General features: G+C 43.3%; 5 protein-coding genes across 11 annotated transcripts; 2 read left to right on the plus strand and 3 right to left on the minus strand.

Moving 5' to 3' along the window:
• Positions 1 to 2,182: 2,182 nt before the first annotated feature.
• Positions 2,183 to 68,038, minus strand: sacs2 (sacsin molecular chaperone 2). Its single transcript, XM_072588365.1, has 9 exons — positions 67,677 to 68,038; positions 59,037 to 59,126; positions 49,967 to 50,054; positions 36,232 to 36,343; positions 28,955 to 29,101; positions 25,642 to 27,112; positions 19,181 to 19,269; positions 7,437 to 13,516; positions 2,183 to 7,406 (listed from the first exon to the last, which is right to left on the minus strand). The coding sequence occupies exons 1-9, from the start codon at positions 68,036 to 68,038 to the stop codon at positions 2,511 to 2,513; spliced, it is 13,335 nt and encodes a 4,444-aa protein (XP_072444466.1). The 3' UTR covers positions 2,183 to 2,510.
• On the plus strand, positions 67,926 to 138,200 carry LOC140489436 (branched-chain-amino-acid aminotransferase, cytosolic-like). 2 transcript variants are annotated; one of them, XM_072588991.1, is made up of 11 exons: positions 67,926 to 68,358; positions 99,803 to 99,877; positions 105,583 to 105,783; positions 106,993 to 107,103; positions 115,348 to 115,467; positions 116,317 to 116,480; positions 121,548 to 121,690; positions 122,194 to 122,279; positions 124,076 to 124,216; positions 132,745 to 132,819; positions 134,033 to 138,200. In XM_072588991.1, exons 1-11 carry the CDS (start codon positions 68,356 to 68,358, stop codon positions 134,072 to 134,074), a joined length of 1,161 nt encoding a protein of 386 aa, XP_072445092.1. In that variant the 5' UTR covers positions 67,926 to 68,355; the 3' UTR covers positions 134,075 to 138,200. The 2 variants fall into 2 exon arrangements, with proteins under 2 accessions (XP_072445092.1, XP_072445093.1); XM_072588992.1 differs by lacking the exon at positions 67,926 to 68,358 and adding an exon at positions 79,793 to 79,940.
• A 74,533-nt stretch (positions 138,201 to 212,733) lies between these two features.
• LOC140489431 (uncharacterized) lies at positions 212,734 to 267,688 on the minus strand. Of its 5 annotated transcripts, XM_072588983.1 has the most exons (10): positions 267,467 to 267,688; positions 241,872 to 241,985; positions 240,996 to 241,030; positions 235,144 to 235,252; positions 227,646 to 227,844; positions 226,533 to 226,706; positions 223,423 to 223,573; positions 222,147 to 222,242; positions 218,499 to 218,558; positions 212,734 to 214,700 (listed from the first exon to the last, which is right to left on the minus strand). In XM_072588983.1, the coding sequence occupies exons 2-10, from the start codon at positions 241,957 to 241,959 to the stop codon at positions 214,674 to 214,676; spliced, it is 939 nt and encodes a 312-aa protein (XP_072445084.1). In that variant the 5' UTR covers positions 241,960 to 241,985; positions 267,467 to 267,688; the 3' UTR covers positions 212,734 to 214,673. The 5 variants fall into 5 exon arrangements, with proteins under 5 accessions (XP_072445084.1, XP_072445082.1, XP_072445081.1 ...); XM_072588981.1 differs by lacking the exon at positions 267,467 to 267,688 and adding an exon at positions 256,089 to 256,211 and having other exon boundaries at positions 212,734 to 218,558; XM_072588980.1 differs by lacking the exon at positions 267,467 to 267,688 and adding an exon at positions 252,231 to 252,345 and having other exon boundaries at positions 212,734 to 218,558.
• On the plus strand, positions 244,921 to 259,685 carry LOC140489432 (cytidine deaminase-like). 2 transcript variants are annotated; one of them, XM_072588985.1, is made up of 5 exons: positions 244,921 to 245,063; positions 251,940 to 252,097; positions 255,765 to 255,876; positions 256,642 to 256,699; positions 259,330 to 259,685. In XM_072588985.1, the coding sequence occupies exons 2-5, from the start codon at positions 251,941 to 251,943 to the stop codon at positions 259,453 to 259,455; spliced, it is 453 nt and encodes a 150-aa protein (XP_072445086.1). In that variant the 5' UTR covers positions 244,921 to 245,063; position 251,940; the 3' UTR covers positions 259,456 to 259,685. The 2 variants fall into 2 exon arrangements, with proteins under 2 accessions (XP_072445086.1, XP_072445087.1); XM_072588986.1 differs by lacking the exon at positions 244,921 to 245,063 and adding an exon at positions 248,825 to 248,845.
• A 2,552-nt stretch (positions 267,689 to 270,240) lies between the features above and the next one.
• LOC140489434 (apoptosis regulator BAX-like) lies at positions 270,241 to 286,707 on the minus strand. The gene is made up of 6 exons (XM_072588987.1): positions 286,511 to 286,707; positions 283,996 to 284,044; positions 283,108 to 283,275; positions 281,803 to 281,938; positions 279,988 to 280,092; positions 270,241 to 275,412 (listed from the first exon to the last, which is right to left on the minus strand). The coding sequence occupies exons 1-6, from the start codon at positions 286,596 to 286,598 to the stop codon at positions 275,317 to 275,319; spliced, it is 642 nt and encodes a 213-aa protein (XP_072445088.1). The 5' UTR covers positions 286,599 to 286,707; the 3' UTR covers positions 270,241 to 275,316.
• Between the last annotated feature and the right edge of the window lie 1,651 nt (positions 286,708 to 288,358).

The raw sequence follows: 288,358 nt of genomic DNA on the forward strand, positions 1-288,358 counted from the left end.
TGAATAAATCCTGCCTCTCATTAACTTCTCCAACAGCTTCCCCACCAATGATGTCAGGCTCACCACCTGCAATTACCTGGAATTATCTCTGTTTCCCTTCTTAAACAAAGGAACAACATTGACCATTCTCCAGTCCTCTGGAATCTCGCCTGAGGCCAAAGAGGATGCAAACATGTCTGTGAAAGCCCAAGTTATTTCCAGTAATTAAATTTATAGTAATTAATTCCACTGATTAAAAACAGTGAAATTTACCCAAATTTAGAGATGATCTAACACCAATCAATACACTCCACACACCTGGTTTCCCATTACAACCTCTATCTCCCATACAATTGGGATCCCTTTCTTAATTTCTTAGAAACTGTTCTTTTCCAGTATTGGGTTTTTAAATTAAATTTTGTGATCAAATAGAAACTCCACAAACACTCTCCAATTCAAACACATTGTCAGTATTAATATTGGTCAGGATTGGCACATAATGCAGGTTAGATGCAGAGTAAAACTTCCTCTACTCTTTTATACAATAATTAAATGGAAAGTAAAATTTCTTCAACACCATTCCCATCAAATGCTCCCAGGAGAGGAACAACACAGAGTTAAATACAGAGTAATGCTGTGTCTATTCTTTTATATTGAAAGTAAAGCCCCCTCCACTCTTTTAAACACAAGTAAACTGTACATAAAGCTCCCCCATCAAACACTCAGCAAAAAGCACATGATTAGATGCAGGGTAAAAAATCCCTCAAAATTACACCAAATGTAATTGGAAAGAAATGCTCTCTTGACTCTGTTTATTTCAAACACACACACATGACAGGTACAGCATGGAGCAAGACATAGAGAAAAATCTCTCTACTCTTTTAAACAATAAGTAAAGATCCCCCTATTCTTTGAAACTGGAAGTAAGCTGGTCCATCAAAAACTCCTGATGCAAGTATAACATGGGGCTAGATGTAGAGTAAACCTCCTCACACTGTCCCCTAAAAATACTCCTGGACTAGGACTGCATGGAGTTAGATATGTTGCCCTTGGAGTACAAGTGGTGAGAAGGATGGACAATGAATGGGGAAGGAGGGCAAAAGCAATAGGTGTTTTATTAACATTTGCTCTTGCCTCTACCTGAAACAATCAATTTAATTCCTCTCTCCAGGCTGTGGTCACCTTCAACAAGTGTCAGAAGCTGGGCAGATTTCATCATCAGTAAGACTATCCAATCAGCTGCCTCTGTCACTGGTCCCTCTTTCAATGGACGACTGAGTTAAATCTGCTCTATGGTTTCACATTAGTCCAGTCCTAAAATTGCATCTTTCTCTACTTTCTCTAGGTCATTTCATGCTCAGCTGAGCTAACTGTGGCAATGCCGTCTTTCTTGGATGCTAGCTAATATTGTTAACAGTGCTTTCTTTTCAGCTGTTTATCTCTTTCAATCTGTCTTCATCACAAAAAAATCCCTTTTGATCTCTGTAATCTTCTGCAATGCCAGCTCTTTAACCTCCCTTTCCTCTCCAAGTCTGTGTCCTTCTTTTCTGGCATCGATGATTGAGTTCCTCCAGTTTTCCTTTGATCAGTATTCCATGCTGGCTGATGTTGGCTAATTCACTTTATTGAGAGTATAACAAAACCATCTCAAGACTTGAATCAAACACTAAAATACTACGTTTTGCATTAAAACTGAGCTAAAATAGAGATAGTTATACCCAGGCATCTAATTAAACATTATAGTTTCTGTAAAGTAAAATAACACACTCCCTCTTCCAATCCACGCACTTTTTTTTTTAGATTAGATTAGATTACTTACAGTGTGGAAACAGGCCCTTCGGCCCAACAAGTCCACACCGACCCGCCGAAGCGTAACCCACCTATACCCCAACATTTACCCCTTACCTAACACTATGGGCAATTTAACATGGCCAATTCACCTGACCTGCACTTGTAAGGAATACTATACCTTCTTGCAAACAGAAGCTACAAAATGTAGATGCTGTAGCTGGATTAATTTAATGTAATTTTGTCTGAAGTAGTGGAAGTATTAAACTGTTACTTGCAGCATTATTGTATAATTTGAACCATATACCTTAAGTACTTTGTTGAGACAAAATAGAGTACTTCAGTAATCTTATTTTATTTGTAAATTGCTGTTTACAAAACTGAATGCAATGACTGCAGATAGAAAATGGTTTTAGATTTAAAGTTTATATTCACTGAATAGAAGCAATTATTTAACAGATATATACATGGAGAAACTGATTTAAGTAAATTACAGTGAAAACAGTAACCATTTGTCAGCATTCTAATCAGTAAATTGTTCAATTGGCAGGTACCCCAGTGTCAAACACTTGTGTGCACAATGTCAAACAAGAATTTATGGAATATCAGTACTTAAAGGTGACAAATTTAATGTACTTAACCACATATATTGCAATTTTTGTGCATAAGCAATAGTTCTAGTCTAGAGTCAGACATTGATTTTTAATTACATTAAAACAGCATTGATCATTGAAGATTGCTTTTTATGAGTTACTCATGATATAGTCTTCAATATAGTCCAATACTGTTTGTGCTAAATTCAGAACCTCCTGCTCATGCCCTGCCTTGAACTGGTCATTTGGAACATGGGGTTGTGAATGATAGTTGGGATACTGGGTCTTCTTGCTATCTACCCCAAGCTCTCTAAGTTTAATCACTACCTTCTCCAGGTCTGAGAGTTTTGTACTATATCTAGATACCTGGCTAGCAAGGAAAGTAATGCTGTGGTCACTAATACATTTTCCACTATATATGTATTCTGCAGCTATTAAAGCCTTTTCCACTGCTTGATGGATTTTAAAATAAAGCCATTCGGTGGCAGTGCAGTCACGACCAGTGCTGCCCAGGTCATTGGGTGCTGCTTTAAAGTCACATTTTGCTTGTCTAAACCATCTCTGAGCTTCTTCTGGGTTGGACTGACTTCTGTTTGGGAATGACCAAAATTCACTTGCAGATTGATTCTTCTTCTGCTGTGAGTAGCTCTGCTTATGCCTTGATGCTTCAGTATTCCATTGGTTAAAGAAAGAAGAAAAGTCTTCCTCTTTATGAGAAAAGGAGCTTTTGAAAGTTGATGAGCTGCTTCCATTCTCAGCATTGATGATATCTAGCTGCTTTACCTTCTCTTGAATAAAGTGACACAGCTTGGTTGTCACTTCAATGTTGTTTGGATTTTTGTCTGGATGCCATTTAAGGTAAAGACGACGAATTGCCTTTTGTCTTTCATCCCTTGGAAGATTCCTTATTTCTTTCAGGTATTCTTGGATTTCTTTCTTAATGTTGTCAAAAGATTCATATTTCTGACCAAATGTTTGTTGTTGGTCCTTTGGCAAATCTAATACAACAAGATTCTGGCTGACCTCCTCAGGCGCTTTTTGTTGAATGAATTTATAGACATCAAGATGGTTGACTACAATAAATGAGTCATGTCCTATTTTTATTTTGTATTTTTGCATTCTAATATCTTTGAAAAACGTATCTGTGCTTAATCGTTCAATAAAAATGGCATACAGATATTCGTTGGAAGTGGGGCCTTTATAACCTACATACTCGCCAACTCTGAAATTATACATAATATCCATTTCTAATGTATGAATTAGTTCTTCAGGAATTGGTTCTCCAGGATTTGGCAGGTCCAGGGAAACCTCAAATTTTAACTTACCAGTGTGGATACCTTTACCTTCCAGTACTTTTGGGATGTCTTCTGGATTTTCACAGCTGAGCATCAGCACCAAGATTAACAGTGAATCTTTGTTTAAAGCATTCTTCAATAGTAAATTAATCTCAGTGGCCAGAGAATGTATTATCACAGTTTTCATACTGAATGGCACATTCTCCCTATGCTCCAGATAAACCACACCACTTCCCATGTTGTTCATCTTAGTGTACACTTGTTTGTCAATGCTGGTATTACTCAGTTGTCTTGATCCTAAGCAAAGGATAGTTTCCAGCTTCTCACAACAAATAATTTGTATTTTGGAAAAGACATTTTCACAGTCACGCTCAACATCACTCACAGCCAGCTCTCCACTACACTGACCCTTTAACAAACTCACTAACCCAATTCTAAAACTAGAGGACACAAGGATCTTGTGAAAATCATTTCTGAATGCACAATTATCTCCATATGGACATATGCGTAGGACTGATTCATTGAGTACTTCCTCTGTTAACTGTGAAAGCATCTTGGGGCGAATCTCTTCAGGTAGAAATTGTATAAGATTTATTTGCTTATAAGGATCAGGATTTAGATAGCATTCACCCAGATCTAGAAGAAAATTAAACTTTTCTTTTAGAGCACTGGCATCTCTTCTGGAACCAGTGGTAATTCTGTCATTAAAACATAATGTTTCTGATGCATACAGAAAACCATCACTTGCTGGAAGATATAATGGCTTTAGTTTCTCAGGTGCGCGTTCCTCTGTTTTCGACTCCAGAAGGGAAAATAAGAAATATAAGGTTCGTTTCACTGTTGTCATTTGGTTTTGATTTAAGCTATTAACTTTTCTAGAATCTCCATAAAGAGACCGAAGCACTTGGGTGAGGTGGGAAGCTGATGGCTCCAAAGCAACATCCAACTTCTGGAAAAACTCACGGTATGGAGCTAGAAGTGGGGGAAGCCGATATAAATAAGGACAAAACTCAAGATAATTTTGCAAAGAGAACACCACCTCATTGATTTTTACCAGTTTAGAATCCTCTTCTACAAGAACAATGGGAAGGTCTGTCAGGGCTTGGACGTCAAATGCACGATTTTGAAGAAAGCCGTAAGCAGTTTGAAGCACTTTTGATCTGGTTTTTATAACGCTCTGATTTATGCAGGGAGCTAAGCATACTTTCCTAAGGTTTGCGATAACTACATTTTCTGGAGGACTACAAATAGCACCAGCAGCTTTTAATCTATTTATATTATTTCTTGACTGGCTACATTTAGTTGGCAGGATTGGCATTGAGGTCCAAACTAGTTCTTCATCTTCATCCCGATGTTTCACCAATGAATCTCTTAAAGCAACAAAATTTCTCCCTTCTGCATAAGGAGAATGCAAGCCCCGCAAACTCTCCCGAACTTTGTGTGGATAAACAAATTTGATACTTGCTACTTTTTCATAAAAATTCTTCTGGAGATTTTCCTCATTAATGCTGCATAAGTACGTGACTAAAGCTTCACTTTTCTCAATTAGTTCTTTCAAAGGAGCATGCAGTTTGACTTCTTCTGAAACTTGTGTTGCAAAAGCAATAAAGTCATCTGAAGACACAGTGCACTTTAGTCCCAGATCCTTGAGCAATTTGTTCAAATTGGAATCGTCAAGGTGGCATCCCAAAGCTTTAAAAAAGTCCTCAGGAATAAAATTTTCTGCAGGAATCATAATTTTAAATAACCGTCCACTATTTTCATAGAAATATGAAACTTTTTGAAATATCCCATTTTTAGCTTTGATTAGTTTTACATTTTTCAGAGCAGATACAACTTGTTCTTTTTTCACTTCATAGGCTAGGGGATAACAGCAAATTATATTGTACAACAGGTGTATGACATCCAATTTTTGATCACTAAATATTTGTTCAATGTTAGGAAGAATGTAATCCATAAAGAACTGCAGATCATCTATAATTTGAATGCCTAAATCTTCTGATACCTCAGTGTTTATCCTTGTTTTTTTCAAAAACATACAAGAACTGTCCAATTTATACAAATGTGGAAATGTGTCACTTAACTGAGTATTTAGAATGTAAACCACATTGTACATTTCAATACTTTCAAAAGTCTCTTCCATTGTTTCAAAGAGCGGCAGTGTTTTTAGCTGTTCCTGGTACTTAAGTTTATCATCACTTGCTTCAATTCCAGAATGAAGAAACCTTAAAATGGATTCTATTTCCCACTCATTTAAATTATTCCAGTTTAATTTTGTCAGACGCAGATGTTGTAAAATGGCATTTTTATCATCAGTTTTCATGGAATTTGGTCTAATAAAATTAAACATTACTTTCAATGAAAAGTAATCTGCAGCAATTTTAGCAAGTCCAAGCTTCAGCAAAATTCGTGCTATACTAGTTTGGGTCATTTCGCAGATAACACTATGTAATGATCCGAGTGGTGCAAGGAGGGGCTGGTCAGTACAGCTTGGGCATAACACTGGTAAGATTGCAAGGTCTGAAAATAATAACTTAAGCTTATCAACTGTGCTTTCCTTATCATCATCATTCTTTATTTGGCTCTCAAAATATTTCCACAATTTTTTCAGCCATTCTATGAACTGCTCATTTTCAGTCCAGTTCAGCCATAGTTGTGGGTCAGTGGAGTTAATCTGAAACTTATAACCAAGCTTGCTTCGGATGAATTGCTCAGCCCTTGAAATTGTGAAGTCTTCTAAAAAGCCAGCTGTAACTAAGAAGTCTTTATATTTCTTGTTGACATCATAGCTTGCAAAGTACTTCTGGGATTCCGGAAATAAATCATGAAATTTAGAAATATATTTGGGAGAGATGCGTTTAAATTTTCCCAGCATATTATCTTGTGTGACCAACAGTGGTAAACTATTTAAACAACTATAATTTCCATCCTTCACATCAGAGAGACAGTAGTCCAAAAGTGCCATGCATCTGGTCCCATCTTTAATCAGGGATTCGCTGAGTAGTAAGGGATAGTTAGTCTTCGTTAGTTCTGGGTTGTTCAGTGGATGGATCTGAAGAAACTTTCTGACTGTGCTTGGATTTAAAATGAATACATCCATACAAGCTCTTTCCAAACTTTTTAATACTTTGGTCATAAAGTCAGATTGCAGCACTAAATTCATACCAATGTCTTCTAAAATTTCAGTCAGTTTCCCAGTTATGTGAGCAGTTACAAAGTGAGGAACTTCAGCTCGTTTTTCTTTGGTCAAACTGGACCATGTAATAATAATGATCTTCTTCTCATCATGTAATTGATTACTTTCATGTTTGATTGTGGGGATCAGACAAAGACCCTTCTGATATATGCACCTGTAAATCTGATTTATCATTAATTGCCATTCCTGAGGAACATCTTCAGAAACATGAGGGAAGAACCATAGGTAATCAGGTTCAATATAGTTTTTGCATAATTCTAAACTGTTAAATTTTAGAGGGTCCACATTGCTGTCTGCAATTTTTTTCTGCATGTAATCAAGTAAATCAGCATATAAAGGAGCAATCAGGTGTAATTTTAAAAAGTTGTTCCATTTCATCTTTCCACTTTGCCCATCCTGTTTCCAAAGATCTCGCCTGGCAAAGTCAACAGCAAAGTTTCCATTGATGTGAACTGGGAGACCAGTCTCAATGGGCAGAGGCAGGAAGCAAAAAGCTTTACCTTGAAAACTGTTGCAGTTAGTACAAGCTGCAACAGAACCCCGAGGCAAAAGTATCTGACCCAAGCTTGAGCAAAAGTTCTGCACTGACTCAGCTACTTCTGTATTAGAAACCCCCACTTTATTTGCTAAAATCCATTTGGTTGGATGTTTGTTAGAAGATCGTATCTCCATTTCATATATTACTTGATGGGATTCTATTTTGGATTCTCCAGTCATGGAACTCAAACATTTTTGGATATAATTTTGTAAATGTTCCTGCTCCCTGGTGCTTTCCTGAGACATATCTACTTCTGCAGTATACATTCCATGCAATTCGCTTGACTTTTTGTCCATTTTATGAAAACTAATTTTCTTGATATTATTCAAAAACAAAAGGAGACTGTCGGAATCATCTTTCAACACCTCTAGCAATTCTAAAATCATATCCTTTGTGGCTGCTTGCTTTGAGATATCTGATTTTTCTGCCATTTCTGCTGTTCTCAATGGCAATCGGAACATGGTACCTTCTTCAAGATTGAAGAAAGATGGGAGGAACGTATTATAAACATCCTCAAATGTACTTTTAAACTTCTGGTTGACTGCAAACATACCACCTGGAGAATGTGACTTTGCTGTGGAAAGCACAGCCAAATTAGGGTCAAAGATACACAACATACTGTCACCTGACAGAAAAGAGGGACAGTCTGTCAGATGGTACACTGAATTAAAACCAAGGCCGTATTTTCCAGTTTTCTCTGGACTGTTGCGCTTGCCACCTTCTCCAAGTTGTTGTATACCTTCAATATCTTTGTCTGAAAACTTCTTGTTATTATAAACACATAGTGCAGGTCCTTGAAGTGCATTCCATTCCTCGCCAAAGGTTTTTATAGTGCCATGTTTTCTGGGATCCCAAATAAAATGGATTTCTGAGGCTTCAGCATCGTCAGCATTTTGAATCAGCTCCTTTAGAATATCTTTCTTGGATGGATAGGCTTTGATGATATTTTTTAAGCGTACAGTTAGTTTTTCCTGTTGGCCAAATTCCTGTGCCCATACAGACATATCTTTGACCTGTAAAACTTTCAGCGCTCGGTGTTTTGTTGTCTGAACATGAAAACGGACAGCTGTTTCTCTAGCTATCTGATTATGGCAGAGATTTACATCATCTCCTACAACAAGCCATGGTGTGTCATTGTATTGCAGCGTTTGAGCAGACTGAAGAATACAGTGCTGATTGGGCAGCAGAACATTTTGCAAAATGTCTTCCTGGTCGGATGCTTCAATGAATCCAGTTGTTACAATTCTAAGGCAGATAGCAAGATCGTTATCAGACAGCCTTGATCCGTGGTATTTATCTGACATGCTTTTCAGAACAGAGACATAATCTTGCAGTCTAAAATATTCCTTAATCTCCAGGCACTTCCACAATTCCTCACATTCCACATATTCTTTGGGAAGTTCATAAAGATATGGAACTGCATCAAATGAAACCTTCCGAGCAACCAGATTGACAGACACAAACTGTCCATGAACTAAAATGAAGGGGAATTCTTGAGCAGCATCATAGATTTCCTTTTTTGACTCTGGATCTCCCTTCAATTGTTTAGTTAAGTAGATGTAACATTCTTTAGTTATCCTTTTTAGATCACTGGTTGCTATATTATTGTATGTATACACATGTTTAAGTTGTTCCAACACTGTCCTAATGGGTGGTTGTCTATTCAAACCTAGAAAGAAAACAGCTTCAGTGGACAACTTGGTTCCTTTCAGCAGTTCTTTGTCTAACACCATTTCTGTCATGTTCACTAGTAATTGGAACTTGCAACTGTACAAGTCTTTTGCTTTTGTTAAAACAACAGTATCTAAAGAAACATTTTGTTCCTGACTATATGGAAGAAAAGCAGGAAGAAATGGCACATTCTGTAAGTTTTGTTGCTCATCATCACTAAGCTGATTTAGGTCTTTGAGCAGATCCAGGATATGACGCACTCTTTGGTATGCCTTGTTCCTATCAAGGTCCCATACTTGTTTAATGGTCACTGCTCTTTCAAGTAATTCAGGGAAAGCAATTTTGTCTTTTACCATCCCTAACATTTCTAACCTTAATAATCTCTCAGGATGAAGAAAAGTTTCAGAAGTTCCTGTAAGGAATCGCCCTTCTTCTGCATCATAAAGACAAGCTATCTTGCCTTCTGGATGTACAAGATTTTTGATATACTGGAGATCTTTCTTCCCACTAACTGGCATGCATGGTTTTATGCTTAACATTTCATCAATAGAAGAATTCCTTATATCAATTGCATAAATAATAAAATCATTCCTAGTTTTGGGATTTATAGCGTCTAAGTTCTGAAATACAATTTCCTTATAAAACAATTCCCAATCATATGTGTTCTGTTCAATAGACTGGCCACATCCACTGGCAATAAAACTTTGTTTAACCCACTCTGGTAAGTGAACTGAAATATAAGGTTTTGAAAGAAATTTGGAAAACTCAGTAACAGCAGACTCTCCAACTCTTTTGTTTTTAAGAATTGATGAATCTAAAAAACAAGCCTGGTTAATTGGGCACCAGTCTTTTCCATTGCTGAATGCTTTGACTGTAACACCATTGATTCCATGTGCAATTGCTTTGTAGAAATTTTCCACAATTACTCTAAACTGATTATCAACATTTTTTACATTAGGCCAAAATGTGTAGTAATCATAATTCTCAAATTCTCCTTTCTGTGACATTTGCTGCATGAGTGAAATAGATGTAACATAAGCTGTGGAAACTGCATCTTCCAAAAGGGCTTGATTCCAATCTCCTTTTGGCCCAGAGCTCCAAAGATTCTTCCTGTTTGAAGTAACTGCAAAGGATCCATTAATATGAACTGGAAGACCACATTGAAGTGAAAGAGGCAGAAAACAGAATACCTGTCCCACTTCAACTTCAGTGTTTGGCATCCAATGTCCAGTTTCTTTCTTCTTTTTAAGAGGTATAGCTACGCTTCCAAGAGGAGGGGCAAAATATGTATTTGTTGTTTTACTGCAAGCAATCTGTAAGGCTTTTGCCATCCCAAAACATGAATGAACCAACCAATATTTTATGTGATTGGGATTATCTATAGTTTCTTCTGTAAACTGTATTATAGTTGAGGTGCTAAAACTTCTAATTTTTTTAGAAAATTTATTTGTACTTTCCAGTACATTCACAGCATTTTGTTGCATTTTTTTAATTGGAAAGTTATCTGCCATCTCAATTAAGTTTAGTATTTGTCTTTCCATTTTGAATACAGAGATTATCTGGTTTTCATGAGCTGAATGTTCACTGATAAATTTCAGTGAAACTTTTCTCACATTCTTTAGGAATATGACAAGATCTTTTGACATTTGCTTGAAACTTTCCACCAAGGACATGATGTGTTTCTGGTTATAATACTTATTGGAAAGACCCGATACTGCAGCCTCCTCTGGTGTTCTGAAGGGTAACTTAATGAGAGTTCCTTCATAATAGAAATGTTCTCCAGAGTCAGTTTTAAAATTACATCCAAATATTCCATTGTAGGGATTAAACTGTCCAGGAAATTTTTGAATTAAGTCCTTATGATCATAAAGGTTTAGTTTTATTCCTGGGTTGGTTACACAATGGATATGTTTCTTAAGATGAGTGACATTTGGATCAAAAATAAGTAAGTATTTTCCACTGAGGATTGATGGGACATCAGTTATATGATAAACAGAATTAAATCCAAGTCCAAATTTACCTATCTTATCAATTTGGGTTTCCTTGGAACCTGTCCCAATTCTTGTTATATTGTGAAAATCATCATCAGTGAAACACTCATTGTTGTATGACCAAAGTGCTGGTCCATGGCATGAGGCCATGCCAGGATCAATAAGACTTTCAGGCACATCTTTGTTTTGTCTCATGTCTACCAGGAAACTACAAACTGTTGAACCAGCATCTTCAGCATTTTGAAGCAGCTCTTTGAAAAGATCATGTTCTTGATCATATTCTTTCAGAATGTTTTTTATTCTCAGTACAATGGGTTCCACTTGTCCATATTGCTCAATTCCAGTTAATTCAGGTTGCAGAACTTTGTTACTTAGAGGAGGCACATTCAGCCATTCAACTATCGCAAGACATACTTCTTTATGAACAATATAAATGTTTTCATTTTTGATAATATCCTCCAGGGTAGCTTTATCTAGATCACAAAAAACAACTTTGGAACATGGTTTTAAGCAGAATATACCCTGGCCATCTTTCCATACAGGGACTGGAAGGTCATTGTTAAATGGAAGATTATTTCTGCGCATCCAATCAAGTATGGAAATGATGGTCTTTAATTCATTTGGGCTACCACAACCAGAGTTTAGTTTATCTAAATTGTCTTTTATGTGATAAAGTATTTGAATAATTTCACCATCGCTGAAACATGTTTTCACTGCACATCCAGTCAGTAACTCTTTGTACTGGGATATTTCCCGTGGGACTCTCTTTACATAACAGCTGAGATCTAAATCTTCATGATAGGAAAAAACAATATGCTGCGGGTATGAAAACCCACACCCATTCCAGATCCATGGCTGTTCTATGGAAAGTAAAAGAGTTTTAAACTGACTTAGGTGTTTCTGCATATACTCGTAGATACTTTGCAAATCTGTCAGGAAGTTGCATGGTGAGTTACTACTGGTGTGTACCTGATCAACAATGAAGAGAAGATTTTCAACTACCTTCTTAGGTGGTGGTTGATTGAGTAGTCCCAAAATTTTGCTTGATTTCTCAGTAAATTTGTCAGTAAGTGGCATTACTAATCCAATAATGCTGGCATACTTTGAATCTCTTACATTTTCAGGTTTATGAAAATCAATATTTAAATTTGTGCATTCTGTCAATGCTTTTGGGAGACTGTTACAGGGCACCCAATGTAAAGACAATAATTGCTCCACAGTTTGATAAGAACAGATGGCCAAAACAGATGTTGTGTTGCACACTTTAATTAAAGCTTCAGCTTTTTTACACACATTGCTGATATCATTAGCCTGGCTGTGTCGTCTGTCTATTAATTGTGCCACCTTTACAAGGTCTTCAGGTGAAATACTGTCTTCTTTTGATTTTAGCCCAAGCTTTTGCAATGTCAGCAGAACTTTCTCATCACTAGAATAAACTGGAGGAGGAAAGACATGCTGATACTCTGGCTGAAAGAGATGTTGAAAGGTGATGTTGTTTGGATCAAATAAGGCAGAAGCCTGTACAAGCCTGTCTTTTGATGTCAAAAACCGAAGTGTTTTGCACTTGTTGAATAACTCTGGTTTTTGTTTAAAAAGTATTCCACTATTTTTTAGAAACCAGAGCATCACCTTTTCAATTTGTTGAGGTTCATACTTTTGGGTTTCCACTCCCTTCAACATGAGCAATGCAACATCTGCTGTGGTCAGTAATTTTCCCCTCATCAACATGAGCCTCCTGTCCTTCTCATCAACACACTTAAGTACAATTTCAGGTAAAGGCATATCATCTGGAATCTCCGGGTAAACATCATTACTCAAAGCTCCATATGTTCCTGCTGTAACAAGCTCTTTATTTGTTGATCTGAGAGATGTCATTTGTCGGAAGATTGGCAACTTGAATAATATATTTACCTCGTCAGTATCAAATACAGATGCTTCAGCAAGAAAACTTCTCAATGCTCTTCTGTCTTCAAATGACATAGAACCAATCTCCTTTACTACTTGCTCACAACCCAGATTCAAAAACAGTTTCAAAACATTATTTGGGCTTGGTAAAAATACATATTTTGCTAACTGCTGATGCTTTAGAAATTCATCACAACTTTGAACTACACTACCTCCAGCTCTTGTAATTATACTGGCAATTGTATCTGGTAACTTGTAACCATTTTGCATGTGAAATATAATAGTTATATTCTTGGACAAATGTGCTAGCTGGACACTGTCCATGCAATCCCTAAGAGAACTGAGTGGTATAAGTGGCAACCCTTCAAATTTATCTAGAGTTTTACAATTCTTATTCAGAAAATCCCAAAATTGTGCAAGCCATTGTATTGGAGGGTGTTGAGTATCTGTGATGACCCATGTCACATGACCAACCTTTTTAAGCCAATTTTCTGGTAGAGCTTTCCTAATGTGCCGTGTAACCGTATCCGCATCCAAGCAGATGAGGTTTGAAAATATTTCTGGAAGAACAAAACAAAGAATTTCCATTGCAATATTTACAATATCATAAGTTATGTATAATGCTTATCAGTATTTATAATTAAAGGTAAACACAGCTAAATAGTTTGCTAGCTATCACACTTAATTACAATAAGCAGTCAAATCTATTGGTATTAGAAATAGTTCATATGAAGCAATTAGCAAAACAATCTTCCAAATTGCTAGTTAATAGAGTTAACTATGGGACAAAAACAAACAGTCAAATAAATCATTAGAAAAATGGCTTTTGGCTAATACAAATCATAAGATCATTGAAAGATTGCAGCATCAACAATAGCCATTCAGTCTGTTGTATCCATGTGAGAACAAATCTACCAGTCCTACTCCCACAGCCCGAATTCTTTTCTCTCTTCAGGTGCTTTTGCAATTCCACTTTGAACACTATGACTGAATTTGTATTTTCCAGATCCTAAGCACCTGCTGAGTAAAATGTTTCTCATCACAACATTGGGAACAGCTTATACAATCTCTGACCAGACCCTTCATGAACACTTCCACCAAGTCACCTCTCAATGTTTTTTTTCCCCCTCGAAGGATAATAGCTTTTCCATTCTATCATTGTAGTTGAAGTCCCTCATTCTCATCCATCTTTTTGGTATATTCCCTAAAGTTTTCAGATCCCTCCTAAAGTGTGGTGCCTAGCATTGGGTATAATTCAGTTCTGGCTGTATCAGTGTTTTATAAAAGTTTGTCTAAACTTCCTTACTTTTACATTCCAGCTTCAGTTAAAAACTTCATACCCGATATGCAATCTTACCTGATACTTTCAATAATTTGTCCACATATACTCTTCCATTTTTGAATTATTCCCATTGTTTAATGTCCTTGCTCATTCACTTTCCTAAAATTTATCACTACACACTTCTTTCTTTATATTCCTATTCCTCTTTCCTTTTCAAATCCTACCTTCTTGGTCTACAGGCCTATCATCACTTCATTGATGTAAAATCTTGTTCTGTAAAACACTTATAAAGTGCTTTAGGATAGTTTATTATGCTGAAGTCACTACATAAATAAATGCAAGCGGTTCTTGTTGTTGTCCCATTCTACCATCCCTACTCAGCTGGGATTTCTAAACCAACTCATGTAAATCTTTGCTCTTTTATTACAGACTTACTACTACCACAGCTCTGCTTTTGCAGCAATTGCACATGGCCTTGGTGAGACAACATCTGGAATACTAGGAGAAAGTGAGGACTGCAGATGTTGGAGATCAGAGTTGAGAGTGTGGTACTGGAAAAGCGCAGCAGATCAGGCAGCATCCAAGGAGCAGGAGAATTGACGTTTCGGGCAAGAACTCTTCATCAGGAATGAGAATGAAGGACTCTTACCCGAAATGTCAATTCTCCTGCCCCTCGAATGCTGCCTGACCTGCTATGCTTTTCCAGCACCACACTCCCAACATCTGGAATACTGTGTGCCGTTTCAGTCTCCTTGGAGTGATGATATTTTGGCTATGGATGGGGTGCAACAAAGCATTACCAGACTGATATCAAGGATGACGGGCCATGATCACACTGAATTGTCTATGCCTGTTCCTAAATTCTATGTTTCTATTTCAGAGAAAAGACCAGGGAAGTGGGTAAAATTGGGTAGCTCCACCATAAAGCTTGCCCAAGACCTATGGGCCAAATAGCCTCTATCTAAGCTACATTATTTTAACGTATTATTACAATGCTTTTTATTACAATGTCTACTTGTTAGAAATTGGCCTACTCCCAGAACCTGTGCTGCTGCAGTCACCCGGGCCATCTTCCAGTTTATATGGTGGTTAAAGATGGACCGGGTCCAAAGGGACTCGCTGTACAAAGATCTGGGCAACGGGGGAAAAATACACCCAATGCCACCCTCACACACCTTTGTGTGTGGCTGCACCAAGCTGTGCGTGGATCCCCAGAACGCAAACACCAAGTGTCACTATGTACTGAGGTTCTACCTGTCCCCGGTGTTGCGAAGGATGGACCTGGGCTTGCTGCTGCGGAAAGCTCCAAGTAGTTGGACCGTTCTGTATCACCTGTCCTTCGTGGAGACGTTTATGAAGAAAAACACCTTTGACCACAAGTCCATCAGGAAGTGGTTAGCACGTAGTGTCCTTGAGACCCTTCGGGAAAAGGAGAGGGCGGATCCTATCGAGTGGTTCCCTGAGCAGACTGTCAAAGCCATTTGGCAGAATGCCTCATCGCCAGAACTTTCCAACAAGCACCAAGACATGGCTTGGCTGGTGATGAGAAGGGCTCTGCCTGTGAGATCCTTTATGCACGCTCGGACTCTCAGCTGCACCGCTGTGGGGGGAGGGGGGGCGACGAGACTGTCACACACCTCCTTCTGGAATGTGCCTACGCAGAAGTCTGGAGAGGAATGCAGTGGTGTTTGTCGAGGTTCGTCCCGAGCAGTGCTGTGACGTGGGACTCCGTGCTCTACGGCCTGTTCCCCAGGACGCACACCGAGACGAATATCAACTATGCCTGGAGGATCATCAACTCGGTGAAGGACGCTCTCTGGGCGGTCCGAAACCTGTTGATCTTCCAGCTGAAGGAGTTGACCCCGACTGAGTGTTGCAGACTGGCACATTCCAAGGTCCAGGACTACGTGTTGAGGGACGCACTGAAGCTTGGGGCAGCTGCTGCCAAGGCGTGGTGGGGAAAGACCACCGTGTAATATCTGCCTGCCTAAAGAAGAACAGGGGGCCCGCGCAGGCATTTGGGCTCTGCTGACGCCTCAGCTAAAAATGTAATCGTACCGACCTGTAAATAGGAATGATTACTCTTGTTTTCGGTATGCAAACAAATGGAATGCTTACGTATGTATGGCATGTCCAGTTGTACAGATCATCAAAGTATTTTATGAATAAAGTATGTTTTTGAAATTAAAAAAAGTCTACTTGTTAGAATTAGTATTCTATTCAATGCCTTCATTGCCAGCAGTCAGCTTTCCCTAACTGAAGGTAAAATTGTCAAAATCACTTAGAAGTTTCCCCAACATTGTGATTTCTAAACTGAATGACATAACTACAATAAAAGTAACAAAGAAAATGAATATAATTAACAAGCTGAAACCAACAATTTCAAAATTACCATTGTTGCAAATTATTAATGGCTCTTTGGCCAATATAAGGCAGTGCAAACCCAAGTTTAAAAGTGGAAGTTTGAAATGATAAAGCATACTTGCCAAAGCATATTACAAACAGTTTAAAGGTAAAACAGATTTTCAGTTTGCTTCCAATGCTTGCTGTAAAAGGCGGAGATCTCAGACTAGCTACATGTTTTAAATGGAGGGGATATATGCATAGGTATTTAGATTTTCAGAAGCAGAGTGACAAGGTGCCACATCAAAGGTTACTGCACAAGAGTTAATGATGTAGGGAGAAAAATATTCGCATGCTTAGAGGATTGGTTAGGTAACAGGAAGCAAAAAGAATGGGTAATTTTGGATCGGGTATGATATAACAAGTGGAGTGTCTTAGGGATCAGTGCTGAGGCTTTACTATTTACAATCAATATCAAAGATTTATATGAGGAGACCAAATGTATAGTTAAAACCTGATGACAAAAGTACAGGTAGGAAAGTAAGTTGCAAGGAGGATATAAGGAACTTGCAAACAGATATAGTTAGTTCAGTGAATGGGCAAACGAAACATATCATGAGCAAGTATAAACTTGTCCACTCTGGCAGGAAGAATAGAAAAGCAGCATATTATTTAGATGGTGTGAGACTACAGAACTGAAGTACATAGCTCTAGACGCTCTGGTATATTAATCATAAGAAGTTGATAGGCAGAAGGGCTATTGCTTGTTTCAAGGGGAATGAAATATCAGGGGAGAGGTCTTTGGTACAGTTCTACAGGTTGTTGGGGTGAGATCACAGCTGGGGTAGTCTGTACAGTTCTGGTCCCCTTACTTACAAACGACATAATAGTGTTAGAAGGAATTTATAGAACATTTGCTTGACTGATCTGGGGATGAGTGATTATCTTATGAAGAAAGGTGGGACAGATCGAGTCTGTAATCACTGGAATTTAGAAAAACAAGGGTTGATCTTCTTGAAACATACAAGATCCCAAACGGAATTGACAGGGTGAGTACTGAGAGGATACTTCCTCTCTGTGCTAGATAGAAACTAGGGAAACAGTTTAAAAATAAGACAGAGGAGAGATTCTTCACAGGTCCCATATAGCCCCAGAGCGATTAGCAAAGTTCAAGAAAGGAGCATCCCCAGAGTGCCCTAAATGTAAAACAAGCACAGGCACCGTTACTCATTGTCTATGGTCGTGTCATAAGATTTGTAGGTACTGGGGTGCCATAGCGAGTGAATTGGATGGGATCCTGGGAATTGAAATTAGGTTGGATCCAGTATCCCTTCTTATGAGACTGCCAAACCTGCCTACATTAGATGAACAAGGGAAGAGATTATTCAACATTCTCACGTATTGTGCAAAAAAGAACATTTTAATGAACTGGATCTCAGAAAACCCCCTAGGTCTCATGGAATGGTGCAGACTAGTGATGGAGCACCCCCCCCAAGATTATCTTAAGGATGTGGTGCACCAGAAAACAGAACTATTTTATAAGACGTGGCAGCCCTAAGTAATATTCACGCTACACAAATACCAGGCAATGACCATGCCCAATATGAACCAATCTAACCACTACCTCTAGATATACAATGGTGTTACCACCACTTAATCTCCCACTATCAATATCCCAAAACAGTGGATTACTATTGACCAGAACTCAACTGGACTTGCCAAAAAACCACAGTGGCTACAACAGCAGGTCAGAGGCTAGGAATACTGCAGAATTTACCTTCTGACTCTCCGTAATCTGCAAGGCACAAGTCAGGAGTGTGATGGAGTACTCTGAACTTGCCTGGATGGTGAAGCTTGATAATATTCATGACAAAGCAACCCATTAAATTGGCACTACATGCACAAGCATCCACTCCCTTCACCATCGACTCAGCACTCAGTAGCAGCAGTATGAACTTCATACAAGATGCAGTGCAGAAATTCATTGAAGATTTGCAGACAGCACCTTCCAAACCCATTACTACTTCCAGCTAGAAGGGCAAGGGCAACAGAGACTTTGGAACACCAGCACCCGCAAGTTGCCTTCCAAACCACTCACCAACTGGATTTGGAAATATATCACCATTTATTTACTGTTGCTGGGTCGAAATCTGGAATTCCCTTCCTAAGGGCATTGTGGTTCAACCCACATCATGTGATTGCAGTAGTTTAAGAAGGCAGCTCACTATCACCTTCTCAAGGGCAACTATAGACAGGCAATAAATGCTGGCCAGGCAGCAACACCAACATCTCACAAGTGAATTTTAAAAAACCTCAAGTAACTTAGGAGTGTGAAACTAGTCTTCAATACTGATGTTAAATGGGTAATAATAAAAAAAAAGGCCAATTCATAATATGGCTGATTTCTGGTCAGATGTAAAACAAGCTCATGATTTGCTATTGACACTTTTGTGGCATCAATGAAGATCAAGTTCACCTCCAGAGATCCAATTTCTTCCACTCAGTCAGTGAATTCAAGAAACACAAAAAGGTTCCAGTGCATTGGCAAACTAATTTTTCTGCAATTTTCATAAATAATGAACAGAAACAAGGTTCTTACGATTATATGCAATCTTCTTTATGTGTTGCTGCAATGCATCACCGAGATCTTCAGGCAGAAAACTTCTCTTAAGAGCTGGAAGTAAAATTCTACATTTATAACAAAAGAAAAGTGTCAACTGCATGCATTGTTTCTATCTTTTCACTGCAGTGTATATATTATATATATATATAGTATACTAATTAGTCTGTACATTTTGTTGCAGTCATGCTGGAATTTCGACAATTTTACTGCAATAAGTCAACACTCCTTATAACACTCATGGCTTTCCTAATTGAAAATCACTGGTGCATATTTTCCAACAAATATCTCTGGTTGGAATTGGGAATAGGAACTCCAGCTATTTTTTTTCCCTTTATGTCCTGGATCAAAAACATTTTATTGTTGTTGGGAATCAAATAAGCAGAGGATAGGACTGAATCTGTGACTCTCCTTGGCAACATAACTCATATATTGGTATTGCAAATAAATGTGTCACATAATCGGAGTATAAACATTTTTATTGCAGGAGGTAGTGCTCACTTTAGTTCTGCTACAATTTAGTAGTCTGTAAAGTATTTTCAGTTCTCCTAGCAAGTTCTTAAAATGAAACGTAATTTTTTGCTGAGAGTTTTGAGAGGACATGTAGCCAATCTCTGTTTCAAACAGATCCTCCTGCATCATTGAGAAATTTGACCAGACACGTAAGAAACTTCATCAGAAAAGTCCTGATCGTTTTTCCTTGAGAAAAACTACTTTTAAAATGAATTAATTTTAATTGAAGAGTTAATTTATAAAACTGTGTGCACTATTCTAAATTGATTATAGAAAAACATTAATAATGTTTTGAATAAGACTATCAACCATCCAAGACCCCAGACACATCTTTCAGGCGAAACAGTGATTTATTTGCATGATACTCAAAGTAATCTACTATATTCGCTGCTCATATATAATCTCCTCTACAATGGGGAGACAAAACGTAGACAAGGTGACTACTTTGCAGAATACCTACATTCTGTTCACAAATACGACCCCGAGCTTCCTGTTGCCTGCCATGTCAGCACATCGCCATGTTCACTGGCCAACATCTCTGTCTTGGGCTTGCTGCAGTGTTCCAGCGAAGTTCAACACAAACTGGAAGAACAGCATCTTTTCGAACTGGGGACTCAGCTACCTTCAGAACTCAATAGTAAGTTCAATAATTTTAGGGCCTGAGCATCTTTTCGCATGCCCATGTCTTTACCCCAGACTGCACACAACAGGCCTTGTCATTACATGGACTGCTATCACAAACACCCCATAACAAGGTGACCAAAACTGAACACAATACTCCAAGTGCGGCTTTACCAACTTCCTGTATCAACTTAAATTCCCAATCTCTCAACTCAGTGCCCTGACTGATGAAGGCCAGTATGCCAAAAATCTTCTTCACTGCCCTGTCTATCTGTGACTCCCCTTTCAGAGAACTGTTCATCTGAACTCCAAGGTCCCTCTGTTCCACTACACTCCTTCAGGAAATTTCACCATGATTTCACTTTCCAAAATGCAAGACCTCATACCTGTCTATATTAAACTCCATTTGCCATTTCTCGGCCCACTTCCCCAGCTGATCAAGGTCCTGCTGCAATTTCTGATAACCCTTCTCACTGTCCACCGTATGTTACTGTCATCTGCAAACTTATTAACCATACGTTGTACATTCTCATCCAAATTATTGATATGGATAAAAAATAGTAATGGGCCCAGCACTGACGCCTGAGGCACACCACTCGTCATAGTCTTCCAGTCCACAAGCATCCTTCCACTATCACCCTCTGTTTCCTACCATCAAGCCAATTGTGCATCTAAGTTGCCAGCTCCTCAAGATTCCTTGCGATCTAACCTTCCAGAGCAGCCTACCATGTAGAACCTTATCAAAGGCTTTACTGAAATTCATATAGACTATGTCTACTGCCCTGCCCTCATCAACCTTCCTGGTCACTTCATCAAAGAACTGTAAAATTTGTGAGGCATGATCTCCCACACACAAAGCCATGATGACTATCCCTACTCAAACCCTGTTTTTCCAGAAGCACATATATTTTATCTCTCAGAATCTTTTCAAGTAACTTATCTACCACAGATGTTAGGCTTACTAGTCTATAGCTCCCAGGTTTTTCTTTACAGTCCTTCTTGAACAAGGGCACAACATTCACTATCTTCCAGGACCTCACTTGGAGCTAATGATGATGCAAAAATATCAGCCAGGGCCCCCGCAATTTCTTTTCTCGCCTCTTGCAGTGTTCTTGGATATATCTGGTCAGGACCATGTTCCCCCTCATTGTCATTATATCACAATCTCACACAGCTTTTTTGTACTTGTAGCTCGCCAAGCATACTTATCATATTTTCTGCATTTACAGATGTATAGTAAACCTTTGCAGTCCTCATAATCCTTCTTAATCCAATTCCATCTAAAATCAAACCACATTCTTCTCACTTACTGCCCAACATTCTGGCCTCAATTTTCCTTTCTGAAGTAAAAGAGTGTTGGACAGCAGGTTTAATGGCATCATGTCCACGATGGCCAAGGGCAAATTACTGCAGATTATCATACTCTTCTGACTTGCTTATTTATGTAAGCAAGATGTTGAGTGCATTATTTAGCAAACCTGCTAGCGAGATAGAAGTGCTTGCCACTATTAGGATCTCTCAGTTTCTAAGTTCAGTTGCTGTACTTAATATTCAGCTGGATGCACTTCAGGTGTTGCAAGCCAGAAGCTGTCCCTCACACTGTGGTGCTTGCCCTATAAACTATGGAGAAAGTGATGACTGCTGATGCTGGAGATCAGAGTCAAGAGTGTGGTGCTGAAAAAGCACAGCAGGTCAGGCAGCATCCTAGGAGCAGGAGAATTGACATTTCGGGCATAAGCCCTTCATCAGGAAGATAAGCTTTGACCAGATGGCACAGGAGAAAATTAGGTTCACTGGCACCTTCATGGAAAAAGATCATGGGCACTGGTGGACAGGTTATGGAGAAAAGGTCAGTCCTCTTCCTGGCTGACTGCAACAAGAGAGCCCCCCACCTGACCAAGCCAGCCTAGGTAGAGATAGCCAGAGACAAACAAAAATGCAGATGGTGGAATCCAAGGTAGATGTACAGTGGGCTGGAAGAACCCAGCAAGCCAGGCAGCATCAGAAGGTGGAGAAGTCAAAGTTTCGGGTATAAACCATCTTCAGGAGCTGGTGGCATGGATTAGTGCTGTCTTCACTTTGAAAAGCAATAAATAGGAGGGTAGGGGGTGGGGGATGAGGTAGCTGGGAAGGCGACAGGTAAATGAAGATGGGAGGTGATGGTGATAGGTTGGAGGGGAAGGTTGAGCCGATAGGTGGGAATAAAGATGGACAAGTAGGACAGTTCAAGAAGGTGGTGTCGAGTTGGAGGGTTGTATCTGGGATGAGGTGGTTGGAGGGGAAATGAGGAAACTGGTGACGGTGACATGATGCTATGTGGTTGGAGGGTCCTAAGGTGGAAGATGAGGCCACATGGTATCAATGTAGACTTCACCAGTTTCCTCATCCTTCCTGCCCCACCTCATCCCAGATGCAACCCTCCAACTCGGCACAGCCTTCTCGAACTGTCCTACCTGTCCATCTTCCTTCTCACCTATCTGCTCCATTCTCAACTCTGACAGAATTGGATCTTACAGGAAGCAGGTAATAAGGAAATATAGTCAAGGTAACTGTGTGCGTCTGTAGGCCTTTAGCAGACAGTCTATTCCCATAAATGAAACTAGAAATTCAAGGAAAGGAAGGGAAAAGTCAGAGTAAAGACCAGGTAAAAGTCAGAGAAAGATGGAAATTGGAAGAAAAATAGATTAACTTTTCCAGTTCTGGGAAAGAGCAAGAAATAGCACCATTGATGTCATTGGTATACTGGCTAAAGAGTTGTGGGAGAGGTCAAAGCAGAACGAGAACAAGAAAAGCTGAACATACCCTATATAGAGACAACATAAATAGTTTTCACGTGGGTACCCGTAATCACACCATTTCCTTGAAGAAAATGAGATGAGTTAAAGGAGAGTTCAAAATGAGACCTAGCTCAGTCAAGCGAAGGAGGGAGATAGTGGATGGAAATGATTCAGGCTTCCTTCCAAGAAGGGAGAACCTTCAGACCATTCTGATTAAAAAGACAGACAGAGGGATTGCGCATGCATGCTGAAAAAGAGGGAGTTGGGGGCAGGAAACTAGAATTTATAGACCTAATGTAAAGCATCAGAAGAGTTAGTGGGAAGAGACTGAATGTGGAAAGATTTTAAAAAAGGCAAGATATGAAGAATTAAGTTCAGTGGGGCAGGAAGAGTCTAAGATGTTGGGTCTGACAATGCCCTTTGTTCATTTTGGGAGAAGGTAGAAGCAGGCTGACATTAAACAAAGAATTGCAGATGCTGGAGATCCAAAACAGAAATTACTGGCAAAACTCTTCAGGTTTGGCAGCCTCTGTAGAAAGAAAGCAGAGTTAATGTTTCGAGTCCATTAGAAACAGACTTTGTGAGCTGAGGGAACAATGAGATGGGAAGATGTGGAGGGAAGATCTCTGGAGGAGATGAGGTCAGTGACAGTTCTGGAATCAACAATCTACTGTTCAGTGATGTAACATAGTTGAGGTGGGGATAGGGGGAACTGTCTGAGGCTTGTCGCTCAGCCTCTATAAGCTAGAGGTCGACTCACCAGATGACAACAGCATCAGCTTTGTCCACAGGTTTGATAATAGTCAGGCAAAGACCTGACAGAACAGCGTGCAGGAAGTCCAGAGAGAAAGAGGTTGGAGTGGGTAAGGGAAGCAGAAAAATGAAGGTAGTTGATATCAAGTTGACAATTCTCAATGAAGAGACCAAGGGCAGTTAAGAGGCCATTAGGAGGGAGTTCAGGTGGAGACAAGTATTGGAGATGGATGAAAGGGTACATGGAGAGTAGAGAGGACTCCTGCCCAAAGAAGTAGGCGCAGAGTTAAAGTAACAGTAGATCAATTCAATGTCATGCTGTGCCCTAAATTCATTGAGATGAAGACATAAAGGGATAAAGCTCAGTCCTTTGCTGAATACAGATTGTTCAAGAGAGAGTGGAAGGTCAGAGGGTACAATTAATATACAATAAGAGGTAGGATTACAGGGAGAAAGTGAGACAATGGAGTTGAGAAATTTATCAGCCATGAGTAAATAGCAGAGCAGACTTGATGGGCTCAATGGCCTAATTTCTGCTCCTATGCCTTGTGGTCTTATGATTAGAAGATGGGATGCAGCCAGAGGGAAGTTGTTGGCATTTATGAGTCATTGGAACTTGTGTTCCATAACACTTGAAAGGAAGAGAATACTTGTCTTGTTAAGGACTGAAATAAGATGAAGAATGAAATGGTAATGGGGGACCAAGAAGCTTTGAGATAGCATAAGTTGGTAGTGATGGAGTGAGAGGTTGGCAGTGTACACAAAGTGGCACATGACACTGAATGTTGATCTCAGGATGTAGTAAGAAAAGCTGTCTGAGTTCCATTGCGTGGCTCAGAGATGCCCGAATTCTTGGTGGATTCGAAACATGAAGGATTGAACTACAGTTGGAATCCACGTGGGATAAGTCGGAGCCAAACACAGTAATTGATTAAGGAGATTTGGGTGTGAAAGTGAATTTTGGTATACACCTTATAGGGAGGGAAATAAAAAGCAATTGAGGTAAACAGCTGAAAATGCAAATGGAAATTCAAATTCAGGAGAAGAGCAGAACTCTTTCAAGGTGGGCATAACTGGTTGAGAAATGGTGGGAAATTAAACACTCAAATAAATGGAAATTATTGCAGATAGAAATACAGAAAATGCTGGAGAAAATCAGCAGTTCTGGTAGTAAACACGGAGATAGCACTAGAGTTAACATTTTGAGTTCAACGATTCTTCTTTGGAAATTCCAGTGAAGCCCAATGGAAGCTGGAGAATCAGCACATTTTCTGCTTAGGCATTTTACAGTCTTCAGGACTTAACACTGAGTTCAAAAACTTGAGACCATGAACACTGTCCATTATTTTGATTACAGCCACTTAATATCTTGTTTGCATTAGTTTATTTTCAGCAGAGCTGATCTATCTTCTGTTATTAACACCTCCAATTAATATGTACTCTACATTTGCATATTGCACTCTGCTTTTTGCACTCTCTTCACCTTTTGCTCTGGGAATTCTTACCATTTGTCCCACTTGCTTCTGCCACCACTCTTTGCCAAAGCATGAAAACCATCATTTTCCAGGTGCCAACAGTTCTGAGGAAGTCACATTCAACTTGAAACTTTAACTTTGTTTCTCCATTTACATTTGCCACCAGACATGCTGAGTTTTGCTAGCATTTTGTTCTTATTTCAGATCTCCAGAATCCACAATTCTTAAAAAATAAATTCTAATGGAATAATACAGCAAAACTGACATGAAATATTTTACGTAATTGTTTTGACATGCTTACCGTGGAAATTTGATTGAGTCAGTAAATACAGGCTCATCAGATGAGCTAATTTGGAACTTCACAAAAGATCCATTGCTGACTGGTAGGAGTTGAAGGTTGTTAAGGGAACTGTATTGCTCATCACTTAGAACATACTCCAGAAGCATTAATTTTTGTTCATATGGAATACCGTACATATCACAATGCTGAAGTATGTTTCTTAAAGATGCTGGCGTGACCATGTTTAAGTAACTTTTATTTTCCAAAGTGAATACTATGGCTTTAAACACATGACTTGGGACTCTAACCAAAGGTTGAGCCTCTTTTATCAAAACATTCTCTATTGCCTGTCTTACGTCACGTCGATCATCGCACTCCAAGAACATAGCTTTGTCAGCTCTTATCCACTTTTCTTCACAGGCAGCCAAACAAAGAACATTAAGTTCCAACAAACGCTTGATAGTTTCCTTAATTATCTTAACCCAACGTTCTTTATGATTCATTTTGTCATAGTCTGGCCATAAACGATATACTGATGAGGGTTTTAGCACTGAGGTTTGAGCCAGAGTAATAGCATCGAGGATAAATTGGCAGTATGCACATGGAAGGATTTTCTCTATCAATAGCTCATTCCACTTGGCTGCTTCATCATATCTCTGGTCTGATTCAATCCACTTGATATGTCTTCGGTTGTCTGAAAGTCCGAAGAAGGCATTTATATGGACAGGTAGTCCAGTCTTGTTGGCCTCATTATTTGGGAGTGGTAGAAAGAAACTAAGACGCCCTTCGAAGTTTGCTCTTGTTTCAGTCTTTATGGTTTCACCTTTAGTTAATGGAAAAGCCAATCCAACATATGGAGTATAACTTAACTTCTCAGCCAAATCATCTAAGTTAGCCCATACACCCGTGTTGCCTGTACAATTTGTTATTAACCAGTGATTGTGATGTTCTTCTGTTGCAATGCGATGTGAAATAGCTTTGATGCAGGTAGAAGATTTAACATTGGAGATTACTTCCTGCCTTTCAACATTGAGGTTATTATTAAAACTTGGAATGTACTCAGGCTGCAAAGCAGCTATTTCTAAACGGACTTTTACATTTCCACTGGTGTCAATGTGCTTAATACAGACAGAAGTAACATTTCTGAGAAACAGGAGACTCATATCTTCATCTGCTTGGAAGGAGTCAAATAGATCAAAGATCTTTGCTTTGTCATACAAGTTGTCTAATATTTCTGAAGGTTCGGTTCTCAAAGGAAATCTAAATAAAGTTCCATTGAAATAATGTTCTTTTAATGCGTTAGCCCATGATATGGTCCCAGTTGCTTCCATGGCATATCTGAATGGTCTGAACTGATCTCTGGAGTTTTCAAGAGCTTTCCTGTCCTCTAGGTCATCAAGAGACCATATATATCCAGCTTCTTGTTCTCCAAACAGCTTTTCTTGTGGGTCAAATATACCAATGTATTTTCCACTGAATATACTTGGCAAATCTACAGGAATTAAAGTTTAAAAATCATCACAGGAGATCACAATACTGCCTGCATAAAGTCTGACAAATCAGACTTTAGTTGACAAGCTTCAAATATAAAAATAAACACCAGACAGCTTTTACCTTTAACTCACTGTTCTATGAAATATTTGGTCATCTTAACCATATGTTGACAAATTACACTATATTATTAGTTTGGTAACTTTGCATTATTTTGTGATGCTGCTGGTCCCTGTAGCAAAAGTGACTACAATTTTCACAATTTCGTTTTCATGCTGATATACACATCTAAAATATATATAGTCCAGTATATCTGGATATCCAGATGGCATTTGACAAGGTGAGGCATTAAAAGGTTAACACACAAGTAAGATGGGGTTGGGGTAATTTATTAGCTTGGATAGAGGATTGGCAAATCAATAGAAAGCAGTGAGTTGGAATAAAAGGGTCTTTTCTTGGTTAGCAAGATATAACTAGCAGGGTGTCACAGATTTTGGTCCTTGGGGCCCAACTATTTACAATCTATATTAATGACTTAGATGCGAGGATAGACTGTCAAATTTACAAATGATACTAAAGTACATGGGAAAGTAAATTGCAATGAAGAAATGAGAAATTTACGAATAGATATGAATAGCATAGGTGAATAGGCCAAAATTTGGCAGACCAAGTTTAACATGGATAAGTATGAGGTTATCCATTTGGTCAGAGGAAAAGAAGAGCAACTTATTATCTAAATGAAGAGAAACTTCAGAGTGCTTCAGTGCAGAAGGATCTGGGTGTCCTTGTGCATAAATTGCACAAAGCTAATGTGCGGGTGCAGCAGGTAATAGGGAAGGCAAAAGGAATTTGGCAATTATTGCAAAAGAGACAGATTATAAAAGGAGGGACGTGTGCTGCAACTGTAAGAGGCATTGGTGAGACCCCAACTGGAATATTTTGTACAATTCTGATTTCCTTACTCAAGGTGGGATATTGTTGCATTTGAGATAGTTCAGAAGAGGTTCACTCGGTTGATTCAAAAGATGAGGGGTTTGTCGTATGAAGAGAGTTTGAATGGTGTAAGCTTATACTCACTGGCATTCAGCAGAATGAGAGGAGATCTAATTGATGTCTATGAGATGCTAAAGGGGATTAACAAAACATTCAGAGGGGAGGATGTTTCCCCTATGTCTAGATTAGAGTGTGCTGGAAAAGCACAGCAGGTCAGGCAGCATCCTAGGAGCAGGAAAATTGACATTTCAGGCAAAAGCCCTTCATCAGGAAGTCTATTCCTGATGAAGGGCTTTTGCCCAAAACATCGATTTTCCTGTTCTTCAGATGCTGCCTGACCTGCTGTGCTTGTCCAACACCACTCTAATCTAGACTCTGATTTCCAGCATCTGCAGTCCTTGTTTTTACCTGTTTTCCCTATGTGGCAATCTAGAAAAAGAGGTCCTAGTCTTAGGATAAGAAGTAACATATTTAAAACAGAGATGAGGAAATATTAATTCTCTCCCAGGGTTGTGAATCTATTGAATTTACTTTCCTAGCATATAGCAGATGCTAGGACATTGACATTAAGGAGGAGGTAGATAGATTTTTAGTTAGTAATGGATTGAAAGGTTAAGGACAGCAGGCAGGAAAGTGGAGTTGAGGCCAAGATGAAATCAGCCATGATCATATTGATTGGTGGAACAGGCTCAATTGGCTGAACTACTGACTCCTGCTCCTAGTTCTTGTGTTCTCATATATGTAAAGGTAACACTTATAAATGGCTAACGTACTTCAAGTAAAACATAGAATAGCATTTTCCAGTCGTATTATATAATACTCTTTTGTTTACTAAAAGTAATTCTTATACCTGTAATGTGATAAACAGTATTGAATCCAAGGCCGAATTGGCCAACTTTGCTGGGATCATTACGCTTTTTACTGATTCCTGTAGTTTGAATACTATGCCAATCCTCTTCTGAGAATACAGAATTATTATAAACTATGAGAGCTGGGCCTAAAGGAGCAAAATAGAAAACAGTGATCACAAAGTTGCTGGTAATGTTCACAAACGAAAATAGCGATTCTCTTTTGAAGTGAAAAGGAACTTGAATAGGTTTCTCAAAAACGTTCACAGGTTGTGAGAATTACAAGTAACACTAGTGTTCTGTGCCCATTCTCAATTACTCTTGAGATGATGATGACAAGTCGTCTTCCTGAACCACAGCAGTCCAACATTTTGAGAAAGTACTTTGTCAAAATAAACACTTAATTTAATAAGCTCTAAAAGTGCCAGTGTATTAAAAGACTGGCACTTTTATTTTTGTTTTGTGTGTATTCATTCACAGGATGAAGGCGTTGCTGGCTAGGCTGACATTTATTGCCCATTCCTAATTGAGGATGAGAGTCAACCACATTGCTGTAGGTCTAGAATGACACTTAGGGCAGACCAGGTAAGGATGGCAGTTTCCTTCCCTAAAGGATATTAGTAAACCAGATGTGTTTTGCTGACAATCAGCAACGGTTTCATGGTCACCATTATATTCTTAATTGCAGATTTTATTGAATTCAAATTCCACCATCTGCTAAGGTGGAATTTGAACTTGGGTCCCCAGAACATTAGCCAGGTCTCTGAATTAACAATCCATCAACAATACCACTAGGCCATTCCCTCCCCTTATGCAGGTGGGCCATAAGATACTCAACGGTAAAGAATTAGGGCAAGCGTTGACTTGAACAGTATGCTTCCTTACCTGGAGTGAAGCTTTTTACAGAGAGTGATAAGTGCGTGGAGTGTGCTGACAGGGGAGGTGGTAGAAGCAGATACACCTGCAATGTTTCATGGACATTTAGACAGATATATAACCAGGCCAGGAACAGAGGGATACAGACCAGCATAGGCAGATGGAATTAGTTTAGAATGGTATCATAGTCAGCATAGACATGTTGGGCTGAAGGAACTTTCCTGTTCTGTATTGTTCCATGCTCTCTCACTAGCTCATCCTGTAAAGTACCCAAAGGGTGATTAAGTGAATGGAAGGGCATTTTCAGAAGAGTGATACCTCTCTTCTTCCACATTGCACAGGTTTCTGGCATCAGTCAGGTCTGACCAGAGCATCTCCAGATAAAGGATCGATTAATTAATTTTCTAGACTTAGAACAAACAAGTGAGTGCCAAAGCACATGGGTACCTTTGTTACTATTGATATATTTTGCACACATCTAAGTATTCACTTCCAGTGGTCACATACTGCACAGTGAGTGAATAAAATTCTGTTCTTTTGATGAATACTATCAACTACTCAGATGATTCCTTAGAGGGAACATGGGTACTATCCATGACATCTTGAACATATGGAATACAGCCATGGCTGTGAATGCCATTGCCATTTCGGTTGGATTGTTCTTATTTGTCCAGCATCTCACAGCAACTGCAGCTCTCTAATTCAGTGCATTTGTTGCATTCTTCATTCTGTGGTGAGTTGCTATTTAAAACGTACCACAATTGTCACCTGCAGATTCTTGAAAGCAAAGTAAGAATCATAGAATCTCTACAGAGTGGAAGCAGGCCATTCAGCCCATCAATGTCCACACTGGCACTGCAAAGAGCATCCCACTCAGACTCTATCCTCTCCCTTTAACCCTGTATTTCCCATGGCTAACCCACCTAGCTTGCACATCCCTAGACACTATGGGCATTTAGCGTAACCAATCCAGCTAACCTGCACACCTTTGGATTCTGGGAGGAAACCAGAGCACACAGAGTAAACTCACACAGACACAGGCAGAATGTGCAAACTCCACAGAGACAGTTGTCTGAGGGTGGAATTGGACCTGGGATCCTGGCACTGTGAGGGGAGCAGTGCTAATCACTGAGCCACCATGCCACCAAGCTGCAGTGGCCTTCAAAATCACTGATATTGGGTTGCCAATTAAGCCCCATGGGCGCTCAACATCCTGCATTAATGAGCAAACTTCTGTGACTGTATCTTATGAGCAGGTATTTCCCATCAAGGAAATGAACTAGATGAAAAAGATCACATGTCATTGACCTAGCCACCAGAAGTGACAATAGCAAAAACAGTGCTGCCAAACCTGCATAGTCCTCCTTACCAACATCTGGGAAAGCTATCTCATTATCATACTCACAGAATCATACTTTACAGACAATGTCCCAGACACCATCATCACTGTTCCTGGATATGTCCTGTCCACTGGCAGGACAGACCCAACAGAGATGGCATCAAAGTTGTAAACAGAGGTACAGTCGAAATAGAGTTGCTCTGGGAGTCCTCAGCATTAACTCTGAACTCCATGAAGTCACATGACTTCAGATTAAACATGAACAAGGAAACCACCTGCTGATTACCATATACTGTCTTCCCTTGCTTGATGAATCTGTACTCCTCCACGTTGGAGGAAGCATGGAGGGTGGCAAGGCCACAAAATGCCCTCTTGTTGGCGGTGGGGGGTTGTTGGTTTCACTGTCCACCACCAAGTGTAGCTTGGCAACAGTTTTACTGATCAAGCTGGTCAGGTGCTAAAGGGCATAGCCGCTAGACTAGGCCTGTGACAGATTGTGAGGAACCAACAAGAGTGAAAAACATACCTGACCTCATTCTCACCAATCTGTCAGCCTGTCTCCTTTTGGAGACAAAGTCCTACCTTCACATTGGGAATACTCTCCACCTTGTGTAGCACTATCACTGTACTAAATGGGATACTCTTTAAACAGATCTAGCAACTCAAGAATGGGCAACTATGAGGTACTGTGGGCTGTCAACAGCAACAGAATTGTACTCCAACACAATGTGCAACCTCAAAGCCCAGCATATCCCCCAGACAACCATTATCATTAAGCCAGGGGATCAACCCTGGTTCAATATAGAGTGCAGGAGGCATGTCAGGAGTAGCACTAGGCATCCCTAAAAATGAAGTGAAGCTACAGAATAGGAATGCTTCTGTGTAAAACATCATAAGCAGCAAATGAAAGACAGAGCTGTATTCAACCAAGTGTGGCCTCAGGGAGCCCAAGCAAAACTGAAATTGTGGGAATCAGGAGCAAACTCTCTGCTAATTGGGATCATACCAAGCACAAAGTAAGATGGTTGTGTTTGCTTAATATCAGTCAGCTCAGCTCCAGGACATCTCTGCAGGAGTTTCTCAGGGTAGTATCCTCGGCCCAATCATCTTCAGCTGCTTCATCAATGACTTTCCCTTCATCATAAGGTCAGAGGTAGGGATAGTTGCTAATGACTATGCAATTATTCAGCATTATTAAATTGTTCAGCATTATTTGCAATTCTTCAGATACTGAAGCAGTCCTTGTTTAAATGCAACAAAATCTTCAAAGTTTGGGAGAAGATTTGTAGCTCGGGTGCTCGTTGTTGTGGTTCTGTTCGCCGAGCTGGGAATTTGTCTTGCAAACGTTTCGTCCCCTGTCTAGGTGACATCCTCAGTGCTTGGGAGCCTCCTGTGAAGCGCTTCTGTGCTGTTTCCTCCGGCATTTATAGTGGCCTGTCTCTGCCGCTTCCGGTTGTCAGTTCGAGCTGTCCGCTGTAGTGGCCGGTATATTGGGTCCAGGTCGATGTGTTGTTGATCGAGTCTGTGGATGATAACGGCACTCATCCACAGACTCTATCAACAAACACATCGACCTGGACCCAATATACCGGCCACTACAGCGGACAGCTCGAACTGACAACCGGAAGCGGCAGAGACAGGCCACTATAAATGCCGGAGGAAACAGCACAGAAGCGCTTCACAGGAGGCTCCCAAGCACTGAGGATGTCACCTAGACAGGGGACGAAACGTTTGCAATGCAACAAAATCTGGACAATATCCAGGTTACGGCTGACAAGTGGCAAAAAACAATCATGCCATACAAATGCCAGGCAAGGAACATCTCCAATAAAAGGCAATCTAAACACTACACTTGACATTCAGTGGTGTTACCAGCATTATGTCCCCCACTATCAACATCCTGGAGGTTACCTTGATCCGAAACTCAACCGGACTCACCACATAAATACCGTGGCTACACCAGCAGGTCAGAGGCTAGAAATACTGTGACGAGTAACTGGACTCCTAACACCCCAAAGCTAGTCAATCATCGTTAAGGCACAAGTCAGGAATGTGATGGAATACTCCCCACTTGCCTGAATGGGTGAGGCGCTAACAACACTCCGTTCTGTCTAATTGCTCATAATTATGCACTGGAAATTATGACAATCTTCCCTATTTGGTAAAACTGAAATGAGTTTCTAGCCCTTTCATAACTCTCACTTTGAAAGCTGGAAGCTTATTGGGAGGTGATGGCCTAGTGGCATCATCACTGGACTGCTAAACCAGAGACTCTGGTAATAGAGTCTTGGAGATGTACAGCATGGAAACAGCCCCGTCAGCCCAACCAGATTCCCAACTCAATTTAGTCCCACCTGCCAGCACCCGGCCCATATCCCTCCAAACCCTTCCCATTCATACCCCCATCCAAATGCCTCTTAAATGTTGCAATTGTTCCAGCCTCCACCACTTCCTCTGGCAGCTCATTCCATACACGTACTACCCTCTGTGTGAAAACGTTGCCCCTTAGGTTTCTTTTATATCTTTCCCCTCTCATCCTAAACCTATGCCCTCTAGATCTGGACTCCCTGACCCCAGGGAAAAGACTTTGCCTATTTACCCTATCCATGCCCCTCATAATTTTGTAAACCTCTATAAGGTCACCCCTCAGCCTCCGCCGCTCCAGGGAAAACAGCCCCAACCCATTCAACCTCTCCCTATAGCTCAAATCCTCTAACGCTGGCAACATCCTCGTAAAACTTTTCTGAACCTTTTCAAGTTTCACAACATCTTTCCGATTGGAAGGAGACCAGAATTGCACACAACATTCCAAAAGTGGCCTAACCAATGTCCTGTACAGCCACAACATGACCTCCCAACTCTTGTACTCAGTACTCTGACCAATAAAAGAAAGCATACCAAACGCCTTCTTCACTATCCTATCTAACTGCAACTCCACTTTCAAGGAGCTATGAACCTGCACTAGCAGACATGTGATTGGCACCACATGCACAAGGGGCCACTCCTTCCAACATGAATGCTAGTAAAAGCAGATGTACTACTGAAATTCACCAAGGCTTCTTAGACATCTTCCAAACCCACACATCTTCTATCTAGAAAAACAAGGGCAGTAAACACATGGGAACACCATTCCCTGCAAGCTCCCCTCCAAGCCACTTACCACCCTGACTTGGAACTATATAACTGTTCTCCTTCAGTGTTGTTGGGTCAAAATCATGGGATTCCCTCCCTAATAGCATTGTGGACCGCAAGAAAGTAGCTCACCAACACCTTCTCAAGAACAACTAGGGACAGACAACAAATGGAGGCCAGCCAGAGATGGTCACATCCTACAACTGAATAAAAAAAAGTCAACTTAGCCCTGTAAACTCTTATGTTGAGTGGGGGCCCGTATTAGCTGTTTTTCTGCTGACTGGTGTGCCATCCTTGTGCTGGCTCCTGTTGTTATTTTTGGGCTACAAGCATTGTCAGAATGCAGCATGGCACTCATCAACATCAAGGACGAAACAGAACATATTAAATGATTCCTGTGATGCTACAAACTCTCGCTTTCTTTTTTAAAAATTCATTCACAAGAGCATTGCTGGCTAGGCCAACATTTATTGCCCATCTCTAATTGTACTTAGGGCAGCTAAAAGGCAACCACATTGCTGTGGGTCTGGAGCCACATGTAGGCCAGACCAGGTAAGGATGGCAGCTTCCATCCTTAAAAGGATATTAGTGAGCCAGATGGGTTTTTCCTGACAATTGACAATGATTTCATGGTCATCAGTGGACTCTTATTTCCAGAATTTTATTGAATTTAAATTCCACCATCTAACATGGTGAGATCCAAACCCTGGTTCCCAGAACATTACCTGGGTCATTGGATTAATAGTCCGATGATGATATCACTAGGTCCTCACTTCTCCATAAGCTTCCATCTTTCAAAGGGTGAGGTGTAAAGGGCAAGAAACTCATTTCAGTTTTGTCAAATTGGGAAGATTGCCTTAGTTTCCAATGCACATCATTTAAATTATGAGCAGTCACCTGGTAGACAGAACTGGAATATTTCTGAAGAGTGAAAGTGTTTCATCTTGGATTCATCAGAACACATCAAGAATTTCCAAATTTCAAACAATCACAATTTATACCACAGGAGAACAGAGTGCTGATTGATTTGTAAATTGATCATAATTGGCTGAGACATTGCCATGGAGAAAGTAATGAATTATAGGTTGCCCAAATTCCTGGATAATTCAAAAAGGTCATAAGACTTGAAAGTGGGTTTTTAAGTTCATGAAAATAAAGTGCTTGTCTCAAACATCCTGATTCCTTAGCTTCTCATTGTTGACTCAACTGAATACAATTTTCCCTGACAAGAGATGTCCTGTACAATGTTTTATTTCCACCGCCCATCACACTAAACAAAATTTAGCCTATTCTTCTTATGCCTTTTGGATTGTCAACTTTTTACCTCAATCAATATTGATGCTTTTCCTCTTGTTAAAAGCCACAGATCATGAGAAAGGTCTCAAGTAACTGAATATCTAAGACTAGAAATAGGAGGCAATGGCCTAGTCTAATTATTGTTGGACCCCCTCTTAATCCAGAGACCTAGGTAATGTTCTGAGGACAAGGGTTCAAACTCCAACACCTACCAATTTGAATTCAATAAAATAAAATCTGGTGTAAAGAGTCTAAATGATGACCATGAATCCAGTGATAATTGTTGGAGAAAACCCACCTGGTTCATTCATTAGGATTGGGCAATAAATACCACTTAACCAGCAATGCTCCCATCACATGAATGAATTTTTTAAAAAAAAGTTCAGATAACAAAATTAGAGTAGCATTGAAAAGGAAGGGTGTAGTGGGGTGGAAACAAATAAACTACTAATTTTCTTATATACATGACACAATTAGAATAGTTGCCATCAGATCCATATTATCAGATAGGACTATCATTTAATCAATATTTGTCTGAAATTCATCAGTTATCTTGAGAAAGAATAAAACTGAACTTCTAAATTCTCTTATAATTCTTGTTGCATCTTATCAGTTTTACATCTTGAACAGACACACCTTGAAACTTTTTAAGATCCTTTATAAACACAGATGTTGTCCCATAAGTTCGTTCATCAAATATAAACACCACCTCCTTAGCCTCAGCATCATCTGCATTTTGAATAAGTTCCTATAGAAAAAGAAAGACCATCAGTTATATAATGCATGATATCTGCTGTGTGGAAAGTGAGAAGTGTTGGGCTTAAAATGGTACTTCAAGCTAGACCTTTAGGGATTAATTGTTAAGGGTTAACTGCTCATTGCAATGATCAATTGAAGCAAAGTGGAAAAATACATGAAAAGAGGCTTGGTGTAAAAAAAATGCTTGTTTTAGCTGGGTGGTAAATGCACACATTGTTTGGCTGTGGGAACTATTCTTTCATGTAGTTAACATGGAGCCACAAGGAAATCTTTACAGCTTGTTGTCTGCACTGTGGAATGTCTGGAAAAGTTGGTAATGGCACCTCAGCACGTAATTTTAGATTAGTATAAGTATCAGACTGTTTGCCTCACTTATCTGGATGTTCACCATTGTCTGGGGTTCACAAAAGTGGTGGATTGGAATCCAAGACAGAGCTCCAAGTGCCACCATCTCTAAAGTCCCTGACAGATAGAAGCCAATGTGAGATTCAGTTGTTTGCATATATATGTGGATTATGTAGTTTAAGTGAATAGATTTTTTCCATATGTTATAGAGTCATAGAGATGTACAGCTAGGAGACAGACCCTTTGGTCCAACTCATCCATGCTGAACAGATATCCCAAACCAATCTAGCCCCACCTGCCAGCACCTGGCCCACATCCCTCCAAACCCTTCCTATTCATATATCCATCCAGATGCCTTTGAAGTATTGCAATTGTACCAGCCTCCACCACTTCCTCTGGCAGCTCATTCCATACATGTACTACCCTTTGAATGAAAAGATTGCCCCTTAGGTCTCTTTTATACCTTTCCCCTCTCACCCTAAACCTATGCACTCTAGTTCTGGACTCCCCGACCCCAGGGAAGAGACTTTGTCTATTTATCCTATCCGTGCTCCTCATGATTTCATTAACCTCTAAAAGGTCAGCCCTCAGCCTTCGACACTCCAGGGAAAACACCCCAGCCAATTCAACCTCTCCTTATAACTCAAATCCTCCAACCCTGGCAACATCCTCGTAATTTTTTTCTGAACCCTTTCAGTTTCACAATAACCTTCCGATAGGAAGAAGATCAGAATTGCACAGAATATTCCAAAAGTGGCCTAACCAATGTCCTGTACTGCCGCAACATGGTTTCCCAACTGTACTCAATACTCTGACCAATAAAGGAAAGCACATCAAACGCCTACCTCACTATCCTATCTACTTGCAACTCCACTTCCAAGGAGCTATGAACCTGCACTCCAAGGTCTCTTTGTTCATCAATACTCCCTAGGTCCTTACCATTAAGTGTGTATGTCCTGCTAAGATTTGCTTTCCCAAAATGATCAAGATCCCATTGTAATCAGAGGTAACCTTCTTCGCTGCCCACTATACCTCCAATTTTGGTATCATCTGCAAACTTGCTAACTGCACCTTATGCTCACATCCAAATATGTCTGTAATATCCAGGTAGAATAAGCAAATAAACTTGCTTCATATTAAAGTGCATGTCTTCTTGTATTAATTTTGACCAGATCTTAAACAGCCCGTTAGGTATTTTTAGCATAACAATACAAAGTGCTAGAATTGATCAGTAACAAGTTTATAACTGACGACTTGGAAAATCTCAGGCTAATTAGAAAGAGGCCAACGAGATCAAATGGTATGGGGTAAGAGAGCGATCAAGGTACTGAATTGAATGATCAACTATAAATGGAAGAACAGGTACGAATGGACCCCTCCTGCTTCTATTTTCTATGTTTTCTAAGAGTCAGCGTGGTTTAGTGAAAGGGAATTCTGCTTACCTATGTCATTAGAATTTCTTGAAGGAGTGAAATGCACCATGGGTAAAGGGAGCTTGTTGATGAAGTGGACTTGGATTTCCAGATGGCTTTTGCCAAGGTTCTACATACAGATTATGTGAATAGGTGTTCATGGTGTAGAGGATAGCATACCAGTGCAGATAGAAGATTGGCTGGCAGAAAACAACAAGCATGTATAAATGCATCTTTTTCAGATTGACAGGAAGTGATAAGTACGGTTCCGCAAGGGTCTGTGTTGATTCCCTAACTTTATACAGTTTCTATTAATGACGTAGATCAGAGGATGTTTCCTCTTGTGGGTGAGCTTAAAACTAAGAGGCATTGTTAAAAAAATTGGACCCCAAATAAAGAAAACTTCTGTCAGATAGTTGTCTAACTTTGGAGGCATGGTCTTTGAATATTTTTAAGATAAAGGTGGATAGATTATCATTGGGCAAGGGAATCAAAGGTTATTGGGAAGAGATGGAATCTGGAATTCAGAACACAAGCTGGTCAGTTTTTTTTATTCACTCATGGGATGAGGATGCCACTGGCTAGGCCAGCATTTATTGCCCATTCCGAATTACCCAGACAGCAATTAAGAGTCACCACATTTCTGTGGGTCTGGAGTCACATGTAAGCCAGACAAGATAAGGATGGCAGTTTCCTTTCCTGAAGGACATTAGTGAGCCATTAAGAATATGATCTTATTGAATGCTAGAGTAGTGTTATAGGGCTAAATAGCTTACTTTTGCTTCTATTCAAATATTCATGTGCATGGACTGAAGGGTGAAGCCATTTCTCCCTTCAGACCAGCAAAGCACAGTGGGAGAGGGGAACAATATCAATAGGTGGGAATACTTGCGAAGTGATGTCCCAGAACAAGTCAAAACTTGGCAAGTATTCGATAATTTTAACTTACACTTGATTAACTAAATTACAATGAAAATTATCATTAGATCAATTATTTTTAAATTAAAGCCTACTAAAACTCTATGTAGTATTCAATTAATGAAATCTAGAGATCAAATTAAAATTAAATAGGCAGGCAACAAACAATGTGAAGAATTCCTATTTTCTATGCTTCTATCCATTTACGAATTAGATTTATTTCTGTTAAGTTAATTAACAAATACCATGATTTTGAATATAATCACTATTCAGTGTAAACTTATACAAACAGTCAGAGAATAGCTCACAGCAAGGCAGTCAAGTACGGCCAGGCTAACTACTTGGGCAATGACATGGTGAGGACAGTGCAGGGGGGAGAGAGAGAGAGAGAGAGAGAGAGAGAGAGCGAGAGAGAGCGAGAGAGAGAAAACCTGCACAGTTACCGCCTTTGCTGTTTGAATTCGTGTATCGCTGGACATTGGAGTGCATCTGGGAAAATTAAAAAACAGTGAAATGCACAACTAATCTTGGAGGAACTGTTGGGCGAAGTTCACTGCACAGAATCAGATAAGTTAATCATTGTTTTAAGTCTGTCCAAGAGAAAGGCTGCAGTAGTGAGTATAGTGGATTCTTTCTTGATTATATGTTTTTGGAGATAAGTCTCTTGATTAAACTTAAAATATAAGTCATAGCTATTAGTTTAACTTGGGGCAGTGTTTGTAGAGGAATAAGACGGTGTTACGTTCTGGGTCTTTAGATTGTGAAGGAGCAAAAATGGCCTTTGCAGTGATATGTACTTCTTGTCAGATGTGGGAGTTTAAACAGAGTTTAAGAGTTACTGCGGATTATATCTGCCATAAATGCTGTTGGATGCAAATCTTATCAGATCGAGTGGATCGGTTGGAGAGACAGATAGAAGTGATGAGGTATTTGCAACAGCAACAGTATGTGATGGATGGCAGTTATAGGAAGGGGGGCAAGTCTCAGATACAGTCACATAGATGGGTTAACTCCAGGAAGGGTGAGAGAGGTCAGCACCTTGGGCAGGAGTCTTTTGTAGATATACCCATTTCAAACAGGTATGCTGTTTTGGAAAATGTAGGGGGTGATGGATTCTCAGGGGAACATAACACGAACAGTCAAGTTTCTGGTATTGAGACTGGTTCTAAAGCAACGAGGGGTACGTCGGGTTCCAAGAGATAAATTGTGTTAGGGGATTCTGTAGTCAGAGGTACAGACAGACGTTTCTGTGGCTAGCAGAGAAAAAGCAGAATGGTGTGTTGTTTCCCTGGTGCCAGGATCAAGGATGTCTCAGAGAGGGTGTAAAATGTTCTCACGGGGGAGAGGGGCCAGCAAGAGGTCATTGTCCACATTGGAACCAATGACATGGGAAGGGAAAAGGTTGAGATTCTGAAGGAAGATTACAGAGAGTTAGGCAGAAATTTATAAAGGAGGTCGTCAAGGGTAGTAATATCTGGATTACTCCCAGTGCTACGAACTAGTGAGGGCAGGAATAGGAAGATAGAGCAGATGAATGCATGGCTGAGGAGCTGATGCATGGGAGAAGGATTCACATTTTTGGATCATTGGAATCTCTTTTGGGGTAGAAGTGACCTGTACAAGAAGGACGGATTGCACCTAAATTGGAAGGGGACTAATATACTGGCATGGAAATTTGCTAGAACTGCTTGGGAGGATTTAAACTAGTAAGGTGGGGGGTGGGGGGCCCAGGGAGATAGTGAGGAAAGAGATCGATCTGAGACGGGTACAGCTGAGAACAGAAGTGAGTCAATCAGTCAGGGCAGGCAGGACTAATAAATTAAACTGCATTTATTTCAATGCAAGGGGCCTAACAGGGAAGGCAGATGAACTCAGGGCATGGTTAGGAACATGGGACTGGGATATCACAGCAATTACGGAAACATGGCTCAGGGATTGGCAGGACTGGCAGCTTAATGTTCCAGGATACAAATGCTACAGGAAGGATAGAAAGGGAGGCAAGAGAGGAGGGGTAGTGGCATTTTTGATAAAGGATAGCATTACAGCTGTGCTGAGGGAAGATATTCCTGGAAATACATCCAGGGAAATTAATTGGGTGGAACTGAGAAATAAGAAAGGGATGATCACCTTATTGGGATTGTATTATAGATCCCTCAATAGTCAGAGGGAAATTGAGAACAAACTTACAAGGAGATCTCAGCTGTCTGTAAGAATAATAGGGTAGTTATGGTAGGGGATTTTAACTTACCAAACATAGACTGGGACTGCCATAGTGTTAAAGGTTTAGATGGAGAGGAATTTCTTAAGTATGTATAAGACAATTTTCTGATTCAGTATGTGGATGTACCTACTAGAGAAGGTGCAAAACTTGACCTACTCTTGTGAAATAAGGTAGGGCAGGTGACTGAAGTGTCATTGGGGGAGCACTTTGGGGCCAGTGACCATAATTCTATTAGATTTAAAATAGTAATGAAAAAGGATAGACCAGATCTAAAAGTTGAAGTTCTAAATTGGAGAAAGGCCAATTTTGACGGTATTAGGCAAGAACTTTCGAAAGCTGATTGGAGGCAGATGTTTGCAGGTAAAGGGACAGCTGGAAAATTGGAAACTTTCAGAAATGAGATAACAAGAATCCAGAGAAAGTATATTCCTGTCAGGGTGAAAGGAAAGGCTGGTAGGTATAGGGAATGCTGGATGACTAAAGAAATTGAGGATTTGGTTAAGAAAAAGAAAGAAGCATATGTCAGGTATAGACAGGATTGATCGAGTGAATCCTTAGAAGAGTATAAAGAAAGTAGGAGTATACTTAAGAGAGAAATCAGGAGGGCAAAAAGGGAACATGAGATAGCTTTGGCAAATAGAATTAAAGAGAATCCAAAGGGTTTTTACAAATATGTTAAGGACAAAAGAGTAACTAGGGAGAGGATAGGGCCCCTCAAAGATCAACAGAGTGGCCTTTGTGTGGAGCCACAGAAAATGGGGGAGACACTAAATGAGTATTTTGCATCAGTATTTACTGTGGAAAAGGATATGGAAGATATAGACTGTAGGGAAACAGATTATGACATCTTGCAAAATGTCCAGATTACAGAGGAGGAAGTGCTGGATGTCTTGAAACGGTTAAAAGTGGATAAATCCCCAGGACCGAGAACTCTGTGGAAAGCTAGAGAAGTGATTGCTGGGCCTCTGACTGAGATATTTGTATCATCGATAGTCACAGGCGAGGTGCCGGAAGACTGGAGGTTTGCAAACATGGTGCCACTGTTTAAGATGGGCGGTAAAGACAAGCCAGGGTACTATAGACCGGTGAGCCTGACCTCGGTGGTGGGCAAATTGTTGGAGGGAATCCTGAGGGACAGGTTGTACATGGATTTGGAAAGGCAAGGACTGATTTGGGATAGTCAACATGGCTTTGTGCGTGGAAAATCATGTCTCACAAGTTTTTTGAAGAAGTAACAAAGAAGATTGATGAGGGCAGAGCAGTAGATGTGATCTATATGGACTTCAGTAAGGCGTTCGACAAGGTTCCCCATGGGACACTGATTAGCAAGGTTAGATCTCATGGAATACAGGGAGAACTCGCCATTTGGATACAGAACTGGCTCAAAGGCAGAAGACAGAGGGTGATGGTGGGTTGTTTTTCAGACTGGAAGCCTGTGACTAGTGGAGTGCCACAAGGATCGGTGCTGGGCCCTCTACTCCTTGTCATTTACATAAATGATTTGGATGCGAGCATAGGAGGTACAGTTAGTAAGTTTGCAGATGACATCAAAGTTGGAGGTGTAGTGGACAGCGAAGACGGTTACCTCAGATTACAACAGAATCTGCACCAGATGGGCCAATGGGCTGAGAAGTGGCAGATGAAGTGGCAGATGAAGATAAATGCGAGGTGCTGCATTTTGGGAAAGCAAATCTTAGCAGGACTTATACACTTAATGATAAGGTCCTAGGAGTGTTGCTGAACAAAGAGATCTTGGAGTGCAGGTTCATAGCTCCTTGAAAGTGGAGTTGCAGGTAGATAGGATAGTGAAGAAGGCGTTTGGTATGCTTTCCTTTATAAATCAGAGTATTGAATATAGGAGTTGGGAGGTCATGTTGCGGCTGTACAGGACATTGGTTAGGCCACTGTTGGAATATTGCGTGCAATTCTGGTCTCCTTCCTATCGGAAAGATGTTGTGAAACTTGAAAGGGTTCAGAAAAGATTTACAAGGACGTTGCCAGGGTTGGAGGATCTGAGCTACAGGGAGAGGCTGAACAGGCTGGGGCTGTTTTCCCTGGAGCATTGGAGGCTGAGGGGTAACCTTATAGAGGTTTACAAAATTATGAGGGGCATGGATAGAATAAATAGACAAAGTCTTTTCCCTGGGGTCGGGGAGTCCAGAACTAGAGGGCATAGGTTTAGGGTGAGAGAGGAAAGATATAACAGAGAACTAAGGGGCAATTTTTTCATGCAGAGGATAGTACGTGTATGGAATGAGCTGCCAGAGGATGTGGTGGAGGCTGGTACAATTGCAACATTTAAGAGGCATTTGGATGTGTATAGGAAGGGTTTGGAGGGATATGGGCCGGGTGTTGGCAGGTGGGACTAGATTGGGTTGGGATATCTGGTCGGCATGGACGGGTTGGACCGAAGGGTCTGTTTCCATGCTGTACATCTCTATGACTCTATGAATCTTCATATAAAATCAAGTGAAATCAGAAGAAGCTGATTGGTGCATAACTGGTGAATTTTGATCTTTTATAGTGTAACACGGGAAATGTTTAGAAAAAGATAGGATTGGCCAGCCAGACATGTACAGGGGACAAATAATCGGGTGATGCTTCTCAGAATAGGACACAAACAGCACGTGTGTGCAACTACTCCTGATTGTATTGAGAAACTACATCTCTTAGTTAGGAATGAAATCCAATGGATGTAGACAAGTTATCCCAGACCAAGTCTGCTACCTCGAGTAGTGAACTGCACTGATGGACTTGGAAGGTTCATGGAAACAAGACAGCTGCTCAGTTTTAACTAGCTGGTAAGTGGCAGACTGTGTAAGGCAAAGGATAATGCTAAAGCTGTGGAAAGAAGCAAAACCTGACAAGACAAACATTTGTGGAAGGTAGCACCACTAATCAAGACCAGTTGGAGAGTGTAAACTGTAGGCCATTTAATTTGACATTAGGAAATTACTAAAAACCTGAGTCACAGTCTAAGGAAAACTGACAGATCACTTAGGACTGAGCGAAGGAAAGATTTATCCACCCAGAGATTGGTAAGCCTGTGGAATTCACTATGACAGAGAGAGGTTGAGGCTAAAATGTTGACTATTTTCAAGGAGGAGTTAGGATATACTTCATAGGGCTAACAGGATCAAAAGGATTGGGGTGAAGGCAGAAACAGGGTGGTGAGTTGGATGATCAGCCATGATCAAATTGAAGATTTTGAATATGGTCACCATCCAGTGTAAGCTTATGCAAACAGATAGCGAATGGATAACAATAAGGCAGTCAAGAAGGGCCAGGCAAAGTACAGCAGGTGTCTGTACAACATGTTTTGTTTTCAATAGACAATGGGTGCAGGAGTAGGCCATTTGGCCCTTCGAGCCAGCACCACCATTCATTATGAACATGTCTGATCATCCACAATCAGTATCCTGTTCCTGCCTTAACTCCATAATCCTTGATTCCACCATCTTTCAGAGCTCTATCCAGCTCTTTCTTGAAAGTATCCAGAGACTTGGCCTCCACTGCCTTCTGGAGCAGAGCATTCCATGTATCCACCACTCTCTGGGTGAAGAAGTTTCTCCTCAACTCTGTTCTAAATGGCCTACCCCTTATTTTTATAGTGTGTCCAAACAGTGTTCAGCTCTAATTTCTGAAAAGTGGTGGTAAGTTTTTGATTGCAGCCAAAGTTAAATTCAAGGGACCTATGGCTAGTATTTTATATATCCCTTTCAAAAATTTTGACCAGGTGGGTGGGGTGGCAGGGATGTAAAATCGGGTAGACTTAGTGGGAGGGGGATCATGCCTGTTACCTGTGTGTCTCTACTGGTATTTTGCCAGCTGTGGGGAATGGCTTCAAATGGCCCATTAGCCCTTGGACAAATTAATGGTATTTCACCTGTGGCAGAATTTGCTTGCTCCATGAGGCAGGCTAGGATTAACAGAAGCTCTCCCTACCATAGAATTTATAACTCAAATTTTACATTTCACACTCTCTCAATTATAGCCTCTACCTTCTCATGGGAGCCTGTCTACTAGCCCTTACAAACTACTCATTTACTTAGGTGTTCAAACTGAGTAATGATCCTCAATGGGAGAGTTGACTGTATTCCTACAAGTGGTCACAGCTGCTATTGCTACTACTGTGAGAAGACACCTACTAGAGTTATGATTGGCTAGCAGCACATGGAGGTTTGGCATCTTCTGACATGTATAAGGAAATCTTAAGTTGAATTAATGGACAGTCAGTTGGGTTAAAATCAGGTTAAAACTTGACGGCCCTGAGGAGTTGAGCTTATCTATGAGTTTTCAACTTGGGATCAGAAGTGGTAAGCTACTGTCTCTTCAAGAAATTATGGCTGACAGTTACCTCAATTGCGGGTAGAGGTGAACAATGAGTCTATAGCTAGGAAACAGACTGGTGTTTCTATGGCCTTAGCCATGATTCTTAGATGGCATGTTGTCTGCTTGGTGCCTGGTGTAAAGAGGTTACTGAGTAGCTGCATAGTCGGGAAACAAACAGCTATAGGTATGATCCAAATTAAAACCAATGTGACAGGTACAAAGAGGTATGAGGTCCAATCACAGATTTTAGCAAGTTAGGAAAGAAATGATAAAGCAGGACCTCAAATATAGTAATATTTGTATTATTCACAGTACTAGCATTAGTGAACATACAAACGTGAGGAGAGCATGGATAACTTTATGGCTGAGAGGTGAGCTTTAAATCAATGGGACACTGAACCTCTTATAATGGAACCTGGACTTGGACAGGTAAATCAGGTTATACCAACTTACATCCAGAACCTCTACCTGAGCTACAAATCTTCTCAAAACTCACTAGGTTATACCAGTACTGAAGATGCTGCAAACCTTAAACAAATAGAACGAATGCTGGAGAAACTCAGCAGATCTGGCAGCATTTGTGGAAAAAGAAACAGAGTTAACATTTCGAGACCAGTGTGATTCTCCTTCGGAACAATTTCTCCCAGTTTTGAATTGTTACACCTAGCCTTGGCAATCCCTTCTGGTCTCAATAAAATAACAGATTTTAGTTATAGAATAAAAACAGTGCTGGAGAAACTCTGCACGTCTGGCAGCATCTGAGAAGAGAGAGAGAGAGAGAGTCAAAGTTAACATTTCAAGTATGGTATGATTTCTTTGGAATGATTCCTGCACAATTATAACAAGACTTTCTTTTTAATTTGTCCATAGATTGTGGACAACTCTGGTTAGACCAGGACATAGTGCCCATTCTTTCTTTATTCTTGTATTGCAACCCCTCTTCCAATGAAGGCTGACATGACATTTACTTTGCTAATTGCTAACTATACCTACAAGCTAAATTTCAATGCAAGTCTATCTGACCATAAACACTGAGTAATGTCAAGCCTTTTAAAATGTTCTGGATGTAGGTTTGCTCGCAGAGCTGGAAGGTTCATTTTCAGATGTTTCGTCACTATGCTAGGTAACATCTTCAGTGAGCCTCCGAATGAAGCACTGTTGGTGTTTCCTGCTTTCTATTTGGGCTCCCTTGGGTCAGTGATGTCATTTCCTGTGGTGATGTTATTTCCTGTTCTTTTTCTCAGGGATGGTAAATGGGATCCATTGACCTGTACACAATCCTCCAAATGCAGTTGCACCAGAGCTTTGTCCAGCTGCAACATGGCCTCATGGCTCCAAAACTTAATCCCTCCACCAACAAAATCTAACACATCGTACACCTTCTTAACAACCCTATCAACCTTGGTGGCAACTTTCAGGGATCTAGGCACATGGACACCGAGATCTCTCTGCTCATCCACATTAGCAAGAATCTTACCATTAGCACAATACTCTGTATTCTTGTTACTCTTTCCAAAGTGAATCACCTCACACTTTTCCACATTAAACTCCATCGACCACATCTCAGCCCAGCTCTGCAGCTTACCTATGTCCTCTGTAATCTGAAACATCCTTCCACACTGTCCACAACTCCACCGACCATAGTGTCATCTGCAAATTTACTAACCTCACCCTCACAGGAGTGGCCCCAAAACTGATCCTTGCAGTACTCCAGTAGTAATTGAACTCCAGGATGAACAATTCTCATCAACCACCACCCTTGGTCTTCTTACAATTAGCCAATTGCTGATCCAAATCACTAAATTACCCTCAATCCCATGCGTCCGTATTTTCAGCAATAGCCTACCATAGGGAACCTTATCAAACACTTTACTGAAATCCATAGACACCACATCAACTGGTTTACCCTCATCCACCTGTTTGGTCACCTTCTCAAAGAACTCAATAAGGTTTGTGAGACACGACCTACCCTTCACAAAACCACGTTGACTCCTTAATCAAATTATTCCTTTCTAGATGATTATAAATTCTATCTCTTATAATCCTTTCCAACAGTCTACCCACAACCGAAGTAAGGTCTACCAGTCTATAATTACCAGGGTTGTCTCTACTCCCCTTCTTGAACAAGAGGGCAACATTTACTTTCCTCCAGTCTTCTGGCATTTTTCCTGTAGACAATGACAGCATAAAGGTCAAAGCCAAAGGCTCTGCAATTTCCTCCCTGGATTCCCAGAGAATCCTCAGATAAATCCCATCCGGCCCATTTTTTTACACTTTCCGGAATTGCTAACACCTCCTCTTTATGAACCTCAATCCCATCTAGTCTAATAGCCTGCATCTCAGTATCCTCCTCGACCACATTGTCTTTCTCCAATGTGAATACTGACAAAAAAAAAATTCATTTAGCGTCTCTCTTATCTCCTCAGACTCCATGCACAACTTCCCGTTACTGTCATTGACTGGCCCTACTCTTACTCTAGTCATTCTTTTATTCCTGACATACCTGTTGAAAGCTTTAGGGTTTTCCTTGACCTTACTTGCCAAAGACTTCTCATGTCCCCTCCTGTCTCTTAGCTGTCTATTTAGGTCCTTCTGGGCTAATTTGTAATTCTCATGCGCCCTAACTGAGCCTTCACGTCTCATCTTTACATAAGCTTCCTTCTTCCTCTTGACAACTTCTTTAGTAAACCATGGTTCCCTTACTTGACCATTTCCCCCCTGCCTGAGAGGTACATACTTATCAAGGACACACAGTAGCTATTCCTTGAACAAGCTCCACATTTCAATTGTGCTCATCCCCTGCAGTTTCCTTCCACATCCTACACATCCTAAAACTTGCCTAATAGCATCATAATTGCCTTTCCCCCAGCTATACCTCTTCCTCTGTGGTATATACCTATCCCTCTCCATCACTAAAGTAAAACTAACCGAATTGTGGTCACTATCACCAAAGTGCTTACTTATCTCCAAATCTAACACCTGGCCTGGTTCACTACCCTGTACCAAATCCAATGTGGCCTCGCCTTTTGTTGGCCTATCTACATACTATATCAGGAAACTCTCCTGCACACATTGGACAAAAGCTGACCCATGTAAAGTACTTGAACTATAGTATTTCCAGTCAATATTAGGAAAGTTAAAGACCCCAGAACAACTACCCTGTTACTCTCGCTCCAGAATTATCTTTGCTATCCTTTCCTCTCCATCTCTGGAACTTTTTGGAAGCCTATAAAAAACTCCCAACAGGGTGACCTCTCCATTCCTGTTTCTAACCTCAGCCCATACTACATCAATAGGTGAGTCCTCAAACATCCTTTCTGCCACTGTAATACTATCCTTGACTAACAATGCCACCTCCTCCCCCCCCCCCCTCTTTTATCACCTTCCCTGTCCTTACTGAAGCATCTAAACCCCGGAACCTGCAACAACCATTCCTGTCCCTGCGATATCCATGTCTCCGAAATGGCCATACCATTGAAGTCCCAGGTATCAACCCATGCTGCAAGTTTGCCCACCTTATTCCGCATTCTACTGGCACTGAAGTACTTCAAACCACCCTCCTGCCTGTGAGTACGCTCTTGCGATCTTGAAACCTTATTTAGGACCTCATTACCCTCAACCTCCTGTACACCGGAGCTATAATTCAGGTTCCCATCCCCCTGCTGAATCAGTTTAAACTCTCCTGAAGAGCATTGGCAAACTTCCTCCCCATGATATTGGTACCCCTCTGGTTCAGTTGTAGACCAACCCATTTGTAAAGGTCCCACCACCCCAGAATGAGCCCCAATTATCCAGGTAATTGAATCCCTCCCTCCTGCACCATCCTTTTAGCTAAGGGTTCAACTGCTCTCTCTCCCTATTTCTCCCCTTGCTAGCATGTGGCACAGTTAACTAATCAGAGATAACAACTCTGTTTGTTCTAGCTCTAAGCGTCCACTCTCGTTCCTTGAATTTTTGCCTTAAATCCCCATCCCTATTTCTACCTATGTCATTGGTGCTTACGTGGACCACAACTTGACGTTGACCACATGCATATTGTCAAATGTATGTTCAGTCATGTAGCCACCTTCTTTGATCTGAGGAAAGATTACTGGACTCAAAACTGTAACTCTGATTTCTCTTCACTGATCCTGCCAGACCTGCTGAGCTTTTCCAGCAACTTATGTCTTTGTTTCTAATTTACAGCATCCGCAGTTCTTTAGGTTTTTAATCCTCTTTGTTGTAACCATCTTATGATCCATCCTGCTCCAGCTTTCAATAATTAAATTAATTACAATGAAACCCAGGTGAAAATGTAACAAGTGATTTCGAGGGAATGATCCCAATTAAAAGATGGCATTTTCCACAGAGTTAATAAACCGTTCATCTATTGTAAAGGATTTACCTTCAGAATTTGGCCACCATCAGGATACCTACGCAGAATCTCTTTCAGATAGTCAATAAATGGTGGAGTAGTTGCCCCAAACTTCTTTCTACATAAATGGAAAAAATTGTGAATTTGTATTTAATTTCCAAGTTAAAATTGTCTTATTATCCAATTATTTTCTTTGCTAATGGATACCACTATGTTCCACACTCTGTTGAATCAAAAGCCAGACAAAACATGGTCGTCATACCACCCTTGTAAACAAAATCACCTGAACATGATCAGACAATGGTCCATTCATTCAATATAATAATAACAATAATGCACTATATTATACTTTGGATTCAAGATCATACACAGGAACACCTAGAGAAGCATGACTTCAAATGGAAGAACCTCAACCTTGATTATTTTCATTTTCTAAACCAAGTTTCTTGAATCTGTTCAGTGTATGTTTGTGCACAAGAAAAATTGAAACAGGAAAGAAAACAAGTAGCACCAAGAAAAATAGAAAGTAACAAAACCTAATAGAGGTCAACATTAGAAAGGACCAAGGCACATAAATGTCTTGAAAATAACATTTAAAACAGGCATTAGGAAGACTTTATTTATAAAATTAAATGTGTTGACTTATATACAAGGCTGATTCTCTCACTCCTTACACAGACCTCATTTTTATAGAGTTGTTAATCATACTCTGCTATCCATCCCTATGCTACGATAACATTTTTTATCAACCAATCACAAACTATAAGCATCATCTCAGAGACTGAACTCACAGCGCAGGTAATACTATCTAGCCTTTTGAATTAACTGGCCTCTTGTCCAGCTGATTCTTAGAATTAGAATTGGTAGACACATCTTCTGCCTTCTCCTTATATGCCTTGAATCCCTTACCCCCAAAATCAAGAACCTGTCTTAAATACACTCGAAGACTTAGCCTCCATGGTCCTCTGTAGTAATGATTTCCACAGATTAATCACCTTCTGGCTGAAGGAATTCTCCATCTCAGTTCTAAAGAGTCACACCTTCACTTTCAGGTCCTAGTCTCTCCTGCTAGTGGAAAGATCTTTTTCATGTCCAGTCTATCCAGGCTTCTTAGTATTCTGGAAGATTTAAGCAGTTACCCCTCGTCCTTCTAAATTCCCATCAGGTTCAGACCCAAAATCCTCACCTGCTTGCCAAGCTCTTCATTGCCAGGATCATTCTTGTAAACCTCCTCTGGTCTCCCTCCAACACCAGCACATTTTTTTTGATAGTGGGCCAAAACCTGCTCACAACATCTCAAATGCAGTCTGACCAGAACCTTATACAGCTTTAGCAATAAATCTCTGCTCTTGTACTTCTCTAACTCTCTTGAAATTAATTCTAACATAGCATTTCTTTTTCAACTGAATCTGTATGCTACCTTAGGGGAATCCCAAACTAGGACTTACAAGTCCCTTTGTACTTCAGATTTCCAAAGCCTTTACCCGTTTAGAAAATAGTCAATGCCACTATTCTTCCACAGTGCATAATTTTGTTGGTCAGGAACCACAGTGCATAACTTCACACTTTCCCACATTACTTTCTGCCAGCTATTTCTTTGCCCATCTCCTATCTTATCCAAGTCCTTTTGCAATCTTCCTGATTCCTCAATACTACCTGCCCCTCCACCTATCTTTGTGTCATCTGCAACTTCGCAAGAATATCTTCAGTTTCATTCACAATCATGAATGGTACTGAACTTTGTTTGCGGATGATTGCACATTCTCACTTCTCACTTTATAATGGAGGGATGGTCATAGATGAAGCAGCTGAAGATGCTTTGCGCTTAGGACACTACCCTATGGGACTCCCACAGTGATGTTCTCAGGCTGAGATAATTAACTCCCACCAGCAAAATTAACTTTCTTTGTGCTAGGAATGAATCCACCAGCAAAGTTTTTCCTCTGTTGTGCACTGTCTCCAGTTTTACAAGGGATCTTGAGTGCATACTTGGTCAGATGCTGTCTCACCTCTGGAGTTCAACACTTTTGTCCATGTTTGGACCGAGGTTGTAATTATTAGATCATTGCTTGAAAGGACTGTCAATTATCTATTTCAGCACCACGAAAAGTAGGTTAATGGGGTGGTAATTGGTTGAGTTGGATTTGTTCTACTTATTGTTGATAGAATATTCCTGGGTAAGTTGTCACATTACTGGATTGATGGCATTGCAGCTGTGGATTTGATCTGCAATCATCATGTGCAGTAAGGGTCTGCAGATTGTGGAATTTCAGTGCAGTATTATGACCAGAAAACACAAGTTCAGAAGCAGGCCATTCAGTTCTTCAATGAGATTATTACTGATCTCATAAACCTCAATGTCCCTTTCCTGCCTTTCCTTGCACCCCTGATTCTCTTACTGTTTAAATATCTATATATTGCAGCCTTGAAGGTACTTAATGACCCAGATGCTCAAGCCCCTTGTGGTAAAATTCCACAAATTCACTACCTATAGAGAAAAAAATCCTCTTCATCCATGTTTTAAAAGGGTGACCCTTGATTCTAAGATTATGCCCTTTAGTCCTAGACTCTTCCACTAGAGTAACCAATCTTTCTACATCTAGGGTTACTGGACCTGAAATGTTAAATCTTATCTCTCTCCATAGATGCTGCCAGTCCTGCTGAGATTTCTGTTTCTGCCCCTAAGAATCATGTATTTTAAACTGCCCAAATTATATTAGCTGAGGAATTTCGTAACCCCTGTGAATATAACTACATTCCAAACATCTAGAATAAATTTGGCTTAAAACATCCACGTTACTCAAATCAACTACAATGCATTGAATTTGGTTTAAAGTTAATCCTGGAACATTTTATTTATAGACTTTTAATTCAGATAGAGTGAACAAGAGACAGGAAGTTTCCTTAGAAAATAATAACTGAAGATAATCATCCAAAGATTTTGAGCAGGAGGGAACTAATTCTTCCATATCAGTTAAATTGAGGATTCTTTCTCAACTGACAATTAGCACTTGTTATTATCATACTAACATACAAATTAGGTGCAGAAGTAGACCATTCAGTCCATTGAAACTGCTCCACCATTAAAAAGATCACAATTGATCTGATTATAATCTCAACTCCACATTCCCATCTACCTCAATGTTTCGATGTCTCTACCTTAAAAATATTGAATGGCTTTATAAGATGATAAGACATTTAAGCAGAAGCAGGCCATTCAGCCTACTGCATCTGCTCCACAATTCAATTAAATCATAGCTAATCCAAAAGTCATCAACTCTGATTTCCCCATAACCGTTGATTCCCTTATTAATTAAAACTCTGTCTATCACGGCCTTGAATATACTTAATGACCCAGTCTTAATGGCTTTTGCAGTAAAGAATTCCACAGACTCACTACCTTCTGAGAGAGAAATTCCTCTTCATCTCTGTCTAAAATGGGTGACTTCTTATTCTGAGATTATGCACTTTGGTCCTAGAGTCTTCTACAAGGGGAAACAATCTCTCCACCTTTATGCTTTCAAGTCCCCTAAGAATCTTATATGGTTCAATAAGATTGCCTCTCATTTGTCTAAACTCCAAACCGTACAGGCCATCTAACTCAACCCCTCCTTCTAAGACATTCCTCCATATCCAGGATCAACTAAGTGAACCTTCTTTGATTTGCCAATACCTGTATGGGTTTCTTTTAATAAAAGGTCCAAAACTGCTTGTAGTATTCTGGCTGCGATCTGATTAGTGCCATGTGTAGTTTTATCAAAACTTCCCTACTTTTGTATTCCATTCCCTTTGAAATAAAGATCAACATTGCATTTGCCTTCTCTATTACCTGCTGTGCCTGTTTGCCAGCTTTTTAAGATTTATCCACAAGGATTCTCAAATCCTTCTGTGCTGTAACTTTCTGCAGTCTTTCTGTATCAAAATAATACTCAGTTCCTCTATTCTTCCTGCTAAAGTGGATAACCTCACATTTAGCTACATTATGTTCCACCTGCCAAGTTTTTACCCATTCAGTTAACCTGTCTATATCCCTCCATTGACTACTTGTGTCATTGTCACTACTTGTCTTCCAACCAATTTGTGTCATACTTGCCTTCCAACCTACCTGGAGTTCAAGCATCAGACCCCTTAAAACATCTCAAAATGAGGAAGTTACCTCTCTTAAGTTAAGCGCAGCAGAAGACCAATATAACCTGAGTCAACGTACTACAAATTTTCTATACGTGAGTGTATTTATGAGTCCCTCCTTTGCCAAATTGATTCCTCTATCAGCTCCAACTCTCTCCTTGGCATTGACTCACCCTTCAGCACACTTCTCTGACTATGTTGTGCTTCTGTATGAGATTATCTATACATGGTCTTTTTTTTGGAACATCCAGGCAATAGGGTTACAACAGTCTTCCAATGCACGTCGTATTTGATCTCTGGGCTGGGACAGAAGGGTATGGTACAAATGAGGCAGTAACCGGGAAGTCAGATGGAAGCAGTGTAGGTGCCTCAGCTCTCACATTTGCCCAGCAATTGCAAGGTTTTCACTCAGCACAGACAAGAACAGGAATTCTAAGGAGATTGGGTAAAACTAACCACACACCACCTGGGTGCACCATATATAAGTCATCAAAAGTAGCAGAACACCTATAGAGAGCTGCTAATAAAGCACACAGTAATTTAGATTTCATAAAAATGGGCAGAGATTACAATAGCTAGCACTACGAGACTGCTTAGAGTCAGTGGATTGGGCCACATTCATGAACTAGCAGCCAACCTAAACGAGTATGCCAATTTCGTCACAAACTTCATTGGTAGACATATAGAAGGCTGGTTTGCTGAAGAAGTTAATCAGAATGCTCCCCAATTGGAAACTGTAGATGAACCGGAGAGATCCATTCCCTACTGAAGTCCAGGTCTCAGATTTCTCCAGTTTCCTCATTTCCCCTCCCCCCACCTTGTCTCAGTCAAATCTCTCAAACTCAGCACCGCCTTCCGAACCTGCAACCTTCTTCCTGACCTTTCCGCCCCTACCCCCACTCTGGCCTTATCACCCTCACCTTAACCTCCTTCCACCTATCGCATTTCCAACGCCCCTCCCCCAAGTCCCTCCTCCCTACCTTTTACCTTAGCCTGCTGGACACACTTTCCTCATTCCTGAAGAAGGGCTGATGCCCGAAACGTCGATTCTCCTGTTCCTTGGATGCTGCCTGACCTGCTGCGCTTTTCCAGCAACACATTTTCAGCACTCATCCTATGCAAACTAGTTGGTGGGAGTATTCACGCCATGTTTAACCTCTCCTTACTACGATGTGAAGTCCCCAGCTGCTTCAAGAAGACCACCATCATCCCAGTGCCAAAGTAAAATCATGCAGAATGCCTCAGTGGTTCTGACCTCCATAATTATGAAGTGTGAAATGTTTTGAGAGGTTAGGAATGACTTACATCAACTCCAGCCTATCAACTGTCTTGATTATTTGCAATTTGCCTACCAGTGCAAGAGGTCCACAGCAGATGCCATCTTCCTGGCCCTGTACTCATCCCTGAATCATCTGTCAGGCTCCTACTTAGTGACTACATTTCTGCCTTCAACACCATAATTCCAAACAAACTCATCTCTAAATTCTGAAACTAGGATCTGCTCCGTGCTCTATAATGGGATCCTCGATTTTCTGACTCACAGACTGCAATCAGTAAGAATAGGCAACAACATAATTCTCCATCATAATTCTCAACACTGCCTACTCATCACCCTAATATACTCCTTATACATTCATGACTATGTGGCCAAGTTCTGTCCCAACTCCATTTTCACATTTGCTGACAACACCACCATTGTAGGGCTAATCTCAAACAACGACGAGACAGAACACAGGAAAGAGACAGAGTGCTCAGTAGCATGGTGTAAAGGCAACAATCTCTCCATCAACATCAGCAAAATAAAGGAGTTGTTCTTTAATTCAGGAAATGGAGTGGAGGGCATGCCCCTCTCTGCATCAATGGTGCTGAGGTGGAAATGGTCGAGAGCATCAAGTCCCTGGGCATGATGATCACCAACAATCTGTCTTGGTCCATGCATGACAACACAATGGTCAAGAATCACAACAATGTCTACCTCCTCAGGGGGTTAAAAGAAATTGGCATGTCCGCAAAAACTCTGACCAATTTTTACAGCTGCACCATAGAAAGCATTCTATCTGAATGCATCACAACGAGGTTTGGCAACTGCTTTTCCCAAGACTGCAAAAACTACAAACAGTCATGAACATAGGCCAGTCCATTGCGCAAATCAGCTGTCCATCCATACTTCCCGCTGCCTCGGGAAAGCAATCAACATAAGAACAAAGAAAATTTATAGCCCAGGAACAGGCCCTTTGGCCCTCCAAGTCTGAGCTAGCCCAAATCCACTGTCTAAACTTGTCGCCCAATTCCTAAGGATCTGTATCCCTCTGCTCCCCACCTACTCATGCATCTGTCTAGATGCATCTTAAATGAATCTACCCTGCCTGCCTCTGCTATCTCTGCTGGCAACGCGTTCCAGGCACCTACCACCCTGTGTGTGAAGTACTTTCTGCATGTATCCCCCTTAAACTTTTCACCTCTCACCTTGAAAGTGTGACCTCTCGTTACTGAATCCCTCACCCTGGGAAAAAGCTTATCTCTATCTACCCTGTCTATACCCTTCATGATTTTGTAAACCTCAATCAGGTCCCCCCTCAATCTCCTTTTTCCTAATGAAAACAAACCTAACCTACTTAACCTGTCTTCATAGCTAGCACCTTCCATACCAGGTAACATCCTCGTAAACCTTCTCTGCACCCTCTCCAAAACGCCCACATCCTTTTGGTAATGTGGCGACCAGAGCTGCACACAGTATTCTAAATGTGGCCGAACCAAAGTCGTGTACAATTTAACATGACCTGCCAGCTCTTATACTCAATACCCCGTCCGATGAAGGCAAGCATACCATATGTCTTCTTGACCACTCTATCCACCTGTGCAACCACCTTCAGGGAACAATGGACCTGAACTCCCAGATCTCTCTGCTCATCAACTTTTCCCAAGGCTCTTCAGTTTACTGTGTGATTCGCTCTAGAATTAGACTTCCCAAAATGCATCACCTCACATTTGCCTGGATTGAACTCCATATGCCACTTCTCTGCCCAACTCTCCAGTCTATCTTCTACTGTATTCTTTGACAGTCCCCGATGCTTTCTGTTACTCCAACAATCTTCGTATCATCTGCAAACTTGCTGATCATACCAACAGTACCCTCTTCTAGATCATTTATGTATATCACAAACAACAGTGGCCCCAGCACTGATCTCTGTGGAACACCACTGGTTACCTTTCTCCATTTCGAGAAACTCCCTTCAACTACTACTCTCTGCCTCCTGTTGCTCAACCAGTTCTTTATCCACCTAGTCAAGAACACCCTCACACCATGTGACTTCACTTTCTCTATTAGTTTACCATGGGGAACCTTATCAAACGCCTTACTAGAGTCCATGTATATGACATCTACAGCCCTTCCTTCATCTATCAACTTGGTCACTTACTCAACAAACTCTATTAAGTTGGTAAGGCATGATCTCCCCAGCACAAAACCATGTTGCCTATCACTGATAAGCTCATTCTTTTCCAAATATAGATAGATTTTATCACTCAGTACCTTCTCCAGCAACTTTCCCACCATTGATGTCAGGCTCACTGGTCTGTAGTTACCCGGAATATCCCTACTATCTTTCTTGTACAGGGGGACAACATGAGCAACCCTCCAGTCCTCCAGCACCTCACCAGTGTTTAAGGATGCTACAAAGATATCTGTCAGGGCTCCAGCTATTTCCTCTCTCGCCTCCCTCAGCAACCTGGGATAGATCCCATCTGGTCTTGGGGATTTGTCCACCTTAATGATCTCTAGTCTACTCAACACATCTTCCCTACTTATATCAACGTGATCCAGAGTTATCAAACTTCTATCTCTAATCTCAACATTCATCATGTCCCTCTCCTCAGTGAACACTAATGCAAAGTCATCATTCAGAATCTCACCCATTCTCTCAGGTTCGACACACAGCCTTCCTTCATCATCCTTTAGTGGACCAATCCTTTCTCTAGTTATCCGCTTGCCTCTTATATAAGAATAAAAGGCTTCTTATATAAGGATAAAAAATATATTCAAAGATCCCTCTCACCATGCTTGTACTCTTTTCCACCCTCTCCAGTCAGGCAGAAGATATATGTTTGTAGACATGTATAAACAGATTCAGGAGCAGCTTCTTCCCTGCTGTTATTAGATTTCTGAATGGACCTCTCAATTTTAAATTTAATATTGATCTCACTGTTTGTGCAGTTTCTCTGCAGTTGTAACATTGTATTCTTTGCTCTGTTCTATCACCTTATGCACTTTGTATGGTATGATCTGCCTGTACTGCATGCAAAACCAAACTTTTTACTGTACCTAGGTGCAAGTGACACCAATTAAACAAATCAAATCAAAAAGTTGAGGATGATATCATATCAAAAAACAGCTACAAAGTTTAGTAGTCAGCCAGAAGATGGTGAAAATTTTGCAAATGTGCAATACTTGACTTAAAAAAAGTGGGAGAAAAGTAGAAGATAAGGTTAAACTTGTAAATATTAAAGTAATAGCAGCCTTCACTCGTATAATAAAAAAGAGGAACAGTTAAAGTAAATGTTAGCTCCTTAGAGATCAAACTGAGAAATGAATAAAAGGAACAAAGAAATATCAGAAGCTTTGAACAAATATTTTGCCTCTGCTTTTGCAGAAGACCATTTAAAACATCCCAATAACAGTACAAAATCAAGAGAAGAACCTTAGACAATCACTATCACGAGGAAAATGCATAGCAATATGACTAAAGACTGGTAAGGCCTCCTAGACCTGATGGTCTTGTGTTTGAAGTGAAATGGTTGCATAGGCAGTGGATTCACGGGTTGTAATCATCATACCCGTCACAGAATCTTGGCCTGATCAGTTGATCTGACTTCTTATGGAATAAAATTTATTGTATGTCACAGAAAAATATTGGAGTCACCCTGTCAATATAATGATTGCATTGACACATGAGCAGCTTCATCTGCTTCATACCTTGTTTTCTTGCTACTGCTGCTAAAACTGCCAGCGGCTTGACTTTCACGATGCAGCAAAGAAGCCATCATAAGAGATGCTGCTGCATACCTAAATAAAAGTAATATAAATCAGTCACCAATGTCTGTGGAAGAATCAAATCAAAAAATATGACTTCCAGTTCCTTGGATGCACATCCATCATATCACGTTTCCAGAAGTAAAAGAATATGCAGTTCAACCCAATTCACCCAAACCACAAGCTGCCACAACCCCCCTCCCACCTTGATAGTGAAAACACAGAAACTGTGGTGTTAAACTTAAATTAAGGAAATTAGAAAGGTATGAAGGCAGCATGGCCTAAAGTGGATTTGGAAAACAGATCAAAAACTAAAATGCTAGATAAGCCGTATTAGACATTAAAGATTATTTTTATAAAACATTGATACCCACAGCATACAGCATGGATGGGGAATGGAAGTTCTGGTTACATGAAGCTGCTAATTCTATGAGAAATATGGCTGGGAGACCTCGACTTGTTGCTACCACAAGGTGAAAGTGAGTTTTACAAACAAATCAGCCAGGACTGATCATAATTATGGTCAGCGCAAATGTGATCAAAAACGAGAAACAAACAAATGACCAATTGTCAGAGCAAATAAACTGACTGTGATGATGCTGCGGCTTTAAGAAATTATTTTTGTCTTTCTGAAGAGAGGTTTTAAGACAGAGGTGCAGAGCAATCTATCTAAACTACTAGAATAAACAGCTTGTGAGGTTTAGGATTTTTTAAAAGTTGGAACAATAGAGGCAGCCTGAATAGGTTTGGTATGGCTCTCACAGAACCAGGATTTTCAGTTATTGAGACAGCAGTTGTTTCTGGGGTCTCAGCAGGGCTGGAAGGTAGTGAATCTCTCCCGCCTGCTACACTTCCTCTCTCAGTTTTCTCTAGATGTGTTTCCTTCTGGGCTGCTGGTGTTGCATGTTTTCTGAATTTGCCTTTTGCCAGGGGTGTGTTTATGGGGTGTTACTACATTGGAATGGTTACTGTTTAGTGATAAAATGATTTAATAGCAGAGATAGAGGTGAAAGGTAGGAGTAGTGAGGACAGTGATGGAGAGCAATCCCATTGTAGCCAATGGGGATTTATTTAAATATATCCAAATATTGCCTAAGTTTAACCTGAAGGATGTAGAAGTCTTTTTCATTTCATTTCAGAAAGTGGCGAAACAAATGAAATGGCCGGTGACCATGTAGGTATTGTTGATCCAGATAAACTTGATAGGTACAGCTGGTGAGATATATGCATCTCTATCAGAGTAAGTATGTGGGATGTATAATGAGGTGCAAAAAACCATCTTAATTGCATATGAGCTAGTAGCACAAGCCTAGAGATAACACTTCAAGAATCTAAGGAGGGAACCTGGTCAAACATATACTGAGTTTGAAAGGATCAAACAAAGTAATTTTGATAGGTGTATAAGAGCTTGCAAAAAGATCAAACATATGATGCTCTCAGAGAGATGATTATTTTTGAGGAGTTCAAAAATTCACTTCCTGAAGTAGTAAGAACTCATGTGGAAGAGCAGAGAGTTAAAATTGCAAGATTAGCAGCAGAAATGGCAGATGATTATGAGTTGTTTCATAAATTACAGTTTTACTTCTGACATCAAATTCAGTCTGCGAGGGATAGAAACTGGAGAAAAGAGAAATCCTCAGGTAGTAAGAGAAAATGAGATCTCATTGAAGATTGTAAAGATGGTTTATCACAGAGTAAAAAGGAAACCCATTAGGGAGAAAGAGAAAAAAAAAGCTCATGTGTTTTCACTGCAGTAGAGTAGGCCACATGAAGTTGCAGTTAATCATAGTGTGGAAGCAGGCCATTCAGCCCGTTGAGAACACACCAACCTTCTGAAGAGTATCCTACCCATACCTAACCCTCATCTAATCCCTGTGACCTGCATTTGCCATGGTTAACCCATCTAGGCTGCACATTCCTGGACACTATGAGTAATTCAGCCTGTCCAATCCACCAATCTGCAGACTTTTGGACCTTTGGAGGAAACCAAGCGCCCAGAAGAAACCCATGCAGACAGGGGGAGAACGTGCAAACTCCAAACAGACAGTTGCCCAAGGATGGAATCAAACACAGGCCCCTGATACTGTGAGGCAACAGTGCTAACCACTGAGCCACGTGCTGTATTGATGGCTTAGAAAAACCACTGGGAAGATGAATATGGGAAAACAAGATAAGCCAGTTAGTTTTGTTGAAATGATAAAGGAAAGCCCAGTGGAAGCTAAAAAGCTGCAATAGAATGTACAATCTGGTTAGGGGTTGGTTGAGGACAAAGTGCCAGATCTCTTTAAACAATTTACATGCAAGGATAAGGTTTACTTGGATGTGCCAGGAGGAGCAGGTAAAGAAATTAACATTTTATGAAATATGGGATCAAATAAAACTTTGATGGTGAGAGATGAAGAAATATAAAATTCAGAAGGAAAAGATGATAAAATGTAGAATTCATTATGTCGTAATTGTGGGTATGTCCACCGAGCTGGGAAATTGATTTGCAGATGTTTCGTTCCCTGTCTAGGTAACATCTTCAGTGCTTTGGAGCCTCCTGTAAAGCGCTGATGTACTACGTCTTCTAGAATCTATTTAGTTCCGTTTCTGCTGCTTCCGGTTGCCGGTTCGGTTGTTCATAGTAGTGGCTGGTATGTCGGGTCTAGGTCTATGTGTTTGTTGATGGAGGCTGTGGATGAGTGCCATACTTCTAGAATTTCTCTCGCTGTTCTCTGTTTGGCTTGTCCTATGATCGGTATGCTGTCCCAGTTGAATTTGTGATCCTTGTCACCTGTGTGTGTGGCTACGAGGGACAGCAGGTCATGGCATTTAGTGGCTAGTTGGTGTTTGTGGATGCAGATTGCTAATTATCTACCTGTTTATCATATATAGTGCTATATAGTCCTATATAATTCATGACGAGAAGAGCAATATTCCATTTTATAAAGTAAGGTTGCAGAGTCTAGTGAAAAGAGGAGAAGCGATGTTAGGAGTAATAGTGAAATTCTCATTTGCAGGAGAACAATTTATCCTTATGAATGAAGTAGCTGGATCGGCGGTGGGAGTGATGCTTATTGTAGTTGAAATGCCAATGGAAAATCATGCAACTAAAGTGTTACAGGAAGTATATCCTGCAATTTTTCCTGTGTGGTAACAAAGTCATAAAGCCACAGGTTGAAGCAGGAGAAGAAATCAAAGAATAAAGATAAGGAAGTTGAGGATCATTTGTTTGATCAAATGGTTCAGAATAAACAAAAAAATAAAAAAACAAACAAATAAACAAAAACAAATGGAGGACAAGTGGATATTTTCAATTCAGAGAAATTAACTGAATTGCAACAGAAAGATGAAAAACTAAATTTAATTAAATTCTTTTGTGGGACATAGGTGTCACCGGCTGACCACCATTTATTGCCCAGAGGGCAACTGACAGTCAATCATATTGCTGTAGGTCCAGAGTCACATGCAGGGCAGACCAGGTAAGGATGGCAATTTCCTTTCCTAAAGGACATTAGTGAACCAGATGTTTTTTCAAACAATTGACAATGGTTTCATGATCATCATTAGACTCTTAATTCCAAATTTTTACTGAATTCAAATTCCCACCATCTGCCACAGCAGGATTTGAACCCAGGTCCCCAGAATGTTAGCTGAAGTTCTGGGCTAATTGTCTACTGATAATACCATTACGCTATTGTCTACCCCTGTTGTAAAGCAGTTAAATCAAAAAGCGTACACAGAAGAGGAATCTGAATGTATCCCAAAATGTGACTATCTTAAAAATGAAGTCTTGATGAGGAAATGGAGACCATCACATATTTAGGTGGATGCGAAATGGGCAGAAGTTCATCACGTTGTATTATTAGTGGATTATAGAGAGGTGGTGTTGCAGGTAGGTCATGAATTACTAGTAGGAGGTCGTTTGGGAGTAAGGAAAACCTAAGCCATAGTACAACAACATTTTATTGGTCTAGTGTGCATAAGGATGTGGTTGAATTTTGCCAGACATGTCATATGTTAGGGACAAAAAAACTGCAGATGCTGGAATCCAAAGTAGACAGGCAGGAGGCTGGAAGAACACATCAAGCTAGGCATCATCAGCAGGTGGAGAAGTCTGTGTCAGGTAACTGGAAAACCTCAGAACAGCAATAAAACCAGAGCACATAATACCCATTCCCACAGTGAGCAATCAATTACAAGAGTCTTACTTGATTGAGTAGGACCCCTACCTAAAACAAAAAGTGGGACTCGGTATTTGTTGATCATAAGGGATGTGTCCACTAGATTTCCAAAGGACATTCCATTACGCAGTATCACAGCTAGAACGATTGTAGAAGAGTTACTTAAATTGTTTTACTACCCATAGAGAGATAGTCAGATCAACAGTCACATTTTACATCAAGGTTATTCAAGGAAATTACGGATAGTTTAGGAATAAAACAATTCAAATCCACTATGAATGATCCAGAATCCCAGGGAGCATTAGAACAGTGTAATCAAACTTTAAAGACTATGTCAAGACTATACAGAGGATTGAGATAAAGGAATTCCATTTGTACTTTGTGCAATTAAGGATGCACCAAATGAATCTACCAAATTCAATCCATTTGAATCAGTTTTGGGGCATGAGGTGAAAGGACCACTGAAATTAATTAAGGAGAAATTAGTGAGTCAGAATTCAGAGACCACATATTTGGACTGTGTGTCAAATTTTAGGGAAAGATTAAACAGAGTAGGTGAGTTGGCTAGATTGTGTTTAAAAGTAGCACAGCATGTAATGAAACAGGAAGCACATGAGAAATCAAAAATTCACAATTTTGCTAGTGGAGATAAAGTGTTAGTGTTACTTGCAGTGGTAGGTTAACCTTTAAAAGAAAGGTTTAGTGGACCTTATCAAATCGAAAGGAGATTGATTCAGGTGAATTATTTGATAAGAATGCCAGAGAGAAAGAAATCTCACAGAGTATTTCATGTGAATATGCTCCAAAGGCATTTTGATAGTGAAGGAAAGCAAAAGGAGAATGTGTTCCTTGTTACAATGCTGAGTGAAGAACCAAGTTCAGATGATTCTGAACTGATCATTTCTCAAATTAAATTGAACAATGAGTAATTTGGGATAAATTACTAAGTTGCTTTACAGAGGAAAATTGAAATGAGCTGAAAGAGTTGTTACAATCACATGGGGAGAGATGTAGGAATAAGCTGAGGAGTACTAATTTAATTACACATGATTAATTAAGCAATAACTTTATAGACTTAACCATCTAAAGTTGGCCCAGGTTCAAAAGGAGATTGAACGTGTGCTCAATCGAAGTTGTCGTGACTGGAACTCACCCATAATAATGGTACCAAAACCAGTTGGTATCCAACAATGAATAGGAAGGGTTTAGAGGGATATAGGCCAAGTTCTGGCAAATGGGACTTAATAATTTAGGATATCTAGTCAGCATGGATGAGTTGGACCAAAAGGTCCATTTCTGTGCTTACAATTTCTATGACTCTAATTATGTGAGACTATCTCAAAGTCAATGCAGTTTCAAAATCTGATTCATATCTTATTCCACATTGAGAAGATTGTATTAAGAAAGTGGGACAAGCAATTTATATTTCAAAGTTGAACTTACTCAAAGGTTACAGGCAGGTTCCTTTATCCAAAAGAATGAAGATAATTTTGGATTTCATGACACTGAATGGACTGTTCAAGTTTAAAGTCATGCCATTTAGTATGAAAAATGTGCAAGCCACATTTCAAAGACTAACCAATAAATGAGTCATGTTGGGATGTGGTGAACATCGATCCGCTGGTAATGTTTAGTCACACATGGAAGGAACATTTGCAACATATTTTGGGATCATACTGAATTTTAGCAGTGTGGTTGCTTCTCTGACTGACTAAATTGAAGAAGTGCAGAAAGAGGACTGTCAGAAGGCATTTGATAGCCTGAAAGCTGTGTTAACTACTGCCCCAGAGTTAGCCATACCCAATTTTGTAATGCTATTGAATGTAGCTATCGATGCAAGTGATGTGTGTGCTGGTGCCATGAAGATGATGAGAAAATAGAAAGACCTATTGGGTATTTTTCCACAAAACTGAATAATCATCAACAGAAATATTCCACAATTAAGAAGGAGAACTTGAGCTTGGTGTTGGCATTGCAACATTTTAATATTTATATTGTCTGTAAAGTGTTTGAGACAATTGTATATACTGATCATAACCCTTTAAAGTTTTGGAAGAAATTTAAGGAGACAAATTCCAGACTGTTTAGATTAAGCTTATTATTGCAGCCATTCAATTTGAAAATTATTAATGTGGAAGGATAAGAGAACATAATTGCTGATGTGTTGTTGCAACTTTGATGAATAAGAACAAAGGCGTTCGGTGGCGGAATAAAAGACTGCAGTACAGAATGATTGCAGGCTTAGAGTTAATGTAATGTATATGTACTGTAGTGTACTGGTAACATAAGACTAAAGGTTTGTAAAAATGAAGCCATCTTTGTATATTGATGGTTCATTTCGCTTAAGGGGGAGACATAATGATGATGTGGCTTTAAGAATTATTTTGTCCTGTTGTTTTTTGAAGAGCGGTATTAAGGCAGAGGTGGAGAGCAGTCTACCAAAACCACTACAGTAAACAGCTTATGATGCGTTGGGTTTTTTTCAATGTTGGAACAATAGACACAGCCTGAATGGGTGGGGTTGAGCCCTCATAGAGCCAGGAGTATTAGTTGTTTTCAGTAGCAGTTGTTGCTGAGGTCTCAACAGGGTTGAAAAGCAGTGAATCTCTCCCCATCACAACTCTTTCTCTTTCTCTCTCTCTCTGAGTTTTGTCTGGATGTGTTTCCTTCTAGGCTGCTGGAATTGCATGAGACAAAGCCATTTCCTGAATTTGCCTTTTGCCAATGGTGTGTTTGTGGGATTTTACTAGATTGGAATGGTTACTGTTTGGTCGTAAAATAATCTATTAGAGTCAGAGTCATGGACATGTACAGCATGGAAAAAGACCCATCGGTCCAACGCGTCCATGCTGACCAGATATCCTAAATTGATCCAGCCCCATTTGCCAGCACCTGGCACATATGCCTCTAAATCCTTCCTATTCATATACAGATCCAGATGTCTTTTAAATGTTGGAATTGTCCCAGCCTCCACCACTTTCTCTGGCAGCTCATTTCATACATGCACCACCCTCTGTGTGAAAAATTGTCCCTTTTAAAATTTTCCCCTCTCTTCCTAAACCTATGCCCTCTAGTTTTATTCTGCTAACTTTTCCAAATGATTTAAGTTATTTCAAGCCCCTCTTTCTTTTGTTAGATTTAACCATAGTATTTCAATAAATTGTGTTTTGCTTGAAGTTGCATAGCTTGAACAATTAAATTCCATCTGGAACACAGCACTTCTCATTTATCTTTAAAATAAGAAAAGGTTAGCGTGTAGGCTACCTTATTATATTTTGAAGAGGTCTGGTCTGATCCATAACACCTACTCTGTCCTAATTAGTTAGTTGCTCTACCTTGATAAGGTGTTTGGGTGGTTACAATTCGGATTTCCCTTTCTGAATCTCAGACTATTGCACTGTGGGAGAAGTGCTGCCTACAGTAGGGATAGATGTTTCTGATTGCCATTGCACGACAATTCAGAATACTTAGGTTCCAGATAATAGGGACTTGACTGTAAAGATAAATTGCTCTGCGAATGACTCTCATAAGAATGATGAACTATTTGTGGCTAACTAGTAATGTTAAAGATTGCATAAAATTGAATGATGGGAATTTTTTTATAAGTACAGTAACTAAGAGAGATGATAAAAGCAAACAGGCTCAAATCCCATTATTTCTGAAGAAGGGCTCATGCCTGAAACGTCGATTCTCCTGCTCCTTGGATGCTGCCTGACCTGCTGTGCTTTTCCAGCAACACATTTTCAGCTCAAATCCCATTATGGCAGTCTTTGGAATTTAAATTCACTTAGCAAATCTGAAAATGAAAACTAGTCTCCGTTATGGTAATCATGAAGATACCAGCAGATATCATAAAAACTACTCTAATTGCTAACACCCTGTAGAAATCTGCTCTCCTTGCCTAGTCTGGTCTACACTTGACTCCAAACCCACAATGATGAGGTCAACCCTTCACCTGCCTCTGAAAGTGGCCCAGTAAGTCACTCAAGGGCAATGGGGAAGGACAAAAACTTACCTTTACCAGCACTTCCCAAGTCCAATGAAAGAATAAAGAGGAAAAGATTTGACATAAACAAAATGTTAGAAGACATTGTTAAATAAGTAGATTGTTAAGGAAGTAGTCTCATATAATTTAGAGAACTTTAATCAAAAGGAAGTTGTTAACTTGCATCAAACATGTGTATCATAGCCTGTCGTTGAATAATTGCACAGTCCTTTCCCTCCCTTCCCCATCCCCTCAGTTTAACTTTTACCTCAGTATCTTTCATAAATTGGAATGTAGATAGGGGTATCTCGCTGGCTTGATTATGTTTCTCGATCATTGTAATACTGAGTGTTTGTAACCTGTGTTCTCTCCTTTACCTTTTACTGGGGATCATAGCTGCGCTCAGTCTGCAAGGACTCACTAACCGTTTACCAGAGGAAAGCAGCCGCGCGCCAGGATTCACAACCGTTAGAGTTTAAACCGGGCTCGGGCTCGGGCCCGGAGCCAGCCCCGCCCTCGCCCGAGACCCGCCCTCGCCGCGAGCCCCGCGCGAGCCCCGCCCGAGCCCCGCCCTCGCCGCGAGCCTCGCCCGAGCCCCGCCCTCGCCGGGTGCGCGCCCGCAACACAAACCCCGCCCCCAGCCCCTGGTGATCGTTGGAGTTTGAAATGCTCCTGTTTTCCCGCTTGCATCGGGGGCTGGGCCGATGCTGCAGGTGAGATATTTGGACAAAGACGAGAATTTTCCAAATTACCCCCTCAACAAAGACTCCGCTTTGTCTTCTGGAACTAGACATTTTTGTTACTCCAGCAGTAAAGCAGTAAACTCCTTGTTACTCGAGCGGAGATTTTGAGATTAACCTTCATTTGAGGTTTCGTCTCAGTGGTCCAGTTTGTGAACCTACCATGTTGACATTTTACCTATCTACAATCAAACAGCTCTCTCCTCGGATGGAGGAACTAGATGCTTCACAAAAATCTCCGCCAATTGTTGGAAAAAATATGTGTTGACCTGGCCTCCAAAACAAAATCTTTGACGCCTTTAATGTCTTAAATTCCTTCAGGACAATCAGACTGGCAAATGGTGGGCAGCTGATACCGTGGAGAAGTGTTTATGGTACTTCATTTTTTACTTTCTGATCTTTAAATGTTTTTAAAAATATCCTCACATAATAAAGACTAATATATCACACGATTATCACAATCCTTATAAGCATACAGGGAGAAAGTTATGAACTTACTTAGAATTTCACAGGTACTCCTTGCTCTGTGACCTAGGCTTTTAAACTGTTGGGTGGATACAGTCTGGAACCAAAGATTTGTTTAGAATTTTCTCTCCTGTTACATCACAAAGTGCCATCTGTGTTAAATTTAATGGGTCCAATAGTGAGGCAAAATGATGTAATGTTCACCAGTAAAGGTAATTTGCCTTGGAAACATGTCTTTATTTACAATATACAATATCATAATACAGGAATGCTAAAATGGCTCCGGGGGGGTTTAGGGATGGGGGGAGACTTACCCATTTTTACTGTTTACTTTTTTCAATCTGCCAAAAAGTTAGAATTAAAATTGTTAACTTCATCAGTCTGTCTGCAGAAGCTGGATGACAGTGAGTTCAGCATTTGCTGTTTTAGACACTGAGAAATCTCCTACAGAGCTGGAGTTGCATGGCCCTGGGTTTAAGTTATAAAAGAATCTTGCCCTGTTGCAGGTAAGCCCCCATGTATTGATGCCAGTTTCCAGTCTGGATAAATGGGGAAAGTTTACTGCAGGAAGGGCATCCAGCTGAAAAGCCACCAGCCAAATCCAGCATGGTTTTACAAAGTGGGAAAATCTGAATCAAGAGTTATTGAGAAGTCCCTTCTCATTTGAAAGGTTATTTTTATATTTGTGACACCTATTACTTAGGTTAAGCAATTTGAGGACTTCCTGGTATATCTGCTACCAGGCCAAATTTTATGAAGCCCATCATGTTGGACAGGACAACACTTACATGTCATAATGTTCAAGTGACCCCAGCGCATCAGTTTGTAATGCCTCCTGACTCTTCTCTGTGAAACTAAATATTTGATTTGTTTTTCCATTTACTATTTGACACGGCTTAAGGGGAAATCTCAATCCTTGATGTTTGTTGTGACCACCTCCTATATGCATTACCCAACATTTGTAACCAGATTAAAATTTATAAGAAACAAATCAATCTATCAAACTGCTCCCAGACTCTCAAAAGGATTTTCTGTTGCTGTGCCATTGTAACTACATCAGTTTATTACTAGACACCCTGTTTAAGGAGGAACAAAAGTATTCAAAGGTAGAAAACAGGGTAGTGGTGGAGGATTGTTTTTCAGACTGGAGGCCTGTGACCAGTGGAGTGCCACAAGGATCCATGCTGGGTCCATTACTTTTCATCATTTATATAAATGATTTGGCTGTGAGCATAAGAGGTATAGTTAGTAAGTTTGCTGATGACACTAAAATTGGAGGTGGAGTGAACAGCAAAGAAGGTCATCTTTGATTACAACAGGATCTTGATCAGATAGGCCAATGGGCTGAGAAGTGGCAGATGGAGTTTAATTCAGATAAATGTGAGGTGCTGCACTTTGGGAAAGCAAATCTTAGCAGGACTAATACACTTAATGGTAAGGTCCTAGGGAGTGTTGCTGAACAAATAGACCTTGGAGTGCACGTTCATAGCTCCTTGAAAGTGGAGTCACAGGTAGATAGGATAGTGAAGAAGGCATTTGGGATGCTTTCCTTTATTGGTCAGAGTATTGAGTACAAGAGTTGGGAGGTCATATTGCGGCCGTACAGGACATTGATTAGGCCACTTTTGGAATATTGCATGCAATTCTGGTCTCCTTCCTATCAGAAAGCTGTTGTGAAACTTGAAAGGGTTCGGAAAAGATTTACAAAGATGTTGCCAGGGTTGGAGGATTTGCGCAATAGGGAAAGGTTGAATAGGCTATGGCTGTTTACCCTTGAGCATTGGAGGCTTATAGACGTTTATAAAATCATGATGGGCATGGATAGGATAAATAGATAAAGTCTTTTCCCTGGGGTGGGGGAGTCCAGAAGTAGAGGGCAGAGGTTTAGGGTGAGAGGGGAAAGATATAAAAGAGACCTAAGAGGCAACGCTTTCACTCAGAGGATGGTACGTGTATGGAATGAGTTGTCAGAGGAAGTGGTGGAGGCTAGTACAATTGCAACAGTTAAAAGACATCTGGATGGGTATATCAATAGGAAGGATTTGGAGGGATATGGGCCAGGTACTGGCAACCCAAACTACTAGTTTGGGTTAGGATATCTGGTTGGCATGGACAAGTTGGACCGAGGGGGTCTGTTTCTGTGCTGTACATCTCTATGACTCTATGTGTCTCACTGTGAAGACCATAATTTATTGATCATCCCTAAAGGCCTTGACAAGATAGTGGTTGGAATCAATATTGTGCAGGGTGACTGACCGAGCTATTGGGAGGGATTTCCAGGATTATCCATCCATCAGTCCATCGATCTACTACGTCTAATGTCAAAGCTTAGAAGTCTCTCACATTTAAAAAAAAATTTCAATTCTTGTAAATTTTTTTTTAAATGTGAGAGACTTCTAAGCTTTGACATTAGACGTAGTAGATCGATGGATCAAAGCAAGTAATTTAATAATTCCTGAGATTGTACTTCATTTATCACCTTGTTGCACATTCATTTGGATACAATACACTTGGCCTCTTCATCTAATTTGTTATTATAGATTGCAACTAGCTAAGGCTCGAGCACTTATCCTTATGGCACTTCACTAATTACAGCCAACTAACTTTAAATTTCTCATTTGTCTCTATTTTCTGCTTCCTGTCTGTTAACCCCGATCCTCTATGCATGCTAATATAGTAACTCCCAACTCCATGATCTGATATTGGTAGCACATTAGTACAGCTTTTGGAATTTCAAGTATACTAAATCCACTAGCTCCCCATTATCCATCCTATTAGTTACGTCCTCCAAATACTCTCTCTGATTTGTAAGGTATGATTTTTATTCCCTTTTAACTTTGTATGATCATACTGTAACTTTCTAAGTGCATTGTTAAGACTTCCTTAATAATAGGTCCCAGCCATGTCTCAATGACTAACATGAGGCAAATGTGTTTTTAGTTGTTTAATTGTTTTCTCTCTCTCTCCTCTCCCTTCCTTAAATAATGTTGTTACATTTTCAAACTTCCAATTTGCTGGGTCTGTAGAATTTAAGGACATTTGAAAAATTGTAACCAATGCATCCAGTATTTCTGCAATAAACTCTTTGAGAATCCTGGGGTGTCAGGTCAGGTCCTGAGAGTTTGTCAGCTTTTAGTCCCTTAAGAACAAAGAAAATCTAAAATTAAGAGTCTAATGATGACCATGAATCCATTGTCAATTGTCAGGAAAAACTCATCTGGTTCACTGATGCCTTTAGGAAAGGAAACTGCCAACCATACCTGGTCTGGCTTACTTTTGATTCTAGACCCACAGCAATATAACTGACTCTTAACTGCCCTCTGGCCAATTTGGAACAGGCAATAAATGCTGCCTCTCCAGCGATGCTCTCATCCTGTGAATGAATAAATAAATAAAAACTATCTCCAATATTTTTAATCTACTGATATTAATCACTAAGTTCCTCACTCTTTGCCCCCTTGGTTAACATCTGCTAAAGTGATTACTTAATGATGCTTCCATTGTTTAGTGTGTATGTACTCCTGAAAAGGTTAGTGTCTCATTTTTAGTTCACTTACTAATGCCTTTGGTTTATTCTTGTTCTCATACATGCCTTATTGAACCAGAATTGATCTCCTCAGTTAATGATACTGATCGTGAGGGTAACATACTAACTGGTAAGGTTACAGATTGTCGTTGAATCCAATTCTGCCACTGCTGGTGGCTTAGATGGATGCCATCATTTTCCTCAGGTAGTAAAACTGCGCTCGCACGCTGGAAGCATTGCTGGATCTCTTCATCAAAGCTGCTTTGTCTGACAGGACACTCCTGAGACATTGGTCAGAGTTATGTAAAGCCTCCCCATGGACCTTAATTATCAAGGGTTCTCTCCAACCAAGCCAGGTTGTTGGAGGACCTTTATCTTATAGATGTTTAGGATGAGAGTCATGCTCTCCTATGTCTCCATAGAGGTGTTGACAACAGTCTGGAATCCTCTGAGACTGCACATACGCAAGCATCATCTGCACGTCGAAGACATTGTTGTGGTGACTTTGGCTTGAAGGTGGCAGAAGTTGAATTATTTCCTGTGGTTCTGTAAGTTAGCTCCACTCCAGTGGGGAGCATGTTGGTGATGGTGTGAAGCATTGCAGCTTGATGAATTGAGAACAGTGTTGGGGCTGTGATGCAACTCTGCTTGATACTAGTCTGAATGGGGAATGGGTTGGTGGTGGAGCCATTTGTTATTACCACAACTTCCATGTTATCGTGGAGCAGGTGAAGGATACTGATAAACCTCACGGTGCAACCAAAGCAGAGAAGAATGCTCCATAATGCTTCCTGATCGATGGTGTCAAAGGCCTTTGTAGGAAGACCATGTACAGGAGTATGTTCTTTTCTCTGCATTTCTCCTGCTTCTGTCGTGCGGTGTAAATCATGCAAGTTGTGCCCCTCCATGGCCAAAAGCCACACTGCAATTCCAGCAGGAATTCCTCAGCAATAGGAACAAGATGGTTAGGGAGGACCTTTGCAATGACTTTTCCAGTTGTCAACAGCAGGGAGATTCCTCTGTAGTTTCCACAGATGGACCTATTATGACACCAAACTTATAGTTTACAGAACTGTGGTGGTTTCTGTCCTCCTATATGGCTGCGAGACGTGGACTACCTATAGCAGACACCTCAAGGCACTGGAGCAGTACCACCTGAAAGCTGCCTGTGCAGGATTCTGCGATCTGCTGGGAAGAAAGATGCACCAACAATAGCATTGTCGAATAGGCCAACATCGAGCCCCTGACCACCCTTGGGCTGTGATGGACTGGGCATGACCAACAGGAGACTCCTCATGCAGGTACTCTATTCCCAGCTCCAAAACGGCAGGCGAGCCCCAGTTGGACAGAGGAAGTGTTTCAGTGATACCCTCGAGGCCTCACTGGCAAAGTGCAGCATTCCCACAGGCACCTGGTAATCACTAGTCCAAGTCCTTGCAAAGTAGAGAAGGAGTATCCGGGAAAGTATTGAGCACCTCGAGACATCCCATTGGGAAAAAGGAGGAGCCAGGCAATAACAGTGTAAGGAGTGTGCTACTACGCCAATCTCCACCCACCCCTTCCATGACCATCTTTTGCCCGAAGTGTAACAGAGCCTGCGGAAGGCACATTGGTCTCCACAGCCACCTACAGACTCGCCCTGAGAGTGGAAGAGATTGCTAATGAGAATGATGATCTGTGGACGACAACTTTTGCTAGCTCTGTTCTGAATTTAACTTGTTTAGAACGTTGGTGCTATATTACAAAGCCACAGTGAGAGCCCTTATTTTGAAGAAAGGACATTGTCTCCAAGACAACTGCTCAGTGTTGATTCCTACAACTGCTGTCAGTGACAGATGTAATTGTAACAGGTACATTTATGAGGATGAGGTTGATTAGGTTTTGAGCCATTGTTGGTTCCTTCAGCCCCACTACAGTCCTAGTCTGGCAGGTTTTTCAGGATTTGACCATCTTGGTTACCAACAATATTATTCACACACTTCTGATATTGAATGTTGAAGTTCCCCACCCAGATTACATTCCTTGCCGTTGCTACCCTCAATGCTTCCTCCAAGTGTTGTTCAACATTGTTATGGACCAGACCAAACTCCTTGAAAATATAACAAGGAGATAGCCTAGACCTTTTTAAAATGTTATTTAAAGGCAAATGTAAGGTGCTGTGTTCCTTATGTGATTCAATTATCTACCACTAGGCTTTAAGCAAAGCATGCTTTATTTTTACAACATAGTTAAAATACAAACAAACTAACTAACTCTATTGAAATACTGAATAAAATAACGTATTATGTAAATAATAATTATCAACTGTTCCAATATATCAGCATCCCATAAGCACACCCTTGGCAAAGGCAAATTCAGCAAAACAGAATTTCCTCTCATACTATCTCTTTTCCAGTACAGGCGAAATGAACATTGAAAGCAACAATCTAGCAGCAGAGAGAGAACTTAAGATTTTTGTTGCAGCAGAGAGAGAGCTGTATCTATCAGCTTCAACAACCAGCTCCAAACCCCAACTGAAAGTAAAACTAAAACCCGGGTCTGTGTGAGCCTAACTCCACCAACTCATGCTTCTTTTGTCTAACTTAAAAAAACTCAGGGAGCTCAAAGCTATTTACCCACTGCTTCTGAAGCAGACATTCCATTATCACTGTGGCAATACCCCTCTAACAAGAGTAATAACACAGGACAAATCTCTCTTAAAGGCATAGTAACATCACAAACATGGAGAAGTTAGCTTAAATGTAGAGGCTGTTGATACATGATAATCAGGAGGGGTTTTATTGCCCATTCATGGCCTGATGCAATAAAACTAGCCCTCCAGCCTGCATTGATCCCTTGTAATTTGCCTACCAGCACAAAGGTCCACAGCAGACACCATTTCCCTAGCCCTAAATGCATCCCTGGAACATCTGGATAATAAGGATAACTACATCAGGCAACTACATCACACATTGACAATAGCTCTATCTTCAACAGTATAATCCCAACCAAACTAATCTTCCAACTCTGAGACCTGGGTCTCTACATTGGAACTTTGACTTCCTGATCCACAGAATGCAATCAATGAACATATGCAACAAAACACCATCTCCACAACAATCCTCAAAATCCACCCGACTCTCCAATCTATCTATATTCTGCTGTATTCTCTGACAGTCCCCTTAATCATCTGCTATTCCATTAATCTTGGTGTCATCTGCAAACTTGCTAATCAGACCACCTACACCTTCCTCCAGATCATTTATGTATATCACAAACAACAGTGATCACAGCACGGATCCCTGTGGAACACCAATGGTCACAGGTCTCCATTTGGAGAAACTCGCTTCCACTACTAACTCTCTGTCTCCTGTTGCCCAGCCAGTTCTTTATCCATCTAGCTAGTACACCTGGATCCGATATGGCTTAAATTTCTCAACCAGCCTACTATAGGGAACCTTATCAAATGCCTTACTGAATCCATGTACATGACATCTACATCCCTTCCCTCATCAATCAACTTTGTCACTTCCTCAAAGAATTTTATTAAGTTGATAAGATAGGACTTTCCCTGCACAAAACTATGATGCCTATCACTGATAAGCTCCTTTTCTTCCAAATGGGAAAAGATCCTATCCCGCAGTGTCTTCTCCAGCAGCTCCCCTACCACTGAAGTCAGGCTCACCAGTCTATAATTACCTGGAGTATCCCTGCTACCCTTCTTAAACAAGGGAACATTAGCAATTCTTCAGTCCTCCAGGACCTTGCCAGTGTTCAAAGATGCTGCAAAGATATCTGTTAGGGAAAGATATCCTCTCGGGAAAGAAATCTGCCATTCTCACCTGGTCTGGCAGACGTGACTACAGGCCCACAGCAATGTAGTTAACTCTCAATTGCCCTCTGGGCAGTCAGGTGTGGACAATGAATACTGGCCAAGCCAGCAACGCCCACATCCTATGAATTAACAAAAAAAATTAGACTGACGAAATAAGAGTTTTCGTATTTTATACCTTGCAAAATGCTTTTTTCAGAAAATGCTGGGAGTATTTCCGGATTAGCAGCGTGTGACATGAGCTGTACTCCACCTTCCTTGCCCTCGCAACCCATTTCAAATTTCTGGAGCTTGAGACTCCACAGAGTGTCACGCATCTGACAACATGAAAACAAATAAGGTTATCTCTGAAATCTTTTTATAATAATATTAAAATACTCGCAATCTGCAACGGAGGAAATCATTTTGGACATGTAACTTTGCCAGGATTGGAAATAAGCACAAATGGTTGGAAAGAAACATCTTCCGTACCAGAAACAATTCGCGGAGTTGACAATCTATCAATAGGAAGATGCTGATAAACTAAATATATCCAGAGCCCCTGAGGCAGCAATAATCCTACCAGAGGGGAAAGATTTCTGAGTATGATAATAACCTTGAGAATTTTGAAACACTTTAGGTGAAACCAAGAATGGGGTAAAATATTAATATATTAAAAGTTGTTCATTTGTACAATGATATTGATGACATTTCTATTATTCGTTGAAAGATTAAAATAAATAATTGAAAGTAGAATTTGCATATTGTTAGCTTCCAGTCAAACAGTATGCAGTCCCATCAGGTTTCACAAATGGGTTAGAGTTATTGAACATATTGCGCATTGCACAGTCAGTTACCTCCCCATTGCATCTCCACCCCCCACTGCAAAGCCAATCGGCTGCTTCTCTGCATCTCCACCCCCCCCCACTGCAAAGCCAATCGGCTGCTTCGCTGCATCTCCACCCCCCACTACAAAGCCAATCACAGCTGCCTCCCTGCTTCACAACTACCCTCCCCCACCAACACTGCAAAGCCATTCGGCAGCCTCCTTGTATCTCCATCCCCGTTACAAAATCAGTTAGTTGTCCTGTTTTTGCATCTGTACGGTTCTATGTGGCTGACTTTTGTACACCAAGTAAAGAAAAACGCAGCCAGATTGGAAGACCTCAATAGGTCTGTCAGTATCTATGGAGACTAAGTAGGGTTAACGTTCCAGACCAGTGACCCTTTTTCAGAACTGATAGCAAGGAAATGTATTTATTTAGATAACGGGTAGATGGGAGTGTTAAAAGGAGTGAGCTGATAAGTTAGGGTTTGTGGATTTGGAGCCCCAAAAGAGGGAGAAAATATCAAATGGCTTGTTGGTAGTAAGTCAGAAAGAGAAACTACATAGATGATAAGTAGGGGCTGTGACTACTCATAGAATCCCTACAGTGTGGGAACAGGACGCTTGGCCCAACAAGTCCATACTGACCCTTCAAAGAGTATTCCCCCAGACCCATTTCCCTACATTTCTACATTTACCCCTAATAATGCACCTAACTTACACATCCCTAAACACTAGCATGGCCAACTCACCTAACCTACACATTTTGGACTGAGGGAGGAAACCCACACAGACAGCTGGAATCAAACCTGGATCCCTGGTGCTGTAAGGCCACAAATGCTCACTACTGAGCCACTGTGCCAAGTAGTTGAGAAGCATGACAGCACATGAAATGTGGGGATAGGTTAAATACATGGAAGATTGGGTTCATGCTCTGAAATTGTTAAACTTGTCACCAAGCAAAAGAGGAGACTTGCAATAAGCCTCGCTGGAGAACTGCAGCAGGCCTGAGTCAGACATGTTGGTATGGAAACATGGTGGTATGTTGAAATGGCAAGCAACTGGAAACTCAGGATAATTTTATGGATGGAGTGTAGGTGTTCCACAGAGTGGTTACTCCAATGTAGAGACTGCATTGCAAGTGGTGAATACAGTAAACTAGACAGCAGTACAGGACATTGGTTAGGCCACTTTTGGAGTACTGTGTGCAATTCTGGTCTCCCTGCTATAGGAAGGGATGTTATGAAACTTGAAAGGGTTCAGAAAAGAGTTGCAAGGATGTTTTCTGGGTTGGAGGGTTTGAGCTATAGGAATAGGCTAATAGAGTGGGGCTATTTTCACTGGAGCATCGAAGGCTGAGGGATGACCTTATAGAGATGTATAAAATCATGAGGGGCATGGGTAGGATAAAAAGACAAATTCTTTTCACTGGGGTGGGGGAGACCAAAACTTGAGGGCATAGGTTTAAGGTGAGAGGGGAAAGATTTAAAAGGGATCCAAGAGCAATGTTTTCATGTAGACAGTGGTGCGTGCATGGAATGAACTGCCAGAGGAACTGGTGGAGGCTGGTACAATTACAACATTTAAAAGTATCTGGATGGGTATCTGAATAGGAAGGGTTACAGGAATATGGGCCAAATGTTGGCAAATGGGACTAGATTTATCTAGGATATCTGGCCAGCATGGAAGAGTTGGACTGAAGGGTCTATTTTCATGCTGTACATCTCTATGATTCTAAGTGTAAGTAAATCACTGATTCACTGATCTGGGGCCTTTGACAGTGAGGAGGGAGGGGTAATTGCAATCTGCAATAGCACAGGAAGGTACATCAAATATTGCATTCACTAGACAGCATAGCTCTCCATCAATACTGACCGTTTGACACTATAGCATTCCCTTAGTACTGACTCTCTGGCAATGCAGCAATGCAACAAGACAATGATTACAGTATCATAAGTTTAGGTTGGCTATGGGGGAAAATATCCAGAGTAAAAATAATTAATTGGGGGTACTATTCTGCTACCTAGGTACTTCTTTCTGCAAAAGCTCTGTTTGGTTGTGCTCTCCCTGGTTGATATAAGAACATAATAGGACCACTGGGTTATTTGGAACCTGAAAGTTACTCTGCCATTCAGAAAGATCATGACTGACCTAATTGTGGCCTTAACTTCACTTTCCTGCTCAAATTCCATATTCCTTGATTCCTTTAATGACCAAATATCTGTTGATTTTATTCTTGATTATACTTAACAACTAAGCATTCACAGTTCTATAGAGTAGAAAGTTCAGAAGATCGACAACCCTAAACCTAAACAGTTGGTGCTTTATCCTAAGTGTAAGATTAATTCATCTTTTTACACTTTCCAGCCACAGAAACTGTCTCTAAGATCTACTTGTCAAGAATTTGGTATGTTTCAATGAAATTGCATCTCTTCTGAAACCCAGTACAGTAAATAGAAATATACTTGATCAGTCTGTTGTGTCATGTTATGATGTGGAGTGCTGGTGTTGGTCTGGGATGGACAAAGTTAAAAATCACACAACACCAGGTTATAGTCCAACAGGTTTATTTGGAAGTACAAGCTTTTGGAGCACTGCTCCTTCGTCAGGTGGGGCATGATCACAGGACACAGAATTTATAGATTCATCCTTCACCTGTGTTCATCTATTCCCTACCTCACCACTACCCCTCACCCTCACCCCCAATCCGAAAGAAGGGTTACTTCCGAAATGTTGACTTCACCTCCTGATGTTGCCTAGCTTGCTGTGTTCTTCCAGCCTCCTGGTTGTCTACCTTTTCATACTGCCTGAAACAACAGATTGTTTGGTTACACCAAAAAACTGCAGGTGCTGGAATGCAAGGTAGACAGGCAGGAGGCTAGGAGAACCCAGCAAGCCAGGCAGCATAGAAGGTTGAGAAATCAACGTTTCGGGTGTAACCCTTCTTCACAATACCCACATTGAAGAGGTTCTCTGCCTCCTTCAGTCCTGAAGAAGGGTTACATCCGAAACGTTGACTTCCACCTCCCGATGCTGCCTGGCTTGCTGGGTTCTTCAACCTCCTGGATGTCTACACAGCAAATTATTTTACACTTACCACATCATCAAAGCACAGAAGAAAACTATTCGACTCATTCACCGAGTGTGTGCCCCGGATACATTATTGATATTTCATTGCCTTGCAAAGTTGCTCCTGTTCCTCCTGTACTATTCAACCTGTTTGAGGAGGCGGAACCTGTTTTACAGCGCTGTGACGGAGCTGGAGGTAAACTCGAGCCGGTTTAGTATGTTTGTGGGACTCAGTGCAATGGCGGCAGCAACAGCAAGAACCGGAGCGGGTTTGCTGAGGGTGAGTGTGCGCCTCAGGGGATGGGAATCATTGCATCAAGGCCGGAAATGGTTGAATTGCGCCGGGGACTTCCAGATTTTGATTAAAACAGAAGAAGGTCTGAATCTGGTTGTGGATATCGAGCCTCCCAAAACACTCACTGTGAGCTACGGCTGTACAGTCAGCAGTCACCTTAGTAATTTGCATAAGTGATCTGTCGGTTCTTCATCTATAAACACAAATCAGTTTGTAGCAGAATGTTTGACCGCGGCTGCATGCAGTGATGAGCTCAAATCTGTGATACCGTGAGGTTTGAAACTGGAGTTTCTGGATGGTGAAGTGGTGGACTAAAGCTTACTCGGGGAGTCAGGCTTGCTGTGTGTCAAAACACACCTCACATACACATTGTAGAAGGCTTGGATAAAGATGATAGAGAGTTCAGTGGTCTTTCTTTGAAATGTCTGACTGGGAATCTCACCCGCTGTTACATCTGCCATTTGTATCTGTTGGAAGCAATAGCAAATTGATATTCAACTTTTTTGGCAACATGAATGCACTCTCAGTCACAAATGCTGGGTGGGATTTGAACCAGTATTTTCTGCGTCTGAGACACAGATGCTAAATCACAAGAATTTTCTAAATCACAAGAATTTTCTAGTCACTGGGCAGATACTTCAGCCAATTTCCCTCCTCATTTTAGAGCACTGAACTGGATGCAGTCTGGGACTTTTGATCAGTGCAGCTCTGTATGGTTTATCGTTGGAATGTTCAAATTCGTGCAGAGTATTGGTAGCTAAAGATTTGGGGATCTCAGTAAAAATGAAACTTGGTTGGTTTGTCAGTGCCACATGGACTGAATCCTTTCATTTTAATTTTGTTAAAAATTGCACAACAGCAGGTTATACTCTGTCTACGCCCCCCCAACAAACCACCCTCCTGTCCTGGCACCCTCCCCTGTCACCGCAGGAATTGCAAAACCTGTGCCCACACCTCCTCCCTCACCTCCATCCAAGGCCCCAAAGGAGTCTTCCACATCCATCAGAGTTTCACCTACACATCTACCAATGTCATTTATTGTATCCGTTGCTCTCTATGCGGTTTCCTCTACATTGGGGAGACTGGATGCCTCCTGGCAGAGAGCTTCAGGGAACATCTCTGGGACACCCACAGCAATCAACCCAACTGGCCCGTGGCCCAACATTTCAACTCCCCCTCCTACTCTGCTGAGGACATGCAGGTCCTGGGCCTACTCCACCGCTGCTCCCTCACCACCCGATGCCTGGAGGAAGAACGCCTCATCTTCCGCCTTTGAACACTTCAACCCCAGGGCATCAATGTGGACTTCACCAGTTTCCTCATTTCCCCTCCCCCCACCTTACCTCAATTCCAACCTTCCAGCTCAGCACCATCCCCATGACCTGTCCTACCTGCTAATCTCCCTTCCCACATATCTGCTCCACCCTCCCCTCTGACCTATCACCTCCATCCCCACCCGCATTCACCTATTGTACTCTTTGCTACCTTCCCCCACCTTCCTCTCTGACCTATAACCTCCATCCCCACCTGCATTCACCTATTGTACTCTTTGCTACCTTCTCCACAGCCCCACCCCCATTTATCTTTCCACCCTGGAGGCTTCCTGCCTGTATTCCTGATGAAGGGCTTTTGCCCGAAATGTCGATTTTCCTGCTCCTCGGAATTTGCCTGACCTGCTGTGCTTTTCCAACACCACTCTGTTCTAAACCCCTATACTCTGTCTACCCCAGTCCAACACCAGCGCCACCTCATTATTTAATTTTTATGTAAGTATAGTATGTGTTTCCTCTTTGTACACATTGTGTAATAGATAGTATGGCCAATTTATGCTTGGGTGTGCAGTGTGACACTGGAATATGATAAATAAAATAAATTTTTCAATAATATATATGGTGCTAATCCATTAATAGAAGCTTTCACTGCCCCTGATTTCCTCAGTGTTAAGTGGATCAGGAAATAATATTCAGTAATATTGGAAAAATGGAGAAAGGCACTAAAGATCAGAGGGGTTTGTAATATTGCTCCAATGTTATGAAATGAAAGGTCTTCAATAAAATAAGCACTCTATATTAGCCTATTTTAGTTTGTGCACGGAGAAAATATTGAACTTCTTTTAAAAAATTGCTAGCAGAACGCTTTGTTTCAAATGAGATCAGACAATACAGTTTAAATGTGTCAATAGTTCAACAACATAGTGACAGAGGATATATTGCAAAACAGTTTATGGGTTCACAGAAATAGTTTGTCAGTAAGAGCTGGATAGTGCCTTACATTTATTTAGTTATGTGTCAATAAGAAGGCAAGTAGTCATTCTCAGCATTCAGCCCTTAGCAAGGGCAAGTTCAGAAATAGAAACCTGTAACAAAGGTTTCGGAAACCTCAGCATAGTTACCTGGGGGAGGTGGTAGTGTAGTGGTCATGTCAATGGATTAGTAGTAGAACATGAGGCTAATGTTCTAAGTTTGAATCCCACCATGGCAGATAGTAAAATTTGAATGGGGAGAAAACTAGCCTCTTGGCAACCACTGTCATTTGTTATAGAAACCCATCTGGTTCACTAATACCCTTTAGGGAAGGAAATCTGCCATCCTTCCTTTGTCAGTCTGATGCTGCCTGGTTTGCTGTGTTCTTCCAGCCTCCTGCCTGACTACAATCCTTCCTTTGTCTAGCCTATATGTGACTCCAGACCCACAGCAATGTGGCTGACTGTCAGTTACCCTGTGGACAGTTAGGGGTGAGCAATAAATGCTGGCCTAGCCAGTGCTGCTTTATCCTATCAATGCATAAAAAATAAATAATTCAAATGTATTGAGCAACATGCAGCACCACAATCACATTGCATATCAAAGGATAAGTGGTACAACCTGGCTTTGATTACAAAGGGAATGGTACAGCCTGGTCCTGATCCCTGGGTGGGCCAGGTAATCTGAACCAGTAAATATACATCATGCCTTGCAGTTTTCTTGAGTTAGAGACTGTTTTGTTTTCCATTAAAATAGAGATAAGTGTTTGGAGTGAAGTGTGGATAGGATTTTAAACTAAATGTGGGGGGAAGAGTTGGGAATTATGGAAAAACTTAAAGAGGGAGGGCTCAGCAGAGGTTTTTAAGGTTTCCAGAACAAGTAATTGACAGAGTATGGAAAGAGTCAGGAATCTAACTTCAGGAACAGCAATGGGGACAATTCAGGAGGAGACAGTCACTGTCATAGTGAGGGTATTGATCTTAAATCCATGCGGTATATGAGTATGAAATAAGATAAATAAGCTTGTAGCACAAAGTGAAATTGGCATGTTCAATCTTGTGGGTGTTATAGAGACATGGCTGCAAGAGGATCAGGGCTGGGAACTAAATATCCAAGGATTTAGGGCATAAATAAATCAGGAGACAGAACAGGGTATATAAGAAAGGCACAGTGACAATTATGGGGTACTTGAATCTGCAGGTGGACTGGGAAAATCAGGTTGGTTGCAGATCCCAAGAAAAGGAATTTGTGGTGTGTCTGAGATTTTCTTTTGGAGCAGCTTGTGGTAGAGCCCACTAGGGAACAGTTAATTCAAACAGGTGATGTGTAGTGAGGTGGACCTAATTGGGGAACGTAAGATGATGGAATCTCTAGGAGGCAGTGACCATAATATGATAGAATTCACCCATGTCAGTTTGAGAGGGAGAAGCTTGAATCTGATGTAATTGTGTTACAATTGAATAAAGGTAACTATAGAGACCTGAGGGAGGACCTGGCCAGAGTTGATTAGTTGGAGAGCCTAGCAGGGAAGACAGGCGAACAGCAACGCAGGAGTTTCTGGGGGTACTTCAGGAGATACAGCAGAAATTCATCTCGAGGAAGAAGAAAATACTAAGGAGAGGATGAGGCAAACATGGCCGACAAAGGAGCTAATGGACATGATCTATTTGGATTTTTTAGATTAGATTAGATATTAGATTACTTACAGTGTGGAAACAGGCCCTTCGGCCCAACAAGTCCACACCGCCCCACCGAAGCGTAACCCACCCATACCCCTACCTAACACTACGGGCAATTTAGCATGGCCAATTCACCTGACCTGCACATCTTTGGACTGTGGGAGGAAACCGGAGCACCCGGAGGAAACCCACGCAGACACGGGGAGAACGTGCAAACTCCACACAGTCAGTCGCCTGAGGCGGGAATTGAACCCAGGTCTCTGGCGCTGTGAGGCAGCAGTGCTAACCACTGTTTCTATAAGGCCTTTGACAAGGTGCTACAAAAAAGGCTGCAAGATGAGAGTACATGGTGTTAGGTACAAGAGACTGGCATGGATAGAGGGTTGCCTGACTGACAGAAGGCAGAAGGTGGGGATAAAGGGATCGTTTTCAGAATGGCTGCTGATGACTAGTGGAGTTCCACAGGGGTCAGTGTTGGACCACAACTATTCATGTTACGTATTAACGATCTGGACAAAGGAACTGAGGGCATTGTTGCTAAGTTTGCAGATAACACAAAGATAGCAGGAGGGACAGGTAGTGTTGAGGAAACAGAGAGGATGCAAAAGTACTTGGACATGCTAGAAGAGTGGACAAAGAAGTGGAAGATAGAATACAGTGTGAAAAAGTGTGAGGTTATGCATTTTGGCAGAAAGAATAGAGATGTAGACTATTTTCTAAATGTGGAAAGGTTTCTGAAATCTGAAGCACAAAGGGCCTTGGAAGTTCTGGTTAAGAATTCTCTTAAAGTTAACATGCAGGTTCAGTTACTGATTAGGAAGGGAAATGCAATGTCAGTATTCATTTCAAGAAGGTTAGAACACATGAGCATAGCTGTATTTTTTGACACTATTCAAGGCTCTCGCAAAACACACTTGGAATGTTGTGAGTATTTAAGGATGGATGTGCTAGTGTTGGATACGGTCCAGAGGAGGTTTGCAAGAATGATCCCGGGGATGAAGGGCTTGTCATATGAGGAGCAGTTGAGGACTCTGCGTCTGTACTGGATGGAGTTGAGAAGGATGATGGGGAGTTCTGACTGAAACTTACAGAACACTGGGAAGCCTGAATAGAGTGGATGTGGAGAAGATGTTTCCACTATTTCAATAAATTAGGACCCAGAGACACAGCCTCAGAATGAAGAAATGACCCATTTTTGAACTGAGATAAGGAAGACTCTTCAATCAGAGCAGTGGTTAATCTGTGTAACCCATTACTGCAGATGACTGTGGAGGCCAAGTCATTGAGAGCATTTAGGACCGACAGGTTCTTCATTAGTAAGGGGATCAAGGGTTACAGGGAGAAGGCAGGAGTATGGGGTTGAGAACATATCAGCCATGATCCAATGATGGCACAGACTTGATGGGCTTAATGGCTTAATTCTGCTTCTGTATCTTATTATCTAAACAGTTAGGGGAAGAAATCAAAACTTTGCATTACTCCACCAAGGGCTGTCGAAACACAGGCTCAATGTTCTTTTACCCTGACGCACTTTGTATGGTACGATCTGCCTGTATAGCATGTACAACAACACTTTTAACTGTATCTCGGTACGTGACAACAATAAATCAAACAAACAAAAAATGTCCTTCTGTTCTGTATGCTTCCAGGATGCTCTGGAATCACAAACACAAAGCATTAGCTAAGTTCTTCTAATACTTAATTTTTTGAGACCATACTGCATGTTTTTTTTCAGTTAATATAAAAGCATAATTGATGAAACTTGGAAGCATTTTATTTTGGTTCATGGTATTAATGAACAGTCTTACTAGTTCTACTCAAATAGTGGTTACACTGTTGTTCGAAGTTGTATGGTAATCTACAGTTAGCCATAGTCAGTCCATAGCTAATAGCACTTCTACTCCCAAATTAAAATGTGTCAGAAACAAAAACAGAAATTGCTGGAAAAGCTTAGCGGGTCTGGCAGCGTCTGTGGAGGGAAATCAGAGTTAACATTTTGGATCAGGTGACCCTTTTTCAGAACACTGAATAAGCATCCAGTGTCTGCAGTTCTTCTGATTTTATTTAGAAAGTTGTGTGCTTTGTATCCTATTCCAGAGACCACCTTCTGGATGAGATGTTAAACCAAGAAGTTCTTTCAGGTGAATATAAAAGATCTTACTGGCTGCTGCAGTAAAGAAAATATGCATTTTGTCAAAGCTTTTTGTCTTGCACCCATCAGGACCCAGTGTTCCCTCTGAATGTTTTTTGGTGTGCAGACCTCTGAGTCTGTGCATGGCAGTGATGTCTGAAACCAGAAGTCAGTGCAATCAGAATGTGGAAAATATTGAAGCAGCTATGCAACTTAGAGCAATGTTGATCAGGATCTTTTACAAGAAAACAAATTCAAGTAGTAAAGTCAATATCTATGCACTGAGAGGAGAGTGCAGATTAGTTAACAAGTAGACCGGTTGAAGAAGGCAACTCGCTGCTGCTTCAAGTCAACTCAGGATGGGTAAGAAACGCTAACCCAACCAGCAATGCCCGCAAGAGAGATTTTTTAAAAACCTGTTACCGTGGAGAAGGAGAATGTGCCCATTAATGCTGTATGATACTTAACTGCCATACAGTTTCCTTTATATATAGGTTGACTGAGTAGTTGTGGATTTGTCCTGAGAAATAATTCAGCAAATGGCTTTAATATATTTTTTTCCCTCTCCTGAGTATGAATATAAAGAGAGAGCCACACTTTGAGCCTGACTGACAATCCGAAGTGGATTGCTACTAAGTAACTAGATCTTATTAATAGCAAAATACTGCAGATGTTGGAGATTTGAAATGAAAACAAAATGCTTGAAAAACTTAGTAAGTCTAACAGCATCTGTGGAAGTAACAGATGCTCCCAAACTAGACCTTCTTGCATTATTTCAAACAAGAGCAAGGAAGTTCATCTAACTGCCATTGTCAATAATTAATCTGATTGGCCTCACTAAAAACCTGATCCTGTCATTTCTTTTAGGAGAAAGTGAGGACTGCAGATGCTGGAGGTCAGAGCTGAAAATGTGTTGCTGGAAAAGCGCAGCAGGTCAGGCAGCATCCAAGGAGCAGGAGAATCAACGTTTCGGGCATGAGTGCTCATGCCCGAAACGTCGATTCTCCTGCTCCTTGGATGCTGCCTGACCTGCTGTGCTTTTCCAGCAACACATTTTCAGCCCGTTCATTTCTTTCACTGACATTTTTAGGAGATTGTGGTGTCAAATTGGTTGCTGCATTTTTGACATTATGACAGTGACTACACTTCTGAAGTAATTCATAGAATCTCTACAATATGCATAGAGGCCAATCAGCCCATTGAGTCTGCACCAACCCTCTGAAGAGCATCCAACTCAGATCCTTGCCTCCACCAGACTCCTGTAAGCCTGCATGGTTAATCCACCTAGACTGCACATCTTTGGACTGTGGGAGGAAACCAGAGGACCCAGCAGAGACAAGGGGAGAAAGTCACCCAAGGGTGGAATTGAACCCAGGTGCCTGGTGTTGTGAGCCAGCAGTCCTAACCACTGTGCCAATGGGAACCAATTAATTAATTAGCTGCAAAGTACTTTGTGCTTTAGAACATTGTATGTTTGCAAAAAATGCTATATAAATGCAAGTATATTTTTGATTACACATTTTTTCTTCCCTGTCCATGTTTTGTTGCAAGGTCGTTTTTAAAAATTATTTTTCCGTTTGTTCCACATCGTTCAACTATCTGTACTTTGCAGTGTTAATGCTGGGTTTAACTGAATATTTGCATCAACAGCTGTTTATTGGCTTTTCAATTGAAATGCTATTCGTTTTTTTGAAATCAAACTGTTTCATTACTATCAGTCTTACTATGCCATCCATCACCTTTAATGTTCATTTACTCACCGCCAATGTTGTGGCAGCAGTATTTGCCAAATTTATAAGATGCATTGCAGCACCTCACCAAGCTCTTTCCGTATTACCTTCTAAAACATTCAGAAGGACCAGGCAGTAGAAACATGGGACCAGCATCACTCACAAATTCCCCTCCACACCACTCACTATCCTGACCCAGAAGTATATCACCATTGCTTTGGAACTCCCTCCCTAACATCATATTTTGGACGATGGGAGGAAACCAGAGGGCTTTACCAGATGAATTGCAACAGATCAAGAAAGGGGGGCTTAAAGATGGACAACAAATGCTAACCTTCCCTGTTTAATACATTCTGCCAGTTGTTGAGATGAACAGCCCATGTACCTAGCGTCACATCATCACTGGAATTCATACGTCACCTTATTCATTTGAATGACAGGCAGAGCATCCTGTTAGTTAAAAAATAAGGTGGAGGAGCAGAGGGATCTTGGGGTCTATGTACATAGATCTTTGAAAGTTGCCACTCAGGTGGATAGAGCTTGTAAGAAGGCCTATGGTGTATCAGCGTTCATTAGCAGAGGGATTGAATTCAAGAGTCGTGAAGTGATGTTGCAGCTGTACAGGACTTTGGTTAGGCCACATTTGGAGTACTGTATGCAGTTCTGGTCGCCTCACTTTAGGAAAGATGTGGAAGCTTTGGAGAGGGTGCAGAGAAGATTTACCAGGATGTTGCCTGGAATGGAGAATAGGTCATACGAGGTTAGGTTGACAGTGCTAGGCCTTTTCTCATTGGAACGGCGAAGGATGAGGGGTGACTTGATAGAGGTTTATAAGATGATCAGAGGAATAGATAGAGTAGACAGTCAGAAACTTTTTCCCAGGGTACAACAGAGTGTTACAAGGGGTCATAAATTTATGGTGAAGGGTGGAAGGTATAGGGGAGATGTCAGGGGTAGGTTCTTTACCCAGAGAGTGGTGGGGGCATGGAATGCGCTGCCTGTGGGAGTGGCAGAGTCAGAATCATTGGCGACCTTTAAGCGGCAATTGGATAGGTACATGGATAGGTGCTTAAGCTAGGACAAATGTTTGGTACAACATCGTGGGCTGAAGGGCCTGTTCTGTGCTATATTGTTCTATGTTCTATGTTAAAACCACCACTCGTGTCACCACTGTATTGTAGTTTAAAATAGCTTGCTCAAGTTATGAAGATACTTTACCCCACAATTTGGAGATGCCGGTGTTGGACTGGGGTGTACAAAGTTAAAAATCACACAACACCAGGTTATAGGTGACAATCACCTGATGAAGGTGCATCGCTCCGAAAGCTCGTGTGCTTCCAATTAAACCTGTTGGACTATAACCTGGTGTTGTGTGATTTTTAACTTTGTTACCCCACAATGTAATTCATAATATTATAGTAATAGAAGCAGGAGAAGGCCATTTGGCTTGTCAAGCCTACTCGGCCAATCATTAAGATCATGGCTGATCTATCCATTGTCCCACCTCCTCCTACCTGCATTATCCCCATAACTCTAAATTCCCCTAACATGCAAAAACCCATCCAACTGTCGCTTGAATATATTTAATTAAGCTGCTTCTACTGCTTCCTTGCAGACAATTCCATAGATTCACTATTCACTATTCTCTGGGAGAAGAAGTTCCTCGTCATCTCTGCCCTAAATCTACTCCCCTAAATCTTGAGGCCATGTCACCTGATGAAGGTGCATCGCTCCGAAAGCTCGTGTGCTTCCAATTAAACCTGTTGGACTATAACCTGGTGTTGTGTGATTTTTAACTTTGTTACCCCACAATGTAATTCATAATATTATAGTAATAGAAGCAGGAGAAGGCCATTTGGCTTGTCAAGCCTACTCGGCCAATCATTAAGATCATGGCTGATCTATCCATTGTCCCACCTCCTCCTACCTGCATTATCCCCATAACTCTAAATTCCCCTAACATGCAAAAACCCATCCAACTGTCGCTTGAATATATTTAATTAAGCTGCTTCTACTGCTTCCTTGCAGACAATTCCATAGATTCACTATTCTCTGGGAGAAGAAGTTCCTCGTCATCTCTGCCCTAAATCTACTCCCCTTAATCTTGAGGCCATGTCCCCCAGTCCTAGTCTCACCCACCAGCGGAATCAACTTGCCTGCCTCTATCTTATCTATACCTTTGATAATATTACATGTTTCAAAAGACTTTCTCTCATTGTACTAATTCTAGCAAGTACAGTCCCAGGCAGCTCAACCTCTCATCATAGGGTAAACCCCTCATCTCTGGAATCAACCTGGTGAACCTCCTTAACATCACCTCCAAAGTCAGTATACCCTTCCTCAAGCAAGGAGACCAGAATTGTGCACAATACTCCTGGTGTAGCCTCACCAACACCTTGTACAATTGCAGCAGAACCTCCCTCCTCTTAAATTCAATTCCTGTAGCAATGAAACCCAATATTCTGTTTGCCTTCCTCATTACCTGCTGCACCCGCAAATTAACTTTTAGTGACTCATATACGAGCACTCCTAAGTCCCTCACACAATGCATCTCTTCAACTGTTCACAATAGGCAGACCTACTGACCATACTCAACCACCTATGATTGCAGAACTCAGAATATAATGTTAAATATCATTTTGCAATTCCACAGCACCTGCTGAAAAATTACTAGTTTTAAGAATTACACTAACAACCACGTTAATCAGATCTGTTGGTCTCAAAATGCAGTTTAGCTATCTTAACTAAAAGCTACATTCATTAATGTGTAACAACCTCCTTATGCAGGTTAAAGAAGTGTGTATTGAGCATTCCCTGATGCATTTTCCAACATGTTGACCAATGAGGAGTAGCCCTGGGATTATTGATAATTCCCACAAGAAATCAACCAAAATTAATACAGTTTAGTAGATTACATAGTAAGAATGCTTGGGACAGTCTGTCCGTTGAGGCGTTCTGCATGTTGAGTGCTTTTAAGAGTCGGTGCTGATCTTTTGTATTGGCATTTTGAACAATAGTGTTTCAAAGGAAAACCTTTCCTCCTTAATCATCTGTAAATTCTTGTGTTGGGAAAGCCTGATGCTCTTTGTTCGTTAAAGGGATGTGAGCCATTGGCGAGGCCAGCACTTATTGCCAACCCTTTATTGCTCTGGAAAAGGTGGTGGTCTCTTTGTCTGGTACTGCTGTAGTCTGTGTGGTATAGGGACTGCATTAGTGCTATTAGCAATAGACTTCCAGAATTTTGACCTCGTGTCAGTGAAGGAATAGAGATTTATTTCCAAGTTAGCATGGTGAGTCACTAGCAGATTTGATGGTGTTTTCAAGTATCTGCTTCCCGTGTCCTTCTAGGCAGTTGAAGTCATGGGTTTGGAAGGTGCAGTTAGAGGAGGGTTGGTGCGTTACTGCAGTAAATGGCACACATTCTGCCACATACATTGGTGAATGCAGAGAATGTTAAGAATGAGATGCCAGTCAAATGGGCAGCTTTGTTCTCGACGGTGTCAACCTTCTTGAGTGTTGGAGAAACTATTCATTGGGCAAGTAGGGTGTATTCATCACACTACTGACTTGTGTCTTATAGATGATGGACAGGCTCAGGGGAGTCAGCTACTCACTGCAAGATTCCCCTAGCCTCTGACCTGCTCTTCAAGCTACAGTATTTATATGGTCAGACCAGTTCATTTTCTAGTTACTGTTAATTCCTGGGATGTTGATAGTGGGGTGATTCTGTGATGATGATGGGCATTAAACATCAAGGGATGATAGACTCTCTCTTGTTGGAGACAACCATTGCCTGGGATTCAAATGGTAACTAACATTTGCATTGTACAGCAGCGTAAGCCTGGGTATTGTCCAGGTCTTGCTGCAAATGGATGTAGATTACTTCAGTATCTGAGAAGTCATGAATGATACTGATCATCATGCATTCATCTCATTTTTGACCTTGTTAAATTGATCATTTAAACATGAACTGCTTCAGTATCTGAGGAGTCGTGAATAACACTGAACAATTGTGCAATCATTGGCAAACATCCTCACTTCTGACTTTATGATGAATAGAAGGTCATTGATGCAAGTGAAGGTGGCTAAGCCTAGGACACTAGTGTCCTGCCTGAAACATCGACTCACTCGTTCCTCGGAAATTGCCTCACCTGCTGTGCTTTTCCAGTGCCACACTTTATCAACTCTGACTCTCCAGCATCTGCAGTCCTCAGTTTTTCCTAACCATAGGACACTACTTTGATGAACCTGGGGCTCTTGTGGTGTATTGGTGACATCTCTTCCTCTGAGATAGGAGGCCCAGTTCAAGTTCCACATGCTCCAGAGGTGTGTAATTATGTCATTGGACAGATTAGATTAGACTCCCTACATGCCCTTTGGCCCAACAATTCCACACCAACCCTCCGAAGAGTAGCCCACCCAGACCCATTCCCTACCCTATCTTCCCCCTGACTAATGCAGCTAAAACTATGGGCAGTTTAGCATGGCCAATTCACCCAGCCCGCACATCTTTGAATTGTGGGAGGAAACTGGAGCACCCAGAGGAAACCCACGCAGACACAGGGAGAATGTGCAAACTCCATATAGACACTCACCCAAGGTGGGAATTGAACCTGGGTCCCTGATGCTGTGAGGCAGCGGTGCTAACCACTGAGCCACCATGCCACCCCTCAAGACATTGTTTTAAAAGTACGACCTTGAAGAACTATACACTGTTGTGGCACAATGATATTGCCTCTATCCAGAGGCTTGCACTAAAGTCTCATCTTTTCCTAGGGGATGCTACAACATCTTTGAACAGGTAGCTTGGAAAATAACCCCTGCAGAATTAGACTGTTTTGAGGGACAGTGATTGAGTCCCCAACTCTGAGAAAGCAGTCCTTGGTTCAAGTTCCGCCTGCTCCAGATATGTCTCACAATACATGATTGATTAGAAAATGCCTATCCTGAGGAATTCTGGCCCTGTGTTGCAGTGGTGGTATCCCTGTGTCCGAGCCAGTAGGCCTCTGTTCAATTACCACCTACTCCAGAGATGTGTAATACAACTTCTGAACCGATTGATTAAAAAATATCTTCTCTGAGAAACTCTGGAATGATGTCCTGGAGAAAGTGAGGACTGCAGATGCTGGAGATCAGAGCTGAAAAATGTGTTGCTGGAAAAGCACAGCAGGTCAGGCAGCATCCAAGGAGCAGGAGAATCGACGTTTCGGGCATAAGCCCTTCTTCAGGAATGAGGAGGGTGTGTCAAGCAGGCTAAGATAAAAGGTAGGGAGGAGGGATTTGGGGGAGGGGCATTGGAAATGCGATAGGTGGAAGGAGGTTAAGGTGAGGGTGATAGGCCGGAGAGGCGGGGGGGTTGGAGAGGTCGGGAAGAAGATTGCAGGTCAAGAAGGCGGTGCTGAGTCCGAGGGTTGGGACTGAGAAAAGGTGGGGGGAGGGGAAATGAGGAAGCTGGAGAAATCTGCATTCATCCCTTGTGCTTGGAGATGAAGGAGCGGGGCTCTGAAAGCTAGTGCTTCCAAATAAACCTGTTGAACTATAAACTGATATTGTGTGATTTTTAACTTTATCCACTCCAATCCAACATCAGCACCACCAAGTCTTAGAAGAGAGTTATCACCTTGATTCCCATAAATTCCAGTTTTGCTAGGTCTCCTTGATGTCAGACATAGTTGAATAACGCATTGAAGTCAGGAGCAATCATTCTCACTTATGGAATTCTGCTCTTTTGTCCATGTTTGGATTAAGGCTGTAATGTGATGCAGAGCCAAGTGGCTCTGTCAGTGAGCAAGTTAATACTTTGCAGATGTTGCTTGACAGCACTGTTAACAACTCTTCTCATCACTTTGCTGGCAATTAGGGGCTTACAGTTACCAAAACTGAGATTAGCTAATCTACCTTTGCAGTTTTAAACTTGACAACTTCACCAGCAGAATTTAAATGTATATGTTTTCTATCAGTTAATGATAAATGGAATATAAAATTAGGGAAGGTTTCTCATGATGAAATTAAATATTTAATTGCTGTCTGTATTTAACAAGTTACGCTGCAATACATCCAGTAGTCAGTGTAGGCAGCACATAACTGATCCTTCATTGACGTGGACTTTGAAACATTATTCTCTTCTTCAGTCCAACTTTTACTTTTTTCTCTATTCTGTAAATCTCTAGCATTGTTCATGATGTTCTAAAAGAGGATAAACACCCTTTCCCTGTCTCACACAAACTATCACTGAGCATACGTCTGGTGGAATATAAATTGAGAAGAGAACAAAAATTGGAAGAAAATTCGTGAGCATTTAAAGGAGAAAAAAGGATGATTGTTAGAAACATGATCCCATCTGTTCACTCTGACATGCTGATGGGCTTGTACAGTTTCACAATTTATATATATTTCCATTTCCAATTCTTGGGCTCCTCTGAAGCCCATGTAGTTGTGGAAGAAAAAGAAACTGCTTTGCCATTGTGTCCGTCAGGGACAATATTGCAGGGACGGTATTACAGGGGTGGCATTACAGGGACAATATTACAGGGGCTGAATTACAGGGACATAATTACAGGGGCAGAATTACAAGGACAGTATTATAGGGGCAGAATTACAGGGGCAGAATTACAGGGACAGTATTACCGGGGCAGTATAACAGGGGCAAAATTACAGGGACAGAATTATAGGGGCAGTATTACAGGGAGTGTATTACAGGGATAATATCACAGGGGCAGTATTACAGGCACAGAATTACAAGGACAGTATTACAGGGGCAGAATTACAAGGACGGTATTACAGGGACTGTATTACAGGAGCAGCATTACAGGGACAGTATTACAGCAGCAGAATTATAGGGACAATATACAGGGACAGAATTACAGGGGCAGTATTACAGGGACTGTGTTACAGGGACTGTATTACAGGGACAGAATTACAGGAGCAGCATTACAGGGCCAGTATTACAGGGACAGTATTACAGCGGCAGAATTACAGGGACAATATACAGGGGCAGAATTACAGGGACTGTATTACAGGGACTGAATTACAGCGACTGTATTACAGGGACTGAAGTACAGTGGCAATATTACAGGGACAGAATCTTAACTTTTTAAAAAATAAGTATTCCAAATTCACTAATACAGCTAAGAATCGGTGCTGGGTGGGACAGGTTGGCCAAGAGTCGCTAAAGAGTAAAGAAATGGATGAAGGAAAGTACTGGCTTGTTTTTTTTAAAAGCACAGTAAATACATCAACAAAGAGAAATTCTGATAGAGTTTAGAATCATTTGAAGCGGCCTGGTGTCTCCTTATGGGCATCTATGTGCACACATTGGACAGGGCAGACTCCGGTTTCATTCGGTGCTCAAACATGAGTAACAACTTGGACTGAGTTAGGAGAGAACAGTCCAAGCAGCCTAACTCAGCAAGTGTCAGGAAAGGAGCAGATTGTAACACACTGATCAAAGGCTCTGCCATTGTACATTGTATGTGTATCAGAGAAACAACTTAAACAATTCCATACAAATCTCATAACATCTTTACACCGCAAATCTGAACAATTACTGAGAACCAATGACCATTTCTCTAACAGATGATCCCTTGCACAGCAACACACTTTTCATTGCTTTTCCAGCAAACATTTCTTTAATTTTCTTACCTTGATGGAATCACTAATATTCAAGACTATCCAAACAATGATATAGTTTTAGAAAACGTAATGTAGGTTTAAATGGATAGAAACCTTCACTCTAGTTCCCTTTTGTATTGAAGCTTCACTGCTAGTGTTCTCCACTTGACATGACCACAGGAAAAGGACTGTACTTTGAACCAAGCAGAGAAGATTCTTTCTTCTAACCTTTGAATGCTGACCTAGTAAAATGCAAATGAATCTTTTTGCCTGAGCAATAAATGATTATTGAAGGCTGTGCTACTTGGAATTTGGAATTCTGGCTACCGTAGCGAATGTTAACGAGCAGTGTTCTGCAGGCTGATTTTACTAAATTGTATTTTAAAATCTTTCTTACTGATGAATGTCAGCTGCTAGGTGCTCACTCAAATATAATTCACATTGCAGTTGCATTATTATCTTGTTCAAAGTTTGTGCACAACACTATGATTTTTACACAATGTTGTGCTGTTTAGAAAAGGAATGTTGAATTGGCTGTCAGAAATACTTCTCAAACAGCATGTTATTTTGATGTACAAGAGTTGTTATTATGTATCACATATGGCATTTTGAATACAGTGACAGCCCATAGCCCACAGATGATTTAAGAATAAGATTGTTAGCATTGTTTGATCGTTGATAATTTATTTTGGAATTAGCCTTAATTTGATTTACCATTGCAGATGATTATTAAGGCTAGTTCTTGACAAACAGTTCTCTGCCAAAAGCATTGTAGACTGTTGTTTTTGATGTTCACTTTGTAGTCAAGTTGCTGCTGCTGCTGTTGTTGGTTTTGGGGTGCATGCCAGCTGTCTCTTTTGTCAGTTAGTGACTTTCAGATCTTATATTCAATGCTTGAGGCAATTCATGTCACACACTGAGACACTCTTAAAGTAGAGGTTTGGGTGCCCTGTAGTCACCTGGCTCTGACTATGTCAACTGGGAGACAGTGAGGTCTGCAGATGCTGAAGATCAGAGTTGAGAGTGTGTTGCTGGAAAAGCACAGCAGGTCAGGCAGGATCCGAGGAGCATGAAAATCAACGTTTCAGGCCAGAGCCCTTCAACAGGAATGAGATTCCTGATCAGGAATGAGATGGGATCAGGAATGTCATTCCTGATGAAGGGCTCCGCCCCAAAATGTTGATTTTCCTGCTCTTTGGATGCTGCCTGACCAGCTGTGCTTTTCCAGCACCACACTCTCAACTCCAACTATGTCGCCACACCAAAGTCCTTGGTTACTTTTCTCATCCTGAGAGTTGCCTGATCCACTGAAACTGTATCTATTTGATTAGTGTCAACTCTCTTGTGAGCTTGGTCTTTGAGTGGACTGCTGCATTCGTGACCTCCAACAAGCAAAGCCAGCTTCCCTTTTTGCCAGGTATGATTCCAAACAGCTAAACGTTTCCCCCTGATTCACAATGACATGCACATTGAGCACTTTTACAAGTGCTCCTTCATGCCACACTCAGTCAAATGTGATCTTGATGTCAAAGGCAGTCACTCTCACCTCACCTCTGGGATTCAGCTCTTTTGTCCATTGTTGAACCAAGGCTGTAATGAGATCAGGAGTTGATGGCTCAGGTGGAACTCAAAGCTGAGTGGGTTATTGCTGAGCAGGTGCTGCTTGATAGCACTGTTGATGGCACCTTCCATCACTTTACTGATGATTGAGAGTAAGCTGACGGGGCAGAAATTGCATGGGTTAGATTTACTCTGTTACTTGTGTACAGGAAATACCTGGGCTGTTTTCCACATTATAGAGTCATAGAGATGTACAACACGGAAACAAACCCATTGGTCCTTCTTGTCCATGCTGACCAGCTATCCCAACCTAATCTAGTCCCATTTGTCAGCACTTGGCCCATATCCCTCTAAACCCTTCCTTCTCATATACCCATCCAGATGCCTTTTGTCAGACAAATGCCAGTATTGTGGCTGTCCTGTAATCGATTGGCTAAGGGAGCTGCATGTTCTGGAACTCCAAGTCTTCAGTACTATTGCTGGGATATTATCAGGGTCCCAAACATTTGCAATATCCAGTGCCTTCAGCCTTTTCTTGATATCAAATGGAGTGAATCACATTGACTGGGGGTTGGAATCTGTGATGCTGGGACCACTAGAGGTGGCCTCGGTGGATCATCCACTTGGCACTTCTGGCTGAAGATTGTTGCAAATGCATCAGCCGTATCTTTTGCCCTGATGTACTGGGCTTCCCTATCATTGAGAGTGGCAACATTTGTGGAGATTCCTCCTCCAGTGAGTTGTTTAAGTGTCCACCACCATTCACAAACTGTGGTAGCACTGCAAGCCTAGATCTGATCTGTTGGTTGTGAGATTATGTAGCTGTATTTAAATGTTTGATGCATATGTTGCCTTTTATTTTGTAGCTTCACCAGGTTGACACCTCATCTTCAGGGATGCCTGATGCTGCTCCTGGCGTGCCCTGCTGCATTCTCCATTGAACCAGGGTTCAGACCTTGGTTTGGTGGTAACGGTTGAGTGAGGGTTATGCTGGGCCATGAGGTTGCAGATTGTGCTGGAACACAATTCTGCGGCTGTTGATGGCCCACAACACCTCGTTGATCCCCAGTCTTCAGTTGCTAGATCTGTTTGAAGTCTGTCTCATTTAGACGGTGATGGTGCCACATAGTATGATGGAGGATATTCTCAATATGAAGGAAGGACTTTGTCTCCACAACAATTGTGCGGTGGTCACTTTTACTGACAGTATCATAGACAGATCCATCTGTAGCTGGCAGATTGGCAAGGATGAGATCAAGTATGTTTTCCCCTCTTGTTGGTTCCCTCACCACTTGCCACGGACCCAGTTTAGCATCTACGTCCTTTAAGATCTGACCAGCTCAATCAGTAGTGCTGCTACTGAGCCACTGCTGGTGGTGGACATTGAAATCCTCCACCCAGAGTACATTTTGTGCTCATGCCATCTTCAATGCTTCCTCCAAGTGTTGTTCAGAATGATTCACCACCATAGGAGGATGATAGGTGGTTAATAGCAGGAGGTTTCTTTGCCCATGTTTGACTTGATGCCATGTTGAGGACTCCCTGCGCAACTCTGTCCTGACTGTATAGCATGGCTTCTGTTGGTACAGGACATATAACGAAATGGTGATGGTGGTGGCTGGGACATTATCTGTAAAGTATGGTTCCGTGAGTATGACTATGTCAGGCTATTGCTTGATTAATCTGTGAGACAGCTCTCCTGATTTTGCTGCGAGTCCCCATATGTTAGTCAGGAGGACATTGCAGGATTGATAGGGCTGTTTGCGCATTGTTGTTTCTGGTGCCTAGGTCAAAGCCAGGTGGTCTGTCCAGTGTCATTTATATTTTCCTTGCTAGTGGTTAATGCAGCATTTCAAAGGGCATTTGAGAGTCAACCATATTGCTGTTGGTCTGGAAGCACCAGTAGGTCAGACCATTAAAGAGGCAGAATTCCTTCTACAAGTGGGCCAGATGGGTTTTCAGCAATGATCAGTTGTTACATGGAAATTGCTGGATATTCCTGATTATTAATTTAATTTAAATTCCACCAACTGTTGTGCTGTAATTTGAACCCATGTTCCAGAGTATTTACTCTCTTCTCTGTGGATTACTAACCAAGTGACTGTCAACTGAATAGTAGTATTTTACAGGACATCATGTCAGTGACCTGTCTATCCTGCCAGCTTTGACCATCCCCATTCTTTGTTCCCTCTCCTTTGACCATCTCCCAAAATCAACATTAATGGGGTAGTTGGACTCAATTTTCAATTTTTAGTGGAGAAATTATATTACTGAACTGAAGAGAGAAAGAATACTAAGAAATCCACAGAAATTGTTTAATATACAATGTACAGTATATTCTTTCTTTTCTCTATATGAGCCATTTCATTTAATTTTGTGAACTGATGGTTTTCCATACCCTTCTATTATCTCTTAAGGCCGAGGTCAATAGGTCCCCAATAGTTTTTTTATGGACCTTGCTGCTTTTGCTCTATGGAGATACTCCTGGAATGTCACTGTCATCCCTGTAAAGTGAATTAGAATACTAGCCCTATGGATTGCTCTGCTCAGTCTTCAATAGTGCCCTGCAAAATGTTCCGAGTCAACTTGTCAGGTTTGCCACAGGAGAGATTTGATTGCAGTTCTTTCACCTTACTGTATATTATTTTGCAGCCCAAGAGACTCAATAACCCCACACACTACCACCAGAAATTAGCCACTTAACCATTAGTTAACAAGCAAAGCCATGAAAATGATCCTTTGATTATTTCTGTCTGGCTATAAGGTGTGCCTGAAATCTCTGTACCTCAGAGTGTTGAATGTAATACTTATTCTGAAATGCCCTGAGATTTTGCCAATTCACCTTGTGCAGTCATTTCACTTGATATTAATTTCAGGATCTTCCATTTTGTAGGTTTTTTCACAACAGTTGTTCCAGGCTCACGATGTTCGCAATGGATCCCGAAGATCTATTAACACAATGTTTAAGGTAATGTGGAAATCTGTTAGCACAATATTAAAGGTAACCAGTCTGTATACTATATAGAGTTCTGCAGTATTTTGTAGCAAATTGAGTCTTGTAACGTTTTGGGTTTCACAATAAAAATTCCTGCACTTGGCAACCATATTTGTTTATGGATTGTGATGAGATATCATCCTTACCTAATTTCTCTTGAGCTGCCTTCTAGAACTGCTGCAGGACATAGGTACTCTCTGTGTTGTTTGGAAGGGAGCTCCAAGACTTTGAGCTAGCAATTGACAAAGGAACATCAATATACTTTGCAGCATGTGTCTTTGTTGATTCTGTTGCCAAGGCCATAGAGTCATACAGCACAGAAGAGGCCTTTCAATTTATTAAATTTGTGCCGCCTTTTCTGCACAAATCCCACTTTCCAACTCTTGACCCATAGTCTTGAATGTTGTGACATTGCAATTGCTCATTGAAGTACTTTTTAAACATTGTAAGGTTTCTTGCCTCAACTATTTTTCTAGGCAGTACATTCCAGATCTCTACCATCTTCCTGATGAAAAAAGGTTTCCTCAAATCCCCTCCAAACCTCCTGCCCTTCACCTTAAAAGTATGCCTTCTTTTTATTATCCCTTCAACTAGAGGGAAACAACTGCTTCCTATTCACCCTGTCAATGCGAATCTTAATCTTACTTGCCTCTATCAGGTCCCCCCTCAGCTTTCTCTGCTCCAAAGAAGAAAAACCCGAGCTGAGCCAGCCTCTCTTCAGTGCTAAACTACTCCATCCTAATGAATCTCCTCTCCATCCCCTCCAGTGCAATCACATCGTTCCTGTAAAAAGGTGAAGTTACCATAGGGCTGCTTTCTCATTAGAGAGAGATGACTGGTGTCGGTTTAACCTGAGGTTCACCATACCTCAGGCAAGGGGAGAGGTTGAGAAGGAGAGTCCCTCATGATAACCTCTGCCAGTGCATGAATTGAACACATATTGTTGGCATCACTCTGCATCGCAAACCTGACTATCCTTGATCATACACAATGCAGGAGCAAATTACTGCAGAGGCTGGAATCTATACTGAAAACAAAAAAAAAATGCTGGGAATCTCAGTGGGTCAGGCAGCATCTGTAGAGAGAGAGTGAGCTAACATTTCGAGTCTAGATGAAACCTTCTCTCTCCATGTAGAGATTAATCCTGTCCTTCAAAATGTTCTCTGATTGTTTCTCAACTGCTGATGTGAGACTCGCAGGTCTGTAATTCCCTGGTTTATCCTTCTTGAAAAGTGGAACCATATGAGCTGTCCTTCAGTCTTCTAGCACTTCCCCAGTGGCCGGAAAGGAATTAAAAATTTGGGTCCGAGCCCCTATAATTTCTTCCCTCACCTCTCACAGCAGCCTGGAATATAACTCATTGGACCTGGGGAGTTGTCTACTTTTAAGTTAATCAAAATCTCCAACACCTCATGCTGAGCCATCTGGCCAGTTTAATTTTTTTTGTGGTGACTTGATGCACCTATATACAATTGAGCAGCACTAGGCCAATGAAAAAAGCGCTTTAGAGTCAAAACAGACCAGATAAGGGCAGCAGGTTTACTTCCCTGTAAGATATCAGTGAGCCAGATGGATTTTGTGATGGTATGATAGATACTTGTTTGTAATTCCAAATTTACTGATTAATTGAATTTATATTCCCTAGCTGCCATGACGAGATTAGAGTTTATGTCTCCAGAGCATTATAGTCATAGAGGTTTACAGCATGGAAAACAGACCCTTTGGTCCAACCCGTCCATGCCGACCAGAATCCCAACCCAATCTAGTCCCACCTGCCAGCACCCGGCCCATATCTCTCCAAACCCTTCCTATTCATATACCCATCCAAATGCCTCTTAAATGTTGCAATTTTACCAGCCTCCACCACATCCTCTGGCAGTTCATTCCATACACATACCACCCTCTGCGTGAAAAAGTTGCCCTTTAGGTCTCTTTTATATCTTTTCCCTCTCATCCTAAACCTATGCCCTCTAATTCTGGACTCCCAGACCCCAGAGAAAAGACTTTGTCTATTTATCCTATCCATGCCTCTCATAATTTTGTAAACCTCTATAAGGTCACCCCTCAGCCTCCGACGCTCCAGGGAAAACAGCCCCAGCCTGTTCAGCCTCTTCCTGTAGCTCAGATCCTCCAACCGTGGCAACATCCTTGTAAATCTTTTCTGAACCCTTTCAAGTTTCACAACATCTTTCCGATAGGAAGGAGACCAGAATTGCACGCAATATTCCAACAGCGGCCTAACCAGTGTCCTGTACGGCTGCAACATGACCTCCCAACTCCTGTACTCAATACTCTGACCAATAATGGAAAGCATATCAAATGCCTTCTTCACTATCCTATCTACCTGCGACTCCACTTTCAAGGAGCTATGGACCTGCACTCCAAGATCTCTTTGTTCAGCAACACTCCCTAGAACCTTACCGTTAAGTGTATAAATCCTGCTAAGATTTGCTTTCCCAAAATGCAGCACCTCGCATTTATCTGAATTAAACTCCATCTGCCACTTCTCAGCCCATCTGGTCCAGATCCTGTTGTAATCTGAGGTAACCCTCTTCGCTGTCCACTACACCTCCAATTTTGGTGTCATCTGCAAACTTACTAACTGTACCTCTTATGCTCGCATCCAAATCATTTATGTAAATGATAAAATGTAGAGGGCCCAGCACCGATCCTTGTGGCACTCCACTGGCACAGGCCTCCAGTCTGAAAAACAGCCCTCCACCACTCTCTGTCTTCTACCTTTGGGCCAGTTCTGTATCCAAAAGTCCAGACCTCTCACTCTAGTCCAGTTACATTACCACTATGTTGCAGCAACACTAAGTTTCTGAATTAGACAAGCATGTTGTTGTGGGTGAGAAACTAGCAGGATCAACTAAACACTTTAGTTTAGCTTTTACACAGAATGTCAGTTTCAGACAGGAAGGAGACATGGGATAATTTCACCCTTTTCTGACGTCTCTGTTAACTGCAACAAGATGTGTTTTAATGAAGAAGTGTCTTTACTCCTTGAATGCTGAGACTTTTAAGAACAGACATACGATACGCGTTTAAAGGTTTAAAAGAAAAAATAAGCATTTTATTTTTCTCAGCATCCAAATTGAGTACAACAGTACAAAATCCACACATGCAAGAAAGGTGATTACAAAGGATATACCTAAATTTCTGAAAATGTCAGTGATGATTCCTGATCACTGCCTGAAACATTGACTCTCCTGCTCCTCAGACGCTGCCTGACCTGCTGTGCTTTTCCAGCGCCGCACCTTTCGACTCTGTTTCTTATCTCAAGCCAGTTTATATCACATGGCTTTGTCTAGATGGTTAGATGAGCTAAGCAATTGGCTCACAATGGGGAGTGCTTGATCTTTCCATCAGCATTCCAGTTATAAATAGCTTCCAAATACCTTTCTTTAGATTTCTATCTTTAAAGCCAACAAGTTTATCAGCTGTTTTTGCTCTGAGTGTCTTTAATGTAATTTAAAGAGAGGTGCAGTTGTCAGCACCTGAACACATCAGTTACATTTCAAGTTTTTACCCAGGGACATGCCCTAGTTAAATCAGTCACTGTGGGTGTACAGAAAACATAAAAGAAAGTCACTTGACACTCTGCACTGCATCTTGTGTTGAGTTGAATTATCCTTTTACAATGAAATATAGGCTTTCCCTGGGTTACAAGTGCCCATACTTACAAATCGACCTTCGTAAAGCCTATATTTTAAAACATCGACTTACATACAATGGTTCGTAATAACGAACGGGCAAACTACTTTGCACAACGCTCAAAACACTGCGCATTTTCAGCGGTTCGTCGTACCTACACACACACACACACACACACAATTCTCTCTCTCTGTCAATTATAAAGTCTGTACTGCATTGTAGTTACATTTATTATTATTACTGTATTATTATATTTAAGATGTTTTAGGTAAAATATATACTAGATACTAAGACAAACATTTTACTAATTGACGCTAGATATGAACCATACGTAACTGTTCTGACTTACATACAAATTTGATTTCCTGCATTGACTAAGTTATTCATTACAGAATGGACATATGGTGAAATTAAGATCTGCAGATGCTGGAGATCAGAGTCAAAATTAGAGTGGTGCTGGAAAAGCACAGCAGGTCAGGCAGCATCCAAGGAGCAGGAAAATTGACGTTTCAGGCAAAAGCCCTTCATCAGAAATGAGGCTGGGAACCTCCAAGGTGGAGAGATAAATGGGAGGGGGGTGGGGTTGGGGTTGGGGTTGGGGTTGGGATAGCTAAGAGTGCAATAGGTGGATGGAGGTGGTGAGGATAAAGGTGATAGGTCAGCCAGAGGGTGGATCGGATAGATGGGAAGGAAGATTGGCAGAATGGGACAGGTCATGAGGGTAGCTGGCAGGTTGGAACTGGGATAAGGTAGGGGAGGAGAAATGGGAAAACTGGTCCATTGATGCCCTGGGGCTGAAGTGTTCCAAGGCAGTAGATGAGGGGATTTTCCTGCTCCTTGGATGCTGCCTGACCTGCTGTACTTTTCCAGCACCACTCTAATCTTGACTCAGATCTCTAGCATCTGCAGTCCTCACTTTCACCATACTGCATGGTGTAGCAATCTGGAGTACCGTGTATATTAAAGAGGTAAAGGCATCATAGGGATCATGGGCTGCTCTCTCATAAAAGTGAAGTGGGAGTTGATTCAGGGCATGCTGACACAGGGCACACAAGATGGCCGCTGAGACGTACATTGGTCACGTAGCACACAAGATGGCCGCTGCGTCATTACATGGAAATGAACAGCGAAGCTTACACAGATACTGCCTGAGGCCAACAGGATACCAGCACAATAGACACAGAACATAGACAATTAGTTTAAGGCGGACGGGAGAGAGAATTCACGTCAGTAACGTCTACTGCCCTCCAAACGATCACGACCAATTACTGCAGCAATGGACTTCTGCATAGCTGCTGAAACTGACAGTGACTTTGTAACATTCCTGTGAAACTGACCATGACTTTGTAATATTTTCTCTAAACAAGCCATGCTGTATAAATAAAAGACTTGATATTTGGGCCATTATACCATGAAATGTATAAAATACTGTGACATGTGCTCCGAGGGGGAGAGCAGGCTCAGAGCTGACAGCCGTGCTGCTGGACATCTCTCTCTCTCTCTCCCCCCCCCCACAGCCACCCCAGAGCTCCGCTTTCTTTGTACAATAAACTCTGTCGTTGAATCCCGATTCTCACTCCGAGACTGGTGAATTTTTCCCCACAACAAGAGCATCTGATCATATGTCGACAATAAAATGGAGTGTGTTGAAAGGATGAACCTTGTATGAATTTCCATACTGTAGACTATCTAATCTAATCTAAATCTCTACAGAATCTCTTACTACATCCAGCATCTCCAGCTCTGCACTAATCCAGAGAAGTGTCCTTCCAGTGGCAGTGAGGTGGCAAATTTAAACTTCAGAAGAGTATCATGTTACATTGATTGGGGCTGTGCAAAAGGTCACTGATCTGACTGTTAACTCTATTTCACTCTGCACAGATGTTTCTAGTATAGATTTTGAATTACCAGCTTCCAGAGTCTATTTCTTTTGTAATAGCTTGTTGTTAAGCTTGTCATTATATCATCACACTGCCCCTTTAAGAAGGCACCCTGGTTAACTCTCTTTCTCCGCTGTATAGGCTGCTGATTTACAGATTGAGATTTCCAAACACCCCAAAGAGAAGCCTGACAGCAGCAAGTTGTTGTTTGGAAAGTCATTTTCAGATCATATGTTGACAATAGAATGGAGTGCAGAAAAAGGATGGGATAAGCCACTTATTAAACCCCTGCAGAATCTCTCACTGCACCCAGCATCTTCAGCCCTGCATTATTCTATTGAGGTAAGTTTTCTTTACAGTACTCATGAGGTGGGGAATTTAAATTTTGGGGCAGTATCTCATTATTCAAATCAAGGCACTGCCAAGTGTAAAATGGTTCAAACTTTCTGACCAACTTTCTACCCTATTTAACTCCATCCATCCACTATTTATGCTTTTGTGTCTTGGAACTTTTTAGTTCATTTTCCCTTTCTAATACACTTTTTTAAAAGCTGAGCAAGATAATATTTATGTTATCATTACCAGTTTTCCTCTTCTTTATAGTATTTATTTTTAATAATAATTCAGAAACCATTAGACCTGTTAACTGTTACTTTGTGATAAACACCTGACTCTTGACATTTTCCTGTTGGCCTCCCCTTCTGTTCTCATTTCCTAGTTGTATCTCCAATTTGAAAAAGGGTTGATATGCAAAACATTAGACCTTTATTTCTTGCAGATGTTTAGCTGCAATGTGTTTCCAACTGTTTCTGTTTTATATCCTTTCTACCTAGACCATTAACCATTTGGGCTTAGAACGTAAAGCTTTCTTTGTAGCTGATCCCTATATTAGCCATTTTTAGTTTGCAGAATGGTTTTCAGCAAGTGTCTCTTCTAGCCCTTTAATTTTTGATTAGCTGACAAACTGGATGACTGGTGTATATGCAACTATTTACAACCTCATTTCCCAGCTAGCTCACAATGGTCTCTACAAGTTACAAAACAGTAATGTACTTAAACAATCAGTGCTGTAGCCTGAATCCGCTCTTACTAACTGTTGCATGTCAGTATCAGCATGCACCCTTAATGAAATATTTAGCAGAGATCTAAAGGGAAGGGCAATCAGAGAAGCTAACTTCTCAGTCACTTGTCCACTCAACTTCAGACCAGGAAAAAAAATGATGAAACATATGCACTGTTACAGTAACTTTGGCTTTTACAATCCCAGTAGTCATGAATAAATCCAACTGGAAGTTCAGTTCACTCTCTGCGCTGTCTCCAAAGGAACTGTAGATCCTGTGCCTTTGCCCACTCCCTCTCCACTATCTCACCTCTGCCACAGATAAGTTGCTCACACACTCCAATTGGTGCTGGGGTTCTGGAAGGAAATGCAAATGAAATAAGTGGGTGTAATTAATTTATTCTTGTGTTATTCAGCAATGCAGTTGAAGCATTGATGAATAATTATAGCTTGAACTCAGATATCTTTTCACTGCTGTTTTTATCCAAAAGCTGTTCGAAGGTATGAAAGCTTTCCGAGGGATAGACAACAAGATTCGCATGTTCCGACCCGATTTGAATATGGAACGAATGCATCGATCAGCGCTCCGAGCATGTCTGCCGGTATGTAGGACAAAGGACATTTCAATGTGTTGTATGTTAATTGCATAAAGAATGAAAAAGACACATGTAAGTTCATATGGTGTCTTAAACTGTCTCACAGGAACATCTCAAAGTGCTCACCTTGTGAACATATGAGTTAGAAGCAGGAGATGTCCATTTGGCTCCACCAATTCAATAATATTATACTTGATCTAACCATAACCTCAAATCCATATTTCTGCCTGACCCTGGTAACCTTTCATCCCTTTACTTTGTCCCTGCCTATGACTATGTCTCTGCTTCCACCAGGTTTGTAAGAAGAGACTTCCAAAGGGTGCCTCACGCTGAGAGGAAAAATAATTTGCCTAAGCTGTGTTTAAAATGGTCAACCGCTGAATTGTAAACAGTGATCAACGAGTTCTAGATTCTCCCATAAGAAGAAACATTTTCCACATACTTCCTGTCACTCCCCTCAGGATCTTATATGTTTCATGAAATCACGTTTTACTCTTCCAAAATTCAGCAGATACAATCTGATCTCATCCAATCCTTTTTCATAATACACATCCCTCCACCCCCATTCCAGGTATTAGTCTGGTAAAGTTTCACTGAACTCCTTCCAACGTATTCACATTTTTCCTTAGGTGAGGAGACCAATGCTGTACACAGATGCAGTCTCACCAGTGCCCTACATAATTGAAGCACAACTTTGCTACTTTTGTATTCAATTACTTTCCTAATTACTTGTTGTACCCGGACAGTAACATTTTGTGATTCATGGACGAGGACAGCCATCTGTACATCTCTGAGCTCTGCAATCTCTCACCATTCAGATTTATGCTTCTTTTTACTCTTCCTGCCAAAATGGACAATTTAACAATTTCCTACATTATGCTCCATTTGCTCACTCATTTAACATACCTACATCCCTTTATTTGTTCCTTATTTCTTGTTCACAAATGACTTTTCTACAATCTTTGAATCCTCAGCAAATTGGATAGCATCACCACCTCTGAACCAGAAGATCCAGGTTAAAGTCCCACCTGCACTGGAGATTTGTCACAGCATGTCCAACAAGTTGATTAAAGTATCTAGAATGAAGATTAATGCAAAGTATCTGTTCAATTAATCTGCCATTTCCTTACTTAGAACAAAGAACCTGGCAGCACAGGAACAGGCCCTTCAGCCCTCCAAGTGTGCACCGATCCATATCCTCTATCTAAACCTGTCACCTATTTTCTAAGGGCTGTATCCCTCTGTTCCCTGCCCATTCATGTATCTGTCTAGATACATCTTAAATTACTCTATCATTCCCACCCCTACCACCTCCACTGGCAACGTGTTCCAGGTCCCCACCACCCTCTGCTTGAAGAACTTTCCACACATATCTCCTCAAACCTTTCCCCTCTCACTTTGAACTCATGGCCCCTAGTAATTGAGTCCCTCGCTCTGGGAGAAAGCTTCTCGCTATCCACCTTGTCTACACCTCTCATGATTTTGTAGACCTCACTCGGATTCCCCCCTCAACCTCCATCTATCTAATGAAAATAATCCTAATCTACTCAACCTCTCCTCATATCTAGCACCCTGCATACCAGGCAACATCCTGGTGAACTTCCTCTGCACCCTCTCCAAAGCAGCCACATCCTTTTGGTAATGTGGCGACCAGAACTGTACACAGTATTCCAAATGTGGCCGAACCAAAGTCCTATACAACTGTAAGAAGGCCTGCCAACTCCTGTACGCAATACCCCGTCTGATGAAGGGAAGCATGTTGTATGTCTTCTTGACCATTTTGCTGACCTGCATTGCCACCTTCAGGGTACAAAGGACCTGAACACCCAGATCCCTGTGAACATCAATTTTCCCCAGGACTTTATTATTTACTGTATAGTTCGTTCTTGAATTGGATCTTCCAAAATGCATCACCTCGCACTTGCCCAGATTGGACTCCACCTGCCATTTCTCTGCCCATCTCTCCAATCTATCTATATTCTGCTGTATTCTCTGACAGTCCCCTTCACTATCTGCTATTCCATTAATCTTGGTGGCAATTGATACCTTCCTCCAAAACATTTATGTATGTTACAAATAAAAGTGGTCCTGGCACGGGTCCCTGTGGAACACCACTGGTCACAGGTCTCCATTTGGAGAAACTCCCTTCCACTACTACTCTCTGTTTGCCCAGCCACTTCTATATCCATCTAGCTAGAACACCCTGGACCCCATGTGTCTTCATGTTCTCCATTAGCCGACCATGGGGAACTTTATCAAAACCTTACTAAAGTCCATGTATATGACATCTACACCCCTTCCACAATCAATTAACTTTGTCACCTTCTCAAAGAATTCTATTAGGTTTGTAATACATAACCTTCCCTGCACAAAACCATGTAGCTATCACTGATAAGCTCATTTTCTTCCAAATGGGAATAGATCCTATCCCTCTGTATCTGATCCAGCAGCTTCCCTATCACTGACGTCAGACTCACCAGTCTATAATTACCTGGAGTATCCCTGCTACCCTTCTTAAACAAGGGGACAACATTAGCAATTCATCAGTCCTCTGGGACCTCACCTGTTCAAGGATGTTGCAAAGATATCTGTTAAAGCCCCAGCTATTTCCACTCTCACTTCCCTCAGTAACCCAGGTCAAACCCATCCGAACATGGGGACTTGTCTACCTTAATGCATTTTAGAATACCCAACACTTTCTCCCTCCTTATGCCGACTTGACCTAGAGTACTCAAACATCTAACCTCAATATCTATCATGTCCCTCTCCTCAGTGAATACCAATGCAAAATACTCATTAAGAATCTCGCCCATTTTCTCTGGCTCCACGCATAACTTTCCTCCTTTGTCTTTGAGTGGGCCAACCCTTTCTCTAGTTACCCTTTTGCTCCTTATATATGAAAAAAAGGCTTTGGGATTTTCCTTAACCCTGTTTGCTCATGACTCTCATGACTCCTTTCAGTCCTCTTAATTATAGAGTCATAGAGATGTACCTCACGGAAACAGACCCTTCGGTTCAACCTGTCCATGCCAACCAGATATCCCAACCCAATCTAGTCCCACTGCCAGCACCCGGCCCATATCCCTCCAAACCCTCCTATTCATATACCCATCCAAATGCCTCTTAAATGTTGCAATTGTACCAGCCTCCACCACATCCTCTGGCAGCTCATTCCATACATGTATCACCTTCTGCGTGAAAAAGCTGCCCCTTAGGTCTCTTTTATATTTTTCCCCTCTCACCGTAAACCTATGGCCTCTAGTTCTGGACTCCCCGACCCCAGGGAAAAGACTTTGTCTGTTTATCCTATCCATGCCCCTCATAATTTTGTAAACCTCTATAACGTCACCCCTCAGCCTCCGACACTCCAGGGAAAACAGCCCCAGCCTGTTCAGCCTCTCCCTGTAGCTCAGATCCTCCAACCCTGGCAATATCCTTGTAAATCTTTTCCGAACCCTTTCAAGTTTCACAACATCTTTCCGATAGGAAGGAGACCAGAATTGCATGCAATGTTCCAACAGTGGCCTAACCAATGTCTTGTACAGCCGCAACATGACCTCCCAACTCCTGTACTCAATACTCTGACCAATAAAGGAAAGCATACCAAATGCCTTCCTCACTACCCTGTCTACCTGCCACTCCACTTTCAAGCAGCAATGAACCTGCACTCCAAGGTCTCTTTGTTCAGCAACACTCCCTAGAACCTTACCGTTAAGTGTATAAGTCCTGCTAAGATTTGCTTTCCCAAAATGCAGCACCTCGCATTTATCTGAATTAAACTCCATCTGCCACTTCTCAGCCCATCTGGTCCAGATCCTGTTGTAATCTGAGGTAACCCTCTTCGCTGTCCACTACACCTCCAATTTTGGTGTCATCTGCAAACTTACTAACTGTACCTCTTATGCTCACATCCAAATCATTTATGTAAATGACAAAAAGTAATGGACCCAGCACCGATCCTTGTGGCACTCCACTGGTCACAGGCCTCCAGTCTGAAAAACAACCCTCCACCGCCACCCTCTGTCTTCTACCTTTGAGCCAATTCTGTATCCAAATGGCTAGTTCTCCCTGTATTCCATGAGATCTAACCTTGCTAATCAGTGTCCCATGGGGAACCTTGTCGAATGCCTTACTGAAGTCCATATAGATCACATCTACTGCTCTGCCCTCATCAATCTTCTTTGTTACTTCTTCAAAAAACTCCCAAATCAGTCCTTGCCTTTCCAAATCCATGTACATCCTATCCCTCAGGATTCCCTCCAACAACTTGCCCACCACCGAGGTCAGGCTCACCGGTCTATAGTTCCCTGGCTTGTCTTTACCGCCCTTCTTAAACAGTGGCACCACGTTTGCCAACCTCCACATTCCTGATATTTTTCCAAAGCTTTGTCTTATTTTTTAATATTAATTCTAAATCTCACTTTCTATGGGACCAACACTCACTTTGATAATTCTTCATTAAATAACTATAGAAATTTTTACCATTTTGATTTATACTTTTGATTAGTTTTCCTTTTGTTTTTTTTTCCTTTATTTGTTGGTTATTCTTTATTGATTTTAAAATATCATCCAGTCTTCTGACGTAGCCCCCATCTCTGTACAACTATATGCTTTTTCTTTAGCGTTGAATCTGTATTTGACCTTTACTGGTTAACCACCTGGGTCTGTCCCTTGGGATTTTTCTTAGTTGTTGGAATGTATCTACTTGTGAATTCTGAAGTAGCCTCTTAAATATCTGCCACTCCATTGACTTTTCCTTGAACCAAATTTTGCAAATTAACTTTAGTCATCTTTCATGGCCTCACAATTATCCTTGTTTAAAGAGTGTGCTTTATCTATTCCTCTCTCCTTCAAACTGAATGTAAAATTCTGTCATACCATGGTTGCTATTATCAAGGAGTGTCTTCATTGTGAGTCACTAATTAATTCAACTCATTGCACAAAATCAGGTCTAGACCAGTCTGATCCCTGGTTGGTGCCAGTATATGCTGTTCTATGAAGCAATCCTGAAAACACTCTATGTGCTCCCATCTAGACTCCCTTTGCTTGCATGACTTTTCCATTTCATGCGGTAATTAAAATTGTCCATGATTATTACTGTGCCTTTCTGTGAAGACCTCAATATTTCTTTCTTTATAATCCAAATTACCATGTAGTTTCTATTAGGGAGGCCTGTACACCATTACCACAAATAACTTCTCACCAATAGTACGGTGGCTCAGTGGTTAACATTTCTGTCTCACAGCGCCAGGGACCACGGTTCAATTCCACTTCAAGCAATTGTCTGTGTGGAGTTTGCACACTCTCCCTGTGTCTGTGTGGGTTTCCTCCCAAAGTCCAAAGATGTGCAGGTTAAGTGGTTTGGCCATGCTAAATTGCCCATAGTGTCCAGAGATGTGCAGGCTAGATGGATTAGCTCTGGGCAATGCAGGGGTAGGAGGGATGGGATGCCCTTCAGAGGGACAGTGTGGACTTGAAAGGCTGAATGGCCTGCTTCCACACTTTGGGGATTCTCTGATTTGTTTTTTCTCATTTTTACACAAAATACATCCACACCATGGTTTCCTGAACTTAAATCATTCCTTTTGATTGTTTTAATGCTATTGTTAACTAACAGAGTGACACCTCCACCTTTTTCTAGTTTCCCGACATTCCTTCAAGATCCCAATCCATGTCAGTCTGCAGCTATGTCTCTGTAATAGCTATCAGTTCACACTTACTTATTTTTATTGTCAATCTCAGGTCACCTATTTTGTTTTGAATGTTATGTGCATTCATATAGAGCCTTTAGTTTTATTCCTTTGCTGTCTCTGTAAACTCTAGTCCTGTCTGTTAGTTTATTATTTGACTCAAGCTCTCTATCCCTTCCTGTCATGATCTGTTTATCATTTCCCATTCTAGTACCTTTCTGTCTTTGTCCTTGACTGTATTCTGATTTACCACATCTTCCCAAATTTTATCCTTTCCCAAATAGTGATGCGACTGAGTCAAAATGTAGAAATTATGCCCATTGATGCCCTGCCTTTTATTTTGGTGCCTGGATTCTCTCTCTGTCTCTCTCTCTCTCTATATATTTTTATATATTATATAGAGTTTGCTTCCTTTTCTCCTCCCCCCTTCCCCACAAACAAACCTGTAAAGTTCTGTCTAGTCCTGGGCTGTTATTCTGAACCCTGCCATCAGGTCTGCAACACTACCATCTGGATATCAGGAAACTGGAGCACCCGGAGGAAACCCACACAGATACAGGGAGAACATACAAACTCCACACAGACAGTTGCCCGAGGTTGGAATCGAACCCTGGTCCCTGGCTCTGTCAGACAGCAGTGCTGTTGCAGCTTAAATTCCACTACATTCTTTCTTAATCCCTCCTCTTAAGAAAAAGATGCAAGATGTTATGGGTAAAGTATTAGCATGGGTAGACAATTAGTTGACTAACAGGAAGCAAAGACTGGGGATAAATGAATGCTTTTCTGGTTGGCAATCAGTGATGAGTGGTGTACCTCAGGGATCAGTGTTGGGAGTGCAATTATTCACAGTTTATATCGATAATTTGATGTCTGGGACCACGTGTAGTGTGTCAAAGTTTGCTGATGAAACCAAGATGAGTGGTAGAGGACTGTGGAACTTGGCCTCCTTCACCGCCGCTCCCTCACCACCAGACGCCTGGAGGAAGAACGCCTCATCTTCCGCCTCAGAACACTTCAACCCCAGGGCATCAATGTGGACTTCAACAGTTTCCTCATTTCCCCTTCCCCCACCTCACCCTAGTTCCAAACTTCCAGCTCAGCACTGTCCCCATGACTTGTCCAGACTTGTCCTACCTGCCTATCTCCTTTTCCACCTATCCACTCCACCCTCTCCTCCCTGACCTATCACCTTCATCTCCTCCCCCACTCCCCCATTGTACTCTATGCTACTTCCTCCCCACCCCCACACTCCTCTAGCTTATCTCTCCACGCTTCAGGTTCACTGCCTTTATTCCTGATGAAGGGCTTTTGCCCGAAACGTCGATTTCGAAGCTCCTTGGATGCTGCCTGAACTGCTGTGCTCTTCCAGCACCACTAATCCAGACTGTGGAACTTTGCAGAGGAACATAGATGCTTTAAGTGAGTGAGCAAAGGTCTGGCAGATGGAGTTCTTATGTTCTTATGTTTCCCGTATCATTATGATTGGTCAGTTGGCTCAGCTCTCTGTAGAGCCTCAAACCTGTTGGATGGTTTCAAAAGCTGAGGTTCCTGTCCTCCTGCAGGGCGTCAAAGGGCATAATTTCTACATTTTGACTCAGTCGCATCTGCCTCACTTACAGTCACACTCTTCTGTGCATGAATGCTGACCAAATTAGACAACCCAACCCAACTGGTATGACTGCCTCCTGGTCCAAAGAATCTGGGTAACCTTACCCTTCTCTACAACATCGTATTGTCTGTGGGTCAGCATCTTGCTCGGACACTCTGAGCCAAAGCTGCTCAAACTGCAAACACTTGCCATAAATATGTTTACTCTAGATCTAGGTTGCATCCAGGAACTCTTCCATGCTGCACTTGTCATATGTTACCTGTCTTGCCATCCTTAATGTGGTACAAGTAACTACTTACAAGTCAATATAAAATTGAATAACATCAGTATCAGCAACCACCAGTTGCTATACTATGCTGAACCTTAAGCATAAAATAAACTTTAGTAACTTACCAGAAACTCGCTCACTAACCAGCTCCTCCTGTAGCAGAGTCGAATTAATTTCTGAGTTTGAAACAATTTAGAAAAAGCAAAACAACTGAACTCTCTTTAATGAGTTAAATGCCTCACTCCATTCCAATACATTTCTAAATCCACTCCAACTTATTACTTGCTAAATGTGACTGTTGATTTGCACCATTCAAAGTACATGCCACCATTTGCACACATTACTGCAGTACTAATGGCATATTCCATTGACAGTGTCACCATTCATGTGTAATATGAAACTAAGCCACACATTTGGCTGTTTGTCGGTTCCAGATCAAGTACATGCGTTGGAAGGAAAAGCTTCATTTATACTGTAATGACAATATATTTTCATTCTATTCTCAGAAACACACAGCAGCATGGTGTTCTCTTATCCAGCAGCATCTGTTCTTTCTCAGAATGCAGATTTCTAGTCTACTGCAATTGTCCATGTTGTTCCGAAATGATGCGATCTGTTGAGTTGCCCTCAGGAGTATAGAGGCTCTGCGTTGTCAGAATTTCTGAAGCTTATCTGTATTTTAGGGCTTTGACAAAGAAGAACTCATGGAGTGCATCCGAAAGCTCATTGAAGTTGACAGAGAATGGGTCCCATATTCTGACACAGCAAGTCTCTATATTCGGCCCACTTTCATTGGAACCGAGGTATGAAGCCTTTGTTTTTCATGTTTTAAGTTGGAGTATGTCTAGAGTATTGTTTAGTGGATTTGCTTGCCAGTGTTATGCTTGCACTGAAGGAGAAATCCTACAGAAACAAGTTCATCACAACTGATCATTCTTTAGATGCTTCTATGTCACATGATCTTCCTCCTGGTGACTGAAATCACAGATTATTCAATTTGTCAGAGGTGATTTGCCCAGCTGTCTTTGTGACAGTGCTGGTTCCACACTAGAGCTACCAACTTTAAACCCATTTTTCTCTTTTCTGTGCTCTGGATAATTTTATTCTTGATTTCCTTCCTGCCTTTAAAAGATTCCTTGCTTTTGGATATTTTTGAGCTCATTGTAAATATATTGCCCAAATCCTCCCAATCTCACTTACTACTTTCTGCCATGTGAAGTATCTCAGAGCACTTCAAGAAATGTACTGTACAAATCCAAACTATTGCTTGTCCATTTCCCTTTAAATAATTTTTATTGTTTAGCTTCAGTATCTGATTGTGGTAATACATTCCTTTGCTTTAAAATGCTTTTCTATAAACTTATCCCTTGTCCTTTTACAAGCCCTAATCTTGTTTCCATGTCACTTATTCACTCACCAGTGCTATATGTAATCACATTTTGTGTACTTTCTCAAATTCTGAACCTTCTCTATTACACAAATACACAGCTGATGTTTTAAGTCCCATTCCTGCTGTAGTGTATTTGGTCAGCAAGTTATTGATCTCCATTTGCAGGGGAAGTTTACACCAAGTAGTTCTCATTAAACATTTGTCATGAAGCTGCAATGAGTGGAGCATGCTTTCATATTTCCATATATACATTTTTTCCCAGCCTTCCCTTGGGGTGTCTCGAGCTAATCATGCCCTACTCTTTGTTATCATTGGGCCTGTTGGACCATATTTTGCCACAGGAAGTTTCAACCCTGTCTCATTGCTTGCTGATCCCAATTTTGTACGTGCTTGGAAAGGCGGCGTAGGTGACTGCAAAATGGGAGGGTAAGTAATGTTGAACAAATGAAGATGATTTTCAGATCAAATTTTTTTAAAAAACTTGTTTCGCACTCTATGATGGAGAAAACACCATGTTGTATATGGTCGAACAGGTAAGATGCACCTTAGTGAGGTCAGGACCTTACAGTTCCCAGATTTGATTTCCAGTCTATCCTCTAGTCAGCATTAACAATGATGGGCTCGGAAAAACACAAGGGCCCATTATTCAGATCTTACTGGATGGTTCTGTATTAGCATCAGATGAGCATTAGATTTGGTGGTATAGCATTTCCTCTCAGTTACCAACCCAGTAACTAAATTCCCATCAGCTACAATTTCTTATACAGCCAGTTATCTGAGTCTGCTTGCAGTTTTGCTGCAGTTCGTCACCAACTGTAGTGAGGATAATGTGACAGCAGTCAGAGGGGACAAACTAGGGCAGAACATTTTGAAAGTTATAATACAACCAGACAAAGTTAGCGTTGTTTTATGAAAGGGGACTCAGTGAACATTCTCTGAAGTGCTTTTAAAACCTTTCTTTAAATAAGGAAACTGAAATGAGCACACGAGCTCAGTTGCGGACTCAGCAATGCTCTTGATAACTGTAGCAAAGTATATATTGCCGTAAACAACAATGTTCCCTGTGCTTACTTTCTTATTCACTTGTACTGACATATTAACTTAGTGATTCATGTGCCAGGGCTCCCAGCTCCCTTTAAGCTCTACAATCCTCCTCGATTGAGGGATGACACTTTATTTGTCAAATTTTTCACCCATTCACTTTACCTATCTGTATCACTTTTCTGGCTCATTATGTCCACTCCATTTCCAGCCAATATTTGTGTCATCTCCAAATTTAGTAACCGCACATCAGTCCCTTCGTACATATTGAAATGGCTCATAAATCAGCACTGATCCCTGCGTCACTCTATTCCTTGCACCTTGGCAACTGAAACAAGATGAATTTATGCTTATTCTCTACTTCCTGTAAATTAATCAGTCCTGTATCTACTCTATTATATTATCTCCTAAAACATGAGCTCCTAGTTTACATAGAAAACTTTACAAAAATAATTTTCCATATTAACCAGTCCCCCCTCAATCCAAATTGTTTGTTACTTCAAAAAACTCCAAAAAGTCAGTCAAACAAAATTTTCCTTCACAAAACCATGTTGACATCAAGCCTTGAGATTTTCTAAACTCCTCACTTTGTCCTCAATGAAGGATTCTGGCATTTTCTGTATGTCAGATGTGGAGCTAACTGGCCTGTAGTTTCCTACTTGTTTTTTTTTAGTAAAAGAGTGGCACTCTCTAGTTTCCAACCTGACAAAATATTTCCAGAAGCTATGGAAATGTGAAAAATTGAAACCAATGCATGTACTATCTCATCAGCTGCTTCTCTTAAAACTCTAGGATGAGGCCCATTGGGACCAGAATACAAGAACAGAGATGTACTGCTAAGGCTGTATAAGGCTGTAGTCAGACCGCATCTCGAATATTGTGAGCAGTTCTGGGCTCAGTATTGAAGGAAGGATGTGCTGGCATTGGATGGGTTCCAAGGAGATTTACGAAAATGATCCCAGGGATGAAGACTGGTTGACGTGTGGTTGAGGACTCTGGGTCTGTACTGGATGGAGTTTACAAGCATGAGAGAGGATGACATTAAAACTTCGAGGCCCGGCTAGAGTGTATTTGGAGAAGATGTTTCCACCAGTAGGAGAGACTAAGACTGAGGACACGGCCTCAGAGTGAAGGGACAACCTTTTAGACTGAGATGAGGAGGAACTTCTTCAGCCAGAGGGTTGTGAATCAGTAGAGCCCATTGCTGCAGAAGACTGTGAAGGCCAAGTCATTTTATTTAAACCAGATGTAGATAGGATCTTGATTATTAAGGGGATCAAGGATTATAGGAAGAATGTTTGAGAATGGATTTAAGAAAAATATCAACTATGATCAAACAGCGGAACAGACTCGATGGGCCAAATGGCCTGCTCCTATTTGTGACGTGGCTTGTCAGATTTCAGTTCACATAATTTTTTCAGTTTTATTCTTCTGATAAATGTTTTAAATTCTTCCCTCCCTTTTAGTTCCTGATTCACAATTATTTCTAGGATATTATTTGTATGCTCTACAGTAAAGAGACAGAAAATATATGTTCAATTCATTTTTTTCATTTCCTTGTTTTCCATTATTATTCCCCAGACATGTTTTCTAGTAGACTAACGCTGTACTTACTCTTTTGCTTCGTTGGCCATGGATTTTTTCATGGAATCTTTCTTTCTCACTGGAAAGCATCTCCCCTGAGTCTTCTGAAAATTTTCCTGCAATGTGTGCACTTCATCTCTGGGGATCTACGCCATAACCTAATTTCTCAATTCACTTCAGTCAGCTCTGACTTCATGCCCTTGAAATTGCTCTTACTTAAGTTTAAAACACTAGTCTTCAATCCAGTATTCTCTTCCTCAAACTGAATGTGATATTCATCCATGTATGACACAGCTCCCTTCCCTTTCACTGTGAAATCATTAATCCTAACTCATTTCACATTACTAGATTCAGTATAGCCTACTCCCTGGTTGACTGTAGAATGAAAGTGTCCCAAAATAAAACTCAATTAGCTACCTGTGCCAATGTGATTTGTCTAATTTATATGAAGATTGAAAACACCCATGATTTTTTAATACTTTTCTTACAAGCCCCTACTATTTTTTCCTGTATGTGTCAATCTACAATGCTATTACTGTTACCATCCCAACATATACCTTCTGCATTGTATTGCTAATTTCTACCCAAATTGATTCTTCATCTAGATGACCCAAACTAAGATTACCTCTCTCTCTCTCTCTATTATGCAGTGTCATCTTTATTTAACAGAGATTCCCCTCCACTTTTCATAGCTCCAATCCTTAAATATGTACCTTGAACATTCACATCTCCATATTTGTTATCTAATAGTCTTGTCTCTCTAATGGCTATTGATCATACATATTTATTTCTATTTCTACAGTCAATTTGTATTTCTACATCAGTATTAGGAACAGAAATAGGTGTATAGCCCATTAAGCCTGCTCCACCATTTAATAAGATCATGGCAGATCTGTTTTAAACAGTATCTCTCGGTTTTGGACTCACCCACAAGAGAAAACATCTTCTCCACATCCACCTTTTCAAGACCATTCAGGATTAGATTCGATTAGATTAGATTACTTACAGTGTGGGAACAGGCCCTTCGGCCCAACAAGTCCACACCGACCCACCGAAGCGCAACCCACCCATTCCCCAACATTTACCCCTTTACCTAACACTATGGGCAATTTAGCATGACCAACTCACCTAACCTGCACATCTTTGGACTGTGGGAGGAAACCGGAGCACCCGGAGGAAACCCACGCAGACACAGGGAGAATGTGCAAACTCCACACAGTCAGTCGCCTGAGTCGGGAATTGAACCCAGGTCTCTGGCACTGTGAGGCAGCAGTGCTAACCACTGTGCCACCGTGCCGCCCTTGTACACTTCAATCAAATCACACCTCACTTTTTTAAACTCCAATGTATTTACATCCTCCCTTACAGAGACCAGAACTACACATATATTTAAGATAGGGTGGAGAACTGGGTCTGGGTGGGATGCTGTTTAGTGGGTTAGTGCAGACTCAATGGGTCGAACAGCCTGTCTCCGCACTTTACGGATTCTATGATTCTGTGCACTTAGGGATAGCCTCCTTAGTTCTGATGTTTTATTAATTTTGTAATCTCCAGCTTATCTGCTGGCGCACTGTTAAATTTACACTTTTTACCCCTTTTTGCCACGCTTTGATCCTTTCACTCTCTTATTGCTACCTTGCCTTATTTTCTCTATATAATTTACCATGTCTGCCCAAACCTGATCCTCATGGCCATTTAAAGCTCTCTCTATATCCTAGTTATATAACTTGCCAAAACACTGGTTCCAGCATAGTTCAGAAGAAATCAATCACAATATCGCAGTGATATAGTTCTTATATTCCCCAGTATTGGTGCTAGTGCCCCATACATCAAAATCTATTCATTCAGCATCAATCTTAACATTAGCGCAATTCAGAGAAAGTTTGTAAATTTAAGTTCTGGAATGAAAAGGATCTGTCAGTTTGTACCTATGCTCACTGGAGTTTAGAAAACGAGAGTTAATCTTCAAAAAATATATAAGCTGCTGAGGAGCTCAATAGGATAAATGCTAAGATGCTAATGTCTTGGTCCCAGTTTTAAAAACAAGAAGTTCTAGAACTTTTTGAATGCATTCTTGATTGACACACAGACATTGTTATCAAGGCTGGCATTTATTTCCTGCCCCTATTTACACTTGGACCGGCCAGAATTGAACTTGCTGTAATTGATCTCCAAAGTGGCCTAGAGAGCCAACTAAAAGTCAGCCTCATTACTGAAGTCATTTGGAAGTGCGACTGGGTGAGAACACCAGATTTCCTTCCTTAAAGAACATTAGTGAACCAGATGGATTTTTACAGCAATTGACAATGGCTACATGGTCATCATTAGACAAGCTTTTAATTCCCAATTCAAAAGGGTTATAGTTTCAAAATAAAGAGTTTCCTATTTGAAATGACAATGAATAGGAGTTTCTTCTTTCAGAGACGTTTTACCCTTTAGAATTGAGTCCCCAGAGAGCAGTGGAAGTTGACCCATTGAATATATTTCAGGTTGAGTCAGACAGACAGTGAAATACAAAAGAGCCAGAGTTTATAAGGGCATAGACAGGAAAATGGACTGAAGGGCACAGTCAGATCAGCCAAGATGATATTGAATGGTAGAGCAGGTTTGAGGGGCTGAATGGTTCACTTCTCTGATTTCTTTGTTCAGGAGTAAATAGTTAATCTTAATGGTTAAGGTGATTAAATTATTATTATTCTGATTTTGGAGACTGCCATTTGTTGAGTGATATTTCAGTGCAGATGTAACAACCAAATCCATTCCCAGTCTTAGCCTCTTGCATTTTATGTTCTTAACATTTTGAAATATTTCCTCACTTGAAGGTGTGAACATCTAACAGAATTTTCTTCTCATTTCCTTGCTGCCTAGAAATTATGGTCCAACGATATATGTTCAGAATGAGGCCCAGAAACAAGGCTGTCAGCAAGTGCTGTGGCTCTACGGAGACAAGCATGAGCTGACAGAAGTGGGAACTATGAACATCTTCATTTATTGGAAGAATGAGCAAGGCGGTAGGTGACGTGGTGACATGGTAATTCCAACTCCTCATTCACCGTGCTGGTACTGACATGTTAAAATGCGTTATGATTCCCGATTCTACTAACGGTAAAACTGCATGATTTACATTTTCACACTTCTGAAAGCCCAAGCTTGACATCATCCAATGTTAGTTCGTGATTCTCTCCATCTTTTTGTGTTATTATCAGCTGTCCTACTCAATGGCTCTTGACTTTTAATCTGTGTTTCTCAATAATGACCAACAGATTGCAAATTTTAAGTAGAGAGAGGGATTTCGAAGCTACTTGGAAGCTGCCTGAACTGCTGTGCTCTTCCAGCACCAGAATGCAAATTTTAAGTGTAGTGTTAGCCCATGAAAGTTCCCTAGTTTTAAACACGCAGTAAAATTATGGTCAGTGAGATCTCTTTAGCTATCAGTCACACTTGTTCAGTGATTTTTTTGGGCAGTAAATTTAATTTTCTAGTTTGTTAAAGGATTCTACATTTCTGTCCTCAGAGGTAGAGTTGCTCACTCCTCCACTGGATGGTACAATCCTCCCAGGAGTCACAAGGCAGAGTTTGTTGGACTTGGCTCATCAGTGGGTAAGTTGGTTTTCTGGGAACTGGTCTTTATTTGATATTCTCTTCTATGAATATGAAATACTTTACCAGTAGCCACTGTCCTTCATAACTGAGCCACAGGCTTATGTTCTGGGGTCATTGGTTTAAATCCCACGTCAGAAACTGATGGATTTTATATTCAGTTTATAAATCTGGAATTGAAGCTAGTCTTGGTAGTGGCAATCATAAAACTATCATAATTTGCTTTTAAGTCCCATCTGGTTCAAAATATTCTGCTCTTACCTAGTCTAATTTACATGTGACTCCAGACTGACATCAATATGGTTGAATCTTAAATGTCCTCAAATTGACCCAGCAAGCTGCTCATTTCAAAGCGGTGAGTGTCAAGTACTGGTCTTGCCAACGACATCAACATCCGATAGCAGATTATTTGTTTTAAAAGTACATCCGTTTGCAAATAGCATGAGATCCTATTGCTGATTTTAGTTTATTGCTCTCTTAATTTAGATTGCTTCCTGTCTTTCTGAATGTGTGACAGGCTGCTGAGAAATGACATTAGGCAGCAGAGTGCCCACATGTTCCCAGCCAACTTCAAAATGTCAATGGGACGGGTGGGCAGTGTTTGGAACCAACTGGATCTTGTTGACTATGAGGTCCTTGATTGAGGTTGTTAACCTGGGCCTATCAGGAAGCCCTGGCTGACCAATATTATCAGGGGATCACCCCTGCCTGGACAGAATTTCACACTGGCTTCAACGTCCCGTACTTCCCACGGGAGCATGTGCCCAACAACCTGAGCTGCCTCTGGAATCTGGGTTGTATGTCTTTCAGGGAGAGGAAATGGCAATTCCCGTACAGAGTACTGCTGCACACTGTCCACCTCTTCTCCCTCATCCACCAGATCTGGTGCGTTTCTCCAGCACTTTGTTTTATATTATATAACAGAGTCCTTTTCTCCTTTTGAAAGGCAAACTGAAAAATAACATTTGAGACCTATGGTCTGGTTTATTTTACATGAGCTATGAGAATGAAGAGTAAGCAGTTGCGAAGAAAATTGGCAATTTAAAAAATGGTAATAATTAACTCCCCAGATCAGCATTATTGGACTAAGCAACACTGACTTGTAAACCACGTTCCTCTGAATCTTCAGTGTTTGAAATTAACAGTTGCTGCACGTTTCCCTGTTGGTGAGAGGAATCCAAAACCCTCAGTTTCAGTCGTTCCCTCTGCTCCTGCCAATGAGCAGCAAATAATCATTTTTGGGACAGAGCTTAAACTAAGGAGGCTTCACTTTTCTAATCCAAGATACAAATTTGTACTTTTTTTTATTTGGGGATGTTGCTGACAAGTTCATCAGCTGCCCATCCCCAGCTGACCTGACAGAATAGTGATGGGTCTTCTCCAGGAATTACAGTTATGTTATGTAACACGGAGAAAGTGAGGACTGCAGATGCTGGAGATCAGAGCTGAAAATGTGTTGCTGGAAAAGCACAGCAGGTCAGGCAGCATCCAAGGAGCAGGAGATTCGACGTTTCGGGCACGAGCCCTTCTTCAGGAATGAGGAAAGTGTGCGCACTTGGCACACTTTCCTCATTCCTGAAGAAGGGCTCATGCCCGAAACGTCGATTCTCCTGCTCCTTGGATGCTGCCTGACCTGCTGTGCTTTTCCAGCAACACATTTTCAGCTGTTATGTAACACGGTCATGTTATGTGGAAAACTGCAGGGTGTTCACATTGAGGAACATGCATTTAGGTTAAAAGAAGTCAAGAACTAGCTTGTGGTTCCAGCTTCATTAAGCTCTTGTCTTTATTTCCAGGGGGAGTTTAAAGTTTTGGAACGAGGGATAACAATGGCTGAACTGATCAAAGGGCTGCAGGAGAATCGAGTTGCCGAGGTTTTCGGTGCTGGTACAGCCTGTGTTGTGTGTCCAGTGAATCGAATCTTGTACCGTGGTCAGGTGGGTCCTCTCAGAATCATAGAATCAGACAAAATGAAAATACAATAAAATGATCAGGAAGTAGAACTGTAGAAGGCATTTCATGGAGTAACAAACACCACCTGTCACATAAGAACATAAGAAATAGGAACAGGAGCAGGAGGAGGCCGTCTGTCTGCTCGGGCGTCCTCTGCCATTCAATAAGATCAGTGCTGATTTTTTTGTGCATTCAGCTCCATGTACCCACCCATTCACCATAACTATTACTTCCTTTCCTGTTCAAAAATCTATCTACCTTTGCCTTAAAAGCATTTAATGAGGTAGCCTCAAGTGTTTCCCTGGGCAGGGAGTTGCACAGATTCACAACCCTCTGGGTGAAAATCTTCCTTCTCAGCTCATCTCTAAATCTGCTGTCCCTTATTTTGAGGCTATGCCCCTAGTTTTAGTTTTGCCTGCCTGTGGGAACAACCTCCCTGCTTCTATTATTACTTTCATTATTTTATATATTTCTATAAGATTCATTCTTCTAAATTCCAATGGATATAATACCAATCTCCTCAGTCTCTCCTCATAAACCAACTCCAGAATCAACCTGGTGAACCTCCTTTAGTGCCAATATATCTTTCTCAAGTGAGGAGGCCAAAACTACATACATTACTCCAGGAGTGGCCTTACCAGCACCCTATACAGCTGCAGTGTAACTTCCCTGTTTTTGAACTTCACCCCTCTAGCAATAAAGGACAAAATTCCATTTGCCCCCTTTATTTCCTGCAAGCCAACTTTTTGTGAATGATGCACAAGGACACGAAGGTCCCTCTGCACAGCAGCATGCTGCAATTTTTCACCATTTAAATAATAGTCCATTTTGCTGTTATCCTGACCAAAATGGATGACCTCACATTTACCAACATTGTACTCCATCTGCCAGGCCCTTGCCCACTCACTTAAGCTGTCTGTATCCCTCTGCCGATTTTCAGTGTCCTCTGCAGACTTTGAGACACCACACTTGGTCCCCGACTCCAAATTATCGATGGAAATTATAAACAATTGCAATCCCAACACTGATCCTTGAGATACACCATTAGTGCCAACCAGAAAAGTACCCATTTATCCCCACTCTTTCCTTTCTGTTAGTTAACCGATCTTTTATCCATGCTAATACATTATCCTTAACGCTGTGTGCCTTTATCTTATGCAGCAGCCTTTTGTGCGCCACCTTGTTGAATGCCTTCTGGAAATCCAGATGCACCCACATCCATCATTTCCCCATTGACTACCATGCTCGTAATGTTCTCAAAGAATTCCAGTAAATTAGCTAAACATGACTTGCCTTTCATGAACCCCTGCTGCGTCTGTCTGCTAAGACAGTTTCTATCCAGATGTCTCACTGTTTCTTGATAGATTCAAGCAATTTCCCCGCTACAGAAATTAAACTAATAGGCCTACAGTTACCTGCCTTTTGTCTATCTCTTTTTTTAAACAGTGGCGTCACACTTGCTGTTTTCCGATCTACTGGAACTGTTCCAGATTCCAGCAAATTTTGGGAAATTAGCATGAGTGTATTTACTATTTCTCTGCACCATCCCTTTTAGTATCCTGGGATGCATTCCATCAGGGCCAGGAAACCTGTCTGCTTTTAGCCCCATTAGCTTGCCCAACACTATCTGTTTAGTAATAATGATCATTTCTTGGTCCTCAACTGCGATAGCCTCCTTGTCACCAATTATTGCCGTGTTATTTGTGTCATTCACTGTGAAGACCCATACAAAGTACCTGTCAACGCCTTGGCCATTTCCTCGTTTCCCATCATTAAACCCCCCTTCTTGTGCTCTAAACGACCAGTGTTTACCTTAACCAGTCTTTTTAATTTAATATATTTGGAGAAACGTTTGCTGTCTGATTTTATATTCTGAGCTAGTTTACTCTCATAATCTATCTTACCTTTATAGATTTTTTGAGGCTTTCTTTTGACCTTTAAAGATTTCCCAATCCCCTAGTTTCCCAGTAATCTTTGCCACTTTATATGCATTAGCTTTCAATTTGATACCCTCCTTTATTTCCGTAGTTATCCATGGCCGATTATCCCTTTTCCTACAGTCCTTCCTTTTCACTGGTATATAGTTTTGCTGAGCACTGTGAAAAATCACTTTGCCAGTTCTCTACTGTTCCTCAAGTGTCCCACCCAGTCTACTTTAGCCAACTCCTCCCTCATCCCGTTGTAGTTTCCTTTGTTAAAGCACAAGACACTGGTATTAGATTTTACCTTCTCAGCCTCCATCTGTATTTTAAATTCAAACCCATACTGTGATTGCTCCTTCCAAGAGGATCCCTAACTATGAGGACATTAAGTATTCCTGTCTCATTACACAGGACCAGATCTAGGAAAGCTTGTTTCCTCGTCAGTTCCATTTCATACTGTTCAAAAAAATACCGTGGATTCTTCCTATGAACGCCTCGTCAAGGCTACATTGACCAACTTGGTTTGACCAATCAATGTGTAGATTAAAATCCCCATGATAATTGCAGTACCATTTTTACATGCATCAGTAATTACTTTGTTTATTGCCAGCCCCGTGATGTTGTCATTTGATGGCCTACAGACCACACCTATCAGTGACTTTTCCCCCATACTATTTCTTGTTTCCACCCACATTAATTCAACTTTTTTCTCTGTGAAATCTAAAGCATGTCTTCAAAGTTTGTGAGAAGATGTCTCGCTACCACCCTTAAATATCAGAGCTACGCCACCTCACTCTCCATCATGTCTGTCTTTCCAATATTTTGATACCCCTGGATATTGAACTCCGAGTCATGATCATCCTGCAACTATGACTCTGCCTTGGCCACGAAATCATACCCATTCATGATGATTTGTGCCGTCAACTCGTTTACCTTGTTTCGAATTCTGCGAGCATTCAGGTAAAGTGTTCTTATGCTAGATTTATACCTTCTTGTGAATCCTGATACTTTCACCAGAAGAATCTTTGTTTTTAGATATTCTCTCTTTTTCTGTCACAACCCGGTTTCCAACTTACCTTAGTGCTACACTGCTCAGCTGCTTCCTGCTTTTTATTTACCATCTTGATCCTCTTTATCCTCAAGCCCTCACCACTCCAGCTAACTCAGAGCCTCTCCTTAGGTTCCCATTTCCCTGCCAAACGAGTTTAAAGTCACAAGAATATTGGTCCGGTCACTGTTTGGGTGAAGACTGGTTCATGAAAGGAAGCTCATGTTTAACTAAGCCACTAGAATTTTATGAAGATATTACGAGCACAGAGGAAAACGGGCACCCAGTAGACGTGGTGTATCTAGATTTCCAAAAGGCATTTGACAAGGTGCCACACCAAAGGCTGCCGCATAAGATATGAAGATATTACGAGCACAGAGGAAAACGGGCACCCAGTAGACGTGGTGTATCTAGATTTCCAAAAGGCATTTGACAAGGTGCCACACCAAAGGCTGCCGCACAAGGCATTATGGGTAATGTATTAGCATGGATAGAGGATTGGTTAACAGGAGGCAAAGAGTGGGGATAAATTAGTGCTTTTCTAGTTGGCGATTAGTGGCTAATGCCTTAGGGATCAATGTCGGGACCACAATTATTCCCAATTTACATAGATGATTTGGAGTTGGGAACCACGTATAGTGTGTCAAAGTTTATAGGTGACACGAAGATGAGGGTAGAGCAAAGTGTGCAGTAGACTGTGAAACTTTACAAAGGGTTAATGGATATCTTAAGTGAGTAGGCAAAGTTCTGTCAGATGGAGTACAATGTTAATAGAGTCATGGAGCCATAGAGATGTACAGCATGGAAACAGACTCTTCAGTCCACATCGACCAAATATCCCAACCCAATCTTGTCCCACCTGCCAGCACCCGGCCCATATCCCTCCAAACCCTTCCTATTCATGTACCCATCCAAATCCCTCTTAAATGTTGCAATTGTACCAGCCTCCACCACATCCTCTGGCAGCTCATTCCATACACGTACCACCCTCTGCGTGAAAATGTTGCCCCTTAGGTCTCTTTTATATCTTTCCCCTCTCACCCTAAACCTATGCCCTCTAATTCTGGACTCCCCAATCCCAGGGAAAATACTTTGTCTATTTATCCTATCTATGCCCCTCATAATTTTGTAAACCTCTATAAGGTCACCCCTCAGCCTCCGACGCTCCAGGGAAAATGGCCCCAGCTTGTCCAGTCTCTCCTTATAGCTCAAATCCTCCAACCCTGGAAACATCCTTGTAAATCTTTTCTGAACCCTTTCAAGTTTCACAACATCTTTCTGAGAGGAGACCAGAATTGCACGCAATATTCCAACAGTAGCCTAACCAATGTCCTGTGCAGCTGCAACACGACCTCCCAACGTCTGTACTCAATACTCTGACTAATAAAGGAAAGCATACCAAATGCCTTCTTCACTATCCTATCTACCTGTGACTCCACTTTCAAGCAACTATGAACCTGCACTCCAAGGTCTCTTTGTTCAGCAATAAATGCGAAGTCATCAATTTCAGTAGGAATAACATTAAAAAGGACTATTATTTGAACGGTAAAAAGATGCAGCATGCTACTCTGCAGAGGGACCTGGGTGTCTTGTGCATGAATCACAGAAGGTTGGTCTACAGGTACAAGTAGTAATTTGGAAGGCAGTTGGAATATTATCCTTCATTGCTAAAGGGATTGAGTTTAAAAGCAGGGAGGTTATGTTGCAGCTGTACAAGGTGCTGGTAAGTCCACACCAAGAATACTGCGTGCAGTTTTGGTCTCCTTACTTGAGAAAGGAATAGATAAGATAGAGGTAGAGTGGATGTTTCCACTGGTGGTGAAACTAGGACAAGAGGGCATAGCCTCAAAATTAGGGGGAGCAGATTTAGGATGGAATTGAGAAGAAACCTTTCACCCAGAGGGTTGTGAATCTGTGGAATTCCCTGCCCAGTGAAGTAGCTGAGGTTCCTCAGTAAATGTTTGTAAAGCTAAGATAGATAATTTTTTGAACAGTAAAGGAATTAAGAGTTATGGTGAGAGAGTGAGTGAATGGAGCTGAGAGCACAAAATGATCAGCCATGACCTTATTGAATGGGTGAGTGGGTTTGAAGGGCCAGATGGCCTCCTCCTGCTCCTAGTGCTTATGTTCTTATGACCATCTCTCTTGAACAAGTCCCACTTTCCACTGAAATGGTCCCAGTTATTCAGTCATCTAAAGCCCTCCCTTCTACACCACTCCCTCATCACATACTAAACTGTCTAAGCTGCCAGTTCCTGGCCTCACTAACATGTGGCACAGGTAGTAATGCGGAGATTGCTATCTTTGAGGACCTGGCTTTCAATCTGACTCTGAACTCCCTAAATTTAGCCTTTATGACCTCATCTCTCTCCTTACCTATGTTGTTGGTACCAATGTGTACCATGGCCATTGGTTCGTACCCCCCACCCACCCACCAAAAGCACTGCACTTGTTTAGTCACCAGCAGGACCTTTGCACAAGGGAGGGACCCACCGTCCTGTTGTCACTCAAGTGGCTGCAGAAGTGCATTTCTGTTCTCCTAATGATTGAGTCCCCTATTCCTACAGTTCTACCCACCTTTTTTCCCCAGTCTGTGCAGCTGACTGACCCGTGGTGCTGTGGGCTTTGCTTTGGCTGGATTTACCTGAGGCATTATCACTGTCGCCAGAACTCAGCAGAGAGTACCGGTTGGCTGTTGGGATGGCCTTAGGGGACTCTTACCCTACCTACCTCACCTCGTGCTTGTGTGTGATTGCCACCCATTATCCTCTGCACCTTCAACTCTGTGGGGTGACCACCACCTTAAATGCACTAACTCTCATTCTCCTGGATGCTCCTTAGTGCTTCCAGACTTTGCTGAAGCTCTGTAATCCGTTGCTCGATTTGGAGGTACTGATAGTATCTCCTGCATGTGTTGCTTGCCAATGTAATCAGCAAATCAGAACTCCCAAACATTATGGTAGAGCATGCCGCTTGAAAGAGCTGGCCTGCTATCCCTTTAATTAACCCAAAAATAAGCCACTAAACAAAAACTAAATCAAATTTTCACTAATGCACACTAACAGATAACCAGAAAGTACAGTAATTCCAACAGGTTATTTGATTACAGTAAGAAAATTAAAGGGTTATACTTACCCCTCAAACAGCCAATCACTTACGGTGTGTCACTCTGGGATCCTGTGCACCTTCTCACCAGAAACTGTTTAGCCCTTTGCCCGTTCCTGAATCTCCACCCTCCGACTGCTCCCAGCTCCAAAGAACAGCTAACTAAGATCATAAAGGATTCTAATTCAAATCTGACCATTGTTTCAGGGATTCCAGAAACCAAATAATCAATATTGGCCCAAACAATATCCCAACCAGCATCAGTTCAACTCAAGAGATTTGCAGCAACAGCTTGACTTTGTTTTAATACTTCGTTAATCTTCTTTTTCAACAGGGTGATAACTCTCAGCATGCTTCTTCCACAGGAACTGCTGGTTGCCATAGTGCACTTACCGTCATCAATTAGGAAACCATTCACTCCGGTCCCTCCCCACCCCTAACATTTCCATCCAGCCTCGTCTACAGTGTGTAAAGGCTAATATCATTGTAACATCATCTCATGTTTTATGGGGATTCAGAAGCCCTCCTTTTTTTCAAGTTCCTCCCTCCTCTGCTGAATGCACCTGACTCCTCACTAAAGCTGTCTTCCATTTTTGCTTGTATCCCTTAAAATAACATTTGAGAGCAATGGCCTGGTTTATTTTACAAGAGCTGTGGGAGTGAAGAATACGCAGTTTCAAAGAAAATTGACTATTTTAAAAATGGTAATAATTAACTCTCCAGGTCAGCATCGTTGGCCAAAGTAACACTGACTCATAAACAGAGTTCCTCTGGATCTTCAGTATTAGAAATTAACAGCTGCTGCACAGGTTGAGTTGAATTGAATTAAATTGAATTTATTGTCACATGTACAGAGACACAGTGAAAAGCTTTGTCTTGCGAGCAATACAGGCAGATCACAGAGTTAAATAGCATAGATAGTAAATAATATGTAAACAGCAGCAAAAACAAAACACAGATACATACAAATGTTTAGAGTTTGTGAGTCCATTCAGTATTCTAACAACAGTGGGGTAGAAGCTGTTACGAAACCGGCTGGTGCGTGTGTTCAGGCTTCTGTACCTTCTGCTCGATGGTAGAGGTTGTAGAAAAACATTGCCAGGGTCTTTGAAAATGCTGGCGGCCTTTCCTTAACAGTTGACCTGGTAGATGGATTCTATAGATGGGAGGTTAGCCTTTGTGATTGTCCAGGCTGAATTCACCACTCTCTGTACCCGTCTCCAATCTTGAATGGTACAGTTGCCATACCAGGTAGTGATACATCCAGACAGAATGCTCTCAATGGCGCACCTATAAAAGTTGGCAAGGTTATTTGCTGTCATGCCAAATTTCCTCAGCTGCCTGAGGAAGAGGAGACGTTGTTGGGCCTTTGTAACCAGTGCATCCACATGAAGAGTCCAAGAAAACTCATTGTGGATGACCACTCTCGGGAGCTTGACACTCTCCATTCGTTCCACCTCTGTGCTGTTAATGTGTAGGGGGACATGAGTAACACCCCACTGGAAGTCAGCAATAAGTTCCCTGTTTCCTTGTTGTCAAGCGGAATCCTCACTCCCTCTATTCTTGCCGATAAGGAGCAAGTAATCATTTTTGGGATATAACTTAAAATAAGGAGGCTTCATTTTTCCAATCCAAGTTGCAAATTGGTACTTTTTAACAATTGAAAATGTTGCTGACAAGTTCATCAGTTGGCCATCTCCAGGTGACCTGACAAAAAAGTCTTTAAGCATCTTATCCAAAAGACCAATATTCCATGTGAGCCAAGTGTTTTCACAATGCTGATTTGTAAATGGTAGTATAACCAACTACAATACAGATTCTCTGTCAGCCTGAAATGTAAACACACAGTTGCCAAGAGGATCATTGTATAATGTTCCCCTAACAGTTCACTGAGGCTAACCATCAGCAGCATGGAGCTGCCTGGCTGAAGTCAGATATTCTATAGAGACCAGGTTCAGCCTTGGGTTCTTTGAATCTTTGCAGTTCAGTTTGACACTGCATTTGTTTTGTTCATTGAGCTAGGTTTAGAGTTCTGATATGGGTGGGTGGGCCTGGGAGGTGAAGTGTAGAGGCTGAGAAGGGCTGAGGCATGTAGAGGAGGACAGGGTGGATGTAGGAAAGGGGTACAGGATGAACTGGGATAGGGAGGGGGACATGGAATATGACAGGAAGGGGGTGTTACAGGCGCCTTCTGATCCAACATGATCTTATTAAAAGGTAGAATTGAGGGCCCCCATGTTGTAATCCTGTCCCTAGTGCATGTGACTGTGTAACCAGAACAATAGCATGTGATATGTCAAACAGAACCAGAAAACTAACAGCGTGCTAGAGGTAAAAGATTTACATAACAGAACAAGTTAAAAACATGATTTTTTAATTTGAAAGCATGTTAATGCTGGACTGCTGCAGGTAAAACTTTTTTTTTGCTCTCTTTCAGAACTACCACATTCCCACCATGGAGAATGGCCCAGAACTAGCTAAACGGTTCCTGAAAGAGCTAACAGATATTCAGGTAGATGTTAAGCCTGTTGAAGTTCAATTAAACTAAACTTTGTGTCTGTTTGACTCTCCCACGATAAAGCTGATGATTGTATATAACTTCATACTTGTGTAAAGTTTCCATCAACAGAATCTCTTCCCATTATAGAGTGCTGCGTTTTTCAAAGCTGTCCTTTAAACTAGTGAAAATGATCAGGACATGTTTTTGTTTTGAAGTAATGTTCCATTCTCTATGCTCAAAACTATTTGCTTCAGCCCAGTGATCAGCAACTTTCACTTGTACTGCCACTACCTGCAAGGTGATCTACAGGGAGTAATATAGTACTGTAAATAAAAGGCTTTTAAAAAATGTTCTTGAGATAGAGGGGTCACTGGTAAGGCTGGTGTTTATTTTCCATCCCCTGAACTTTCTAACAGTTTGATACCACTAAATCCCACTGAGTCAGATCCTGGTCCAATCAGGGGCATTAAAGAGTTACCCATATTAGTATGAATTGAGATAGGGCAACAGGCTTCCTTCAAGGACAGGAGGGAATCAGTTTTGCTTTTTTACAAAAACCCTGTAACTTCATGTTTCTAAGATACATTTTGGCTAAAGCATCTTGGGAATTGTGGATGGAATATAATCCCAACTTTATAATTTCCTTTAAAGGGATAAAAGTCTCCTTCCTCTTCTTAAACTCTAACATACGGAGCCTGATGAGCAGTTCAGGATCACATTTCTAGGTGACCCCTGCGATATTCTTTGGGTGCTTCCTAATTTAAAAATAGACAAGGCAGGCTGATGGGTGGGTGTGGGTTTGAAAGGAGAAAGGTTTGTTCTGGAATCTTGGAATGGTTTATAAGGAGACAGTCAATGCAGGGTGTTGGTAGGTTGGAGCATAGAGTGAAAGAGAGTAATCACTGAAACCTAATGTGGGAGGGATAGGGACATCCCTGACACAGGGGGTCCCAGTCTGATTACCCCCCTCTCGTACAAGGGGTCCTCAGGCAGGTTATAGTACTTCAGCTGTTGCCCTGATAATCTGGTCCGTGTACATCAAGACAACATTAGGTGTAGCATTCACCCCCTCTTTGAAAGATGAGAGAGATGTCAATCACTGTGATCTTTAATGTGTATCTGGTGTGTATTTCTATGCTATCAGCCTTATGACTGAGATGAATTATGGGGAGAGACAAATGCTGATATAGTCCCTGATAAAGATATAATTGTATTTTAATTGCAGTATGGCCGAACCCCAAGCAACTGGACACGCCTGGTGATCTAAGCGCTGGAAATCTGTTTCCCATCCTGCAGGGAGCTGAGCCAGATGCTATCTGTGCTGCTTTGAGATGGGATACATGATATCCTTTCTGATAATTTATGTTGCTTCAACAAAATATCTGACACTTACTAATCTAGTTCAATAATAGATCTAGTCAGAATTTAGATTTGATGGTACTGTCTTTTTTAGATTAATTAGTCTAACTAACTAAATAATAGTAACTGTTTACCAACTATGTTACTGCTTTTTATGGGACTTTGGAATTTAAATTCTACATGATGTCGGTGCATGCCAAAGTGCTTAGCATTACTGACCCTGGTGCAATGTCAAACTCTCCACTGCAGATGTCCAAAGAGATCACTTGTGCAGGAAGAAGTGAGTGATATTTCAGCCTCGATCCTATTGAATGGCAGAATAGGCTTGAGAGGCCCAACAGCCTGCTCTGTTCCCATATCTTATAGTCTGTCTTATGTTTGCCCTGTTTTTTCTTCGCTCCTGTCTGTCAGCTACAGTAGTCATCAATTAAAACTGGAAATGCACATCCATTAATGTCTGGACCAGGAATGTCAGTTTAACAGATTGAATCTACTCTATCAGACTTAATCTTGGAATGCGATGGAAACACAGCCTTTTCCTTTCAGATACAGAGTAGTCTGCCGTGCAGTTTCTGTATTTTTGGAACCAAATTCAGTTTCTCATTTTTATCCCTGAGGCTATAACAGCTGCAAGATTTTGTCTCGAGGTTTCTGCTGGGGTTAGGTGCTGAAAGCTGCTCAAAACCTCTGGCTATTGGCTGCTAAGTCTGCTGCACTGGGTATGACAATCTGAATTCGGCCTCTTACAGTCTCTTCACAATAGGCACATCTTTGCCAGTAGGTCACCCTGACAAACTGAGGTTTCTATCAGCATGTTCTCTCTGTTTGCATTTAGTATGGTTGCTTGCATGGTGCTAAGTTGATGGTGATTGGACTGACCAGTGTGAAACAAGACATTGTGCACATAAGTTTTACTATGTAAACAATGCTGTATCCTACAATGGCTTCTTAAATTTATGACTTTCAGTATTGCTGTGTTTTTTAATTCTCTGACTGTGCCTTACTAGAATGTGAAGGTTCACAGAAATTAATGGACAATACCATCTTGCATTTTTTTTCTTATTTTTGATTTCTTTTCCTTCTGAAAACTCTCCGTCCAGTATACAGTGCCTGGCTTCCACTCTGTGGCTGTTTGAATAGTTAGTTATGGAGGGGAAGGAACAAAATTGACCAGCCTTGGGAACAAGCTTAAGTTCTGATCAAAGGCCATCAATCAGAAAGGTTAACTCTGTTCCTCTTCAAAGATGATGCCTTACCTGTTTTTGTTTCAGATTTCCAGCATCCAGTAGTATGTTGCTTTTGTGATTGACAACCAACCTGCCATTATGTACCACAGTGCAATGACAAACAGAGGAATGATGAGGGTGGAGATAGTTCAACATGAACAATCTGCCCACAAATTGATGACCTGACTTTTAACAATTATGAACATTTTCAATGTTCCCGGTGAATTTATTGATATTAGTGGTAGGTGTGAATTAGTGAAACAATCCCGCCTAACACTCTATCAGCTATTAGTTTAATAAGATGATGCAGTAAGCTTTTCCTATAAAACTCTGTAATATTTAAACTCAATTAGGTTTAGCATCTGGGATCACCCTGTCTCACCTTTTCCTCTGCTTTTAACTTTTCTCGCATGTTTGGTTTGATGGTTCACAAGGTCTCTGACCTATGTAGGCATAGTTGCAAAATGGTTGATTTAACAAATGACAATATTTATATTCTGTAATGTAACTTCTGTAATGTGTTTGTGGCCATGTGAAAATCTGAATATCCCAGTGTGGCCATATGTGTACCCAAACGTCGTGGCATGACAGTGTATTTATTCTCCTTTATTCGCCTGTCTGTGAGTCCACAAGCAGCTTGAGAATGGGTACACATACATGTGCCTTTCTGCATCCATACCTCAATGTATCCATTTGTTAATCCACATGCATATCCACATATTTGAATATCTTCAGCCACATGGAATGGCAGTGTCTCAGTGTAATATTTATTTAAAAGGTACATTGAATTAGGATGGTAAACCATTGATCATGTCACCCAGCATATTCATTTTAAATCGTCATGTTGAAACGGAGGCTTCAGTTTTAGTCAACTGTGCTATAAGAGGCAAACATTAGTGATGAGAATGTTGATGTTGCTGAGTTCAACAGGAAAAGTTTCCCCACTGACTTTTGAGTAACTTTGACACTGTCTTAGCTGGATTAAGTAGACCGTTTGGAATTTTATTTTTTTTATATGGGATGTGGGTTTTTATTAGGCAAAAACAATGATCTGCAGATGCAGATTCCTGACGAAGGGCTTTTGCCCGAAACGTTGATTTTACTGCTCCTCGGATGCTGCCTGAACTGCCGTGCTCTTCCAGCACCACTAATCCAGATGTGGGTTTTTATTGTCCATTTCAAGAGTTACATGCAAAGCAGACCAGGTAAAAGTGGTAGATTTCCTTCCCTAAAGAACATTGGTGGGATGGTTTTTATAAGAATGATTATATGGCCAACTGTCGGAATTGCATTTTATCTTAGGTCTTTAATGAATTCCAATTTCACCATCTCTATTGTGATATTTGAACCAGTGTCCCCACAGCATTGACCTGAGGTTCTGGATTACTTACCCAGAGATATTAGCACTATGTCACCAACACCCCATGAAAATGTTATTCTGATATCTGCCTGGTGAATTCGAAAGTAACTGGTCCAAATATGCCGTTAGCCAGCTTTTCAAACCCAGCTATTAACCAAGCTATTCAGTCTTCAACAGAATCTAACAATATCTTGAAGGAGACTGTAGTTCTTGACAGTTTATTTCACTTTAGGCCCTCCCAATCTTCAGTCATTGTCATCATCACTTTTAAAAAGTTCTGGATAAAGATAAAACTTATTCAGTGTTAGCTTCTGACTCAATGTTTCAAGTCTTCAGTAGATTTCTTTGTGCATCCCTCAATTCAGTCACTAGATGGAGTAAGGTGTTTTCTACAATGCTAAATGGTGAGCACAGAGTGGTATAAGGAAGAAGAGAAAGCAGAAGTTACAGAACCATGGTTAGCCAGTACCTTCTGGTTAATTGAGTACAGAGAAGGGCAAATAATAAATGTTTGAAAGGTTGGTGTGAGCTTTGGACCCAGTAACCTAAAAGTAGCTATTGGCAGGCAAAGTCAAACTAACAGCACATGCTTCCTGCCCATTATACTCTGCTGATGAAGGAGAAACTCCAGTCAGGTCCTATGGCTTTTCCAAGATCTGCACCTCACATTCTCCCATTTAATTATAATTCAGGTGAACAGATGTACTACGCACCAAAACTCCCAAGTGATTTTAATCATCTTGTACACTCTTTAAGCCTTAGGGCTAACAAAGATATAAATTGAAACACAAAAATTACTGTCCATACCAGGTTGGTCCAAAGCATCAGCATGCAAGCAATACAGTTCTGGGGGTGATAGTGGGTAACCAATGAACCATATGCTGAACTGACATTTCCTGGTTGTTGTGTGCTGCATTTTCCAATTTTACTTCAAGAATTATGGGCTTGCATCAGAGTAGACATGAATGGTCAGAGAGAAAAGATGTTGCAAACCAAAGCAGCATTGCAGAAGGTGATGTACAGCTGCAGTCAGAGATGACCTCAGTGCAGGTACTGGATGTGAGTCAGAGACTTCACTACTTCACAGTTTCAGGAATACAAAGATTGCCATCTCCAAAACTCTGTTCACTTTGAAAGCTTGATTAGACATTCAGATATTCCGATATTCCTAAAATTCATCTTGTGGTGTGCTAGTTTTACACAGGTTGTTATGTTTTCTTTTTGTTGGTATGCCTAGCAGTTGACACGTGAATCATCAAGTCTATTTATTTATCACTTTGTGTGTGTGTCGGTGAGTGTATTTGTATTTCTGCTTGCAGTACTATCTTTGATTACCATGTACTGCTTACTAATCTGTTCTCATTTCATTGTAAAATCCCTCATGCTCATTTGTGCTATTTGAACAACATATTGCCTTGATAATTCTGAAATAAGACCATAAAACTGAATTGTGTTGTCTGGTTTTATACTATAATGATGTTTACAATGCATGAGCATCTTATCTGTACCTAGGTACAGTCATACACCTGCAGTTAGTCAATTTTATTATCAAAGGAGGTTTCTTGTGGTGGTGTCCTGAGTTCTGGACCAGGAAGGGGAAAATGATACTGGAAATCAGAAACAAAAAATTGCTGGAAAAACTCAGCAGATCTGACAGCATCTATGGAGAAAAAGCAGAGTTAATGTTTTGGGTCTGGTGACCTACCTTCAGACTGGAGGGTCATTGGATAGAAACATTAACTCTGATTTCTCTCCACAGATTCTGCCAGACCTCCTGAGTTTTTCAAGAAATTTCTGTTTTGTTTCTGGATCCAGAGAACTGGGTTCAGGTCCTACCTGCTCCAGAGGTGTGTCATTAAGATCTCTCAACAGGTTGATTAGAACTTTTTAAAAAAGCCAAATCATGGTCAGTTTGCCTGCTCAGCTACTCTGCATGTTTAGCGTGCATCAAGAACAACAATCATCAACAACGGAATGGATGCATTTTATATGAAAGAAAATTTGATGTAAATTTCTAATGATTAGAGTTAGGGAGTGAACTTCATCAATTCAAAATGCCAGACAACTCAACTGGAGATGAAGGGGAATGTTTAAGAAGACCACAGTTCCCTAAATTTATAAGATTGTAAAGATTGGTTCAGTTGGAAGACTGTGGAGATGTTTGGATGTTGTAGAAAAAAATTGCGAGAAGGGCACTCTGGTCTCTTCGCAAAAACACTTTGAAGAGACAATTCAGCTAAGTATAGAGCCAAAGCTTTATAGACAATAATTGTGGTGTGGAACTGAGTGGAATAGAAATAGGAATTCTCTTACATATTGTTTACTCTGCCTTGAAAAGTAGCCAGGCAGAGCAGAGTGTACTTGGGGACCTAAGTTGGGAACAGATGCTCTCAGGGAAATGCACGACAGAAATGTGAAGGTTGTTTAGGAAGCATTTGCTGATAGTGCTGGACAGGTTTGTCCCACTGAAGCAAGGAAGGGGTGGAAGGTTGAAAGAACCTTGGGTGACAAGGATGTGGAACGTCTGGTCAAGAGGAAGAAGGAAGCTTACTTAAGGTTGAGGAGGCAACGATCAGACAGGGCTTTAGAGGGATACAAGGTAGCCAAGAATGAACTGAAGAATGGAGCTTGGAGAGCTAAAAGAAGGCATGAAAAAGCTTTAGCAGATAGGATTAAGTAAAATCCTAAGGCATTCTACACTTATATGAGGAACAAGAGGATGGCCAGAGTGAGGATAGCACCGATCAGGGACAGTGGAGGGAACTTGTGCCTGGAGTCAGAGGAGTTAGGGGAGGTCCTTAATGGATACTTTGCTTCAATATTCACAAGTGAGAGGGACCTTGTCATTTTTGAGGACAGTGTGAAATGGGCTGATTGGGAGAAGGTTTAGGGGAGATGTCAGAGGTAGGTTCTTTACACATAGAGTGGTGGGTGTGTGGAATGCACTGGCAGTGGTAGCAGAGTCAGATACATTAGGGACATTTAAGCGAATCTTGGATAGGCACATGGTTGATAGTACAATGAAGGGTGTGTAGGTTCGTCTGATCTTAGTGTAGGATAATAGGTCAGTACAAAAGTTCAGCAGCAGGAAGAGTGGGAGCAACAACCAGGGGGCTGCTGGGAAGTGACTGCTTTGAAAACATACCTTGTGAATAGGCAGAATGCACACTGACCATGAGAGGACACAGGACTGCTGAGTAAGTGAAGTCATATATTTGGGTGGTTCTGTTACCTGAAACACTCCTTAGATAGTGTCTCCCACCCATCTTCAGTTCTGTGCCCCGGATTGGTAAGGTGACTAGTATTTTTTTTCTTTTTTTTTCAATTTAGAATAGTGGGAATGGAGGTTGAATGTTCCTCCTGCAGAATGTAGGAGGTAAGGGTCGCCACTAGTGTCCCTGCTGACTTAATCTGCGGGAAGTGCACCCAACATCAGCTCCTCGAAAACCGTGTTAGGGAACTGGAGCTGGAGCTGGATGAACTTTGGATCATTCAGGAAGAGGACGTGGTTATTGACAGGAGTTAAAAGGAGGTAGTTACACCTCAGGTAGAAGAAAAATGCAGATGGCTTACCGTCAGGGGACCCAAAGGGAACTGGGGTACAGTTCTCTGGCACAGAGTCTGTCCCTGTTGCTGAGAAAGGAAGAGGGTAGAGGAGCAGACCGTTAGTCATTGGGGACTCCAGAGTTAGGGGGATAGATAGGAGGTTCTGTGGGAATGGGAGAGACTCACAGTTGGTGTGTTGCCTCCCAGGTACCAGGGTTTGTGATGTCTGGGACATGTTTTTGGGATCCTTGAGGAGCAGCCCCAAGTCATGGTCCACAGGCACTAACGACACAGGTAGGAAAAGGGGTGGGGATTTAAGGCAGAAATTCAGGGTGCTAGGGTGGAAGCTTAGAGCTAGAACAAACAGAGTTGTTGTCTCTGGTTTGTTGCTCGTGCCATATGCTAGCGAGGCAAGGAACAGGGAGAGAGAAGAGTTGGACACATGGCTACAGGGACAGTGCAGGAGGATGGGTTTCAGATACCTGGATAATTGGGGCTCATTCTGGGGTAGGTGGGACCACTACAAACAGATGGTCTACACCTGAACCAGAGGTTTAAATTAATTCAGCAGGGGGATGGGAACCTGAATTGTAGCTCCAGTGTACAGGAAGTCGAGTGTAGGTCATGAATAAGGTTGCAAGGTTGCAAGAGTGCACCGGCAAGCAGGAAGATGGTTTAAAATGTGTCTACTTCAACGCCAGGAGCATCCAGGTGGGTGAACTTGCAGCATGGGATAGTACCTGGGACTTTGATGTTGTGCCGTTTCGGAGACATGGATATCGCAGGGACAGGAATGGTTGTTGCAGGTTCTGGGGTTTAGATGCTTCAGTAAGGACAGGGAAGGTGATAAAAGAGGGGGGTGGGGGGTGGCATTGTTAGTCAAGGATAGTATTACAGTGGCAGAAAGGATGTTTGAGGACTCGTCTACTGAGGTAGTATGGGCTGAGGTTAGAAACGGGAATGGAGAGGTCACCCTGTTGGGAGTTTTTTATAGGCTTCCAAAAAATTCCAGAGATGGAGAGGAAAGGATAGCAAAGATAATTCTTTATAGGAGCGACAGTAACAGGGTAGTTATTATGGGATCTTTAACTTCCCTAATATTGACGGAAATGCTGTAGTTCGATACTTTAGATGGGTCAGTTTTTGTCCAGTGTGGCTGGAGGGTTTCCTGATACAATATGCAGACAGGCCAACAAGAGGCGAGGCCACATTGGATTTGATACTGGGCAATGAACCTGGCCAGGTGTTAGATTTGGAGATAAGTGAGTACTTTGGTGATAGTGACCACAATTCGGTTAGTTTTACTTTAGTGATGGAGAGGGATAGGTATAGCTGGGGGAAAGACAATTATGATGCTATTAGGCAACATTGAGGATGCATAGGATGTGGAAGGAAACTGCAGGGGATGGGCACAATTGAAATGTGGAGCTTGTCCAAGGAATAGCTACTGTGTGTCCTTGATAAGTATGTACCTCTTAGGCAGGGGGGAAATGGTCAAGTAAGGGAACCATGGTTTACTAAAGAAGTTGTCAAGAGGAAGAAGGAAGCTTATGTAAAGATGAGACGTGAAGGCTCAGTTAGGGCGCATGAGAATTACAAATTAGCCCGGAAGGACCTAAATAGACAGCTAAGAGCCGGGGGGGGGGGGGGGGGGGGGGGCATGAGAAGTCATTGGCAGATAGAATCAAGGAAAACACTAACGCTTTCTATAGGTATATCAGGAATAAAAGAATGTCTAGAATAAGAGTAGGGCCAGTCAAGGACAGTAACGGGAAGTTGTGTGTGGAATCTGAGGAGATAGGAGAAGCACTAAATGAATATTTTTTGTCAGTATTTACATTGGAGAAAGACAGCGTTGTTGAGGAAAATACTGAGATACAGACTACTAGACTAGATGGGTTTGAAGTTCACAAGGAGGAGGTGTTAACAATTCTGGAAAGTGTGAAAATAGATAAGTCCCCTGGGCCGGATGGGATTTATCCTAGGATTCTCTGGGAAGCCAGGGAGGAGATTGCAGAGCCTTTAGCTTTGATCTTTATGTTGTCATTGTCTACAGGAATAGTGCCAGAAGACTGGAGGATAGCAAACGTCCCCTTGTTCAAGAATGGGAGTAGAGACAACCTTGGTACTTATAGACCAGTGAGCTTTATTTCAGTTGTGGGTAACGTGTTGGAAAAGGTTATAAGAGATGGGATTTATAATCATCTAGAAAGGAATAAGTTTATTAGGGATAGTCAACATGGTTTTATGAAGGGTAGGTCGTGCCTCACAAACCTTATTGAGTTCTTTGAGAAGGTGACCAGGTGGATGAGGGTAAAGCGGTGGATGGATTTCTGTAAGGCATTTGATAAGGTTCCCCACGGTCGGCTATTGCAGAAAATGCAGAAACATGGGATTGAGGGTGACTTAGTGGTTTGGATCAGAAATTGACTAGCTGAAAAAAGACAGAGGGTGGTGGTTGATGGGAAATACTGATCCTGGAGTTCAGTTACTAGTGATGTACCACAAGGATCTGTTTTGGGGCCACTGCTGTTTGTCATTTTTATAAATGACTTGGATGAGGGCGTAGAAGGATGGGTTAGTAAATTTGCAGATGACACTGCGGTTGGTGGAATTGTGGATAGTGCTGAAGGATGTTGCAGGTTACAGAGGGACATAGATAAGCTGCCGAGCTGGGCTGAGATGTGGCAAATGGAGTTTAATGCAGAAAAGCGTGAGGTGATTCACTTTGGAAGGAGTAACAGGAATACAGAGTACTGGGCTAATGGTAAGATTCTTGGTAGTGTAGATGAGCAGAGAGACCTCAGTGTCCATGTACATAGATCTCTGAAAGTTGCCACCCAGGTTGATAGGGCTGGTAAGAAGGCATATGGTGTGTTAGCTTTTATTGGTAGAGGGATTGCATTTCGGAGCTATGAGGTTATGTTGCGGCTGGACAAAACTCTGGTGCAGCCGCACTTGGAGTATTGTGTACAGTTCTGGTCGCCGCATTATAGGAAGGATGTGGAAGCTTTACAAAGGGTTCAGAGGAGATTTACTAGGATGTTGCCTGGTACAAAGGGAAGATCTTATGAGGAAAGGCTGAGGGACTAGAGGCTGTTTTCATTAGAGTGAAGTAGGTTGAGAGGTGACTTAATTGAGACATATAAGATAATCTGAGGGTTTGATAAGGTGGACAGGGAGAGCCTTTTTCCTCAGATAGTGATGGCTAGCATGAGGGGACATAGCTTTAAATTGAGGGATGATAGATATGGGACAGATATCAGAGGTAGTTTCTTTACTCAGAGAAGTAGTGGTGTGGAACGCCCCGCCTGCAACAGTAGCAGACTCGCCAACTTTAAGGGAATTTAAATGATCATTGGATAAACATTTGGGTGAAAATGAAATAGTGTAGGTTAGATGGGCTTCAGATTGGTCCCACAGGTTGGCGCAACATCAAGGTCCAAAGGGCCTGTACTGAGCTGGAATGTTAAATGGGGTGAAAATGAGGATTGCAGAAGCTGGCGATCAAAGCCAAAAGTGTGGTGCTGGAGAAAGCACAGCAGATCAGGCAGCATCCGAGGAGCAGAAGAATGGACACTTCAAGCATAAGCCCTTCATCAGGAACGAGGGGAGCCCGGGGGTGGGGGGGGGGGGGGGGGCTGGTGCTGAGAGATAAATGGGGCAGAGGGGAAGGTAGCTAAGAATGCGATAGGTAGATGGAGGTGAGTTGAAGGTGATAGGTCGGAGAGGAAGGTGGAGCGGATAGGTAGGAAGGAAGATGGACAGATAGGATGGGTCAAGAGGATGGTGCCACGTTGGAGGGTTGGATCTGGAATAAGGTGGGGGGAGGGGAGATGAGGAAACTGGTGAAATTGACATTGATCCGTGTGGTTGCAGGGTCCCAAGGCAGAAGATGAGGCGTTCTTGCTACAGGTGTCGGGTGGTGAGGGAGCGGCGATGGAGGAGGCCCAGGACCTACATGTCCTTGGCGGAGTGGGAGGGGAATTGAAGCGTTCAGCCAAGGGGCAGTGGGGTTGGTTGGTGCGAGTGTCCCGGAGAAGCACTGTATGAGTAAGCATCCTATCTCCCCAACGTAGAGGAGACCACATCGGGAGCAGTGGATACAGTAAATGACAGGTGTGGAAGTGCAGGTGAAACTTTGATGGATGTGGAAGGCTCCTTTGGGCCTTGAATGGAGGTGAGGGGGAAGGTGTGGGCACAGGTTTTGCAATTCCTGTGGAGGCAGGGGAAGGTGCCAGGAGGGGGGGGTAGGTTGATGGGGGCGCGGGATGTGGACCTGATGAGGTAGTCACGGAGGGAATGGTCTTTATGGAAAACAGATGGGGTAGGGAGGGAAATATATCTCTGGTGGTGGGTCTGTTTGGAGGTAGCAGAAATGGCGAAGGATGATGTTGCAGCTGTACAGGACTTTGGTTAGGTCACAGTTGGAGTACTGTGTATAGTTCTGGTCGCCTCACTTTAGGAAAGATGTGGAAGCTTTGGAGAGGGTGCAGAGAAGATTTACCAGGATGTTGCCTGGAATGGAGAGTAGGTCGTACGAGGATAGGTTGAGAGTTCTCGGCCTTTTCTCGTTGGAACGGCGAAGGATGAGGGGTGACTTGATAGAGGTTTATAAGATGATCAGAGGAATAGATAGAGTAGACAGTCAGAAACTTTTTCCTGGGTACAACAGAGTGTTACAAGGTGACATAAATTTAAGGTGAAGGGTGGAAGGTATAGGGGAGATGTCAGGGGTGGGTTCTTTACCCAGAGAGTGGTGGGGGCATGGAATGTGCTGCCCGTGGGAGTGGTAGAGTCAGAATCACTGGCGACCTTTAAGCGGCATTTGGATAGGTACATGGATGGGTGCTTAATCTAGGTTAGAAGTTCGGCACAACATCGTGGGCCGAAGGGCCTGTTCTATGCTGTATTGTTCTATGTTCTATGTTCTATGATGCGGTGTATATGGAAGTTGGTGGGGTGACAGGTGAGGACCAAGGTGGGCTTCTGTCCTTGTTGGGGTCAGAGGGGTGGGGTTCGAGGGCAGAAGTGTGGGAAGTGGATGAGATGCGCTGGAGGGTGTCAACCATGTGGTAGGGGAAATTGTGGTCTTTGAAGAAAGAGGCCATTTGGTGTGTTCTGTGGTGGAACTGGTCCTCCTGGGAGCAGATGTGGTGGAGGCGGAGGAATTGGGAATAAGGGATAGCGTTTTTACAGGAGGTGTGGTGAGCGGAGTAGTCCCGGTAGCCGTGGGAGTCAGTGGGTTTGAAGTAGATGTTTGTGCTTTCTCCTCCTGTTCAACCTGGAGGAGTACTATTTCATCAGCCAAGAGAGGATGGTACATAGCAATCAGCAGGAGGTCTCCTTGCCCATGTTTAACCTGAAGCCATGAGGTTTCATGGGGTCCAGAGTCCATGATGAGAACTTCCAATTATATACCACTGTGCCGCTACCTCTGGTGGATCTGTGCTGCTGATTGGAAAGGAATTATCCAGGATGGTAATGGTGATGTCTGGGACATTGTAAGAGGGTGCTGGGTGGTGGTGGGTGGGACTAGATTGGGTTGGGATATCTGGTCAGCATGGACGGGTTGGACCGAAGGGTCTGTTTCCGTGCTGTATACCTCTACGACTCTATGACTCTATATGATCCCATGAGTATGACTCATGTCAGGCTGTTGCTTTACTAGCCTCTCCCAGTTTTGGCACAAGTCCCCAGATATTAATACAGAGGACTTTGTGTGGGTTCACAGAGTTGTTTCTGGTACCTACATTGCCGCTAGATAATCCATCTGATTTCATTTTTTTGAGACTTTGTAGTAATTGATACAACTAAGTGGTTTGTTGGGCCATTTCGAGAGCTGTTGTGAGTCAACCACATTGATGTGGGTCTGGAATCATGTGTAGGCCAGACTAGGGGAGGATGGCAGATTTTCTTCTCTGAAGGACATTAGTGAACCAGATTTTTTTTTGACAATTGACAATAGTTTTATGGTCATTGGCAGATTCTTAAATCCATTTTTTTAAAATTGAAATTCAGATATCACCATCTGCCAAAGTTGGATTCAAACCTGAGTTCCCAGAACCTTAGCTGTGTTCTTGGACTAATAGTCTCATTTTGGAATCATTCCTGATGTAGGGCTTTTGCCCAAAATATCGATTTTCCTGCTGTCCGGATGCTGCCTGACCTGCTGTGCTTTTCCAGCACCACTCTCTTGACGTTTTGGTTGAATAGTCTCATGATAAAGGGGAGGCAGTGCCCTTGTACAGTTGTGTGGCACTGTACTTGTCACTTTTCAGCACAAGCCAGGCACTGCTGCATTTGAGGAGTCATGAATGGTGCTGATCATTGTACAATCTTCAGTGACTATCCTCACTTCTGACCGTATGATGGAGGAAAGGTCATTGATGAAGCAGCTGAAGATGATTAAGTCTCAGACACTACCCTGAGAAACAGAGATATTCTGGAGTTGACATGACTGACCTCCAAAAACTACAACCAACTTCCCATGTGAAAGGATCTCAGAAGATGTGGATTCAATTAGCAATGTGCAGTGTGGCTAAGGGCTCATTGCCTTTTGTATGAAATTACAGGATCAGGCTGCCTTCACACACACACACACACACACACAGTCACTTTAAAATATTGAGACTGTTTTCTCCCAGACAGTGTTTTGCAGCTTAGCTCCCAGTTTGCCCTATCAGACGATGATGCACTTTTTGATGTGAACCAATCATCTCTCCTGATCAACCCTCTAAAGAGATGAACATGAAGTTACTGCCGTGATATCTCTGTGGTCACCGCAGGCTCACAGACCAACAGTGACTGGTGTTTCTTTCGATACTATTAAAATAAACCAGTTTCAACGTTGAGTTTAATGTAAACTGTTTTATTATTGATTTGTTCTCTTTATATAAATATATTTAATCAAGGTTATTCACTTTTTAAATAAATAAAGAATATCTGACAGTAACGTCCATGATTATTGTTGAATTCGTTTGCTACGAACATCCCATCATTCCCAATGGATCATCTGAATTAGAATTGACCTGTCCAGGTTGGAAACAATCATTGCGCCTTTGTGTGCTTCTGTGGTCATGTAAGAGGTCATTAACACGGCCTTCTCTGAATTTGCAGTTCTCTGTTAACTGAAACTGAAGCAAACTTCAAGTCAGAAAGTATTGAAGATATTAAATCTTAGCTGAAAACTGTGGGGTGCAACTTGGGGCAATTTGGCAATGGGATACTTATGCTGAGGAAAATTCACTTTAAGTTTCTTATAAAACTCCTGATGACTGGAGGGTGGCAAACGTGGTGCCACTGTTTAAGAAGGGCGGTAAAGACAAGCCAGGGAACTATAGACCGGTGAGCCTGACCTTGGTGATGGGCAAGTTGTTGGAGGGAATCCTGAGGGACAGGATGTACATATATTTGGAAAGGCAAGGACTGATGTGGGATTGTCAACATGGCTTTGTGCTTGAGAAATCATGTCTCACAAACTTGATTGAGTTTTTGATGAAGTAACAAAGAAGATTGATGAGGGCAGAGCAGTAGATGTGATCTATATGGACTTCAGTAAGGCGTTCGACAAGGTTTCCCATGGGAGACTAGTTAGCAAGGTTAGATCTCATGGAATACAGGGAGAACTAGCCATTTGGATACAGAACTGGCTCAAAGGTAGAAGACAGAGGGTGGTGGTGGAGGGTTGTTTTTCAGACTGGAGGCCTGTGACCAGTGGAGTGCCACAAGGATCAGTGCTGGGCCCTCTACTTTTTGTCATTTATATAAATGATTTGGATGCGAGCATAAGAGGTACAGTTAGTAAGTTTGCAGATAACAAAATTGGAGGTGTAGTAGACAGCGAAGAAGATTCCCTCAGATTACAACAGGATCTGGACCAGATGGGCCAAAGGGCTGAGAAGTGGCAGATGGAGTTTAATTCAGATAAATGCGAGGTGCTGCATTTTGGGAAAGCAAATCTTAGCAGGACTTAATACACTTAATGGTAAGGTCCTAGGGAGTGTTGCTGAACAAAGAGATCTTGGAGTGCAGGTTCATAGCTCCTTGAAAGTGGAGTCGCTGGTAGATAGGATAGTGAAGAAGGCATTTGGTATGCTTTCCTTTATTGGTCAGAGTATTGAGTACAGGAGTTGGGAGGTCATGTTGCGGCTGTACAGGACATTGGTTAGGCCACTGTTGGAATATTGCTTGCAATTCTGGTCTCCTTCCTATCAATGATGTTGTGAAACTTGAAAGGATTCGGAAAACATTTACAAGGATGTTGCCCGGGTTGGAGGATTTGAGCTACAGGGAGAGACTGAACAGGTTGGGGCTCTTTTCCCTGGAGCGTCGGAGGCTGAGGGGTGACCTTATAGAGGTTTACAAAATCATGAGGGGCATGAATAGGATAAATAGACAAAGTCTTATCTCTGGGGTCGGGGAGTCCAGAACTAGAGGGCATAGGTTTAGAGTGAAGTGGTAAAGATATAAAAGAGACCTAAGAAGCAAAGTTTTCACACAGAGGGTGGTACGTGTATGGAATGAGCTGCCAGAGGAAGTGGTGGAGGCTGGTACAATTACAACATTTAAAAGACACCTGGATGGGTATATGAATAGGAGGGTTTGGAGGGATATGGGCCGGGCGCTGGCAAATGGGACTAGATTGGGTTGAGATCTGGTCGGCATGGACGAGTTGGACCACGGGCTCTGTTTCCATGCTGTTACAGCTCTATGACTCTATGTTAAGGGAAAAAGAGAAACTGGGAGCGAATAAAGCCCCTTCAAGATCAACAAGGCCATCTCTATGTGGAACCACAGGAGCTGGGTGAGACACTAAATGGGTATTTCATGTCGTTATTGACTGTGGAGAAGGATGAGAAAGCTAAGAACTTGGGGAAATAAATAGTGATATTTTGAAAAGTGTCCATATAACAGAAGAGGAGGTACTGGATGTCTTAAAACTCAAAGGTGGATAAATCTTCAGGACCAGATCACATATATCCCAGAACTTTGAGGGAAGAAATTGCTGTGCCCCTTTGAACGTTTTGTATCATTGATAACCATGGGTGAAGTAGCAGGAGACAGAAAGTTGGCTAACGTGATGCCAATATTTAACAAAGGAAAGGACAGGGAACTGATGTCAGTGGTGGGTAAGTTGTTGGAGGGGACTCTGATTAAGGGTTGATTAGGGAGAGTCAATGTGGCTTTGTGGGAAATCGGTCTCACTAACTCAATTGAGTTTTTTGAAGTGTCAAAGAAGATCGAAGATGGAGTGGTATATGTTGTTGATATGGACTTTAGCAAGGCATTGGACAAGGTAGACTAGTTAGGTATAAGGTTAGATCACATGAAATACAGAGAGCTAGCCAATTGGATACAGAACTGGCTCGAAGGTAGGAGGCAGAGGGTAGTGGTGGAGGGTTGTTATTTGGACTGGAGGCCCATTACCAATGGCGTGTCACAAGAATCACTGCTTTTCGTCATTTATATAAAAGATTTGGATATGAATATAGGAGGTATGGTTAGTAAGTTTGCCGATGATCGCAAAATTGGTGATGTAATGGACAATTAGGAAGCTTATCTCAGAGTACAATGGGACCTTGATCAGACGGCAAATGGGCCAAAGAGTGGCAGATGGAATTTAATTTGGATAAATGTGGTGTTGCTTTTTGGTAAGGCAAATCAAGGCAGGACTTATACACTTAACAGTAGGACCCTGAGCAGTGTTGTTCAACAAAGCGACCTAGGGGCGCATGTACAGAGTTTCTTGAAAGTGGAGTCACTGGTAGACAGGATAGTGAAGGTGGTGTTTAGTATGCTTGCTTTCATTGGTCAGAGCATTGGGTGTAGGGGGTTGGGATGTCATGATGCAGCTGTACAGGACATTGGTTAGGCCACTTTTGGAATGCTGCATTCAATTCTGGTCTCCCTGCGATAGGAAAGATGTTAAACTTGACAGGGCTCAGAAAGATTTACAAGGATGTTGCCAGGGTTGGAGGATTTGAGCTATAGGGAGAGGCTGAACAGGCTGGGGCTGTTTTCCCTGGAGCGTCGGAGGCTGAGGGGTGACCTTATGGAGATTTACAAAATTATGAGGAGCATAGATAGGATAAGTAGACAAAGTCTTTTCCCTGGGATCGGGGAGTCCAGAACTAGAGGGCATAGGTTTAGGGTGAGAGGGGAAAGATATAAAAGAGACCTACGGGGCAATGTTTTCACACAGAGGGTGGTACATGTATGGAATGAGCTGCCAGAGGATGTGGTGGAGACTGGTACAATTGCAACATTTAAAAGGTGTCAGGATGGGTATATGAATAGAAGGGTTTGGAGGGATATGAGCCATGTGCTGGCAGGTGGGGCTAGATCAGTTGAAGATATCTGGTCAGCATGGATGAGTTGGACCGAAGGGTCTGTTCCTGTGCTGTATGATTCTATGACCCTAAGGGGCAGGCCTGATTTCGGGAGGGAATGTCAGAGCTTTAGGCAATGACATGCTGATGGTATGGTCACAGTGGTGAAACGAGAGAAGTTGGAAACCCGAGTAATGCTGAGAGTTTCAGGAGAAGTTAAACTGCCAACATCACACCCCTACTCAAAAACAGGGAGGGAAGCAAAAAGCAGGTAATTATAGGTCGATTAGCCAAGCATCTATTGTTAGAAAAATATTGGAATAAATTAAGTAATAGCAAAAGATTTAGAAAACCATAATCAAATCAAGCTGGATCAACATGGTTTCATGGAAGGGAAATGATGGCTGACTAATTTAGTATAATTTTTCTTGGAATTCTGAACCAAAGTGGACAGAGGGAACATCAGGAGACATGTTGCATTTGGACTTCCAGAAAGCCTTCAACAAGGTACCTCAGAAAAGGTTAAGTCATAAAGTAGAGCCCATTGTCTTGGAGATAGTATATTGGCATGGACAGAAAATTGACTCAGGACAGAAAATGGAGTGGGGATAATAGGTTTGTTGTCCTGACTTGTGGGATTCCACAGGGATTAGGGCTGGGACTGCTACTATTTAGAAAAAACATCAACAACTTGGGGGAAGCAAGTGAATGTACTATAGCCAGATTGGCAGATGACGAAAACAGATCGAAATGCAAGTTGTGAGAGGGATACAAACAGTCCAGAGAGATATTGATAGGTTAAGTAAGTGGGCAAAATGTTGGCAAATGGAGCATAATGTGGAAATGGAGTTAGAATCCCATTCTGAGGAAGGGTCACTAGATGTGGGGAAATGTGAAGCTGTTCATTTTGGGAAGGGAGAACACAGAACAGACTATTATTTAGCAGACTAAGTGGAGAAAACCTGCAGAAAGCTGCAACACACCTGGACTTTGGGATATTTGTGCATGAAATATAAAGCTAGCACACGGGGGCAGCAGGTAATCAGGAAGGGCTCATGGAATGCTGGCCCTAATTTCAAGGGATTTGGAATACAAGAGTAGGGAAGGCTTACTGTAACTGTACCAGGGGCTGGCGAGACCACATCTGGAGTACTGAGAGCAGCTTTGGTTTCCTTATTTAAGGAAAGAGATCATTTAATTGGAGGTAGTTCAGCAAAGGCTCACTTGGGTGATCCTGGTCAGGAGGGATTGTCTTGTGAGAAAAGGTTAAGCAGGTTGGGAGTCGACTCATTGGAATTTAGAAGAAGGCGAATTAATCTCATTGAAACGTAGCGGATTTTTAAGGGGCTTGACAAGGTAATTGCTGAGACCACGTCTCCCCTCATGGGAGAGGCTAGGACCAGGGGGCATTGTCTCAGAATAAAGGGGCGCCAATCTAAGACTGAGATGAGCTGAAATTGCTTCTCTCAGAGGGTTGAGTATCTTGAAACTCCCTGCCACAGACAGCTGTTGGGGCAGAGTCCTTCTGTATATTAAAGGTTACGAGAGAGATTCTTGATCAGAGGAGTGTCAAGGGTTATGGGGAAAGGACAGGGAAGTGGATGTGAGGGATGTTGGATCAGCCATGATTGTATTGAATGATAGAGGAGGCTCAAGGGGCTGAATAGCCTACTCTTCCTATTTAGAACAAAGAACATTACAGCGCAGCACAGGCCCTTCGGCCCTCGATGTCATGCCGACCTGTGGAACCAATCTGAAGCCCATCTAACCTACACTATTCCATTCTCATCCATATGCCTATCAATGACCATTTAAATTTCCTTAACATTGGCGAGTCTACTACTGTTGCAGACAGAGCGTTCCACACCCCTACTACTCTCTTGAGTAAAGAAATTACCTCTGACATCTGTCCTATATCTATCACCCCTCAATTTAAAGCTATGTCCCCTCGTGCTAGCCATCGCCATCTGAGGAAAAAGACTCTCACTGTCCACCCGATCTAACCCTTGGATTATCTTATATGTCTTTATTAAGTCACCTCCCCATCATCTTCTCTCGAAAGAAAACAGCCTCAGTTCCCTCAGCCTTTCCTCATAAGACCTTCCCTCCATACCAGGCAACATCCTGGTAAATCTCCTCTGAACTTTTTCCAAAGCTTCCACATCCTTCCTATAATGCAGTGACCAAAACTGTACGCAATACTCCAAGTGCAGCCGCACCAGAGGTTTGTACAACTGCAGCATTTGTTATGGTCTCATGGGTGTAGGATTGGAGATGGTTAGAATGAGGAAGGGACCAGGTTCTATGAGGAATTTTTGCTGTTGTTCATCATTTAAAGAAATGCTTTGGATGAGAATGTGGAAGCATGGTTAGTTTGTTTGCTACGACACCAAAATTAGTGAAGAAGGTTATCCAAGAGTACAATGGGATTTTAATCAACTGGGCCAAGGTATGGCTGATGGAGTTTAATTTCAATAAATATGAGGTGTTGCATTTTGGTAAGACAAACCAGGGCAGGACTTACACAGTCAATGGTAGGACCCTCCTCACAGCTTGTTTCTAATCTAACTGTGTATCAGCACCAAACGGGGATTGGTTACACTTGGTCACTTTAGAAAAAAAGGTCAAATTAAACAAGGGATACTGGCATCGTGGCTGAATATTAAAAAAATCGAGAGTGTGGTGCTGGAAAAGGCATTCCTGATGAAGGGCTTTTGCCCAAAACGTTGATTCTCCTGCTCCTCGGATGCTGTCTGACCTGCTGTAGTTTTCCAGCACCACACTCTCGATTCTAATCTCCATCATCTGCAATTCTCACTTTCTCCTGAATATGAAAAAGCCGTGGTTGATACTGTCTTGTCCAGAAACTCACCATGCTGTACAGGGTGTTGTTTGGGTAGGAACACAAATAACGAGCACTCTTTCGTCCCTTAATCAAAATCCCGTTATTGGTGAAGGCAATATCCATCAGAGCTGCAAAACAAAGGCACTTTGTGAAGAACTCTGTTCTGCTAATTTCCTAATCAAACTTGGGACTGAAAACAGAGAATCACAGGGAGGGAAGAGAATTGCAGGGAAGAAGGGAGGGAAGGAGGGAGGGAAGGAGGGAGCAGGGAGGATCAGAGGTTGGAAGGAAGAGTTCAGACACCCTGACGTGAAAGACACCATATACATGTCTTATTTGATGCCTCTTGCAGTGAATCTTACCATGCTGTGTAATTCTTTTTCATTTTAAAGAGAAATATCTTGGGCTAATCTTCTGTTTACTTAATTCTGTTACTTTTCTTATCATTGACAATATATCTGCAGTACAAAAGTTGAAATATATCCCTGTCATGAAAAGGAAGGCTCACATTTATATAACACCTTTCACTGCCTCGGGACGTATCCAAGTGCATTAGTTTTGAAGTGCACTTACAGGTAGTAATACAGGCCAACACCTCACCCACTGAACTGTGCGAAAGGGGCATTAAGATTGTGTTCTAGTTTCTGGAGGCAGATTTGAACTCAACCCCTTGTTAAACTTTTATCACTGAATTAGAGCCAAAAGCTGCTGATCCTTCCAGTAGATATCAGGGACTGTATAGATATCTCTGAACTCCCAAGCAGCCAATGTTTCGGTTCCTTTGACTACCATTCATCATGCTCATTGTCCCTCTAACACTCAATGCTACAGCTGAGGTGTTGAAACTCACTCACTGGATACTCTTGCCTCATATAATAATTATGAGCTCACTCAATGAACTTCAAAACGTAAGGGAGGAAGAAACACTGTAGCAGGCCAAGTTAATCACTGCAGGCTGGACCCATGTCCTCACATGTCAAACAGACAAAAGGAGGACAGGTTCTGCATTGGTTATTCCAGCTGATCCAACCACTAATACAGGGAAACAGGATTAACTGACAATTGGGATTTGCCCAGGTCTCAGTAAAGTATATGTTTTTAAGGCTTCTCTTCTGGGTGGCTTGGTGGTTGGCACTGCTGCCTCACAGCACCTGGGACCAGAGTTTGATTCCACCCTCGAATGACTATCTGTGTGGAGTTTGCACATTCTCCCCGTGTCTGCATAGGTTTCCTCCGGGTGCTCCAATTTCTTCCCACACTCCAAAGATGTACAGGTCAGGGTGGATTGGCCATGGGAAATTGCTCTGTTGTGTGTAGGTTACGTGGATTAGAAATGGTGTTGTGTGTAGATTAAGTGGATTAGTCATGGTAAAATGTGACATTATAGGGCTAGGGGGAGAAGCTAGGTCTGGAGCCTCTTAGTATGGACTCGATGGGCCAAATAGCCTTTTTCCACACTGGAGGGTTTCTATGATTTTGCTTGCCAGAGGATTCTAGCTTTTTCTGGAAACTTGATAGTATTTTAAGCAAGTTCTCCATCTCCAAAAGTAAACCTCTGATTTTGTTTCTTTTCACTTTGCTGGTTTTGTCTTTTCTCTATTTCAAACTGGTTTTTGCTTTTGAATGGTAAGTACTCATCACTCTGCCTTTCAAAGCTCCTTTAGACATACACTGTTTTGACATTGCCTCATGAATACTTACTTATCACTTATTCCATTTTTCACTTTTCCCAGGACTGATAGCTAAAGGTTTATTCTGTGCTTAAAGTACAGCAACTGCTGGGAAGGGAGAGTAAAATAAATAAGTATACACTTGAATAATGTAAGGATGCAAGATAGGCACCAAAGAAGCAGAATCTGAAAAGGTCAGAATGTCTGGAATATTGCAAATTGGCAAAGGGTGAATCAAATTAGAGAGATTAAAGCATGACTCAGAGACTGGTGTGGACAAATGAGTTCCTGTACATGAGTCACTGACATCTGTTCTGGGGAATACGGGGTCTATACCAATGAAGAGGGCTCAGTCCATACTGTACTGAAACTAGTGCTCTCATGTGCCACATATCTGTGGAAGCATTGAGGATTTGAACTAAATAGCGTGGGCCAGGGACCAAAGTTTGACCAAAGATGAGGTCAAACAAAGAGTAGGGTCAATTTCAAACAGAAAGGCATGAATGTGAGAAACAATAAAACAAACTGACAGGAAGAGATCAAGAGGACATATGGAAGAATAAATCGACAGATAAGGCTCGGAATTACAAAAAGAATAAAAGGATAAAAGGCTTTCTATCTGAAAGCAATTAACAGATTAACTCAGATCATAAACAAAAATAAATAAGTGTGATCTGATAGCCATTACAGAACTGGCTCAAAGGTAGAAGACAGAGGGTGGTGGTGGAGGGTTGTTTTTCAGACTGGAGGCCTGTGACCAGTGGAGTGCCACAAGGATCGGTGCTGGGTCCTCTACTTTTTGTCATTTACATAAATGATTTGGATGCGAGCATAAGAGGTACAGTTAGTAAGTTTGCAGATGACACCAAAATTGGAGGTGTAGTGGACAGCGAAGAGGGTTACCTCAGATTACAACAGGATCTGGACCAGATGGGCCAATGGGCTGAGAAGTGGCAGATGGAGTTTAATTCAGATAAATGCGAGGTGCTGCATTTTGGGAAAGCAAATCTTAGCAGGACTTATACACTTAATGTAAAGTCCTAGGGAGTGTTGCTGAACCTTGAAGTGCAGGTTCATAGCTCCTTGAAAGTGGAGTCGCAGGTAGATAGGATAGTGAGAAAGGCATTTGGTATGCTTTCCTTTATTGGTCAGAATATTGAGTACAGGAGTTGGGAGGTCATGTTGCAGCTGTACAGGACATTGGTTAGGCCACTGTTGGAATATTGCATGCAATTCTGGTCTCCTTCCTATCGGAAAAATGTTGTGAAACTTGAAAGGGTTCAGAAAAGATTTACAAGGATGTTGCCAGGGTTGGAGAATTTGAGCTATAAGGAGAGGCTGAATAGGCTGGGGCTGTTTTCCCTGGAGTGTCGGAGGCTGAGGGGTGACCTTATAGAGATTTACAAAATTATGAGGGGCATGGATAGAATAAATAGACAAAGTCTTTTCCCTGGGGTGGGGGAGTCCAGAACTAGAGGGTATAGGTTTAGGGTGAGGGGGGAAAGATATAAAAGAGACCTAAGAGGCAACTTTTTCACGCAGAGGGTGGAATGCGCTGCCAGAGGATGTGTTGGAGGCTGGTATAATTACAACATTTAAGAGGCATTTGGATGGGTAAATGAATAGGAAGAGTTTGGAGGGATATGGGCCGGGTGCTGGCAGGTGGGACTAGATTGAGTTGGGAATCTGGTCGGCATGGATGGGTTGGACTGAAGGGTGTTTCCATGCTGTACATCTCTATGACTCTATGACATAGCTATACGATGACCTGGATTGGGAACTGAATATTGAAGAATATGGGACATTTAGGGAGGACAGAAGGGAGGGGTGGCTTTGTTAGTTAATTATGGTTCAGGAAATCAGAGAGCGGAAACAGTTTGGGGAGAGATGAGAATGATAAAGGTAAGAAGTCACTTATGGGAGTGATTTACAGACCCTAAACTGCAATCATATAGAAGATTGGTTCATAAAGGGAGGAATAATGACAGCTTGTCAGAAAGGCACAGTAATAATCATGCAAGATTTTAATCTACACATCAAATGGAAGAGTTGGCCAAGATAAGGAGTTCAATGACAGTGTTTTAGAACAGCGTGTTCTGGATCCAACCAGGGAGCAGATTAAAGAGGAGGCGATGACCAAGTGGCATTATCACTAGACTATTAATCCAGAAACTCAGGTAATGTTCTGGGAACCAGGCCCATGGTAGGATTTGAATCCAATGAAGGTATGAAATTTAAAGCCTAATGATGACCACAAAGTCATTATCAATTGTCAGGGGAATTCCATCTGGCTCAATGTTTCTTAGGGAAAGATAAATCTGAAAGATTTTGACAGATCAAGGCTGAGCATTCATGAAATGCTGGGGGCTGCCAGCAGCAGCAGAATTATACTCTAGTACAATCTGCAACCTCATGGCCCAGCATATCCCCCACTCTACCGTTACCACCAAACCAGGGGATCAACCCTGGTTCAATAGAGAGTGCAGGAGGGCATGTCAGGAGCAGCACCAGGCAGACCTGAAAATGAGGTGTCAACCTGGTTGAGATCCACAACACGACTGCCTGTGGGCAAAACAGTGTAAGCAGGAAGTGATAAAGTTAAGCAATTCCACAATCAGATGAGGTCTAAGCTCCTGCCACATCCAGTTATGGTGGACAATTAAACAATTCACTGGAAGAGGAGACTCCACAAATATCCTCATCTTTAATGATGAAAGAGCCCAACACATCAGTGTAAAGGATAAGGCTGAAGGATTTGCAACAATCAGACAGAAGTGCTGTGGAGATGATCCATCTTGGCTTCCAAAAGTCCCAGCATCAGATTCCAGTCTCCAACCAATTCGATTCACTCTATGTGATATCAAGAAATCGTTGGAGACACCAGAAACAACGGTTATGGGCCCTAACAACATTCTAGCAATAGTATTGAAGACTTGTGCTCCAGAACATGCTGCTACCCTAGCCAAGCCGTTCCAATCGTTACAACACTGGCATCTACCTGACCATATGAAAAGATGCTTAGCTAAGTCCTGAACACAAAAAGCAGGACAAACTGCACCCGGCCAATTACCACCCCATCAGTCTACTCTCGATCCTCAGTAACATGATGGAAGGTGGCATCAACAGTGCCATCAAGCAGCACCTGCTCAGTGACGTCCAGTTTGGGATCCCCCAGGGCCACTCAGCTGCTGACCTCATTACAGCCTGGGTTCAAACATGGACAAAAAAATTCCAGAGATGAGGAAAGATTGACAGCCCTTGACATCAAGGCTGCATTTGGACAAGTATGGCATCAAGGAGCCCTGGCAAAACTAGAATCAGTATCAGGGTGCCATGTGTCTGCTGGTTAGAGTAATGCCTGGTACATAGGAAGATGGTTGTTGCTGTTGGAGGTCAGTCATCTCGGTTCCAGGGCATCCTCAGGGTGGTGTCTCAGGCCCAACCATCTTCAGCTACTTCATCAATGACCTTCCCTCCATCATAAGGTCAGAAGTGGAGATGTTCCCTGGTGATCGCACAATATTCTGTGCCATTCGCAACTCCTCAGATACTGAAGCAGTCCAGGTCCAAATGGTTCCACAGGGTTATTTGGAAACACTAGCTTTCGGAGCACTACTCCTTCATCAGGTGGTTGTAGAGTATAAGATTGTAAACACAGAATTTATAGCAAAAGTTTACAATGTGATGTAACTGAAATTATATATTGAAAAAGACCTGGATTGTTTGTTAAGTCTCTCATCTTTTACAACGAACATGTTGGTTTCAGTTCTTCCACATGTAAATCGCAAAACTTTTTTGAAAAGTTACATTCTCAAGTGAACTTTAACAATTGGTGTCATGTCGGCCCAGATAATGTATTGAAAGTGTGAACTTCCCTGTGTGAGGCTGTCTGTGCCACAAGGGTCAGACTGATTCTAGTCTAAAAAACAGATTTACAGAATCTTACTGTGGATTCATGCAGTTTTTGAGCAAAATAAAATGTAATTCTGCAAGTACACATTCACCCCACAAATCTACATGTTGGCCCAGATAATGTGTCTTATAATCTTATTCTCCACAACCACCTGATGAAGGAGCAATGCTCCGAAAACTAGTGCTTCCAAATAAATCTATTGGACCATAACCTGGTGTTGTGTAATTTTTAACTTTGTACATCCCCAGTCCAACACTGGCATCTCCAAATCATGTTGAAATGCAACAAGATCTGGACAATATCCAGGCTTGGGCTGACAACTGGCAAGGAATATTTGTGCCATGTAACTGTCAGGCTATGACCATCTCCAACAAGAGAGAATCTAAACATCATCCCTCGACATTCAATGGTATCACCATCACTGAATCCCCCACTATCAACATCCTGGGGTTTATCATTGAGCAGAAACAGAACTGAACTATCCATAAAAACACTGTAGCTGTAAGAGCAAGTCAGAGGCTATGAATCCCACAGCGAGTAACTCATTTCCTGACTCCCCAGAGTCTATCCACCATCTACAAGGCACAAGTCAGATGTGTGATGGAATACACCCCACTTGCCTGGATGGGTGCAGCTCCAACAATACTCAAGAAATTTGACACCATCCAGGACAAAGCTGCCCCTGCTTCCAACCAGCGCCCCCACCCTCAACCCAGGCACCACATAGTAAAATAAAGAAATTTCAGTGTGCTATAAAGCTAAGGTTGAAAGTGAGCTCCCCACCAACGCCGAGATACATTTAGTAAAGATAATACCAAGTATGAGCATAAAGTTACAATCCCAGCAGGTAATAACTAATTATGATAACAGAAAAAGAAAACCCCACTCTAAGAAAGAAATGAGGTAGGACAAAGCAAACACTGTCCCCCACACGAATCAACGAAACCGCCCGGTTTATATAAATAAAGAGGAAATCACATACTGGAGAACAAACAAGCCCCCTCCCCACCCCCTGGAGACGATATTAAACAGTAAAGGAAATAAGAAGTAAAAAAAAAGGTAGACCAGGGTGGGGGGGAAAGCGGTTGCAAAACAGCATCATTAACCACACAGGTTAATTCTTATAATCTATTTAAGAGAGTCCAAAAATTCTTTGGCCCTCTCCGGCGATCCAAAGTTATAGATGGATCCTTCATGACTAAAATGCAGCGTTGCTGGGTAACGCAAGGAATACTGGATGTTTAAGTCCCTTAGACCCTTCTCCGTTTCATCAAACGCCCTCCTCTTGTAGACCAAAGCTGGGGAAAAATCCTGGAATAGCATAATCCCAGATCCCTTATATGTCATGGTTGGGGAATGCTTCCCGAGGGTTCTGGAGGCTTCCAGGAGCATTTGCTTCTCTGTAACACTGAAGCCTGAACAGGATCGGGCGGAGGTGCTGGTCCGAACCAGGCCTGCGTATAGTAACCTGGTGGGCCCAGTCTACCCGCACCTGGCCTGATCCAGCCTCCAGCTTCAATATGTGAGGGAGCCACTGCTCCAAAAACACTGTAAGCTGGCCTTCCTCTTCCCGTTCGGGAAGGCCCAGCAAATGAATATTTTTTCGGCGACCCCGATTCTCGAGGTCATCGATGTGATCTTCTAAGGCCTGGACTCGTTGTTCGAGAGTCCGGACCCGGCCCACGGCCAAGTCTGCAGCAGCTTCCGAGGTCACGGCCTGTTACCTCCGCCCCTCTAACGCGATGTTCGATCTTTTCAATATCTCGGTCGTGCTTTTGCAGCGGGACCAAGAGCGATTCCCACCTGGACCTGGATTCCTCTATGAAGACGCGATCTTCTCCTGCAGCTTGTTAATTACAGAGACCAGGCTCTCTACCGTAGGCAAGTCCCCCGGGGCGGCCTCGGACATCTCTGCTGCTGCTGCCGGAGGGGGTGGGGGTGGGGGTGGGGGTGGGGGTATTCTTTCATTTACTCATTTTAGCACTGCACCAAAATACTCAAGCTAGATGCAGAATGACCAAATAAATTAGGTAAAAGCTATTTTGAATGGTTTGGAAGGTGTGGTGGAGGTGGGTAGCCCACTTTGCCTGAGTTTTGGGTGGAGCACTACAGACACAGACTTGCTGGGTCGCTGCCATCTTGGATCTCCAGCTGCCCCTGCTTGACTGGCACCTTATTATCTTCAGGTACATCACGTAATTAGGAAAGCTAATAAAATAATATTTTTTGTTTCAATGGACAGTCATTACAAAAGGAGGGCAGTTATGCTTCAATTATACAGGGTATGGGGAGACTACATCTGGAATATAGTGCACAGTATTGATCTCCTTATTTAAGGAATGATAGAGCTGCATTGTGAATAATTCAGAGGAGGTTTACTTGATTAATTCTGAAGACCAGTTCTGAACAAGGGTCACTGCTCAAAACATTAACTCTGATTTCTCTCCACAGAAGTGGCCAGACCTGCTGAGATTTTCCAGCAGATGGCTTTATGAGAAATGCTAGACAAGCTGGGCCTGTATTCTGGGCTGAACCTGTATCCTCCAGAGTTTAGAAGGGTCAGAGGTCAGTTAATTGAAACATACAAGATCCTGAGGAGATTTGACCTGATTGGTGTGGAAAGGATGTTTCCTCTTGGATGTGAATCTACAACTAGGGTGGGGAGGGGGGGCACTGTTTAAAAATAAAAGGTACCCACTTAAAACAGAGATTAAATTCAGAGGGTTCAGAGTCTTTGAAATGGTGGTGTAAGGAGAATCCTTTAATATTTTTAAGGAAAAGGCAGATTCTTGGTAAGCAAGGGGGTGAAAGGTTAGCAGCGGAAGTGGATTTGAGATTATAATCAGATCAACCACAATCTTATTGAATGGGACAGGTTTGAGGGGCTGAATGGTCTATCCTGATTTGTAAGTGTAAGTGGCAGTGACCATCCTCCTGGTCTGACCGCTCCCTGTAGCTCAGCACCACACCACCATCCTTCCAGCCACCCGGGTAAATCTGAACTCATTCACCATGAATCAATAACAGATGTACCGTCAGTGGGAAAGTGATCATTGACTTACTGTAATCATTCTGATGCTTGGATTTGTCGACATATCCATCGTCATTGATCTGCAGGTACAGGAGATGGTGCTGATTGGATGCTCGTGTGTGACGTATATGGCCCAGAGCTCTCTGATGGGACTGTTGGATCAATCCTATGATGGACATCGCCAGGATTAACACAACACACGGTACAGACAGCGAGTACAACATGATGTCAACGTGGAGTTGTCTAAATAATAAAAAACAATTTGTTAATAATTTTAGGATAAGTAGTCTCAAAGCAATTCTACAAACTGACTCTTAAAAAGAGAAAGAATAGATGTTACACCCAAATTACAAAACAGGGATAAAGCGTTGGGCAGGATTTAGCTTTGAGTGAGATCAGGAGATCCTTTACCAGCTAACAGCCAGTTTCAGACAGTGGTTTTAGACAGGCAGCAAGGGAGGGGCTTTCCTGGTGGGATCGCCACAAAGAGTTATGCACATCCTTCTTTACAAAGGAGTGCTTTAGACTTACCAGAAGAGTCTGCCCCATTTTCAGATTGATCCAGGAAAGTGGCACCTGCTTCTCTATTTAGAGCCCCCTGCTCCTTGCTGGTCAAATCTGCCCCAGGAACAACTTGTAACAACTAAACTTTAATACCATAATTTGCATAAATGCTTCAGAAAGGCTCCTTTCCCACCTGCAAGGTCACTTCACAAATGGCTGTAAGTAACTTGTATATTTAACCACAGGTTAGATGCGAATTATAATCACTTCTGCTGTTAAATAAAGTCTTCATTTCAATAGAATAACCAGAAATAATTCAAACAATACAGAACAAAATATTATAAAAATATGCAGTCTCACATACAGATAAACGCGAATAGATGGTCAGATCCTAAATCAGAGGCAGGAGACTTAAAGCAGATTGGCAGAGAGCTCAGACCGGGGAACTGTCCATGAGCTTGACTCAGACCACCATCCACCTCTTCTGCTGCTTTAGAGGGTCTGAGGCCAGTCTGTCTGCTTTTGAGCTTTATATTCACTGTCAGTCCATCCTCTTCAACAGAAACCTTAAAAACGTTATCACCTCATTAACTTTCTGATTTGCCAATAACAAAGGTAATTATCAATGTGTTGGCAGATTATGTGCCATAAAAGGTGTGTAGAGAGTAAATACATAACAAGAGTATTAATAGCTGATAAAAAAAAATGAGATCAATACAGCACAATAATTGAATTGTGCACTGGCATTTTAAGTAAAGGAATGACAACAATTTAATTTTAAAAGCAGTTTAGAAGTGGAATAAAATGTTTTGTTAGCATCAGAATAACCAGCATTTAGCAGTAAGGCAGTAAGTAAGCAGTAGTGGAACTAAGAACAGTATTTACTGTCCAAAAAACAATCAGACTCTAGAAGAACTCAGAAACAGAGGCTTGTCTCATCTCCAGCTTGTCTCTTTTACATTTCTTTTTGAGTTCACATTTAAACAGTGTTAAAAAGTGCAATGTGCAGGTGCAGGAATAAATGTCCTGTGCTTTACCTGCCCCCCCCCCGAATCATTTGGAAGTTGCTCTGGTCCATTAATTGTGTCAGCTGTGTGGGAGTGAGAAATAGAAGCGATTAAGAATTTGGTTGGCTGGAAATTGGAAGATGATAATAACCAATCACCGGTAAAAGAATTGAAGGCCCCTTGAAGGGATGTTAAGCAGTGGCAGAAAAGGATGAAGCAGTTTTGAAACAGCCACTTCCCAGAATATTGGATGTTGTTGGACAGTGACTGCACTGGAAATGGGTAGAGAACACCCATCTCTAAAAGCAACAGTCCAACCTGCACGAAGGAACATATAGCAGACAAATGTCATCTCCCAAAAGTTTCATGAATGGAGTTATTAACAGGTAACAGGGTTGCATGGTGGCTCAGTGGTTAGCACTGCTGCCTCATAGCACCAGGGTCCCAGGTTCGATTCCAGCCTCGGGTGACTGACTGTGTGGAGTTTGCACATTCACCCCGTGTCTGTGTGGGTTTCCTCTGGGTGCTCCGGTTTCCTCCCACAGTCCAAAGATGTGCAGGTCAGTTGAATTGGCCATACTAAATTGTCTGTAGTGTTAGGTGCATTAGTCAGAGGTGGGGGAATGGGTCTGGGTGGGTTAGTCTTCAGAGGGTCGGTGTAGACTTGCTGGGCCAAAGGGCCTGTTTCTGTACTGAGGAAATCTAATCTAATCTAGCCTACAAAAGAGTATGCCATGCAAACTAATGGGGATAACCTGGGCCAGGAAGTGATAATAGCTAAAAATGTGTTGCTGGAAAAGCGCAGCAGGTCAGGCAGCATCCAAGGAGCAGGAGAATCGATGTTTCGGGCATGAGCCCCTCTTCAGGAAACTTGATGCTGCTCCTTGGATGCTGCCTGGCCTGCTGCGCTTTTCCAGCAACACATTTTCAGCTCTGATCTCCAGCATCTGCAGTCCTCACTTTCTCCAGGAAGTGATAATGTCAGGGTTCATGCTTAGTGCTTGTTAACCTGAAGCTGCAATTGATCACAACTTTAGGGAGTGAGAATTAGGCGAAGCAGCACATTCACTATATTAAAGCACCTCATGATACTGCAGAGAGAGAAAATTGCCAGTTGCTGTATTTGTACAGGAAGCAACGGAGAAAGTTGAAAGAACCTGAAATTTCCATGATGCATTGAATCATTGCTAAGGAACTGTCTCACTTTTGTGTGCATTTTCAGCAGGATTTTTTAATTTGTTCATAGGATGTGGGTGTCTCTGACAAAGCCAGTGTTTATTGCCCTTCCCTAATTGTCCAGAAGGCTGCTAAACGTCACCCACATCGCTGTGGGTGTGAGTCATGTGTAAGCCACACCAGGTAAGGACGATTTGGAGATGCACGATCACCTGATGAAGGAGCAATGCTCCAAAAGCTAGTGTGCTTCCAATTAAACCTGTTGGATTATAACCTGATGTTGTGTGATTTTTAACCAGGTAAGGATGACAGCTTCCTTTCCTAAAGGACATTAGTGAACCAGGTGGGTTTTTCCAACAATTGACAATGATTGCATAGCCATCTTTAAACTCTTAATTCCAAATGTTTATTGAATTTAAACTTCACCATCTGCTGTGGTGGGAATTGAACCTGAGTCTCTGGATTAATAGTCTATTGATATTAGCAAAATACTGTTTTTAGTGTTTTGCCTAAAATTCTAAGGTTGAACATCAAGTCATTTCAATGCCTGATCTCTTTGATCTAGACCTTCATTACCTCAGCATAACCAACCAACAGATAGGTTTGCATGACAAAAAGCTGTTGGCTCATTTGGTCTTACCCTACATGCACATCATTTACTTGTTTTTTAAATGCACTTGAAGAAGTCATGGCCCCAAAGCTGCTCCTGGTAAAACCTAAATTCATCTTCAACTGCTCATGATTAGCTCAGGTACAAACCTTCTCTCTGAAAGAAATATAAACAGAAGATACTCACACCATTAAATAGTCAGGCACTGTCAGTGGAGAGAGAGAAACAGAGTTAATCTTTCAGATCTGGCACCTTTCATCAGAACTGATATGAAACAGACTCGATTTCTCTGCCCATAGCTGCTGCAAGACTTGCAGGGAGTTTCTGGCATTTTCTTTCCCAGATTTCTAGCATCTGCAGAATTTTGCTTTCACTCTGTCTTTGTAAGACATTGGCTCTCTCCTTTGAAAAGCGCAGCAGGTCAGGCAGCATCAAAGGAGAAGGAGAATCGACGTTTCAGGCATAAGCCCTTCTATGTCGACTCTCCTTCTCCTTGGATGCTGCCTGACCTGCTGCACTTTTCCAGCAACACATTTTCAGCTCTGATCCCCAGCATCTGCAGTCCTCACTCTCTCCTTTGAAAGCAAGCTCTCTCCGGTCATGTGCCCTCTACTAGCGTAATCACCTCATTTCAAGGTAAAGAGAGGGGTTTATTGATACCAGGATCTGGGACATTATTCATGTGGCCTAGTTCCTTTACCCTCTCCTCTATTTTCTCCCTTTCATGTTCCTGTTTTAGTTATTCCTTTCATTGAAATCCTTGAACAGTCATGGTGAGCCAACAGGATAGCTTCTCCCATAAATCTGTGATGTAATTTCCACTTCAAAACAAAGCTCTTTTGATCAAATAAAGTCTGGCTTATCAGAACCTATTTGGCTATCACAATCCTGTTTACAATCTGTCAGAATCCTTCCCAATTTCCTCAAAACTACCATCGATGTTTTACAAACCTCCCCAAATCCTGACGTCTCATTCATTCATTCAGGTGGATTTATTGGTTTGCACAGCCCACTCAGCTCATTGATAAGCATCTCGTTGCTATAATCAAAGCACAGGATACACCCACATTTCTCTGGTACAGTACCTTTCTGTTTTAAAAATCAACTCCCAGGATATCAGACATTTTGATGTTAACTATTCCTTGCTAATCCTCACAGTTCACATTTACTTTTTTTCAGGAGTGATGGAAGATGCTGATGGATCTCTTCCCAGTTACAATTTCAGGCCAACTTTGCTCAATTGCAGTGCTACATATGAAACAGAAGTTCATGGGATATTTGAATATACTCAAGGCTGAGTTAGACAGATTTTCAATTCACAAAGAAGTCAAGGGCTGTGGATAAGGCAAGCAGGAAAGTGGAGCTAAAACCATATAAGATCATCCATCCATGATTGTACCGAATGGCAGAGTAGGCTCGGGGGGGCTGAATGGCCTCATCCAACTCGCAGTTCTTATGCAACTCCCCAGTGGCCTGAACAAGAAAGTCCAAGCTGATACCAATTTTTGGAGTAACTGGCTCTTGAATGAGAACAAAGAACAGAGAACATAGTGCATTATAGGTCTTCAGCCCTCGATATTGTGCCAACCTGTGAAACCAATCTGAAGCCCATCTAACCGACACTATTCCATTCTCATCCATATTTCCACACTCTAGGGATTCTATTCAACTCGATATGCCTATCCAATGATCCTTAAATGCCCTTAAAGTTGGCGGGTCTACTAGTGTTGCAGGCAGTGCATTCCACACCCCTACTATTCTCTGAGTAAAGAAACTACCATGGACATCTGTCCTATATCTATCACCCCTCAATTTAAAGCTATGAACTGAAGAGCTAGAAACTAAACGAAGGAACAGTTCTAGTGATCAGGTGAATGTAAACCATCCCAGGACACTATTTGAAGAGAAATAGAGTTTTTCTCAAGTCTATACTTAAATCTTGATTGGCCAGCCATATTCCCCATGCCACACCGTCCATTCAATGTTCCCCACGGCACACTGTCTATTCCATGTTCCCCATGGCACACTATCCATTCAATGTTCCCCACGGCGCACTGACAATTCCATGTTCCCCATGCCACACTATCCATTCCGTGTTCCCAAAGGTGCACTGTCCATTCCATGTTCCCTATGGCACACACTTCATTCCGTGTTTTCCATGCAATACTGTCCATTCCGTGTTCCCCGTGGTGCACTGTCCATTCCGTGTTCCCCATCGCAAATTGTCCATTCCATATTCCCCATGGCACACTGTCCATTCCGTGTTCCCCATGGCACACTGTCCATTCCGTGTTTCGCATGGCACACTGTCCATTCCATATTCTCTATGCCACACTATCCATAGTATGTTCCCTATGGCACACTGTCCATTCCGTGTTCTCCATGGCACACTGTCCATTCCATGTTCCCCACGGCATACTGTCCATTCTGTGTTCCCCATGGCACACTGTCCATTCCGTGTTCCCCATGGCACACTGTCCATTCCATGTTCCCCACGGCATACTGTCCATTCCGTGTTCCCCATGGCACACTGCCCATTCCATGTTCCCAATGGCACACTATTCATTCCGTGTTCCCCATGGCACACTGCCCATTCCATGTTCCCCATGGCACACTATCCATTCCGTGTTCCCCATGGCACACTGTCCATTCCGTGTTCCCCATGGCACACTGTCCATTCCGTGTTCCCCATGGCACACTGTCCATTCCATGTTCACCATGGCACACTGTCCATTCCATGTTCCCCTTGGAATACTGTCCATTCCGTGTTCCCCATGCCACACTATCCATTCCGTGTTCCCCATGGAACACTGTCCATTCCGCGTTCCCCATCGCAAACTGTCCATTCCGTGTTCTCCATGGAACACTGTCCATTCCGCGTTCCCCATCGCAAACTGTCCATTCCGTGTTCCCCATGCCACACTATCCATTCTGTGTTCCCCTTGGAACACTGTCCATTCCATGTTCCCCATGCCACACTCTCCATTCCGTGTTCCCAATGGTGCACTGTCCATTCCATGGTCCCCATGGCACACTAAACATTCCATGTTCTCCATGGCACACTGTCCATTCGATGTTCCCGATGGAACACTGTCCATTCCGTGTTCCCCAAGGTGCACTATCCATTCTATGTTCCCCATGGCACACTGTCCATTCCGTGTTCCCCATGGCACACTGCCCATTCCATGTTCCCCATGGCACACTGTCCATTCCGTGTTCCCCATGCCACACTGTCCATTCCGTGTTCCCCATGGCGCACCATCCATTCCATGTTCCCCATGGCACACTGTCCATTCCGTGTTCCCCATGGCACACTGTCCATTCCGTGTTCCCCATGGCACACTGTCCATTCCGTGTTCCACATGGCACACTGTCCATTCCGTGTTACCCATGGCACACTATCCATTCCGTGTTCCCCATGGCACACTGTCCATTCCGTGTTCCCCATGGCGCACCATCCATTCCGTGTTCCACATGGCACACTGTCCATTCCGTGTTACCCATGGCACACTGTCCATTCCGTGTTACCCATGGCACACTATCCATTCCGTGTTCCCTATGGCACACTGTCCATTCCGTGTTCCCCATGGCGCACCATCCATTCCGTGTTCCCCATGGCGCACCATCCATTTCGTGTTCCCCATGGCACACTGTCCATTCCGTGTTCCCCATGGCATACTGTCCATTCCATGTTCCCCATGGCATACTGTCCATTCCGTGTTCCCCATGGTACAACACCCATTCCGTGTTCCCCATGCCACACTGTCCATTCCGTGTTCCCCATGCCACACTGTCCATTCCGTGTTCCCCATGGCACACTATCCATTCCGTGTTCCCCATGGCACACTGTCCATTCCATGTTCCCCATGGTGCACCATCCATTCTGTGTTCCCCATGGCACACAGGCCATTCCATGTTCCCCATGGTGCACCATCCATTCTGTGTTCCCCATGGCACACAGGCCATTCCGTGTTCCCCTTGGAACACTGTCCATTCCGTGTTCCACATGGCACACTCTCCATTCCGTGTTCCCCTTGGAACACTGTCCATTCCATGTTCCCCATGCCACACTCTCCATTCCGTGTTCCCAATGGTGCACTGTCCATTCCGTGATCCCCATGGCACACTATCCATTCCGTGTTCTCCATGGCACACTGTCCATTCCTTGTTCCCCATGGCACACCGTCCATTCCGTGTTCCCCATGACACACTGTCCATTCCATGTTCCACATGGTGCACTATCCATTCCGTGTTCCCCATGGCACACTGCCAATTCCAAGTTCCACTTGGAACACTGTCCATTCCGTGTTCCCCATGGTGCACTGTCCATTCCGTGTTCTCCATGCAACACTGTCCATTCCATGTTCCCCATGGTGCACTGTCCATTCCGTGTTCCCCATGGCACACTGTCCATTCCGTATTCCCCATGGCACACTGTCCATTCCGTGTTCCCCTTGGAACATTGTCCATTCCGTGTTCCCCATGGCACACTGTCCATTCCATGTTCCCCATGCCACACTGTCCATTCCATGTTACCAATGGTGCACCACCCATTCCGTGTTCCCCATGCCACACTGTCCATTCCGTGTACCCCATGGCACACTGTCCATTCTGTATTCCCCATGGCACACTCTTCATTCCGTGTTCCCCATGCCACACTGGCCATTCCGTGTTCCCAATGGTACACTGTCCATTCCGTGTTCCCCATGGCACACCGTCCATTCCGTGTTCCCCATGCCACACTGTCCATTCCGTGCTCCCCATGCTACACTGCCCATTCCGTGTTCCGCATGGCACACTGTCCATTCCGTGTTCCCCATGGCACACTGTCCATTCCGTGCTCCCCATGCTACACTGCCCATTCCGTGTTCCGCATGGCACACTGTCCATTCCGTGTTCCCCATGGCACACTGTCCATTCCGTGTTCCCCTTGGAACACTGTCAATTCCGTGTTCGCCATGGCACACTCTCCATTCCGTGTTCCCCTTGGAACACTGTCCATTCCGTGTTCCCCATGCCACACTGTCCATTCCATGTTCCCCTTGGAACACTGTCCATTCCATGTTCCCCATGCCACACTCTCCATTCCGTGATCCCCATGGCACACTATCCATTCCGTGTTCTCCATGGCACACAGTCCATTCCGTGTTCCCCTGGGAATACTGTCCATTCCGTGTTCCCCATGCCACACTGTCCATTCCTTGTTCCCCATGGCACACTGTCCAATCCGTGTTCCCCATGGCACACTTTTCATTCCATGTTCCCCATGGCACACTGTCCATTCCGTGTTCCCCATGCCACACTGTCCATTCCGTGTTCCCCATGCCACACTGTCCATTCCATGTTCCCCATGGCACACTGTCCATTCCGTGTTGCCCATGGCACACTATACATTCCGTGTTCCCCATGGCACACTGTCCATTCCGTGTTCCCCATGGCACACTGTCCATTCCGTGTTCCCCATGCCACACTGTCCATTCCGTGTACCCCATGGTGCACCATCCATTCCGTGTTCCCCATGCCAAACTATCCTTTCCGTGTTCCCCATGGCACACTGTCCATTCCGTGTTCCCCATGCCACACTATCCATTCCATGTTCCCAATGGCTAACTGTCCATTCCGTGTTCCCCATGGTGCACCATCCATTCCGTGTTCCCCATGCCAAACTATCCATTCCGTGTTCCGCATGGCACACTGTCCATTCTGTGTTCCCCATGCCACACTGTCCATTCCATGTTCCCCATGCCAAACTATCAATTCCGTGTTCCCCAAGGCACACTGTCCATTCCGTGTTCCCCATGGCACACTGTCCATTCCGTGTTCCCCATGGCGCACCATCCATTCCATGTTCCCCATGGCACACTGTCCATTCCGTGTTCCCCATGGCACACTATCAATTCCGTGTTCCCCATGGCGCACCATCCATTCCATGTTCCCCATGGCACACTGTCCATTCCATGTTCCCCATGCCAAACTATCCATTCCGTGTTCCCCATGGCACACTGTCCATTCCATGTTCCCCATGCCAAACTATCCATTCCGTGTTCCCCATGGCACACTATCCATTCCATGTTCCCCATGGCACACTGTCCATTCTGTGTTCCCCATGCCACACTGTCCATTCCATGTTCCCCATGGCGCACCATCCATTCCATGTTCCCCATGGCACACTGTCCATTCCGTGTTCCCCATGCCACACTGTCAATTCCATGTTCCCCATGGCGCACCATCCATTCCATGTTCCCCATGGCACACTGTCCATTCTGTGTTCCACATGCCACACTGTCCATTCCGTGTTCCCCATGGCGCACCATCCATTCCATGTTCCCCATGGCACACTGTCCATTCCGTGTTCCCCATGCCACACTGTCAATTCCATGTTCCCCATGGCGCACCATCCATTCCATGTTCCCCATGGCACACTGTCCATTCTGTGTTCCTCATGCCACACTGTCCATTCCGTGTTCCCCATGGCGCACCATCCATTCCGTGTTCCCCATGCCACAATGTCCATTCCGTGCTCCCCATGCCACACTGCCCATTCCATGTTCCGCATGGCACACTGCCCATTCCGTGTTCCCCATGGCACACTGTCCATTCCGTGTTCCCCATGGTGCACCATCCATTCCGTGTTCCGCATGGCACACTGCCCATTCCGTGTTCCGCATGGCACACTGTCCATTCTGTGTTCCCCATGGCACACTGTCCATTCCATGTTCCCCATGGCACACTGTCCATTCTGTGTTCCCCATGGCACACTGTCCATTCTGTGTTCCCCATGGTGCACCATCCATTCCGTGTTCCGCATGGCACACTGCCCATTCCGTGTTCCGCATGGCACACTGTCCATTCCGTGTTCCCCATGCCACACTATCCATTCCGTGTTCCCCATGGCACACTGTCCATTCCGTGTTCCCAATGGCTCACTGTGCATTCCATGTTCCCAATGGCTCACTGTCCATTCCATGTTCCCCATGCCACACTGTCCATTCCGTGTTCCCCATGGTGCACCATCCATTCCGTGTTCCCCATGGCACACTGTCCATTCCGTGTTCCCCATGCCAAACTATCCATTCCGTGTTCCCCATGGCACACTGTCCATTCCGTGTTCCCCATGCCACACTATCCATTCCATGTTCCCCATGGCACACTGTCCATTCCGTGTTCCCCATGCCACACTGTCCATTCCGTGTTCCCCATGCCACACTATCCATTCCATGTTCCCCATGGCACACTGTCCATTCCGTGTTCCCCATGGCGCACCATCCATTCCATGTTCCCCATGGCACACTGTCCATTCTGTGTTCCCCATGCCACACTGTCCATTCCGTGTTCCCCATGGCGCACCATCCATTCCATGTTCCCCATGGCACACTGTCCATTCCATGTTCCCCATGCCAAACTATCCATTCCGTGTTCCCCATGGCACACTATCCATTCCATGTTCCCCATGGCACACTGTCCATTCTGTGTTCCCCATGCCACACTGTACATTCCATGTTCCCCATGGCGCACCATCCATTCCATGTTCCCCATGGCACACTGTCCATTCTGTGTTCCCCATGCCACACTGTCCATTCTGTGCTCCCCATGCCACACTATCCATTCCGTGTTCCCCATGGCACGCTGTCCATTCCGTGTTCTCCATGGCACACTGTCCATTCCGTGTTCCCCATGCCACACTGTCCATTCCATGTTTCCCATGGCACACAGTCTATTCCGTGTACGCCATGGCACACTATCCATTCCGTGTTCCCAAAAGGTGCGCTATCCATTCTGTGTTCCCCATGGAACACTGTCCATTCCATGATCCGCGTGGCCCACTGTCCATTCCAAGTTCCCCGTGGTGCACTGTCCATTCCGTGTTCCCCATCGCAAATTGTCCATTCCGTATTCCCCATGGCACACTGTCCATTCCGTGTTCCCCATGGCACACTGTCCATTCCGTGTTTCGCATGGCACACTGTCCATTCCATATTCTCTATGCCACACTATCCATAGTATGTTCCCTATGCCACTCTGTCCATTCCATGTTCCCCATGCCACACTGTCCATTCCGTGTTCCCCATGCCACACTGTCCATTTCATGTTCCCCATGCCACACTGTCCATTCCATATTCCCCATGCCACACTATCCATTCCGTGTTCCCCATGGCACACTGTCCATTCCGTGTTCCCCATGCCACACTATCCATTCCGTGTTCCCCATGGCACACTGTCCATTCCGTGCTCCCCATGCCACACTATCCATTCCGTGCTCCCCATGGCAAACTGTCCATTCCGTGTTCCCCATGGCACACTATCCATTCCATATTCCCCATGCCACACAGTCTATTCCATGTTCTCTATGCCACACTATCCATAGTATGTTCCCTATGCCACTCTGTTCATTCCATGTTCACCCATGGCACACTGTTGATTCCATCTAACCCATGGCACCTTGTCCATTCCGTGTTCCCCATGCCACACTATCCATTCAGTGTTCTCCATGCAGCACTGTCCATTCCATGTTCCCCATGGAACACTGTCCATTCCGTGTTCCCCATGCCACGCTGCCCATTCCGTGTTCCCCATGGTGCACCATCCATTCCGTGTTCCCCATGGCACACTGTCCATTCCGTGTTCCCCATGCCACACTGTCCATTCCATGTTCCCCATGGCACACTGTCCATTCCATATTCTCTATGCCACACAGTCTATTCCATGTTCCCCATGGCACACTGTCCATTCCATATTCTCTATGCCACACTATCCATAGTATGTTCCCTATGCCACTCTGTCCATTCCATGTTCCCCATGCCACACTGTCCATTCCGTGTTCCCCATGCCACACTGTCCATTCCGTGTTTCCCGTGGCACACTATCCATTCCATATTCCCCATGCCACACTATCCATTCCATGTTCCCCATGGCACACTGTCCATTCCGTGTTTCCCGTGGCACACTATCCATTCCATATTCCCCATGCCACACTATCCATTCCGTGTTCCCCATGGCACACTGTCCATTCCGTGTTCCCCATGCCACACTGTCCATTCCATGTTTCCCATGGCACACAGTCTATTCCGTGTACGCCATGGCACACTATCCATTCCGTGTTCCCAAAAGGTGCGCTATCCATTCTGTGTTCCCCATGGAACACTGTCCATTCCATGATCCGCGTGGCCCACTGTCCATTCCAAGTTCCCCGTGGTGCACTGTCCATTCCGTGTTCCCCATGGCACTGTCCATTCCGTGTTTCGCATGGCACACTGTCCATTCCATATTCTCTATGCCACACTATCCATAGTATGTTCACTATGCCACTCTGTCCATTCCATGTTCCCCATGGCACACTGTCCATTCCGTGTTCCCCATGCCACACTGTCCATTCCGTGTTCCCCATGGCACACTGTCCATTCCGTGTTTCCCATGGCACACTATCCATTCCATATTCCCCATGCCACACTATCCATTCCGTGTTCCCCATGGCACACTGTCCATTCCGTGTTCCCCATGCCACACTATCCATTCCGTGTTCCCCATGGCACACTGTCCATTCCGTGTTCCCCATGCCACACTATCCATTCCGTGTTCCCCATGGCACACTGTCCATTCCGTGTTTCCCATGGCACACTATCCATTCCATATTCCCCATGCCACACTATCCATTCCGTGTTCCCCATGGCACACTGTCCATTCCGTGCTCCCCATGGCACACTGTCCATTCCGTGTTCCCCATGGCACACTATCCATTCCATATTCCCCATGCCACACAGTCTATTCCATGTTCTCTATGCCACACTATCCATAGTATGTTCCCTATGCCACTCTGTTCATTCCATGTTCACCCATGGCACACTGCTGATTCCATGTAACCCATGGCACCTTGTCCATTCCGTGTTCCCCATGCCACACTATCCATTCAGTGTTCTCCATGCAGCACTGTCCATTCCATGTTCCCCATGGCACACTGTCCATTCCGTGTTCCCCATGCCACGCTGCCCATTCCGTGTTCCCCATGGTGCACCATCCATTCCGTGTTCCCCATGGCACACTGTCCATTCCGTGTTCCCCATGCCACACTATCCATTCCGTGTTCCCCATGGCACACTGTCCATTCCGTGTTCCCCATGCCACACTGTCCATTCCATGTTCCCCATGGCACACTGTCCATTCCGTGTTCCCCATGCCACACTATCCATTCCGTGTTCCCTATGGCACACGGTCCATTCCGTGTTCCCCATGCCACACTATCCATTCCGTGTTCCCCATGGCACACTGTCCATTCCGTGTTCCCCATGCCACACTATCCATTCCGTGTTCCCCATGGCACACTGTCCATTCCGTGTTCCCCATGGCACACTGTCCATTCCGTGTTCCCCATGGCACACTATCCATTCCGTGTTCCCGATGGCACACTGTCCATTCCGTGTTCCCAATGGCACACTATCCATTCCGTGTTCCCCATGGTGCACCATCCATTCCATGTTCCCCATGGCACACTGTCCATTCCGTGCTCCCCATGCCACACTGCCCATTCCGTGTTCCGCATGGCACACTGTCCATTCCGTGTTCCCCATGGTGCACCATCCATTCCGTGTTCCCCATGCCACACTCTCCATTCCGTGTTCCCCATGGCGCACAGTCCATTCCGTGTTCCCCATGCCACGCTGCCCATTCCGTGTTCCCCTTGCCACACTGTCCATTCCGTGTTCCCCATGGCACACTATCCATTCCGTGTTCCCCATGGCACACTGTCCATTCCATGTTCCCCATGGCACACTGTCCATTCTGTGTTCCCCATGCCACACTATCCAGTCCGTGTTCCCCATGGCACACTGTCCATTCCGTGTTCCCCATGCCACACTGTCCATTCCGTGTTCCCCATGGCACACAGTCTATTCCGTGTACGCCATGGCACACTATCCATTCCGTGTTCCCAAAAGGTGCGCTATCCATGGAACACTGTCCATTCCATGATCCGCGTGGCCCACTGCCCATTCCGTGTTCCCCGTGGTGCACTGTCCATTCCGTGTTCCCCATCGCAAATTGTCCATTCCGTGTTCCCCATGGCACACTGTCCATTCCGTGTTCCCCATGGCACACTGTCCATTCCGTGTTTCGCATGGCACACTGTCCACTCCATATTCTCTATGCCACACTATCCATAGTATGTTCCTCATGGCACACTGTCCATTCTGTGTTCCCCATGCCACACCATCCATTCTGTGTTCCCCATGGCACACTGCCCATTCTGTGTTGCCCATAGCACACTATCCATTCTGTGCTCCCCATGGCACACTGTCCATTCTATGTACCCCATGGCACACTGTCCATTCCGTGTTCCCCATGGCACACTTTTCATTCCATGTTCCCCATGCCACACTGTCCATTCCGTGTTCCCCATGCCACACTATCCATTCCATGTTCCCCATGCCAAACTATCAATTCCGTGTTCCCCAAGGCACACTGTCTATTCCGTGTTCCCCATGGCACACTGTCCATTCCGTGTTCCCCATGGCGCACCATCCATTCCATGTTCCCCATGGCACACTGTCCATTCTGTGTTCCCCATGGCACACTGTCCATTCCGTGTTCCCCATGGCGCACCATCCATTCCATGTTCCCCATGGCACACTGTCCATTCCATGTTCCCCATGCCAAACTATCCATTCCGTGTTCCCCATGGCACACTGTCCATTCCATGTTCCCCATGCCAAACTATCCATTCCGTGTTCCCCATGGCACACTATCCATTCCATGTTCCCCATGGCACACTGTCCATTCTGTGTTCCCCATGCCACACTGTCCATTCCGTGTTCCCCATGGCGCACCATCCATTCCATGTTCCCCATGGCACACTGTCCATTCCGTGTTCCCCATGCCACACTGTCAATTCCATGTTCCCCATGGCGCACCATCCATTCCATGTTCCCCATGGCACACTGTCCATTCTGTGTTCCACATGCCACACTGTCCATTCCGTGTTCCCCATGGCGCACCATCCATTCCGTGTTCCCCATGCCACACCGTCCATTCCGTGCTCCCCATGCCACACTGCCCATTCCATGTTCCGCATGGCACACTGCCCATTCCGTTTTCCCCATGCCACACTCCCCATTCCGTGTTCCCCATGGCGCACAGTCCATTCCGTGTTCCCCATGCCACGCTGCCCATTCCGTGTTCCCCATGGTGCACCATTCATTCCGTGTTCCCCATGGCACACTGTCCATTCTGTGTTCCCCATGGCACACTGTCCATTCCATGTACCCCATGGCACACTGTCCATTCCGTGTTCCCCATGGCACACTGTCCATTCCATGTTCCCCATGGCACACTGTCCATTCCATGTTCCCCATGCCACACTATCCATTCCATGTTCCCCATGGCACACTGTCCATTCTGTGTTCCCCATGGTGCACCATCCATTCCGTGTTCCGCATGGCACACTGCCCATTCCGTGTTCCGCATGGCACACTGTCCATTCCGTGTTCCCCATGCCACACTATCCATTCCGTGTTCCCCATGGCACACTGTCCATTCCGTGTTCCCAATGGCTCACTGTGCATTCCATGTTCCCAATGGCTCACTGTCCATTCCATGTTCCCCATGCCACACTGTCCATTCCGTGTTCCCCATGGTGCACCATCCATTCCGTGTTCCCCATGGCACACTGTCCATTCCGTGTTCCCCATGCCAAACTATCCATTCCGTGTTCCCCATGGCACACTGTCCATTCCGTGTTCCCCATGCCACACTATCCATTCCATGTTCCCCATGGCACACTGTCCATTCCGTGTTCCCCATGCCACACTGTCCATTCCGTGTTCCCCATGCCACACTATCCATTCCATGTTCCCCATGGCACACTGTCCATTCCGTGTTCCCCATGGCGCACCATCCATTCCATGTTCCCCATGGCACACTGTCCATTCCGTGTTCCCCATGCCACACTGTCCATTCCGTGTTCCCCATGGCGCACCATCCATTCCATGTTCCCCATGGCACACTGTCCATTCCATGTTCCCCATGCCAAACTATCCATTCCGTGTTCCCCATGGCACACTATCCATTCCATGTTCCCCATGGCACACTGTCCATTCTGTGTTCCCCATGCCACACTGTCCATTCCATGTTCCCCATGGCGCACCATCCATTCCATGTTCCCCATGGCACACTGTCCATTCTGTGTTCCCCATGCCACACTGTCCATTCCATGTTCCCCATGGCGCACCATCCATACCATGTTCCCCATGGCACACTGTCCATTCTGTGTTCCCCATGCCACACTGTCCATTCTGTGCTCCCCATGCCACACTATCCATTCCGTGTTCCCCATGGCACGCTGTCCATTCCGTGTTCTCCATGGCACACTGTCCATTCCGTGTTCCCCATGCCACACTGTCCATTCCATGTTTCCCATGGCACACAGTCTATTCCGTGTACGCCATGGCACACTATCCATTCCGTGTTCCCAAAAGGTGCGCTATCCATTCTGTGTTCCCCATGGAACACTGTCCATTCCATGATCCGCGTGGCCCACTGTCCATTCCAAGTTCCCCGTGGTGCACTGTCCATTCCGTGTTCCCCATGGCACTGTCCATTCCGTGTTTCGCATGGCACACTGTCCATTCCATATTCTCTATGCCACACTATCCATAGTATGTTCACTATGCCACTCTGTCCATTCCATGTTCCCCATGGCACACTGTCCATTCCGTGTTCCCCATGCCACACCATCCATTCTGTGTTCCCCATGGCACACTGCCCATTCTGTGTTGCCCATAGCACACTATCCATTCTGTGCTCCCCATGGCACACTGTCCATTCTATGTACCCCATGGCACACTGTCCATTCCGTGTTCCCCATGGCACACTTTTCATTCCATGTTCCCCATGCCACACTGTCCATTCCGTGTTCCCCATGCCACACTATCCATTCCATGTTCCCCATGCCAAACTATCAATTCCGTGTTCCCCAAGGCACACTGTCTATTCCGTGTTCCCCATGGCACACTGTCCATTCCGTGTTCCCCATGGCGCACCATCCATTCCATGTTCCCCATGGCACACTGTCCATTCTGTGTTCCCCATGGCACACTGTCCATTCCGTGTTCCCCATGGCGCACCATCCATTCCATGTTCCCCATGGCACACTGTCCATTCTGTGTTCCCCATGCCACACTGTACATTCCATGTTCCCCATGGCGCACCATCCATTCCATGTTCCCCATGCCAAACTATCCATTCCGTGTTCCCCATGGCACACTATCCATTCCATGTTCCCCATGGCACACTGTCCATTCTGTGTTCCCCATGCCACACTGTCCATTCCGTGTTCCCCATGGCGCACCATCCATTCCATGTTCCCCATGGCACACTGTCCATTCCGTGTTCCCCATGCCACACTGTCAATTCCATGTTCCCCATGGCGCACCATCCATTCCATGTTCCCCATGGCACACTGTCCATTCTGTGTTCCACATGCCACACTGTCCATTCCGTGTTCCCCATGGCGCACCATCCATTCCGTGTTCCCCATGCCACACTGTCCATTCCGTGCTCCCCATGCCACACTGCCCATTCCATGTTCCGCATGGCACACTGCCCATTCCGTTTTCCCCATGCCACACTCCCCATTCCGTGTTCCCCATGGCGCACAGTCCATTCCGTGTTCCCCATGCCACGCTGCCCATTCCGTGTTCCCCATGGTGCACCATTCATTCCGTGTTCCCCATGGCACACTGTCCATTCTGTGTTCCCCATGGCACACTGTCCATTCCATGTACCCCATGGCACACTGTCCATTCCGTGTTCCCCATGGCACACTGTCCATTCCATGTTCCCCATGGCACACTGTCCATTCCATGTTCCCCATGCCACACTATCCATTCCATGTTCCCCATGGCACACTGTCCATTCCGTGTTCCCAATGGCTCACTGTGCATTCCATGTTCCCAATGGCTCACTGTCCATTCCATGTTCCCCATGCCACACTGTCCATTCCGTGTTCCCCATGGTGCACCATCCATTCCGTGTTCCCCATGGCACACTGTCCATTCCGTGTTCCCCATGCCAAACTATCCATTCCGTGTTCCCCATGGCACACTGTCCATTCCGTGTTCCCCATGCCACACTATCCATTCCATGTTCCCCATGGCACACTGTCCATTCCGTGTTCCCATGCCACACTGTCCATTCCGTGTTCCCCATGCCACACTATCCATTCCATGTTCCCCATGGCACACTGTCCATTCCGTGTTCCCCATGGCGCACCATCCATTCCATGTTCCCCATGGCACACTGTCCATTCCGTGTTCCCCATGCCACACTGTCCATTCCGTGTTCCCCATGGCGCACCATCCATTCCATGTTCCCCATGGCACACTGTCCATTCCATGTTCCCCATGCCAAACTATCCATTCCGTGTTCCCCATGGCACACTATCCATTCCATGTTCCCCATGGCACACTGTCCATTCTGTGTTCCCCATGCCACACTGTCCATTCCATGTTCCCCATGGCGCACCATCCATTCCATGTTCCCCATGGCACACTGTCCATTCTGTGTTCCCCATGCCACACTGTCCATTCCATGTTCCCCATGGCGCACCATCCATACCATGTTCCCAATGGCACACCGTCCATTCTGTGTTCCCCATGCCACACTGTCCATTCTGTGCTCCCCATGCCACACTATCCATTCCGTGTTCCCCATGGCACGCTGTCCATTCCGTGTTCTCCATGGCACACTGTCCATTCCGTGTTCCCCATGCCACACTGTCCATTCCATGTTTCCCATGGCACACAGTCTATTCCGTGTACGCCATGGCACACTATCCATTCCGTGTTCCCAAAAGGTGCGCTATCCATTCTGTGTTCCCCATGGAACACTGTCCATTCCATGATCCGCGTGGCCCACTGTCCATTCCAAGTTCCCCGTGGTGCACTGTCCATTCCGTGTTCCCCATCGCAAATTGTCCATTCCGTATTCCCCATGGCACACTGTCCATTCCGTGTTCCCCATGGCACACTGTCCATTCCGTGTTTCGCATGGCACACTGTCCATTCCATATTCTCTATGCCACACTATCCATAGTATGTTCCCTATGCCACTCTGTCCATTCCATGTTCCCCATGCCACACTGTCCATTTCGTGTTCCCCATGCCACACTGTCCATTTCATGTTCCCCATGGCACACTGTCCATTCCGTGTTTCCCGTGGCACACTATCCATTCCATATTCCCCATGCCACACTATCCATTCCGTGTTCCCCATGGCACACAGTCTATTCCGTGTACGCCATGGCACACTATCCATTCCGTGTTCCCAAAAGGTGCGCTATCCATTCTGTGTTCCCCATGGAACACTGTCCATTCCATGATCCGCGTGGCCCACTGTCCATTCCAAGTTCCCCGTGGTGCACTGTCCATTCCGTGTTCCCCATGGCACTGTCCATTCCGTGTTTCGCATGGCACACTGTCCATTCCATATTCTCTATGCCACACTATCCATAGTATGTTCACTATGCCACTCTGTCCATTCCATGTTCCCCATGGCACACTGTCCATTCCGTGTTCCCCATGCCACACTGTCCATTCCGTGTTCCCCATGGCACACTGTCCATTCCGTGTTTCCCATGGCACACTATCCATTCCATATTCCCCATGCCACACTATCCATTCCGTGTTCCCCATGGCACACTGTCCATTCCGTGTTCCCCATGCCACACTATCCATTCCGTGTTCCCCATGGCACACTGTCCATTCCGTGTTCCCCATGCCACACTATCCATTCCGTGTTCCCCATGGCACACTGTCCATTCCGTGTTTCCCATGGCACACTATCCATTCCATATTCCCCATGCCACACTATCCATTCCGTGTTCCCCATGGCACACTGTCCATTCCGTGCTCCCCATGGCACACTGTCCATTCCGTGTTCCCCATGGCACACTATCCATTCCATATTCCCCATGCCACACAGTCTATTCCATGTTCTCTATGCCACACTATCCATAGTATGTTCCCTATGCCACTCTGTTCATTCCATGTTCACCCATGGCACACTGCTGATTCCATGTAACCCATGGCACCTTGTCCATTCCGTGTTCCCCATGCCACACTATCCATTCAGTGTTCTCCATGCAGCACTGTCCATTCCATGTTCCCCATGGCACACTGTCCATTCCGTGTTCCCCATGCCACGCTGCCCATTCCGTGTTCCCCATGGTGCACCATCCATTCCGTGTTCCCCATGGCACACTGTCCATTCCGTGTTCCCCATGCCACACTATCCATTCCGTGTTCCCCATGGCACACTGTCCATTCCGTGTTCCCCATGCCACACTGTCCATTCCATGTTCCCCATGGCACACTGTCCATTCCGTGTTCCCCATGCCACACTATCCATTCCGTGTTCCCTATGGCACACGGTCCATTCCGTGTTCCCCATGCCACACTATCCATTCCGTGTTCCCCATGGCACACTGTCCATTCCGTGTTCCCCATGCCACACTATCCATTCCGTGTTCCCCATGGCACACTGTCCATTCCGTGTTCCCCATGGCACACTGTCCATTCCGTGTTCCCCATGGCACACTATCCATTCCGTGTTCCCGATGGCACACTGTCCATTCCGTGTTCCCAATGGCACACTATCCATTCCGTGTTCCCCATGGTGCACCATCCATTCCATGTTCCCCATGGCACACTGTCCATTCCGTGCTCCCCATGCCACACTGCCCATTCCGTGTTCCGCATGGCACACTGTCCATTCCGTGTTCCCCATGGTGCACCATCCATTCCGTGTTCCCCATGCCACACTCTCCATTCCGTGTTCCCCATGGCGCACAGTCCATTCCGTGTTCCCCATGCCACGCTGCCCATTCCGTGTTCCCCTTGCCACACTGTCCATTCCGTGTTCCCCATGGCACACTATCCATTCCGTGTTCCCCATGGCACACTGTCCATTCCATGTTCCCCATGGCACACTGTCCATTCTGTGTTCCCCATGCCACACTATCCAGTCCGTGTTCCCCATGGCACACTGTCCATTCCGTGTTCCCCATGCCACACTGTCCATTCCGTGTTCCCCATGGCACACAGTCTATTCCGTGTACGCCATGGCACACTATCCATTCCGTGTTCCCAAAAGGTGCGCTATCCATGGAACACTGTCCATTCCATGATCCGCGTGGCCCACTGCCCATTCCGTGTTCCCCGTGGTGCACTGTCCATTCCGTGTTCCCCATCGCAAATTGTCCATTCCGTGTTCCCCATGGCACACTGTCCATTCCGTGTTCCCCATGGCACACTGTCCATTCCGTGTTTCGCATGGCACACTGTCCACTCCATATTCTCTATGCCACACTATCCATAGTATGTTCCTCATGGCACACTGTCCATTCCGTGTTCCCCATGCCACACCATCCATTCTGTGTTCCCCATGGCACACTGCCCATTCTGTGTTGCCCATAGCACACTATCCATTCTGTGCTCCCCATGGCACACTGTCCATTCTATGTACCCCATGGCACACTGTCCATTCCGTGTTCCCCATGGCACACTTTTCATTCCATGTTCCCCATGCCACACTGTCCATTCCGTGTTCCCCATGCCACACTATCCATTCCATGTTCCCCATGCCAAACTGTCTATTCTGTGTTCCCCAAGGCACACTGTCTATTCTGTGTTCCCCATGGCACACTGTCCATTCCGTGTTCCCCATGGCGCACCATCCATTCCATGTTCCCCATGGCACACTGTCCATTCTGTGTTCCCCATGGCACACTGTCCATTCCGTGTTCCCCATGGCGCACCATCCATTCCATGTTCCCCATGGCACACTGTCCATTCCATGTTCCCCATGCCAAACTATCCATTCCGTGTTCCCCATGGCACACTGTCCATTCCATGTTCCCCATGCCAAACTATCCATTCCGTGTTCCCCATGGCACACTATCCATTCCATGTTCCCCATGGCACACTGTCCATTCTGTGTTCCCCATGCCACACTGTCCATTCCGTGTTCCCCATGGCGCACCATCCATTCCATGTTCCCCATGGCACACTGTCCATTCCGTGTTCCCCATGCCACACTGTCAATTCCATGTTCCCCATGGCGCACCATCCATTCCATGTTCCCCATGGCACACTGTCCATTCTGTGTTCCACATGCCACACTGTCCATTCCGTGTTCCCCATGGCGCACCATCCATTCCGTGTTCCCCATGCCACACTGTCCATTCCGTGCTCCCCATGCCACACTGCCCATTCCATGTTCCGCATGGCACACTGCCCATTCCGTTTTCCCCATGCCACACTCCCCATTCCGTGTTCCCCATGGCGCACAGTCCATTCCGTGTTCCCCATGCCACGCTGCCCATTCCGTGTTCCCCATGGTGCACCATTCATTCCGTGTTCCCCATGGCACACTGTCCATTCTGTGTTCCCCATGGCACACTGTCCATTCCATGTACCCCATGGCACACTGTCCATTCCGTGTTCCCCATGGCACACTGTCCATTCCATGTTCCCCATGGCACACTGTCCATTCCATGTTCCCCATGCCACACTATCCATTCCATGTTCCCCATGGCACACTGTCCATTCCGTGCTCCCCATGCCACACTATCCATTCCGTGCTCCCCATGGCAAACTGTCCATTCCGTGTTCCCCATGGCACACTATCCATTCCATATTCCCCATGCCACACAGTCTATTCCATGTTCTCTATGCCACACTATCCATAGTATGTTCCCTATGCCACTCTGTTCATTCCATGTTCACCCATGGCACACTGTTGATTCCATCTAACCCATGGCACCTTGTCCATTCCGTGTTCCCCATGCCACACTATCCATTCAGTGTTCTCCATGCAGCACTGTCCATTCCATGTTCCCCATGGAACACTGTCCATTCCGTGTTCCCCATGCCACGCTGCCCATTCCGTGTTCCCCATGGTGCACCATCCATTCCGTGTTCCCCATGGCACACTGTCCATTCCGTGTTCCCCATGCCACACTGTCCATTCCATGTTCCCCATGGCACACTGTCCATTCCATATTCTCTATGCCACACAGTCTATTCCATGTTCCCCATGGCACACTGTCCATTCCATATTCTCTATGCCACACTATCCATAGTATGTTCCCTATGCCACTCTGTCCATTCCATGTTCCCCATGCCACACTGTCCATTCCGTGTTCCCCATGCCACACTGTCCATTCCGTGTTTCCCGTGGCACACTATCCATTCCATATTCCCCATGCCACACTATCCATTCCATGTTCCCCATGGCACACTGTCCATTCCGTGTTTCCCGTGGCACACTATCCATTCCATATTCCCCATGCCACACTATCCATTCCGTGTTCCCCATGGCACACTGTCCATTCTGTGTTCCCCATGCCACACTGTCCATTCTGTGCTCCCCATGCCACACTATCCATTCCGTGTTCCCCATGGCACGCTGTCCATTCCGTGTTCTCCATGGCACACTGTCCATTCCGTGTTCCCCATGCCACACTGTCCATTCCATGTTTCCCATGGCACACAGTCTATTCCGTGTACGCCATGGCACACTATCCATTCCGTGTTCCCAAAAGGTGCGCTATCCATTCTGTGTTCCCCATGGAACACTGTCCATTCCATGATCCGCGTGGCCCACTGTCCATTCCGTGTTCCCCATGGCACTGTCCATTCCGTGTTTCGCATGGCACACTGTCCATTCCATATTCTCTATGCCACACTATCCATAGTATGTTCACTATGCCACTCTGTCCATTCCATGTTCCCCATGGCACACTGTCCATTCCGTGTTCCCCATGCCACACTGTCCATTCCGTGTTCCCCATGGCACACTGTCCATTCCGTGTTTCCCATGGCACACTATCCATTCCATATTCCCCATGCCACACTATCCATTCCGTGTTCCCCATGGCACACTGTCCATTCCGTGTTCCCCATGCCACACTATCCATTCCGTGTTCCCCATGGCACACTGTCCATTCCGTGTTCCCCATGCCACACTATCCATTCCGTGTTCCCCATGGCACACTGTCCATTCCGTGTTTCCCATGGCACACTATCCATTCCATATTCCCCATGCCACACTATCCATTCCGTGTTCCCCATGGCACACTATCCATTCCGTGCTCCCCATGGCACACTGTCCATTCCGTGTTCCCCATGGCACACTATCCATTCCATATTCCCCATGCCACACAGTCTATTCCATGTTCTCTATGCCACACTATCCATAGTATGTTCCCTATGCCACTCTGTTCATTCCATGTTCACCCATGGCACACTGCTGATTCCATGTAACCCATGGCACCTTGTCCATTCCGTGTTCCCCATGCCACACTATCCATTCAGTGTTCTCCATGCAGCACTGTCCATTCCATGTTCCCCATGGCACACTGTCCATTCCGTGTTCCCCATGCCACGCTGCCCATTCCGTGTTCCCCATGGTGCACCATCCATTCCGTGTTCCCCATGGCACACTGTCCATTCCGTGTTCCCCATGCCACACTATCCATTCCGTGTTCCCCATGGCACACTGTCCATTCCGTGTTCCCCATGCCACACTGTCCATTCCATGTTCCCCATGGCACACTGTCCATTCCGTGTTCCCCATGCCACACTATCCATTCCGTGTTACCTATGGCACACGGTCCATTCCGTGTTCCCCATGCCACACTATCCATTCCGTGTTCCCCATGGCACACTGTCCATTCCGTGTTCCCCATGCCACACTATCCATTCCGTGTTCCCCATGGCACACTGTCCATTCCGTGTTCCCCATGGCACACTGTCCATTCCGTGTTCCCGATGGCACACTGTCCATTCCGTGTTCCCAATGGCACACTATCCATTCCGTGTTCCCCATGGTGCACCATCCATTCCATGTTCCCCATGGCACACTGTCCATTCCGTGCTCCCCATGCCACACTGCCCATTCCGTGTTCCGCATGGCACACTGTCCATTCCGTGTTCCCCATGGTGCACCATCCATTCCGTGTTCCCCATGCCACACTCTCCATTCCGTGTTCCCCATGGCGCACAGTCCATTCCGTGTTCCCCATGCCACGCTGCCCATTCCGTGTTCCCCTTGCCACACTGTCCATTCCGTGTTCCCCATGGCACACTATCCATTCCGTGTTCCCCATGGCACACTGTCCATTCCATGTTCCCCATGGCACACTGTCCATTCTGTGTTCCCCATGCCACACTATCCAGTCCGTGTTCCCCATGGCACACTGTCCATTCCGTGTTCCCCATGCCACACTGTCCATTCCGTGTTCCCCATGGCACACAGTCTATTCCGTGTACGCCATGGCACACTATCCATTCCGTGTTCCCAAAAGGTGCGCTATCCATGGAACACTGTCCATTCCATGATCCGCGTGGCCCACTGCCCATTCCGTGTTCCCCGTGGTGCACTGTCCATTCCGTGTTCCCCATCGCAAATTGTCCATTCCGTGTTCCCCATGGCACACTGTCCATTCCGTGTTCCCCATGGCACACTGTCCATTCCGTGTTTCGCATGGCACACTGTCCACTCCATATTCTCTATGCCACACTATCCATAGTATGTTCACTATGCCACTCTGTCCATTCCATGTTCCCCATGGCACACTGTCCATTCCGTGTTCCCCATGCCACACCATCCATTCTGTGTTCCCCATGGCACACTGCCCATTCTGTGTTGCCCATAGCACACTATCCATTCTGTGCTCCCCATGGCACACTGTCCATTCTATGTACCCCATGGCACACTGTCCATTCCGTCTTCCCCATCGCAAATTGTCCATTCCGTGTTCCCCATGGCACACTGTCCATTCCGTGTTCCCCATGGCACATTGTCCATTCTATGTACCCCAAGGCACACTGTCCATTCCGTGTTCCCCATGGCACACTATCCATTCCATGTTCCCCATGCCACACTATCCATTCCGTGTTCCCCATGGTGCACTGTTCATTCCATGTTCCCCATGCCACACTATCCATTCCGTGTTCCCCATGGCACACTATCCATTTCATGTTCCCCATGGCACTCTGTTCATTCCATGTTCACCCATGGCACACTGTCCATTCTGTGTTCCCCATGGTGCCCTGTCCATTCCAAGTTCTCCATGGTGTACTGTCCATTCCGTGTTCCCCATGGCACACTATCCATTTCATGTTCCCCATGGCACTCTGTTCATTCCATGTTCACCCATGCCACACTATCCATTCCGTGTTCTCCATGGTACACTGTCCATCCCGTGTTCCCCATGTCACACTGTCCATTCCGTGTTCCCCAAGGCACACTGTCTTTTCCATGTTCTGCATGGTACACTGCCCATTCCATGTTCCCATGGTGTACTGTCCATTCTGTGTTCCCCATGGCACACTGTCCATTCTGTGTTCCCCATGGCACACTGCCCATTCCATGTTCCCATGGTGTACTGTCCATTCTGTGTTTCCCGTGGTACGCTGTCCATTCCGTGTTCCCCATGGCACACTGTTCATTCCATGTTCCCCATGGCACACTGTCTTTTCCATGTTCTCCATGGCACACTGTCCATTCCGTGTTCCCCATGGTGCCCTGTCCATTCCAAGTTCTCCATGGCACACTGCCCATTCCATGTTCCCATGGTGACTGTCCATTCTGTGTTTCCCATGGCACACTGTCCATTCCGTGTTCCCCATGGCACACTGTCCATTCTGTGTTCTCCATGGCACACTGTCCATTCTGTGTTTCCCATGGCACACTGCCCATTCCGTGTTCCCCATGGCACACTGTCCATTCTGTGTTCTCCATGGCACACTGTCCATTCCGTGTTTCCCATGGCACACTATCCATTCCATATTCCCCATGCCACACAGTCTATTCCATGTTCTCTATGCCACACTATCCATAGTATGTTCCCTATGCCACTCTGTTGATTCCATGTAACCCATGGCACCTTGTCCATTCCGTGTTCCCCATGCCACACTATCCATTCAGTGTTCTCCATGCAGCACTGTCCATTCCATGTTCCCCATGGCACACTGTCCATTCCGTGTTCCCCATGGCACACTGGCCAATCCATGTTTCCAATGGCACACTGTATATTCCATGTACCCCATGGTGCACTATCCATTCCATGTGCCCCATGGCACACTGTTCATTGCATGTTCCCCATGGCACACTGTCCATTCCCTGTTCCCCATGGCACACTATCCATTCCGTGTTCCCAATGGTGCCCTGTCCATTCCGTGTTCCCCTGGCACACTGTCTTTTCCATGTTCTCCATGGTACACTGTCCATTCCGTGTTCCCCATGGTGCCCTGTCCATTCCATGTTCTCCATGGCACACTGTCCATTCCATGTTCCCATGGTGTACTGTCCATTCTGTGTTTCCCATGGCACACTGTCCATTCTGTGTTCCCCATGGCACACTGTCCATTCCATGTTCCCATGGTGTACTGTCCATTCTGTGTTCCCCATGGCACACTGTCCATTCTGTGTTCCCCATGGCACACTGTCCATTCTGCGTTGTCCATGGCACACTGACTATCTCATGTTTCCCCATGGTGCACTGTCCATTCTGCGTTGTCCATGGCACACTGACTATCTCATGTTTCCCCATGGTGCACTGTCCATTCCATGTTCTCCATGGTGCACTGTGCATTCCGTATTCTCCATGGTGTAGTGTCCATTCGGTGTTCCCCATGGCACACCGTCCATTCTGTGTTCCCCATGGCACACCGTCCATTCTGTGTTCCCCATGGCACACTGTCCATTCGGTGTTCCCCATGGCACACTGTCCATTCGGTGTTCCCCATGGCGCACCGTCCATTCGGTGTTCTCCATGGTGCAACGTCCATTCTGTGTTCCCCATGGTGCACCGTCCATTCGGTGTTCCCCATGGTGCACCATCCATTCGGTGTTCCCCATGGTGCACCGTCCATTCGGTGTTCCCCATGGTGCACCGTCCATTCCGTGTTCTTCACAGCATTCCACCCCAATCTGAGTTCTCCATGTTGACCTTCTGAAATGGCAGCACCAATGGGAGCAGTTTAGTTTGGGAAACCTGGACAAGTTGGACCAAAGGGTCTTTTCCATGCTATATGATATAATAACTCTGTGACTCCAATTCACGAGATCTTCTGGTGAACTGTGAAGTGATCCTGACGCATACAAATTCAAGTTTGCAGTGATCTACAGACACAGGCATCAGATAGTCACGCACACAAGTGGGCTTCATGTTCTCTGAGAACACCTCACAGGTAGATGTGATGGGGCCACTGTAAAATGGCATGGCTGTCTATGACATTGGCATTCAGAAATCTAGAGGTAATTCGGATGCTGCATGTATATACACCCTGCCCTCTGGATAAACTCTTCAACTTGGGTGGCCCTGACGCAAGACTCCAAATATGTTTGTTGGGAATATAAACTGAAACAGGAGCTGGAGTAGAACAACTGAAATAGCAGGACTGTTTTGCAACTTGGAAAAATAAATGCTGCATGGATTTAGCTGTACCAGACAATGTTACTTTTCAAAGCAGCGAGGGAGACATTTTGATATTGACCAGCAGCAAATGTCTTTGCGTTAAGAAAATTCTGCCTGGTGACAGCTTCCTGATTGGTTGAGCGACAAATTGTTACAAAGCTGTGAGTACAAGGACAGCAGAAATATCCAGAACCTGGGAATGGAAAACATCCAACCATTCCTCTTCAGGGTTAAAAAACCCCAAAAATCAAGAAAGCTTAAAAGAAAGAATTCTAATAAGGAAAGAATAAACCGGGTGAACAATTGAAGTGTTTTACACATTAGCGTGTCATCAGTGCTAAAATCATGAGGAACTATGAGATACATGAGGGTTTGGTTAATAACAAGAAGGAAGCATATGTCAGGTAGAGACAGGATAGATCGAGTGAATCCTTAGAAGAGTATAAAGGAAGTAGGAGTGTACTTAAGAGGGAAATCAGGAGGACAAGACGGGGACATGAGATAGCTTTGGCAAATAGAATTAAGGAGAATCGAAAGGGTTTTTACAAATATATTAAAGACAAAAGGGTAACTAGGGAGAGAATAGGGCCCCTCAAAGATCAGCAAGGCAGCCTTTGTGTGGAGCCACAGAAAATGGGGGAGATACTAAATGAATATTTTGCATCAGTATTTACTGTGGAAAAGGATATGGAAGATATAGACTGTCGGGAAATAGATGGTGACATCTTGCAAAATGTCCAGATTACAGAAGAGAAAGTGTCTTGAAAAGGTTAAAGGTGGGTAAATCCCCAGGACCTGATCAGGTGTCCCTGAGAACTCTGTGGGAAGCTAGAGAAGTGATTGCTGGTCCTCTTGCTGAGATATTTGTATCATTGATAGTCACAGGTGAGGTGCCGGAAGACTGGAGGTTGGCAAATGTGGTGCCACTGTTTAAGAAGGGTGGTAAGGACAAGTCAGGGGGCACATTGTTGGAGGGAATCCTGAGGGCCAGGATGTACATGTATTTGGAAAGGCAAGGACTGATTACGGATAGTCAACATGGCTCTGTGCGTGGGAAATTATGTCTCACAAACTTGATTGAGTTTTTTGAAGAAGTAACAAAGAAGATTGATGAGGGCAGAGCAGTAGATGTGATCTATATGGACTTCAGTAAGGCATTCAACAAGGTTCCCCATGGGAGACTGATTAGCAAGGTTAGATCTCACGGAATACAGGGAGAACTAGCCATTTGGATACAGAACTGGCTCATAGGTAGAAGACAGAGGGTGGTGGTGGAGGGTTGTTTTTCAGACTGGAGGCCTGTGACCAGTGAAGTGCCACAAGGATTGGTGCTGGGTCCTCTACTTTTTGTCATTTACATAAATGATTTGGATTTGAGCATAAGAGGTACAATTAGTAAGTTTGCAGATGACACCAAAATTGGAGGTGTAGTGGACAGCGAAGAGGGTTACCTCAGATTACAACAGAATCTGGACCAGATGGGCCAATGGGCTGAGAAGTGGCAGATGGAGTTTAATTCAGATAAATGCGAGGTGCTGCATTTTGGGAAAGCAAATCTTAGCAGGACTTATACACTTAATGGTAAGGTCCTAGGAAGTGTTGCTGAACGAAGAGACCTTGGAGTGCAGGTTCACAGCTTCTTGAAAGTAGAGTCGCAGGTAGATAGGATAATGAAGAAGGCGCTTGATATGCTTTCCTTTATTGGTCAGAAAATTGAGTACAGGAGTTGGGAGGTCATGTTGTGGCTGTACAGGACATTGGTTAGGCCACTGTTGGGATATTGCATGCAATTCTGGTCTCCTTTCTATCGTAAAGATGTTGTGAAACTTGAAAGGGTTCAGAAAAGATTTACAAGGATGTTGCCAGAGTTGGAGGATCTGAGCTACAGGGAGAGGCTGAACAGGCTGGGGCTGTTTTCCCTGGAGCGTCGGAGACTGAGGGGTGACCTTATAGAGGTCTACAAAATTATGAGGGGCATGGATTGACATGCCAACCAGATATCCCAACCCAATCTAATCCCAACTGCCAGCACCTGGCTCATATCCCTCCAAACCCTTCCTATTCATATACCCACCCAAATGCCTCTTAAATGTTACAATTGTACCAGCCTCCACCACATCCTCTGGCAGCTCATTCCATACACGTACCACCTTCTGTGTGAAAAAGTTACCCCTTAGGTCTCTTTTATATCTTTCCCCTCTCACCCTAAACCTATGCCCTCTAGTTCTGGACTCCCCAACCCTTGGGAAAAGACTTTGTCTATTTATCCTGTCCAGGTCCCTCATGTACATCCTGTCGCTCAGGATTTCGTCCAACAACTTGCTCATCACCAACGTCAGGCTCACTGGTCTATAGTTCACTGGCTTGTCTTTACTGCCCTTCTTAAACAGTGGCAACACATTAGCCAGCCTCCAGTCTTCCGGCACCTCGCCTCTGACTATCGATGATACAGATATCTCAGTATATACCCATCTATACCTGACATATGCTTCCTTTTTCTTAACCAAACCCTCAATTTCTTTAGTCATCCCGCATTCCCTATACCTACCAGCCTTCCCTTTCACCCTGACAGGAATATACTTTCTCTGGATTATCGTTATCTCATTCCTGAAGGCTTCCCATTTTCTAGCCATCCTTTTACCTGCGAACATCTGTCCCCAATCAGCTTTTGAAAGTTCTTATCTAATACCGTCAAAATTAGCCTTTCTCCAATTTAGAACTTCAACTTTTAGATCTGGTCTATAATTTTCCATCACTATTTTAAATCTAATAGAATTATAGTCACTGGCCCCAAAGTGCTCCCCCACTGACAACTCAGTCACCTGCCCTGCCTTATTTCCCAAGAGTAGGTCATGTCTTGCACCTTCTCTAGTAGGTACATCCACATACTGAATCAGATCACCTTACAAGTTTGTTTCTCAATTTCCCTCTGATTATTTGGGGGTCTTTAATACAATCCCAATAAGGTGATCATCCCTTTCTTATTTCTCAGTTCCACCCAATTAATTTCCCTGGATGTATTTCCAGGAATATCCTCCCTCAGCACAGCTGTAATGCTATCCTTTATCAAAAATGCCACTACCCCTCCTCTCTTGCCTCCCTTTCTATCCTTCCTGTAGCATTTGTATCCTGGAACATTAAGCTGCCAGTCCTGCCAATCCCTGAGCCATGTTTCTGTAATTGCTATGATATCCCAGTCCCATGTTCCTAACCATGCCCTGAGTTCATCTGCCTTCCCTGTTAGGCCCCTTGCATTGAAATAAATGCAGTTTAATTTATTAGTCCTGCCTGCCCTGACTGACTGACTCACTTCTGTTCTCAGCTGTACCCGTCTCAGATCGATCTCTTTCCTCACTATCTCCCTGGGCCCCCCACCCCCCACCTTACTAGTTTAAATCCTCCCAAGCAGTTCTAGCAAATTTCCCTGCCAGTATATTAGTCCCCTTCCAATTTAGGCACAATCTGTCCTTCTTGTACAGGTTACTTCTATCCCAAAAGAGATTCCAATGATCCAAAAATGTGAATCCTTCTCCCATGCATCAGCTCCTCAGCCATGCATTCATCTGCTCTATCTTCCTATTCCTGCCCTCACTAGTTCGTAGCACTGGGAGTAATCCAGATATTACTACTCTCAAGAACCTCCTTTTTAAATTTCTGCCTAACTCTCTGTAATCTTCCTTCAGAATCTCAACCTTTTCCCTTCCTATGTCGTTGGTTCCAATGTGGACAATGACCTCTTGCTGGCCCCTCTCCCCCGTGAGAACATTCTGCACCCTCTCTGAGACATCCTTGATCCTGGCACCTGGGAAACAACACACCATTCTGTTTTTTCTCTGCTGGCCACAGAAACGTCTGTCTGTACCTCTGACTACAGAATTCTCCCAACACAATTAATCTCTTGGAACCCGACATACCTCTCTTGCATTAGAACAGTCTCAATACCAGAAACTTGGTTACTTGACTAGCTGCCTACCTCTCTTACCTTTCCTGGAGTTAACCCATCTATGTGACTGTATCTGAGACTTGCCCCCCTTCCTATAACTGCCATCCATCACATACTGTTGCTGTTGCAAATTCCTCATTGCTTCTGTCTCTCCAAATGATCCATTCTCCTTTTGAGACTGGTTTGAGAAAATGTAAGTGACAGTTTATTTGTCATTACAACAAAAAATCAAATGTAAGTCCCATTTACAAAACCATGAGAGGCATTAAGAATTTTCCAACGCAATATATGTCACAGCAAATTAAATGAGAATCCTCAACTACCAAGCCATTGTTGGTAAATTTGTTCCCAAATTCACTCTCACAACACTCCCTAATCTCTGCACCACCTCATCCCACCCCATTTGTCACAACACTTCACTTTGCTCATTTCTGTCTCACTTGTTTCCTGTGAAACTATTATTCAGCAGTGGGAGCATGATGGAAGGCACAGTAATAACCAGCATAGGTCAGTTGGGCTGAATGGCCTGTTTCTGTCTGGAAATTTGTTCATTACCTAACGTTAAAAAGGCACACCAGGGGATGCCGAGGGAGTAAGGTAATCTGCACTGATCCATCTCCACAGACGCCTCATGGACCCCCCTTCCCCCAATCAAAGTTCACTCGGTTACCATTAAAAATAATGCAATTGTATTGTTTTCAGACTACATGCTCAAGTTTATAAGACTGCTTTTGTTTGGAATAATGTTTTTCAATCTCGGGCTTGTGTGAGGAGTCTGCCTGAGTAAACCTGGACAGTTTATTCATAATTAATCAAATGAGTCAGTTGTTTAATTAACAGGGAAGTGTCAGGTATTTACACTTGTTGAGAAGATTCAGAACAAAGAACAATGAACAAAGAACAATGAAATTTTACAGCCCAGGAACAGGTCCTTCGGCCATCCAAGCCTGAGCCAATCCAAATCCCCTGTCTAAACCTGTCCTCCAATTCCTAAGTATCTGTATCCCCCTACTCCCCACCTACTCGTGCATCTGTCCAGACACATTTTAAATGAATCTACCCTGCCTGCCTCTACCACCTCTGCTGGCAATGTGTTCCAGGCACCTTTCACCCTCTGTGTGAAGTACTTGCCCCTTAAACTTTTCTCCTCCCACCTTGAAAGCATGACCTCTCGTTATTGAATCCTTCACCCTGGGAAAAAGCTTGTCCCTATCCACTCTGCCTACCCTGTCTATACCCTTCATGATTTTGTAAACCTCAATCAGGTCCCCCCTCAATCTCCTTTTTCCTAATGAAAACAAAACCTAACCTACTTAACCTGTCTTCATAGCTAGCACCTTCCATACCAGGCAACATCCTCGTAAACCTTCTCTGCACCCTCTCCAAAACGCCCACATCCTTTTGGTAATGTGGCAACCAGAACTGCACACAGTATTCTAAATGTGGCCGAACCAAAGTCGTGTACAATTTAACATGACCTGCCAGCTCTTATACTCAATACCCCGTCCAATGAAGGCAAGCACACCATATGCCTTCTTGACCACTCTATCCACCTGTGCAGCCACCTTCAGGGAACAATGGACCTGAACTTCCAGATTACTCTGTCCATCAACGTTTCCCAAGGCTCTTCCATTTACAGTATATTTCGCTCCAGGATTAGACTTCCTGCAAACTTGCTGATCATACCAACAGTACCCTCTTCTAGATCATTTATGTATATTACAAACAACAGTGGCCCCAGCACTGATCTCTGTGGAACACCACTGGTCACCTTTCTCCATTTTGAGAAACTCCCTTCAACTACTACTCTCTGCCTCCTGTTGCTCAACCAGTTCTTTATCCACCTAGTCAAGAACACCCTCACACCATGTGACTTCACTTTCTCTATTAGTTTACCATGGGGATCCTTATCAAACAGCTTACTAAAGTCCATGTATATGACATCTACAGCCCTACACCCATCTATCAACTTGGTTACTTCCTCAAAGAACTCTATTAAGTTGGTAAGGCACGATCTCCGCCGCACAAAACCATGTTGCCTATCACTGATAAGCACATTCTTTTCCAAATATAAATAGATTTTATCACTCAGTACCTTCTCCAGCAACTTTCCCACCATTGATGTCAGGCTCACTGGTCTGTAGTTACCCGGAATATCCCTACTATCCTTCTTGTACAGGGGGACAACATGAGCAACCCTCCAATCATCCATAAACTTCACATCTGTTTAAGGATGTCACAAAGATATCTGTCACTGCTCCAGCTATTTCCTCTCTCGCCTTCCTCAGCAACCTGGGATAGATTCCAACTGGTCCTGGGGATTTGTCCACCTTAATAATCTCTAGCCTACTCAACACATCTTCCCTACTTATGTCAACGTGATCCAGAGTTATCAAACTTCTATCTCTAATCTCAATATTCATCACGTTCCTATCCTCTGTGAACACTGATGCAAAGTAATCATTGAACATTTTCTCAGGTTCGACACACAGCCTTCCTTCCTTATCCTTTAGCAGACCAATCCTTTCCCAAGTTACCCGCTTGCTTCCTATATATGAATATAAGGCCTTGGGATTCTCCTCAACTCTGCTTGCTAAAGTATTTCATGACCCCTTTTAGCCCGCTTGATTCCTCGTTTAGGATTGGTCCTACTCTCCCGATATTCCTCCAGGGCCCGTTCTGTTCTTAGCTGCACTTCCCTTTTCCTCTTGGCGAGTCATACGATTTCTCCTGTCATCTGCGGTTCATGAATCTTGCCCTTCCTATCCTTTGCCTTCAAAGGGACCTGCCTATCCTGCACTATCTTTAACCTATCTTTGAAAGCATCCCACATCTCAAATGTGGACTTCCCTTCAAATAGCTGCTCCCAATCCACATTTCCCAGCTCCTGCAAAACTTTAATATAATTGGCATGGGCCCAGTTTAGATTAGATTACTTACAGTGTGGAAACAGGCCCTTCGGCCCAACAAGTCCACACCGCCCCGCCGAAGCGCAACCCACTCATACCCCTACATTTACCCCTTACCTAACACTACGTGCAATTTAGCATGTCCAATTCACCTGACCTGCACATCTTTGGACTGTGGGAGGAAACCGGAGCAAACCCACGCAGACTTGGGGAGGACGTGCAAACTTCACACAGTTAGTCGCCTGAGGCGGGAATTGAACCCAGGTTTCTGGTGCTGTGAGGCAGCAGTGCTAACCACTGTGCCACCGTGCCGCCCACTAAAGTACTCTTCCCTTTGGACCACTCTCATCTTTAACTATGAGTATTCTAAAACTTACAGAATTGTAGTCACTATCCCCAAAGAAATCCCCCACTTCAACTTCCACCACCTGTCCTGGCTCATTCCCAACACCAGGTCCAATATGGCCTCATCCCTTGTCAGACTATTGACGTACTGCTCTAGAAAACTTTCCTGGACACTCCTTACAAGTTCTGCCCCATCCAGACCTCTGACACTAAGTGAATCCCAGTCAATGTTGGGAAAATTAAAATCTCCCATCACCACCACTCTGTTGCCTCTACATCTTTCTATAATCTGTTTCCCTATTTGTTCTTCTACTTCATGCCTGTAATACAGTCCCAACAATGTAACTGCACCCTTCTTATTTCTCAGCTCCACCCATAATGCCTCACTGCTCAAGCCCTCCATAGTGTCCTCCTTTAGCACAGCCGTGATATCATCCCTGACCAGCAATGCAACTCCACCTCCCCTTTTTATACTTCCCTCCCTATCCTGTCTGAATCATCTATATCGTGGAACATTTAGTTGCCAATCATCATGCCCTTTCTTCAACCTAGTCTCTGTGATTGTAATAACATCATACTCCCAGGCACCAATCCAAGCCCTAAGTTAATCGGCCTTACCCACTATACTCCTTGCATTAAAGTATGTGCACTTCAGGCCGCCAGTTCTTTGCGTTCATTTGCTCTCTGCCTACTCTTCCCCTTGGTAATGCTAACTTCATGATCCTTACAGTCTCCAGTCTCCACCTCGCTGCCTACTTGTTTTCTCTCCTGGTTCCCAGCCCCCTGCCACATTAGTTTAAAACCTCCCCAACAGCAGTAGCAAAAACTCCCTCAAGGATATTGGTTCTGGTCTGGTTCAGATGTAGACTGTCTAATTTGTAATATTCCCACCTTCCCCAGAACCGGTCCCAATGGCCTATAAATCTGAACCCCTCCCTCCTACACCATCCCTCATGTTCATCCTGCCTGTTCTTTCATTTCTACCCTGGCTAGCATGTGGCACTGGTAGCAATCCTGAGATCACTATCTTTGAGGTCCTTCTCTATAACTATCTCCTAGCTCCCTGAATTCTGCTTTCAGGACCTCATCTCGTTTTTTACTTATATCATTGGTGCCAATGTGCACCAAGACAACTGGCTGTTCACCCTCCCCTTTCGGAATGCTCTGCAGCCAATCGGTGACATCCCTGACCTGAGTATCTGGGAGGCGACATACCATCCACGAGTCTCGTTTTCAGCCTCAGAACTGCCTACCTACTCCCCTCACAATAGAATCCCCTATGACTATGAGGTTGTTGACTTGCTCGCTGAGCTGGTAAGTTTGTTTGCAGACATTTTGTCACCATGCTCAATAACATCATCAGAGCGCCTCTGGTGAAGGGTTGGTGTTCTGTCCAGCGTGCTGTTTATGTGTCCCAGTTTGCTGAGGTGGGTGGTATCATTTCCAGTTTTGTTTCTTAGTGTTTGGTATCTGGGGTGTATCGGTGGTATATGGGGTATATGTGGTATATGGGCTATATGGGTGGTGTATGGGGTTTATGGGTGGTATTTGGGGTATATGGGTGGTATGTGGGTTATATGGATGATATGTGTGATATATGGGGTATTTGGGTGATTTATGGGTATATGGGTGGTATGTGGGGTATATGGGATATATGGGTGGTATGTGGGGTATAAGGGTGGTATGTGGGATATATGGGATATATGGTTGGTTTGTGGGGTATATGGGTGGTATGTGGGATACATGGGATATATGGGTGGTTTATGTGGTATATGGATGGTATGTGGGATATATGGGGTACATGGGTGGTTTATGGGGTATATGGGTGGTATGTGGGATATATGGGGTATATGGGTGGTTTATGGGGTATATGGGATATATGGGTGGTAGGTGGGGTATATGGATGGTATACGGGGTCTAACTACATGATGGTTGGATTTGTTGTTGGGCTGTTTGCTGAGCTGGTCGGTTTGTTGGCAGGTGTTTTGTCCCCTTTCTAGGTGACATCATCAGTGATGTGTAAGCTGAACATCTGTGATAGGTTTGTGACTTGAGAAGATTCTGAGGGATAAGCTTTACATGCAGTTGGAAAGACAGGGTTTGATTAGGAGTACTGTGGTCAGCATGGCTTTGTGAGTTGGCCTCCTGTGAAGCGCTGCTGTACTGTTCCACTGGGGCTGTTTTCCCTGGAGCGTCGGAGGCTGAGGGGTGACCTTTTAGAGGTTTACAAAATCATGAGGGGCATGGATAGGGTGAATAGACAAAGTCTTTTCCCTCGGGTTGGGGAGTCCAGAACTAGAGGACATAGGTTTAGGGTGAGAGGGGAAAGATATAAAAGGGATCTAAGGGGCAACCTTTTCACACAGAGGGTGGTACGTGTATGGAATGAGCTGCCAGAGGAAGTGGTAGAGGCTGGTACAATTACAACATTTAAAAGGCATCTGGGTGAGTAGATGAATAGGAAGGGTTTGGAGGGATATGGGCCGGGTGCTGGCAGGTGGGACCATATTAATTTATGATGTCTGGTTGGCATGGAAGGGTTGGACCAAAGGTCTGATTCCATGCTGTACGTCTCTGTGACTCGATAACCTCCACTGGCAGCACATTCCAGGCACTTACCATCCTTGGGTAAAAACAAAGTTGCCTTTTACCTTTTATCTTGAATCGATGTCCCCTAGTAATTGACATCCACACCAACCAACCCCACCGCCCCATGGCCGAACACTTCAACTTCCCCTCCCACTCTGCTGAGGACATGTAGGTCCTGGGCCTCCTCCATCGCCATTCCCTCACCACCCGATGCCTGGAGGAAGAACACCTCATCTTCCACCTCGGAACCCTTCAGCCCCAGGGCATCAATGTGGACTTCACCAGTTTCCTCATTTTCCCTTTCCCCACCTCACCCCAGTTTCAATCTTCTAGCTCAGCACCATCCTCATGACCTGTCCTACCTGGCATCTTCTTTCCCACCTATCCGCTTCACCCTTCCCTCTGACCTATCACCTTTACCCTCACCTCCATCCCCTATTGTACTCTCAGCTACCTTTTCCCCAGCTCCCTTTCCCCCAGCTCCACCTCCCCCTCCCATTAATCTCACCACCCCCCTCGACACACCATCCTCATTCCTGATGAAGGGCTTATGCCCGAAACCTCGATTCTCCTGCTCCTTGGATGCTGCCTGACGTGTTGCGCTATTCCACAACACACTCTTGACTCTGATCTCCAGATCTCCAGTATCTGCAATGCTCACTGCCTCCTCAGGCTTCTGATATGTGAATCATTGGGATACCTTTTGGGGAAGGTGAGACCTGTACATGAACTGGAGGGGCACTAATATCCTGGGCGGGAAGTTTGCTAGAGCTCTTTGGGTCAGATGATGGAGTAGGGATTGAACTGTCAGATATAGCATGCAGAGAGTCTGTGAGGGTGAATAGGCACTTGATAGGGCAAAGGTGCAGTCAGTGTGATGGTTTGAAATTGTCTGTTTTAATGCAAGAAATATCAAGAATAAGGGTGACGAACTCAGAGCATGGATTAATACTTGGAACTATGATGTTGTGGCCATTATGGAGACTTGGATATCACAGGGGCAAGAATGGTTGTTGGATATTTCAAAAGGAGTAGGGAGGGAGGTAAAAGAGATGTAGGACTGGCATTGCTAATCAGGGATACTATCACAACTGCAGAAAGGGTGATTGTCGAGGAGGGTTTGTGCACAGAGTCAGTATGGGTAGCAGTCAGAAACAGGAAGGGAGCCGTCACTTTGTTGGGAGTTTTCCACAGCATCCCCCACCCCCCCCTCGCCAATAGCAACAGAGACATGGAGGAGCAGATTGGGAGGCAGAGTTTGGAAAGGTGTAGAAGTAACAGGGTTATTGTCATTGGTGACTTTAACCTCTCTGGTATTGATTGGAACGTACTCAGTTCAAATAATTTGGTTGGAGCAGTTTTTGTCAGGTGTGTCTAGGAAGGGTTTTTGACTCACTGTGTAGATAGGCTGACTAGAGGGGAGGCCATATTGGATTTGGTGCTTGACAACGAACCATCCCTGGAGTCAGATTTCTTTGTGGGAGAGCATTTCAGTGATAGTGATCACAACTTCCTGACCTTTACAATACTCATGGACAGGGATAGGAGCAGACAGCATGGGGAAGTATTTAATTGGGGGAGGGGCAATTATGGTGCTGTTAGACAGGAACTGGGGCACCTAAGTTCCTGTTTTCAGGGAAATGCACGACAGAAATGTGAAGGTTGTTTAGGAAGCATTTGCTGATAGTGCTGGACAGGTTTGTCCCACTGAAGCAAGGAAGGGATGGAAGGTTGAAAGAACCTTGGGTGACAAGGATGTGGAACGTCTGGTCAAGAGGAAGAAGGAAGCTTACTTAAGGTTGAGGAGGCAACGATCAGACAGGGCTTTAGAGGGTTACAAGGTAGCCAGGAATGAACTGAAGAATGGAGCTTGGAGAGCTAAAGGAAGGCATGAAAAAGCTTTAGCAGATAGGATTAAGTAAAATCCTAAGGCATTCTACACTTATATGAGGAACAAGAGGATGGCCAGAGTGAGGATAGCACCGATCAGGGACAGTGGAGATAACTGGCGCCTGAAGTTGGAGAAGTTAGGGGAGGTCCTTAATGAATACTTTGCTTCACTATTCACTAGTGAGAGGGATCTTGTCATTTGTGGGGACAGCATGAAACAGGTCTTTTATATGCTCAAACAGGTTGATATTAAAAAGGAGGATCTGTTGAAAATTTTGAAAAATATAAAGATAGAAAAGTCCACTGGGCCAGATGGGAATTACCCAAAGTTTCTACAGGAAGCGACTGAAGAGATCGCTGCAATCATCTTTGCTTCCTCACTGTCCACTGGAGTAGTACCAGATGATTGGAGGGTGACAAATGTTATTCCCTTGTTCAAGAAAGGGAATAGGGATAATCTTGGGAACTACAGACCAGTCAGTCTTATGTCATTGGTGGGCAAATTATTGGAGAGGATTCTGAGAGACAAGATTTATGATTACTTGGAAAACTATAGGTTGATTAGAAATAGTCACCATAGCTTTGTGAGGGCAGGTCATGCCTCACAAGCCTTATTGAATTCTTTGAGGATGTGACAAAACACATTGATGAAGGTAGAGCAGTGGATGTGGTGTACATGGATTTTAACAAGGTGTTTGATAAGATTCCCCATGGAAGACTCATTTAGAAAGTAAGGAGGCAAGGAATTCAGGGACACTTGGCTGTCTGGATACAGAATTGGCTGGCCCATAGAAGACAGAGGGTGGTAGTAGATAGAAAGTATTCAGTCAGGAGCTCAGTGACCAGTGGTGTCCCACAGGGATCGGTTCTGGGACCTCTGCTCTCTGTGATTTTTATAAATGACTTGGATGAGGAAGTGGAAGGGTGGCTTAGTAAGTTTGCTGATGACATGAAGGTTGATGGAGTTGAAGAAAGTGTGGAGGGCTGTTGTAGGTTGCAATAAGATCTTGAGAGGATGCAGAATGTGCTGATGTGTGGCAGATGGAGTTCAACCTGGAAAAGTGTGAAGTGATTCATTTTGGAAAGTTAAATTTGAAGCAGAATGCAGGATTAAAGGCAGGATTCTTGGCAGAGTGGAGGAACAGGGAGATCTTGGGGTCCACATCCATAGATCCCTCAAAGTTGCCACCCAAGTTGATTGGAAAGTTGGACAATCTAGAATGTATTTAGAATCTTAGTTTTGGGATAAAGGATAGCAGATTTAAAACAGAGATGAGAAGGAATTATTTCTCTCCAAGGGCCATGAACTAGCGGGTTTCACTATCCCATAGTGGGGTGGGTGTAAGAACCTGTGAGTAATGGAGTCCCTCAAGGGTCAGTGCTGGACCCATTGCTGTTTGTTATCTACAACAAGGACTTGGAGATTGTTTCTCAGTTATTACAAAATCTTAACATCATTCGAGCTCATCATAAGGCTCAACTCTTTTGGTTACTGCAGCCATATTGCAGCACTCTGAGAGGTGCAGGCTACCTTTAAGGGAAGTGGACTCCACACACAACTGCATTATAACAAATTACAGAGCAAGGATTCACTAAAGCTACAGATATCTCAAACTAAAGGAAGGAAATAGCTAAAAATTAAAAGTGCCAACATTTACGTAACATAATACATCAATCACTGATAAAGTGTACCATTTCTGCGGAAATTAAATTACGGTGGCAATTAAACTTGAGAAATTTACTTCCTTATTGCTGTGTTGTTGAATGACATACAAGGGGAAAGAGAGTCAGGCTGTTCCCTGTTATTGAAAGGATTGCTTTTAGGGAGTCTCCAGCACTTCACTGGCTGGGTGTAGAACTCTGCTTAATAAGTGAGCAGCACGTAAATCAACCGGAAAGTGTTCATTGCTCTGACTGTCATGCAAATCAATTTCATCCACTACCCTCCTTTTAATAACTTGCTTCAGGTTTAATTATTATTACATATACAGTATTTTGTTACAAAATACAGTGAAATCTGTTGTATAGTACTGCAGCACCAATATTTCTTTCTCCTTGGAATATGGATTTTGTATTTGCACCACCTCCAGGTGTGTACCTCATCCCTTCAGAATATAAATATTCACATAACTTACAATGCCACACCTCCCCCTCTTTTATCACCTTCCCGCAACCTGAGTGGAACATCTAAATCCCAGAACCTGCAACAACTGTTCCTGCCCTTGCTCTATCCATGTCTCCGAAATGGCCACAAAATCATTGTCCCAGGTTGGTACGAGGTTTAGTTGTCTCAGTCAGACCAGGGAAGGTGGTAAAAGAAGGGGAGGTGTGGCATTGTTAGTCAAGGATAGTATTATGAGGGCCAGAAAGGATGTTTGATGAGGACTTGTCTACTGAGGTAGTATGGGCTGATGGGCTGATGTTAGAAACAGGAAAGGAGAGGTCACTCTGTTGGGAGTTTTCTACAGGCCTCCGCAAAGACCCAGAGATGTACAGGAATGGGTTGCAAAGATGATTCTCAACTGGAGCGAGAGTAACAGGGTAGTTGTTATGGGGGACTTTAACTTTCCAAATATTGACTTTAGATGGGTCAGTTATGTCCAATGTGTGCAGGAAGGTTTTCTGACACAGTCTGTAGACAGACCAACAAGGAGCAAGACCACACTGGATTTGGTACTGGGTAACGAACCCGGCCAGGTGTTAGAATTGGAGGTGGATGAGCACTTTGGTGATAGTGACCACAATTCAGTTAGACAGAGGGTAAACTGCCATTGAGAGAGAGATTACCATTCAAAACACTCTCTCGAAAAGGTTCCTTTTTCATATGATATATCTTTACGGTAAAAGACAGAAGACGACCCAGGGAGATCTTTAGCCGAAAGGAGGAGGACACCAGAGATGACAGCCGCTGTGTGGTTTCGAAATTAAGTTGATGTAGTTTTATTAAGGTTTTTGTGGGAACATAGAGTTGGAGGCAGATAACAAACATTTAAGTTAAAGGAAGCTTAGAGTTATAAATAATGTTATTTAATGTTCACTTTTAGAGTTAAAGAATAAATTTTTTTTTCTTCAAATAATGGAATTTGAGAGTTCTGCCACTGATATTTTAACAGATTACGAGGTGAGGTGAGCTTTTCTGGATGTTTGGTTTAATTAAGAGGGGTTCACCGCCATGTCGTAAGATATAAATAAACGCATTTCTGACACTGAGCCGCAGAAGGAGCGATTTGGGAAGCTGAGGGGTGACCTGTTATAGATTTATAAAACCATGAGGGGTGTGGATAGGGTAAATAGACAAGGTCTTTTCCCTGGGGTCAGGGAGTCCAGAACTAGAGGGCATAGGTTTAGAGTGAGAGGGGAAAGATATAAAAGGGACCTAAGGGGGGACTTTTTCACACAGAGGGTGGTACGTGTATGGAATGAGCTGCCAGAGGAAGTGGTGGAGACTGGTACAATTACAACATTTAAAAGGTACCTGGATATGAATATAAACAGGAAGGATTTGGAGGGATATGGGCTGAGAGCTGGCAGGTGGGACCATATTAATTTATGATGTCTGGTTGGCATGGAAGGGTTGGACCAAAGGTCTGATTCCATGCTGTACGTCTCTGTGACTCGATAACCTCCACTGGCAGCACGTTCCAGGCACTTACCATCCTTGGGTAAAAACAAAGTTGCCTCCCATATCTTCTTTAAACTTTTACCTTTTACCTTTAACCTATGTCCCCTAGTAATTGACATTTCTACCCTGGGTAAAAGACTCCAATTATCCATTCTATCTATACCTCTCAGAAATGCAAGTGAAAACAAACTGAGTTCATCCAATCCTTCCTCACAGCTAATACTCTCCAAACAGGGCAGTATCCTGGTCAACCAGGAACAAATACAGAAATTGCTGGAAAAGCTCAGCAGCTCTAGCAGCATCTCTGGAGAGAAATCAGAGTTAACGTTTTGGATCCAGTGACCCTTCCTCAGAACCTCAGGTCACTGGACCTGAAACGCTAACTCTGATTTCTCTCCAGAGATGCTGTCTGACTTGCTGAGCTTTTCCAGCAATTACTGTTTCTGTTTCTGGTTTACTGCATCTGCAGTTCTTTTGGTTTTTATCCCGGTACACTATTTCTGGACAGTATCCAAAACCTCCCCATCCTTCTAGTAGAAGATAGGGAGGTGTCAGATAAAGGAATTCGAGACAATTCGAGACAATGACAACTGTCCCTAATTCCACAATGATGCCCAGAATAGTACTCGATATTCCAAATATGGCCTTATAAAAGCTGCAACGTGACCTGCCAATTTTTATACGCAGTGTTCGAACTGATAAAGGCCAGCGTGCCATATACTTTTCTGACCACTTTATCCACTTGTGTTGCCACTTTGAAGGGAACTGTCGACCTGTACACCTCAATCCCTCTGGATGTTAGTCTCATTGATTTGTTAAACCAACATCTACACCTAGTTTTATCTGGAAAGTTAACCAATTATGATATGTAAATAAGGGCACTTGGAAAACTAATAGGAAATTGCTTCAATAAAAATTACATCTTGACTGCTGTTCCCTTGATTTGTTTTCGGGTCTGGGACTCTACAACACAGTGATAAGAAAGATAAAATTTAATCGCAGTCATAAAGAATGTTTCATTTCTATGGAAGTGTGATCAATTTAATTTCTTGTATTATTTTGGAATGTTAATAAATTGCTTCCTTTCCAAGAGAAATGTTGTCTCTTGTTCCAACATCTCTTCCACCTGTTGGCAGTTTGTAGTTTCTCCTTTTGAGACTGGTTTGAGAAAATGTAAGTGACAGTTTATTTGTAATTACAGCAAAAATTCAAATGTACGTCTCATTTACAAAACCATGAGAGGCATTAAGAATTTTCCAACGCAATCAGTGTTCTGCCACTGATATTTTAACAGATTATGAGGTGAGGTGAGCTTTTCTGGATGTTTGGTTTAATTAAGAGGGGTTCACCGCCATGTTGTAAGATATAAATAAATGTATTTCTGACACTGAGCCACAGAAGGAGCGATTTGGGAAGCTGAGGGGTGACCTGTTAGAGATTTATAAAATCGTGAGGGGTGTGGATAGGGTAAATAGACAAGGTCTTTTCCCTGGGGTGGGGATGTCTAGAACTAGAGGGCATAGGCTTAGGGTGAGAGGGGAAAGATATAAAAGGGACCTTTTCACCCAGAGGGTGGTGAGTGTATGAATGAGCTGTCAGAGGACCTGGAGGAGGCTGGTACAATTGCAACATTTAAAGGGCATCTTTAGAGGGATACTGGCCAAGTATTGGCAAATAGGACAAGATGAATTTAGGATAGCTGGTCGGCATGGACCAGTTAGACCAAAGGATCTGTTTCTGTGCTATTCTGACTCTATTTCATTAAAAAGGCAAATTTTAAGGAGCATTTTAAAACGGGGAGGCAGTCAGAGATAAATAAAAAATTCAGAAGAGAATTCCAGACATTAGGATCAAGACATGGAAAGTATAGACATCAATCTGGGATATAGAAGAAGCCAGAACAGGAGAAGGACAGAGAAAACCTGCACGACTGGAGAATGTTACAGAGATATGGAGAAGTACAGGTACAGGAGAATGTTATAGGGAGAGGTACAGGAGCTGGAGGATGGTATAGGGAGAGGTACACGAGCTGGAGGATGTTATAGGGAGAGGTACAGGAGCTGGAGGATGTTATAGGGAGAGGTACAGGAGCTGTAGGGTGTTACAGGTTGAGGTATAGGAGCTGGAGGATGTTATAGGGAGAGGTACAGGAGCTGGAGGGTGTTTTAGAGAGAGGTACAGGAGCTGGAGGATGTTTTTGGGAGAGGTACAGGAGCTGGCGGGTGTTAAAGGTTGAGGTACAGGAGCTGGAGGATGTTATATGGAGAGATACAGGAGCTGGAGGATGTTATAGAGAGAGGTACAGGAGGTGGAGGGCGTTATAGGGAGAGATACAGGAGCTGGAGGATGTTATAGGGAGAGGTACAGGAGCTGGAGGGCGTTATAGGGAGAGATACAGGAGCTGGAGGATGTTATAGGGAGAGGTACAGGAGGTGGAGGATATTATAGGGAGAGGTACAGGAGCTGGAGGATGTTTTTGGGAGAGGTACAGGAGCTGGAGGGTGTTATAGGGAGAGATACAGGAGCTGGAGGATATTATAGGGAGAGGTACAGGAGCTGGAGGATATTATAGGGAGAGGTACAGGAGCTGGAGGATATTATAGGGAGAGGTACAGGAGCTGGAGGGTGTTACAGGGAGAGGTACAGGAGCTGGAGGGCGTTATAGGGAGAGATACAGGAGGTGGAGGGTGTTATAGGGAGAGGTACAGGAGCTGGAGGATATTATAGGGAGAGGTACAGGAGCTGGAGGGCGTTATAGGGAGAGATACAGGAGCTGGAGGATGTTATAGGGAGAGGTACAGGAGGTGGAGGGCGTTATAGGGAGAGGTACAGGAGCTGGAGGGCGTTATAGGGAGAGATACAGTAGGTGGAGGGTGTTATAGGGAGAGGTACAGGAGGTGGAGGGTGTTATAGGGAGAGGTACAGGAGGTGGAGGGTGTTATAGGGAGAGGTACAGGAGGTGGAGGGTGTTATAGGGAGAGGTACAGGAGCTGGAGGATATTATAGGGAGAGGTACAGGAGCTGGAGGATATTATAGGGAGAGGTACAGGGGGTGGAGGATGTTATAGGGAGAGGTACACGAGCTGGAGGATGTTATAGGGAGAGGTACAGGAGCTGGAGGATGTTATAGGGAGAGGTACAGGAGGTGGAGGGTGTTATAGGGAGAGGTACAGGAGCTGGAGGGTGTTATAGGGAGAGGTACAGGAGCTGGAGGATATTATAGGGAGAGGTACAGGAGCTGGAGGATATTATAGCTCGAGGTACAGGAGCTGAAGGATATTATAGGGAGAGATACAGGAGGTGGAGGGTGTTATAGGGAGAGATACAGGAGGTGGAGGGTGTTATAGGGAGAGGTACAGGAGGTGGAGGGTGTTATAGGGAGAGGTACAGGAGCTGGAGGATATTATAGGGAGAGGTACAGGAGCTGAAGGATATTATAGGGAGAGGTACAGGAGCTGGAGGATGTTTTTGGGAGAGGTACAGGAGCTGGAGGGTGTTACAGGGAGAGGTACAGGAGCTGGAGGGCGTTATAGGGATAGATACAGGAGCTGGAGGATGTTATAGGGAGAGGTACAGGAGCTGGAGGATGTTATAGGGAGAGGTAGAGGAGGTGGAGGGTGTTATAGGGAGAGGTACAGGAGCTGGAGGATATTATAGGGAGAGGTACAGGAGCTGGAAGATGTTATAGAGAGAGGTACAGGAGCTGGAGGATGTTATAGGGAGAGGTACAGGAGCAGGAGGATGTTATAGGGAGAGATACAGGAGCTGGAGCATATTATATGGAGAGGTAAAGGAGCTGGAGGATGTTATAGGGAGAGGTACTGGACTTGGAGGATATTATAGGGAGAGGTACAGGAGCTGGAGGATATTATAGGGAGAGGTGCAGGAGCTGGAAGATGTTATAGAGAGAGGTACAGGAGCTGGAGGATGTTATAGGGAGAGGTACAGGAGCAGGAGGATGTTATAGGGAGAGATACAGGAGCTGGAGCATGTTATGGGGAGTGGTACAGGAGCTGGAGGATGTTACAGGGAGGGGTACAGGAGCTGGAGGATATTATAGGAAGAGGTACAGGAGGTGGAGGGTGTTATAGGGAGAGGTACAGGAGGTGGAGGGTGTTATAGGGAGAGGTACAGGAGCTGGAGGATATTATAGGGAGAGGTACAGGAGCTGGAGGATATTATAGGGAGAGGTACAGGAGCTGGAGGATATTATAGGGAGAGGTACAGGAGCTGGAGGATATTATAGGGAGAGGTACAGGAGCTGGAGGATGTTTTTGGGAGAGGTACAGGAGCTGGAGGGTATTACAGGGGGAGGTACACGTGCTGGAGGATATTACAGGGAGGGGTACAGGAGCTGGAGGATATTATAGGGAGAGGTACAGGAGCTGGAGGGCGTTACTCGGGGGAGGTATAGGAGCTGGAGGGTGTTATAGAGAGAGGTACAGGAGATGGAGGATGTTATAGGGAGAGGTACACGAGCTGGAGGATGTTATAGGGAGGGGTACAGGAGCTGGAGGATGTTTTTGGGAGAGGTACAGGAGCTGGAGGATGTTATAGGGAGAGGTACAGGAGCTGGAAGATATTATAGGGAGAGGTACAGGAGCTGGAGGATATTATGGGGAGAGGTACAGGAGCTGGAGGATATTATAGGGAGAGGTACAGGAGCTGGAGCATGTTATGGGGAGTGGTACAGGAGCTGGAGGATGTTACAGGGAGGGGTACAGGAGCTGGAGGATATTATAGGAAGAGGTACAGGAGGTGGAGGGTGTTATAGGGAGAGGTACAGGAGGTGGAGGGTGTTATAGGGAGAGGTACAGGAGCTGGAGGATATTATAGGGAGAGGTACAGGAGCTGGAGGATATTATAGGGAGAGGTACAGGAGCTGGAGGATATTATAGGGAGAGGTACAGGAGCTGGAGGATATTATAGGGAGAGGTACAGGAGCTGGAGGATGTTTTTGGGAGAGGTACAGGAGCTGGAGGGTATTACAGGGGGAGGTACACGTGCTGGAGGATATTACAGGGAGGGGTACAGGAGCTGGAGGATATTATAGGGAGAGGTACAGGAGCTGGAGGGCGTTACTGGGGGGAGGTATAGGAGCTGGAGGGTGTTATAGAGAGAGGTACAGGAGATGGAGGATGTTATAGGGAGAGGTACACGAGCTGGAGGATGTTATAGGGAGGGGTACAGGAGCTGGAGGATGTTTTTGGGAGAGGTACAGGAGCTGGAGGATGTTATAGGGAGAGGTACAGGAGCTGGAAGATATTATAGGGAGAGGTACAGGAGCTGGAGGATATTATGGGGAGAGGTACAGGAGCTGGAGGATATTATAGGGAGAGGTACAGGAGCTGGAGGATATTATAGGGAGAGGTACAGGAGCTGGAGGATATTATAGGGAGAGATACAGGAGGTGGAGGGTGTTATAGGGAGAGATACAGGAGGTGGAGGGTGTTATAGGGAGAGGTACAGGAGCTGGAGGATGTTATAGGGAGAGGTAGAGGAGGTGGAGGGTGTTATAGGGAGGGGTACAGGAGCTGGAGGATATTATAGGAAGAGATACAGGAGCTGGAGGATATTATAGGGAGAGATACAGGAGCTGGAGGATATTATAGGGAGAGATACAGGAGCTGGAGGGTGTTATAGGGAGAGGTACAGGAGCTGGAGGATGTTCTCGGGAGAGATTTAGGAGCTAAAGGAAATTTGTAAAATTGTAATGTCATCAGAATTAGAGCCAGTGAGAATCAGTGAGTTCAAAAGTGATAGGTGAATGCAATTTGGTGGGAATTAAGCAGCAAAACTTTGAATCAGTATAAATTAATGTCAGAAAAATATGACAGGCTGGTCATGGGGGCATTGGTACAGTTAAGTCTGGAGTAACAAAGGTATGGATGAGCTGAGGCTGGGCTATCGTCAAACAATGCTGCAGATGCCTAAGTTGGCAGGCTTGATCACAAATTCATCAAGTTTGAACACGACAGTGAGGTCACAAACAGTCTTCGTCAGCTGAAGATCGATACCATGCATGGAAGCAATGAATTGGGAACAGCATTTATGGCATCAACCAATAAACACGGACTTTCATTTTCCCAATATTTAGATGGAGGTAGTTACTGCTCTTCTATGTTGTCCCCTTTAGCAGGAAGAACAGGAAAACAGCAGATTACAAAACTGAGGCACAGGGGATCTCAGAACATGAATCATAAAATGTTATTATGTTGGTATAGCAAGTAATTAGGAAGGCAAATTGAATGTTATCTTTTATTGCAAGGGAGAGAGCTCTAGTCAGCCATGATGCATTGGGCTGGCCAAACAGCCTCTGCATCTCAATTACTTTAAGTTGCAAAGGCATGGATGGTGCAGCAGATGAATCAAACAGTGGCAGAGTCAGGCAAGTTTATAAGGGTTAAATAAGTCATCTTAGTATTACGGACCAGATCAAACACCCCTCAAAATATATTAAGATGATAGCCTAGACCCTCACCTTTTCATATTTTGAAGGCAAGTGCCAGGTGCTGTGCTCCAGATGCAGTTCAATTGGTCAAACCACCAGCATACAAGCAAAACACACTGTATTCAACATTATTTCTGTTGTTGTATGAATAACAACTTTATTGGAAAACTTACCATAATAATAGATTATTTAACTACTAAACAGCAACTGTTCCAACATAATAACATCATATAAACACACCCTTGGCAAAGACAAATTCTGTAAAATAGATTGTCTCACATGCAAATCGCCAGATCAGAAGGAAAAACATGAAGAGAAACCGGAGAGAGGGAGTAGCAGGGGCAGATATTCTGTAGCTTCCAAACCCAGCTTCAAGACCTCAGCAGCTGTTGCTGAATAACTAAATCTAAATTTCCTAGTTCTATGGAAGCTTGACCCCAGGCTGCTTCTATTGTTCCAATTTAAACCCCCCCCCCACCCCCCCAAAGGTCTCAGAAACTGTTTACTTTATTGGCTCTGAGCAGACCGATCCTAGCTCCTGTCTCAATCTTTCTTCATTTAAATAAAAGGACAAAATGCACCTCTTAAAGCCATAGCATTGTCATATTAGTGATGGAGTGAAAATATGGAAGCTCATCATGGGATCAAATATGACATGAGGATTACAAATGGTCTGTGTCAGCCTGAGGCAGTTGCCAGGGAGAGGGACAGAGTTGGGAGCAGAGTTTGTGATGAGGACTGCAGATAATTGCTCAATACTTAAAGAAGTTATTGCTCAGTAGCACTGGATGTCAGAGAAGCAGTGTGACAACTGAAGATCAAGAATCAAGAAGGGTGGAGGTGAGGTTGAGGCAGAGGCAGTATGGGTCAGCACACACATCGAGGTTTCTTTTAGATAATGCTGCTGAGAGGCAACAGGTCGATGAGAAATGGGCATGGCCGAAGATAATCCTTGAGCAGAGGTCTGCAGAAGCAGCAAGGGAAGAACGTCCAGATGATGTTCGCTATTATTAGATAGCTAAGAATGGAAACGGGGCAGTGAAATCTCACTCAGCTGGATGATGGTGGAAAAGTAATGAAAGAGGGCGATGTGATTGACCATCTTAAAGGCTCGAGACAAGTTAAGGAGGGATAGCTTTACCTTATCATGGTCATGTAGGATGTAGTTTGTGATTCTGATAAGATCTGTTCATACTCTGTGGCAAGGGTGAAAACTTGAAGAGAGTCAACAAATACATTAATGGAAATACAAGATTTAGGAAGCAGCATCAAATGGGGAATGGACGTGGGCAGTAATTTGCAAGTAGAAATAGGTGAAGAGTAGATTTGTTTGAAGAGGGGTGATGAAAGTAGATTACAAGTGTGGGATGGGTTGGTAGGTACCAGCTGAGAAATTGTTAACACTATCAGATAACATAAAACCCAGAGAGGGAAACCAAACAATGAAAAGGTACGGTTGGAGGAGGAACAAGAATCATGGCCTGGGTCTCATACACAAGATGATTCGCAGGAATTGGAATACAATCTCGAGGGAAACCCGGAGTGCAGGCTGGCAGTGGGGAGTGTTTAAAGGAAATTTGGCCCAATGGAATAAAAGAAGACGTGGAAGTGGAAGGGCAGATGAATGGATGATCTCAATCTTAATGATAAAGGTGTCCATGACATCCTGGCCCCATTGTCAGGGGCATGTGAAAGAGGCAGGGAAGGGTGGTTTAAGGAATTGTCTCATTGGGGAAAGAAGTGCTAATTTTGCTTTCCAAGGTGATTGGAAGCAACCAGTCTCAATATTTGGTGTAGTTTATCCAAGGAAACAAAATATTCTTGAAAAAGGCATTGCCAGGAGAATGAATCAGAGAAAGGCAGTCACATATTTTGTTGAGTTGAAAAGGTGAGTGTGTGAACATATTCTTTTGACTACAAAGGACATGACTAATCAGAGTTAACACGCCTAATTTAAACAAAGCTTGACTGTTAACTGTAAACACTATCACTGGGTTAATTTGCCATGGCAACACATCTACCAATCAGAGTTCAGCCTACAACCAGTCAGATTCTCCTTTCATGCAGTTCAGATGTTGGTATTTTTGCAATTGTCCTGGTGAAGACAAGACAAAAAGCATTAACAAAATGTGTCTTTTTTCAGCAACACTCACATTCTATACCACCAAATGACTATCTGTATATCTGAAACTGCATACTGTTCTCATTGCATCCTACTGCATCAACCATCATACAACATCAGTCTGAAAATCAATATATTGGATTTATTTTAACATAAAGATAGCGATAATATTTTGCAAGTCAGTTCCCTTCTTAATCTCTGTTCAAGGTATGTCATTCTACATAATCTCCTTAAGTAACTGGACTTTAGGGGCAACAGTGTTGACTGCTAAAGTCTCTGAAACTGTAGTCAACAGTGTCCTTTGGTAAGCTTAAAGGAACAAATGCATGATGGAATCAACCAATTATATATTTGGCACACTATCCTGACTTAGAACGGCATCAGTGTTTCTTCACTGGGACTGCGTGAAAATCCTGGAATTCTCTTGCTAACAGCACAGTGGGCCTACTTTTATCAGATGGACTATAGCAGTTAACTCATCATTAATGTCTCAGGGAAATTAGAAACAGACAACACCACTGGCTTTGCTAAAGAAAGTCACATGCTAAGAACAAATAAAATAAATGAGTTGGCCACAAATTCGAGGCAGGTGTGTAAGTGGCAAGGCCGCACCCACTAGGCATCAGTGCTGTGGTCACCCACGCTAATTCAATCCCTCAGGAACCACCCACCCAGCAGCAATATGATTTTTGAAAATACTTCTTTCCCATTGTCAAACTTTCTTGTGGAATAAAGATTTAGACAAAAGGTATTCTCACTAAAACATCTAGTGGTTCTCAACCATTTCAAGTTTTGTGGTAATAAAGACAGTCACTGTGGCACAATCGGCAAGATCCAGGCAGTCCCTTCCAGTGTGAATGTTACCACAATCACAAATTGCACAGGGACAGTAGAATTACTGGCTGGGTAATTCAGACCCGAGGAGTTCAGAATCCACTCTTCCAATCTGACAACTTGAAATCAGTTCAGGAAAACAAACTGCAAGTATAAAACCTGATCTCGAGGAAGGACAAACTGTCATTAAAAAAATCAACCAGTCCATAAAAATCTTCTTGGGAAGAAAGCTACCATCAACATGCTGTTTGATTTGTATGTAACTCCAGGGCCACAGCAATGTGGGTGAATTAATGGTCCCCTGAAAAACCACAGCTAGCTGCTCAAAACAGGGCAACTAATAACGGTCTTGAAATTGCAAACCTTTTTGAAACAATACGTACATAGTCCAACCAGGGAAGGGGCCATACTAGAGCTGATATTCAGAAATACGCCTTTGGAAGCTAATGCTGTTGCATAATTGATCACTGTGACATGTGCAGCTGTGCCCCCCCACCCTGTGCTCATCCATTAGTGAAGGCAGGATCTGGGGAGGCATGGTGGCTCAGTGGTTAGCACTGCTGCTGCACAGCACCAGGGACCCAGGTTCGATTCCAGTCTCGGGCGACTGTCTGTGTGGAGTTTGCACATTCTCCCTGTGTCTGCATGGTTTCCTCTGGTGCTCTGGTTTCCTCCCACAGGCCAGATGAATTGGCCATGCTAAATTGCCCAGAGAGTTAGGTGCATTAGTCAGAGGGAAGTGGGTCTGGGTGGGTCACTCTTCGGAGGGTCGGTGTGGACTGGTTGGGCCAAAGGGCCTGTTTCCATACAGTAGGAAATCTAGCATTAAAAAAAGCCCAGCCAGGTGATTTGAAGTTTTAGTCCAGGAGAATTTCGAGGCATGTGGGAATCTTTTAAAGATCAGTTGAATAGAGTTGAAGACCAGCATATTTCTGGGAAAGTGAACATAGAACAATAAGTACAGGAACAGGTCCCTTGGCCCACGATGTTGTGCCGAACATGACACCAAATTAAACTAACCCCTTCTGCCTTCCCTTGGTCCATATTCTTCCATATTCATGTGTTTATCTAAAAATCCCTTAAATATCCCTATTGTATCTGCCTCCACTACCAGCCCTGGCAGCGCGTTCCAGTCTACTACCACTGTTTGTGTAATAATACTTGCCCCTCACATCTCCTTTGAACTTTTCCCCTCACCTTAAACACATGAAGGATAAGGATGGCAAGATTTGGGAACCCTGGATGAAAAGAGAAATTGAGCTTAGTCAAAAAGAAAAAGGAGGCATACGTAAAGATTTAGGAAACTGAAGACAAACGAAGCCTTCAAAAAATACAAAGATAGCAAGGAAGGACTCAAACAAGGAATTAGGAGGGCTAAAAGGAGTTGTGAAATGTTTTTGGCAAACAGGATTAAGGAAAATCCCTAGGTGTTTTCTACATCTACAAACAGCAAGAGACTAGCTAGGCAAAGGGTAGGTCCATTCAAGGACAAAGAAAGTAATTTTTGCTTGGAGCTGGAGGAACTGGTTGAGGTCCTTAAGAAATACTTTACATCTGTATTCACAAAGATAAAGTACATGGTGGACGGTGAGTCTCAGGAGAAATATTTTGATATTCTGGAGCATGCCAATTTAAACAAAAAGAGGTAATGGATGTTTTAATAAGCATGAAGATGGACAAGTCCTCAAGATCTGATGGGATCTATCCAAGAATGTGGACAGAGGCAGGTGAGGAAATTGTTGGGGCCATGTATGAAATCTTTGTATTATCTTTGTGTTATCTGACTGGAGGTCTGAGCCCAGTGGTGTTCCACAAGGATCAGTGCTGAGACTCCTGTTGTTCACGAATGATCTGGAGGAGAATGTGGGTGGCTTTATTAATAAATTTGCAGAAGATATAAAGATTGGGGGAGCTGTGAACAGTGAAGATTGCCAGAGAATACAGCTGGATATAGATAGGCTGGAAACTTGGACAGAGAAATGATAAATGGAGTTTAATCTGAGCAAATGTGAGGTGATTCAATTTGGAAGATCTAAATGCGGTGGCGATGGGGTGGGGGGGAGGTGAGTATATAGCAAATGGCAGAACGTTTAGTAGCATCAACATACAGAGGCATCTAGGTGTACAGGTCCACAGTTTCCTGAAAGTTAATATGACATGGGACAGAGGGTAAAAAAATTTGCAAGTGATGTTGCAGCTGTATAGATCTTTAGTTAGGCCACATTTGTGTACAGTTCTGGTTGCCACACTACAAGAAGACTGAGAGACTTTGGACAGAGTACAGAAGCGATTTTCCAGGATGTTGCCTAGTTTGGAGGGTATTAGCTATGAAGAAACTTGCTTTGTTTTCACTTGAACACCAAGGGTTGAGGGCAACCTTACAGAAGTTTACAAAATGATGAGAGGCATAGATAGTCAGAATATGTTTCCCACATTAGAAATGTCAATCACTGGGGGACATAGGTTTAAGGTTAAAATGGGTTGAGAGAGGCAAGTTTTTGTTTAAAAACACAGAGAATGGTCAGTGCGTGAAATGCACTCCCAGAGGAGGTGGTGGAGGCAGATCCAATAGCAATGTTTAAGAGGCATCCTGACAGATAAATGAATAGAGAGGGAAAATAGGGATACAGACCAAGGAGGGGCAAAAGGTTTTTAGTTTAGAAAGGTATCACATATCAGTGTAGACTTTGTGGGTTGAAGGACCTGTTCTTGTGGCTGCCAGATATTTCTAGTGATCACCTGACTTTAACATTTTCTATTTTTAAATAAAAGCTCAATTTTCCACCAAAGTCATACGTGCCAGGATCGTGACGTTTATATTCAACTTACAACCGGTTTCCCTCCACAATCAAATTTTCACATTTCTGATGTATTGAATATGGACATCAGTCATCATTTGCCCTAATTTATTTATTTAGTTTGCGACATCAGCAGCACCTTGAGACTCAGTATCAGTCCACTCGCCAGAAGAGTAGCGAAAGCACACAGTATTGGTCCCTGGAAAGTGAAACATATGAAATAAATTACTCCTGTATCGGCACCAATCACTCTCAACACACGAGCAGCACAGGTTTATTTAGAAGTAAAATTCCATCTACAATGTCCCCAAAGACTCCCAGCACTGCAATAACACAAGGTTAGATACAGGGAAAAGCTTCACCCACAGGGTTGACAATAAATCTTCCCAGGTCACGGACAGCACAAGGCTAGATATAAAATATCTTCTTCCCAATTTCTTCCCTTGCCCGAGGCTTAATAATCCTCAGGTTAAAATACCCCAGTCATCTCTCTCATGAGAGTGCAGCCTTATGGTCCTCTCGGACTATGGCATCTTTACATATTTTGCAAATGTAAACTGGCTGCTACATATTATTTCAGATGTTCAAAATAAGGAGTGTATATTCATAATGCTCATTTAATAGTATATTGAAAAAACAAGATTTAAAGCTATTGGGGTGGCACAGTGGCTCAGTGGTTAGCACTGCTGCCTCACAGTGACAAGGTCCCAGGTTCAATTCCTGCCTCAGGCGACTGACTGTGTGGAGTTTGCACATTCTCCCCGTGTCTGCGTGGGTTTCCTCCAGGTGCTCCAGTTTCCTCCCACAGTCCAAAGATGTGCAGGTCAGTTGAATTGGCCATACTAAATTGTCCATAGTTGTTAGGTGCATTAGTCAGGGTAGTGGGTTACTCTTCGGAGGATCAGTGCAGACTTATTGGGCTGAAGAGCCTGTTTCCACACTGTAGGGAATCTAATTTAATGCCTTTGCCGTGTGCCCCACTCCACTCCCCCCGCCCCGCTCCTGCACTAGTAAAGGTGAGATCCAGGACTGCATGGTGGCTCAGTGGTAAGCACTGCTGCCTCACAGCATCAGGGACCCAGGTTCGATTCCAGCCTCGGGCGACTCTCTTTGTGGAGTTTGCATATTCTCCCCGTGTCTGTGTGGGTTTCGTCTGGGTGCTCTGGTTTCCTCCCACAATCCAAAGGTGTGCAGATTAGGTGGATTGGTCATGCTAAATTACCCATATATCCAGGGTAGGCAGGTTAGCTATGGGAAATTCAGGGTTATAGGGACAAGGTAAGGAGGTGGATCTGGGTGGGATGCTCTTCAGATGGTCGGTGTATACTTGAAAGGCCTGCTTTCACACTGTAGGGATTCTGATGGCTTAGTGTGTACATGCAGCATTGTACAATGCCATAATTTGAACTCTACATCCATGCAGAATTCCAGAAATACTGATCAACCAAGGGACTTGTAAAACTGAGGAACTGAAAAAAATAAGCACGATTAAAGAGAGAGTTCTCAAGAAGTAAACTGATTGGAAGGTGATAAATTCCCTGGACTAGATCAGCTTAATTTCATTGTGTTGTAAGAGGTGGATGTATTAGCACAATTCTTTCAAAATCCTATAGGTCCAGGATAGGTTGCTGCAGGTTGAAAGATAGCAAATGTAACCCAATTATTTAGGTATGGAGAATACAGAAGTACAGACCAGTTACTTAGACATCAGTCATAGAGAAAATATCATTCTATTATAAATGATGTGATAACTGGGCACTTAGAAAATGTTAAAATTAGGCAGAATCGAGCTGGATTTATGAAAGGAAACTGCATTTGACAAATTGTGGGAGTATTTTGTAATGTTTCTTGTAGCATTTTGGTGTATTGGATTTTCAGAAGGCTTTTGCTAAGATCCTCCACATCAGGGTAATGAGTAAGGTAGAACACATAGGACTGGGAGAATGTAGCAGTACAGATTGAGAATTGGTAACCAGTAAGAAGGCAGAAACTAGAAGCAAACAGATCAATCTCAGAATGATAGGCTGTTACTAGAGATCAGTGCTAGGTCCACAGCTGTTCACAATCTATAGAATATAAATAAGACCGAGTGTAATACTTCCAAATATACTGATGGCACAAAACTAGGTGGAAATATAAAATCAAGGAAGATGTCAGCAGACTTGGACAGGCTAAGTGAAAAGGCCAGAATGGAGTAAACAGAATATAATGTGAATAAGTGTGAAAACTTTACTAGAAAACAAGCAGCAAAATGTTTTTGAAATTGTTATGGTCCACATCATTTCAATTTTGAGTCTTTAAAAACTGTGGACTGCATTGAGAAAGAGCGGTTTTTCAAAAACAGGTATTTACCAGGGTGGCTGCACAGTTTCACAGCAAGGAATTTGATTCCTTTTGTGAACTCGGTTTTGTGGCTTTGAGATCCTGTAATCTGCAGACAACCAGGACTCAAGGAGTTACTTACAAGTGAAGCTGATTGGTTCTTAGCTAGCACAGCAGGTTGGGAATGGAAACAAGTCATCGAGACCCAGACACACAGACAGAAATGTACAGCCGAGCTTGCTGTTGTTCTCCCCAGCAGGAACTCTCACTTCTCTGCAGTAAGCAAACTCAGGTCAAACTTGAAGAAAATCAGTTGCCTTTGCTGTGAGCTGTGACTTTTGAATTGATGATTCAGACATTTTTCAAGTGAATCAGCCATTCTGCATTTCTTATAAACCAGTGGAGGCATCCAGAACAAAACAACAATAAGGGGGTTGGTCAGCCAAAGGGGGATTATTTCAACATCGGAACCAGTAAGTAAACACTGAACTCCAGTTTTTCTACCTTTCCCAGTTATTGATGTTTCCCAATTTGTTTGTTTGTGTATACATGTATGTGCTTGGGTAAAGAAAGTTTCTAAGGAGATGAGCGTTTTAGTCAGTAGTTACTTGCCAATGGTTTATGTCTGCTTACCTGTAACTATTGCCTAGTTACTTGGCATTAATAATAATTTGTGTTCGGTACAGAACCTGGTCGGTGCTTTCTATCAATCTGGGTCTGAAAGTCATGTAAATTGGGGAGCTGTGTGTCCCTTTAAAAAAAGCTTTAAACATTTGCCATGACTTTATCCATGTACAGGTACATCTGCAGATCAAGGACAGCCAAGGGCAAAATCCACACTCTCAGAACAAGATCTGAAAAAGTTTTCAAACTAACAACAATATATAGATGCTTAGATGTTGTAGTTGTAATTTTTACCTTCCCTATCTAATATTGCTTCTACCCAATGTTTTCTGCTTTTATTAGCATATGACAGCTATCTTTGGGGAAAAAAGGGAATGTCATGTTATGATCTTTGGAGTGATGTCCTTTAACAGATCCATATGCTAATGAACTAAGTACTTAGCATTTGATGTATGCTCACAGGATGTCTGCACTGTAATAGTCCAGGCATAGACTGTGTTTGGAGGTTACTCCATGCTGTATATATTAGTTCAGCTGTAATAAACCCACCAGACATCTTCAAAAAACAGAATCCATGCATATCTCTTTTTGTGTTACCTTTACATAACTCAAGAATATCAATGCATATGGCTCTGTACCCCATCGAGAGTCAGTACATATGAAACTGCAGGAATTATAACCTAACAAAGAGCAACACTTCCAGGAAAGGAGAAAGATCAATGTACTTGTAACAGCTGGTGACCTATCTGTAAACATGCAGCACGTGTCTATACAACTTCAGATTTTGCTTAAATTCAAATCAATGTCTGAGCACCAGCAATGCCCTAATAGAGTTACTTACCCAGCCACCCATTTGGGAGATCCAAGGAACAACAATCTCCAGAATAAATACTTTAACCCATTTCTTAAAAACAGCAAAGGCTTCTGACTTCAAAATCTTAAAAAACAGTAAGAGAGAAATTAATCACTCTTGCCTACTACTGCACTTTGCTAAAAATGTCTCAAGTCAGATCACAGCCTGAAACCGAGTTATTAATGACATTGTGCTCTTTTCCCAACCCTGGAATTATTTTCCAGAGCCTCTCTTGCTGAGGAGAACTGTTTCCGCATACCATCAAAACCAGAGCTTCCTCTGTAAGGTTCGTCCTCTACTCAGTTACCTCTAGATTGTCTGAACATCTTTGCTTAATCATTATTCTTCCTTCCTCCAGAAAGGATATAAGGACCAGGGGCAGGAGTAGGCAATTCAGCCTCTCAAGCCTACTCTGCCAAGTAATATGATCATGGCTGACCTGCCCATTCCCCATAACCATTTAAAATCTATATACCTCCTCCAAATCTTTCAGTATCCCAGCATCAATTAGCATGATACATGCTATTCTTTCGTGACATCATCTAGAGGTGTATCACCATTTTCCAAATACATACTGATGACATATCTTCACTGGTCAGTTGTCAGGATGCATGATTGACCTCCAACCTTTGATGACCTACAATTCTTTCACTTTTGTTGGCCGCCATCATGAACTCCATATCCCCTGCCAATAAAAACACTCACCTACCTGGACACCATGTCGGGCTAAATCAGACTCTTGATGCTTTTGTGTTCTATTTGATTTGAAATGTAGTATCTGACTGTTTACCCTCCCCATCACCAAGACTGTTGGTATTCTCAGCCACACATCTTCCAACCTCTATTAATTTCTGCTCATCAAAAACTCTCTTGTCCCTCTTTGGCTTGCTAACCCAATGCACTTCTCCTTGTTTATACATATTGGTTCCAGATATCATAATACATCCTTGGGGGACATTTAAAACTGCTTAACTACAGAGTAAAGTTTTCTCTATAATGTCTCATCACATTTTCTCATTGCAATGCTCAGGTTTAGAACCAGTCCATTACCCAGCTCGAGTTCCCATTCATTCCTGACGTATAGTACATAATTGCTACCCTGTTACAGTACCAATTTATTATCACCACAATTCAGAATTGGTCCATTCCCCAGGCTACAGAGCCCACCTATTAGGCAATTAGTAGTGAACACCCAATAGATAGAATACAGTGTGTCATAGTGTTGATTGCTTTCTGCATTATTGACTGAATGATAAGTACTCACTGCAGGCAGAAATAATTTTGCCAGCTGGAAGAAAAGAAAGACAGGAGCAGCTTTCCTAGCTCCTGTAGCAGCTTTTTGATTGAAGATGGTGTTTGATAAGGACTGTAGAATGGAAAGTGGGTTGCAGCTCTTCAGGAGGGGCCCAAACACACTGGAACACAAACAGAAACAACGAGACTTGTGGCCTCTATATGACCTACACCAACCTTCCACTCTTGGAGATCGTCGGTGAAGTTTTCTTGTTCTATTCGGTAACGTAGTAGATTTAGAGAGAAAGATTAAAATTCTGGACCAACAGCTGGTTTCATATTTGCAAAGTTTGAACCACAGAGTTGGAACTGAAACAGTGATTGAATTTCTGTGTGGGTTCTCCTGATTTCCTGCAGCCCACAAAAAAACCTTGGGGGAAGTCCACTGAAAGTAAGAAAAAGGACCAACTGACTAAAATGTTTGTAAAGGATGTGTGAGGAGCACCTAAAAGTTCACAGCTTTCTGGCCTCACAGCATGACTTCCAGGTGCTGTAGTTAGACTTGATTATAGTGAATGGGATTGAAGGCCAAGAGCAGCATGTGACAAACACCAGGCAGTATCTGCTTCGGTATTGCTGGGGTTGGAGGGATTGAGCTATAGGGAGAGGCTGAATAGGCTGGGGCTATTTTCCCTGGAGCGTTGGGGGCTGAGGAGTAACCTTATAAAGTCATGATGGGCAATGATAGGGTGAAGACCTGCCAGGATTGGGGGGGTCCAGAACTACATTTAAAAGGCATCTGGATGGGTATATGAATATGAAGGGTTGAAGATGGATATGGGCCAAATGCTGGCAAATGGGACTAGATTAGCTGAGGATATCTGGTCAGCGTAGATAAGTTGGACCGAAGGGTCTGTTTCCATGCTGGCTATCTTCATTACAATCACATCACACAGTTTGTTTTATTTTAAATCAACTCTGTGTTTAGTTCCTGTACCATTCTAACTTGCTGCAATTTTGCATGTTTCATTCTTTAATGCTCGAGAAAACCATCTCAAGCTGAAACAGATCTGAGGTTTAGTTCAGTCTGTGCGCAAGACCCATTTTCATATTGGAGTGCTTAAATATGTGCAAAACCCACTGTCCAATAACTTGCCCAGTTATGAAACAGTGTCTTAGTCACAGTTTGCTAAAGGAATCAGCTTGAAAACGGAGAAAAAAAAAGTGAATTTATAAAAACCTTAAACTAAGAAATTCTCATAAAAATCTCCATTTATTGTCAATTAAAATTTATTGATATAGCTTTGTAATAAAGAACTGTGATCTCAGAGTTTAGGCAAGAGTTGCAAGATTTAAACACATATCAGTTATTAATTGCTTATTAATGAATTATTTTCATTATTTAAAAATAAAATTTTGGTTGACATTTTAAATTAAACGAAGTCTGGCATACAGCTCTTCTGTTCTCATTGATCAGGGTGTGAAATCATTGATACAGACCAAAGCTGAAAGAAATGAATGTATACAGTGTGAGATTAGTTTCATTGTATCTCCAAAAGACTGTCCAATATCTTGATAGCAGACATTGTGAAGGTTTGAGATGCAGAAACTTTGCACTGGAAGCAATTTGAGCCAAATTATTCCCAGATAGAGAAGTTTGAAGAGTCAGAAACCTTTCATGCGGGAGTCATGAATTTATGGAGCAGAGGGAAAAAAAACACCCTTGTGTGATGGATTGAGGATCAAAATATAAGGGATTAATGGAGAAAAATTAGGTTCAAAGTTACTTTTCAGTAAAATGCACAACAGGCTTTTTAAAAAAGGGACAAAGCAAGCTCTCAAACACAAGATGGTTAACTCACTGCAAGACAATATGAAATTTCGGATAAGAATTACACATGCCTGGAAAAAAAATGATGCTGGGAATTTGCGTGCCACACTTGCACATAAGCTACTTTCTCTGATAAATGAAAGCACAATCAGATAAAAGGAATGTTAGGCTCTGAGTTTATCTTCCCTGCCTGAGCAAATTGACCAGACATTTGCCTAAGTCTAGTTTGAAGAATAAATTCAAACAGCAAGAATATCAAATACTTTCTTCACTATCCTATCTACCTGCAACTCCATTTTCAAGGAGCTATGAACCTGCACTTCAAGGTCTCTTTGTTCAACAACACTCCCCAGGACCTTACGATTAAGTGTATAAGTCCTGCCCTGATTTGCCTTTCCAAAGTGTAGCACGTCACATTTATCTAAATTAAATTCTATCTGCCACTCCTTGGCCCATTAGCCCATCTGATCAAGGTCCCATTGCATCTGAGATAACCCTGATCACTACATCTCCAATTTTGATGCCACCTGCACATTTACTAACCATACCTTGAATCAAATCTTAAATTCTGGATTGTCTTCTCGAAAAAAAGCAGCTATCTTTTTAGTTTGGGATTTAACCAGCCTAGCAATTTTATGGTCTTTGTTTTACCCCCCAAAGTGCGTACTTTCATTATTATAATTAGATTTGTGCATGTGTCTCAAAATTACATCATCTAATTTCATTTAATGAATCAAACACTCAATAAACCCAACTCTCATTCTCTTCTTGATGGTGAACATTTACCGAGGAACTTCACTCAAACCTGTATAAACATTTGGAAAAATTACAATTTGACAAAAAAGGTTCAATTTTAGTTTCTCAGGCCTAAACCCTTTACTAGTTTTATTCCTTTGGATGGACAGGACAAGTTGGTTTCAGCGGATTGATGTATCCTTGAGTCTGGCTCCCTCTAGGTGATATTCTGGGAATTAATCGAAGAGTAAAACTCAAGTTAATACAGCATGGAAACTGACCATTCCCTTCAACTTGTCCATGCTGACCAAACATACCAAGATCATAACTGCCATGATCTGAGGGTTTTTAAAATGCCCCTATTTGGCTGTCAATGACTGTTTAAAACAAAGATTTTGCTGGACTGCTCTGAATGTTGGGCTAACTGGTGTAGCATCTGTTGGAGCAGTTTCAAATTTCTTGACTTTTCCCCAATGCCAGTCAAGAAGCTTCCTAATTGAATTACACTGTGTCAGAACCCAAAATCTGGTCAGAACTTCCAACCTTTAAAAAGTATTAGTATCTTGTAACCTTACTTTTTGAATTCTGGATCCTGTGATATAGTGTTTTCCATCTTTTTCAAATATTGTAGCGCTTGTTCCAAATCCAGCCCACTGTCTTCCTCCACCTCTTTGGTGCCGAGAACCCTCTTGGCTCCCTCAGCTCCATCTGCTGCTCTGGAAACTGCATGCTCCTTTCCAGTGACATAGCTGAAAATGAGAAAGTAACAGGATTGACAAGGGTCTTAACCAGCAGCAAGGCCCAATTGTTAACTTCAAATGATGTATAGTTCACAGGTTACCAAGTGCTATTCTACTGATTCAAGTATCTAACTGCTGCTTGGTGCATTGTAAATTCAGCTTGGCCTGCTTGCTCTAAGGGTCGATATCAAATGCATTCAATTTCCTCAATCCATTTCTTACTAGGTCTGGCCTTTAGCATTAACCCCTTCAGTTCAGTTAGATTAGTGTTCTCATTTACAGCCTGGCTTGCCTGAGGAATGAAAGCCTGTGATGATGTTGTAAGTATCAGCATTATTACCGAGTGGGAAACCTCCCAACAATTCAGCTTCTTGGCCCTGTAAAGACTGAAAAATTCCCAGAATCTATTACAAATACTGACACACTCTCAGTGCCCCTTTATAGACTAACACCTCTGCAGGATCCCTTGTAAACACTGACAAACACCTGGAGACCATCTCTTTTTTGTTCACTTGTGGGACATAGGCATTGCTGGCTTGTAATCATTATCCATCCGTAGCTTCCCTTGAACTGAGTGGCTTGCTAGGTTATTTCAGAGGCAGTTGAGAGTCAACCACATTGCTGTGGGTCTGGAGTCACGTGTAGGCCAGACCAGGTGAATGTGGCAGATTTCCTTCCCTGAAGAACATGAGAGAACCCAGATGGGGGTTTCTGACAATCAGCAATGGTTTCATGGACATCAGTAGACTCTTAACTCCAGATTTACATACTGAATTCAATCCTGCCATGGTGGGATTTGAACCTGGGCCCCCAAAACATTAGTGGAGTTTCTGGATTAACAGTGCAGCGATAATAGTGTCAGAGACAGCAAAATCAATTGACAAAAGAATCTGTAGCCTACAGATAAAAGACAGCTGAGCCATTTGGAGGCAAGTTAACTGAACATACCTCCAAAACAGTTCCACGGTGTAATTGGCACCTTCTCGTTCTGCGGCCTTGCTGTAGCTGGGAATCTCTTGCTCCAGGACCCTGCTGAAGCTAGGGCCATTGCAGAATGCTGCATGTTCTATTATCTCATTAGTGGGGAAAGACTGACCACAAAGTGGACACTCTTGTGTCTTTACTGCTGTTGTCTCTTGAGAATATTCTGTATTAAACAGACAAAAATAAGAAGATGGCCTGCATTATCAGAGGTGTACCTGCTCACTCTCATTGCTACTGCCACTCACCCACATCCCCGCACAGGAGTGTGAAGCAGATTGGGAGTAGGGTGAAGCCGACCAGGAACAAGGTGAACCACTTCACTGAAGTGTTTGGAAAATGAAGCTGTGAGATCACAGGAAGATAGTGAGTTGATTGATTAGTGAATATCGCCACTTGTTTTCTTTCTTTCCTTTATTCAAAGTTAGGGTACTAGTCTAAACAAATGGAAAAATACTTATCTGGGATAAAAATTAAATAAACATATTTGGTTTACTTCACTAAGTGACATCACTAACTAGTGATTTTTTTAAAGGAATGCCTTATTGAAATTCCAGGATATATCTGTTATGCCAGATAATTAGATGCGCAGGAAGCATCATTAGCGGAAGCTGATGTTACTGCACTGCAACCACAATGTGGAGAGCTTTATGGAGAACATGTTTATTGATGTGGTCATCCTGCAGTGTAACTATATACACAGAGGGTGAACAGGTGACCACCAGGCAGCCTAGGAGGACAACAGCAGATGCCTTCAACCAGTATTCTATCTGAACACTAATCAGAGCAACAGCTTATTTGGGGAATGCTGCCAGACTCAAGCGCATGGCGCTACAGGTGGTTCTGTTTACAGAAAGCTGCAGAAAGAGATGAACAATAGTGATAGATGATTTGATAATTAGGGGAATAGGTAGACATTCTGCAGCCTCTGTCATGAATTCATAATGATAAGGTTCATCCCTGGAACCAAAGTCACTAAGTACCTACAGAGCACATAGACAGGGAGGGTGACCAGCTTGGCACAAACAGAAATGAGAGCCTCCGTCAGATTTTGGGCAGCTACAGAAAATTAGCAAGCAGGACCTCAAAAGTAGTTAATTGTGCATTAATCCCTGTGCCACCTGAAAATGACCATAACATTGGAGGATAAACCAGATTATGCAATGCTGGAAAGATGATGTTGGTGAGGTGGGGTGGTAGTGGTGGTCTTTGGCAGGGGCAGGTGCTTCTGATTCAAACTGGCTCGAAAAGAAATTAGATCTCACACATTGGATAAGCTGCAGTAAAATACAGCCAGGGCCAATACCAGAATACTGGGAGATTGTGAGCACCAAAACAGTACATTATCAGGGGAGGTTCGAACAAGGGAGGAAGTTATAAAGTAAGTCAAGGTTACCGTTCATAAACGCGAATGCAATGTGGTTAATAAAATTGGTGAGTTATGGGCACAGGTTGCCAAGTGAAATATGAAGCTGTGGCCATAACAGAGATTTGACTCAAAAAAGAGAAGTACAAGGTGTTCAGAAGAAAAGGAGAAGAGGCAACAGCATTGATTAAGGAGAGCAGGGCTGGTGAAAGCGGATGTTCCCGGAGAGGCCAAGGATAGAATCTAATTGCTTCAGCTAAGAAACTAAAACAGATGCAATGACATTGCTTGGCATAGTCTACAGGCCACTGACTAGTGGCGATAGGTTGTTGGAGAACAAATTTGCAAGGCAAGTTATCCAAGGTTATATCTATAAATGGAGCTCTGGATGGCAACAAGAAGCTAATTGGTTTGTGGTCTAGTGTCCAGTTATCAATGACATAGGCCTTCTATTTGCCAACAACCATGTGATCAGTTCTCAGGTCACTGAACAACTTGGGGCTGGGAACAAGATACAGAAAATCCTTCAGCTCTCTCTCCTTTCTCTGCAATAATCTACTGAAAACCCAGATTTTCTTTCAGCTGTTGCTGTAAACTATGAATTTTAATTGAGAAGCCAGAGATCTTTCTAAATACGTGGACCAGCTAGCTTTGTGCCTCTTGCAAACCAGTGGAAGCATCTGGAGAAGGATGACTGAAAAGCAGCATATCCTCCCCAGTTGGGGACAAAGACTCAGGAGGCAGGCAGGACTCAGACACATTGCAGACTCTGTTCTTATTCAAACAAAAACTGGTTAATGCAGGGAGAGAGCCAAAGATCTTCCCCAAATCTGGCCTCGATGTGAGAACATACTCGTTCTCAAAGCTTCAGCTCAGATCGAAAGAGATACAAATGATGCTCTGGCTTTTACAATGAATACAGCATGTTTATACATTTTGTGCTACAATATTCATAAACAACATGGTCACTGTATCCTTCCCCTTATTCTATACATTCAATCCAGTGAAACACCTAATCAATGATGGGCATTCCTATGGACAGTTCCAAGTTCCCATGGTTTCAAGATATTTAACAGACATTATAATCTCCAGGTCTTGTGATCTTTTTATGCTTCCTGTTAATTTGCATTCCAAAGTTCTTCGGACCTGTCCCAGATTTGCTTATCTCTAAGGACTGCTTGAATTCTGTTGCCCCTTGTAATCCTTTGCTATCTCTATCAAATTCTGTTACTCCTCATATTTTCCACTGTCCCAATTATATACATTTATAAAAAATACAAAAGAAAGTTAGTTCTAACTAACTGGTTTTAAGGTTCATAGTATTAATTCCTATTATAAAGTTAGTGATATGCAAATTTTTACAGCTACTTTCACATCTATATTTGAACAATTTCCCCGAATGTTTCTACTATATTTTGGTTACATGTGTATCTATAATTATGTTGAAATCTCTGTGATTATCTGAAGAATCTTTAACTAGAACCTATTTCTTAATATTGTGAATAACTTCAAAAAAAAACAACTGATTACTACAAAATAATTTTAGGTGTTGTTTTCACAGCCACAAGCGGAGTTAGGCTGATTATTCAAAGTTTGTGAGAAGATTTGTAGCTCGGGTGCTCGTTGTTGTGGTTGTGTTTGCCGAGCTGGGAATTTGTGTTGCAGACGTTTCGTCCCCTGTCTAGGTGACATCCTCAGTGCTTGGGAGCCTCCTGTGAAACGCTTCTGTGATATTTCCTCCAGCATTTATAGTGGCCTGTCTCTGCCGCTTCCGGTTGTCAGTTCGAGCTGTCCGCTGTAGTGGTTGGTATATTGGGTCCAGGTCGATGTGTTTGTTGATAGAATCTGTGGATGAGTGCCATGCCTCTAGGAATTCCCTGGCTGTTCTCTGTTTGGCTTGTCCTATAATAGTAGTGTTGTCCCAGTCGAACTCATGTTGCTTGTCATCTGTGTGTGTGGCTACTAAGGATAGCTGGTCGTGTTGTTTCGTGGCTAGTTGGTGTTCATGGATGCGGATCGTTAGCTGTCTTCCTGTTTGTCCTATGTAGTGTTTTGTGCAGTCCTTGCATGGGATTTTGTACACTACACTGGTTTTGTTCATGCTGGGTATCGGCTCCTTCATTCTGGTGAGTTGTCTGAGAGTGGCTGTTGGTTTGTGTGCTTTTATGAGTCCTAGTGGTCGCAGTAGTCTGGCTGTCAGTTTGGAAATGCTCTTGGTGTATGGTAGTGTGGCTAGTCCTTTGGGTTGTGGCATGTCCTCGTTCCGTTATCTTTCCCTTAGGCATCTGTTGATGAAATTGCGGGAGTATCCGTTTTTGGCGAATACATTGTATAGGTGTTCTTCTTCCTCTTTTTGCAGTTCTGGTGTACTGCAGTATGTTGTGGCCCTTTTGAATAGTGTCTTGATGCAACTTCTTTTGTGTGTGTGTTGGGGTGGTTGCTTTCATAGTTCAGGACTTGGTCTGTGTGTGTGGCTTTCCTGTAAACCTTTGTGGTGAATTCTCCGTTCGGTGTTCTCTGTACCATCACGTCTAGGAATGGGAGTTGGTTGTCCTTGTCTTCCTCTCTCGTGAATCGGATTCCTGTGAGTGTGGCGTTGATGATCCGGTGTGTGTTCTCTATTTCTGTGTTTGTAATGATTACAAAGGTGTCATCCACATATCTGACCCAGAGTTTGGGTTGAATTTGCAGTAAGACTGTTTGTTCTAATCTTTGCATTACCGCTTCTGCTATGAGTCCAGAGATGGGTGAGCCCATGGGTGGGCCGTTGATTGCCAAATCAGATAGGATAAACAACACACTGAGGAAGCTACAAAAAAACAGACAGAAAACCAGGTTTGACCTGCAAAGAATGAAACCTGAAAGCAACACCATTCCCAGATTCTATGGACTACCTAAAGTGCAGAAACCAGACATTCCACTCAGACCCATAGTATCACTACCAGGGACACCATCACACAAACTGGCTAAAGAACTACAGCAGAAACTGAAACACCTGATCAGCGGATCCAGACAATCTATACAATCGATACAGGAATTCTTGGACATCATCAGAAATATACACATAGACAAGGAAGAAACCATGGTCTCATTCAATGTAACGGCACTGTTCACCTCTATCGACAAAACCCGAGCCAGAGAAACAATAGCCAACCTGCTGGACATACAGAACAGACAACAGGACATTGAACCTATCAACAAAGATGGCATACTCAAATTACTGGACCTGTGCCTCACAACACACTTCACATTCAACAACCAGATATACGAACAAATCAATGGCACACCCATGGGCTCACCCATCTCTGGACTCATAGCAGAAGCGGTAATGCAAAGATTAGAACAGTCTTACCGCAAATTCAACCCAAACTCTGGGTCAGATATGTGGATGACACCTTTGTAATCATTAAAAACACAGAAATAGAGAACACACACCGGATCATCAACGCCACACTCACAGGAATCCGATTCACGAGAGAGGAAGAAAAGGACAACCAACTCCCATCCCTAGACGTGATGGTACAGAGAACACCGAACGGAGAATTCACCACAAAGGTTTACAGGAAAGCCACACACACAGACCAAGCCCTGAACTACGAAAGCAACTATCCCAACACACACAAAAGAAGTTGCATCAAGACACTGTTCAAAAGGGCCACAACACACTGCAGTACACCAGAACTGCAAAAAGAGGAAGAAGAACACCTATACAATGTATTCGCCAAAAACGGATACTCCCGCAATTTCATCAACAGATGCCTAAGGGAAAGACAACAGAACGAGGACATGCCACGACCCAAAGGACTAGCCACACTACCATACATCAAGAGCATTTCCGAACTGACAGCCAGACTACTGCGACCACTAGGACTCATAACAGCACACAAACCAACAGCCACGCTCAGACACCAACACACCAGGACAAAGGACCCAATACCCAGCATGAGCAAAACAAATGTAGTGTACAAAATCCCATGCAAGGACTGCACAAAACACTACATAGGACAAACAGGAAGACAGCTAACGATCCACATTAACTAGCCACGAAACGACACGACCAGCTAACTTAGTAGCCACACACACAGATGACAAGCAACATGAGTTCGACTGGGACAACACTACTATTATAGGACAAGCCAAACAGAGAACAGCCAGGGAATTCCTAAAGGCAGGGCACTCATCCACAGATTCAATCAATAAGCACATCGACCTGGACCCAATATACCGACCACTACAGCGGACAGCTGGAACTGACAACCAGAAGCTGCAGATTCAAACCACTATAAATGCAGGAGGAAATATCACAGAAACGCTTCACAGGAGGCTCCCAAGCACTGAGGATGTCACCTAGACAGGGGACGAAACGTCTGCAACACAAATTCCCAGTTAGGCTGATTATCTCATGAACTGAGATTTACACCCCTTGTTCTAATTGGTGTTGTTCACCTAATGGGACAGCATCCTTTCATGAATGAGGCTGGAATCAATCACTTGTTGTAATCTAATGAACTTGCGTCTATCCTTAGACATCCTCTTATCAAATTGTCTCCAATGGCTGTTTGTGTAGGACATCCTGTTCATCTTGGAATAGCCCTGCTCAAAAGGTACCATTATGTTTCATTTAATGCTGGAGTAGGCTGTTTAACTCTGTTTAACCCTTATGGGCCATTTTGTGTCTTTCAAATACGAGCAGCTGTTACAAACAGGAATACTGAACTTTCAGTTTTTCTCTCCATCTAAAATCCATGTTTTTTCCTCTGTCTGGGTATAAGGGGATTACAGTTAGTAGTGTTATATGCCAATAGTTTATACCTGTTCAAATAGCACAGGTTATTGTATTATAATGCGCATATTGTCAACATGAATTTGCTGTAATGCAATTAATGAACTGGGGACATTGTTTCTAAAGCGTGAACTTTTAAAACATGTTGGCTGTAACGCGATTACAGCACCAACACCTTAAGCGCTGTTTCTAAAGTGCAATTTTTCTAAAACACAGTGTTGCACAAGAACACAACCATCATATTATAAAATAACTCCCTGTATAGCTTGTTCAGTACAAAAACCTCTGTGATTTCTAGCAACCTGGCTCTGAAAATCAGGTAAATTCAAGGGAATCTCTGACCTCTTCTGAAAATTTGAACTTTCATGATGACTGGGAAAGGTAGAGCAAACAAATCTAGAGGTCCCTGGAGGAACAAAAGATATGCCAAACAAGATGAAGTAGAAAAACTGGGCATTTAATATATATCAGGTGGATAATACGCTTCCTGATATATATTCATGTTCTAAATCTTAATGTATAGGGCACAATTTAAACATTTATCAGATGACTTAAAGCTTGGATGGTGAAGTGGGTGACAAGTGACAGATGAAATTTCATATTTTATACATTCATTTAAAGGTTTGGGTTTCAATGGTCAGGTCAGCATTTATCGTCTTTCGATCATTGTGCTGGACAAGGTGGGAATGAGGTAAAAACAATGACTGCAGATGCTGGAAACCAGATTCTGGATTAGTGGTGCTGGAAGAGCACAGCAGTTCAGGAAGCTACTTGGATGCTGCCTGAACTGCTGTGCTCTTCCAGCACCACTAATCCAGAAGGTGGGAATGAGCAACATTCTTGAACTGCTGCAGTGATATAAGGAAACCCACATCACTGACAAGGGAGGGTATTCCAGGACTTTGAACCAGAGACACTGAATGAATGGTGATACACTTTCAAGTCAGTACAGTATGTGGTTTGGACAGCAAGTTGCAGATCTGGTGTTCCTATGCACCTAATGCTTTTGTCTTTCTAACAGGTAGAGGTTAGGTTTGGAAGGTGCTGTTGAAGGCAGAGGTAGATAGATTTTTGACTAACAAGGGAATCAAGGTTTATGTGGAAAGAAAGCAGAAGTTAAGACCACAAACAGATAAGCCATGATCTTGTTAAATCGCAGTGCTAGCACAATGAGGCTGACGGCTTACTCCCGCTCATTATTATGCACTGTGCTGTAATCATTCCATAATTCAAATGTATGGTACCAGGGAGCAAACTGACAGAGAGTAGTGAGTCACAATAACATCAGTAACACTGCAGGTAGCTCCTGAACATACCTGTGCTGCAGTGTGGAACTGCAGTGATATTGGGAGAAACAACTGAACCCACTCCATCCAAGTGTTGGTGAGAGCAACTGGTGCAAGTTGCAAGCTGATAATTCTCACCCTGAATCAGCAGGAAAAAAATTAAACAGGTACAAATACTCCACAGAGAAAACCTGCCCACTCCTTATCTTTCAGAAACCTATACAAGAACAGATTTGTGGCAACCCTGTCAAATTTATTGTTTCGTATTCATTGTGAAAATTAGTAAAACCAAGAATGTGAATTCGTTAAGAGAAGTGTTTCAATTATGATACCTCCCATGACTGAATTGCTGCCAACATTGACAGACAGTGCTCCTTCATGTGTCTGACCACTACCTATCAATCTCTAGCCCAGTTTGAGTTAGTGTACTTGGCGGGGATGGGCTCTGATTGAGTTCCAGTATTTTGCATTGCAATCAGTGGCTTCTGTCAAACAATAGTGCCCTCATGTGTAACCAATGGGTAATGCAACTATTTGCAACTGCAAATTCATAAAATGCAGGATGGCATTCAACCCATCATGCAAGGGCTACCCAATCAATCAATCTCATCCCCCCTGCTGTTTCCCCAAAACATTGTATATATTTTGCTACAAGTGCACTTGCAGAATGTCATTTTGGCAGCTACTACTGTATTTTATTTCTGGATCACAACTTAGTGTTAAAAAGTTTCCTTGTATTGCCTCTATTTCCTCTGCCTTAAATCTGAAATACCTTTATGGCACAGAAAAGAGTCTTTCCTTAGAACAGTACAGCACAGGAACAGGCCCTTCGGCCCACGTTGTTGTGTTGAACATGACACCAAATTAAACTAATCCCTTCTGCCTGCCCTTGATCCATCTCTCTCCGTTCCTTGTATATCCATGTGCTTATCTAAAAGTCCCTTAAATACCCTTATCGTATCTACCTCCACCACCACCCCTGGCAGCATGTTCCAGACTCCTACCACTCTCTGTGTAAAAACTTGCCCCTCACATCTCCTTTGAACTCTTCCCCCCTCACCTTAAATGTATGCCTCCTAATATTAGACATAGATTCTGACCGTCAAACCCTAACTATGCATCTCATATTTTTATAAACTTCTATCAAGTCTCCCCTCAGCCTGCATTGCTCCAGAGAAAACAACCTGAGTTCTTCTAGTGTCTCCTTATAGCTCATACCCTCGAATCCTGGCAGGATTCTAGCCCCTCTCCAAAGCCTCCACATCTTTCCTGGAATGTGGCAACCAGAACTGAAATCAATACTCTATGTGTAACCTAACCAAAGTCTTATAAAGCTGCAACATGACATCCTGACTCTTGTACTCAATTCCCCAACTAACAAAAGCAAGTGTGGCTTTCAGGGAACTATGGACTTGAACCCCAAGATCCCTTTGCACATCAATGCTGTTCACAGTCCTACCATGAACTGTAAACTTTTCATTAACATTGTGTTTACAGGAGAGAAAGACATGAAGACTTGGGGAAGTTAGTGGTCATATCATAAAGACAATCCATACCACAGTAGAGGTGGAGTATTAGAATGTATGAAGGTGGATAAATCTCCTGGTCCTGACTAGATATATCCAAGAACACTGCGCAAGAGGCTAGAGAAGAAATTGCAGGGGACCAAGTTGATATTTTTGCATCATCGTTGGCCATGGGTAAGATCCTGGATGACTGGAGGGTAGTGAATGTTGTGCCCTTATTCAATACTGCAAAGACAAACCTGGGAACTATAGACCAGTAAGCCTAACATCTGTGGTAAGTAAGATACTTGAGAAGATTCTGAGAGTTAAGACATACGTGCATTTGGAAAGACAGAATTTGATTAGGAGTAGTCAGCATGGCTTTGTGTGTGGGAGATCATGCCTCACAAATTTGTTAGGGTTCTTTGATGAAGTGACCAGGAAGATTGATGAGGGCAGGGCAATAGACATAGTCTATATGGATTTCAGTAAGGCCTTTGATAAGGTTCCACATGATAGGCTGCTCTGGAAGGTTAGACCATAAGGATTCCGGGGGACTTGGCAAACTGGATACACAATTGGCTTGATGGTAGGAAGCAGAGGGTAATAGTGGAGGGATGCTGGTCAGACTGTGAGTAAAGGAGTGCTTTAGGGGTTGGTGCTGGGCGCAGTGCTGTTTGTTATCGATATCAATGATTTAGCTGAGAATGTACAAGGCATGATTAGTAAGTTTATAGATGACTCTAAAAGAGGCGATATCATGGACAGTGAGGAAGATTATCAGAAATTGCAGCAGGACCTTGATCAGCTGGAGAAGTGGACCAAGAAATGGCAAATGGAGTTTAATATAGACAATAGGTGCAGGAGTAGGCCATTCTGCCCTTCGAGCCTGCACCACCATTCAATATGATCATGGCTGATCATCCTTAATCAGTATCCTGTTCCTGCCTTATCTCCATAACCCTTGATTCCACTATCCTTGAGAGCTCTATCCAACTCTTTCTTAAATGAATCCAGAGACTGGGCCTCCACTGCCCTCTGAGGCAGAGCATACCACACAGCCACCACTCTCTGGGTGAAGAAGTTTCTCCTCATCTCTGTCCTAAATGGTCTACCCTGTATTTTTAAGCTGTGTCCTCTGGTTCGGCACTCCCCCATTAGCGGAAACATGTTTCCTACCTCCAGAGTGTCCAATCCTTTAATAATCTTATATGTCTCAATCAGATCCCCTCTCAGTCTTCTAAACTCAAGGGTATACAAGCCCAGTCGCTCCAGTCTTTCAGCGGAAGATAGTCCCGCCATTCCAGGAATTGACCTTGTGAACCTACGCTGCACTCCCTCAATAGCCAGAATGTCTTTCCTCAAATTTGGAGACCAGAACTGCACACAGTACTCCAGGTGTGGTCTCACCAGGGCCCTGTACAGCTGCAGAAGAACCTCTTTGCTTCTATACTCAATCCCTCTTGTTATAAAGGCCAGCATGCTATTAGCCTTCTTCACTACCTGCTGTACCTGCATGCTTACCTTCATTGACTGGTGTACAAGAACACCCAGATCTCTTTGTACTGCCCCTTTACCTAAATTGATTCCAGTTAGGTAGTAATCTGCCCTCCTGTTCTTGCCACCAAAGTGGATAACCATACATTTATCCACATTAAACTGCATCTGCCATGCATCTGACCACTCACCTAACTTGTCTAGGTCACCCTGTAATCTCCTAACATCCTCCTCACATTTCACCCTGCCCCTAGCTTAGTATCATCAGCAAATTTGCTAATGTTATTACTAATACCATCTTCTAAATCATTAATATAATTGTAAAAAGCTGCGGTCCCAGCACTGATCCCTGTAGTACCCCACTGGTCACTGCCTGCCATTCCGAAATTGAGCCATTTATCACTACTCTTTGTTTCCTATCAGCCAACCAACTTTCAATCCAAGTCTGTACTTTGCCCCCAATACCATGCGCCCTAATTTTGCTCACTAACCTCCTATGTGGGACTTTATCAAAAGCTTTCTGAAAGTCCAGGTACACTACATCTACTGGATCTCCCGTGTCCATCTTCAGAGTTACATCCTCAAAATATTCCAGAAGATTAGTCAAGCATGATATCCCCTTATAAATCCATGCTGACTCTGACCTATCCTGTTACTACTATCCAGATGTGTCGTAATTTCACCCTTTATAATAGACTGCAGCATCTTTCCCACCACTGAGTTCAGACTAACTGGTCTATAATTTCCTGCTTTCTCTCTCCCACAGATGTGAGGTCTTGCATTTTGGAAAGTCAAACGAAGGCATGAGTTCCACGGTGAATGGTAGGGCCTTAAGGAGTGTAGTGGAACAGAAGGGACCTTGGAATTCAGATGCACGGTTCTTTGAAAGTGGAATCACACGTAGACATGGCTTTTGGTACACTGGCCTTCATCAGTCAGGGCATTGAGTATAGAAGTTGGGAAGTTACGTTGTAGTTGTAGAGGACATTAGTGAGGATGCACTTGGAGTATTGTGTTCAGTTTTGGTCACTTTGCTATAGGAAGGATGTTATTAAACTGGAAAGAGTGCGTAAGAAATTTACAAGGATGTTACCAGGACTCAAGGGTCTGAGTTATAAGGAGAGGTTGGACAAGCTGGGACATTTTTCTTTAGAGTGTAGGAGACTGAAGGGGGAATCTTGTAAAGGTGTACAAGGCCATGAGAGGCATGGATAAGGTGATTGCACTCAGTCTTTGTGGAATCAAGGACGGGAAGGCATCAGTTTAAGATTAGAGGGGAAAGAATAAAAGGGAACCTGAGGGCAATTTTGTTTTACACATTGAGGGTGGTACGCATATGGAATAAGCTGCCAGCAGAGGTGGTTGAGGCAGGTACATTAACAACATTTAAAAGGCATTTGGACAAATACATGGATAGGTAAAGTTTCAAAGGATATGGGCCAAGTGCAGGGATATGGGGTTAGTGTAGAAGGACATTTGGGTCGGTATGGACCAGTTTGGGCCAAAGAGCCTATGGCTCTATTTGATCTCCCAAAGTGCAATATCTCACACTAGCCTGGACTAAATTCCATCTGCCATTTCTCTGCCTTTATCTACATCCCTCTGTATCCCTCTGTATCCCTCTGTATCCTTTACAACCTTTGACACTACCCACAACTCCACAAATTGTTGTATCATCTGCAAACTTACTAACCCACCCATCTACACTTTCACCCAAGTCAATTATATATCAGAAACAGCAGACATCCCAATACAGATCCTTGCAGCACGCCACTAGTCACGGACCTTCAGCCAGAAAACACCCTTTCACCACTACCTCCTGCCTTTTATGGGTAATCCAGTTCTGAATCCATGTGGCCAAGTCACGTGGACCCCATGCATCCTTGTTTATTTTACCAAATCTGTTTATGATTTTAAGTGCTTCAGTCAAAATTCCAAGGTGAGAATGTGAAACTGTAACCATTTTCCATCCTCACTTGTCATACAATCCCTATGTATGCAGTCTTTGGGATATACTTGTTCATCCACAAATTATGGAGGCCTACAGGTTGGGCTCAGTTCTAACATTTGTATTTGTGTGTGTCCAGTACAGGTATATGGAGTATGGACAATACACGATTAGATTAGATTCTCTACATTATGGAAATATGGCTTTTGCTCAACAAGTCCACACCAACCCTCCGATGTAGACCCATTCCCCTATCCTATATTTACTTCTGACTAATGCACCTAACACTATAGGCAATTCAGCATGACAAATTCACCTGATCTTTGGATTGTGGGAGGAAACTGGAGCACGCGGAGGAAACCCACGCAGACACGGGGAGAATGTGCACACTCCACACAGACAGTCGCCCAAGGCAGGAATCAAACCTGGGTCCATGGCATTGTGAGGCAGCAGTGCTAACCACTGAGCCACTGTGCCACCCCACATCTATGGGGCTTATAGGATATGATTCAGTGGGTATGAGGTACACGGGTGTACAATATAGGTAATTGGGGAACAGGTTTTACTTAAGGAATTGTACAGACTTCTGTAGATTGATTGAGCAGCAATCTCCAAGAGTGTGCATTATGAAGGTTCATGCAGTGAGGCAGAGAGTGTGCAAGACAGACAAAGAGCTTGAGTAAGAGAGGGAGAGAGACAGAGCACAAGACAGATATAACATGTGGTAAACAGAGTTAGAACGAGAATGTGTGTGTAGTAAATGGGAGGTCATATCTACAGGGTGGAGATATTTTCAGAAAAGTCTAAGAACCAATACCATTGAAAGTCACTATGAAACAAAAGCTACATGTTAGTTGTAGTTAGAGTCATAGAGATGTAGAGCCCAGAAACATGATGAATAAAACAATCTGGATAATGGCTAAAACACTCACCGCAACTGAAGCTGCTCCATGCTGAGTCAACAACCCTTACAAACAGAAATGAAAGACAATGAGTTATTGGTCAAGGTTTAAACTATAAGTAACAGAGGCATTTAATGAGTCATTTAAATGTTGAGCTACAGTCATCATTCAATTAATAACAGTAAAAACAGAAACTGTTGGAAAAACTCAGCAGCTCTGGCAGCATCTGTGGTGAGAAACAAAGTTAGCATTTGGAGTCCAATATCACTTTTTAAAGAACAATTCAATCACTGCCCAGTTCAACAAGTATGCTTATATGTAGGTAAATGCAGGAACTATAAGGTACACAGCAAGATGCCACAAATGTACGTGTGTGGAATGAGCTGCCAGAGGAAGTGGTAGAGGCTGGTACAATTACAACATTTAAAAGGCATTTGGATGGGTATATGAATAGGAAGGGTTTGGAGGGATATGGACCGGGTGCTGGCAGGTGGGACTAGATTGGGTTGGGATATCTGGCGTGGAGGGGTTGGACCAATGGGTCTGTTTCCATGCTGTTACATCTCTATGACTCTATGAATGAACTGATATGTTGAGGGAGGAACATTGGCATCAACAGAGGGATGTATCCTCTCTGCTGCTCTGCTTATCAACTTGCATCATCATGAACATTGACCAGAACCACAGGAAAAGGACAGACAGCCTTGGTTTAAAGTTTCATTCTAAGATCATCTCCGAGGATAAGCAGTCAAACAGACATTTACGGTGTTCTTGTCTTTGCAAACTTAGCTCTTGGGGAATATGATCCTGCTGCACAGGCAGTTACAAACTATTATAGTTTTGTCAGTCTGACCACTGTCTGTGGGCAGGAGACAGGGCTTTCTGTTGCTGCAGCTTACTGCTTACCTTCCTCAAATCTTGATCCATCACAATTCCAAGCATGGTGCTGAATTACTGCTTCAGAAAACCAATTACCACAGAGGGGACACTCCATTCTCCTTTCATAGTGGCTGTCCAGTGCTATGTGTGAATGGGAAAAGATGGGTGAAAAGTTAATCTGCTGGCTCGATCTCTTTTTCTGACCAATAAGCCTGTCTGTCCAGTAGATCTAACTCTGATCACTGGATGTCTGCTCCTGAGATCACTTTAAACATAGAACACAGAAAAATACAGCGCAGTACAGGCCCTTTGGCCCTTGATGTGTGCCTCCACATCCTTCCTATAGTAAGGCAACGAAAACTGCACACAATACTCCAGATGCAGCCGCACCAGAGTCTTATACAACTGCAACATGACCTCAGGACTCCGGAACTCAATTCCTCTACCAATAAAGCCCAGTACACCATATGCCTCCTTCACAGCACTATTTACCTGGGTGGCAACTTTCAGAGATCTGTGTACATGGACACCAAGATCCCTCTGCTCATCCACACTACCAAGTATCCGACCATTAGCCCAGTACCACATCTTCTTGTTACTCTTACCAAAGTGAATCATCTCACACTTACCCACATTGAACTCCATTTGCCACCTTTCTGCCCAGCTCTGCAGCTTATCTATATCCCACTGTAACTTGCCACATCCTTCCTCACTGTCAACAACTCCACCGACTTTCGAATCATCCGCAAACTTGCTCACCCAACCTTCTAGCCCCTCCTCCAGGTAATTTATAAAAATGACAAACAGCAATGGTCCCAAAACATATCCTTGTGGAACACCGCTAGTAACTGCACTCCAAGATGAACCTTTACCATTAACTACTACCCTCTGTCTTCTTCCAGCCAGCCAATTCCTAATCCAAACCTCCAACTCACCCTCAATGCCATACCTCCGTACTTTTTGCAGTAGCCTACCATGGGGAACCTTATCAAATGCCTTACTAAAATCCATATACACCACATCTACCGCTTTACCCTCGTCCACCTCCTTGGTCACCTTCTCAAAGAATTCAATAAGGTTTGTGAGGCACGATTTGCCCTTCACAAAACCATGCTGACTATCCTTGATCACATTATTCCTATCCAGATGTTCATCAATCCTATCCCTTACAATTCTCTCTAAGACTTTGCCCACAACAGAAGTGAGGCTCACCGGCCTATAGTTACTAGGGTTATCCCTACTCCCCTTCTTGAACAAGGGAACCACATTTGCTATCCTCCAGTCTTCTGGCACTATTCCTGTAGACAACAAGGACATAAAAATCAAGGCCAATGGTTCTGCAATCTCCTCCCTTGCTTCCCAGAGAATCCTCGGATAAATGCCATCAGGCCCAAGGGACTTATCTATTTTCACCCTTTCCAGAATTTCCAACACCTCTTCCCTACATACCTCAAAGCTGTCCATTCTAATTAATTGGGACTCAGTATTCACATCGGCAACAATGTCCTGTTCCTTAGTGAATACTGACGAAAAGTATTCATTCAGTGTCTCCCCAATCTCTTCAACCTCCACATGCAACTTCCCACTACTATCCTTGACTTGACCTATTCCTACCCTAGTCCTTCTTTTATTCCTGACATACCTATAGAAAGCGTTTGGGTTTTCCCTAATCCTACCAACTAAGGACTTTTCATGTCCCCTCCTTGCTGCTCTTAGCTCTCTCTTCAGATCCTTCCTGGCTACCTTATAACTCTCAATGAACCTTCACGCCTTATCTTTACATAGGCCGCCCTCTTCCCTTTCACAAGGGATTCCAATTCCTTATTAAACCACGGCTCCCTCACACGACCCTTTCCGCCCTACCTGACAGGTACATACTTATCAAGGACACCCAATAGTTGCTCCTTGAACAAGCTCCACATATCAATTGCGCCCTTGCCTTGAAGCCTACTTTTCCAAGCCACGCATCCTAAGTCGTGCCTCACCGCATCATAATTTCCCTGCCCCCAGCTATAACTCTTGCCCTGCAGTGCACACTTATCCTTCTCCATCTCTAGAGTAAAAGTCACCGAATTGTGGTCACTGTCCCCAAAGTGCTCACCTACCTCCAAGTCTAACACCTGGCCTGGTTCGTTACCCAGATCCAAATCCAGTATGGCCTCACCTCTTGTTGGCCTGTCTACCTATTGTGTCAGGAAACCCTCCTGCACACATTGGACAAACACTGACCCATCTAACGAACTTGAGCTATAGCTTTCCCAGTTAATATCAGGAAAGTTAAAGTCCCCCATAACAACCACCCTATTACTTTCACTCTTCTCCTGAATCATCCTCACAATCCTTTCCTCTACGTCTCTCGGACTATTAGGAGGCCTGTAGAAAACTCCTAACAGGGTGACCTCACTTTTCCTATTCCTAACCTCAGCCCAAACTACCTCAGATGGCGAGTCTTCATCCATCGTCCTTTCCACCATTGTAATACTATCTTTGACAAGCAATGCCACACCTCCCCCTCTTTTACCCCCACCTCTGACCCTACTAAAACATTTAAACCCTGGAACCTGCAACAGCCAATCCTGTCCCTGTTCTACCCATGTCTCCGTAATAGCCACAACATCGAAATCCCAGGTACCAACCCACGCTGCAAGTTCACCTACCTTATTTCGTATACTTCTTGCATTGAAGTATACACACTTCAAGCCACTTTCCTGTTTACAGGCACCCTCCTTTGAGATTGATGCCATGTTCCTAACCTCCCTACACTCCAGGTCCTGCACCCTTTGCTCCCAATGAATCCCGCTCTTTTAGATCCCTCTTTGTTTCATGAACTTCTCTCCCAACTATTTGAATCACTCTTTAGTCACAGTTCCCAGAGTGCACACAGTAGATCTCTAGCCTCTTGCCCATCCCTCATCTTTAGATCTCCCTCTGCCCAAGGGCTTTTTCTCTGAACAGTTTCAAACAGATCTCTCTGTCTCTCTGAGAATTTGCTGTGCGGTTCCCAGAAATGACACTCCCATTATTTGTTGTGCACATTCCTCAGCTGACTCATGTCTTTCTCTCTACTCCTATTGAAGGACTAAAGTGCATTGCGAATTATAACTGACTTGTGCAATCAGGTTACTGTACTATCATTGTGCAACTTTTGGAACTGTGATGAGGCTTACGGTGTTTCACAGAGCAACTGATGTAGCAAAGACAAGAACGCTTTGAAAAGAGGTAGGAAACATTTTCAAATATTGACATGTAATGCATTTACCTTGCTCAGCATTAAGTGTACGTTAAAGCCTATTGTATAATGATTGGAAGGCCAACTCATGACATCGTCCAGCATCAAATCAGGACCTCTGGAACAGGTCCAAACTCTCACTTTCACTTCGACAGAGAGTAGAGTCTAAAGCTTGCTCATTCTCTAACAACCCTTAAAGAGTGGCAGGAATCTGTGATAAAAAAACATACCTAAACTTTGGATGGCTTGTGTAACAAAAAGTAATCTCCCCTCCGTTTTTAGAATTATTTATTGACATAAGGAGCTGCCTGTTTCACTTTCAGCAAGTAAACTGAATTTATGTAAGCCAATTAATTGCTTACAAGGGTAGAAGCAGATCTGATGTTGGCACCTGTTGCCCCAAACAACAGTGAACGTGGGGGATCAGACAGTTGTCTGACACAGTGAAAGCTGATTCCCTCTAGTTCTTCAGAAAACATTGTACTGGTTTTTGGCAGGAATGGTGATCATCTTAAAAAGGTGACTCGAGCTGAAAAATGTGTTGCTGGAAAAGCACAGCAGGTCAGGCAGCATCCAAGTAGCAGGAGAATCGACGTTTCGGGCATAAGCCCTTCTTCAGGAATCTTATGCCCGAAATGTTGATTCTCCTGCTCCTTGGATGCTGCCTGACCTGCTGCGCTTCTCCAGCAACACATTTTTCAGCTCTGATCTCCAGCATCTGCAGTCCTCACTTTCTCCTAGTTAAAAAGGTGATTATCATGTAATGTAAATCAGATCCAGTATCATCTGCTGGACAAGTTTTGATTGTCTAAGAAGGTCAGACGGACAGGAAGCTGGGAGAACACAGCAAGGCAGGCAGCGTTAGGAGGGAGGGGAACACAGCAAGGCAGGCAGCGTTAGGAGGGAGAGGAACACAGCAAGGCAGGCAGCGTTAGGAGGGAGGGGAACACAGCAAGGCAGGCAGCATCAGGAGGGGGAGGAACACAGCAAGGCAGGCAGCGTCAGGAGGGAGGGGAACACAGCAAGGCAGGCAGCATCAGGAGGGAGGGGAACACAGCAAGGCAGGCAGCATCAGGAGGGGGAGGAACACAGCAAGGCAGGCAGCATCAGGAGGGGGAGGAACACAGCAAGGCAGGCAGCGTTAGGAGGGAGAGAACACAGCAAGGCAGGCAGCATCAGGAGGGAGAGGGACACAGCAAGGCAGGCAGCATCAGGAGGGGGAGGAACACAGCAAGGCAGGCAGCATCAGGAGGGAGAGAACACAGCAAGGCAGGCAGCATCAGGAAGGGGAGGAACACAGCAAGGCAGGCAGCGTTAGGAGGGAGGGGAACACAGCAAGGCAGGCAGCATCAGGAGGGAGGGGAACACAGCAAGACAGGCAGCATCAGGATGGAGAGGAACACAGCAAGGCAGGCAGCATCAGGAGGGAGAGGAACACAGTAAGGCAGGCAGCATCAGGATGGAGAGGAACACAGCAAGGCAGGCAGCATCAGGAGGGAGGGGGACACAGCAAGGCAGGCAGCGTTAGGAGGGAGGGGAACATAGCAAGGCAGGCAGCATCAGGAGGGAGGGGGACACAGCAAGGCAGGCAGCATCAGGAAGGAGAGGAACACAGCATGGCAGGCAGCATCAGGAAGGAGAGAACACAGCAAGACAGGCAGCGTTAGGAGGGAGGGGAACACAGCAAGGCAGGCAGCGTTAGGAGGGAGAGGAACACAGCAAGGCAGGCAGCGTTAGGAGGGAGGGGAACACAGCAAGGCAGGCAGCATCAGGAGGGGGAGGAACACAGCAAGGCAGGCAGCATCAGGAGGGAGAGAACACAGCAAGGCAGGCAGCATCAGGAAGGGGAGGAACACAGCAAGGCAGGCAGCGTTAGGAGGGAGGGGAACACAGCAAGGCAGGCAGCATCAGGAGGGAGAGGAACACAGCAAGGCAGGCAGTATCAGGAGGGAGAGGCACACAGTAAGGCAGGCAGCATCAGGATGGAGAGGAACACAGCAAGGCAGGCAGCATCAGGAGGGAGGGGGACACAGCAAGGCAGGCAGCGTTAGGAGGGAGGGGAACACAGCAAGGCAGGCAGCATCAGGAAGGAGAGAACACAGCAAGGCAGGCAGCGTTAGGAGGGAGGGGAACACAGCAAGGCAGGCAGCGTTAGGAGGGAGGGGAACACAGCAAGGCAGGCAGCATCAGGAGGGAGAGGAACACAGTAAGGCAGGCAGCATCAGGAAGGGGAGGAACACAGCAAGGCAGGCAGCATCAGGAAGGGAGAGAAGTCGACGTTTGTGGTGCAGCCCTTCTTCAGGATTCAAATCCTGAGGAAGGGCTACATCTGAAACGTCAATTTCTCCACCTCCTAACACTGCCTGCCTTGCTGTGTTCCCCTCCCTCCTGATGCTGCCTGCCTTGCTGTGTTCCTCTCCCTCCTGATGCTGCCTGCCTTGCTGTGTTCCTCTCCCTCCTAACGCTGCCTGCCTTGCTGTGTTCCTCCCCTTCCTGATACTGCCTGCCTTGCTGTGTTCCTCTCCCTCCTAACGCTGCCTGCCTTGCTGTGTTCCTCCCCTTCCTGATACTGCCTGCCTTGCTGTGTTCCTCTCCCTCCTAACGCTGCCTGCCTTGCTGTGTTCCTCTCCCTCCTAACGCTGCCTGCCTTGCTGTGTCCCTCTCCCTCCTGATGCTGCCTGCCTTGCTGTGTTCCTCTCCCTCCTGATGCTGCCTGCCTTGCTGTGTTCCTCTCCCTCCTAACGCTGCCTGCCTTGCTGTGTTCCTCCCCTTCCTGATACTGCCTGCCTTGCTGTGTTCCTCTCCCTCCTAACGCTGCCTGCCTTGCTGTGTCCCTCTCCCTCCTGATGCTGCCTGCCTTGCTGTGTTCCTCTCCCTCCTGATGCTGCCTGCCTTGCTGTGTTCCTCTCCCTCCTGATGCTGCCTGCCTTGCTGTGTTCCTCTCCCTCCTGACGCTGCCTGCCTTGCTGTGTTCCTCTCCCTCCTAACGCTGCCTGCCTTGCTGTGTCCCTCTCCCTCCTGACGCTGCCTGCCTTGCTGTGTTCTCCCAGCCTCCTGCTTGTTCACCTTGGATTCCAGCATCTACAATTTGTTTTTGTCTCTAAGGAGGTCAAACAGCAATTTCCCATGAATCTCTCCCTGAACTTCATTGATCAGATCTGCTTTTTGTCTCTTGTATTCACCTGATTTGGTTCTGGATGGAGGGAGAAAGCTTGTAGGTGTATGTCATAGAGCTATACATCACAGAAGCCAATCCTTTGGTCCAACCAGCCGAAATAATCCCAAATTAAACTAGTCCCACCTGCCTGCGTGCGGCCCATATCCCTCCAAACATTTTCTATTCATGTACTTGATGTCCTTTAAATGCTGTAACCATACCCACATCCACGAACCATGCTGTGTAGAAAAAAAAGATTGCTCAAGTCTTTTTTTTTCTCTTCACACCTTACAAATATGCTCCCTAGTCTTGAAATCTCCAACCCTAAGGAAAAGACCCCTGCCATTCACCTTATCTGTACCCTTCATTATTTCATAAATCTCTATGGAGGTCACCCCTCATCCTCCCAGGCTCCAGTGAATAAAGTCCCAGCCTCTCCTTATAACTCAAACCTTCCATTACCAGCAATATCCTAATAAGTCTTTTCTGAACCCTCTCTAGCTTCATAAATATCCTTCCTATAACAGGGTGACCAGAACTGGACACAGTACTCCAGAAGAGGCCTCACCAACATCCTATACAACCTCAACAGGCTGTTCCAATCCTGTACTCAAGGTCTGAGCAATGAAGGCAAGCGTGCAATATGCCTTCTTAACCACCCTATCTATGTTTGACGCAAATTTCAAAGAATTATGTACTTGAACCCCTGGGTCTCTCTTTCTCCAACACTACCCAGGGCCCGACCATTAACTGTATAAATCCTGTCCTTGTTTGTTATACTAAAATGCAATACCTCGCATTTATCAAAACTAAACATTATCTGCCACTCCCCTTTGGCCCAACTGATTAAGATCTCTTTGTAATCTTAGAAGTCCTTCTTCATTGTCCACTATACCACCAAATTTGGGGTCATCTGCAAATTTATTAACAATGCCTTCTATGTTCTTATCTAAATCATTTATGTAAATGACAAGCAAAAGAGGACCCAGCACTGCTGGTTACAGGCCTCCAGTCTGAAAAGCAACCCTCCATCACTGCTCTGTCTCCTTCTCTAACGCCAACTTTTTTATCCAATTGGCAAGCTCACCCTGAATCTCATGTGACCTAACTTCACTAATTAGTCTACCATGCAGAACCTTGTCAAAGGCTTTTCTAAAGTCCAAGTAAACAGCATATACTGCTGTGCCCTCATCAATTGTCTTGGTTACTTCCTTAAAAAACTCAATCAAGTTTGTGAGACACAATTTCCATCACATAAAACTATGCTTAATATCCCTAACCATTCCACAACTCTCCACTTGCATATAAATCCTATGTTTCAGGATCTCCTCCAGCAATGTACCTACAACCAAAACCAGACTCACCGGTCTGTAGCTCCCAGGTTTCTCCTTACATCCCTTCTTAAAGGCACAACATAAACCACTCTGCAGTCCTCTGGCACCTTACCCATGGTTATAGATGACACAAATATTTCAGCAAGGGGCCCTCAAATTTCCTCCCTGACTTCCCACAATGTGCTGGGATACACTAGATCTGATCCTGAAGATATATCCACCTTTATATTTTCTATGACCATCAGCACTTCCTCTTCTGTAATGTGAACTGTTTTCAAAACATTAATATTTATTTTCCTGAGTTCTCTCACCTCCATTCTTTCCCCACAATAAAAACTAACACAAAACATTCATTTAATACCTCTCACATCTCCTAAAGTGCAACTCTCTCTCCAGTTGCTGTCTTGCTCTTAATGTACTGGTAGAATCTCTGGATTATCCGAAATGTTATTTGCCAAGGCTCTCAATATCACCTCTTTGCCTTCTTGATCTCCCTTTTGAGAATGCCCCTACATTCTTTATTCAAGAGATTCATTTGAACACAGTTATCTATATGCAATGTAGGATTTTTAAAAAATTCTTGACCAGAGGCTCAATATATTAGTTCATCCATTGTTCCCTGATCTTCCCAGCTTTACCTTTCACTTTAACAGAAATATAATGACTCTGAACTCTCATGATCATACTTTGAAAGCCTCCCACTTTTCTGATGTTCCTTAAATTGTGAATAGTCTACTCCAATCAACTGTTGAAAATTTTTATTTCATACCATTAGAATTTGCATTGCTCCAAATAAAAACTTTAACTTTTCTGTCTGTGATTCATAAGGAATCTTAGCTGACACAGACAGGCTGGAGAGGCACAAGATCTTTTTCATATATCCATGAATTTGGTGAAAAAGGTGAAAAATTGCCATATATGTCCATTGCAACCATATTTGGAGATGATAGCTTGTCAGTAGATTATGGCCTGGCACTGTAACTTCAGTGGATTGTTACTGACTGCAAAGCAGGCCTAGACAGCTCAATAGATATTCAAACCACATTGAGAAAGGTCAAACTGTAAGTGGATCTTGAAACATCTTCACTGGGCTTCTTTAAGATTTTACACGGTCCATACCCATTATGATGAAGTATATAGCAGTAATTATGCATCATATGACACTGATTATGCCTGGGAAGTGCAGGATCAAGTTCCTGTGTGGTTGATAATCTGACAATACTCAAGATCCCAATTGAGAAATGAGGAATTACCACAATGGGAAGGTGCCACCATGCAACTGCACTCGAGTAGGATTCAGCACCTTTAATTATCATTTTCTGAGGAATGGTTGGACAGGTTAGGCTTGTAACTTCTAGAGATTAGAAGAGTTAGCGAGTTTTGAGAAGTGTATTGGGTGACTTCATTGAAACATCAAATCCTGAGGGGTTTTGGGATGTTTCCTCTTATTGGATAATCTAAAACAAGGGACCACTTGTTGAAAGTAGAGATGAAGGGGGTGTTTTTCTCTCAGAGGGATTTTGAAACTCTCTACCTGAAAAAGAGGATGAAAAAAGAGACTCTGAACATTTTTAAGGTAAATAGATTCTTGACAAGAAAGGTGCGAATTTAGGGGAGACAATGGCCAAGTGGCATTAACGCTGGACTATTAATCCAGAGACCCAGATAACTTTCTGGGAACTTTGGTTCAAACCCCACCAAGGCAGCTGGTGGAATTTGAATTCAGTAAATGCCTGGAATTAAGAATCTAATGATGACCATAAATCCATTGTTGGAAAAATGCATTTGGTTCATTAATGTTCTTTAGGGAAGGAAACTGCCATCCTTATCTGGTCTGGCCTCATGTGATTCCAGAAACACAGCAATGTGGTTGACTCTTAACTGCCCTCTGGGCAATTAGGGATGGGCAGCAAATGCTGCCCAGCTAGTGACACCCTCGTCCTGTGAATGAATAAAAAAAAATTGAGGGCATGCAGGAATTGAAGTAATTGGATCAGCTATGATCTTATTGGATGACAGGGTTGGCTGAGGGGCTGAGTGCCCTATTCCTGCTCTTAATTCATGTGTTTGTATGTATACCATACCCTAACACATACTCTTGCCTTGTACACAGCATCATTCACACACACTAACCACAGCTTTTTCGCCCACTCCTAGATGACAGTAATGGCAACTCTGGTTACGGAGGACATGTTTATGAAACTATGGCAGATGCTGTTTCAGAGAATAGACACTAGTATGTTGCAGTGTTGACCAACAGAAAGGACCCACACTGTTTCACTGCAGCAATTTGTTAACAGCTCTGTGGTCAGACAGGCAACAGCAGGTATACTAAGTTATACATCATCAGTAATTCTGTTGTTTGTCTCTGACAGGATGTGTACTCCCACAGCACTGACTGCCCTCCAGAAAGCAGAGGAGATAGAAAAATTAATCAATAAAAGCCATGAGGCCAAGTCATTTGCATATTGTCCATACAGCAAGTTTCCAGTAGGAGCTGCTTTATTGACTGAGGATGGACAGGTGTTCACAGGTAAGAAATCTGCTCTTCCCATTATTGTCAAGATGCCAAATGTTGAGACCTCAATTTTAACTAAAAGATGTGTTGATGAGGAATACCCTGACTAGATCAACAACATGCACACCCACTGGTCAGAGGAAATCACCTGGAACCAATTGAGACACAGCAGCTTGATATCAGACCCTCTACTGTTCCATCTGGTTCCTTTAGCCCACTCCCCTGTCCTTTCTCCAATCACCCATCAAACATGTAATGGCTCCCTGAAATTGAATTAAATATATTGAAATTATACATCGAAACAGATTGTACATCCAAAACAGCGTTTGTGTTTACCCTGCATACAAACACTACTGTAAACTCAATGGCCTGCACAGTCTACATACACAGAAATATTAACATTGCTGTCTCACAAAATCAGAATAACTCAAAAATCAAGAGATTTATTATAAAAGTCATAAGCTGCTTTTTTTTTCGAAATCATGTTGGTTTGTACATCATACAAGCAGCTTGGTGAATTTCTGTCACATCAGAGTTCTTTACAGATGTTTGAGTGCAAGAAGGTCGAATTTCAGGAGCCAAACCCACTCCCAAGGACACAGAAGTTCGTCCAGCCGATGATTTCGACTGGCTATTGTGTTGGTTGTCCAAGATGGATGTTTACATTCTTGTAGTAATGAGAGACCCCACTTGAAAATGTAATACCCAACACATCAGGTGTGTTCCCTCTGATGTGGGAATCAACTTTTGGAGGAGGTTAAATAACTGCTTACATTTCTTTACATGTAATCATCCCCTTTCAAAGGTCAGGTTATCTAGTGTCTAGGACTCCAAACATTTATGTCTTCAACGGAGCCAGGAAAATGACCAGACCATTGTGTTCTTCAGTCTAAACTCCTCAGCCTCTTTCATGTATTGCTGCTTCAGATGTTCACAGTAAACTTGCATCAGTAGTAACTCAGAGTTTTGTGTGTCTTCTCCCTTGAAAAAAAAACTTCACCAGAAAACTCATGCTGAATTGACAAGAGGCATCAAGGGATAAGTAACAGATAATGAATTGGAGATGCTGGTGTTGGACTGAGGTGGACAAAGTTAAAAATCACAACACCAGGTTAGTGTCCAACAGGTTTATTTGGAAGCAGTAGCTTTCAGAGCGCTGCTCCTTCATCACAACCACCTGATGAAGGAACAGCACTCTGAAAGCTAGTGGCTCCAAATAAATCTGTTGGACTATAACCTGGTGTTATGTGATTTTTAAAAATGTAGTAGATAACACACAGAGTAACAGTGGATAGCTAACTAAAAATCTATTCTGCCCATCCATGTCAAATTAAATGTAATTGGTAGTTATAAAGTCTATCTCAAAGTAACAAGAAGTTTCAAAATTTCAGGTTACAATCAACCATGGATGGTAACGCTGTCTTGCTCAAGTCATTGCCAGCCCATAGGTCAACAGATCTGGTTAAATATTATTCAGGAACTTAGCAACAACCTTTCACCAAATGCTCAAATGTCCACTGGTCAGTTTAATTTAAAACTACTGACACAGCATTGTTAACATCATATTTCTGTTAAAAAGTGGGTGTGTATGCTTGCTGCACAGTATTGAACATGTGACGGAAAGGGGTAGACCTTGCCAATTAACTTGTGTATTGTTAAAATGATTGAGAAACTCAGGTCTGGCAACATCTGTGGAGACCCAATCAAAGTTTACATTCAAGTCCAGTATGACTTCTTCAGAACTGAAGAGAAAAGTGGAAAAGCGGTGGGTTTTTAATGTAGAAAAGTTGGGAAGGAACACGATGGGAAGGTCAGGGAAGATGAGAGAATGAGAGAGATTAGAGATCATAAATGTGACAGAACATGGGGGGCACAGTGGCACAGTGGTTAGCACTGCTGCCTCACAGCGCCAGAGACCCAGGTTCAATTCCCGCCTCAGGCGACTGACTGTGTGGTGTTTGCACGTTCTCCCCATGTCTGCGTGGGTTTCCTCCGGGTGCTCCGGTTTCCTCCCACAGTCCAAAGATGTGCAGGTCAGGTGAATTGGCCATGCTAAATTGCCCATAGTGTTAGGTAAGGGGCAAATGTAGGGGTATGGGTGGGTTGCGCTTCGGTGGGTTGGTGTGGACTTGTTGGGCCGAAGGGCCTGTTTCCACATTGTAATGTAATCAAATGTAAAAAGCTGTAATGAGTTCACAGGAGTCATAGTGTCACAGAGATATACAGATTCAATAAAGTGTGGAGCTGGATAAAGCACAGCAGTTTAAGCAGTATCAAGAGAGTCAACATTTCAGGCAGGACCTATCATCAGGATACATGATGCTCCTGCGCTTCTAAAGCTGCTTGACCTGCTGTGCTTTTCGAGCTCCACATTTTATCGACTCTTTTCCAGCATCTGCAGTCCTCACATAGAGATGTGCAGCATGGAAACAGACCCCTCAGTCCAACTCGTCCATACTGACCAGATATCCTAACCTAATCTAGTCCCATTTGCCAGTATTCCTCCCATATCCCTCCAAACCCTTCCTATACATATACCCGTTGAGATGCCTTTTAAATGGTGTAATTGTACCAGCCTCCACCACACCCTCTAACAGCTCATTTCATACACGCACCACCCTGTGTGAAAAAGTTGCCCCTTAGGTCCCTTTTAAATCTTTCCCCTCTTAACTTAAACCTATGCCCTTTAGTTCTGGACTCCCCTACCCCAGGGAAAAGACCTTGTTTATGTACCCTTTCCATGCCCCACATGATTTTATAAATCTCTATAAGGTCACCCCTCAGCCTCCGACGCTCCAGGGAAAACAGCCCCAGCCTGTTCAGCCTCTCCCTATAGCTCAGATCCTCCAACCCTGGCAACGTCCTTGTAAATTTTTTCTGAACCACTTCAAGTTTCAAACACCTTTCCTTTAGCAGGGAGACCAGAATTGAACACAGTATTCCAAAAGTGACCTGTACAGCCGAAGCCTGACCTCCCAAATCATATATGCAATGCACTGACCAATAAAGGCAATCATACCAAATGCCTTCTTCACTACCCAGTCTACCTACAACTCCACTTTTAAGGAACCATGAACCTGCACATGGAGGCCTCTTTGTTCAGTAACAGGACCTAGGACCTTACCAATAAGCATGCAAGACCACCCCTGATATGCCTTTCCAAAATGCAGCATCTCACATTTATCTAAATTAAACTCCATCTGCCACTCCTTGGCCCATCTGATCAAGATCCCATTGCACTTGAGCTAACTTCTTGGCTGTCCACTACACCACCCATTTTGGTATTATCTCCAAATTTCCTAACCATATCCTGATAAATTTCCTAACCATATCCTGCTAAATTTCCTAACCATATCCTGATAAATTTCCTAACCATATCCTGCTAAATTTCCTAACCCTATCCTGATAAATTTCCTAACCCTATCCTGATAAATTCACATCCAAATCGTCTACAGGACAAGCATTATTCCAGACTCGGGTTTAATGGTAACATAAGGATCATTTTGACTCAAAGTAAAAGCATAAAAAGACACAGACATGAGAGAAAAAAAATATAAAAATGGAAGTCAGAGTTCATGGCCTGAAGTTATTGAAGGTTATGAAGTGTCTAATTTGAACATGAAGTGCTGTTCCTCCTCATTGCCTTTGAATAATTGATTTGTTTAAATCCCTTCCTTCTCAGGCTGCAACATTGAAAACGCATGTTTCACAGTGGGAGTCTGTGCTGAAAGGGCAGCCATTCATAAGGCTATCTCAGAAGGTTTTCGAAAATTCAAGGCAATAGTTATTTCCAGGTACTGACTGAGCCTTGCTGTATGCTGTGGTGTTACACCAGGAATTTGGGCAGTCCAGATACCATATCAAAATCAATAGTCATCTTATTGTCTCATACTTTAATAAATCTTCCATGGATTGCAAACCTGAGGTGCCTCATCTCCCTCACTTACACAATAAGCTGTTTAAACCAAGCGTTTGCCCTCAGATAGTCAGTTTTTAAAAATTTTACCTTGTCTGTAATCTCTTCCATCTCACCCAAACCCACCACTTTGGAATTTGGTCCTTTGCTTCATCTTTCAATAATGGACACTAGTTGCAAGCCCATTGAAAGTCTAGCGAATTAAAGTTAAAGTCAAGTTAAAGAAATTCTAAAGTGAAAAAGTAAACAGACAATTTAAATTGAATTGCTTTTCTACACAGGAAGCCAGCTAAAACTGTTAAAGGGGTAATCGGAGAGATGTCAGAGGAAGTGGGTTATTGAACCAGATTTCAGAAGCACCCCTTTCTTTGACCTCCCAATTGATCTAAAAATACTGTTGCAGACACAATCGGGATAGGGATGGGTTCAGGGAATCCTGCGCAGTGGGATGGGAATGTAAGTGGTAACTCTAAATCCATGGGGAATTCTGGAATAACTAGGACTGGATAGAATTCATTTAAATCAGATTAGAAACATAGTGATAATGTTTCTGGATTGATAACACAGAGACCAGGATGAATGATCCAGAGACTGGGGGAATTTAAATTAAATCAATAAATCTGCATATTTTGCTTTCTTGCAGTGATAAATCAGACAATTTTATTGCTCCATGTGGTGCATGCAGGCAAGTCATGAGAGAGGTATGGTCTCATTTTAAATCTTACCCAATGCTTCTTTAACTTACGTGATAACATTACCCAAAGCTAACAGTTTAATATGAAAGTACATCGTGACAGTGAGTTATCAATCAGCACGGATTTCAGGGATGAGATCATCTTGCATGGGTTTTGGGGTGTGATCTGATGTTCATATTGAGTTAGCTAATTCACAGGAAAGTAAAAAAGTAATTTGTGAAGAGGATATAAAGTATGGACAAAGGGATATATAGGTTAAATGATTGGGCAAAGGCACAGCAAATGGAGTACATGATGTGGAAAACGTGAAATTGCCCATTTTAGCAGGAAAATGAAAACAAACATGTCATTTAAATGGTGGGAGATTGCAGAATTCTGAGATACTGAGGGATCTGGATACCTCTGCGCATGAATCAGAAAAGGCATGTATGCAGGTACAGCAGTAATCAAGAAAGCTAATAGAATGCATTAGAACAAAGAACTTGAGATGCTAAAAATCTGAAACAGAACCAGAAATTGCTGCAAAAACTCAGCAGGTCTGGTAGCTTCTGTGGGAAGTAAACAGAGTTAATGTTTTAAATCCGGTGACTCTTCATCAGAAGATATTTATACTGAAGTCAAAGTTGGGGAACGCATCACCCTCAAACACTTCTGCCAACTCCGACTAGACTCCGCCACCAAGAACCTGCTGGTACACCACCCTCCTCACCCCCAGCCAGGGTCCCAAACAGTCCTTCCAGGTGAGACAGAGGTTCACCGCTGCTCTTCCAATCTCATTTACTGTAATCCCAATGTGGTCTTCTCTACATCAGGGACACCAAATATAAACTGAGGGCACAGCCGGGCCTGCAGGGGCTGACCAGACCTCCCAGTCACCACTTGTTTTAATTCCTCTTCCCACTACCTTTCTGACATGACCATCCTTGGCCTCCTCAATTGCCACAATGAACCATACAGCAAACTGGAGGAATAACACCTCATCTTCCACCTGGACAGCCTACAGCCCAGAGGACTCAACATTGAGTTCTCCAATTTCAAATACCCTCCCTCCCCATCCCATGACTCCCTTCCACTCCTCCCTGCCACCAACTGGACTCATTCCTTCCTTTGACCAACCAGGTCACACCCTCTGCCTGTCTCCACCTATCCCCACTTCACCACCCTGCCCCGGCCACCCCCTTTATCTACAGCTCCCCCCACACCCACCCCCTGAAGAAGGGTGACACCCGAAACATCAACTTCTCCATCTCCCGATGCTGCCTGGCTTGCTGTGTTCTTCCAACCTCCTGCCTGTCTACTTTGGATTCCAGCATCAGCAGTCTTTTTGTCTCTAACCAGAATAGAAGAAAAGCTGAATAAGTGATAATAAATACTGTCAGTAGGAGAAAATCGGTGAATGCAACCCATATAATGTGATAAAGGGTCTCGAGGCATGTGATAATGGGTGACTGTACTAGAAGCAACCCAAGTCATAACAGGATCAAGTGTAGCTGGGGAAAAAAAAGACGGATGGAATCAAGTTATTGAACTCGTTGTTGAATCCTCGAGGCTGCAAGGTCCCCAAGGAGAAAATAAGACATTGTTTTTTGAGCTTGAGCTGAATGTTGCTGGAAAACTGCAGTAGGCCTGCAACAGAGACATTGGCATGGAACATAGTGGTCGTTCAAGGAGCAGGCAACTGGAAGCTTGGGGTCATTTTTGTGGACTGAACCTAAATCCTAGAGGTGTACAGCACCGAAACTGACCCTTTTGTCCAACTCGTCCATGCTGACCAGATATCCCAATGTAATTTAGTCCCACATGCCAGCACCTGGCCCATATCCCTCCAAACCCTTCCTATTCATAAATCCATCCAGATGCCTTTTAAATGCTGTAATTGTACCAGCCTCCACCACTTCCCCGGCAGCTCATTCCATACACGTACCACCCTCTGCATGAAAAATTGGCCCTTATGTCCCTTTTATATCTTACCCCTCTCACCCTAAACGTATGCCCTGTAGTTCTGGACTCCCCAACCCCAGGAAAAAGACTTGTCCCATCCATGCCCTGACGACTTCATAAACCTCTGTAAGGTCATCCCTCAGCCTCCGATGCTCCATGGAAACAGTCCCAGCCTATTCAACCACTCCCTATAGTTCAAATCCTCCAGCGTTCTGCAAAGCAGTCATCCAGTCTGCATATTGTCTCCCAAGTGTGGAGGGGACCACTTTGTGAACAGTGAATACCGTAGACTGAATGAAGTAAGGGTGAATCACTGCTTCACCTGCTGCACTTTTCCAGCAACACATTTTCAGCTCTGAATCACCGCTTCACCAATAAGGTATGTCTGCGGTCACAGATGATGAGGTGGGAGGAGATAGTCGAGCAGGTATTACACTTTCTGTGATTGCATGGGATGGTACAGTGGGATATGAGGTGGTGTTGGGAATGGAGGGGAGTGGAACAGAATGTTCCAGAGGGAATGGTCCATGCAGAATGCTGACAACGGAATGTGGAGTAATTAGATCAGCCATGATCTTACTGAATCGCAGAGCAGGCTTGAGGGGCCGAGTGGCCTATTCCTGCTCCTAATTTCTATGTTCAAAATGTTCCCTAAAATGTACTTACTCCTTCCCGGATTTTCTCTCTCTCTACAGTTTGGAACTAAGTGGGAAGTATACTTGACAAAACCAGATAAGTCCTATAAGACAATGACTGTTGAAGAACTCTTGCCAATGTCTTTTGGACCTCAGGACCTGCCAACCAAATCGCGAAGAATGTGAAATAATTCAGAACAACAACCTTCTGCTCCAAACAATAATAAGGAACCCTTAGCTTTATTCTTATTGTGTATTAGGCATTTTCTAATCCATTCAATTACCAACTAAAATGTGTCCAGAAAAAGTGGCATGTTTCTGAATTTGATGCTTGACATAACATTCAAACTATGCCCCTGAAACTTCAACTTGTTCTGCATTTATAAAATGCACTAAAATAAATGTATTTCATCCAAGATTATGAACCTGATGAACTAAAAAGAACAGATCAGAACAAGGAAACAAACGAAAAAAAGATTCCATCAAATAGTGCTCACATCAGAGCATAACTTGGTATTTAGCACCATGGTCCATCTGTCCTGGGAGTGCTTGATGATGGGTCAGTGCCAACTGAGTTTCACTTTCACTTTACTTTCAGTTTAAAATAAATATAGGGAGGCTTACTCTCTATCTAACTTCTCTGCAGGTTGTGTGTGATGGTGATTGTGCTGAGGAAGCTTTAATGTAAGTTTAAGAATAGACAGGGCTTTACTCTATACTGAGCCCTGGGCTGATCCTCTCCTGGGAGGGTTTGATGGGGATAGTGTTGAGTGAGTTATACTTTCAGTTTACTTTTCGCTTAACAGAGTAGAGAAAGCTTTACTCTGTATCTAACACTGTCCTGGAAGTGTTTGATAGGCACAGTATTGGGAGATTTTCGGTTTTGTAGACTAGAGAGAGTTTTAACTTTCAGTTTACCTTCAGTTTAAAAAAAAACAGCTTAGGAAGCTTTACTCTGTATCTGACTTCATGCTATTACTATCCTGAGAGTGTTTGATGGGGAGGGTGCTGGTTGTACAATGTGTGATCTTGTTGAATATTGATGTGGAATATTACAAGCATTCCTGTGGAATGGAGTGAAATTAAATAGAGGAGAAACCTGACAGTCTAATGAAGGTAGAGAGAGAGAGACAATGTGGTGCCTGGGAGAACAGCATGAATGTAAAGTGAACAAACATTTAAACAAATTACTCAAGAGGATCAGTAGATATAACAGTTAAGAAGAAATTTGAGAAGTTTAATGTTTTGCAAAGGTTTTCTTCAGGCCTCTTGTGATTTGTTAATCTCAACAGAAATATACTCAATACAGTAACAAAATCAGATTCAGCTTCTAGGTAATTTCATGTTGCTTCTATAAAAACTGCAAACTCCACACAGACAGTTGCCCAAGGCTAGAATTGAATCCGGGTCCCTGGTGTTGTGAGACAGCAGCGCTAACCACTGAGCCACCATGCCACCCCTCCATAATGTGTGGAAACGTCAAGCTGCAGATGATATTCCCAACATGGGCAAGGGATAATTAGAGAGAGCTTTACTCTACATCTAACCCCATGCTGTATCTTTCCTGAGTATACTGAGTATCCTGGGAGTACCTTGATGGGGATAACATCAAGAGAGTATTACTTTCAGTTGACCTTTAGTTTAAAAGAGTAGGGAAGCTTTACTCTGTAACTAATCCTGTGCTGTACTTGTCCTGGGAGTGTTCTCTGAAACATGCTGTACATAGGTATGTACAGTATTGACCTATTTCAAATTGTAGGCTTTCTAGCTAACAAGCACAATACAAGTGTGTTTAATGCTCTATTTCCTGAGATGACTCAGGGCTCACCTGTAAATAGGTCACACAGGCTGACAAGCAAATATACTGGAGGTGAGTCAGAGAAGCACAATTGATCAACAGCATTATTCCCCATGGTTACAATGCTGTGTGTACTTACAACCTCATGTAGTTCAAACTTACTTGCAAACCTTTGTCAAAGCAAAGCACACAAACATTTCATAGAGTTTAAAGGTCTTTGCTCAGCTGGTCAGAACATGAACATAATCTGTTATACTGCATAATTCTATTCAGTCAAGGGAAGAAAAAAGGGTCAAAGATTTTCAAGAAGTGAAAAGTTAATTGACTTCACTCAGATATTTGGCTGTCAAGAGAGGCAGATTGGACCCAAAGGCAAGTAACCCCACTGCCAGGGATGGATGGTCTCTACCTAAATTAGTTCTAAGCCTTCAGAGGAAAACAGTAATTGTGAAACCACAAACAAAATCACATACAACATTTGGATAATGTACAATTCTGGCCGCTATGCTGTACTGCGTCCAATTCTGGTTGCCCTGTTATAGGATGTTATTAATCTGGAAAGGGTGCAAAAAAGATTTACAAGCATGTTACTGAAACTGGAGAGTTTGAGTTATAAGGAGACACTGAGACTTCTTTCCCTGGAGCATAGGAAGTTGAAAGAGATTTATAAAATCACAAGGGGCATAGAAAAGGTGAACAGTCTTTTCACCAGGTTTCAGGAGGGAATAGGTTTAAGGTGAGAGGGGAAAGATTTAAAAGACCTGAGGGGCAAATTTTCACACAGAGGGTGGTGCACATATGGAAGGAGCTACCAGAGGAAGTGGTAGAAGTGGGTACAACTACAACATTTAAAAGACATTTGGACAGCATGAACAGGAAAGGTTTAGAGTGATAGGGACCAAACACAGGCAATTGGGACTAATTCAGTTTAGGAAAGCTGGTCGGCATGGATGAGTTGGGCCGATTACTGTGCCGTATATTTCTGTGACTCTATGACTCCAACCCCTTAACAGTCTGAAGGATAGAAAAGGCATTTTCAAGCTGTAGGCTGGTGACAGTTGAATGCTGCAAAGATCAGTATTAACTACCTAAATGAAATGACTACTAGGGTGTTCGTGGTATGATGGTAGAGTCCCTAGCCCTGAGCCAGAAGACCCAGGGTCAAGTCCCACCTGCTCCAGAAGTATATAATAGATCTCTGAACTGGCTGTTTGGAAAATATAAATTAAGAGATCAATGGAAATATCAGTGGGAATGCTTACTGTCAGAAGGACATACAGGAGTTGCAAACAACAATTAATCGGCAAGAATACGGATGGAGAATAATATGGGAAAGTGTGAGGTCAAACACTCTCGTTGTGAGAACAGAAAAGCAAATACTTTTGGAAGTTGTGAATGTTGATGGTCACAGGTTTGGGTGCACTTGTAGAAGGAACTCAGCACATTAACATACAAATATAGCAGGCAATGAGGAAAGAAAATAGCACATTAGCCTTTATTGTAGGGAGACTGGAGTACAAGAAAGATGAAGTCTTGTTACATTCGTGCTGTTCTGGTCTCTGTATTTAAGGGGATAGTTGCATTTAAACCAATGCAACAGATATTCACCAGATTGGTTCCTGGGATTAGAGAATTGTCCTATAATGACAGGCTATGTTAAATTGGTCCAAATTCTCTGGAATCTAAAAGAATGAAAGAAGATCTCATTTAAATATTCCAGATTACAATGGGTGCTTGGCAGGGTTAATACTGAAAAGTTGCTTCTCCCAACTAGGAAAACTAGAATAACTCAAGAGATGGAGCTCATTGTTTGACTGAGATGAGAATAAATTACTTAACTCGAACAGATGTGAATCTTTGGAATTCATGATCTCAAGTGATAATGGATACTCCATCATTGAATATATTGTGCTGAGATGGACAGATTTGTATCTCTCAGGGAATCCAGGAATACATTGAAAAATGAAGGTAAAACCATGGATCAGCAGCACGGTGGCTCAGTGGTTAGCACTGCTGCCTCACAGCAGAAGGGTGCCAGGTTCGATTCCAGCCTCGGATGACTGCCTGTGTGGAGTTTGCACATTCTCCCCGTGTCTGTGTGGGTTTCTTCTGGTTTCCTCCCACAGTCACAAAGATGTGCGGTTGAGGTGAATTGGCCATGTTAAATTGCCTATAGTGTTAGGTGCATTAGTCAGAGGGAAATGGGTCCGGGTGGGTTCCTCTTCGGAGGGTCAGTGTGGACTGGTTGGGCCGAAGGGCCTGTTTCCACACTGTAGGGAATCAAATCTAATCAGCTCTATCTGAGATACCAGGACTGCTTGAAAGCATCCAAGGTTACTAATGGAAGTGGGAGTGAATATGATAGAGGCATAGGCCATAATGTTCCAGTCCTCCTTAGACTCAGGAGTGATGCAAGGGGTTTGGAGATTTAGAAATGGTACATATTTGTTCAATACAAAGATGAAAAGCTCAGCAACTTGTTAGATTAGTTTTGGGGAAACTTCCAGAATTGATCATTTAGGACAAAATTAATAGCTACTTGGATAAATGTGGGATAATTAACGAAACTCAGCATAGATTTGTTAAAGACAAATCATGCTTAACAAACTTGCTTGTGTTTTTGATGAGGTAATGAAGGTAGAGCTGGGTAATGCAGCATATGGACTTCCACAAGCCATTCAATAAAGTGCCACACAACAGGCGGCTGAGCAATGTTATATTTCACAGAATAAAAGGGACATTAGTATCAATCTGGATAATAAACCGGATGTTTTGGACTGGGGGGATATTTGTAATGGAGTTCTCCAGAAGTCAATATTAGAACCCTTGCTTTTCCTGATATACTTTAATGATCTGAATTTTAGTGCACAGGGTCAATTCCAAAGTTTGCAGATGACATGAAACTTGGAAGAATTGGAAACTGTGAAGAGAACAGTGTCAGACTCAAAAAGGACATTGACACGCTGGTGGAGCAGGCGGATGGTAGTAGCTAAGTTTTAATGCAGAGAATTTAGAAGTGATGCAATTTGGTTGGAAAAGCATTTAATAACAATATAAATTAGGGGGTACAATTCTAAATGGTGTACAGGAGCAGATGGACCTGAGTGTATATGCAGACAGATGGAGAGAGCAGTCAGCAAAGCACATAGTATCCTGGGCTTTATTGCCAGGGGCAAAGAGTACAAGAGTAACAAGGTGCTGTTGAACTGGTATAAGACACTTGTTAGGCCTTAGCTGGAGTACTGTATGGACCACTGGGCATCACATTACAAGAAGGATGTGAGCATTTTGAAGACAGTGCAGAAGTCATTGACAAGAATGGTTCTAGAAATGAGAAATTTCAGTTTAGAGGTTACATTCAATAAATTGGGATTGTTCTCCTTGGAGAGAAGGCAGCTAAAAGAAGATGTGGTAGAGGTCCTCAAAATCATAGACAGGCTTGAAAGAATGCACAAGGAGAAACTGTTCCTACTTGTAAAAGGAACAAGAATGAGTAGGCAGAAATTTGAATTGTTTTGAAAAAGAAGAGTGACATGACAAAAAAGTGTTTTCACTCAGCAGGTGAATGTGGTGGAGACAGGTTCAACTGAGATATTGAAGAGTATATTGGATGATTACTTGGATTAAAGTTATGTGCAAGGGTACGGAAGAAAAAAACAGATTGGTACAAAGTAAGTCAGTGTAGGCACAATTGGTCAAAAAGCTTCCTTCTTCATCATAAAGCTTCTGTGATTTTGAAAGGAAATGCAGGAGCAGAGGGGATGTGCGTTAATCTTGGTAGATGACAGGGCAGTTTGAGAAAGTGATTAATTAAGTGGTTAAGCAATAGGAGCACAGAACATGAAAGCAAGGCAGTCAAAGTAAACGTGAGTAAAATATGGTTCACCCTCAACTACAGTATTATGTCCAGCTCTGTGTGCTATTCTTGAGGAGGATGTGAAAGAGCAAGAAAGATTCATGAGAATTATTCTATAGATAAAGAACTGCAGTTAGTGGATAGATTGGAGAAGTTGGGCTTGTTTTCTGTGCAGAAGAAAAAGTTGAGATTGGACTTGACAGAGGTGTTCAAGATCATGAAACGTTTTGACAGAGTTTGTGGTTGGCACGGTGGTTAGCACTGATGTAGCACAGCACCAGAGACCTGGGTTCAATTCCCACCTCAGGCGACTGTGTGGAGTTTGCACATTCTCCCTGTGTCTGTGTGGGTTTCCTCCCACAGTCCAAAAATGCGCAGGTTAGGTGAATTGGCCATGCTAAGTTGCCCGTAGTGTTAGGTGCAGGGGTAAATGTAGGGCATGGGTCTGGGTGGGTTGTGCTTTGGAGAGTCAGTGTGAACTTGTTAGGCCGAAGGGCCTGTTTCCACACTGTAAGTAATCTAATCTTAGGTAAGGAGAAACTTTATTAGTAGAACAGTACAGCACAGAACAGGCTGACCATTGATCCTCATGTATGCACCCTCAAATTTCTGTGACCATATGCATGTCCAGCAGTCTCTTAAGTGTCCCCAATGACCTTGCTTCCACAACTGCTGCTGGCAACGCATTCCTTGCTCTCACCACTCTGTGTAAAGAACCTGCCTCTGACATCCCCTCTATACTTTCCTCCAACCAGCTTAAACCTATGACCCCTTGTGTTAGCCATTTCTGCCCTGGGAAATAGTCTCTGGCTATCGACTCTACCTATGCCAATCATTATCTTGTATACCTCAATTAGGTCCCCTCTCCTCCTCCTTTTCTCCAATGAGAAAAGTCCAAGCTCAGTCAACCTCTCTTCATAAGATAAATCCTCCGGTCCAGGCAGCATCCTGGTAAACCTCCTCTGAACCCTCTCCAAAGCATCCACATTTTTTCTATAATAGGGCAACCAGAACTGGACGCAGTATCCCAAGTGCAGTCTAACCAAAGTTTTATAGAGCTGCAACAAGATCTCACGACTCTTAAACTCAATCCCCCTGTTAATGAAAGCCAAAACACCATATGCTTTCTTAACAACCCTGTCCACTTGGGTGGCCATTTTAAGGGATCTATGTACCTGCACACCAAGATCCCTCTGTTCCTCCACACTGCCAAGAATCCTAGAATAAATCCTAAATATCAAGAACTAGAGAGAACAGATTTAAGGAGATTATCAAAAAAGTGAAGGCATCACCAGGAAGAGCATTTTCATGCAGCCAGTGATTAGACCATAACAACATAAGAAACAGGAAAAGGAGTAGGCTATTCGACCCCTCGAGCTTGTTCTGCCATTCAGTAAGATCTGATATACCTCACATCCACATTCTCGCATTTTCCACATCAACTTTGAATCTCTGACTTGATCAAGAAGGTTTGTGTGTCAGCCTTAAACATACACCAAGAATTTGCCCCTACAGTTCTCTGTGACAAGGTTTTCCAAAGATTCGCAACACTCAGATTTGGGATCTAGAACACACAGACCTACGGTGTGTTGGAGGAAGGGTCAATCAAGACATTCACTAACAAATTAGATCACTATTTGAAAACGGAATAAAGGTAGAGGCGCAGAGGTAGGCAAATTTCACCTTCCGTGCGCGAGACGATAGGCCAAATGATCTCCTTCTGTACTTGACCATTTTATGTTCCCACAAATAGTGGAACTGTTCAATGGGATGTATGGACCACACCAGATCTGAGTTTTCATTATTTCAGTCAACTTTGCCATCTCTTCCAATGTTTAACAAATTCTAGATTTTAAAAAAAACCATCAAAACAATAAAAAAAATCTGCTGCTTGGATATCAGGCAATATAATTCCAGCAGGTGGAGAAAGTGCAGTGATTACACAGAGCTGGGGTATTTAAGGATGAGGAGGTATTGGGAGTTGAGGTATTTTGGGGAGGGGAGTATGTCAATATCACAGGATGATGAGATATTCTGGTGCCAGGTTGAGTGTATTGCAGCATTAGGGGTTCGGTGTATTTGGTTCTTGGGGATATGGACAAGGGGCATTTGGAGGGACATGGGAGAATGGGGAAGAGGTTATGAGGGAGCTGGGATTGTTTGGAGGGGATTTAGAGTATGAGAGGGCCGGGATCGCGGGGAGAGGGCCGGCCCCCGACTCTCCGAGCGGTACCGCGCCACGCCCAGCCCGGGGCCTCGGCCTCGGCCTCACTCAGTGCCCAGTCCCGCGCGCAGCTTCCCCGGGTCCGGCTCTGGGTCCCGGGCCCGGGCCCGGGCCCGAGCCCGGGCCCGAGCCCGCGCAGGCGGCGGCCTCGTGGTGCCGTCACCTGGACTGGGAGCTGGGAACCTTCTGGAAGCGGCTTCCAATTCCCTTCCCTTCTGAGCCTGCAATGTAAAACAAAATCAAAAACCACCAGACAATTGGTGATAGTAGATTAGAGTGGTGCTGTAAAAGCACAGCAGGCCAGGCAGCATTCACTAACCTTCCCTCAGAAGATGTCCGTCTCTACTTTCTCTTTCTCTTTCTCCTCAGATGCTGCCAGGCGTTTCTCCACCCTCTGCTCTAACTGGTTTACAAGTGACTCAGGGCCATACAATGTGGTTCACTCTTACCCGAAATAATTGATTGGCATCACATTACAAACTCTTAACCATCTAGTCGTAAAAGGATAGCAGATAGATGGAAACACCATCAAGTGCAAGTTCCCCTCCAGACCACTCACCATCATCACTTGGAAATATATCACTGTTTCTTCAGTGTCACTCTTCTCCTAATAACACTGTAGGTATATCTATACAAATGGATCAGGTAATATCATGTGAAGATGCTAAATTCTGGTCTCCTTTTGTTCACTTTTTTTTTGTGGAAACCACAATTGCAATATTATTGGATTATGTTTGGCTCGTAGCTGTTTTATTATAATATACCAATTTCCAACTTTTCTTCCAAATGGTTTGGAGCTATGAACTGGGAACTATGAGCTAAATGTGACTTTTGGACTATGGGTAACATCTTATGTTAAAAGAAAAACAGACCAAACTAGCTTTTGTTAATTTGTGAGGCCAGGCATGGAAGTTGGTTGCAGTTTAGTTCCTGATCAAAGATCTGTAGGTGCTTCCTCACCAGGGATGAGGAGTATGTTTAAACAGAAAGCTGAAGTTGGCTACTAACAAGGCCTGAGAGTTAGTTCCAGCAATTCTGGAAAAGACTTTTACGCGCAAGCAGATGACAGATTTTGAATGGTAACTGGAACCTCGCAGAGGAGATGGTTAGTCTTTCAGAGGCTGGCCAGAATTTGAACTATGTTTTGTGAGAGAAGGGATTTGGCTGTTGGTGCTATAACATAAAGATTTGAATAGTGTTCTGATACAGCTTCTTTTGTATGTGTTGGGATGGTTGCTGGTGTAATTAAGTATTTGGTCAGTGTTTGTCGGTTTTCTGTATACGCAGGTTTGTAGTTCTCCGTTGTCCTTTCTTTCGACTGTGACGTCCAGGAATGCGAGTTTGTTGTCGGTTTCTTCCTCCTTGGTGAACTGTATGCCTGTGAGGATGTTGTTGATGATGTTAAAGGTCTCTTCTATCTTGTTTCGTTTTGTGATGACAAAGGTGTCATCTACGTAGCGGACCCAGATTTTTGGTTTGATGGTTGGTAGGGCTGTTTGTTCTAGTCTGTGCATTACCACTTCTATGAATCCTGATAGCGGAGATCCCTTGGGTGTGTCGTTGGTTTGTTTGTAGATTGTGTTGTTGAAGGTGAAGTGGGTGGTGAGGCACAGGTCCACTAGCTTCATGACGTTTTCGTTGGTAATGTGATTGATGGTGGTTGGGGTGTGTGTGATGGTCTCTTCTAAAAGCAATTTCCCAGTTGTATTTTCGGAGTCTGTGGTGGGTGTCATTGATTAGTTCTCAGAGCATTCTGCAGCCGCTACGTTCTGTTAAACTTCTGGCATCCCACAGTTTTAGAAAAGACCATCGCACACACCCCAACCACCGCCACCACACACTGCAGCACAGATAAACTTCGGAAAACAGAAGAGAACCACCTATACAACGTATTCAAGAAGAACGGATACTCAAAAAATACAGTCCGCAGATTCCTCAAGAACAAACCATGACAAGCAGACCAAACACAGCCAGAAACCCTCACCACCTTACTATACATCAAAGAAGTTTCAGAAATGACAGCCAGATTACTAAGACCCCTCAGAATCCTAGTAGCACACAAACCCACCAACACTCTCAAACAAAAACTAACAAACTTAAAAGACCCAGTACAACCCATGGACAAAACCAACGTCATCTACAAAATTCCATGCAAGGATTGCCACAAACACTACGTAGGACAAACAGGAAGGAAGTTAGCCACCAGGATACACGAACACCAGCTAGCCACAAAAAGACACGACCCTCTCTCCCTCGTAGCCCTACACACGGATGAAAAAAAACACCATTTCGACTGGGACAACACATCTATCCTAGGACAGGCTAAGCAAAGACATGCCAGAGAATTCCTGGAGGCCTGGCACTCCAACCACAATGCCATAAACAAACACATAGATCTAGATACCATCTATCAACCCCTCAGAAAACAAACAGGAAATGACATCACCACAAACCCCAGGAACCCCATCCAGGACAAACATATAAATAGAAAGCAGGAGACAACAGCTTCGCTTCACTTGGAGGTCGCCACTCATGATGTTACCTAGCCAGGTAATGAAACGTCTGGATATTAAACCTACAGCTCAGCGAGCAAACCTACACCCTAACATTCACCATGGATGAATACTTGGTTTCTTTTTCCTCTGCTTCTATACGTCCTCTGAGCAGTAGAAAAAAAGTTTCTAATTTCCTTCAGGTCTGAAGAGTTATATTCTACTTAACTTTTATTGTTTCTGTCTCGAGAGATACAGCCAGACCTACATGATTATCTCCTCTCCTTGAATGCTGGAAATCAAGAATATTTTGCTTGATGTAACATTTTGATGGGAGTGTTGTTGGTGCTGTGAATCTAAACTATGCTCCATCCATTAGCATCAACACTGATTGACCTCATTTGGGACTTTTATGTTCAGAACTCTGATGCTCCCTCAGCATTTACTGTTCTTGGAAGCCAGCAGACTGTGTGGGGCCTGTTGGAATTCTCTCTTTTCCACATAGGATTGAAATGCCTGGGTATAGCTTGCTGGTTCTGGAGTTGGGGAAAATGGATCCTTAGGGCAGAGCTCACAAGTAGTAGTAAAAGGAAACACTCAATTGTGCTTTTTAAGTTATTGTTTATTCTGGAAAATAATCAAAAAGTAAGAAACGTACTATAGTAGAAAAACAGCCCTTTGATAACATTCAAGTGGTAGTTTATATATTAACAGCAGTGAAACAAAGCAGAATTCTCTGTCAATGAATCCTAAAGGTTTGTCACTCACATTTCTACATGACATATTAAAAGCTTTTATAGTTCAGCCTGAAGACATTATACCTCAGATATGGGTGCTAAACAGTGAAACCACAGAACAGTGATACAACCCCAAATTACTGTTAGCACTGCAGGTCACAACCACCTCAATGCCAGTTTAATAAATGCTCAAGGACTGTGTTAGAATACATATCATTTTTGATGAAAGGTGGATGACTGCATACCTAATCAGAAAGGTTATGGGTTTGACCCCATCTGTGCAAATGTCTTATAGCTATTATAGCAAGGATCCCAGTGACAGTCTGAAACCGTACTGAATTGAGGCACAGCAAGCAAGGGTGGGAAATAAATTGTAAGAATTGTATGTTATAAAATGGCTATAAACTTGATTATCTTGGGAAGTGGTAATAGATTGGATGGTCACCTCCCTGTGAAATGGTAGCTTTCTTCATTGCAAACTATTTCCTGTGGATGCTGCCAGTCAGTGGTTGTATCACTTATTCAGCCACCTCGAAACAAGCAATTTAATACAAGACTATAAAATCACCAAGTTAAGACATGTCAAAGATAATCTGACAATTATCCCACAAAGGATAATTAGGGCACCAATGCCTTATTTAGTCAAACATTTAAATAAATCACAAGATTGAAGCACAGATGAAGAGGCGAGTCCTATGTCCTGAATAGGGCAGGTTCAACAGCGAGGCACTTTATGCAGAGACCAAACCACATGCAGGACATAGAGCTACACTCAACACAAAGCAGGTCACTGTAGCCCAAGCACATTTCACATCTCAGAAACAGCACCAAAAATGAAGCCCATACAGGGCCTGGCTCAAGGATTTCCATTAGTTAAAAAGATGCAAATAGAAGCCAAAAAGAAAAAAATTCATTTTTTCTGAAATATCCTAATTTAATTATTTCACTTTTTTTATATAAAAAGATAAGGCAATTGAATGAAGTATTTGCTACACAGTGTCAGAGCAATGGCAGACCAGAAGTAAACTAGGAACAGAGACTGGATACTCAGCTGCCAGTAAAACTGACAAAGTTGGGTTTTCGCACATCCCACCTGTGCGCAACCTTTGGATTGCAAGCATCTCTCCAGAGGTTTCCCAGGTTGAAGTGCTACAATCAAATGTACTTTTCTGGGATGGACTCATTTTACAGGGAGTATGGGTCTGCAATCACTCAGCACGTTAAAGGTGACATTTTCTTGCATCAGTTCCTGCATGAATGCATCAGACAGAGTTCATTGACCTGAAACAATTTAACACATTGAAGTTAAAGGCATCAGGAAAAGATATCGCGTGTTTGATATCCATCAATGTCTGAATATGGATATACCTGCATGTGATATCATTTCAGATTTGGATCCCTTTAACATGTAAACAATCATTCAAAAGCATTTCAAACAACTCCTTGCCAATCTATCAGTACTTGATAGTAAACATGACATACACAAAAGGCTGAGGGAAATTAGTCAGTTCCCAAGAAAGGTACCTGTGGCCAAGTCAGTGTCCATCAGGAATAAAGGCTCATTTTGGCTCTGTAATTAAAAATGTTTAAAAAGGCAGATTCACCATTGGTGGGTAGTGATCATTCTTTTAATTATGATGTTTTTACATGATCACTGTTATGACACACAGTGCCTGAACCAGTTTGTTACCATCCTGCTTCCCTAGGTCTCTCCACAACAAACACAAAGTCCAGCTCAGTTCTACATAAATAAGAATGTCCAATGACTGAATGTTCTCTTGCACCCCTTTGGGTTTGTCCATTGAGGATGAACTGGTAGCAGAAGTAAAAGCTGAGTCCTCTTCGCTCTGCTCAACCAAAAAAGCAGTGTGACTTCTGCAGCATCCACTGTCTGCCTAACTCAGCACACTTCCAAAGCACAGAAACACAGAATCAGCTTGCAGGGAACTCGAGCACTGGGTTAGGGATCAGGAAGACATGCCTGGTGTAGCAACTTCGTCCTGGGTTACAGAGGGATAAGGTGTGGGCGGAGGAGTCAGAGGCTTTTTTAAAAAAAGATACAGACGATTGTGGCTTGCGATGTCAAATGTAAATAAATCTTGAGAGAGCTTAGCTCATCTTGATCTGACATAAATGTTAATTGTATTCCACAGTTAAAAGACCACATAATATTCAGATAATTTTAGACACCAATTAAAAACAGACATTACTGGGAAGATAGGACAGAGAGAGAATGTCTTGCTTTTTGGTTAGTGCTGACATTTGCTAGAAAAGGTGGAAGACTCTTCTAACAATGTTGCACTCCTACAGTAATGCAGGGTCAGAATGTGGCTTCAGCTGCAACCTTCTGTTGTGTGAGGTGACAGTATCACTGACTGAGGCAAACAACCATGAAACCATCATCTAGAATAGGTACCAAGTGTCTGAGGAGGGAGCAAAACTGTCGGGTACAAACTACTCCAGGTGGGTTGGACATCCAATCGGAGATGAAAAAATGGTTTTAAACAGGTGAAGCAACTGCACAGGAGTTGCAGCTAATACAATACCAAATGGCTTTAGTTTTTATGCAGTACATTATTTGGATGTTTCTCATGTATCAGCTATCTGCACTGAAAAAGCAAACTAGCTAATTCTTAGTTCAGCTGACAAGTCTGTGCTACAATATCTCCCCAGTGTCCAATGTAGTCCTCCCCTCCTTCTAGAGATCCAATCAAAAGTAGAAAAGGAAAACATGTTTTAAAAACCTCTACTGTTATCATTTTAAATAACTCTCCAGAACTGCTGTTCTCACCATTGGTGCACAGTAGTTAGAGAGTCAGAGCATCAGGTGCAACTAGCAAACTCAAGTCAATTACCCTGTAATCAGCTTCAAACATCTCCCTCCCAATTGGGCAAACCAGGATTACGCTGCAGAGTAACAGAGCTGAGCAAGATGCAGGAAGCTTGTGTGGGAGAAGAAAGGGAAAGCATGAAAACAGACAAAGAAAACTGATGCATCTCGTTCCACTGCTTCAAGAGGCAATTTTTTTTCTTAATTTGTAAAGCTGATGTTCACTTCAGAACAAAGGATTAAGGAGAAGGAAATCCTGCTCTAATACTGCAGTAATTCAGTCTAACTGTAGTCCTAAACTGTGACTGCAACCACTGGCCGTTGGGAAGATAACTGGCAGAGAGAACTTAATACGGAGAAGTGTGAAATGATCCTTTTCGGCATTTTGGATCGATTCAGCGGCACAGGTTTAGAGCATGCACAGAGACAGAGACATTTTATACATGCATCAATTTTTGAAAGTGGCTGGATTTATTGGGAGAGTAATCAAAAAAGCATGAGATCTTGAACTCATTAACAGAGGCAGTGGATCTAAAAAGGTTAGGCTGAACCTTTTCAAAACTCTGGCTAGGCCCAGGCTAGAGTATTGTGTATTCTGATGACCACATTTTAACAGGGATGTGAGGGTCCTGAAGAGGATCTGGGGAAATTTACCAGAATGGTTCCAGGGATTGGGGTTTTAGCTACAAAGTCATTTTGTGAAACTGTAGATTTTCTCCTTGGAATGGAGGAGACTGAGGGAGAATATGACAAGTGTGCAACATTATGTCAGTCTGAGATAGAGTAGATAAAGAAAAAGTTTTCCCATTAACCAATGGTACAAAGGAGACACAGATTTCAGAATTTGGGAATGACAAGCTGAACCTGGTTTAAACAATGAGTTGTACTGTCCATTAGGGTGAAAGAAGTGAAGGCAATCTTAAGGAAATTTGATAAGCAAATGGACAAAATAAACTTGCAGGTCTATTAGGGTAGAGAGTAATTATTTTTTTAATTAGAAACACTGGTAATGTGGTGGCTGTAAAAAAGAACTTAGGATAGAGAAGTGATGACAGAGCTGATTGTATTGCTTGACATAAGGTGACATTAACTCAACAGGCTGAATGGCCTCCTCCTTTACTATGATAACACTATGATTTACTTCACTGCAAGTAAATACACACTTCAGCAACAATATATAAACTTCTCATTTTCTTCAGGAACACTACAGCTGGTTTAAAAATTGTCTTATTGGCAATGTTTTATTACTTAATCTGAAGAAGGTAATAGCCAATAGTCCAATCACAGCTGCTGTCTGAATGACCAATCCACACATCTCAGATCACAAGACAAGCTCCTACCCTTGCTCCACAAGTGAAACAAAAAAGGAAGAGTTTATATAATTGTCGATCATTTTACATTATGCAGAATACATCATAAGATCCTTGCACTGTTCTGAGTGTTCTAAGATGGCTCCTTCACATTGTAAAACACACAACTTTTACAAACTAACACTGCCTAAAACAAGCAACAGACACTGTGGGTTTGAAGTGAATCAGTAGGAATGTGTTCTGGTAAAATGAAGCCGAGGCCCTCTAAATAGCAGCTGAGTTTCTATGTGCCTTAAATGACAGACAATTTATTGCTAATCAATGCCCAGAGATATCAGCATTCATGTACTGCACACATCTGAGCCAATAAGTAGTCTTTGACTTATAAAGTGAGTTGAACACAATCAGTGCATCACTACAGATTGAAAACCCATCTGTAAGAAAAAACAGCACAGACTATTGAGAGCTGACAGCTAAAACTGACACTGCTCCCATTGCCTAACCCCTGGCCTTGTCACTTACCCCCTTAGCCCCTTCCACCCAGTTAAAAGCATGTGCAGTTTCAGATGAACTCACATCTAGTGCTCAGTACAAAAACCATTTCTTCCACATAATGAATCCACATGGAACCTCTCACTCATAGAGAACCCACCCCACCCTCTGAAGCCTGATTGAGGGGGTCTCTGCTTAAACTGAACTCAGATTGCTGGATTCTGCTTCGATGGCCTTGGTTAGGAGATGCCCCATGCCAGCAGGGTCCCTTCACTCCTCTGCTGCTCGCCCAGGCTCAGAGCATGGCTCTAGGAAGATTTCCAACGCACCACCACCAGAGTGGTGATGACTCCAAGAGTGAAAATGCCAATAGTTTGCCAAGTTGGTGTACCCAGTATGGCCTCCTGTTAAACAAAGCCAACAAAAAATGGATTAGACAAAAGGAAGGAGAATGTTCTACTGTACCATTCTGCTAAATGCCTCCAAACAAAGTATTCCAGCGTCAGCAGTCTGAAGACTACCCACAATCTCTACTGTAATGATCAGGTGATGAAGGTTGTAATCAATCTGAATAGCTTCCTCAAGCTGGGCAAAGTGCAGCCACCGTGGTTAGCAACTTATCACAAGATTGATAATGAAGATACTATTCATCCGACCAACCCTTCATTAATATAACCGCAGGCTAACTGGAAAAGATGATCAATAATCTGTTTATCTAGTAGATCTGGGCAAATTCCAGCATGATTCTCATGAGGGTAAAATAAATACAAAAGGATGGAGGTTATGCTTCAGTTACAGAGGGAACTGGGAGACCACATCTGGAGTCTGTGCACAGTACAGGTCTCCTTATTTAAGGAAGGTTGCAAATGCATTGGATGCAGTGCAGAGAAGGTTTACTAGATTACTAGATTAACACCTGAAATGGGTGGCACGGCAGCACAGTGGTTAGCACTGCTGCCTCACAGCACCAAAGACCCAGGTTCATTTCCCGCCTCAGGCGACTCTCTGTGTGGAGTTCTCCCCATGTCTGTGTGGGTTTCCTCCAGGTGCTCCGGTTTTCTCCCACAATCCAAAAATGTGCAGGTTAGGTGAATTAGCCATGCTAAATTGTCCGTAGTGTTAGGTAAAACAGTAAATGTAGGGGAATGGGTCTGGGTGGGTTGTGCTTCGGCGGGTCGGTGTGGACTTGTTGGGCAGAAGGGCCTGTTTCCACACTGTAAGTAATCTAAAAAAAAATGAGGTTGTCGAGTTTGTATAAACTTGTATCTGCAGGAACATAGAACATTACAGCGCAGTACAGGCCCTTCGGCCCTCAATGTTGCACCGATCTGTCATACCAATCTGAAGCCCATCCAACCTACACTATTCCTTATACGTCCATATGCTTGTCCAATGACGACTTAAATGTACTTAAAGTTGGCTAATCTACTACCATTGCAGGCAAAGCATTCCATACCCTTAAAAGAAACTACCTCTGACATCTGTCCTATATCTATCACCCCTCACTTTAAAGCTATGCCCCCTCGTGCTCTCCGTCACCATACTTGGAAAAAGGCTCTCCGTGTCCACCCTATCTAACCCTCTGATTATCTTATATGTCTCTATTAAGTCACCTCTCAACCTTCTTCTCTCCAACAAAAACAGCCTCAAGTCTCTCAGCCTTTCCTCGTAAGACCTTCCCTCCATACCAGGCAACATCCTAGTAAATCGCCTCTGCCCCCTTTCCAAAGCTTCCACATCCTTCTTATAATGCGGTAACCAGAACTGTACACAATACTCCAACTGCGGCCGCACCAGAGTTTTGTACAGCTGTAGCATAACCTCATGGTTCTGCAACTCGATCCCTCTATTAATAAAAGCTAAAACACTGTATGCCTTCTTAACAACCCTGTCAACCTGGGTGGCAACTTTCAAGTATCTGTGTACCTGGACACAGAGATCCCTCTGCTCATCTATATACCAAGAGTCTTACCATTAGCCCAATACTTTGCATTCCGGTTACTCCGACCAAAGCGAATCACCTCACACTTGTCCGCATTAAACTCCATTTGCCACCTCTCAGCCCAGCTCTGCAGCTTATCTAGGTCTCTCTGTAACCTACAACATCCTTTGTCACTATCCACAACTCCACCGACCTTAGTGTTGTCTGCAAATTTACTAACCCACCCTTCTACGCCCTCATCCAGGTTATTTATAAAAATGACAAACAGCAGTGGAACCAACACCGACCCTTGCGGTACACCACTAGTAACTGGACTCCAGGATGAACATTTTCCATCAACCACCACCCTCTGTCTTCTTTCAGCAAGCCAATTACTGATCCAAACTGCTATATCTCCCACAATCACATTCCTCTGCATTTTGTACATCAGATTCCTGATGAAGGGCTTTTGCCCTTAACGTCGATTTCGAAGCTCCTTGGATGCTGCCTGAACTGCTGTGCTCTTTCAGCTCCACTAATCCAGAATCTGGTTTCCAGCATCTGCAGTCATTGTTTTTACCACCATTTTGTACAATAGCCTACTGTGGGGAACCTTGTCGAACACCTTGCTGAAATCCATACACACCACATCAGCCGGTTTACTCTCATCTACCTGTTTGGTCACCTTCTCAAAGAACTCAATAAGGTTTGTGAGGCACGACCTACCCTTCACAAAACCGTGTTGACTATCCCTAATCAAATTATTCTTTTCTAGATGATTATAAATCTTATAACGTTTTCCAACACTTTACCAACAACCAAAGTAAGGCTCATTGGTCTATAATTACCAGGGTTGTCTCTACTCCCCTTCTTGAACAGGGGAACCACATTTGCTATCCTCCAGTCTTCTGGCACTATTCCTGTAGACAACGACGATTTAAAGATCAATGCCAAAGGCTCGGCAATCTCCTCCCTGGCTTCCCAGAGGATCCTAGGATAAATCCCATCCGGCCCAGGGGACTTATCTATTTTCACATTCTGCAAGATTTCTAATACCTCTTCCTTGTGAACCTCAATCCCACCTAGTCTAGTAGCCTGTATCTCAGTAATCTCCTTGACAACATCGTTTTTTAGACTGAATACTGTCGAAAAATATTCATTTAGTGCTTCCCCTATCTCCTCTGACTCCACACGTAACTTCCCACTACTATCCTTGATTGGCCCTAATCTTACTCTCGTCATTCCTTTACTCCTTAAATACCTATAGAAAGGCTTAGAGTTTACCCTGATCCTATCCGCCAACAACTTCTCATGACTCCTCCTGGCTCTTCTGAGCTCTCTCTTTAGGTTTTTCCTGGCTACCTTGTAACCCTCAAGCGCCCTAACTGAGCCTTCACATCTCATCCTAACATAAGCCTTCTTCTTCCTCTTGACCAGAGATTCCACTTCCTTCGTAAACCACAGCTCCTGCACTCGACAGCTTCCTCCCTGCCTGACAGGTACATACTTATCTAGGACACACAGGAGCTTTTCCTTGAATAAGCTCCACATTTCTAATGTGCCCAACCCCTGCAGTTTCATTCCCCATCCTAAATCTTGCCGAATCGCATCGTAATTGCTTTCCCCCCAGCTGTACACCTTGTATACTATCACTAAAGTAAACATAACAGAATTGTGATCACTATCACCAAAGTGCTCACCTACTTCCAAGTCTAACACCTGGCTGGGCTGATTACCCAGTACCAAATCTAATGGGAGTTTAGAAGAGTAAATTACGATGTGATTGAAACAACATCCTGAGGGTTTTTGACAGGGTGCATGTGGAGAGGATGTTTTTTCTTATCAGAAAATTGACAACAATAGGTCATTGCTTAAAAATCAAGGGGACGCCCATTTGAAACAGACGAGGTAATTTATTTTCCTCTCAGAAGATTTAATCTTTGGAACACTCTTCCTGAAAAGATGGTGGATAGAAACAGAAATTGCTGGAAAATCTCAGCAGGTCTGGCAACATGTGTGGAGAGAAATCTAAGTTAATGTTTCAGAACAGAAGTAGAACCCTTGAATATTTTCCCTCATAACTGCTTATTTGAGTGGTTTATATATCTGGATGGGACTTGCACCTCTGAATTTCTGACTTGAAGTTCCTGTTAGGTCAAACAAGCAAATTAATTAAGAGTAGCAGTAGTGTATTCAGCTCTTTGAGCCTGGTGCCCCATTCAATAAGGTCATAGCTGACAGATTCTTGTTAAGAAAGGAGTTGAAAGGTTATTGAGGCAGGCCGGAATGTGGATTTGTGGTTATAATCAGATCAGCTATGACCTTATTGAATGGGGCACCAGGCTCAAAGAGCTGAATACACTACTGCTACTCTTAATTAATTTGCTTGTTTGACCTAACAGGAACTTCAAGTCAGAAATTCAGAGGTGCAAGTCCCATCCAGATATATAAACCACTCAAATAAGCAGTTATGAGGGAGTGCCGCACCGTCAGAGGGTTGGCACTGAGCAAGCACATTGGAGGGCTCATACTGATGGAGTGCTGCACTGTCGGAAGGTCAATTCTGAGAGAGTATTGCACTATTGGAAACTCATTGCTGAGGGACCTTTGCACGGTTGTAGGGTGTGTGCTGAGGGAGCACCACACCATCTGTACTGATAGAGCAACTCAATATTAGTGGTGGTCAGGCAGGCTTCAATTGTACAGGGCACTGGTGAAACCACATCTGGGCTGCTCTGTTGACATCACTTGAATGTTTAAAACCTAATGACAATATCTCTACATGTAATGGCAATATTTTAAAGCCGAGGGAACACCATTTCCATTGCTGCCTAGTCCAATGAGATGGATCTGAATAATATTCAACTCCAGTGTCTAGACACACCCTACAGAGATCTAGCTAGTTGTAATGTTGGAGGTATCACAGTCCAGTGAAGGGGCTAGTATTGCTAGACAGTCATTGAGTTTATTATGAATCAAACTACTGGAGAGGGTATTAACAAGACAATATTATATCATGCATTTTTGCTTAAATTCCACAGAATGCTTGAGGACTCACCCAACCCCCATGGTCCCGAATCCAGCGCAAAATGTTCTCTCGGATATATTCCATTGTCCAGCTGATTATAGTTTGGATCAGTTCTGGAATCTTCTGACAAAAGGCCTATAAATGATTATATCATTCAGTAGATGGAACAACACAAAGGAATGTTTCAGTGTATTACAGCAAAAGCTTTTCTAATGTCAATCTTGATGCACACAGTCCCATTCTTAGTGTGAAATAACAGCTGAAGTAAAGAATCTAGGAAGCTAAAATGCCCAATTTTAGACTTTCACCAGTGAAGAGGTACATAATTTGCCATGAGCCATGTCCACCCTACCCAGTGGTGTACCGAGCTGTTAGGCTATTTGTTACTGAGCTGCATAACAACTAGCCTACCTTAAGATTATTAATCTCCAACATTGTCCTAAAGTCTGACACACACCAGTGAGGTGACATTATTGAAACACCATTAACTTGAACATTTTGATAGAGATGTATGCTACCGATGGCAAGGATTTATGTATCGGGTGACCAATGGAAAAAGTGTGGGGATGAGGTAACTGGAGGTCATGAAACATCTTCTAATGCTGTAATTCTAACTTGCTCTGGGCTTAATGACTAGCTGACTGCTGAACAGAATCTGACACACCCACTAATTTGACTATGAATTCAAATTCCAGAAGGCCGATCATATTCTGATCCTGACCCTGTTAATAATAAATCAGTGGAACAGAGATTAGAAGTTCCTGGTAATTCTCCAGCACCACAATTTTTCACCCACTTGCTGCTTCATCCAGCAGTAAATGTATTCTCCAACCTGCTGGGGTACTACAGCAGCACAATTGGTGCAGAGCAATTTCCAGACCACCATTGCCCTCGAAATGTCCCTGTGTGGTGAGCAAAGTGTAAATGCACTCTACACAGTACACAGAACAAAAGGGCACAGCACCACTCTAGATTAATTTCTCAGATAAATTACTGATGTCACAAGTAGCAGAGCTCAAAAAATAAATTAATCCCATCACTCTCACGTACCACAATAAAATAAGTAATAACTTATCCAGAACAAGCAATGTCAGCCAAGTCCACAATAACCTCTTGTAGGCTACACTCTACCATCCCAACAACTCCAATACTCCCTGTAAACTTACTTTTCACTTATACCTATTTAGTCTGGTTTACTTTGAAGCAACGTTTGGTTTTATTTCATTAGGCAGTAGAATTTAGTCTTTGATATGGTTTGATGCTTCTTTAATCTTTTTCTTTAGATTAAAAAGCTAGAATTTCTCTAACCTTTTGATTCTTTCCCACATGAGATCATTCCTTCTGCTCCCAGTCCGTCTCTATGACTGATGTAGAACACTCGGTTTTGTGGGAATTACTGGATTAGTGGTGCTGGAAGAGCACAGCAGTTCAGGCAGCATCCAACGAGCAGTGAAATCAACGTTTCGGGCAAAAGCCCTTCATCTGGATTAGTGGTGCTGGAAGAGCACAGCAGTTCAGGCAGCATCCAACGAGCAGTGAAATCAACGTTTCGGGCAAAAGCCCTTCATCATCCTGAAACGTTTGCCCGAAACGTTGATTTCACTGCTCGTTGGATGCTGCCTGAACTGCTGTGCTCTTCCAGCACCACTAATCCAGTATTTGGTTTTCAGCATCTGCAGTCATTGTTTTTACTTTGTGGGAATTACAGCTAGTTTCATATGATGAATACTTTTGCCAGCATTCTGGCAACATTGCAAACTGGAAGTTCTAGCCCAAAGGCTGCAGAGTACAAATTAGTTCATTTGTCAGTATTTCCCTAACCTCCCCTTCAGATAGCAGCTGTACCTTCACAACCAGCTTGCAGGCAAAGTAGAAAAGAGTCACTACTCTCCCCCAGTTGATGACTCCATCAGCAAACTGTTCCTTGGCCACTCTGAAAAACATTTCCTTTGGGCATTGGTTGCCAATGTTTTCGATCATCCTGTGTGTAGGAGAAAGTGCAAATTAACTACGCTGGCTACTATAACCAAACAGACTAGATAACAGGATGTGAGGCTGAAACTGAGTTGAGAAATTCAGATACACAACCACAAGAGCTTTAGATCATATCTGCTGTATTGTTCAACATTCTGGTGAGTGTTTCCTTCACTTCATAAGGGTTTAGTTGCCAGGTTGAGCAACTGATGTCAAGTTGCCTCCCTGTTGTAGGACCTAATCACAAGGTTACTGAGCGTTAGCGAGCAGCAGATTCCAGGACACATGCTGTGGTGTTGCCAAGTTTATAATACTACTCAATGCAACACTCTATACAAAACCAAAAACAGAAGTGTCACAGGATCCCACTCAGTGATCCTGCAGAACAATCTACAAATGTAGTCTGCAAAAAACCTGACATTAAATCAGACAACTTGTAAATACTATTAGGTGGGTAATTTGGATCAATTTTTTAAAAAATTAATTCACAAAAGGGGAGGCATAGCTAGCTGTGCCAGCATTTGTTGCCCATCCCTAACTGCCCTCAAGAAGCTGAGTGTGAGCTGCCTTCTTGAAATTTAAGGACAATCTGAATGATGTTAGGGAGGAAATTCTTGGATTTTGACCCAGCAACACTGAAAGAACAGCCAATATATTTCCAAATCAGGATGGTGAGTAACTTGACAAGAACTCACAGATGAGTAATGCTCCCCTGCTTTGAAAAGATTGGTTGCTACACAAAGGACAAACAAGGTAAGGGAATACATGATAAAGAGTTGGACCCTGGGAATGACAGGGATCTTGGTGTGCAAGTACACAAATCCCTTAAGGTAGTAGGCTGGGGGATAAAGCGATTAAGGAGGCATATTGTAGACTTGCCTTTATTAATTGAAGCATAGAGTTTAAGAGTAGGGAATTTATACTGGAAATGTATAAGTCGTCGGTTAGGGTAAACCTAGAGTATTGTGTGCAATTCTGCTTAATCCCACCAATCTACTGACTGAGGATGCCTAAGCTGAGTTTCCAATTCCATCTCCTTGAGAAACCTCTGAAAGTTGATTCACCCAATGGTGTAGACAGAACAGAACAACTGATTATTAACAAGCTGAAGTATCTAATAACAATGGAGACTGATGTGGCAGGCTAAGGGTACACGTCAATGGGTTGGTCCCTCACCTCTGTAACTCCATATTGCTGTCAAGGTCATCCCCAATTTGTCGCAGGCAAACTCCAAGACGCTTTACCTCAGGGTTACATAGTTCATCCTCTTTACCTCCGAGCTCTGTGATGGTTAAAGGCTTCTCACAACCGTCAGCTCCTCGATTCGTCCGATCAATAATAAATCTGAAATTTTAAAAAGCTATACTAGAATTCCAATACAGTTGGAGATTATTTTGCCCTTTGGCTCTATTCATCTGAACCAGCTCTCAGCTCATTTCTCAACAAATCTTTGGTTTATTTCTGGTTCCTAGGAACAAACTTAATGCCATTAACTTATTTTTCACTGATCAGAGATCCAGTAACAGCCACATATTAACATTCAACTAACACAATTAATTAGAAATGTTCTTATGACCACATGACCCTCACTGTCTCCAACCAACTACAAGATCAGATGGTCTCCATTTCAGGAGACTTGCTCCAGATTTTCCACATTTCTTTTCCTATGGTGAACTAGCCAGGCATCATTAGCTTCCTGAAAAGCATATTTTCCACACTGAAAGTACCATTCCTCCCCCACAGTTAAATACCACCTTCACTCCTTTGGAAAAGACAAGAGTCGGCAAGGTTCCAATTTTGGCAGTACTAAAAATCAGTAATTTCTGAATTTCCAATGACTTGGTGAGGATGTTGAGGTAACAGAAAGGAGGTAAAGCCTTCCTAAAAATAATCTACTTAAAACCGACCTCTGGCTGATTTAGATCATGTTAGGCTAGCTGATTCTGAGTCCAGCCCTTAGAGACAGGCCAGATTAGCAGTTAAATTACCACCAGCAGACACCTGAACACAAACTGTGAGCAATGTAAGAGATGATTATTTAATTAAAACAGATCAGATACATACCCCCGCAGAAGTGTGACTCCTGTACGCATGATCTGCTCACTGACTTGGTCTGAAAGAGAAACACAAATTTAGGTAACACCACAAACAGTAATACAACCACATTAAAATACAATAGGAGATCCCAGTTTTACAATCTGATACTGTAAATCTGTGAATAAAGAACAGCCTTCAACCCAGGGCAAGCCAGCATTACCTGCTCACAGTTTAACATCTTGCATATCACACACAGAAATAGCATAGAGAAACCTCACAACCTTTAAAAAGGTACTTGGATGAGCGCTTGAAATGTCATAACATTCAAGGTAATGGGCTTAGTACTGGAAAGTGAGAATAATGTTGCTTTGGTGGTACAGATTTAATAGGAATGTACTTTATGATTCCCTTCACTTGGCTGATACTAGCTAGAAATTGCAGGAAAAAAAAACACACTATTAACCTTCAAACAGCATCACTCAAAAGCACAGATAGACAAGATATTTATGAAGGTGCTGATCAAACCATTAATTTGAGGATGAGGCAAGAAAGGAATTCCATGCAACATATCAGCCCTAATCCATATCCAGAGTCGGTGCAGGAGGCGGCCGTTGGGCCCATCATGCCTGGATGGGCTCTCTCAGCATTTTAACTTGGTGCCAGTGCCTTCAACCCTATGCATTGTTTCTATTTAATCATGAAATGGAGAAAGAGTTTGAGAAAGGGTCACTCGAGCTGAAACATTAACTCTTAACTTCTCTCCATAGATGCTGCCAGACCTGCTGAGCTTTTACAATAATTTCTGTCTTTGTTCCCTAAATAGGGTCAGAATCAGCCACAAACCATTCAGGGTCAGACAAAGAGGGTTACGGTGGGGGTGCAGGATCCCCAAGGGATGTAGCATCACCCAGCTTACTTCCATTCCTCCCCCCAACCCCTCTCTTGTCCCTGCTGAACCCCTGCCCCTCAACTCCTTACAGGCAGTCACTCTCCAGCTCCCACATCTTACCTCTCACCATGCCCATTCTAACACCCATCCTCCACCAACCCCCTTCTCCACACCTCCCCATTGCTCTCTCTCTCTCTCTCTACCAGTCCCCCTCCATACACACACCTTCTCCACCCCCTGGACTGGATTTATATGTATTTGGAAAAGCAAGGACTGGTTAGGGTTAGTTGACATGGCTTTGTGTGTGGGAAATAATGTCTCACAAACGTGATTTAAGTTTTTTGAAGAAGTACTGAAGAGAGCGGTCGATATGATCTATGTGGACTTCAGTAAGGTGTTAAACAAGGTTCCTCATGTAGACTGGTTAGCAAGGTTAGATCTCATGGAATATAGGGAGAACTAGCCATTTGAATACAGAACTGACTCAAAGGTAGAAAACGGAGGGTGGTGGTGGAGGAGGGTTGTTTTTCAGACGGGAGGTCTGTGACCAGAAGTGTGCCACAAGCATTGGTGCTAGTTCCACTACTTTTTTTCATTTATATAAATGATTTGGATGTGAACATAGAAGGTATAGTTATTGGTTAGTTAGGTATAGTTAGCTAGGAGGTATAGTTAATAAGTTTGCAGATAACGCCAAAATTGGAGGTGTAGTGGACAGTGAAGGTTACCTCAGATTACAACGGATCTTGATCTGATGGGCTAATGGGCAGAGGAGTGGCAGATAGAATTTAATTTAGACAAATGTGAGTGTTGCATTTTGGAAAAGCAAATCAGAGCAAGACTTACACACTCAATAGTAAGGCTCTGAGGAGTGCTGCTAAACAAAGAGATCTTTGACTGCAGGTTCATAGTTCCTTGAAAGTGGATTTGCAGGTAGGTAGGACAGCAAAGGATGCTTTCCTTTATTGGTCAGAATATTTAGTACAGGAGTTGGGAGGTCATGTTGCAGCTGTACAGGACATTGGTTAGGCCACTGTTGGAATATTGTGTGCAATTCTGGTCTCCTTCCTATTGGAAAGATGTTGTGAAACTTGAAAGGGTTCAGAAAAGATTTACAAGGATGTTTCCAGGGTTGGAGGATCTGAGCTACAGGGAGAGGCTGAACAGGCTGGGGCTGTTTTCCCTGGAGCGTCGGAGGCTGAGGGGTGACCTTATAGAGGTTTACAAAATTATGAGGGGCACGGATAGGGTAAATAGACAAAGTCTTTTCCCTAGGGTCGGGGAGTCCAGAACTAGAGGGCATAGGTTTAGGGTGAGAGGGGAAAGATATAAAAGAGACCTAAGGGGCAACTTTTTCATGCAGAGGGTGGTACGTGTATGGAATGAGCTGCCAGAGGAAGTGGTGGAGGCTGGAACAATTACAACATTTAAGAGGCATCTGGATGGGTATATAAATAGGAAGGGTCTGGAGGGATATGGGCCGGGTGCTGGCAGGTGGGACTAGATTGGGTTGGGATATCTGGTCAGCATGGACAGGATGGACCGAAGGGTCTGTTTCCGTGAGGTACATCCCTATGACTCTATCACTCTCTCCCGCGCCCCGCGCCCCGCGCCCCGCTCTCTCTCTCTCTCGAACACGGGACTTCGCTTTACCGAGTCCCTGCTGTTCCCCCGCTCGGTGATCGGGCCGAGGCCCATGGCCGCTCCACTGCCTCCTCCGCTGTCCCTCAGCATCAGCCATGCCGCCTCCGGGCCTCGCCTCCTTCTGTTCCGACCCTACTGCCGGCTCGAGGCTTCGCGGCCTTCCCTCCGCCCGGGTCGCGCATGCGCCAGGCCGGCCGCTGCTGCGCATGCGCCAGGCCGGCCGCTGCTGCGCATGCGCGACCCCGCCCCTCACCCAGTGGGAACAAACCCGTCATTCTCCCCCAATAACCCCATAACCTCCCAATACCCCCACAACCTCCTCACCCCCCAATAACCCCATAACCCCCCAATACCCCCACAACCTCCTCACCCCCCAATAACCCCATAACCCCCAATACCCCCACAACCTCCTCACCCCCCAATAACCCCATAACCTCCCAATACCCCCACAACCTCCTCACCCCCCAATAACCCCATAACCCCCCAATACCCCCACAACCTCCTCACCCCCCAATAACCCCATAACCCCCCAATACCCCCACAACCTCCTCACCCCCCAATAACCCCATAACCCCCCAATACCCCCACAACCTCCTCACCCCCCAATAACCCCATAACCTCCCAATACCCCCACAACCTCCTCACCCCCCAATAACCCCATAACCCCCCAATACCCCCACAACCTCCTCACCCCCCAATAACCCCATAACCCCCCAATACCCCCACAACCTCCTCACCCCCCAATAACCCCATAACCCCCCAATACCCCCACAACCTCCTCACCCCCCAATAACCCCATACCCCCCCAATACCCCCACAACCTCCTCACCCCCCAATAACCCCATAACCTCCCAATACCCCCACAACCTCCTCACCCCCCAATAACCCCATAACCTCCCAATACCCCCACAACCTCCTCACCCCCCCATAACCCCATAACCTCCCAATACCCCCACAACCTCCTCACCCCCCATAACCCCATAACCTCCCAATACCCCCACAACCTCCTCACCCCCAATAACCCCATAACCTCCCAATACCCCCACAACCTCCTCACCCCCCAATAACCCCATAACCTCCCAATACCCCCACAACCTCCTAACCCCCCATAACCCCATAACCTCCCAATACCCCCACAACCTCCTAACCCCCCATAACACCATAACCTCCCAATACCCCCACAACCTCCTAACCCCCCATAACACCATAACCTCCCAATACCCCCACAACCTCCTAACCCCCCATAACCTCCCAATACCCCCACAACCTCCTAACCCCCCAATACCCTATAACGTCTCATAACCCCCCCATAACCCCCAATACCCCCATAACCCTCAATAGCCCATAACCCCCATTACCCCCCATACTGCCATAACCCCAAATACCTCATTACCCCCAATACTGCCATAACCCCAAATACCCCCATAACCCCCAATACCCTATAACGTCTCATAACCCCCCCATAACCCCCAATACTCCCATAACTCCCAATACCACCATAACCTCCCATACCCCCAATACCACCATAACCCCCAATACCCCCATAACCTCCCATAACCCCCAATACCACCATAACCCCCAATACCCTCATAACCTACCATAACCCCCAATACCACCATAACCCCCATTACCCAATAACCTCCCATAACACCCACTAACCCCCATAACCACCAGTAACCGCCAATAGCCCATAACTCTCAGTAATCCCCATAACACCAATAACCCCCAATACCCCAGTATACACCATAACCCCCAGTAATACCCAATAACCCCCAGTAACCCTCAATTCCCCATAACCGCCAATAACCCCCCCAATACCCCAGTAACCCCTCATACCCCATAACTCCCAGTAACCCC

The sequence above is a fragment of the Chiloscyllium punctatum genome, chromosome 18, assembly GCF_047496795.1.
Source record: "Chiloscyllium punctatum isolate Juve2018m chromosome 18, sChiPun1.3, whole genome shotgun sequence".
Lineage (NCBI taxonomy): Eukaryota > Metazoa > Chordata > Chondrichthyes > Orectolobiformes > Hemiscylliidae > Chiloscyllium > Chiloscyllium punctatum.

Coding starts and splice junctions, on each gene's coding strand:
- sacs2 (XM_072588365.1), bottom strand. CDS start 68,038: ATGTCTAGTTCCAGAAGACAAAGCGGAGTCTTTGTTGAGGGGGTAATT. Junction 59,127..67,676: donor CGCGCGGCTGCTTTCCTCTG/GTAAACGGTTAG, acceptor ACTTTTATTTAG/GTATGCAGCAGCATCTCTTA. Junction 27,113..28,954: donor TACTGTTTATCACATTACAG/GTATAAGAATTA, acceptor TAATTCCTGTAG/ATTTGCCAAGTATATTCAGT.
- LOC140489436 (XM_072588992.1), top strand. CDS start 79,878: ATGTTTGTGGGACTCAGTGCAATGGCGGCAGCAACAGCAAGAACCGGA. Junction 99,878..105,582: donor CTATTAACACAATGTTTAAG/GTAATGTGGAAA, acceptor TCCGCTGTATAG/GCTGCTGATTTACAGATTGA. Junction 115,468..116,316: donor CCACTTTCATTGGAACCGAG/GTATGAAGCCTT, acceptor ATTTTTTCCCAG/CCTTCCCTTGGGGTGTCTCG.
- LOC140489431 (XM_072588983.1), bottom strand. CDS start 241,959: ATGGAGTGTCCCCTCTGTGGTAATTGGTTTTCTGAAGCAGTAATTCAG. Junction 223,574..226,532: donor CAGGATCCAGAATTCAAAAA/GTAAGGTTACAA, acceptor TTTGTGTTCCAG/TGTGTTTGGGCCCCTCCTGA. Junction 214,701..218,498: donor GACTGATACTGAGTCTCAAG/GTGCTGCTGATG, acceptor TGTCTTCACCAG/GACAATTGCAAAAATACCAA.
- LOC140489432 (XM_072588985.1), top strand. CDS start 251,941: ATGTGTACTCCCACAGCACTGACTGCCCTCCAGAAAGCAGAGGAGATA. Junction 252,098..255,764: donor GGATGGACAGGTGTTCACAG/GTAAGAAATCTG, acceptor CTTCCTTCTCAG/GCTGCAACATTGAAAACGCA. Junction 255,877..256,641: donor AAGGCAATAGTTATTTCCAG/GTACTGACTGAG, acceptor GCTTTCTTGCAG/TGATAAATCAGACAATTTTA.
- LOC140489434 (XM_072588987.1), bottom strand. CDS start 286,598: ATGGCTGATGCTGAGGGACAGCGGAGGAGGCAGTGGAGCGGCCATGGG. Junction 283,276..283,995: donor GGAGTCACACTTCTGCGGGG/GTATGTATCTGA, acceptor TTAAAATTTCAG/ATTTATTATTGATCGGACGA. Junction 275,413..279,987: donor TTCGGGACCATGGGGGTTGG/GTGAGTCCTCAA, acceptor TTTGTTTAACAG/GAGGCCATACTGGGTACACC.